The sequence below is a fragment of the Carcharhinus amblyrhynchos genome, chromosome 26, assembly GCF_965287045.1.
Source record: "Carcharhinus amblyrhynchos chromosome 26, sCarAmb.v2.hapA, whole genome shotgun sequence".
NCBI lineage: Eukaryota > Metazoa > Chordata > Chondrichthyes > Carcharhiniformes > Carcharhinidae > Carcharhinus > Carcharhinus amblyrhynchos.
Window position 1 is genome coordinate 13,739,771 of NC_137349.1, and position 288,358 is coordinate 14,028,128.

At 46.8% G+C, this 288,358-nt stretch overlaps 6 protein-coding genes across 9 annotated transcripts in view; 1 reads left to right on the forward strand and 5 right to left on the reverse strand.

Annotated features, from left to right (window-relative positions):
- Nucleotides 1-12,292: 12,292 nt before the first annotated feature.
- On the reverse strand, nt 12,293-138,621 carry cpamd8 (C3 and PZP like alpha-2-macroglobulin domain containing 8). Of its 2 annotated transcripts, none has more exons than XM_080213173.1 (43): nt 136,865-138,621; nt 125,330-125,481; nt 125,204-125,226; nt 121,374-121,539; nt 120,786-120,838; nt 116,719-116,736; nt 115,723-115,777; nt 115,033-115,146; nt 110,943-111,027; nt 110,460-110,568; nt 109,164-109,391; nt 105,658-105,828; nt 104,592-104,720; nt 102,413-102,593; nt 101,358-101,530; nt 100,246-100,395; nt 97,977-98,144; nt 96,700-96,842; nt 94,743-94,805; nt 91,051-91,282; nt 90,012-90,165; nt 85,460-85,602; nt 84,635-84,686; nt 81,075-81,373; nt 80,603-80,828; nt 76,987-77,163; nt 75,209-75,290; nt 68,985-69,141; nt 66,747-66,821; nt 62,724-62,889; nt 55,898-55,984; nt 54,861-54,997; nt 54,548-54,703; nt 46,583-46,645; nt 45,616-45,848; nt 44,372-44,459; nt 38,212-38,286; nt 34,873-34,978; nt 32,067-32,177; nt 20,273-20,485; nt 19,366-19,440; nt 14,540-14,715; nt 12,293-12,860 (listed from the first exon to the last, which is right to left on the reverse strand). In XM_080213173.1, the coding sequence occupies exons 1-42, from the start codon at nt 136,936-136,938 to the stop codon at nt 14,543-14,545; spliced, it is 5,535 nt and encodes a 1,844-aa protein (XP_080069299.1). In that variant the 5' UTR covers nt 136,939-138,621; the 3' UTR covers nt 12,293-12,860; nt 14,540-14,542. The 2 variants fall into 2 exon arrangements, with proteins under 2 accessions (XP_080069299.1, XP_080069298.1); XM_080213172.1 differs by lacking the exon at nt 136,865-138,621 and adding an exon at nt 125,816-126,322.
- Nucleotides 138,622-138,736: 115 nt separating this feature from the next.
- On the reverse strand, nt 138,737-145,010 carry sac3d1 (SAC3 domain containing 1). Its single transcript, XM_080213174.1, has 3 exons — nt 144,943-145,010; nt 143,147-143,769; nt 138,737-140,045 (listed from the first exon to the last, which is right to left on the reverse strand). Exons 2-3 carry the CDS (start codon nt 143,745-143,747, stop codon nt 139,588-139,590), a joined length of 1,059 nt encoding a protein of 352 aa, XP_080069300.1. The 5' UTR covers nt 143,748-143,769; nt 144,943-145,010; the 3' UTR covers nt 138,737-139,587.
- Nucleotides 145,011-164,014: 19,004 nt separating this feature from the next.
- Nucleotides 164,015-168,220, reverse strand: LOC145358705 (uncharacterized). Its single transcript, XM_080212935.1, has 2 exons — nt 168,122-168,220; nt 164,015-166,594 (listed from the first exon to the last, which is right to left on the reverse strand). The coding sequence occupies exon 2, from the start codon at nt 166,552-166,554 to the stop codon at nt 164,101-164,103; it is 2,454 nt and encodes an 817-aa protein (XP_080069061.1). The 5' UTR covers nt 166,555-166,594; nt 168,122-168,220; the 3' UTR covers nt 164,015-164,100.
- Nucleotides 168,221-196,044: 27,824 nt separating this feature from the next.
- LOC145358570 (transcription factor JunD-like) lies at nt 196,045-197,117 on the reverse strand. The gene has a single exon (XM_080212731.1). It carries the CDS (start codon nt 197,027-197,029, stop codon nt 196,145-196,147), a length of 885 nt encoding a protein of 294 aa, XP_080068857.1. The 5' UTR covers nt 197,030-197,117; the 3' UTR covers nt 196,045-196,144.
- A 32,435-nt stretch (nt 197,118-229,552) lies between these two features.
- On the reverse strand, nt 229,553-249,369 carry lsm4 (LSM4 homolog, U6 small nuclear RNA and mRNA degradation associated). 3 transcript variants are annotated; one of them, XM_080213181.1, is made up of 5 exons: nt 249,350-249,369; nt 247,068-247,109; nt 246,395-246,493; nt 232,361-232,553; nt 229,553-231,623 (listed from the first exon to the last, which is right to left on the reverse strand). In XM_080213181.1, exons 2-5 carry the CDS (start codon nt 247,068-247,070, stop codon nt 231,532-231,534), a joined length of 387 nt encoding a protein of 128 aa, XP_080069307.1. In that variant the 5' UTR covers nt 247,071-247,109; nt 249,350-249,369; the 3' UTR covers nt 229,553-231,531. The 3 variants fall into 3 exon arrangements, with proteins under 3 accessions (XP_080069307.1, XP_080069305.1, XP_080069306.1); XM_080213179.1 differs by lacking the exon at nt 249,350-249,369 and adding an exon at nt 248,596-248,639; XM_080213180.1 differs by lacking the exon at nt 249,350-249,369 and adding an exon at nt 247,279-247,986.
- A 19,825-nt stretch (nt 249,370-269,194) lies between these two features.
- LOC145358846 (SHC-transforming protein 2-like) overlaps nt 269,195-288,358 on the forward strand; it is a 37,867-nt gene continuing 18,703 nt past the window's right edge. The window contains exons 1-6 of the mRNA XM_080213178.1: nt 269,195-269,707; nt 279,827-279,897; nt 281,766-281,826; nt 282,384-282,503; nt 283,696-283,749; nt 287,413-287,464. Coding sequence (XP_080069304.1) covers nt 269,279-269,707; nt 279,827-279,897; nt 281,766-281,826; nt 282,384-282,503; nt 283,696-283,749; nt 287,413-287,464 — 787 coding nt within the window. The 5' untranslated portion in view covers nt 269,195-269,278. The remainder of the gene's footprint in view (nt 269,708-279,826; nt 279,898-281,765; nt 281,827-282,383; nt 282,504-283,695; nt 283,750-287,412; nt 287,465-288,358) is intronic.

A 288,358-nucleotide genomic window follows, 5' to 3' on the forward strand; every position in this document is an offset into this window, starting at 1 on the left:
AATTAGGCCACTTGGCCCATCGAGTCTGCTTCGCCATTCAATCATGCCTGATTTTGTTTCTTATCCCCATTCTCCTGCCTTTTCCCCATAACCTCTGATCCCCTTATTAATCAAGAACCTATCTACCTCTGTCTTAAAGATATTCAATGACCCAGCCTCCACAACCTTCTGCGGCAAAAGTTCCATAGGTTCACCACTCTCTGGCTGAAGAAATTCCTCTTCATCTCTGTTTTAGAGGATCGTCCCTTTAGCCTGAGGTTGTGCCTCTGCTTCTAGTTTTTCATACTAGTGGAAATATCTTCTTCACATCCACTCTATCCAGGCCTTGCAGTATCTTGTAAGTTTCAATAAGATCCCCCCTCATCACGATTCTATTTGCTCTGCCTGAGGTTACATTTCTGCCACTTTCTATATTCTCTGTTCTATTACATGGTCTTGGAAACTTTATAAACCCCTCCTGGGCACCAGGTCCCTTTAACTAGTTGAAAGTCCTCCTCATTAACCTGCACTTCTACCCTCTCTAACTCTGATTTTCTAATTCTCCATACAACTGAAACCCCCCACCCCCACTCTTTGACTTAAAGCCCTACCTACAGCCCTAGTTGTACGATTCACCAGTGAGAGGAGGAAAAAAAAGTGGTTGTAATTGGGGATAGTATAATTAGGGGTATTGACACTGTTCTCTGTGGCCAGGATCAAGAATCCTGAAGGTTGTGTGGCTCAGGTTCAGGATATCTCATCTGGGCTACAGAGGAACTTGGAGTGGGAGGATAAAGACCCAGTTTTGATTTGATTTGATTTGATTATTGTCACATATGTTTAATATACAGTGAAAAGTATTGTTTCTTGCGTGCTAGACAGACAAAACATACCGCTCATAAAGAAGGAAACAAGAGAGTGCAGAATGTAGTGTTACAGTCATAGCTAGGGTGTGAGAAAGATCAACTTCACGCGAGGTAAGTCCATTCAAACATCTGATGGCAGCAGGGAAGAAGCTTTTCTTGAGTCGGTTGGTATGTGACCTCAGACTTTTGTATCTTTCTCCTGACGGAAGAAGGTGGAAGAGAGAATGTCTGGGGTGCATGGGGTCCTTAATTGGCTGCTTTGCCAATGCAGTGGGAAGTGTAGACAGAGTCAATGGATGGGAGGCTGGTTTGCGTGATGGATTGGGTTACATTCATGACTTTTTGTAGTTCCTTGCGGTCTTGGGCAGAAGCTGTAATATGGTGCAATGTAAAAGTTGGTGAGAGTTGCAGCTGACATGCCAAATTTCCATAGTCTTCTGAGAAAATACAGGCATTGGTGGGCTTTCTTAATGTAATGTTGGCATGGGGGGACCAAGACAGGTTGTTGGTGATCTGGACACCTAAAAACCTGAAGCTCTCGACTCTTCCTACTTTGTCCCCATTGATGTAGACAGGAGGCATGTTCTCCTCTATGCTTCCTGAAGTCGATGACAATCTCCTTCATTTTGTTGACGTTGAGGGAGAGATTATTGTTGCCGCACCAGTTTACCAGATTCTCTATCTCATTCCTATACTCTGTCTCGTCATTGAGATCTGATCCACTACAGTAGTGTCATCAGCAAATCTGAAAAATTGAGTTGGAGGGGAATTTGGCTGCACAGACATTAGTGTATAAGGAGTACAGTAGGGGGCTGAGAACACAGCCTTGTGGGGAACCGGTGTTGAGGATTATCGTGGAGGAGGTGTTGTTGCCTATCCTTACTGATTGTGGTCTGTGTGTTAAGAAGTTTAGGATCCAGTCGCAGAGGGGGTGCTGAGACCCAGGCCATGGAGTTTGGCGATGTGTTTGTGGGAGTAATGGTGTTGAAGGCTAAGCTGTAGTCAGTAAATAGGAGTCTGACATAGGTGTCCTTGTTATCTAGGTGTTCCAGGGTTGAGTGCAGGGCCAGGGAGATGGCATCTGCTGTGGACCTGTTGCAGCAGCAGGCAAACTGTAGTGAATCCAAATAGTCCGGGGGGGGCTGGAATTGATTCGTGCCGTGACTAGCCTTTCGAAGCACTTCATAATGATGGATGTCAGAGTCACCGGGCAATAGTCATTAAGGCACGCTGCTTGGTTTTTCTTAGGTACTGGGATGATGGTCGTCTTCTTGAAGCAGATAGGGACCTCAGATAGTTGTAAAGAGAGGTCCGTGTAGTTGTCTTGGTCCACATAAGTACAATGACATAGGTAGCACAGGAACCTAAGTTCTGGTAATGGAGTATGAACAGCTGGGAGCAAAATTAAAAAACGGCACCAAAAATGTAATCATCTTTGGATTACTGCTGAGCCATGAGCTAATTGGCACGGGGTCAATCAGATTAAGAAGGTAAATGCGTGGGAGGAATGGATTTGAATTCATGGGACATTGGCATCAGTACTGAGGAAGAGGGGACCTATTCCGATGGGATGTTCTTCACCTGAATTGTGCTGGGACCAGAGTCCTGGTGAATTGTATAACTAGGGCTGTAGATAGGGCTTTAAACTCAATAGCAGGTGGAAGGGGTTCCAGCTGTATGGAGAATTAGACAATCAAAGTTAAAGGAGACAGTAAATCAAAGATCAAAGAAAATTACAGCACAGAAACAGGGCCTTCAGCCCTCCAAGCCTGCACCGACCACGCAGCCCGACTGAACGAAAACCCCCAACCTTTCCGGGGACCATATCTCTCTACTCCCATTTTATTCATGTATTTGTCAAAGCTCCTTAAAAGTCACTACCGTATCCGCTTCCACTACCTTCCCTGGCAACGAATTCCAGACACCTACTACTCTGTGTAAAAAATCTGCCTCATACATCTCCTTTAAACCTTGCCCCTTGCACCTCAAACCTGTGCACCCTAGTAACTGACTCTTCCACCCTGGGAAAAAAACTTCTGACTATCCACTCTGTCCATGCCTCTTGTAGACTTCTATCAGGTTGCCCCTCAACCTCTGTCGTTCTAGTGAGAACAAATCAAATTTCTCTAACCTCTCAACAGTTCCCTTCCTGTTGGCGGACACTTCAGTGGTCATGGCATTCAGCCTCTGACCTTCGGGTAAGCATTCTCCAAGGCGGCCTTCACGAGACACGACAGTGCAGAGTCACTGAACAGAGACTGATAGCCAAGTTCCGCACACATGAGGACGGTCTCAACAGGGATCTTGGCTTCATGTCGCACTATCTGTAACCCCCGTGACTTGCCTGGGTTTGCAAAACCTCACTTACTGTACTGTCTGGAGACAATACACATCTCTTTAACCTGTGATCAGTGCTCCTTCCACTCACATTATCAGCCACTTCAGGACTTGAACAGCAGGTTAGGTGTAAAGATTTGCATTCTAATCGGTAATCTCTAAACTGTCTGTGCTTTATATGCTCTGTCTGAGGCCAGAACTCTCCATTCACCTGACGAAGGGGCTAACCCGAAAGCTTGTGAGTTTACTATCAAATAAATCGGTTAGACTAAAACCTGGTGTTGTCAGACTTTTTACTGTGCTTATCCCAGTCCAATGCCGGCATATCCACATCATGGCAGGGAGGGTCCCAGAGGACTGGAAAGTAGCTAATGTAACACCGCTGTTTGAGGAGGGGGACAGGCAGCAGATGGGAAATTATAGGCCAGTTAGCCTGACTTCAGTCATTGGCAAAATTTTAGCATCCATTATTAAAGATGAGATCACAGAATACTTGGGAAATGCATGATTAAATAGGAATGACTCAGCATAGCTTCATCAAGGGGAGGTCATATCTGACAAATCTGTTAGAGTTCTTTATGGAGGTAACAAGGAAGTTAAAGGAGAACCAGTGGACGTGATTTATTTAGATTTCCAGAAGGCCTTTGACAAGGTGCCGCATAGGAGACTGTTAAAAAAGTTAAGAGCCCGTGGCGTTAAGTGGTAAGATCCTGGCATGGATAGAGGATTGGCTGACTGGCAGAAGGCAGACAGTAAGGATAAAGGGGTCTTTTTCAGGATGGCAGCTGGTGACTAGTGGTGTGCCTCAGCGGTCAGTGTTAGGTCCACAACTTTTCACGATATACATTAATGATTTGGAGGAAGGAACTGAAGGCACTGTTGCTAAGTTTGTAGATGATACAAAGATATGTAGAGAGACAGGTAGTATTGAGGAAGCGGGGGGCTGCAGAAGGACTTGGACAGGTTAGAGTAGTGGGCAAAGAAGTGGCAGATAGACTACAATGTGGAAAAGTGTGAGGTTATGCACTTTAATAGGAAGAAGAGGTATAGGTTATTTTCTAAATGGGGAGAGAATTCAGAAGCACAAAAGGAACTTGAGAGAACTTGTTTAGGATTCTCTTGAGGTTAATGTGCAGGTTCAGTTGGCAGTTAGGAAGGCAAATGCAATGTTAGCATTTATGTCGTGAGGGCGAGAATACAAGAGCAGAGATGTACTTCTGAGGCTGTATAAGGCTCTGGTCAGACCTCATTTGGAGTATTGTGAGCAATTTTGGGCCCCGTATCTAAGGAAGGATGTGCTGGCCTTGGAAAGGGAGGGTCCAGAGAAGGTTCATAAGAATGATCCCTGGAATGAAGAGCTCGTCATATGAGGAACAGTTGAGGACTCTGAGTCAGTATTCGTTCGATTTAGAAGGATGGGGTGGGGGGGAGGATATTATTGAAACTTACAGGATTCTGCGAGGCCTGGATAGAGTGGACATGGAGAGGATGTTTCCACTAGTAGGAAAAACTAGAACCAGAGGGCACAACCTCAGGCTAAAGGAACAATCCTTTAAAACAGAGATGAGGAGGAATTTCTTCGGCCAGGGGGTGGTGAATCTGCAGAACTCTTTGCCGCAGAAGGCTGTGGAGGCCAGGTCATTGAGTGTCTTTAAGACAGAGATAGATAGGTTCGTGATTAATAAGGGGAGCAGAGGTTATAGGGAAAAGGCAGGAGAATGGGGATGAGAAAAATATCAGCCATGATTGAATGACAGAGCAGACTCGATGGGCTGAGGGCCCAATTCTGCTCCCATGTCTTCCAGTGAGAGTCAGCACCTTCAGGAGAGGAGGGGGACCCTGTACCCCAATGAGAGTCAGCACATTCAGGAGGGGGTCTCTGTATCCCAGAGAGAGTTAGCACCTTCAAGGGAGGAGGGGGCCCTTGTACCCCAGTGAGAGTCAGCATCTTCAGGAAAAGAAAATGGAAGGCAGAGTTTGATGTTCATTGTTGTGAAAACTCATTGGTTTTTTTCTGTACCTCACCAGTGCAGTCCTCTGGGTGTTAGTGACCTGGGGATTGTGAAGGCAGATCCTGCAGGTCAGTACATTTCAGCAATAAGGAATACGAACAGGAGGAGGCCATTCAGCTCTTTAAGATTGCTCTACCATTTTATAATACAATAGCTGATCTGACATTCAGTAAGTCCACTTTCCTGCTTTTTCTTGGTAACCTTCAATTCCCCGACTGATTAGAAACCTGTCAATCTCAGCTTTGACAATGTTCATGTTCTCCACATCTTCCTGAAGTAAAGAACTCCAAAGATTCACTACCCTTTGGGAAAAGAAATTCTTCTTCAAATGCATCTAAAAAATAATCCCATTATGCTGTGACTCTGCCTTCTGGTCCCACTCTCCCGTGAGTGGAAAGACCCTTCCAATATTTACCCTGTCTAACCCCCTATTTGTCTCAAACATATCACCTCTCATTCTTCTGAACTCCAAGGAGGACAGACCCAACTGTTTAATCTTTCCTCATCCCTCAATACCCAGGATTACCTTGGTAAACCTCTTCTGTGCCTTCTCCAATGATATATCTTTCTTTAAATAAGGGGACCAAAACTGCACGGAATTCAAAATGTGACCTCCTTGAAGTAAAAGCCAATATTCCATTGCTTTCTATGTTCTACACTTTCCCCATTACGTTCTGGCCATGTCTGTTCACTTTCTGGGTTTCCTGAACAATGGCCCCCAGGTCCCTTTGTGCTGCAGCTTTCTGCGGTCCCTCTCTCTCCATTGAAATAATCATCCGCCTTCTCATTCGTCCTTCCAAAATGAACAATCTCACATTTTCCCCTGTTGAACTTTATTTGCTAGTTTTCTGCCCACTCCCGCACCCTGTCAATGTCTCCCTATAAACTATTCCTATCCTTCTTACAACCTGCCTTCATTCCCACCGTTGGGAACTTGCAGCCTTGACCACGTTGCACTCTATTTCTTCCTCCAAATCATTCATATATTGTGAGGAGCTGTGATCCCAGCACTAATCCCTGCGGCACTCCACTGGTTACTGCCCTCCAACCTGAGAACGGCTCCTTTACCGCTAATGGCTGTTTCCTCTTAACCAATCTTCTATCCATGCCAGAATATTACCTCCAACATCATGAGCTCCTGTATTGAAAGCGAGCCTTTTGTGTGGCACCTTATCAAATGCCTTCTGAAAATCCAAATATACATTGGCCGGTTCTCCTTTAATCTACTCTGGCTGATAACTTCTCAAAGAATTGGAGTAAATTCGTCAGAGATATTTCCCCTTCATGATGACTTTCCAAATGCAATGCTATTCTCTCCTTAATAACCCATGCTGATATTTCTCCAACAGCTGAAACTAGACTAACTGGCCTGTCATTTCCTGCATTTTGATTGCTTCCCTGTTTGAACAAGGGTTCCTCATTTTTTAACTCACTTTTCCAATCATTTGGCACCACTCCAGAATCCAAGGATTTTTGGAAAATGATTACCTTGCATTCACAATCTGTCGCTCGTCCTTTAAGATCCTGGGGTGAAAACCATCAGCTCCAGGGAACTTTTCAGACTTTCACCCAACTAATTTGCCTAAAACTAATTTTCTGTTGATAGTGACTGTATTTAATTCATCCCTTGTATTTTTTTTACAGTTTCTGGGATGTTTGTAGTATCCTTTGTAGTAAAGATCGATGCAAACTATTTATTTAACTTACCTGCCATTTCCTTCTTCGCCACAATTACTTTCCCAGTTACATGCTCTAAGGGATTAATGTCCCTCCTCAAAACCTTGCTTCCGATATATGTGGTTGACATGTACCTGGAATTTTAAAAGGTATTTGACAAAGTACCTCATGATATTGGCAAAATTAAAAGTGGTGGTAAAGAGGCAGCAGTTGCCAGGATACAAACTGGGAAAGAGACAAAGCAGAGGATTGTGCTGAGGGTTCGTTTTTCAGACTGCAGGGAATACACAGCGATATTCCCCTTGGGTCAGTGTTGGGGTCACAGCTCTTTCTGATATTTATTCACTTAGTTATACCGAGCATGATTTCAAAGTTGATATAAAACTTGGAAATTTCGTACACAACGAGCGTTTAGCATCAAATGTCAGGAAGATGCGGAGTCACCGGTGAAATAGACATGGCAGATGAAATTTAATGCAGAGAAGTACAAAGTGATATATTTTGGTAAGAACAATTTTTTTTTGTAACAGTTAAACATTCCAAAGTGCCTCACAGGAGTGATTATCAAACAACATTTAACATCCAATCACATCAGAATTACTAGAGAACAAAATCAAAAGCTTTTTATTATTTTTCACCAGCGCTGCCTGGCCAGCATTTACTGCCCACCCTCCCATTGCCCTTCAGAAGGTGGTGCTGAGCTGCCTTCTTGAACCACCACACTCCCAGTGGTGTAGGTACACCCACAGTGCTGTTAGGGAGAGAGTTCCAACATTTTGACCCAGTGACAGTGAAGGAACTGTGATAGATTTCCAAATCAGGATGGAGAGTGGCTCAGAGAGGGACTTGCAGGTGGTGATGAGGCAGCAGTGCTAACCACGGTGGCACAGTGGTTAGCACTACTGCCTCACAGGGACCTGGGTTCAATCCTTGGGTCACTGTCTGTGTGGAGTTTGCACATTCTCCCCGTGTCTGTGTGGGTTTCTTCTGGATGCTCCGGTTTCCTCCCACAGTTTGAAGATGTGCGTGCAGGTTAGGTTGATTGCCCCTTAGTGTCAGGGAGATTAGCAGGGTGAATGCAAGGGGTTACAGGGCTAGGGCCTGGGTGGAATTGTTGTCAGTGCAGGCTTGATGGACTGAATGACCTATTTCTGCACTGTAGGGATTTCATGATCTCGTGTGCCTGCTGCCCTTGTCCTTCTGGGTAGTAGGAATCACAGGTTTGGAAGATGCTGTTGAAGGAGCCTCGTTCAGTTCCTGCAGTGCATCTTGTAGATGGTTCACACAGCTGCCACTGCACGTCAGCGGTGGATGGAGTGAATGTTTGTGGAAGGGGTAGCAATGAAGTAGGACTGCTTTGTCTTGGATGGTGTCGAGTTTCTTGAATGGTGTTGGAGCTGCACCCATCCAGGCCAGTGGAGAGTATTCCATCACACTCCTGACTTCTGTCTTGTGGACAGGCTTTGGGGAATGAGGAGGGGTAACAATTAAAATCAGGGATGGAATTAGAAGAATGTGGGGATCTCATAGGATTGGAAGAGATTGTAAAGGGAGAGAGCAGCATAATGATGGAGCGATTGAGAAGAAGGATGAGAATTAAAAAGAAATCGAGGTATTGCTTGACTGGGAGCCAGTGAAGAACAGGAGTGACTGAGGAATGGGATTCGGTATGAATTCAGATATTGGCAGCAAAGCTTTGCATGACATCAAGCTTGTAGAAAGTAGAATGTAGGAAGTTGGCTAGGAGAGTGTTGGGTCTAAATGTAAAAGGGGTTCAGCAGCCGAGAAGCTGAGATTGGGCTGAAGTTGGACAATGGAGATGAAATTAGGTAAATTAGAGTGATGGGGAGGGCAGAAACTTATCTCAGGGTCAAATCCGACTCCACACTCTTACCAAGAGGAGGGACAGAGTTGTTGTGACTTCAGCTTCTGCAATATATCACCAAATCATCACAGCACAGGAAGAGGCCATTTGGCCCATTGTGTCTGTACCGGTCCTCAAACAAGCATCATGACTCAGTACCATTCCTCTGCACATTGTTTCTATTTAAATCATCAAATCATTTCCTCTCGACTGCTTCGATTGAACCTGCCTCCACCACATTTCCTGGCAGCTGGACGCAAAGAGCTCACATCACATTTGCTTCTTTTGTGAATCCTTTTAAATCTGTGCTCTCTTGTCCTTGATCCTTTTGCGAGCAGGAATAGTTTCTCCCTATCTACTCTGTCCAGCTCCCTCATGATTTTGAGCATCTCTACCAAATCTCGTCTTAGCCTTCTCTCCAAGAAGATCAGTCCCAATCTCTCCACATAATTGAAGTTTTTCCTCCCCGGAACCATTCTTGTGAACCTCTTCTGTACTCTCTCCAATGTATTTGCATCGTTCCTACTGTGGCATCCAGAACTGTGCACAATGTCCCACGGTGTAACTAGTGTCTTGTATAAGTTTAGCATAACCTCCTTGCTCTTGTACTCTATTCCTGTTAATAAAGCCCATGATGCTATATCAACTATTGGCTCTCTCCATAGGGCGGCACAGTGGTTAGCACTGCTGCCTCACAACACCAGGGATCCAGGTTCGATTCCCAGCTTGGGTCACTATCTGTGCGGAGTCTGCACATTCTCCCCATGTCTGCATGAGTTTCCTCTGGGTGCTCTGGTTTCCTCCCACAGTCTGAAAGACGTGCTGGTTAATTGCATTGGCTGTGCTTAATTCTCCCTCAGTGTACCCAAGCAGGCACCAGCGTATGGCGGCTAGGAGATTTTCACAATAACTTCATTGCAGTGTTAATGTAAGCCTACTTGTGACCCTAATAAACTTTAAACCTGTCCTGCCACCGTCAATGATTTATGCGCAGACACACCCGGGTCCCTCTCTTCCTGCACCCTTGGCAATAGTATCCTTTATTTTATATTGTCTCTCCCTGTTCTTCCTCCCCAAATGCATCTTCACCCTTCTCCACATTGGACAACTTCTGCCACCTCTCTGCCCACTCCACTAACTTGTCTCTGTCCTTTTGGAGTTTACAATACTCCCAGGTTTTGAAATTGTCCCCTGCACGCCCATATATATTGGGAAAAACAAGGTTCCCAATACTGTCCCCTGGGGAACTCTACTCCAAACCTTCCTCCAGCCTGAAAAAACATCCATTGACCATTAATTCCTCTCTGCTGCCTATGATTCACCCAGCTCTGTATCCACGTTGCTACTGTCCCTTTTATTCCATCAGCTACAACTTTTCTCAAGTCTGCTGGAGGAATTTACATCTCATCCAGTAGTCAAAGTTTTACAAAGAGGCCCTTTGGTCCATCGGGTCTGCACCAACCATCAAGCACCTATCTATTTCAAATCCCATTTTCCAGCACTTGGTCCATTGCCCGGAATGCTTTGGCATTTGAAGTGTTGGTCTTAATGCTTCTGAAATATTGTGAGGGTTCCTACCTCTACCACCCTCTCAGGCAGCAAGTTCCAGTGCTGGACACTGGAGAAGCAGAGTGACAATTCCCTAACACTGGAAGCATTGGGACAGCCGATGATGAGGCTGAGCTAGGCTGGAGGAGAGTCATTGTGCAAATGTTTTCAGATATCACCGAGGGACCACATGTCGATGAGAAATTGGAGGGATCCCAGGGGACAGCAGGTAATGAGGTAAATGTGAACTCAGCAATGGAATGTTAAAAGGGAGTGCAAGGTCAGGGAGACTTGGAGATATGGACACAAACCCTTTAATATAACAGAAAACAGAGGCAGTTATGTGAATCCTTTATAAATTGCAGGTTAGGCACCAGCTGAAGGATTGCGTTTAATTCTGATACCACACCTTGGGAATGACGTCCAGGCCTTGTGGAGACAAATGTGTGTGTGTGTGTGTTTCGGTGGGGGGGGGGGGGTAGAATTTACCTAAATGGCGTCAAGGATGAGGGAGTTCCATTAATGTGGAGAGGACGGAGAAGCCGGGATTGTTCCCCTTGGAGCAGAGAAGGTGAAGGAGAGATTTAACAGAGATGTTAAAATAAATTGTTCCCAGTGGCAGAATGAACGGTGGCCAGAGGACTGCGATTGAAGGTGAATGGTAACAAGTACTGGAAGAGACGGGAGGAAAGCTGTTTTTAACCGCAGAGAGTTACGGGCAGGAATCTGCAGGAAATAAATGCAATAGAAATATAAAACTCTACATTTATACTTCACAATTCTCACCTCCCAGACTGCTTCACAGCCAATGTAGGAAACGCGAAAGGCAATTTGTGCACAGCAAGATCCCATGGAACAGCAAGATAAGGTTGATTGGATAATCTGTGTGTAACCTTGATAGGGGCATAAATATTAAGCTGAAAATTACAATTCAAAAATGAGTCGGACAAATACTGGAAGGAAAAAAGAAATACAGAACAATAGGAGAGGGCAGGAAGTGGAATTAAATGGACACCTTTAGCAAAGAATTAACACAGAGAGGGGCTGAATGGCCTGTTCACTGCTGTAGTACCTGATATTGTCCACTTGATGGCAGCATTAGTACCACTGAGGGCAAAGTAGATACAGTCAATTGCCACCGTTCCCGGGAATCCGTTCCTGCAAATTCCCGCAAAGCATGAAATCCCAGAGAGCGTATGCATGCACAGAGATGACACATGTGCAGCGTGTGTTTCTACATGAGAAAGGTGAGAGTTTAATACTAAATCAGAGACCAGGAATGTGTGTACAATCACATTCACATGGGAACAAATGTGTGGTTGGGGAGGGGGGTGGATTGATGGTAATAACAGTGGGCAGCCTGCAGTTTAAACACCAGGGGCAAGGTGGCAGCAGAGAGGGAGGCAGTGGCAGCCAAAAGCATGTGACCTAATTGTACAGTAGAGCAGTTTTGATGGGCCGAATGGCCACCTGTCGCTGTGCGGGTTAGGTTGTTAGGCCATGCTAAAATTGCCCTTTAGTGTCCTGAGATGCATAGGTTAGAGGGATTAGCAGATAAATATGTAGGGATATGGGAGTAGGGCCTGTGTGGGATTGTGGGTGGTGCAGACTCGATGGGCTGAATGGCCTCTTTCTGCACTGTGTAGGGGTTCTATGATTCTATGACTCTTGCTGTCTGTGAGTGAGGGGTGTGTTGGAAGGGCAGCGATGAATTGGTGCAAACGTGGAATTAAAGTCAGAATCAATATGATTTTGGGAACATGGTCACCTTTATTACTGGAAGCTACGGTGCCCGCAACCCTCCAGACAAATCCCATATCCTTACCACTGCACACCCAGCAGCCTGTCCCAGAGGGAAGGGATTGGTGCTGGAACGCCAGAGCCAGCCACACAGTCCCATCATGAGGTCAACTGTGGCATCCAACAGAGAGATGCAACACGGCCTTCATCATGGGGGTTTGGGTGGGGAACAGTGAGGATGAATTTCCGGTGGGGGGGGGGGGGGGGGCGCGGAGGGGGTGGCATGAACCAACTATCCATTGATTTCCTCCAGTCTACACGTTCTTCCTGAATGGGTATTGAGAAGGAAGTTGGGGGTTGGGAGTGGGAGAGTGGTTAAGCAATAGATTTTGTGGGGGGTGGTGAGGAAGAAGTTGGGGAGCGGGGAAGGGCTTGGAGGCACCGTGGAGATTTCTGCAGCACCCTCAGGAAAGTGAAAATGTCCATCAGTGGAAGGGAGAAATTGTAAATAATTAAAAATTAAATAATAAATGTTGGGAGATTGACCTTTGACCCAGGAGAAAGAGGCGCATTAACTAAAACACAATATAAATATCAGAGTGAAGATCAAAACATTTATAATTACAAAATATAAATACCAGATTCCACTAACGTGCCCGTTTTGGTTTAAACAATACTAAAGGATAAATATGTCTAGTCTATTTAATAGTTGGGTGCGGATAATATTGGGCTGTCTTCAGCAGCAGTGCTTGGTCCGTGTAACATATAAACACACATGTACAGGGCAGCAATCCATGTTCTCCAATTCCCCCTCTTCCTGTGCCTGGGAGTCCATTTCTGTCAGAGAGCAAGCAGAACAGTTTCTCAGTGACTCAACATGCATACACACGACACACAAAAGACACCAGCCTGCGCACACGCGGTGCACGAGACACTGACCAATGCACACGCATTGTGCATGAGACACCGACCAACACACACGCAGTGCACACGAGACACTGACCAACACACACGCGGTGCACATGAGGCACTGGTCCGTGATGCTGGCCTACACACACATCCCACTCCATGCAACAACAACAACAACTTCTATTTATTTAGCATCTTTAATCCTAAATCACTTCACGGAAGTGATTATAAAACAATAACATGGCACCAAATCACCTGATATTGGGTCAGTGATCAGAGCTCAGCTTCTCAGCAGCTGCAGCAAGGTTGTGAACAGACTAGTTATATAGTTTATCCATCGGTGTCACTAATAGGTTTACATTCACACTGCAGTGAAGTGTGTCTACACCCACAGTGCTGTCAGGGAGGGAGTTCCAGGATTTGGACCCAGTGCCAGGGAAGGAACGGCGATATATTTCCAAATCAGGTTCAAGAGCGCACAAGCGAGGCAGAGAGAGGGCGCGTGGCAGGTTCAAGGTAGGGCCTGAGGCAGAGCGCCAGAGTGAGACAGCCAAAGCACCAGAGCAAGGGAGAAACAGAGTCAGAGAGAGAGAGACAAACAGACAGAGAGAGAGACAGAGACAGACGGAGTCAGAGAGAGAGAGAGAGACGGAGTCAGAGAGAGAGAGAGAGACGGAGTCAGAGAGAGAGAGAGAGACGGAGTCAGAGAGAGAGAGAGACGGAGTCAGAGAGAGAGAGAGACGGAGTCAGAGAGAGAGAGAGACGGAGTCAGAGAGAGAAAGAGACGGAGTCAGAGAGAGAGAGAGACGGAGTCAGAGAGAGAGAGAGACGGAGTCAGAGAGAGAAAGAGACGGAGTCAGAGAGAGAGGGACAGAGAGAGAGAGGGACAGAGAGAGAGAGGGACAGAGAGAGAGACAGGGACAGAGAGAGAGAGGGACAGAGAGAGAGAGGGACAGAGAGAGAGACAGGGACAGAGAGAGAGACAGAGACAGAGTCAGAAAGAGACAGTCGAGGGGGGAGAGAGAGATAGACAGAGTCAGGGAGAGAGAGAAAGATAGAGTCAGAGAGAAAGGGAGAGAGCACCAGAGGGCGCGTGTGAAAGAGAGAGAGAGGGAGAGCAAGAGTGCCAGTGCGTGCACCAGTGCCAGGGCGCAGAGGGTGAGCGCCAGAGCGGGCACGGGGAAGGCAGAGTGAGAGAGGGGTAGGGAGATAGAGCGAGAGAGGGAGATAGAGCGAGAGGGAGAGAAAGAGGGAGACAGAGCGAATAGGTAGAGACAGAGCGCGCAGGTGGGGTTATTAATAGACACACTCACACACTGCTCCCACTCTATATTCACACAAAACTCAACAACTGAGTCAGCTGTGAGTTTATTGAATTCTGGTCAACAATACTCGCTGTGGGAGGTGCGATACACTAATTCTCTCGTGTCCTTTCAGATAGGAAACTTGCTGCCCTTACCCGATCCGGCCTAAATGTGACTCCAGAGCCACAGCAATGTGGTTCACACTTAAACTGCCCTCAGGCAGGCAGTAAACGGCAGCCCCGTCAGTGACGCCCACATCTGATGAATGAATAAAATAAATTACTGTTGGTTTCCGATAGTTACCATTCACTTTTGATGGAAGCCCATGTCTGTGCTCTCTGTTCCCCGGCTCTGTCGCTCTGTCTGCTCTTCATTCATCTCAAACCCGTCTTCCACATCGGATACGAACTCCGGATCGTACTCATAATTCATTCCATAGGAGTAGTAGGAAATTTCCGATTGTGGCATAGTGACAGTGTCTGTGTGAGGGAGTCGGGTTAATGCCGGGGAGGGGGTTGGAGGTCAGGAGGGATTAGAGAGAAGCAAGATTGATGAACAGGAGAAGGAGAAGCAAAGGACAGAGAGAAGGTAGTGTGAGGAGGAGGAGGAGGAGGGGGAGGGAGTGAAAGAGGAAGAGATTGAGAAAGGGAAAAGGGAGAGAGGGAGGAAAGGGTGAGGTTTCAGGAGAGGGAGCGAATGTGAAAGGAAGAGAAAGAGATTGAGGCAGAGAAAGATAAAGAGTGTGGGATCAAAGGAGAATGACAGGGAGTGAGGGAGGTGTGGAACAGACAGGAAAGATCAAGATGATGGAGGGGGAGAAAGGGAGTGAGAGAGAGAATAGGGCAGAGAATAGCAGCAACAAGAGGGAGGAGATAGTCATAGATTAGGAAGATAGTGGCAGGTGAATGTGTTGGAGAGATTGGGATTTAAGAAAACAGATTATTAATAATGATTTGATTAACTTCAATCTTTCTACACTTCTACAAAGATTGCAGGCGATGGGTTGTGTTCCGAGGAGAAGCAATATGCTCTCTGACCCCCAGGTGGTGCCCATGCTTCACACTGGAACAGTCTGAGTGAGAAGGTTGCTGTGAGGATAAACTGGGAAATCCTGTAAACAGGCATATGTCTGAGCCTCACCGACTTGAGTAAACAAGAAGCGTGTTTATATTTGAGGCTGATCTGAATGAACTGTATTTAGCCTGCTCCCACTCTCACTAATGGAATATTCAACTAGCAACTCAACACAACTTTATTTTTGATGGTTCCAAATTGTTTGTGCAGGATTTAGCCTGGCTCGAGTGTTAAGGTTCTGTCCCATGTTCTGGACAACACCCCCAACCCCCCGCCCCCCGAGGAAATAATTTCTCTTTCTGGATCATATCGAGTCCCTTTTCCTATTTTAAACACTTTGATCAGATCATCCCCTGACCTTCCAGACACAATGGAAAGTCTTTACAATTTATTGCAGTGACCTTGAGATAAAACCAAAGTCCCATTCACTGTTAGACTAACTGTTTGCATCTGTCACACTTTCTGTTCCCTTCCTGAAAGGCAGCCTGAACCCCAGCACTGCGAACTCCACCGGGGGCAAAACCTGAACCCCAGCACTGCGAACTCCACCGGGGGCAAAACCTGAACCCCAGCACTGCAAACTCCACCAGGGGCAAAACCTGAACCCCAGCACTGCAAACTCCACCGGGGGCAAAACCTGAACCCCAGCACTGCAAACTCCACCGGGGGCAAAACCTGAACCCCAGCACTGCAAACTCCACCGGGGGCAAAACCTGAACCCCAGCACTGCAAACTCCACCGGGGGCAAAACCTGAACCCCAGCACTGCAAACTCCACCGGGGGCAAAACCTGAACCCCAGCACTGCAAACTCCACCGGGGGTAGGGCAAATCTCAGCTAAATGTGTTTTAAACCCTGTGTTGTGTCCTCAATCTGATCAACATTGATTCATCCAACCAACTGAACAAACCAGTTCCCCAAGGAGCCCGTGGCCCCGGACACGCGTGTTGTAATCTGGAGCTATGGGCAGTGACGGTAAAGATTCCAATTTTCTTGTCGTCACAATGCCGACCAGGATTCCCCTGTCCTTACCCGCAGTCACAGGGTGTGTTGGAAGGGTTTTGCAGGTTGATACTCAATCTGTTTGGCCATGTTATGAATGCTCCCTCCCTTGGCCATCGAGTCCTAGGGTGGGACTCAAACCCGGAGCCTCTGGCTCAGAGGCAGGGATGCTAACCACACTGTGCCACAAAACCTCGGCCTGTGATTTTTATGCTTTTCTCCTTCACAATTACCAGTCTGTTACCATAAACAAGACTTGTGCTCCAGAACTTGCTGCTCCCCCAGCCAAGCTGTTCCAGTACAGTTAGAACACTGGCATCTGCCCAGCAATGTGGAAAATTCCCCAGGTTTGTCCTGTCCGCAAGAAACAAGGCAAATCCAACCCAGCCAATTACCGTCCAATCGATCTACTCTCAATCATCAGTAAAATGATGGAAGGGGTTATCGACAGTGCTATCAAGCAGCACCTGCTCAGCAATAACCTGCTCAGTGACGCCCAGTTTGGGTTCCACCAGAGTCAAACAGTTCCTGACCTCATTACAGCCTTGGTTCAAACAAGGACAAAAGAACTGAATTCCAGAGGTGAGAGTGACAGCCCTCGACATCAAGGCATCAAGGAGCCCTGGCAAAACTGGAATCAACAGGAATCAGGGGGAAAACTCTCCACTGGTTGGAGCCAGACCTGGCACAAAGGAAGCTGGTTGTGGTGGCTGGAGGTCGATCATCTCAGCTCCAGGACATCACTGCAGGAGTTCCTCAGGGTTAGTGTCCTAGACCCAACCATCTTCAGCTGCTTCATCAATGATCTCCTGTCCATCATAAGATCAGAAGTGGGGATGTTCGCCAATGATTGCACAATGTTCAGCACATTCGCGACTCCTCAGATACTGAAGCAGTCCATGTTCAAATGCAGCAAGACCTGGACAATATCCAGGCCTGGGCTGACAAGTGGCAAGTAAAACTGATGCCACACAAGTGCCAGGCAATGAACAAGAGAGGATCTAACCACAATCCTTGGCATTCAATAGCATAACCATCACTGAATCCCCACTATCAACATCCTGGGGGGTTATCATTGACCAGAAACAGAACTGGACCAGCCATATAAACACTGAGCAGGTCGGGGGCTGGGGATCCCGTGGGGAATAACTCGCTCTTGACTCCCCAAAACCAGCCTACCATCCACAATGCACAACCTGCCTGAATGAGTGCAGCTCTAACACATGAAGCTCAATACCATCCAGGACAAAGCAGCCTGCTTGATTGGCACCCCTTCCACAAACAGTAACACCCCCCACCAGGTCACACAGTAATAGCCGTGTGTACCATCAGCAAGACACTCTGCAGCACCAAGGCTGTTGCAAACTTGTGCCTTGGCACCACATTGAATAGGTTGCCTACATAGTGGATTGTGGATAGCACATCTGGATAAATACCCCAGAGATTTAGACTAAGCTTTATAAAGGCATTTTCTGAGAACATGTTTTGATGGGGGCTCTCATTTTGGGAAGCTGTTATTATTCGGCAGAGTTTTGACTGAGATTTTGGAAGAATAATTTAGAATCTGTCTCCAGATGCACTGCAATCATCCAAAAAATTTACAAGAAAAACAGAAACTGCTTCAAATTAATAATTGTTTCCCTTTCACCTGCTCATCAAAAAAATTCTGAAAAGCTTTAAAAACGTTTAAATTGGTAGGATTCAGTTCAGAGTGTCTGGGTCTGGGCAGGTGGAGACACATTAGCCCAAAGATGGAAGCTGGAGCCCAGAATCATTATCATTTAAATAGCACATGTGGAGAGAGAGCTCCCGCGACAGTTAGACTCAGCCGATACCAGCAAACTCTTTGATGCAAAGTGTGAGAACGGGACTGTTTGTGTTAACAGTAGGTGCAGAGAGAGACTCCCACTATCTATTCAAAGATTCATACAGTGCAGGCAGAGGTCATACGTCCCATTGTGCCTGTGCTAGCTTTTCGATTATTCCCAACGCCTTTGCTCTTTCCCCATTGCCCTGTAAATATCTCCAATTCCCTTCTGAAATGCACTCGGTCTTTGTCCCAGGGTTGGGAAATTGAAAACTAGAGGGCAGAGGTTTAAGTTAAGTGGGGAAAGAAGGAATAGGAGCCTGAAGAGCAACATTTTTTTTTACACAGAGGGCGGTACGTGTGTGGAATGAGCTGCCGAAGGAAGTGGTTGAGGCAGGGACATTGACAACACTGAAAAGGCATTTGGACAGATACATGGATAGGAAAGGTTTAGAGGGATATGGGCCAAATACAGACAAATGGGGTTAGCTTAGATAGGTCGGCATGGACCAGTTTGGGTCCAAGGGCCTGTCTCCGTGCCACTGATTCTATGAAAGTTCCTGTTGAATTTGTTTCCACCGCCCTTTTAAGCAGCACCTTTCACATCACAGCAACTCCAGGAACCCCTCTGGATCTTTTGCCAACCGCTTAAAATCTGTGTCTTGATGCTTAACAACACTCCAGGTAACCAGATAATGGAAACTTGCTCTAAGGAGAATGATTACAGTTCCATGCTGGGTGTCCGGGGATTTGGGGGGGGGAGTGTGGCAGTGGTGGGTAGCAGTAGAGCTCAGTTCTTGCTCTGAGTCAAAGCTGATCCATCTGCCACCTTCCGTACCTCTCCTCTTTCACCACCCTGTCCCAGGTTACCCCCTCATGTTTTAATTGACAATCTAATTCCATAACCCTCCCACTGACACTGCCGAGGTTAGACTGACCCACCGATCTCTCACCTCCCTCCCCCTGCTCCATTTTCTCTTTTTCTGGCTGAGTGCACCCTCACCAGGGTACAGACTACGCTGATAGTATGGGTAGCTGGAGGATGTTTGTCTGTGAAGGCAGCAGAGGTAACAGGAACGCTGACTGAATGTTCATTCACCCCATGATCACTCAGTCAGCAGAGGGTGAACAGGGACTGAATGGCAAGAGGCTAATGTCCAGTCAGTAGCTGCGTTACATGAAGCACTCACCAAGTGACATGTCTGACTGGGAGGTTTGACCCAGGGTACAGATTGAGTCTGACCTACCTGCTTGATGCTGTTCCATCAACTGCAGCTTCATGGACGAACCCACAGACTCTCTGTCTTCAGGGGCACTCTCCACTGTGGGAAGAGGCAGAGGTCAGAATGGATTCCACGCCACCAACTTTCAGCATCTAATAAAGACCACTGACTCCTCATCCCCGCTCAACCCCCCTCAACCCTCCACATCCCCGTCCAACCCTCCTCATCTCCACTCAGCCCTTCCCATCCCCGCTCAACCCTGCGCAACCCCTCAACCCTCCTCATCTCCACTCAACCCTACTCATCTCCGCCTGATCCTCCTCATCCCCACTCAACCTCAAACCCTCAGACAGCCAGCTGGGCAGCAGTCAGTCCTAGGTGTTCAGAATTAAAATTTAGTCCAATACACATTTCAAGAATGCCCTTTAGGGAAGGAAATCTGCCATCCTTACCCAGTCTGACCTACATGTGACTCCAGAGCCACAGCAATATGGTTGACCCTTAACTGCCCTCTGAAGTTGCCAAGTGAGTTGCTCAGATCAAGGCCAGTCGGGGACAGGCCACACCTGATGACCCAGCGAGGCCCAGATCCCAAGAATGAAAAAAATTACAGGCTGGTAGAGAGATGAGCAGAAAGAGACATAATAAGAGAAACACTGAGACAGAGGGACAAAGGAAAAGCCAGCCAGAGAGAGAGAGAGCAACAGAAAATCAGAGAGGGTGATAGAGAGGAGACGAGCAGGTTGAGAGAGAGATAAACCAAAACCAAATCTAGCTGCTCAGTTGGCCTGAATTTTCTGAGCCTCAGGGTTAAACTCCAATTGAATGACCTTTAACCCCACAATTTGAGCAGAGGACCCAAAAGCAAGGTGATGTTTTCTCAGTAATTGCTGTCTGAGCTGCATGGTAGTGTGAATGGAGGGTCTCTTACTGGAGGGGCACTGTGACACAGGGACCTGTTCAATTCTGGTGTTGTTCCGACATGCCATCACCTCCATCTGACACTGGTTCCGATACAGAATTCCATCAGAACCACACACAGGGGTTCCATCGAAGCCGCAGTCACGATAACACGTGCAGAGCTCATAATGTTCCTCATCCAGACAGTCATAAACATTCTTACAGGTACCAGACTGGACAAAACCTGCAATAAATATAAGGAAAATTAAAGAAGCAATTTCACCCAAATCATTCTGATCCTGCTGCCCTTTAACACTTCTGATGGACCAAGTTAATCCTGTAGTCAGCAGAGGATGATGGACTGACCTCCAACAGGTCAACGTGCATTTACGTAGTGCCCTGGATGCAGTAAAATGGCCCAAGGGAGCAATTATCAAACAGAATTTGACACTCAGCTACCTCGGGAAACATTAGGCAGGGGGGGAAACGACCAGAAGCTTGATCGGAGGTCAGTTTTAAGGAGCATCTTAAAGGACAAAAGGGAAGTTTAAGGATGGAATTTGGAAGCTGAAAGAATGTTCCTCGTTGGTGGAGAGTTGAAAGATGGCAGAATGAGATGAATGCAGATATCTCAGAGGGTTGTGTCTCTGGAGGAGTCAATAGAGAGAAAGGGCCAAGACATGTGAAAACAATGGTGAGAGTTTTAATATCAAAGTGTTGCTGCACTGGGAATCAGGGAAGGTCAGTGCGCACAGGGTTAACAAAACTTGCATGAGTTTGGACACAGCAGCAGAGCTTTGGATGAACTCAGGTTTAAGGAAAGGCAGCAGGGATTCTGATCAGGGATGTGTTGGAATAGTCAAGCCTGAGATCATCAAAGTTTATTTATTTAAAGTTTATTCGTTAGTCACAAGTTAGACTGACATTAACACTGCAATGAAGTTACTGTGAAATTCCCCTAGTCGCCACACTCTGGCGCCTATTCAAGTACACTGAGGGAGAATTTAGCACAGCCAATGCACCTAACCCGCATGTCTTTCAGACTGTGGGAGGAAACCGGACTGCCCGGAGGAAACCCGTGCAGACACGGGGAGAACATGCAAACTCCACATAGACAGCAACCCAAAGTGGGAATCGAACCCAGGTCCCTGGCACTGTGAGGCAGCAGTGCTAACCACTGTGCCACCATGCCACCCCTTTCATCAAGTTATGAAGGAAGGTTGTAGTCAAGACTGATTCAGTCTCACAGTTACCAGGGAGAGGGATGAAGCGGGTAACAAGGGACTGGCAATTGCTTCATCTTCTTAATGTTTAGTTGATGAAAGTCCCCCCCCATCCCTTTACAAATGCTCAAGCCAGAGAAATCTTGACATATTATTCGCAGAAAGATCAAACTATCTGCAGGGCACCCTCTATAACATTCCCACAGTCTGACCCACTATTGCCTCTCCATCTGTTCAAAATACAGCGAGGTGCAAGGAGCTGCTCCTCCAATCACAGGCCATTTCTCTCCTGTTTTTGCTGCTGATAGGCTGAGTAGTGAGGAACAGTATGAAGGGGAATGGCCACGGTGTATTTTCTCTTGCTTTCCCACATGGTGGCTGGGCCCCTTAAAGAAGCCATGACGTGGAGATGCCGGCATTGGACTGGGGTAAACACAATAAGAAGTCTCACAACACCAGGTTAAAGTCCAACAGGATAATTTGGTAGCAAAAACCACTAGCTTTCGGAGCGCCGTTCCTTCGACAGGTAAGTGGGAGCTCTGTTCACCAACAGGGCATGTAAAGACACAATCTCAATTTACAAAATAATGGTTGGAACGGGAGTCTTTACAGGTAATCAAAGGCTAGGCCAGCCTTTATTGCCCATTCCTAACTGCCCTCGGGAAGGTGGTAGTGAGCTGTGTTCTCGAATCGCTGCAGTCCATGAGGTGTAGGAACACCCGCAGTGCTGTTAGGGAGGGAATTCCAGGATTTTGACCCAGTGACAGTGAAGGAACAGCGATGCATAAAGGATATAATTCCAGAAGGTGGAGGGGAAATCAGAGGGGAACTTGCAGGTGATGGTGACCCATCAATACACTGCCCTGGTCTTTTAGGTGGTAGAGACTGGGGGTTTGGAAGGTGCGATATGTCGGGAGAGGAAATTCCTCTCGTGTCTGTTTAAAGATGTGAGCAACTGGTGATGGAAAAGTCGAGGTTGCATGTGAGTATTTGTTTATAATTTTATTATGAGCGGCGCGGTTGCCATGGCGACAGTAACTGCTGTATTATGCCCGTGGGGCAGTTCTGAAACACAACTGGTTACATCACTGGGGCAGCTGTGTTCAGCACTGCCCAGTGGTGCTGAACTCTGTGAGAGATTAAGGTGCGTGACGGCTCATTTACTGAGGAATGCACTTACAATTTCCAGCCCTCTCCCTGTTCTGTGCTGAGCAAATTCCGTTCGCCCATCACCCCTGTACTTGCTGGCCCACACTGGCTCAGGTCCAGCAATGCTTGCAGTTTAAACTCTCATCCCCAGCTCCGCACCCTCTCCCCATCTTCACCCACCTCGCTCTGACATCATGACATTCTTTCCAATTCTGAGCAGCCCCAATTTTAATTGTTCCACAACTGCAGTCGTGCCTTCAGCTGCCTGGGCCCTCCCTCTCTCAACCTCTCTGCTCCCCTTTCCTCTTAAGATAAGACCATAAGACATAGGAGCAGAATTAGGCCACTCGGCCCATCGAATCTGCTCCGCCACTCAATCATGGCTGATATTTTTCTCATCCCCATTCTCCTACCTTTTCCCCATAACCCCAATACTGTTATTAATCAAGAACCTAAATATCTATGTCTTAAAGACATTCAATGACCTGGCCTCCACAGCCTTCTGCAGCAAAGAGTTCCACTCTCTGGCTGAATAAATTCCTCCTCATCTCTGTTTTAAAGGATTGTCCCTTTAGCTTGAGGTTGTGCCCTCTGGTTATAGTTTTTCCTATTCGTGGAAATATCCTCTCCACATCCACTCTATCCAGGCCTCACAGCATCATGTAAGTTTCAATAAGATCCCCCCCCCCATTTTTGTAAACTCCAATGAATACAGACCCAGAGTCCTCAACCATTCCTCATACGACAAGCTCTTTATTCCAGGGATCATTCTTGTGAACCTCCTGCGGACCCTTTCCAAGGCCAGCACATCCTTCCTCAGATATGGGGCCCAAAACTGCTCACAATACTCCAAACGGGGTCTGACCAAAGCCTTATACAGCCTCAGAAGTACATCCCTGTTCTTATATTCTAGCTGTCTCGACATGAATGCTAACATTACATTTGCCTTTCTAACTGCCGACTGAACCTGCGCATTAACCTTAAGAGAATCTTGAACAATGACTCCCAAGTCCCTTTGTGCTTCTGATTTCCTCAGCATTTCCCCATTTAGAAAATAGTCTATGCCTCCATTCCACCTTCCAAAGTGCATAACCTCACACTTTTCCACATTGTATTCCACCTGCCACTTCTTTGCCCACTCTCCTAAGCTGTCCAAGTCCTTCTGCAGCCCACCTGCTTCCTCAATACTACCTGTCCCTCTACATATCTTTGCATCATCTGCAAACTTAGCAACAGTGCCTTCAGTTCCTTCCTCCAAATCGTTAATGTATATTGTGAAAAGTTGTGGACCCATCACCAACCCCTGAGGCGTACCACTAGTCACCAGTTGCCATCCTTAAAAGACCCCTTTATCCCCACTCTCTGCTCCTTAGGTGCTCCTTAAAACTGACCTCTCTGGCCACATATACCTCTGGCCACCTATCCTATTATCTCATTCTGTGACTCAGTGTCAGGTTCTGTGTGAAAGCTCCTGCAAAGCATCTTGGCATTAAAGGTGCTATATAAATTCAAGTTGTTGTGATGAGAAATGTGGATCTGATCGGTGAGGCTGAGTCCTCTGGGACATTGGTCAAATGCCCACTCTTGCTAGATGCAGGCTGGGTAAAATACTGCCTCCCGACTTTCTACATCCAACAGAGAGGGCAGATGACACCTTGGTTTAACATCTCATCTGAAAGATGGTATCTCTGACAATGCAGTGCTCCTTCAGCACTGCACTGAAAACATCACCCCAGATTACACACCAAATCTCTGGAGCTAAGCTCTCACCCACGGACTTTCTGCTCAGAAGCAGTGTGTTGTTCACTGAAGCCTGGGTGATGATTGGAATTAAGGGTGCAGCCTTTGCGAACTGACAAAAGTGCTGGCGGGAGGAAGGGAGAGAGAGAGAGAGAGAGACACAGACAGACAGACAGACAGAGAGAGAGATGGAGACACAGAGAAATTGACCCATTGAGCCAAGGCCATGTTGCACAATACACGCATAGGTTGGTGCCAGTAAAGCGCAAAGGAAGCATAAAGGAGTTCATGCCCCTGTCTACATCGACGGGGACAAAGTAGAAAGGGTTGACAGGTTCAAGTTTTTAGGTATCCAGATCACCAACAACCTGTCCTGGACCCCCAAGCAGACATGATGATTAAGAAAGCCCACCAACGCCTCTACTTTCTCAGAAGGCTGAGGAAATCTGGCATGTCAGCTATGACTCTCACCAACTTTTACAGATGCACCATAGAAAGCATTCTTTCTGGTTGTATCACAGCTTGGTATGGCTCCTGCTCTGCCCAAGGCCGTGAGAATTACAAAAGGACATGAATGTAGCCCAACTCATTACGCAAACCAGCCTCCCATCCATTGACTCTGTCTACACTTCCACCTGCCTTGGCAAAGCAGCAGCATAATTAAGGACCTCACTCTCCCTGGACATTCTCTCTTCCACTTTCCTCTGTTGGGAAAAAGATACAGAAGTCTGAGGTCATGCACAAATCGACTCAAGAACAGCTTCTTCCCAGCTGACTTTTGAATGGACTTACCTTGCATTAAGTTGATCTTTCTCTACACCCTAGCTATGAATGTAACACTACATTTTGCACTCTCTCCTTTCCTTCTCTATGAACAGTATGCTTTGTCTGTATAGCGTGCAAGAAACAATACTTTTCACTGTATGTTAATACATGTGACAAATCAAATCAAATCACAATCAGATCAGTACATACTGAACTGGGAGGGGATGTGTGAATGGTGGGGAGTGGGGGGGCACGGGGTGAGTTGCTAACGAACCTTGCTTTCCCTTGTGAACTTTATGAGTTGATTTATAAATGAATGCTCCTTTCATTCCCTAACAATGTCACGTTCTGACTGGAGGGAATAATGCAACTGCCGGCAGGGTCCAGACGGTCCGGTAATAATTTGTACTTATTATAAACGACTGTGTTTCATTAGCTCCCAGTTGACAGCTATGAGGTAAGTTTAAAAGAAACCAGAATGTCACAAAACATCACCAGGCGAAGCTATAAACTACCTGCAATCAGGAGGCCCAAACCTGACATCCCTGCCTTGTAAACTAATACCTCAGCCAGAGTCTGTGCTCAGGTTGTGACACGCTCAGCTTAGGCCTAGTTTGGCAGCCTGCCTTCCCAAGGAGACTCACTGTAAATTATCAATGGATTCGAGGAACAAGTCCCCCCAGGAGCAGACTGACTCGTTCACAATGATATTTAAGCAATGATTAGAGGGGCTGGGGAGAGGGGAGGGGGGATGATAGGGTGGATATGGAGAGGGAAAGAAGGAATGCAGCTGGGGAGACAGTACAACTTCCCTCATGCTGAGCTTGAACTGGATTTCATTGCGAATTCTCTGCAGGTACTCAAGGGTCCATTAACAGCCAACTGTAGCTAGCAGCAGCCTGGGAAGATTGTGTGGGGACCATAAGGCATAGGAGCAGAATTAGACCACTCAACCCATCGAGTCTGCTCCACCATTCAACCATGGCTGTTATTTTTCTTATCCCCATTCTCCTGCCTTTTTCTCCACAACCCCTGATCCCCTGATTAATCAAGAACCTATCTATCTCTGCGACAGTGGATGTGAGCTGTCATTGGGATCATATTGCAGTGATTAGCAATCATTTCAGTTTCTTACCTAAAGATAAAAGTAAAGATTTATTTTCAGCTTCAGAATGACATTAACTACAGCCATCCAATACGCCCCATGTAAGGTTCACACATATTTCCTCAATAAAAGAGCTTTAACATTAAACTTTTAAATTTACACAGGAGTCATGGGCAGATGTCAATTTCTTCCAACAAGTCCTCTGTTCATACTTACAACATCAATTGTCAATGTGAACACCTCACATTGTCATTACATTCTTTGGCCAGTGAAGGTACTGTTTAAATTGGCACTTTCCATTGGAAGTTTCCATATCTGCATTTCCGTCCAAAATTCCATAAGGATTTGAGGTCCAGTTTTACTGGGTATGGTTGTCTGATAGCTGGAGTTGGGAATGTGGTGTTGCTGGAGTTGGGAATGTAGTGTTGCTGGAGTGAGAATCAGCACCATCCCCAACATAGGATCCAGACGGTTTTAATTCTAGGGCCTCTTGTGTTTGTTCTCAGCCAATTACCTACCTGAAACCTGCAAAACGCGGGAGCTTAAGGGTGCGTAATTCAAGCATAGGTTTGAGATTAATGACTTGAACAAGGGAAGCGGATATACTGTTGCCGAGTTTGTGGATGACACAACATAGGTGGAAAGGCAAGTGGTGAGGGTGACACAAAGAATCTACCAGGGAATACAGAGAGGTTCAGTGAATGAGAAAAAAATTGGGAGATTTAAATGTTGGAAAACGTGTGAAATGATGCACTTTGGTCGGAAGAATAAAGGAGTTGAATATTATCTAGATGGAGAAAGAGTGCAGAAAGCTGCAGCATGGAGGGATGTGGGGTTGTCGTGCATAAATCACAAAAAGCTAACATGCAACTTCAGCCGGTAATTGGGAAGGCAAATGGAATGTTGGCACAGAGAGAACAAATAGGAAGAAACATTTTCACTTGCTGGAGGGATCAATGACCAGGGGGTATAGATTTAAGATAGGAGGCAGGAGGTTTAGAGGGGATAGGAGGCAAAACCTTTTCACCCAGAGGGTGGCAGGAGCCTGGAACTCACTGCTTAAAAGGCAGAGACCCTCGTTACATTTAAGAAGCATTTAGATGCGCACTTGCGATGCCAAGGCAAACAAAACTGTGGGGCAAGAGCTGGAAAACGGAATTAAAATAGTTGGGTGGTTTGTCTTTGACCAGCGCAGATTCAATGAGCCGAAGGGCCCTTTTCTGTGCTGTAGACTTCTATGACTATTTTTGATTTGATTTATTATTGTCACATGTATTAACATACAATGAAAAGTATTGTTTCTTGTGCGCTATACAGACAAAACATACTGTTTATACAGAAGCAGAGGGTGCAGAATGTAGCATTACAGTCATAGCTAGGGTGTAGAGAAAGATCAACTTAATGCAAGGTAAGTCCATTCAAAAGTCTGACAGCAGCAGGGAAGAAGCTGCTCTTGAAACTGTTCTTATTTCAAAGGGAATGGAGTATAAAAATAGGAAAGTCTTGCTAAAACTATACAAGGCACCAGTTAGATTACACCTGGAACACTGTGAACAGTTTTGCTCCCGTTATCTATGGAAAGATATACTGGCATTGGAAGCAGCCCAGGGAAGGTTCACTGGATTGGTCCTGCTTAGGGAGGGATTTTCTTATGAGGAGAGGTTGAGAAGGTTAGACCTGAACTTATTGGAGTTAGGAAGAATAAGAGGCGACCTTATTGAGACATAACGGATTCTCAGGGGGATTGACAGGGTTGATGCTGAGAGATTGTTTCCCCTTGTGGGAGAGTCTAGGATCAGAGGGCATCATCTCAGAGTAAGGGGGTCATCTACTGAAGACAAAGATGAGGAGGAATTTCTTCTCTCAGAATTTCCATGCATCTCCAAGGCTGAGATAGACAGATGTTTAATCAGTAAGGGAATCGAGCATTATGGGAGTAAGGCGGGAATGCAGAGTTGATTATCACATCAGATCAGTCATGACCCACTGAATAGCAGAGCAGACTCGATGGGCCGAACGGCCTCCTCCTGCCCCTACATCTTACGGTCTTGAAATTCATTCCATGCCTATTACCGAGGTATGATTGCGTAAGGCTGGTACTGTGAGGTTTTATAAACAGGATGTCCCAAAATGCTCAAGTGTCAATGAATACTTTTTGATGTGCAGTTGCTCTCGTAATGTAGGAAATCTGACAGTCAATGTCAGACACAGCAAGCTCCCATAAACATCAATGTAATTAATGACCAGGTCATTTGTTTTTTAGCAATGTTGGTGTTGGGATAAATGCTGGCGTAGGACACTGTGCAGAACTCTACTCCTCCTCCAATAGTGGCTGTAGGATCTTTTATATCCACCTGAGGGGTGGATGTGCCTCCCTGCTTTAATGTCTCACCTGAAGGAAAGCACCTCCACCAGTACCAGTGATAGATTCTCATTTTGCACCATTGTAACTAATGGGTACAGTCAACAGCCAATGGTTCTGGCACAGGACCAGCAGTCACTGAGTTCAAATCCCATCAGTATATGTTGTGAAATTGAATGGGATAAATCTGGTAATTTGTGGTCTGGCATTGCTTGATAGGGCGGACGCAACACGGTTTCATTAAAGGGAAGTCGTGTCTGACAAATTTACTGGAGTTCTATGAGGATGTGTCTAGGGCAGTGGATAGAGGAGAGCCGGTGGATGTGGTCTTTCTGGATTTTCAGAAGGCGTTTGACAAGGTACCTCACAAGAGGTTATTGCAGAAGGTCAGGGGACATGGAGTTGGGGGTAGGGTGTTAGCGTGGATAGAGGATTGGTTGTCAAATAGGAGGCAGAGAGTGGGGGTCAATGGGTGCTATTCGGATTGGCGGTTGGTGACTAGTGGGGTGCCCCAGGGGTCGGTGCTGGGGCCTCAGCTATTTACCATTTATATAGATGATCTGGAGGAGGGAACCGAGTGCAGGGTGTCGAAATTTGCTGATGACACCAAGATTGGGGGAAAGGCAAATTGTGCGGAGGGTGTGGAGAGTCTGCAGAAGGATCTAGATAGGCTGGGCGAATGGGCCAGGAAATGGCAAGTGGAATTTAATGTTGGCAAGTGTGAGGTGGTCCACTTTGGTAGGAAGAATGGTAGGAAGGACTATTACTTACGTGGCGAAAAACTGCAGCAGGCGACGGTGCAGAGGGACCTCGGGGTCCTTGTGCATGAGTCGCAAAAACCCAGCTTGCAGGTGCAGCAGGTGATCAGGAAGGCGAATGGGATGCTGGCCTTCATAGCGAGGGGGATTGAATATAAAAGTAGGGAGGTCTTGCTGCAGCTGTATAGGGCATTGGTGAGGCCGCAGCTGGAGTACTGTGTGCAGTTTTGGGCACCGCACCTGCGCAAGGATATTTTGGCCCTGGAGGGAGTGCAGAGGAGGTTTACTAGGCTGATACCGGAGTTGAGGGGGTTGAGCTATGAGGAGAGGCTGAATAAACTAGGCTTGTACTCGTTAGAGTTTAGAAGAATGAGGGGAGATCTCATTGAGACGTATAAGATGATGAATGGGATGGATAGGATAGAGGTGGAAAGACTCTTCCCGCTCAAAAAAGACAGTAGGACTAGGGGGCACAGCCTCAAGATAAAGGGGAGGCGGTTTAGAACGGAGTTGAGGAGGAACTTCTTCACTCAAAGGGTGGTGAATCTCTGGAATTCTCTGCCCGTTGAAGTGGTGGAGGCTGCCTCGCTAAATATTTTTAAGAAGCGGGTTGATGGGTTTTTGATAAGAGAGGGGATTAAGGGTTATGGGGAGAGGGCGGGAAAGTGGAACTGAGCCACAACAGATCAGCCATGATCTTATTGAATGGTGGGGTAGGCTCGAAGGGCTAGATGGCCTACTCCTGCTCCTATTTCTTATGTTATCAGAAATAGGACAATAGAAGCTTCCAGATTGTCATAAAAACCCAATCGGTTCACTCGAATCTTGCTGAGAAGTAAGACTGTCTCCTTCAGCTTTAACCCAGACACAAACATCTTTGAAGTTTAACAACCTCGAGGATGACCCCCCCCCGTTATAAACAAAACACAACAATGTTCCGCTGGTGAGGAATATTTGATAGGCCCAATCAGCAATGGCCCAGGAACCGGATAGGGAAGGTATCATCAGCTGAGCCTTTTCAAGCTCCTTCATCAATGACTTTCCCAGGGTTTGCAGCTCCTGGTTGGGCTGCTTTGCAGATCTCTACAGAGTATTCAGCTCCATTCACAACTTCTCAATGAGACAGTCAACACCCAACCTGGACCTGACAACCGGTGGCTAATGTTTCTGCTACACAATGCCAGGTGATAATCAGGAGAAAGTCCAGCCACTTCCCCTTGACCTGCCTCTGCACCATCAGAACTGAACATCCTCACTGCCAACATCAACAACTTGCAGGTTATCACAGGCCAAGACCCATACCTGACCAAGCACACCCACACTGACCGCATGAGCAGGAAAGCACATGATGATCCAAAATCCCTCAGAATCTGCAAAGCTTCAAGGCTGGAACATGATGGGATACCCAGCAATTCACCCAGACAGGCACATTTGCAACAGCTCATCCAAAGTTTATCATCACCCAGTGAGAACAATTCACTTCATTGGGACCCTTTCATGGGATGCAGTATCTCTCTTTCTCACTCAGCCACTCTCTCTCTCTCACCCACCCGCCATGCCAAGGATGCAGAGAGTGGGGATAAAGGAGTCCTTCTCAGGATGGCAACCGGTAACAAGTGGAGTTCCGCAGGGGTCAGCGTTGGGAGCACAACTTTTCACTTTATACATCAATGATCTGATGAAGGAACTGAGGATTACAGAAAAGGCAAGTACAGCTGGAGGAACAGGTAGTATTGAGGAAGCAGGGGGGCTGCAATAAGGACTTGGACAGGTTAGGAGACTGGGCGAAGGAGTGTTAGATGGAACACAACATGGGAAAGTGTGAGGTTATGCACTTTGGTCGGAAGAAAAGAGGCATAGACTATTTTCTAAATGGGGACAGAATTCAGAAATCGTAAGCTCAAAGGGAGTTGAGAATCCAAGTTCAAGATTCTCTTAAGGTTAACTTGCATGTTGAATTGGTAGTTGGGAAGGCAAATGCAATATTAGAATTTATTTTAAGAGGAATAGAATACAAGGGGCAAGGATATATGCTGAGGCTGTATAAGGCTCTGGTTAGACCCCATTTGGACTACTGTGAGCAAAGCCCCATATCTAAGGAATGATGTGCTGGCCTTGGTGATGGTCCAGAGGAGGTTTCCGAGAATGATCCCAGGAATGAAAAGCTTGATGTACGAGGAGTGTTTGAGGATTCTGGATCTGTACTTGATGGAGCTTAGAAGGATGAAAGGGGATTCATTGAAACTTACAGAATACTGAAAGGCTAAGATGTTTCCATTAGTCAGAGAAACTAGGATCTGAGGGCACAGCCTCAGAATAAACAACAGTTTCGACCTGAGATGAGGAGGAATTTCTTCAGCCACAGAATGGTGAATCTGTGGAATTCCTTGACACAGAATGCTGTGGAGGCCAGGTCACTGAGTGTATTTAAGACAGAAAAAGATCTTGATTGATAAGGGGATCGAAAGTTATGGGGAAAAGACAGGAGAATGGGGTTGCAAAACATATCAGCCACGATTGACTGGTGGAGCAGACTTGATGGGCCGAATGGCCAAATCCTATTCCCACAACTCATGGTCTTTACAATCTGTGGATACAATATAAGAACTCATTCTTTCATGAAACAACCTTCCTCCCATGGGCTCCGAGAACAGATCATTTACTCTGAGCCAGGGCCTTTGAGGTCAGCATTCTCCAATTCACAGTCAGCTTCCAATACGTACCTATCCACTGATTGGCTGAACTCTCAACCTCATTACAGGTGGTCCCATCACACAGTTCGCGAGCCAGAGGGCTGGTTTCACTCACATTGTAAAATCGAGTTGCTTCAAATGCTGCAAGAACAAGAATATCATCCATGGACAATCATACAAACAGATACATCGCAGCCGCCAGTCCGAGGAGGCTGGTTTGAGGAGGCCTGTGCCGAGACACCGAGAGGCCGATCCCCGACACTGTACCCACTGCATTAACAGCTCAATATTCCCACTAGATTGATGTCCAAATTACTCTTGGTGACACCCCCACCCGTAAAATGTCAGCTGAGTTCAAACTGGGAATCCGACCTTTGGCCCATTTACCCTATCCCAGGGTTCACTTTGTGCACAGCCAAAACCCAGGATCCCATTTGTTGACCAGAACCTGTTCAGTCCTTTCTTGTTATTAATCCACTCTGAGTCCATTCCTCTTGTCATTCTTTTATTGAAAAGGAACATTCTCTTTTCTTCATTCACTTTCTGTCTTTAAGTTGTTAAATTGTGGGTCTGGCAGATCGACTTTGTCCAAATCCTACATCACTGGGTTCCAGAGCAATGACTTAAAGCAATGTCACTGAGCCCCACCCAGCCGTGCAGATGTGAGCAGATAAAAATACCAGACCACTTGCTAAGATGGCAGGACCCCAACACAAGCACAGCGCACAGACTGATCTTGGGATCGTGCTGTGTAAGATTCAGCCCAGCTCCCAGCTTACCAATTGTGTGTGAAATGTGTTAGAGACTGCCACAGAACTAAAATATTGCCACTTCTACATTCTGGAGCCAAATAAATCATTTACTTCAGATAATAAGATCTTTTTGGTATAATTCCTAAATCTTCAACATATCTGGGGGATGACTGATGTTCAGTTACACATTGTGCACCCACTGCTGAAATTCCACCCTCGTCATTCCAGGTGAGTTTATGAAGCAGCTTAACGTCCTGGGGAAGATGTGAAACCTAATGACTAGCAGCTCCCAGTGAGTGCTATCAATCATTAAGCAATGGTTCAGGGTGGGGGGTGCAGACTGTGCATCTTCTTTGGTTTATCACTGCTCTCTTGCTTTTCCCGTGATGCGTTCCTCCCCCAGTTTCAAATCAAGGTCAATTTTTCTAATGGTCGAAGGTGGGTCCCCACCTCCACCAATCGTGACCGCCTCCCTTTAAGTGCCTGCATTGCTGTAATTCATTTACAGGATGTGGCTGAGGCTGGCTAGGCCAGCATTTACAACCCGGCCCTAATTGTCCCTGGAGAAGATGGTGGTGAGCCACCTTCTTGCGCTGCTTCAGTCCAGGTGGTGTAGGTACATCCATAGTGCTGTTAGGGAGGGAGTTCCAGGATTTTGACCCAGTGACAATGAATGGGTTTCACTGGCCACACGCAGCCCAAGGTAACAACCCAGCTGTTTGTGCTAAACCAGGCAAAGACAGCAGGGCAGACTATTCCACCAGGGAGGGTGCATATCGGATCTTCCTCTACCTACTGCCCCAACTGCAGCTGGCTGGTCTGTGGGCCTCAGTACCTTGCCTGGAGTTACTTGAGTCACTGGGGGAGCCACAGCAGATTTTTATTTGATGAGTTTTGGGTAGTGATGAGGGAAGCAAGGTGAAGGTGGTGGGATTGGCACTTGATAACCTGTGCCATGTGCACAGGTTAATCCTGCAACCCAGCAAGTCATAGAGTCAGAGGTTTACAGCATGGAAACAGGCCCTTCAGCCCAAATTGCCCACGCCACCTTTTTTTTTTAAAATCTCTATGCCAGTCCCAACTGCCCATGTTTGGCCCATATCCTTCTATACCCATCTTACCCATGTAGCTGTCTAAATGCTTTTTAAAAGACAAAGATTGTACCCGTCTCTACTACTACCTCTGGCACTTGTTCCAGATACTCACCACTCTCCGAGTGAAAAAACTGTCCCTCTGGACAATTCTGTACGTCTCCCCTCTCACCTTAAGCCTGTGCCCTCTAGTTTTAGACATTCCTACCTTTGGGAAAAGATATTGAATACCTACCTTGTCTATGCCCCTCATTATTTTATAGACCCCTATAAGATCACCCCTCAGCCTTCTATGCTCCAGGGAAAAAAGTCCCAGTCTATCCAGCCTCTCCTTACAAATCAATCCATCAAGTCCCGGTAGCATCCTAGTAAATCTTTTCTGCACTCTTTCTAGTTTAATAATATCCTTTCTATAACAGGGTGACCAGAACTGCACACAGTATTCCAAATGTGACCTTACCAGAGTCTTGTCTCGTTAAAGTTGTACATCCCAACTCCTGTATTCAATGTTCTGACCAGTTTGGAATTGTTTTTTTAATTGCTGCAAACACTTCAGTTTGAGCCAATGAGACCCTATACCCTGGGTCCCAAATCCATTCCAACTGGTACACACCAAGATCCATGGGTAAGGGCTGCCAACTGTCTGGGAGTACGTAGTCCTGCTCGTTTGGTCATAGGGTCTCCTCCCTCCCTCCAACTATCCCATCTTGCCCTCACAGCCATTGGTTGTTCTACATGAACATTCTCATTACATCCGTCTTCCTACAGCGAATCAGAAAACAAATGGGATTCTTCTTATCCAGTTGGATGCTACTTGCCTGCCAATCAAACAACTTTTCCTTTTTAGCTCCAATATTTTTAGAATTGAACAAGTATTTGCTCAGCAACGATTTAAATATCCCTCATGATCTTTCAATGTCCTGGAGATTAATCTTCAGTTCATGGACAGCCCAAAGTTCAAAAGCACCCTGTGCCCAGGCTGCAAGCACCCACCTGGTTCATAGTAGTCGTAGACCTTGACTGGCACGGGAGCTGTTTTCCCAATGATATATTCCCGATATGCGTAGAACTTGACACAGGTCATACACTGGCTGGGAATCTGAGCACAGAGGGAGAGATTTGATGCAATATTTAAAAAGAGAGGTTACAATTCTAACCTCACATCTCCAAGTACTGTGCAGCCAGTAAATCCTGTTCAAGTGAAACACTGTCCTAAGGGAAACATGGCAGTGCTCAGCAAGATCCCACATCCAATAATATAATGATGACTGGATAATCGGTTTGTGATATTTATTGAGGTAAACATTGGCTGGGACACCAGGAATAATTCCCCGCTGTTTTTCAGAATAGTGACCGTGGGATTTTTTACAGTTACCCAAAAGGGCAGACTGGGCCTTGTTTAACATCCAAAAGATGATCCCTCTGACAGTGCGGCACTCCCTCAGCACTGACCCTCTGACAGCACGACACTCCCTGAGCACTGACCCTCTGACAGCTTGGCACTCCCTCAGTACTGACCCTCTGACAGTGTGACACTCCCTCAGCACTGACCCTCTGACAGCGCGGCACTTTCTTAGCACTGACCCTCTTTCAGCGTGGCACTCCCTCAGCACTGACCCTCTGACAGTGCGGCACTCCCTCAGCACTGACCCTCTGACAGTGCGGCACTCCCTCAGCACTGACCCTCTGACAGTGTGGTGTTGGGATGATCAGTCTGGATTATGGGCTGAAAACTCTGGACTTGGAATCAAAACCAGAGCCTTCTGCCTCATAGGAGAGAGTCATACTGACTTGTTTAAACAATCGATTTTCCCCTCCCTTGCATCCCTTCCCTTCTCCAAAATGTGTCTCACCTAAACATTTCCCCAGGAAGGAGGGTGAGTGAGTGTCAGACAGACTCAGTTATTGAATCAAGGGAGATCAGTACGAGAACAGATGCAAAGGGCTGCGGGCAGACTGTCACAGGAACACCTTTAGGCAGTGGGTGTTGTATCCAGAATGTATGCCTGGATGGGAATAGAGACCAACTGAACTTTCGGAACAGCTTACCTAAGTTGTTGAAAGATCAGGGATGAAGGGATTGGGAACAGGGCAAGCACACTGGATTAAAATGCTGCCTGTATAGTACAGTACAGATTTACCAGGATGTTGCCTGGCATGGAGGCCATTAGGTATGAAGAGAGGTTTCAGAAACTTGGTTTGTTCTCACTGGAACGACAGAGGGTGAGGGATACCTAATAGAAGTGTACAAGATTATGAGAGGCACGGACAGAGTGGATAGTCAGAAGCTTTTTCCCAGGGTGGAAGACTCAATTACTGGGGGGCACAGATGTAAGGTGCGAGGGGCAAGGTTTAAAGGAGATGTATGGGGCAAGTTTTTTTATGATGTGGGTATGCCGGCGTTGGACTGGCATAAACACAGTAAAAAGTCTGACAACACCAGGTTTTAGTCCAACCTATTTATTTGATAATATTCTCACTAGCTTTCGAGGGGACAGCCTCTTCGTCAGGTGAATGGAGAGTTCTGGCCTCAGACAGAGCATATAAAGCACAGACAGTTTAGAGATTACTGATTAAAATGCGAATCCTTACACCTAACCTGCTGTTCAAGACCTGAAGTGGCTGACAATGTGAGTGGTAGGAGCACTGATCACAGTTTAAAGAGATGTGTATTGTCTCCAGACAGTACAGTAAGTGAGGTTTTGCAAACCCAGGCAAGTCACGGGGGTTACAGATAGTGCGACATGAACCCAAGATCCCTGTTGAGACCGTCCTCATGTGTGCGGAACTTGGCTATCAGTCTCTGCTCAGCGACTCTGCGCTGTTGTGTGTTGTGAAGGCCGCCTTGGAGAATGCTTACCCGAAGGTCAGAGGCTGAATGCCCGTGACCACTGAAGTGTTCGCCAACAGGAAGGGAACAGTCTTGCCTGGTGACTGTCGAGCGATGTTCATTCATCCGTTGTCGTAGCGTCTGCATGGTCTCCCCAATGTACCATGCTTCGGGACATCCTTTCTTGCAACGTATCAGGTAGACAATGTTGGCTGAGTTGCAAGAGTATTTACCATGTACCTGGTGGATGGTATTCTCACGTGTGATGATGGTGTCCATGTCGATGATCCGGCATGTCTTGCAGAGGTTGCTGTGACAGGGTTGTGTGGTATTGTGGTCACTGTTCTCCTGAAGGCTGGGTAGTTTGCTGCGAACAATGGTCTGTTTGAGGTTGTGTGGTTGTCTGAAAGCAAGAAGTGGGGGTGTGGGGATGGCCCTGGCGAGATGTTCGTCTTCATCAATGATATGTTGAAGCATGGTACATTGGGGAGACCATGCAGACGCTACGACAACGGATGAATGAACATCGCTCGACAGTCACCAGGCAAGACTGTTCCCTTCCTGTTGGCGAACACTTCAGTGGTCACGGGCATTCAGCCTCTGACCTTCGGGTAAGCATTCTCCAAGGGGGCCTTCACAACACACGACAGCGCAGAGTCGCTGAGCAGAGACTGATAGCCAAGTTCCGCACACATGAGGACGGTCTCAACAGGGATCTTGGGTTCATGTCGCACTATCTGTAACCCCCGTGACTTGCCTGGGTTTGCAAAACCTCACTTACTGTACTGTCTGGAGACAATACACATCTCTTTAAACTGTGATCAGTGCTCCTACCACTCACATTGTCAGCCACTTCAGGTCTTGAACAGCAGGTTAGGTGTAAGGATTCGCATTTTAATCAGTAATCTCTAAACTGTCTGTGCTTTATATGCTCTGTCTGAGGCCAGAACTCTCCATTCACCTGACGAAGAGGCTGTCCCCTCGAAAGCTAGTGAGAATATTATCAAATAAATAGGTTGGACTAAAACCTGGTGTTGTCAGACTTTTTACTGCAAGTTTTTTTACACAGAGGGTGGTGGTTGCCTGGAATTCACTGCTGGGGGAAGCAGATACGGTAGTGACTTTTAAGAAGCGTCTGGATAAATACATGAATAGGATGGGAATAGAGAGATGTGGTCACTGGAAGAGCCTTTCAGTTTCAGCTGGGCAGCATGGTCAGTGCAAGCTTGGAGGGCTGAAGAGCCTGTTCCTCTGCTGTAATATTCTTTGTTTGGAATGTAAAGTCCAATCACTGGCTCGATGGGCCAAATGGCCTACTTTTTGCATTGACTTTCATGATCTTGGCGGGATCAGCTGGATCAGCGCGGGATCAGCTGGATCAGCGCGGGATCAGCTGGATCAGCGCGGGATCAGCTGGATCAGCGGAGGCTGAGGAAGGAACTTTGGCCTTTCCTGATGATATGGCTCATTTAATTTATCTTTTTCTAAAACTTCTCTCTTACCTCATCAAAATAAAACAGAACCTTTCTTCCATCCACTTCATAGCGTTTCAGTTCAATCTGTTTACCCAGGAGCAGCTGTGGCAGAAGAGAAAGTTATCCTGAATGTCTTCTTTTTCAACATGTGCAATAAAGCAGATTTCATTTTCTCAAACTTTAAAACCTTTTCGTCAACTCGCTGTCAAAACTATTCATCATTGAATACAGGAGTTGGCAAATTATGTTATATAAAACCTTGGTTAGGCCGCATTTGGAATACTGCATGCAGTTCTGGTCACCACACTACCAGCAGGATGTGGCAGCTTTGGAGAGAGTGCAAAGAAGGTTCACCAGGATGTTGCCTGGTCTTGAGGGTGTTGGCTACGAGGAGAGGTTGAATAAACTAGGAGGCTGGAGTTAGACCTGATAATTAAGTGCTAATTACAGGAACCACAGATTCAAGGTGAGAGCGGGAAAGTTTAAGGGAATCGTACCGGGGAGGTGTTTTCACGCAGGCAGCGGTGGGTGCCTGGAATGTGCTGCCAGAGGAGGTGGTGGAAACAGGCACATTAGCAACATTTAAGAGGCATCTAGATTGGTCCATGAATAGGGCGGGAATAGAGGGTTATGGACTGTGTAGGAGCAGATTTTTTCAAAGTTTAGCTACGGCATCATGATTGGTACAATCTTGGAGGGCCGAAGGGCCTGTTTCTGTGCTGTACTTCTCTTTCTTTTAAAACAACTAATTGTGTATGAGGAGTTAACGCTAAGTGTGGCCTTCAGGTGACTCAATGTCAGAGGTCAGAGATCCACTTCAAGCTTTTTTTATTCCTTGTCCTGGTAGCACTGCAGCACCTTCCCATATAAGCAATGTATTTACTATGTGATGTTTACATTGGAAGCTTCCATTATTCACAAGGACAGAAGGATTTAGAATGGAGAATTGATAGGAAGCACGCAGAAAGGTACGGTTTATAATATTTCATTTCTAGGTAAATTTAGGTCTCGCTCTGTGGTGAAGGAGTTAACTCTACTCACTCTTGCTGCAACACCCTACTCGCTGTGTGCTTGCTGTTTGAGTGCACACATTCCCAATTATAAAGTCACTGTGTTAAAAAAATCCCCATCTCCCCCTCTATCCTTTTACAGATCACCTTAAATCTGTGTTCCTCTGCTTACTGACCCTCCTGCCATGGGAAAGGGTTTCTCCTCATTCACTCCATGAAACCCCTTCTGAATTAAATCTCCTCTTAACCTTCTTTACTCTCAGGAGAACAAGCCTAGCTTCTCCAGTCTCTCCACATGTCCAAAGCCCCTCACCTCTAACACCATCCTGGTAAATCTCCTCTGCACCCTCTCCAAGGTTTTAACATCCCCCCTGGACACCCAGAACTGAACACAATTCTCAGGCTGAATCCCAACTAGTGTCATAGAGTCATGGAGGTTTACAGCACGGAAACAGGCCCTTCGGCCCAACTTGTCCATGCTGCCTTTTTTAAAACTCTTAAGCTAGTTCCAATTGCCCACATTTGGCCCCTATCTCTCTATACCCATCTTACCCATATAACTTTCTAAACGCTTTTCAAAAGTCAAAATTGTACCCGTCTCTACTACCACCTCTGGCAGCTTGTTCCAGACACTCACCACCCTCTGTGTGAAAACAATTGCCCCTCTGGACCCAGTGGTTTAGAAATGTTTGGCCTCTAATTGGCAGAGATAACTAAGAGAGCACGGGTACGGAACTAAACCCCCCTCTGCCTAATTTCTCATTGCCTTCGCCAGCTGAAGCCACAGGGGCTCAGAAATTGAATCTAATCGCAAAGCAAAAAAGACTTTGATCTAACAGATAACTGGGCTGTGATCCAGGTACAGTTCCTGTGACTTGGAGGCCCTCACTTAAACCAGAATACCAGGCAGCCAGAAATGTTTTAATGTATATAAAACCATAAAAATAGACTAACGCCCCCTCATCTGAATGATTTTTTTCTTAATATTGAGGGGGGGGTTTAAATAGGACACCGTGTGTCACTAATAACTGCCAGAATTATGAGATGGCAACAACACCTCTCTCAAACATATCAAGCCGAGCGATGGCAAAGAGTCGTCACCAACGCACTGAGAAACAGCAACAAGGGAGTCACAGGCTGGAGCTGGGAGTTACAAAGGAGAGGTCTGTCTGTGTGAGTCACACTCCAGATCCTGCCTCTCACACTCTGCCACATTACTGCCTCATCATAAGAAATATTACCCAATCTCCAGGGAAACTTCATAAAACACAAACTAGAGCAAAAGTTCCATCCAATAAAGCCAGTGATAAATGAACACAACTTCAACTTACATCTGAGGCAAGTAAAGAGCCCGTTTTAATTTGCTGTTCGGGTTTTACAGGCCCCCAAGTCTGTAGTTAATATTTCATAGATCGAAGGGCAGGAACTGGCCGCAGACAGACACTTTACGATGTTCTCTTGCACTCTGGCGCCACGGAGAATTCTGCTCCCCAGTCAGAGTGAATTTTACAGGCTGATTTGATGAACAGCCTCAACCCTCTCTCCATCCACAGCTGTGAACAGTATCCACAGCCAGATAACCCGAGGTGGCATTGCTGCGAGTGGCTTCATTGCCTCAGTGCCCACCCTCCTGCTCACTCTGCCCACCTTCCCCCTCACTCTGCCTGCCCTCCCCCTCCACTATCTCCACTCTGCTCGCCCTCGCCCCCCACTATCTCCACTCTGCTTGCCCTCCCCCTCCAATATCTCCACTCTGCTCGCCCTCCCCCCCCACTATCTCTACTCTGCTTGCCCTCCCCCTCCAATATCTCCACTCTGCTCGCCCTCCCCCCCCCACTATCTCCACTCTGTTCGCCCTCCCCGTCCACTATCTACACTCTGCCCACCCTCCCCCTCCACTATCTACACTCTGCTCACCCTCCCCCTCCACTATCTACACTCTGCCTGCCCAAATTTGCAGATGATACATTCAGCTCCCTCTCCCAAATCATTTATAATGTGAACAGTTTGGGTCCTAGCACAGATGCCTGTGGAACCCCACTAGTCACTGACTACCAATCGGAAAAATACCCATTTATGCTAACTCTTTGCTTCCTATCTGACAACCAGCTTTCGATCCATCTCAATCCATGCATTTTAACTTTACATAGTTGTCTGCTTGGTGAGGCCTTGTCAAAAGCTTTGACCATATCCACCGGTTCTCTTTGGTCAACTCTACCAGACTTGGAGGGGAACTTGAAAGTTGTATTGTTCCCATATATCTACTCCTCTTGTCCGCCTAAATGGTAGAAGTCATGACTTTGGAAGGTGCTGCACAAGGAGCCTTCATGAGTTCCTGCAGTTCGTTTGCAGATGGTGTGCCTGTGAGTTGGTGGTGAAGGGAGTGAATGTTTGTGAAAAGGGTAGAAATCAAGCAGGTTCTTTTGTCTTGGGTGGTGTTGAGCTTCTTGAGTGTTGTTGGAGCTGCACTCATCCAGACAGGTTGTGCCTTATAGAACAAGTCTTGGGGAATCAGGGTGAGTTATTCACTGACTGAGCGGTTGTCCCTTTAAGGGTTACATGACCTGGGAAAGCAATCAGGGATCAGGTGGGTGGGGGGGTTTTACCCCAGTAAGTTGGAGTTTCTGTTCTAAAACTTTCTTGGGAGCTGGCTGCAGCCATGAAGCTGCAAATCTCTGTATAACCATTACCTGTAAATAAACAGGTTGCTGTTTTCTCCTAAACTGGTAAACAAGAATTATTACAGATTGTTGGTGACATTTAACCTTATCAGATGACACATTCTATTGATCCTAAAGTTTCGCTAAACTCTCCATTTTTTTGAAGTTCTCTTTATTTTGAATCTTGAAAAGTTCATTTTTCAGTTTTCTCTCAAGTGCTGGGCAACTTCAGCCCTGGATTCATTCCGCATCCCAACCTGTGTCGTGAATAACAGTCAGTGAATCACAAAGGGCACTAACTGCTTTCCCGACCAACACAACTGTCCGAGGGACAGCAAGTATAATCGCAGAGGCGCCGTCAAGAGGATGGTACGGAGGGAGTGCCGCACTGTCGGGGGGCCGGTACTGAGGGAGCGCCGCGCTGTCGGGGGGCCGGTACTGAGGGAGCGCCGTGCTGTCGGGGGGCCGGTACTGAGGCAGCGCCGCGCTGTCGGGGGGCCGGTACGGAGGGAGTGCCGCACTGTCGGGGGGCCGGTACTGAGGGAGCGCCGCGCTGTCGGGGGGCCGGTACTGAGGGAGCGCCGCGCTGTCGGGGGGCCGGTACTGAGGCAGCGCCGCGCTGTCGGGGGGCCGGTACTGAGGGAGCGCCGTGCTGTCGGGGGGGCCGGTACTGAGGCAGCGCCGCGCTGTCGGGGGGCCGGTACTGAGGGAGCGCCGCGCGGTCGGGGGGGCCGGTACTGAGGGAGCGCCGCGCTGCCGGGGGGCCGGTACTGAGGGAGCGCCGTGCTGTCGGGGGGCCGGTACTGAGGGAGCACCACGCCGTCAGGGGGCCAGTACTGAGGGAGCGCCGTCGGGAGGCCGGTACTGAGGGAGCTCTGCACCATCGGGGGGCTGGTACTGAAGGAGCACCGTCGGGGGGTTGGTACTGAGGGAGCGCCACGCCATCTGGGGGCCGGTACTGAGGGAGCTCTGCACCGTTGAGGGGTTGGCACTGAGGGAGCACCGTTGGGGGGTTGGTACTGAGGGAGCGCCGCGCCGTCTGGGGGCCGGTACTGAGGGAGCTCTGCACCGTTGAGGGGTTGGCACTGAGGGAGCGCCGTTGGGGGGCTGGTACTGAGGGAGCTCTGCACCGTCGGGGGGCTGGTACTGAGGGAGCTCTGCACCGTGGGGGGGCCGGTACTGAGGGAGCTGGTACTGAGGGAGCTCTGCACCATCGGGGGGCTGGTACTGAGGGAGCTCTGCACCGTCGGGGGGCTGGTACTGAGGGAGCTCTGCACCGTCGGGGGGCTGGTACTGAGGGAGCTGGTACTGAGGGAGCTCTGCACCATCGGGGGGCTGGTACTGAGGGAGCTCTGCACCGTCGGGGGGCTGGTACTGAGGGAGCTCTGCACCGTGGGGGGGCTGGTACTGAGGGAGCTGGTACTGAGGGAGCTCTGCACCGTCGGGGGGCCGGTACTGAGGGAGCTCTGCACCGTCGGGGGGCTGGTACTGAGGGAGCTCTGCACCGTGGGGGGGCTGGTACTGAGGGAGCACCGAGCCGCTGAATTCCAGATGTTGCAGAGATCATGCTCTGAATAAACAACTGTAAACAGCCCGCCCCACTCCAGCCTCACTCGGGGTTCCCGCTGTCGGCACATCTGGCACACAGCACCCACCAGTCTTCCTCTCTCTCAGAAGCAAGGAATCCTGTCAGTACAGAAGTACATTTGGCCCATCGAGTCTGTACCAACAACAATCCCACCCAGACCCTATCCCGTAACCCCACATATTTACCCTGCAAATCTCTCCAACCTGGGACACTAAGGGGTAATTTTGCGTCGCCAATCCACCTAATCCACACATCCTTGGGCTGTAGGAGGAAACCGAAGTACCCGGGGGAAACCCACGCAAACACGGGAGAACATGCAGACTCCACAACTGACAGTGACCCAAGCCGGGAATCAAACCCGGGTCTCTGGCGCTGTGAGGCAGCAGTGCTAACCACTGTGCCAATGTGTTGCCATAATGCTCTTATCACTTCTGTCCCCATCGCATGGCTAATCACCAACTTCCAATCTTCACTATAATTGGCCAGTACCAGCACTGTTGGCAGGAATTCAGATAGAAATGCTTTCAACGAGAAACAACAGACATGGGGCAGGTAGTGGAGGCAGGGCGTAACGGGGAGGTGGTTTACAAACACTCAGCTTAAGATTGTTAACTCAATGAACAGAACTTTTAAATGTTTTATTCTGGAGCTGCTATCGAGTCAATTCGAGTTTCCAGCAATGTCAGCCCAGGCTTTTCCCTGAGAATGTCAACTCAGTGCTGGCAGTTGGGTGGAATGGTGACGGAATCCAGCGTCTCCCAGAGTCACTATGAAACATAAACTCGCCCCGAGCGATCCCGCGGAACCGGGGCGCTCGCCCCGAGCGATCCCGCGGAACCGGGGCGCTCGCCCCGAGCGATCCCGCGGAACCGGGGCGCTCGCCCCGAGCGATCCCGCGGAACTCAGTCCAGGGAACAAAACCTTCCCACCTGTTCAAGACTTTCCACATCTGCTCGAAATCCAGACAAGAGAGGAACCTCCAGGACTGCCATGTTAGAAGAACCAGAATGGAGCCACCTGTGGAAGAAACAGCACAGGGTTAGCTAAAGAGTAAAGCTCCCTTTACACTGTCCCCTTCAAACGCTCCCAGGACAGGTACAGCATGGGGTTAGATATAGAGTAAAGTTCCCTCTACACTGTCCCCATCAAACATTCCCTGGACAGGTACAGCACGGGGTTAGATACAGAGTAAAGTTCCCTCTACACTGTCCCCATCAAACACTCCCAGGGCAGGCTCAGCACAGGGTGAGATACATAAGACCATAAAACATCGGAGCAGAATTAGGCCACTTGGCCCATCGAGACTGCTCCACCATTCAATCATGGCTGATATTTTTCTCATCCCCGTTCTCCTGCCTTTTCCCCATAACCTCTGATCCCCTTATTAATCAAGAATCTATCTCTGTCTTAAAGACACTCAATGGCCTGGCCTCCAAAGTCTTCTGTGGCAAAGAGTTCCATAGATTCACCACTCTCTGGCTGAAGAAATTCCTCCTCATCTCCATTTTAAAGGATTGTTCCCTTAGCCTGAGGTTGTGCCCCCTGGTTCTAATTTTTCCTACTATTGGAACCTTCGCTCCACGTCCACTCTATCCAGGCCTCGCAGTATCCTGTAAGTTTCAATTAGATTCCCCCCACCCTCATCCTTCTAAACTCCAACGAGTACAGACCCAGGGTCCTCAACCGTTTCTCATACGACAGAGTAAAGCTCCCTCTACATTGTCCCCATCAAACACTCCCAGGACAGGTATAGCACGGGATTAGATAGTTAGTTAATGGTAGGGCATTGGGGAGAGTTACAGAACAAAGAGATCTAGGGGTACATGTTCATAGTTCCTTGAAAGTGGAGTCACAGGTACAGCACAGGGTTAGATACAGAGTAAAGCTCCCTCTACACTGTCCCCATCAAACACTCCCAGGACAGGTACAGCACGGGGTAGTTCCTTCCTTTAGCGGGTTGTGACAGTTTGAAAAACATAGCTTGGTGGTGTTCCTCATGTGGGAGCTGGGCCTTTTAACTCGTGATAAACACCTGGGTAAAAGATCAGGTGTACAGATGGACTGACTCTCGGTGTCTGACAGGGTGGAGGTGACAGATTCAATAAACAAGCAGACACAATGTGACAGGCAGGGGGCCTGCAGCAGGTAGGCCATGTCCTGGTGACCTCTATACCTGGCACATGCCTCCATTGTGACCTTGTACTCCTGATGATCCTGGTCTGAGGCTGGATCATCGTCATCTGTGTCCAATGCTCGCTTTCTCCGTGACAGCTGAGACCGGTTATCATTCCGAGACACAGGCCTGGCGCGGTGCCGGTGCTGTTCACGTCTTGGTTCCTTTAAGTTCACCGAGAGCTGAAATGCCGGTTTGGCCACCGGGTCTGGCACATTGTACATCACATCAATCTGCGATCAACAAAACTGGATTAGATGCAGCACCCCTCCCCGTACAAATGTCCCTCCCCCAATCTCCGGTGCAGATCCCCTCACTGCTGCTCCAGTCTAGCCTTTCCACCCACTGCTCCACTTTTAATAAAGGCTCTTCCATTTTAAGCAACAATTTTTTTTTCCTCAGGTGAGAGGTTTTGGAGGTTGCATTTCTGCCACTAATTCCACCACTATTTTTCCACAACATGCCAACTCTCACTGGGGTACAGGTCCCACCAACACTGACTCTTTCAAACAGCTGTCACAAGAGAACGAGCAGGACTTTGGATTGGTTTTCCCTTTCCCTCCAATTACATTCCCAGCTGCTGCCAGCTTTGCGATCACCATGGTTTGGGAATTTGAGGTAGGAATCCGTCTGCTTTATTCACATGTCTGCCAATGTGTCAATGGGGGAGGAGTTGGCTGGCGGGTGCTGTATAAAAGGTCAGTGGCAGTGAATAGTAACTTCCAAAAGGAAATTAGTTAAATATGTGAAGGGAAGAAAAGTTATTGAATGATGGGAAAAATGTCGAGAATTAATCGGCAGAACTAATTGGATGGATCAATGAGTTGTTCAGGGCATGAAGGACAGAATGGCCTCACTCAGCAGAGTACAATTGATTTTTACCCAGTACTTTGAAAGAGACCTAGGTCAGAATGTTCAAACCTAGCCTATTCACCAGTACAAGCAGTTAGTGAAGTTCGTTTGTTACCTGCATCAAACAGCAACCTTCCCCCTTTGCGCTGACAAACAGGCCAGTTGGGACACTCGGGATCTAGAGAAACAGGAAGCAGACACAGAAAATCAGAAAGTATTCAGCAACTGAGAGCTCGATAAAGACAAAGATTTCACTCCAGCGTTTGTTTATAATCAATTATTATATCTTTCCTTTAGCTGAAATGGTTTCCAAGATTTCGTTTTTATCCCAAGTTCCTGATTTTTTAAAGTTCTCTCTCACCATCACTTTCTTTCAGCTGTGAGATGATCCATCTCTAATCCAGAGGTTGGGCCTCCACAGCAACATTTTCCCAACGCTCTGATTTGATTTGATTTGATTTGATTTATTATTGTCATATGTATTAACATAGTGAAAAGTATTGTTACTTGCACACTATACAGACAAAACATGCCATTCATAGAGAAGGAAAGAAGAGTGCAAAATGTAGCGTTACAGTCACAACTAGAGTGTAGAGAAAAATTAACTTAATGCGAGGTAGGTCCATTCAAAAGTCTGATGGCAGCAGAGAAAAGCTATTCTTGAGTCAGTTGGTACGTAACCTCAGACTTTTGTATCTTTTCCCCTAAACTCAGTTCCCCAGCAGCTTTGCACTCTTCTAACTTGAGAGCTTAAAACCCTGGCCTTCACTCTCTGGAAGATATAGATTGAGTGAATTGCCTCTCTGTCTTTCCCTAGATTCCTGTTGCTTGGCAACTGCGCAACTTTTTTCTACTTATAAAAAAATTCACTGAACTATTAACTACTTTGTAACCCATCTCTTCACTCACTTCAAGAGTTCTAAAACATCATTGAGAATGCATGTACACAAACAGGGCCCCAGACTTTCCAGCATCCAGCTCACAAAATAATTTCAACCATGATTCTTAATATATAAATATGAAATAAACTTAGTTATACATTGTTCCTAACACTTCCCACTGAAAAAAATTGAAAAGACATCATTAAGAGGCATTTTGATTTTCTATTACTATCCCCTCCAATTTAACATATATGGATTTTATTCTAACTGTAACAAATTTATATTAAATACACAGACGTTTCCATAAAAATCATATTCTACACAAATCCATTTTGATCATGATATTTTTGTTCTTGATCATGATATTGTCTCGTCTCACTACAGGAATCATGTTTAAATTGCATGGATACAGCACTGAACTTCAATAAAATCTCAGATTCTTGGTATGAAACTTTACTACAAAGGTTGGGGGATTACGGTCCTTAAGTTTCTGCAGGGTTCTGAATACGTAGACTTCAAAATGTAGAGTCAACATCAAACTCAAAGTCTCCTTTTCCACAGTTGAGTATTTCTGTTAGTGTTACAAAACGGAGGTAGCTCTCTTCTCTGAGAACCAACACCAAAATACGTAAAGAGGAGTACCTCGCTCTATAATCTGTAAAAAATTGTGAGAAGTGTGACCTGCTCTTCAGCAACTCCTAGTGATTAAACACAAAATAAATGACAGACTCTAAAATCAACATATAACTATTTATTTATCTAACTATGAACAAATTAACTAAACTATTGACAAATTGAATTCCAATATTAACTATTCCCGAAAAGAACAAGATTCTAATGGAATGCTGCTGAAATAAATATATTCCCCACTCATTAACAAAAATAGAATTCAGTCACTCTCTAAATTACAACCAGGTTTTGTATCTTCCGGAATATTCTGGGCTTTCTCTATTGATTCTTCTGTCTGGAACTTCTTTCTTCTTTAGTACCTTTGCTATCTAGGAGGTGCTTTCTCTAAGACACAGATGAAGCTATGAGAGTCAGCAATTCTCTCTCGCTAGAGAGATAGAGAGAGTTGAGAGCTGTTATCTCTGGCAGGTAGTTGTTGCTCTCTCCTCTTCGTTCCATTCCTCCTTCTTTTATACCCATGCTGCAATGTTGATATTTCCCCCGATAGGATTGGTCCTAGATTGTCAAAGCCATCGACTTTAAATTTAATAGGTTCTTGGTATCTATGAGCTTGATTCAAATTGATTGGCTGAATTCAAAAGCTTGTTATCTTGGTAAAAACTGCTGCTTGGCATTTTGATAGAAATGTTTCAGTTTGGACTCTGTGTACTTGCATTTTTTTAACTCACTAAGTATAGAAAACACACCCACCTTTTAAAAGGACTGTGCAAATGCTTTCCCCCATAGCATTTTACAATTTTTCCATTCTTACAAACACCAAATTCTAACTTCATGCCTCCCAATCTACAAGTACTCTCCCGAACTTTGCAAAAGCTGGTAAGAAATTAACTTCTGAAAAGAACTGATTCCCCATCTCGTCCTCCTGTGTTAAACCTGCACCAACAATTACTTTACGGGCACCAACAGCCAGTTTAAAGGGTTTGGCATAATTCACAGCTGCTAAATCTGCTGTGGCAGTCAGTACAGCTTTCAGGCTGTCAACGGCACTTTGACACTCTTCTCTCTAATCAAATTTCTTGCCTTCCTTTTTCATCAAGGGAGTTAATATAGTGCTGAAATTCAGAATGAATAGAATCCACATATGTCTACATACTGGTTCTGTCTTGGGCAACAGAATATCCAAAACAGCCCTTATTTTGCTCCCCTGGGAGCTATTTGGCCTCATCCCACAGTCTGACCCAGATCATTTATTTTCACTTTGGCAAATTCACTTTTTACCAAGTTTATGACCAAATTGTCTCTGCGCAATTGGAGAGACAATTCATTGAAGGGTTGTAAATGTTCCTCCCACATCTGGCTGAACACAACCAAGTTGTCAATATATATATAATACAATTACCTCAATCTTCAATCAGTTTATTAGTTAACCTTTGGAAAGTTGCTGGTGAATTCTCCTTTCCGAAAGGCATGGTTTTACATTGAAGAAGTCCATCCGGCCTTCAGAAAGCTGATATTTCTTTGGCCAATATCCCTTTAATTGGATTTTCTTGTCCAATTTTCTCAATACAGTCTTCTAAATGACTCGTGAATCTGCCTTTGTTAACAAATTGATTTTACAGTAGTCTATGCATGATCATTGTGAGCCACCTGGTTTTGGTACCTTTACAGTTGGTGAGCACCAGCTACTGTGACACCATTCAATAAAACTCATTTTCCATCATGAACTTAATTATCCCTTCACTTGAGCTAACTTCCCTGGATCACAACATCTGTAAGGATGTTGTTTTATGAGTCTCGCATAATGAGTTTCTGATCACGTTGCTAAGTGTGACGATACTGTGCCTTTAAGAATTGTATTTTTAATCATGTTTCTCTGCGGGATGTTTCAAGCAGAATCTGGCATTTTGTCAGGGCTGTTTTGTCTACAACCAATCTCCTCTCATGCTACTAAAGCAGTATAATTGACATCTTGTTTGTTTTAAGTTGAACTAATGCAGTGTTCTTTTTTGAAGTGTTTGCCTGGGATTGCAGAATAGAGCTTGATTAGGATAATTGACAAGTCAGATCACATGACTGCAGCCATCTAGGATTTCACAGAAAATTTCAGCATAGTTGTTTTTAGACGCTGTTTGCAGTTGAGAAAAAGCAGTGCTTCTTGTTTCCCCTCTCTGCAGTTGGGAGATTCTGCTGTCTAAGTGTTGTTGTTTTGAAAGCTGCAGAGAGATATCCTTTTCTGTCACTGAAGTCTGAAGACTGCAAGCTGCTCGAGATTAGATTTACTTCTTTGTTTTGCTGTCTTGAGGATATATTCTTCTCTGAAAACTGCTGCTTGGATTTCAGTCTATAAGTGTTGGAACCTAGAAATCTAGTATCATGTGAACATACTCATTTTAGTGCTAACTAATTCTGAAGAATAGTGTATGTTTATGGGATATTGCTTTTAACTTGGAACAACAGAGATAGCTAGCTGTGAAGAATAATACTGTGACATGTTTAAGCCTTGTAATTGGAAAAGTTATGCTCGCTTTTTTTGTTATATTCTAACTGTGTTCTTAAATAAAGTTTGTTTGATAAAAGCTTCCTGGAGTGAAACACCTTATGCTCACCAATCCCAAAACCAAATGTAAAATTTAGGGTCTAAGCAAACCTCACAAAACACCTTGGGAGTTTCTGGCCTGGGGTGGGGGGGGGGGGGGGGGGTTGTCAATGGAAACAGACTCCTCTCCTGACGATTTCCCTGTCAGCCAGAGACCTGGGTTCGATTCCTGGCTTGGGGTCACTGTCTGTGTGGAGTCTACACATTCTCCCGTGTGTGCATAGGTTTCCTCCGGATGCTCCGGTTTCCTCCCACAGTCCAAAAATGCATTGGCCATACTAAATTCTGCCTCAGCGTACCCAAACAGGTGCCGAGTGTGGCAACTAGGGGATTTTCACAGTAACTTCATTGTAGTGTGGATGTAAGCCTGCTTGTCACACTAGTAAATAAACTTTATAAAATTGATTGAAGATATTAATGGGACATACTTGCTGATTTTTCCTCCTATCTGCAATACTCGCAATATAATTTACATCATTGAGTTTCTTTTTGATTTGATATGGTCCAATAAGCTTCACTTTCAATGGTTCACCAAAGACAGTAAATAATACTGCACCATTTGAGGGGAAATCTTTTCATGCAGACTGTGGTGAATGTCTGGAATGAGTTGCCAGAGGCAGTAGTTGAGGCGGATACAATTTTGTCTTTTGAAAAGCACTTAGACAGTTACATGGGTAAGATGGATATAGAGGGGTATAGGCTACATGGGTAAGATGGATATAGAGGGGTATAGGCCAAATGCAGACAATTGGGACTAGCTTAGATCATAGGGGTTTACAGCAGGGAAACAGGCCCTTCGGCCCAACTTGTCCATGCCACCCTTTTTTTTTTAGAAACCTCTAAGCTAATCCAATTGTCTGCATTTGGCCCATGTCCCTCTACACCCATTGTATCCACGTAACTATTTAATGCTTTTTAAAAGATAAAATTGTACCTGCCTCTACTACTACCTCTGGCAGCTTGCTCCAGAAACTCACCACCCTTTGTGTGAAAAAAATAGCCCTGTGGGCACTTTTGTATCTCTCCCCTCTTACCTTAAACCTATGCCCTCTAGTTTTAGACTCCCCTAGCTTTGGGAGAAGACATTGACTATCTACCTTGTCTATGCCCCTCATTATTTTATAGACCTCTATAAGATCACCCCTCAGCCTCCTACGCTCCAGTCTATTCAGCCTCTCCTTATAACTCAATCCATCAAGTCCAGGTAGCATCCTAGTAAATCTTTTCTGTACTCTTTCTAGTTTAATAATATTCTTTCTATAATAGGGTGACCAGAATTGCACACAATATTCCAAGTGTGGCCTTACCAACGTCTTGTACAACTTTAACAAGACGTCCCAACTCCTGTATTCAATCTTCTGACTGATGAAACCAAATATGCTGAATGCCTTCTTCACCACTCTGTCCACCTGTGAGTCCACTTTCAAGGAGCTATGAACATGTACCCCTAGATCTCTTTGTTCTGCAACTCTCCCCAACGCCCTACCATTAACTGAGTAAGTCCTGCCTTGTTCAATCTACCAAAATGCATTGCCTTGCATTTGTCTAAATTAAACTCCATCTGCCATTCGTCAGCCCACTGGCCCAATTGATCAAGATCCCGCTGCAATTGGAGATAACTTTCTTCATTGTCCACCATGCCACCAATCTTGGTGTCATCTGCAAACTTACTAACGATGCCCCTTATATTCTCATCCAATTAGGGGTGTTAAAAAAGGGGCAGCATGGACACGTTGGGCCGATGGGCCTGTGTCAATACTGTAAACCTCTATGACTCTACGTCTCCAGTGACAACATTGCGAATTTTGGCATTTTTATCCATTCTGACTTACATTGTTGAGCTATTTTCAAACTTTCTGTGGCCAATTCATGCTTTGATTAATCTCCTCTGGACATTTCACAAATAGACCAAAATTTTAGGGCAAAATTTTCCCATCTTGCCCACCGCGGGAATCGTAATGGGAGGGGTCGGACCATGCAAAGGCCCACTGATGTCAGGTGGGAATTTCCAGTCTTGGGGTGAGCAGGACAGAAAATCCCGCCCATAAATCCTGAGCTTTATTTAATAAACTTTCCTTTAATTAATTTAAGTGGTCCTCTCACCTCATGCCCATACATCAGTTCAAAAGGACTGAAGATCCATTAGGATCATCCCTAATGGCGAAGAGTAAAATTGGAATTCCTTTATCCCAATCACTGGGACATCCCGGACAATAGACTTTAATCCTGGCCTTAAAGTTTGATGCCATCTTTTTGATGCCCCTTGTAATTGCAGATGGTAAGCTGAAGACTGGAATTGTTTTATTCCCAAACTGTTCATTATTTCTTTGAATATTTGTGACATGAAATTTGACCCTTGATCTGATTGCATTTCATCAGATAATCCATTCCTTGTAAATAATTAACTTTTCCACACTAATTTTTGCCGTAATTTTCCCCCAAGGTGCTGCCTCAGGAAATCTTATCGAAACATCCATAACTGTTAAAAATACAGATTCCCATTTCTTGTTTTTAGTACAGTAAGAAGTATCACAACACCAGACTAAAGTCCAACACGTTTATTTGGAATCATGAGCTTTCGGAGCGCTGTTCCTTCATCAGGTGAGTGCCTGTTGAACTTCAACCTGGTGTTGTGGGACTTCTTACTGTACCCACCCCAATCCAACGCCAGCATCTCCATCTCCAGGTCATGCGTAATCTATTCAGACCCTGTCAAACAGTTCTCTAAAGACAGTTATCGGAATTAAATGTGCAGGTTTAATTGATGATTGGGGCTTCCCTACTACCTGACGTCTTTTTGCAAATCTGGCCAATAAAAGCTTCACCGTATTTTAACTTGTGTTGTCTGAATATCTAGGTGACCCGCCATTGGAATTTCATGACCTACTCAAACTTTTGTTACGATATCCAGATGGAACTACCACCTGAAGAATTATTTCTCATTGGCTGGTATTTGAGGTGGTCTCCAATTCCTCATTAGGTGGTTTTGGTTCTGATTCAGTCTCGCTGTTTGAAACGATTCTCTCTGAACTGAAGGTTAGCTCATTGGACAGATGGGCTGAACACATCAGCCTCATTCTCTTCACCTTCCTCCATGTTACCTAAGTTTTCAAAAACAGTTTCAGATAACTGAATTTTCACGTCATGTCTCTTCTGTAGAGGTCCTTCCCTTTCCTGTCTAATTTCATTGACCTGATGCTTGGTCACGACACAGCCAGGAAACAATCAGGGGGTTTCTGCTCTCGTATCTCCTCCTCTTTCACCTCCACTGATTATTCCAACACTTTCAGCGAAGTTAATATTTTTCAACTATCCCAAGATAAAATCAATTCCTTTGATTGGAATTTGATTCATTACTCACTCTTTAACCCAACTCTGTGTAACGGGGCCGGTTTGTAACCTCTTAGAACATTAACCTCCAGTTAATATTTTTCCCTTTGTTAGCCCCTCTGGAATACAGATTGTCGCAGCATTAGCAAAGCTCCATGGACCTCGGGCTGGATTTTCCAGTCTTGGATCGAGGGTGGCCGGAAAGTTCTGCCACCACTCAGCTCCCTTCCCCACCCCCTCCACCCCCACAATTCCAGCTGAGTGGCTTATTGCCCCATCAATGGTGCCTGGAACCTGCACAGCTGCACGTGATAGACATTGATTTTCAAACGGTATTTGTATTCTCTAACTATTCTCCACTCACTGATTTCACTGGAAATGTCGCCTTGTGGCAGTTTGGATTGGGAATTGTGTTTGCGGCAGTTTGTACAGACTGCTTAAACAGACTCGATAAATAGACTGCATTTGTTTTGCTGTTTGCCCAGTCCTGTCTTGCCTTTAACTTACTGTACACAGAATCATGGCTTTACACACACTTACAGCCCTCACACACACCGATTTAACCAGTCTACACACACTCACACACTTTACTCTTTCACATGTAGATGCCCGATATCACAACAGGAGACGGACTGCTTCTCACCACCGCTGTCTGCAGAATCTTCTTGTTGTCTCGGTTCAGCTCAAAAGATTCCTGGAAGTCCAGGTTAGTTGATGCGAGTGAGATGGTGAGATTGACGCCTCCAACATAAGAGAGGATGGCATATTCTGACAGTGCCTGCAGAGCCACACACGTATCCTGCAGGGAATAAACACAAACACTTCCACTGTTCACTTTCCTCCGGATTTCACCAGCAAGATCGGGCTGCAGCTCAGTATTAATTAGTTGGTGGAAATGTCTGGTGTATAAAAATCAAGTTCTTCGTTTCCCCTTTATCAGTGAACTGAGTGTTTACCTGTGTGGATGAGAATCCTCCTAACGCGTTGCGTTGTTGAGAGAGCCATTTAACCACAGGAAGGGCAGATGCCACGTCTCCGAGGCAGGTATAGGTTAGGAGAGCGTAGGCAGTCATCTCCACCTCCGCTGACACAACTGTACAGGAGAGACAAGGAACATACTCACAACACAATCATTTTCACTTTTACTGATTTCACACTCTCGTTCATTAAGTGACTGCACAGATACAAAGCAATGGCTAAGCTACAGTGTGGGCACGCGGCGACACAGTGCAGGGGAAGCTGCAGCAAGTGCAATCTTAGTCTTTTAGCCAATTAGTTAGAGCCACATGTCATTTACTGCAGACACATCAAACAAGATTTTCCCAATTCAAACACCACCCCCATCAATTAGCACCAGTAGTGTGACACCCACCCCTCCAACTCTTCCCATCCTTGTGTAAGTGCAGGGCCTCCCATTTATAGGAACATAGAATAGAATCAACGAAATCCTTTCAGTGCAGAAGGAAGCCATTCGGCCCATCAAGCCTGTCCCAATCCAGCCCCTTTCCCTGTAACCCATCTAATCCTCTGACACTATGGGGATATTTAGCATGGCCAATCAACCTAACCCACATATCTTTGGTTTGTGGGAGGAAACCGGAGCACCCGGAGAAAACCCAAGCAGACACATGGGAGAATGTGCAAACTCCACACAGATAGTGTGGAAATTGTGTTTACTGCAGTTTATTGTTATTGTTTATTCGAGCTTAGTGTCATCTCAAATTCCCCTTTTACCCCAAGCTGAGGTCAGTAACATATGTCAATAACTTGAGGGGGATGAAATCCAGGTCCTTGGTGCTGTGAGGTAACACTGCTCATCACAGTGCCACCCATTCAGTATGGTGCACCCACTCCCCCATTCGCGATACTGCACCCACTCTCACTGGCTAATTGTGACTAGAGATGATGAGAATTTGACGGGACATTGTTCTGCATGCACTGATTTACAGAATAAGGCAGCCAGTTGCTGCTTTGTCACCAAGTGATTCTTTACCTGATTGCGAGAGACCATCGCTGAAGCCCATAAAGGTATCCTCTTCAGTGACTGTTGTACCCGTCAGACTCCAGTGTGTGAAACCATCTGTAATTCAGAAGGAAAGTTAACTCAGGTGTTTTTTAAATAATTAGCAGGAGAACTCCAGAAATACGGAGACATTTGTTCACCCAGAGGTTTGTCAAGCCACCGGAAAGGCTGGCGGAACCAGATTCCACTGGAACTTTTCAAGAAGCAATTAACCAGAATTTAATACTCCCCGCCTCCCAGAGGATCTGAGGCGGGGGGGGGGAATTCTAAAAGCACGAGTAAACCACACTCACTCACAAGCTATGGGATAAAATAACAGATTATGCCCCACACATTGCCCGGTTACAGTAGTCCACACGTTTGTGCTTTGTGGGGGTCGGGGGAATACAAAATTGTAAGCAATTATTTACATTATTATCCCATCAAATCACCAATAACATATGACACTGCTTTGTATACACAAGCTATTCCAACTGTAACACAGATGAACACAGCAGGCAGTTTACAAAGCAGGATCCCATGGAAAAAACGTGATTCAGTTAATCCCGTTCTGCTGGAAGGGGCACAGGTCAGAACATTAGGATAACTCCTTGCCCTTCAAATATTCCCAGCAATCGCTGTAAGCAGCACAAGCCCAGCTTCTCCAGTCTTGCCAAGTGCCTTATACCCGGTACCACTCTAGTGCCACTCTACTCCCTCTCATGTCTTGATAACCTTCCGACAGTGTGGTGTCCAGAGAAGAAGCCAATCTTCCGGATGGAACCTAGTCAATGTTTTATAAAGTGATTTGTAAAGGTTTAGCATAACCTCCAGACTGCGATACTTCATTCCTCTGTGAATGAAGTCAAGAATTTTGTACATTTTGCTTCAAATAACAGTATTTTTGTTCTGCCACCTTCAGAGCTTTGTGGATTGACACTCTCAGGTCTCTCTGTTGCTGCACTCCTTTCAAAATCTTCATTTTGCCTCGAGAAACTTATCGGAATTAAGCTTCACCTGTCCTGTTACTGCCATTTCATCAGTCGGTCAGTCTCCTGAAGCGTGTTCCTACTCTCCTCACTGTTGGACTGGAGGGTCTTAATGACATTACTGTTACTAGAGAGGCGGTGCTCGACAGACTGGAGGGGCTGATTGTGGACAAGTCCCCAGGACCGGATGGATTGCATCCGAGGGTGCTGAAAGAAATGGCGGAGGTGATAGTGGATGCCTTGGTGGTTATTTTCCAGATGTCGCTGGATTCCGGGGAAGTGCCGGAAGATTGGAAAACGGCTAATGTTACGCCGTTGTTTAAGAAAGGTGCCAGGCAAAAGGCGGGGAATTACAGGCCAGTTAGTTTAACGTCTGTGGTAGGTAAAATGTTAGAATCCGTCATTAAGGAGGAAATTGCGAGGCATCTTGAAGGGAATTGCTTGATAGAGCAGACGCAGCATGGTTTCATTAAAGGGAAGTCGTGTCTGACAAATTTACTGGAGTTCTATGAGGATGTGTCTAGGGCGGTGGATAGAGGAGAGCCGGTGGATGTGGTCTTTCTGGATTTTCAGAAGGCGTTTGACAAAGTACCTCACAAGAGGTTATTGCAGAAGGTCGAGGGACATGGAGTTGGGGGTAGGGTGTTAGCGTGGATAGAGGATTGGTTGTCAAATAGGAGGCAGAGAGTGGGGGTCAACGGGTGCTATTCAGATTGGCGGATGGTGACTAGTGGAGTGCCCAGGGGTCGGTGCTGGGGCCTCAGCTTTTTACCATTTATATAGATGATCTGGAGGAGGGAACCGAGTGTAGGGTGTCGAAATTTGCTGATGACACCAAGATTGGGGGAACGGCAAATTGTGCGGAGGGTGTGGAGAGTCTGCAGAAGGATCTAGATAGGCTGGGCGAATGGGCCAGGAAATGGCAAATGGAATTTAATGTTGGCAAGTGTGAGGTGGTCCACTTTGGTAGGAATAATGGTAGGAAGGACTATTACTTACGTGGCGAAAAACTGCAGCAGGCGACGGTGCAGAGGGACCTCGGGGTCCTTGTGCATGAGTCGCAAAAACCCAGCCTGCAGGTGCAGCAGGTGGTCAGGAAGGCTAATGGGATGCTGGCCTTCATAGCGAGGGGGATTGAATATAAAAGTAGGGAGGTCTTGCTGCAGCTGTATAGGGCATTGGTGAGGCCGCAGCTGGAGTACTGTGTGCAGTTTTGGGCACCGCACCTGCACAAAGATATTTTGGCCTTGGAGGGAGTGCAGAGGAGGTTTACTAGGCTGATACCGGAGTTGAGGGGGTTGAGCTATGAGGAGAGGCTGAATAAACTAGGCTTGTACTCGTTAGAGTTTAGAAGAATGAGGGGAGATCTCATTGAGACGTATAAGATGATGAATGGGATGGATAGGATAGAGGTGGAGAGACTCTTCCCGCTCAAAAAAGACAGTAGGACTAGGGGGCACAGCCTCAAGATAAAGGGGGGGCGGTTTAGAACGGAGTTGAGGAGGAACTTCTTCACTCAAAGGGTGGTGAATCTCTGGAATTCTCTGCCCGTTGAGGTGGTGGAGGCTGCCTCGCTAAATATTTTAAGACGCGGGTTGATGGGTTTTTGATAAGAGAGGGGATTAAGGGTTATGGGGAGAGGGCGGGAAAGTGGAACTGAGCCACGACAGATCAGCCATGATCTTATTGAATGGCGGTGCAGGCTCGAAGGGCTAGATGGCCTACTCCTGCTCCTATTTCTTATGTTCTTAACATCATCTCAAATTCTCCATTTCGCCCAAGCTCAGGTCAGTAACTTTTATCAATAAGTTGGGAGAAACAATATGGAAAATTCCTCACAGCGACTTCGGGTGATGAGAACGAGTCTGGATGTTTACTCCAGCTCCAAATTCACTCCGTCTGCAGGAGGTGATTTCTGCCTCGGACGGAGACAATCTGTCTGGAGGGATTCAGTGACTCAATGTCTGCCTTGGCCACCTGCTCCACAGGTTCACTGCGCTCTGGAGAAAGAACCATCTTAACTTGTGCCTCCTGGTCCCCAAACCTACTTCAGCGGAACCAACTATCAACTAGAACAGAATTTATTCCCTTCCATTTAACAAAGCTCAATTAGATCACCCCCTCTTTGAAGTTTAAATTAATTTCGATTATCTTGCTAGTGGAGGTGTTTAAACGGGGAATCAGTCTAACGGTCCTGCACTGAACCGTCTACAAACCCACAATAACATCCAGCACGTGAGAACGACCAGAATGGGACCAAGTGATCCAACCAAGGCCTGACAAAGATCTTGTGCAAAGACTAAAATAACTTCCCTCGCTTTGTTTCAGCCGTCCTCAGAAAGCACTCCAACAATCTGTTCACTCCAGTTATCAATTCACAGAATCGCACAAGAATCTTCAGCGATTTATGCAATGAAACGTTCAGATCGCTCCTTCTGCATCTTCTTCACTGTCCGAAAGGTAAGTGAATGTTGAACCTTCGCTCTGCCCACATACCCAGCACTTTTCCAAATTAAACATCATTTGCCAATCATTTCCCACAATACATCAAATTCCACCTAAAACATCAACACTGACACCCTGGTGCTCAGATACATGCCACCCCACCACCCCGGTGCTCCAATGCATACATCCTGAACCCCCTAGCGCCCAGATGCATACTTCCGCCCCAGCAACCCGAACCCAGACGCACACGGCACCCCGCTGTACCCCCAAATACACATTCAGGCGCATGCAGCACTGGGGCCCAGGCGCGCACACCCAGCTCCCTCCCCGGTGCTCAGACACACACGCCCAGCTAACCGCACTCCCCCAATGCACACTGACATATCTCAGTGCTATCTGCAAATTTACAGATCATATTTCTAACCCCTATATTCAGATCAGCCAGAAACACAGCCGAGGACAGGCCTCTGACATGGACACTTTCAGGAAAGCACTGGCAACTGATCCCAATCCAGCTGCTACTTTCTGTCTATACCCTCAATTCAGCTCCATACATCAGCATTTGAACTGGAAACCTCAATCTTATGGAGAAGCCTAAACGCGCTGCCTTGTCAAAACTCACAACTGCCTCAGTGGGGGATCTCTGCGGACTTTGTTCACCCATCATCCGGATGTGTTCTATGAAAAAGATTATCGACTCTACGAGTTAGCTATGGAGCCAAGAAGAGAGACTGGTTTGGCTGGGGTTGTATTCCTTACAGCGGAGAAAGCTGAGGGGGATATGATTAAGGTGTACAAAATTATGAAGAACATGGATAGGAAGGAACTTTTCCCCTTAGTAGAGGGATCAATAACCACGGGGCAGAGAGTTAAGGGAAAGGCAGGAGGTTTAGAGGGGGTTTGAGGAAAAGCATTTTCACCCAGAGGATGGTGAGAATCTGGAACTCTGTCCGAAAGGGTGGAAGAGGCGGGAACTCTCACAAGTTTTAAGAAGCGTTTAGATGAGACACCATAGCACACAAGGCTACGGACCAAGTGCTGAAAAATGGGATGAGAATGGTTGGCACTGGAGAGCCTCTTTCTGTGCTGTAAACCTCTTTGACTTGGAGAACAGGAGTAGACCACTCAGGCCCTTGCGCCAGCTACATCATTCCATAAGACCATAGCCAATCAGATTGTGGTTACAATCGCACCTATCCCCGATATCCTTTCCCCTCTTGTTTCAAGAATTTATTTGCCTCTCCCTTTAAAATATTCAAAGACACTGCTTCCATTGACTTTGGAGGGAGTTCCAAAAACCCACAACTTTCAAGAAACATTCTGCTCACCTCTGCTCGAATGGGCAGCCTTTCATTTTTAAACAGTTCTGATTTCTCCCATAAGAGGAAACATCCTTTCCACATCCACTCCATCCAGACCCTTCTTCATAAAATTTGTAAGACATATCCTCCCTTTGTTAAAGCCACGTTGGATAGTCATGTAAGGTTAAAGTTTATTTACTAGTGTCACAAGTAGGCTTACATTAACACTGCAATGAAGTTATTATGAAAATCCCCTAGCTGCCACACTCCGGCACTGAGGGAGAATTTAGCGTGGCCAATGCACCTAACCAGTGCACCTTTTGGAATGTGGGAGGAAACTGGAGCACCCGGAGGAAACCCACACAAACACAGGGAGAATGTGCAGACTCCGCACAGACAGTGATGCAAGCCAGGAATTGAGCCTGTACCCCTGGGGCTGTGAGGCAGCAATGCTAATCACTGTGCCATCGTGCTGCCCCTTGTCAATATTTAAGCAATCATCTACTGCAGTTATCCCCAGTGATCCCCTTAAAGCATCTTTCCTATTTTGTTAGGGGCAATCATAGCACAGTGAAATGTCAATGTCACTTAACTAGTAATCCAGAAGCCCAGGCTAAAGCTCGGGGGACAAGGGTTCAAATCCCACACGGCAACTGATGGAATCTAAATTCAATGAATAAATCTGGAATTGAAAGCTAGTCTCAGTAACATGACCAGGAAACTATTATTGATTATTGTAAAAACCCATCTGGTTCATTAACGCCTTCAAGGGAAGGAAATCTGCCTCCCCGTACCCGGTCTGGTCCTATACGGACTGCAGATCCACAGCTGACTCTTTGACCATAAGACATAGCAGAATTAGGCCACTCGGCCCATCATGCCTTCTCTGCCATTCAATCATGGCTGATTTCTCATCCCCGTTCTTCTGCCTTATTGCCATAACCCCTGATCCCCTTATTAATCAAGAAACTATCTATCTTTGTCTTAAAGACACTCAATGACATGGCTTCCATAGCCTTCTGTGGCAAAGAGTTCCACAAATCACCACTCTCTGGCTGAAGAAATTCCTCCTCATCTCTGTTTTAAAAGATCACCCTTTTAGCTGAGATTGTGCCCTCTGGTTCTAGTTTTTCCTCCAAGTGGAAATATCCTCGCCATGTCCACTCTATCCAGGCCTCACAGTATTCTGTAAGTTTCAATAAGATCACCCTCTCATCCTTCTAAACTCCAATGAATACAGACCCAGAGTCCTCAACCGTTCCTCATACGACAAACTCTTCATTCCAGGGATCATTCTTGTGAACCTCCTCTGGATCCTTTCCAAGGCCAGCACATCCTTCCTTAGATATGGCGCCCAAAACTGCTCACAATACTCCAATTGGGGTATGACCAGAGCCTTATACCGCCTCAGAAGTACATCCCTGCTCTTGTATTCCAGCCCTCTCAACATGAATGCTAACACTGCATTTGCCTTTCTAACTGCCGAATGAACCTGCACGTTAACGTGAAGAGAATCTTGAGCAATGACTCCCAAGTCCCTTTGTGTTTCTGATTTCCTAATCATTTCCCCATTTAGGAAATAGCCTATGCCTCTATTCCTCCTTCCAAAGTGCATAACCTCACATTTTCCACATTGTATTCCATCTGCCACTTCTTTGCCCACTCTCCTAACCTGTCCAAGTCCTTTTGCAGCTCCTCTGCTTCCTCAATACTACCCATCCCTCTACATATCTTTATATTGTCTGCAAACTTAGCAACAGTGCCTTCAGTTCCTTCCTCCAAATAGTTAATGTATATCTTGAAAAGTTGTGGTCCCAGCACCGACCCTGAGGCATATCACTAGTCACCGGCTGCCATCCTTACTTTATTGCCCTCTGAAATGCCATTCAGATCAAGGGCAATGGGGATGGGCAACAAACGCTGGCTTTGCCAGCAACATCCACATCCCAGGAGAAAAATAAGTAATAGTTACTGGCCCTCGAGGTATCTGGGTTCATGTATCTTCCTTTTTTGAATTTGAGAACGACATTAACCCCTTCCAGCCTGGTCAGCTTGAGCAGAAGCCAAGGGCAGTTAACACACCTTGCATGATGGCCATGTTGTTGAGTTTTCTCAGTGCGATTGGGGCATGCTTACTCCGGAGCAGGGTCAGTGCATAGGCAGAGAGGGCTGTCGTGTATGGATCATCCGCGGAGAATGTGTTTGTCTCCAGAAAATGTTTGGCTTTTCCAACCGCAGCTTTTTCTTCCTAATCAATAAATTCAGACAGAAAAGTGTCAGTGACAAATATCAAACACATCATTTACTGGAAAAGACACCCTACTGGATAACTTCATCCTCTCCCCAGCCTGCTGCCAAAACCTGTCACCCACTAAATACCCGCATCACCCCCAGCAAATGACACAGCTCACACCATCCGCAATGCATGGATTGACACCATGCGGGCTGCACTGGTCAGAGCCAGAGTGGCAACATCCCCCCACTCTGGATACGTAGTTCACAGTTTAGCTTTGTAGCGCACACACATACTCTCTCTCTGGATTCACGGCACGCTCACTCTCTCTTTTTCCAGATTCAAGGCAGGCTCTCTCTCTCTTTCCGGATTCACGATGCTCTCTCTCTCTCTTTCCGGATTTCCAGCACGCGCTCTTTCTCTGGATTCACAGCTAACTCTCTCTCTCTCTGGATTCACGGAGCACTCTCTCTCTCTTTGTGGATTCACTGCGCTCTCTCTCCCCAGATTCACGGTGCACTCTCTCTCTCTATCTGATTCCATGGCGCTCTCTCTCTATCCGATTCCTTGATGCTCTCTCTCTCCATCCGATTCCGTGATGCTCTCTCTCTCTCTCTATCCGATTCCGTGACGCTCTCTCTCTCTCTGTCTATCCGATTCCGTGGCGCTCTCTCTCTCTCTCTCTATTCGATTCCGTGGCGCGCTCTCTCTCTCTCTATCCTATTCCATGGCGCTCCCTCCCTCTCTCTATCCGATTCCGTGGTGCTCTCTCTCTCTATCCGATTCCGTGGCGCTCTCTCTTTCTCTCTGTCCGATTCCGTGGCGCTCTCTCTCTCTCTATCCTATTCCATGGCGCTCTCATCCGTGCACTCCCACATTCTCTCTCTCCGGATTCACAGCAGGCTTGAAGCCATATCCTCTGTCTGAAAGGTGTGGGTGAGGCAGCAACATAAACAATGCCACATTCAGTCATTCAGACACGTTAAGAAATCCCAGGACATGTTCAGCTTTATTTAAATGTGAACAGCACACAGTTTAACTGTTAGAGGTGAAACCCCCTCCCTGATCACCACCCACCACGCCCCCCTGCCCCAATCCCTGCTGCATCCTGATTGGAGAGAAGGGTCAGTGCGCCTTCCTGTTTCCTGACCCCTGCCATAGCCGGAGGGCAGAGTGCGAGAGCAGGAAGTGCCTGCACTGAAAGGAATTTCAGGAATTTGAACATTCTTCCAATCTCCCTGTTAACAACCCCAGGGAATCCCCTTTGGCAGCTTGTTCCTGCTCCATCCCCACTGCCAACTCCCAGCCAGTCGCTAACCCACTCCAGTTCCAAACAGCTACCCAAAAGGGGATTAGCTCTTTAACCCACCTCATTTCAATTGGTATGTCCATAAGGTCCCATTAACTGCTTTGTTTCTCTAATTGCAGACACAACTGGACAGCAGCAGAGTTGGATTGCTTATAGACAGATGTAAACATCTGCAGACGGTGCGTGGGGTAACTATGAGACACTATAGAGGGAGCTTTACTCTGTATCGAATGCTGTGCTGTACCTGTCCTGAAGGTTTTAGATGGGGACAGTGTAGAGGGAACTTTACCTTGTATCTAACCCCATGCTGTACCTGTCCTATGAGTGTTTGATGAGGGAAAGTGTAGAGGGAGTTTTAATCTGTATCTAACCCTGTGCTGTCCCTGTCCTGGGAGTGTTTGTTGGGGACAGTGTAGAGGGAGCTTTACTCTGTATCTAACCCCATGCTGCCCCTGTCCTGGGAGTGTTTGATGGGGACAGTGTAGAGGGAGGTTTACACTGTATGTAACCCCGTGCTGTACCAGCCCTGGGAGTGTTTGATGGGGACAGTGCAGAGAGAGATTTATTTGTTCACCTACACCCATTTACCCATGACCCACATGTTCCATTTAGGAGAGATGGTGGCCCAGTGTTAATGTAACTGGAGTAGTAATCCAGAGGCCCAGTGCTCTGGGGACATGGCAACTGATGGAATTTACATTCATTGCATAAAATCTGGAATGCAAAGCAGTGGTGGTGACTATCAAACTCTCACAGATTATCTTAAAAACTATCTGGTTCACTCATGTCCTTGAATGAAGGAAATCTGCCATCCTTACCCGGTCTGGTCTACATGCGACTCCAGACCCACAGAGATGTGGTTAACTCTGCTCTCTGAAATGGCATACCAATTACTCAGTTTTATCAAATTACATTTAAATCCAAAAGGAACATAACTGGCATTAACCTGGGTCCAGGATCAACAACAGCACACCCAACCCTGCAGAGTCCCCTCAGTAAAATCCAAATCTTGTGCCGAAAGATTGTGCTTTCAATTACTAGGAAAAAAGACGCGGCACAGTAGTTAGCACTGCTGCCTCACAGCGCCAGGGACCTGGGTTTGATTCCCAGCTTGGGTCACTGTCTGTGTGGAATTTGCACATCCTGTCCATCTCTGTCTTGTCCTGGTCCTCCTATACCAACACTATAGTTAAGAAAGCCTGCCAACACCTCTACTTTCTCAGAATACTAAGGAAGTGTCAGCTACGACTCTCACCAACTTTTACAGATGCACCGTAGAAAGCATTCTTTCTGGTTGTATCACAGCTTGGTATGGCTCCTGCTCTGCCCAAGACCACAAGGAACTACAAAAGGTCATGAATGTAACCCAATCCATCACACAAACCAGCCTCCTACCCATTGACTCAGTCTGCAATTCCCGCTGCCTCGGCAAAGCAGCCAGCATAATTAAGGATCCCATGCGCCCCAGACATTCTCTCTTCCACCTTCTTCCGTTGGGAAAAAGATATAAAAGTCTGAGGTCACGTACGAACCAATTCAAGAACAACTTCTCCCCTGCTATTGTCAGACTTTTGAATGGACCTACTTTGCATTAAGTTGAACTTTCTCTACATCCTAGCTATGACTGTAACACTACATTCTACACTCTCTCGTTTCCTTCTTTATGAACGGTATGTTTTGTCTGTATAGCGCACAAGAAACAATACTTTTCACTGCATGTTAATATGTGACAATGATAAATCAAATCAAATCAAAATCTCTGCACGGGTTTCTTCCAGTTTTCACCCACAATCCAAAAATGTGAGAGTTACGTGCCTTGGCCGTGCTAAATTGCCCCTTAGTGTCAGGAGGACTAGCTAAGCTAAATGCATGTGATTATGGGGAATAAAGCCTGGGTAGGATTGTGGTTGGTGCAGACTCATTGGGCTGAATGGCCTCCTTCTGCACTGTAGGGGTTTTATGATTCTATAAAATTGGGAAAGCTGTCTCACTAACAGCTGTCAACAGCCTGACGTAGTCATACTCGCAGAATCATCTGTCAGATATTGCCCTAGAGACCACTATCACCATTCCCAGTCAGGTGCTATTCCAACGGCAGGACAGACCCAGCAGAGGCATAGTTGATTTGAATTTTTTGAAGGGGGGGGTAACCAGGTGTGTAGACGAGGGTAGTGCAGTCAATGTAGTTTATATGGATTTCAGCAAAGCCTTTGACAAAGTCCCATATGGAGACTTGTAAAGAAGGTATGGAATTTGTGGACTTGTAAGAAGGATGGGGATATTTGTGGAGGAGATTCCACAAATATCTCCATCCTCAACGATGGAGGAGCCAATGCACATCAGTGCAAAAGCTAAGGCTGAAGCATTCGCAGCAATCTTCAGCCAGAAGTGCTGAGTGGATGATCCAACTCGGCTTCCTCCAGAGGGCCCCAGATGACAGTCTTTAGCCAATTCGATTCACTCCATGACCAGTGGACTTGGTCATGTCACCACAAAACCTTCATACCTCAGCAATTTTGCAAGTGTGAGCCAGAATTGTGCAGTTGAGTGAATCATATTTTACCTCTGAGGTGATTCCTGTCTCTAGGAGAGCAGTAACAACGTAGGCCGTCAGCGAGATCCTGCCATGGATTCCACCCTGAAACAACCAGAGCGAGAAAGTCACAGCTCACTCTTGTGATGAACATCAGAGAAATTATCAGACACTCAGTACAATGACACGAACAGGCAATCACGCACAGCAAGATCCCATAGAACCTAGAATCTGTACAGCCCCAAAGAAGTTCGCACAACCTCTACAAAAGAGTATTTTAGCTGAGCCCTATCCATGTAACCCTGCACTTTTACCACGGCCAATCCACATAACTTATACATCTTTCAGACTGTGGGAGGAAACCCATGCAGACACGGGGAGAATGTCCAAACTCCACGCAGAGAGTAATGCGAGGCCGGAATTGAACCCAGGGTCAAGAGTACTGATAGGCAGAGGGATCTGGGTGTACAGGTACACAGGTCACTGAAAGTGGCAACGCAGGTGGAGATGGTAGTCAAGAAGGCATACAACATGCTTGTCTTCACTGGCTGGAACATTGAGTTTAAAAATTGGCAAGTCATGTTGCATCTTTATAAAACCTTAGTTAGGCCACACTTGGAATATAGTGTTCAATTCTGGTCACCATACTACCAGAAGGATGTGGAGGCTTTGGAGAGGGTACAGAAAAGACTTACCAGGATATTGCCTGGCATGGAGGGCATTAGCTATGAGGAGAGGTTGGAGGAACTTGGTTTGTTCTCACTGGAACAACGGAGGTTGAGGGGAGAGTGATAGAAGTCTACAAGGTTATGGGGGGCATGGATAGAGTGGATAGTCAGAAGCTTTTTCCCAAGGTGGATGAGTCAATTACCAGGGGTCAGAGGTTTAAGGTGCAAGGGGCAAGGTTTAAAGGAAATGTAACAGGGAAATTTTTTTTTTACATAGAGGGTGGTGGGTGCCTGGAACTTGCTGCCGGGGGAGGTAGTGGAAGCAGATACGATAGTGAGTTTTAAGGGGCGTCTGGACAAATACATGAATAGGATGGGAATAGAGAGATATGATCCCCAGAAGGGTAGGGGATTTTAGTTCAGATGGACAGCATGGTTGGTGCAGGCTTGGAGGGCCAAAGGGCCTATTCCTGCGCTGTAATCTTCTTTGATCTTTGTCCCCGCGCTGTGAGGCAGCAGTGCTAATCACTGTGCCACAAACAATAATCTGATCAATGAGCTGCCGAACAGCTGTAGTGGTGTTGGATAAGGGAGATATGTTGACCAGGACTTGCATGCTCACAGATTCATACAGGTTTACAGCATGGAAACAGGCCCTTCGGCTCAACTTGTCCATGCCGCCCTTAGTTTTTAAAATCCCCAAGCTATTCCCAATTGCCTGCATTTGGCCCATATCCCTCTATATCCACATAACTGTCTAAATGCTTTTTAAAAGACAAAATTGTACCCGCTTCTATTACTACCTCTGGCAGCTTGTTCCAGACACTCACCGCCTTCTGTGTGAAACAATTGCCCCTCTGGACACTTTTATATCTCTCCCCTCTCACCTTAAACCTACGCCCTCTAGTTTTAGACTCCCCTATCTTTGGGAAAACTATTGACTATCTAGCTGATCTATACCCCTCATTATTTTACAGACCTCTATAAGATCACCCCTAAGTCTCCTTCGCTCCAGAGAAAAAAGACCCAGTCTATCCAGCCTCTCATTATAACTCAAACCATCAAGTCCCGGTAGCATCCTAGTAAATCTTTTCTGCACTCTCTCCTTTGACATTACCGTAGGATCTTGAAAACCCACGTGAACACAGATAGAACTTTGCTGGAACGCGCTGCTAACCAATAGGAGTAACCACGTGCTGGGTTTCGGTGGCACTGATTTCACCACACGCAGTAATTACAGTAGAAACACTTATTCGTCATACGGATAAATCGCACATGTATAAGTACTTCAACAAATACCTTCTACCTGTTTCAAAGGACCCAAAGCGTGCTGACTCCATTTTTTACCTGATCATTTTCCCAACAAATGTACAAAAAGTTCAGAAGGCACATTGAGATCACATGCCCAAAAGCCCAATCCTCTCACTCACACCATCGCCCCTCACCTCTTCCACAGCCCTCGCCCCCTCCCCTCAATCCCCCCCCACTGCCCTCACCACCTCCCCTCGCCTCCCCCACAGTCCTCGCCCCTTCCTCTTGACCCCCCTACCCCCTCCCCCACAGCCTCCACCTGAGGTTACCTGGGGAACAAGCTGATTACCTGGATGTCTTTGTTTAGAATGCGCCCAACTGCAGGAAAGGAGCCGTCCTCCTTCTGATGCTGAATAATCCAGTCCTTCGCAGTCTTGAGCTCCTTCGGGTCGATGTAAATGAAGCCACGAGACTGTGCAAAGGATTTTAGTACAAATGCTGTCAGCCTAACAGAAAAAACCAGACACAAGGAGTGATCTTAGTAAGAGTCCCTCTCTCAACACAGAAACACGGCTAAACCAAAACCTCATCAATAATTAGAACAGAATCTTGCATATTTGCAGTACCATCGACATTGTGAAAATTCCACGGGAGTCATGACCAAACACACTTTGACACTGAGCTACATTAAAGTGTATTCAGAACAGCTGACCACTAAAAGCTTGGTCAAAGTGGCAAGGATTAGGGAGCCTCTTACATAAGGAGAGGTTTACGGAGGGAATTCCAGAGCTCGGGCCCCAGGTTGCTAAAGGCACGGCTGCCATGAGTGGAGCAAGTAAAATTGGGAATGCTCAAGAGGCAAGAATGAGGAGTGCAGATGGAGCTGAGAAGGTTGGAGAGTTGGAGGAGGAGATTAGAGAGACAGGGAGGGGGAGATACCATGGAGGGATTTGAAATTGGAAAGTGATCATTTTAAGATTGATTAATCTTACTGCATCAACCTCACTCACTCGTCCCCCTCCATTGTGTCACGCTCTGTCAGTTCAGCAGGGACTGAGCTGAAAGTTTCCTGGTCTGTACCACAGCAGTTACAGTTCATGGAGTTCCTATCAGGAGTCAGCAGTAATCAAAGGCCTGATTCACCCCCGGCTTAAGGACAACATCAGGATCAGTACATTTATCATGGAGTCACACAGTGGGTACGGAGTACATTCTGCACTATAAGACCATATGACCTAGGAGCAGGATTAGGCCACTCAGCCCATCGAGTCTGCTCCACCATTCAATCATGGCTGATATTTTTCTCACCCCCATTCTTCTGTCTTATCCTCACAACCCCCAATCCCCTTATTAATCAAGAGCCTATCTATCTCCGTCTTAAAGACGCTCAATGACCTGGCCTCCACACCCTTCTGTAGCAAAGAGTTCCACAGATTCACCACTCTCCGGCTGAAGAAATTCCTCCTCATCTCTGCATTCTCTCCTTTCCTTCTCTATGGACAGTATGCTTTGTCTGTATAGCGCGCAAGAAACAATAATTCTCACTGTATGCTAATACATGTGACAATAATAGATCAGAAGAGTGGTGGGGAGGGTCAGATGGATGAGGGGATCAGGCTCTCTGTGAACTAAATACACTGCCAGGGCCTGCTTCAAACTGTCAGCTTGACTAGAACCAGATTGGAATTGACAGTCCACAGCTGACAAGAATCTGCGCTTGCATGCACGTGTGTCAGCATCGGTGTGTGTGCACAAGCCTTGGTGCATATGCTTCAATGCATGTGTGCATGACACTGTGCATAGATCGGTGTGTGAGTCGGTGAGTGTATGTTGTGTGTGCCGGGGGGTGGGGACCCTGACAGTTAGTGAGGGTGCATGCGCAAGTCAGCGCACGTGTTTGTGTGCGTCTGTACACATGGATGTGCATCAGTTGGGTATGCATCAGCACAAGCAAGAGTCAGTGCAAGTGTGAGAGAGTGCGTGTCAGCCTAAGTTTGTTGAATGAATTGAAATACAGAGTGCCCAAAAAGACCTACTGACAAAAACAGAACCTTCATAATAGAATTGGCGTCTCTGGTTAAATGTTAAATTTGGGTTTGTGTTTTATAACCTCTGGAGGCCCCAAGACCCATTAAGAAATTGTTGCTAATGACTCCTGGACCATTCCAGCTCACAGCAGAGTCAGCAAGAGAGAGACCAGCTTCTCAACTACTGAATCATGCTTTCATAAAACCCCCATCCTCACCACCCCCCCCGCCCCCTACACACAGTGGGAGGGAGCAGCGGTTTAATAAACAACCCACGGTGAATTTTTCAAGTGTTAAGTAACGGCCTGTCACAATCTTTCACAGTGAGAGGCTGAATAACACCAGACAACACACAAGGGGGAGTAAGCCTTTTCCAAATGATTTACTGTGGTATTTCACGTTAACATGGCCCCAAGGGCACAGAGGGTCACTGCCTCTGGGATGCAGAGCAGAAAGGCTGCTCTGCTATCACTGTTTACATCTGTTTTTGTGTGTTGATGTTTATGATGTAACAATGCAGATGATTCCATTTCAATGGCTATTCCAGATCACTAAATGTTGAAGCAGGCTCCAGGGAGGAAGATATTACTTTCTTTCATTCTTTCCTCCAAATAAACACAGTTAGCTGTAAATTCCGGTTATGTCACTATTTCTTTGGCCCACATTACACAGCAACATAGGAATAAGGAAGCCATTCAGCCCTTCAAGCCTGTTCTGTCATTCTTTTAGATCATGGTTGCTCTACAGTTCAACTTTATTGAGATGGTTCCATAACCTTCAACACCCTTTCATTGAATAAAGTTAAAGCCTCCCGCAATGCATCTTCCGAGCTCACTGAACGGACTACTTCATTGGCTCAAAGACCTGCAACTCCCTCTCTAACAGCACTGTGGATGTGCCTACGCCACAAAGACTGTAGCAGGTTCAAGATGACAGCTCACCATCACCTTCTCAAGGGGCAATCAGAGATGGGCAGTAAATGCTGGTCTAGCCAGCGTTCACGTCCCAAAAATCTGTGAATAAGAAACCTGTTCAAACTTAGCATTGAGTGCAGACTGCCAGCGCGTTCCCATTCCGATCATGTTTGTTCCAGCAAGGAGAGTGTGGCCCATTAGGAGAGATAGACGGCTTGCTGGGGCCAGCCTGGCTGCTGTGGCCTTTTTCAATTGAAAGTTTCTCAGTTTGTTTGCAGAGGGCTCCCTTTCTCACTAATCCGCACTGGCAGCTTCCACCTTGGGCAATCGAGCTGCCTGAGTGCTACCGCTGAAGGTTCTTTATAGGCCCTTTCACTGAGCAGCAAGTGTGCTCCTAGCCACTAATTCGCCATCGCTACAATGATTGCATTGGACATCTGACACTGACACAAGGTGGGGTCTGGGTCCAGCAATCCTCTGAGGACACGGTCCTGCTCTCAAAGCACAAATCCAGCCGCTTGTATCCACTGACTGTATCAAACTCAGTGCATGAGTACCCGCCGTTCACAAGGGTCCACTCCTCAATTACCTGCTGAGGCAGTGGGTATTGAACTGTTAAATTATAATTTAACCCAAACTGTCTGCACCCAATCATACCCTTGCAATGAGCGGATCCAAAGCAGGAACCCTGACCGATTATTCCATCCCTAAGGCAAGGCTGGTAAAGAGATTCCAGCGTCCCTAACTAACGCAGTGGAAGAGATGGTCATGACCTGTGTGACAGTCCCAAACAGGGCAAAGCCTTCCTGATTCCAGGCTCTCTCAGTCCCACACTGTCACGTTGTAAAATAACCATCACATTTAAAAACAGAAGTTAAACAAATTTCAAGTCACAAGGCTGGTGACAACATTAGACCAGAATCAAGCTGCTATTAGGTTTCACCTGAAATCTGCAGAGATGTTTTATCACACACAGAATGTGGTGTTGCTCCTATTTGAGTTCTCAGGTTCTGATTGGGTATCTGAATGAAAATACTGACTCGATTGTCGGCCAAAGATTAACAAATTGTTTGCTTTTTCCTTGCAGTTGTTTTAGACTGGTCCAAAACGAACTCTTGACAGTTCCAGCTCCGTTAATCAGGGCTGAATGGAATTGTGTGCTTTATCTTGGTGTCGCTGGGCATTTGTCTCGAGAGGTGATATGGGCTGAGTCACTGACAGTGACAGGTATGTTTAGTGATGGTATCTCACAATTTGCTCCAATCGCTTTGCTGTTTTATTCCTGCACTCAGCCAGAGGCAGAGATTGGGCACCAGCCAATTACATCATGCAACCCGGAGACACTTCAGCATTGTACCAGAAACGACCTGATAACACCAGCCAAACCACTAACCTCCAGATAAAAGCAAATTACTGCAGATGCTGGAATCGGAAACAAAAGCAGAAAATGCTGGAAAATCTCAGCAGGTCTGACAGCCTCTGTGAGAGACAGAATAGAGCCAACGTTTCGAGTCTGCATGCTGTCAGACCTGCTGAGATCTTCCAGCATTTTCTGTTGTTGTATTGCCCTTGACAATGTAACACAGGCCCAGTTTCACAGCCAGTTGAATCCATTCTCTAATTTGAAAGGTTCCAGGAGTTAACAGATCAAACTACTATAGGCAGGATTAAGAAAGATTTACCCGTACTAAAGTTATATCATGTCAATTAAACCAAGATCTATAAATGCCTTGCTCACCTCTTGTTCTCAGCCTTGATCACAATCCTTCCCATCTCTCTCCTTCTGCACAGTTCTCCTCTGAACTCTCTATTGTTCCTCCAATGTTGGAAATGTCCTGAACATTCTTCTCCTCGTTTATCCCCATCCTTATTCTCTGCGCCACCCTGTCCCACAGACTCTACCACTTCCACCAAACTCTTTCCCCTTCCCATCCCCTACATGCCTGTCCCACACACTGCCTCCACCCCCTCTATAGGCTCCACATTAGCCTCAGCCCATTCCACCTCACCCCATTAGCAACTTGTATTTATATAGCACCTTCAGCAAAGTGAGATGGCCCAAAACACTTCACAGGTATCTAATCAAAGTAAATCTGACAAAGCCACATTAGGAGATATGAAGAGATAATCAGGTATCTGATCAAAGACGGAGGTGTTATGAAACATGAGATGTTTAGGAAAGGATTCTGGGCAGGGGACTTGATAATCTTTCAATTCCTTTCATCTTCATGTGTTTATCCAGCTTTCCCTTTAAATGTATTCACAGGATTCACTTCAGTCACTCACTATGCTACTGAGATCCACATTCACAACACTTTCTGAGTAAAGTGGTTTCTTCTACATTCCCCAGTGGATTTCATAGAATATCTACAGTGCAGGAGGCCATTCAGCCCTTCGAGTCTGCACCGACAACAATCTTATCCAGGCCCTATCCCCTTAATGCCACGTATTTACCCTGTTAATCTCCCTGATACAAATTTAGCATGGCCAATCAACCTAGCCTACACATCTTTGGACTGTGGGAGGAAACTGGAGCACCCGGAGGAAACCCATGCAGACACTGGGAGAATGTGCAAACTCCACACAGACAATGACCCAAGGCTGAAATTGATCTGGGTCCCTGGTGCTGTGAGGCAGCAGCACTAACCACTGTGCCATCCCAAAAGCACATTGTACCCAGGCTCACCCTATGACCTGAGTCCAGATGACTGTCAGATATTGATGGTTTTGGATTTCTCCACAAGCAGACACATCTTCGCTCTGTCAACTCTTTCTTCATCTTAAACACCTCATTCAGGTCAACCTATCATTTCCTGATAGTTAGGACCTCTCCATTCTGCTGCAATCTTTGTAAACCTTTGTTGCATTCTCTACAATGCTTCATTATCTGTTTTATGGAGACCTGACAATGTGTATGATAGTCCATGTGTGGTTCTGAACAAGTTCAACATGACTTCTCTGTTTTTAAATTCTAGCCCTCTCAAACTGAATTCCCATGCTTGGTTTATTCTTTCTGTGATCTGTGTATTTGTAATCCCAGATCCCTCTGCTCCCGATTCGGGTGTCTGCAGATTCCTTACTTCTCCCAAGATGCACCATTTTTCTCCCTATTAAAATTAATTTACCAATTACATACCCATTCTGTAAGATATTAATCTTGTATTTTGTTGCTGCCCTCCTACCTATACAATGGTTTTGACATTGTAGTCCCGATTTTTATTTTCCCTTATCCCTATCATCAGTGGTCCCCCTGTGATACAACACTGCAACTTCCACTCAACCCTTCGGTCTCCTCCTGGGATTCATTCTTTCCAGGGAATTCAAGCTGTGGATCTTCTCATTCTGCTAAATTCCCCACCCTCCATCTTTGGATTTAATGTTAACAGAAGGAGGAGGAGGCAAGAGGCAAGTGTGCAGGATGAGGCATTGGGAACTTTGGAAATTTCGAAGACAAAATCTCAGCAACTGTCACAAAGAGAGACACAAAAAGTTTGACCTGATGACCTGAGGCCCTGGATTCAAAGCAGTGCCCTGCCAGCTTTTCTGATCCTCTCATCCCCAATGAGAATGAGGAATTCTTTCCCACTGTTACCTCACTCCTTGTGTTATACAGACTGAATAAATTCACGTACCACATGCTCCCGGAGGAATCCCTCTCACCGAACGCACTGTACGATCCATCCTCCCGCTTGTACGTCAGTTGCCGTTGGTACCCTGCATTGGAGAAAATTCAGAAAATAATCTGTCCGTGGTTTGATTTCCACTTTTCTCCAATTTCCACTTGTAACAAAAAAAAACAATCAAACAGCTGCAGAGAGAATATTGACTGAAATAGTTCCAAAGGTGAGTGATTTCATTTCACAGAGAGACTGGAGAAGCTGGGATTGCTCTCCTTGGAGCAGAGAAGGTTACAGGAGATTTAATAGAGGTGTCAAATATTATAAAGGAGGTTTGACAGAGTAAATAAGCAGAAACTGTATCAAGCGGCAGGAAGATTGATAACCAGAGGGGTACAGATTGAAGAAAAGTGGCACAAGAATGACAGGGGGGTAGGGAGCCTAAGAACAAAGTGTTTGATGCAACAAGTTGTTGTGATCTGGAAGGCACTTCCTGAAAGGGCAGTGGAAGCAGATTCAATAAGAATTTTCAAAAGGAAATTGAAAAAATGTTTAAGGAAAAATTTGCAGGGTTCTGGAAACAGCAGTGGGGGGTTGGGGGGGGTGTCACATTGGAGAGCTCTTTCAAAGAGCTGACAAAGGCACGATGGGCTGAATGGCCTCTTTCTGAGCAGCCAAACTAAATGAGCGGTCAGAGTAAAGTTAACAAAAAGAGTGCCCACTTTCACTGAACCACATTTTTACAGCAAAATTTCAGATTGTGGAGTCAGGTTCAATCCAGGAAAGGGATGAGGTTGAGGAAGTGACATGGTGGCGCAGTGGTCAGCACTGCTGCCTTACAGGGCCAGGGACCTAGGTTCAATTCCGGCCTCAGGTCCCTGTCTGTGTGCAGTTTGCATGTTCTCCCCATGTCTGCGGGGGTTTCCTCTGGTTGCTCCAATTTCCTCCCACAGTCCAAAGCTGTGCAGGCTAGGTGGATTGGCCATGCTAAATTGACCCTAGTGTCAGGATTAGCAGGGTAAATATGTGGGGTTACAGGAATAGGGCCTGGGTGGGACAGTGATTGGGCCAAATGGCCTCTTTTTGCACTCTAGGGATGCTTTGGCACAATGGGTGAAGGAAATGAACCAACACCGTCCTTCCTTCCAGCAACAAGAGCTGATCTTGAAATTAAGTCCAACTCACAGCACAGTATTGGAGAATTTGAATTCAGTTTTTAAAAACTTAGAACTAAAAAGCTGGTCTCAGTAAAAGTGACCATGAAGCTTTTGGATCATCTTAAAACCCATCTGGTTCACTCATGTCCTTTTACAGAAGGAAATCTGCCATCATTACTTGGTCTACATTGGTACGTAACTCCACACTAATGCGGCTGACTCTCACTTGCCCTGTTGCAAAGTGATCAAGCAAAATACAGATGGGATATTAAATATCAGTAACAAAAGAATGAATAATTAAATATTCCCACACACAAGCAGTGTGTGCTTGTGAAAGGAAGATCTTAGGCTTGATCCTAATCTCTTGTCTCAGTGAAGTAGGGAGTGGAATGGAATTGGTGTGCAAACATCCATACAGTACAGCAAGGTACTGGGGTAAGGGAGGGTTCTTTCCTCCCTTGTAGAAGGGGAACTGATTGGCTGACTCCTCCAGGAGTTGGGGTGGCTTCACGCAGCAAACTCCACCACCCCTGGGTGGTCAGGTTCCAGAATGTACGTGTGTGTGTGTGTGTGTGTGTGTGTGTGTGTGTGTGTGTGTGTGTGTGTGTGTGTGTGTGTCTCCCCTCAGAACCTCACCTTGCAGTAAGTAATCTGTGGCTTCGCTCTCCACCTCAGTGAACAGCTGCTTTGTCTTCTGCAAGTATTTCAGCACAAAGACATTCGGTGCAAAATGGATCATGTTCTGCTCCCCACATCCAAAGGGGAGGCGCAGGAGGTTGTCCAGATTATTCAGTGTTGGGCCCATCACATCTCCTGAGAATGAAGCGAGAAGCATCAGAATCAGTGTGAAAGGCAGAGACACAGTCTCACGCTCACACACATGTACATGCACACAGATACAGACACACATTCACCAACAACCTGTCCTGGTTCCCCCCCTCCCCACCCAATGACAACACTATAGTTAAGAAAGCCCACCAGTGCCTCTACTTTCTCAGAAGACTAAGGAAATTCGGTGTGTCAGCTACGGCTCTCACCAATTCTCACTCTTTGAAAGTGGTGTCACAGGTGGACAGAATGGTGAAGAAAGCATTCGGCATGCTTGGTTTCATCGGTCAGAATACAGAAGTTGGGATGTCTTGTTAAAGTCGTATAAGACATTGGTAAGGCCACATTTGGAATACTGTGTGTAATTCTGGTCACCCTATTATAGAAAGGATATTATTAAACGAGAAAGAGTGCAGAAAAGATTTACTAGGATGCTACGGGGACTTGATGGATTGAGTTATAAAGGAGAGGCTGGATAGACTGGGACTTTTTTCTCTGGAGCGTCGCAGGCTAAGCTTATAGCTTATAGGGTGACCTTGTAGAGGTCTATAAAATAATGACGGGCATAGATCAGGTAGATAGTCAATATCTTTTCCCAAAGGTAGGGGAGTCTAAAACTAGAGGGCATAGGTTTGAGGTGAGAGGGGAGAGATACAAAAGTGTCCAGAGGGGCAATTTTTTCACACAGAAGGTGGTGAGCATCTGGAACAAGCTGCCAGAGGTAGTAGTAGAGGCGGGTACAATTTTATCTTTTAAAAAGCATTTAGATAGTTACATGGGTACGATGGGTATAGAGAGATATAGGCCAAATGCGGGCAATTGGGATTAGTTTAGGGGTTTAAAAAAAAAAGGGCGGCATGGACAAGTTGGGCCGAAGGGCCTGTTTTCATGCTGTAAACTTCTAACTTTTACTGATGCACCATATTAAGTATTCTTTCTGACTGTATCACAGCTTGCTATGGCTCCTGCTCTGCCCAAGACCGCAAGGATCTACAAAAGGTCGTGAATGTAGCATAATCCATCATGCAATCCAGTCTTTCATCCACCAACTCTGTCTACACTTCCTGCTGCCTCGGCAAAGCAGCCAGCATAATTAAGGATCCCACGCTCCCCGAATATTCTCCTTTCCACCTTCTTCCTTTGGTAAAAAAAAGTCTGAGGTCACGTACAACCAACTCAAGAACAGCTTCTTCCCTGCTGCCATCATCAGACTTTTGAATGGACCTACCTCGCATTAAGTTGATCTTTCTCTACACCCTAGCTATGGCAACACTACATTCTGCACTCCCTTGTTTCCTTCTCTATGAATGGTATGCTTTGTCTGTATAGCACGCAAGAAACAATACTTTTCACTGTATGTAATACATGTGACAATAATCAAATCAAATAATAAATCAAATCAAAACATTCCCAACGGTTGTCACAGGGTAATGACTGGAAGCAGGGCTTCAGCATTGATTTCTCCCCCTCCCGATGAGTTAATTTGCAGTTTCTTCACTGCTTCATGGACTCAGGATGTAGGTGAGGGTGTGCCTCAGAGGACCATACTCACCCATCAGACATGCTGATCCTGTGAACTCCCATCAACCTTTCAAACCACAGCATCACTGTGTCTTTTTTCACTCTCACGTTGGAAGCATTAATGTGAGGTCATCACCAATAGCCAGGGGGTTTAAAGAGGTTTGGATATGGGCCACACTCCCACTTCCTACAGTCCAACAAGTTCCAGAATCCACTTCTGATCTCTCGCTGCAGACAATAGTTAGATTAGCCTGTCTGCGCAAGGTACAGGATGTTAGCCAGGACTTCTTGCTCTTCACTACTGCCCAGTTATCCCTCTGCTGCACAGTGTATGTTTGGACACAGACCGCGACAGGTGTGGTCTCAGCTTTGACGCATCCAGTTACAGATTATCTGCCAACCATCCCTGTACAGTTTCAAAAAGAAACTATCATACAAGCAACCAGAAAACAGCTGGGACCCTCCAATTGAATACTGGCAAGAGTCAGCACTTTCAGGAGAGGAGAGAAGCCTTGTACCCCAGTGAGAGTCAGCACCTTCAGGAGAAGAGGGGGACCCTGTACCCCAGTGAGAGTCAGCACCTTCAGGGGAGGACGGGGACCCTGTACCCCAGTGAGAGTCAGCACCTTCAGGAGAAGAGGGGGACACTGTACCCCAGTGAGAGTCAGCACCTTCAGGAGAGGAGGGGGACCCTGTACACAGTGAGAGTCAGCACCTTCAAGAGAAGAGGGGGACACTGTACCCCAGTGAGAGTCAGCACCTTCAGGAGAGGAGGGAGACCCTGTACCCCAGTGAGAGTCAGCACCTTCAGGAGAGGAGGGGGACCCTGTTCTCCAGTGAGAGTCAGCACCTTCAGAGAGGAGGGGACTCTGCAGCCCAGTGAGAGTCAACACCTCCAGGAGAGAAGATACCTCAATATATTTAGGAGAGATATGTATGATGCAGAATAATTAACAAGAAAAGAGTGTGTCTAAAAAGTGTGAGTGATACTAATTGTTTGGGACATATCGATATGACTTTTTACTGAACAGAATTTCAGAATTTTTACTGAACAGAAATTCTGAATGAATTTGCAGTAGATGTCTCCCCGAGATGGATGGCTTCTTGAAGGAAATATAGGGATGGACTGGGAATATGACTTGAGTGGATTGCGTTAGAGCTAGTGTGGACTTGATGAGCCAAATGGCCTCTTCCTAATTGTAAATGACTCCAAGGAGTGTGAATAGCAACTCAATAAGATAAAGGGCAACAGGTGTTGGACTGGACTTTCACTGGCTGCTATTTACGTGAGTCACTTCAGTACAAAGTCTTTGTCCGGACTGTGTGCTGAGGAACACACTAAAACCTAAGGCAGCCATCACAGAGACGCAATGGGGAAAGGTTGCTGCCCAAGGGCCATCTGTCATAGCACACCGAGGGGCTGGAAACTGCGTAAAGCTCCTCAGGCAATATCTTTGTCATGGAAAGATATATTGTAAATATCAAACGTTATTGCAATTATATTGCAGCACCTCAGCATGCTGAGTGGAAAGAGATGGAAAGCATGAAGGTCCAATTAGAATGGTTCTGAATGCAATTTTAGAAATTACGTATGAATAGAAGTATATTTGTAGAAATAAAACTTAATCAATTGCCCCTCCTGGTTTTCTCCATCCCCCAATTCCACAGGTCCCCCCCACCACCCCGTGTTGGGACCTGCTTTAATGAGTATCAGGAATCTCAAATATCTCGAAGTGCTAGTTTATGATAACACATCACTTCCATTCCTCTCCCCCACAAACTTTCCAAGATTGTTTATTCATCTGCCTTCAGTAAATGGCAGCTGCGATTCTGACCCGAGTCCAGTGTTGAGAGACAGGTTAGTGCAGCCAGTGTTAGGATTCCTAGATCCCTGTGCCTGTACCTATCATGGAGGCAGTGGCTCGCTCAGATCCAGGGACTACATTGTGAGGCACTCCCAGAGTGAAAGCTTCGTTGTGGTTTTCATCCGATTCCTCCTTTCTCCAGATCTTGAACTCTCCCATCGAGCCCCAGCCGGTTGAGAAGCCGATGTAATTGACCTCCGGGAATCTGGCTATCGCCCACTCCACAATCAAAGACTCATTGGATGGCATTGCACCATGCCCAACCTGGGAACAAGACATCAGAAACAGTGAAATCTTTGGAAAGTCTGTGCCAAACATATTAGAACACCAGGAGGGCCAATCAGCACTGCTAGAGACAAAAAAATCCAACCCATCGACAAACTTCAACATGAGCACAACATAGAAAATGCTCCAATATTATAAACAGGTTGGGTTTCAGCACCGAGGGAGCTTACAGTCAGGTCAACCAGGTGAAGTCCTCTGTGCATCACCTTGGGAACAATCGCTCACCTGAATGATGCCAGTCTTCCAGCGAATCCAGAAGTTTCGGAACTCATCCCAGGAGAGGATGTGAGGTGTGTTTGCACTGACCACTGGCTCTCCCATCTTGCTCACTGCAATCCATGTCTTAGTGTTCTGCCGTCCTCCAATCACGATCTCAATCATTTCAGCAGTGTCGCGAGGTCCCGTCGATAAGGCAAAGTGGGCATCGTTGTGTGCCTTCACTGCCACATCAAAGTGCACCATTCGGGCTGGTTTCTGAATGTATTGGTACTCATACTTGTTAGGAGTGGAAATGTGAATCTTTTCTGAGAAGGCAAACAGAATAATTGTAGCCAATCCTGGGCATCACACTTTAGGCAGAATATCAAGGCCTTGGCGAGGGTTCACAGATGACTACTTGAATGATACCAAGGATGTAAGACTTCAGCTAATGTGGAGAAGCTGAGGAAGCTGGGATTGCTCTCCTTACAGTAGGAAGATTACGGGAGATTCAACAAAGATATTTAAGACCATGGAGGATTAGGTTAGAGCTAATAAAGAGCAACTTATGCCATTGAGAAGAAAGGCGGTAATCAGAGGGGGACAGATTTAAGATGATTGTCAAAATCCAGAGTAGAGATGAGCATTTATTTTACATAACGAAGTACAAGGATCTGCAAAAGCGCTGCCTGAAAGAGCAAGAGAAACAGATTCAATAATAAACTTTCAGAAGAGAATTGGAGAGCATTTGAAAAGGAGAAATTTGCAAAATTATGGGGAAAGGACATGAAGGAACTAATTGGACAGTAGCAGCTTCCAGAGTGGCCATCCCTAGGACCAAACTGGATGGTCCATTCGCCATTGGCTGAGTCTCACAGACCAGGAAGTCTCTTTGGTCCCCTGGTACATGTGGAAAATTCCCTGGAACAAAGAGGAAATCAACTCAAACTCTTGCTCCCGCTCACTGCCCCACCTCCACCCTGCAGGAAAATATGGGCAAAAGCGCATTGGCGAACAATGTGTTTGAGCTCTTCTTCACCAGGGAGGGGAAAGTTACCCAGGTTTCAGAATTGGTCTGTTGTCAGGGACAGGTGGACAACTGCAAGAGAAGCAGATAAGAGGATCGAGTAGAGCTTTAGGTCTCGCAGTTGTACAAAAGGTTCAATACTCTTGCAGTTTGTGTGCATGAGAGCAGGGACTGCAGGGAGGATCAGCAAACTGAGCGCTGCAACATGGCGCAGGAAATCATTCTCAGGTGCAGAGATTAAAAAAGAATATATTTACAGTGGGGACAGTATAGTTAAGGAATAGACACAGTTCCCTAAAACCAAGAGTGTGAGTCCAAAGACAGTGTTGCCTACCCAGTGGAAGGGTTAAGGGCTGGGAAGGGACTTGTAGTGAAAGGGGAAGTATCCAGTTGTCATGGTCTAAATGGGTCCAGTTTTGGTCACATTACTTAAGGAGGGATATGGTTGCATGGAAGCAGTTCAGAAGGTTCACCAAGCTGATTCCTGGGATAAGGACTGTCTTCTGAGGGACAGTGGAGCAGGCTGCGCTGATACTCACTGGAGTTTAGAAGAATGAGAAGTGATCTTATTGAAACAAAGATTCTGAGGCTGGGGACTGGGCAGATGCTTTCCCTTTGCGGGGAATCTAGAACTGGGGAAAGAGTTAAAAATTAGGAATCTCCCATTTAAGACGGAGATGAATAGGAATTTCTTGGCTTAGAGAGCTGCTGGAATTCCCTCTCTCAGTGAATATATTCAAAGCTGACTTAGACAGATTTCTGATTGACAAGGGAGTGGACGGCTATGGGGGAAGAGGCAGGAAGAGTGGAATTAAAGCCACAATCAGATCAGTCGTGACCTTACCGAATGGTGGGGTGGAGTGGGATCTGCTCCTGTTCCTACTTATGATCTTCTGTGACACTCCCCCAAAGTCAAATTCTGACTGGCTTTGTGGGGCAACCCCTATAAAATACTGACACAATTGCAGGGACCCTGAACTCGGGCAAAGCTTGTGCTATCATGAGAGCATTGTGACTCTCCAGCCCTTTGATTTATAAGTCTAGGGCCAATAAAAATAAAGCACCAATAAATCCTATAGATAATTCAGGAGAAAGTTCAAGAGTGAGAGGGAGAATATGGAATTCATTCCCATGGGGAGTGTATATATATATTCTATATATAGGAGAAGTTGGATAAACACAGGAGGGAGAAAGAAATAGGAGATGGTGAAGGTGACAGGGAGAGCTGAAGAGGAGTGCAAGGAGGCTCATGAGGAGTATAAACACTGACATAGTCAAGTTGGGCTGAATGGCCTGCTTTATGCCATAACCACTTTAACAGAGAAAAGCACCCCATGGAATTTAAGGAACTACAGAGCAAGCATTTAAAGTTTGATTGAAAGAGGTTTCAGCAGGAAGAGGTTAGACAGGAAATTTCAGATTGACAAATAGGATAACCTCACCCCTGGGATATTCCATCTCCCCAGTCTGAAAACACAATCTAGGATCAGATATGAAAAATGCAAACTTGGATCTACAAGATTTTTAAAAAATTCTTCACATGAGATATAGGCATTGTGGAACATGAGCATCGCTGGGCAAGGCCAGCATTTGTTCCCATCCATAACTGCCCTTGAACTGAGTGTCTTGTTTGGCCATTTCAGAGTCAGTCACATTGCTATGGATCTGGAGTCACAGGTAGGCCAGACTAGGTAAGGATGACAAATTCCTTTCCCTAAAGGACATTAGCGAATCAGGTGGGTTTTTCTTTTATAACAATCAATGATAGTTTCATGGTCACCGTTACTGAGACTATCTTTCAATTCCAGATTTATTCATTGAATTTAAATTCCAACAACTGTCAATGGTGGGATTTGAGCCCTTGTCCCCAGAACTTCAACCTGGGTCTCTGGATGACCAGTCGAATGATATTACCACAACTGAATTGTCTCCTCCTTGACTCCAGTCAAGTCAAGCTCAAGCCCTCGCCAAACACATGTGCTTTCCAGCAGACAGTGACCAGGAGCAGGAATCATAGCTGTTTTTTGCTTGCCTGGCCCAGAGGCACTGACACTAATTTGCACTGCCCCTCCCAGATACCTTGGCAAACACAATACAGGTCAGGGAGGAGACCCAAGAACTTCTGGCCATCATTTTTCCTTCAATCAAAACAGGACAACTGGTCACTTACCTTCTATGCTCTTAATGGGATCATGCTGCGCATACATTTGCTGCTGTTCTTTTCCCACATCACAACAGCAACCATGTATTTCAAATGTATCTGATTGGCTGAGTAGTGTTTTAGAATGTCCCATGTCTATAAAAGGTGCTATAGAAATGCAAAACATGCTTTCTGGTCTCAATGGCCATCGCCAGTTAGCAACTCAAATGAGTTGGGAATAATAGTAATTAATGCAAATAGGGAGAATATTCAAAATAATCTGAAAGAGCAATAGTAAACAATATGTCTGGAACAGTGACGGTGTGGCTCAGATTCCTAGGTGTGGTCACTGGTTACAAGCAGCACCTCTCAACGCTTACCCCTTCACCTGGGCATTAATTTCATCAAGGTTTCACTTACCATTGGGACAGAAGAAGATGCTGTAGGTGTACTCCCTCGGCAATCCTTCAGGCTGTGGAATACAGACAGAGAAAGAGAGAGACAGGGAAGAGAGAGAGAGACAGACAGACAGGGAAGAGAGAGAGAGAGAGAGAGAGACAGGGAAGAGAGAGAGAGAGAGAGAGAGAGAGACAGGGAAGAGAGAGAGAGAGAGAGAGAGAGAGACAGGGAAGAGAGAGAGAGAGAGAGAGAGAGAGACAGGGAAGAGAGAGAGAGAGAGAGACAGGGAAGAGAGAGAGAGAGAGAGAGAGAGAGACAGGGAAGAGAGAGAGAGAGAGAGAGAGACAGGGAAGAGAGAGAGAGAGACAGACAGGGAAGAGAGAGAGAGAGAGACAGGGAAGAGAGAGAGAGAGAGAGAGAGAGAGAGAGACGGGGAGAGAGAGAGACAGGGAAGAGAGAGAGAGAGACAGGGAAGAGAGAGAGAGACAGGAGAATGAGAGAGTCGGAGACAGGGGAGTTGAGAGAATGTGAGATTGGGTATGTGAACAACCATTATACAACATCACATCATTAATTCCCATGGAGTCAACAATTAACTCTTCATTTCTTTGCGGTTTTAAACAAACTTCCTCAGCAACAGGAAATTCCTTTGGACTTTAGAATTTGCTGATTTACAACAATTAGATCCTGTTTTATAAATTAACCAAACATTTGTCACACAGTTGCCTCTTAGCAGCTATATACATTGCTATATATTGGGTCTAACAATGCTGCTTGTGGGTAAACAGTGTGATCTAACAGTGTGTCACAGACCATCATCAGCACAGAATGTGTCGTCTCCCTCACCTCCACCAGCACAAGTCTCTTCACGTAGTCCATACTGGCTGGGGTCCTCCTGTCCATGTAGCTGTCATCCAGGTACTTGTTGTTCTTCAGTGCCTGTAGCCCTCCCTCACAGCAGCTGCTTTCACTGTAAGCAAACGCTTTGGCTGTGAAAATGAAGTAATAGCCCTGTAAACATGTTTGAACACCATCACACAATCAGCAGCAGACAACACCATTACAACATAGATACAAGCCATTTTTTGCCATTCTTCACACGAGATACCTCACGCCCCATCAAAGTCTCTTCCTCTTTTCTCCCTCATGCGTTTATCCAGCTTCTCCTTAAAAATACCCCTGCTAGTCACCTCGACTGCTCCCTGTGGGAGCGAGTCCCACATTCTCCCCTACTCCCTGTGGGAGCGAGTTCCACATTCTCCCCTACTCCCTGTGGGAGCGAGTTCCACATTCTCCCCTACTCCCTGTGGGAGCGAGTTCCACATTCTCCCCGACTCCCTGTGGGAGCGAGTCCCACATTCGTTGCCCTCAATGTGGGAGCGATTTACATGATTTGGAACTGGAGACCAAGTGTAGTGTGTCAAAATTTGCAGATGACAGTAAGATGGGTGGCACAGCAAAGTGTGCAGAGCACACAAAGTCTACAAAGGGATATAACTAGTTTAAGTGAGTGGGCAAGGGTCTGGCAGATGGAATACAATGTTGGTAAATGTGAGGTCATCCATTTTGGTAGGAATAACAGCAAAATGGACTATTATTTAAATGGTAAAAAAATTGCAGCATGTTGCTATGTAGAGGGATCTGGATGTCCTTGTGCTGGAATCTCAAGGAGTTGGTTTGCAGATGCAGCAGGTAATTATAAAGGCAAATGGAATATTGTTCTTTATTGCTAGAGGGATGGAGTTTAAAAACAGCAAGGTTATGTTGCAGCTGTATAAGGTGCTGGTGAGGCCATACCTGGAATACTATGTATAGTTTTGGTCTCCTTACTTGAGAAAGGATATACTGGCACAGGAGGGAGTGAATAGGAGATTCACTAGGTTGATTCTGGAGTTGAGAGGGTTGGCTTATGAGGAGAGACTGGGTAGATGGAGCTAAAGTCATTAGAATTCTGAAGAATGAAGGGAGATCTTATAGAAACATATAAGAATATGAAGGGAATAGATAAGATAGAAACAGGGATGTTGCTTCCACTGGTGGATGAAACTAGAACTAGAGGGCATAGCCTCAAAATAAGTGGAAGCAGATTTAGGACTGAGTTGAGGGGGAACTTCTTTACACAAAAGGTTGTGAATCTATGGAATTCCTGCCCAGTGAAGCAGTTGCGGCTATCTCATTGAATGTTTTTAAGGCAAGGATAGATACATTTTTGAACAGTAAAGGAATTAAGGGTTATGGTGAGCGGGCGGGTAAGTGGAGCTGAATCCACAAAAAGATCAGCCATGATCTTACTGACTGGCAGAGCAGGCTCAAGGGGCCAGATGGCCTACTCCTGTTCCTAGTTCTTATGTTATGAATGCACTGGGATAGTAAAGCATTTGTACCGGACTTTCCAATCCGACCCCACTACAAACGCCAAGGATCCCGCACGCTCCACCCAATTACTCCCTCAATCTGTCCCATCACACCCAGTGGCCTATTCACAAATACCCACAGGTCCCTCTGTTCCTGTGGCCCTTTGTACACCCACCAAAATGATCCACCATGCACCCTGCCCACTCCACCCCCACCCACAACCAAACACTACTATCCCCAAGTCCCACACCAGCTGCAAATTCCAAAATCTCTCCATCAACCCTATCACATCTCTTTGTCATTTTTAATTCCTTAACCTTCTATGTTCAGAGAGTATAAACTTTGTCAATGTAATCCGTCCCTGTAATTAATTCCAGTAATATTCTATGCTGCACACCCTGTTGTGCAGGCCTTGGAGTTTAGCACAGCTCCTCCAGACAGGATATGACCAACTGGAACCAAAAATTTAACCTTCGGTATTCCACTCTCTCTGACCCATTAGCCTTTTTGATATCTGTTTAAACCTGTCCACTAGCCTTTAACAATCTGTGTAGACCCCTTTCTGCTCCCCAGTCTGTCACCATGAAGCACATTTCTAAATTATCTCCCTTAGATCCATAGTGGATGACCTCACACTTCCCTGCAGTTTGCCCACAAAGTCAGTCTGTCTCTGTCGCTCTGCAACCTCCAGAACCCATCTCCACAACTTACTCTGCACTCAAACTTAGTGTCATCTTCCAACATGAATATAGATCCCTATTCCTTCATCCAAATTAATGATAAATATGCTGAAAAGCGGAGACCTCAGTATTGGTCCCTGGCGAACATCATCCGACAAACCAAGAATGATCCTTTTATTCCCACTTGTCGTCTCCTATCTCCCAGCCAATATCAGACCCATGCCATGAGGTTGTCTATATATCTGTGCACATTCACTTTGTCTCATGGTCTCTCGTGTGGAACCTCATTAAATATCATCTGGAAATCCATGCAGATAAGATCCTTAGACACTTAACAAGGAGCCAGAAGACATTGGTAGAGTGTTGAATGAATATCTCACATCTGTCTTCACCCAAGAGAATGAGGACGATGGTATGGAATTCAGGGAGAGAGACTGTTAAGTTCTAGATCAAATTGACATAGGGAAGGACAAGGTATTGGAAGTGTTGGCAGCCATAAAAGTGGTTAAATCTCCAGGTCCAGATGAACTGTCTCCCAGGTTGCCGTGAGAGGCAAGGGAGGAGATTGCAGAGGCTCTGACCCAAATTTTCAATTCCACTCTGGCCACTGCGGAGATGCCAGATGACAGGAGAACAGCTAATGTGGTTCTGCTACTTAAGGAGGGTTATAGAAATAAATTAGGGAAACAAAGACCAGTGAGTCTCATATCACTGGCAGGAAACTATTAGAGAAACTTGTGATGGAGAGCATCTATCTCCAGTTGGAGAGGCAAAGCTTGATCAGGGATAGTCAGCATGGCTTCGTCAGAGGGAGGTCATGAGTCACAAATTTGATTGAATTTTTTGAGGAGGTGACCAGGTGTGTAACTAAGGGTAGTGCAGTCGATGTAGTTTATATGGATTTCAGCAAAACCTCTGACAAGATCCCACAAGGGAGACTTGTAAAGAAGGTAAATTCACATGGATACAATTTGATAAAGTGGATTCAGAATTGGCTCAGTTGTGGGAGACAGAGGGTGATGACAGAAGGCTGCTTTAGTGACTGGAAGACGGTGTCCAGTGGTGTACCTCAGGGATCTGTGTTGGGTTATTATTTGCCATTCATATAAATGATATTGATGACGATGTGAGGGGTAGGATTAGTAAGTTTACGGATAACACAAAGATTAGCCGGGTGGTTAACAATGAGGCAGAGTGTCTTGGGCTACAAGAAGATACAGAAATGGGCAGATATGTGGCAGGTGGAATTTAACCCTGAAAAGTGAGAGTTGATGGAGTAATTTGACAAGGAAGCATTCAATGAAGGGCATAACACTAGGAAGTTCTGTGGAACAAAGGGACCTTGGCGTGTTTGTCCACAGATCTCTGAAGGCAGAAGGGCATGTTAGTAGGATGATGAAAAAGGCAAAAGGGACACTTGCTTTTACCAACTGAGGGACAGATTACAAAAGCAGGGAAGTCATGTTGGAGTTGTATAGAACTTTGCTGAAGTCACAAGTAGAGTATTCTGTGCAGTTCTGGTCACCACATTATGAGAAGGATGTGATTGCACTGGACGAGGTGCAGAGGAGATTCACCAGGATGCTACCTGGAATGGAACATTTAAGTTTGTTTTCTTTGGAGCAGAGAAGACCGAGGGGCAAACTGATCGAGGTGTACAAGATTATGAGGGACATGGACAGAGTGGACAGGGAGAAACTGTTTCCCTTAGTTGAAGGGTCAGTCATGACAGGACACAGGTTCAAGTTAAGGGGCAGGAGATTTGGGGGGGGATGTGAGGAAAAACTTTTTTACCCAGAGGGTGGTGAGGGTCTGGAATGCGCTGCCTGAGAGAGTGGTGGAGGGGGACGCCTCACATCCTTTAAAAAATACCTGGATGAGCATTTGGCACATCATAACATTCAGGGCTACGGGCCAAGTGCTGGCAGATGGGATTAGATGGGAGTTCAGAAGTTTCTAATATGTTGCTGCAGACCCGATGAGCTGAATGGCTTCTTCTGTGCTGTGTGATCCTATGATTCTCGTAAGAAGTCTCACAACTCCAGGTTAAAGTCCAACAGGCTTATCTGGAATCATGAGCTTTTGGAGCGCTGTTCCTTCATCGGTGAGTATCTATGATTCTAAGGGTTCTTTGGCAGCAGCTTCTGAACCCAAGGCCACTAAAACGTTGAAGGAGAAGGGCTGCAGATCCCTGGGAACACCACCACCCAGAGGTCCCCCTTCAAGTCACTCACCATCCTGATTCGGAAATATATTGCCATTCTTTCACTGTTACTGGATCAAAATCCTGGAAATCCCTCCCTCGATCCCTTTCCTGACCCGGCTGTGTTGTCATTTGCAACAATTTGCAGTTACCCCCTCACCTGTGATGTTGGCAGGGCCAAGTTCAGTGAAGGACAGGACAATGGATGTGGGTTTTGCTTCCTCAGAGCTGACGCACATCTTCCGAGTCAGGTGTCGCTTCCCCTGATGTCCAATGAACTTGATTCCTTTTGGAACTGTGATTTTAACATGAACCTGGAACAAGATGGGGGCAAGAGCAGCAATCAGTGTAACCACAGATATGAGAGTCCGCAGAAAACGAACAGCTCACTGCAATTGCCATTCATACAGTAACAGACAGAGACCATTCTGTCCCTCGAGCCTGTTCTATCATTATAATGGATCATGGCTGATTGACTCCTTGACTTTATCTACCCACCTTCTCCCTCAACACCCTTATTGAGTTAAAATAATCTTTCTCAGTCTTGACAACTCAAGTGAGCCCAGCATCAATAGCTTTTGGGGGAAAGAGTTCTGGATTTCCGCTCCCCTGTGTGTAAGGGAGTGCTTCCTGACATCACCCTGAACGGCCTGGCTCCAATGTCCAGGTTCAGCCCCCTTGTTCTGGACTACCCACACCACAGGAAATTGTTTCTCTCTATTGATCCTATTAAACACTTAGAACACATCAATCTGAACACACCTTAAATCTTCTAAACTCCAGGGAAAACAACGCTGCTCTGAGCAACCTAATCTCATCATTTAACCCTCTCACCCTGGTATCTTTCTGGTGAATCCATGTTGCAACCTCTCCAAAGCCAATGTTTCCTTCATGAGGTGTGGAGCCCAGAAAGAATCAGCCCCAAGCACATCTTCCTCTGCCTTGTACCCCAGTGCCTGCCTGCAATGCAGTGCAGGGATAAAGCTTTCTACCAATCTGTCACACCCCACACATACAATGCTCGATCTCATAGACATGATCAACCGCACCCCCTGCAACCCCCCACCCCTCATCTCACAGACACGGGTCTTCCCCCACCCTGATGATCTCAGACATAGTCTCCACTGGGGCCCAAGGATTTCTCAAGAGTCACTCTGACCCCATCTCTACCCTGTGTACTCCGGTGTTTCCCCACATACCTCAGCACAGCTGGGGAGGTAGTTGTAGACAATCAGTGGGATTTTAGTTTGTTCTCCACGGATTACGTGGTACGGCAGAGTGAAATCCACAAAGAAAGGTTTGAATGTGCGGAGCTCAGTGGATTTAGCAAGTCCGAGGCCACTCTCCTGTGATAGGCTGACTGCCTCAGTCACCCAGCTGGTGATGGAGTCTGGGACCTCGACATGTAAGCGGGCTTCTCCTGTCAAGTCACTGTGAACACAACATGAAGATAAGGGATAAGTCATCAAGCTCACTCTCTCTCAGCTACTCAGTAACAGAATCTAACCTCCTCCAACTTTACAGTTCTCAATGATCAGTAACCTGAATTTCTATAGCACCCGTCATAACTTTAGCACATAGCTAATGGAGTACTTTAGAAGTGTAGTCGCTGTTTTAATGCAGAAGAGAAAGAGAGAGAGCATGTTAGTTAACATGAAAACAGGCTGACCTGTGTCATATACTGGAAGAGCTGTGTGAACTGAACAAACAAAGAGGCAAATCACACTTTTATTTCAAGGGGCGAGAATATGAGTAAAATAGCATTGCTGCAAATGTTCAGAGCTCTAGTGAGATCACACCTGAAAGAGCTTGTAAGATAGTGCAATGAAGGTTTATTGGACTGATTCCTGGGAGAGAGGATTGTCCTATGGAGGAGAGATTGGGTAGAATGGACTAATATTCTCTTGCAGTTTAACAGAATGAGAGATGATCCAATTAAAACATTTTAAAATTCAGAGATGGCTTGACAGGGTTGATGTTGTAGGATTTCCTCTCCTGGCGAGACTCAGGAAGCCCCTCGGGGCAGGGGGTTGGTAGGGGGCAACTATATCAGAATGTGACAAGGAGAAATGTCTTCATTGATAAGACTGTGAATCGCAGAGAACCGTTACTGAAGGTTGGGTTTGAATAAGATTTTTCAATTCAGGTTTGTGGGCACAAATTTGCCTCTTTGTTTCTGTTTTACAAAAGGGATGACTAGCAGCACTACCCTGGTTTATTTTATTGTGTGCAGCATTCAGCATGTGATACCTTTAAGCATTTTGGGTGGCCAAACACACTGGTATCTTGAGGGATTGTCCTACATCTGAACACAGGACTAAGGAGTAGGAGTAGGCCATTCAGCCCTTCAAGCCCATCTGCCATTTGGTAGGATCAGAGTTGATCTACTTGTGGTCTCAACTCCATTTTCAACTATGGGCAGCGTGGTTAGCACTGCTGCCTCACAGCTCCAGGGATCCAGGTTTGATTCTGGCCTTGGGTCATTGTGTGTGTGTGTGGGGGGGGGGGGGGGGGGGGGGTTGCACGTTCTCCCCATGTCTGCGTGGGTTTTCTCCGGGTGCTCCGGTTTCCTCCCACAGTCCAAAGATGTGCAAGTTAGCTGGATTGGTAATAGCAAATGCGCAGGATGTGCTTTTGGGGAGTTGATGCAGACTCAATGGGCTGAATGGCCTCCTTCTGTACTGTACGGACTCTGTCTTTAAAAAGCCACTCTTATTTTTAAAATGCATGTCTCCTAATTGTTATCTCTGCCACAAGGGGAAACATCCTCCTGGTGTCCACACTGTCAAGGCCCCTCAGAATCTTACATGTTTCGTTCTTCATTCTCGCCTCTCATTCATTTAAACTCTAATGGGTATCACACCAACCTGTCCAACCTTGAAGGTAGGCCCTTCCTCCCAGCACTGTGCAGAGTGAACCTTCTTTGAACTGCTTTTGGTGCAATGACATCCTTTTCAAATAAGATGACCAAGACCATACACAGTATTCCAGATGTGGTCTTGCCAAGACCCTATTCAGGTAACTTCGGGAACACTGGGTTGCTGTGTGGCTGCCACATGCAGTTCACAGGGAAGGCTGGACACAGTCTGTCATGGTACCTGGCTACAGGATGAAGCTTGGACTGCTGCCTACGGTGCCCCTGTACCCCTGCACACACGGATACTAGCAATATTGCTGCACTGCAATAAACTGCTGCTTCTGAAGATCTGAAAGTTTCAGAAGTAGATAAACTTTTCTCTTTTGGCTCAAAAGCTGATAGAATTTTAAGTTCCTGCATGGGACCACGTGGAATATTTTGGCTCCAGGCACAGAATGCTGTGATTGAAAGCACTGGGAGATTTTCCAGCAAAGCATTCAGAGCTTTTCAACAATTTACACAGTCTTTGGAAAAGATCACAGGAAATAAGAGCCTCATTACATCCTTCAAGCCGGCCTGGCTGTCTGCGGCAGGTACTGTGATATCATCACCTCACCTTAACAGCAACACTTAGCACTAAATTTCCAATTAAAAAAGACTCACATTTCAGTAGCGCTTCTCACAACCACCCCAAAGCGCTGCAGTCAATGAAGCACTTCTGAAGTGTGGTTACTTTTAAAGGCAAGGTGATACAGTGTTTAGCAATGCTGCCTCATGGCGCCAGAGACTCAGGTTCAATTCCCAGCTTGGGTCACTGTGTGGAGTTTGCACATTCTCCCCGTGTGTGTGAGGGTTTCCTCCGGGTGCTCCGGTTTCCTCCCACAGTCCGCAAGAAGTGCGAATTAGGTGCATTGGCCATGCTAAATTCTCCCTCAGTGTACCTGAACAGGCGCCGGAGTGTGGCGACTAGGGGATTTTCACAGTAACTTCAGTGCAGTGTGAATGTAAACCTACTTGTGTCAGTAATAAATAAATAAATGAAGGCAGGAACACTGGTTACACTTTCCAGGCTCACACAGTTACACTGTGTATTTACTACACAATTCCTGCTCTGATTTAAGTTTGGAAAATCATGATGTAATATTTAGACAAGCAGGGTAGGAAGATTTTGATCAACATCCTGGGGGTTACTATTGACCAGAAACTGAACTGGACCAGCCATATAAATACTGCGTCTACCAGCACACATCAGAGACTCAAAACCCTGTGGTGACTCCCCAAAGCTTGTCCACCATCCACAAGGCACAAGTCAGGAGTGTGATGGAATACACTCCACTTGCCTGGATGGCTGCAGCTCCAACAACACTCAAGAAGCTCGACACCATCCAAGACAAAGCAGCCCTCTTGATTGGCACCTCAGCCACAAAATTAATTTCATTCCCTTTACCACCGACCAACAGAGGCAGCCACAAGATTCACTGCAGGAAAGGTTCCTTAGATAACACCTTCCAAACTCAAGACCACCGCCATCTAGAAGTTACCTGGGGACTCCACACCTGGAAGTTCCCCCGCCATGCTGATTTGGAATTATATCACCGTTCCTTCACCTTTGCTGGGTCAAAATCCTGGAATCCCCTCCCTAACAGCACTGGGGGTGTACCTACACCACAGGGACTGCAGCGGTTCGGGAAGACAGTTCACCTGCACCTTCTCAAGGTGCACAGGCAATAAATGTTGGTCGAGCCAGCGACATGCACATCCTGTGAACATATAATAAATTTTCCCCATCCCCAATCCCCTCCCACACTCCATCCAATCTCTGCTGCTTAACTGATGCCAGCTAGCTGACTGTCTCTGGTCTTTACACAGCGCCGATCCCAGAATAGCCTCCAGTGTGAACAAGATCCAAACCTGTTCTAATTAAGAGTCAAATACCTCGGTGAAGAGCAGATTTTCCCACCCATTACACTTAGCCCAGGGGAATGCTTTTCTCCCAGACTCGGTGAGAAACTATTCCAACTCCACTGTTCATACCTGATGTTGAGGCAATGCCAAATCCAGGTTTCCGGAAAATAAGTTCTTTTCCTCTTTTCAGCCCTAAACAGAAAGAAACAAATGACTTTAGAGAGGAGCAGAATGTCAGTGAGACAGCAGCTAGGCAAAACCTGAAGGAATTTATCACAGCCACCTTTAATGTCAATAATTGCGGGCATGAGCCCCAACACTCCCTCCCCATGGGCACAAGCCTCACTCACATACCCCTGCCAGCACAAACCCCATGTCCCTCCCCACATCTGCCAGCACAAGCCCCGCCTCCCCCACCCAGCGGGACGAGCCCCGCCTGCCGGCACAAGCCCTACCCTCCGCCATCCACCGGCACGCACCTCCTCCCCGACATCACCACCGGCATGAACCCCGCCTCCCCCCACACGAGCCCTGCCTCCCCCCACATGAGCCCTGCCTCCCCCCACATGAGCCCTGCCTCCCCCATGGGCACTAGGTCCATTCCACCACACCCCCCACCTCCCACCATGGGCACAAGCCTCACTGCCCCTCACCCCAGGCACGAGTCCTACCCCATCACGGGCACAAGCACCCCACCCCCCCCCCCGCCATGGGCACAAGCACCCCAGCCCCACTCTGATCTCTCTCCATTTTATTGATGGAACAATAGACCCTCAACTCTCGTAGCTCATTGCTCTAAACTCTCAAAGCCAGAAAAAAGGGACTCAAGCCTCACTCCTGGGACCTCAGCATAAAATACCAGCTGACACTCCAGGATTGAGTTGCAACTCTAGACGCTGAGCTCAGAGGGAGCTATGCTCCGGTGGAACAGGGACTGCATTGGGAAAGTCCAGGCACGGCTCAGTTGGCCCATGGTACGTGCTCCTGGTTTTATTGTCTGGGCTCACTGTTCTTTAAATGTAAAAACACGTGATTTTCATGTGTTTAAATTTATTGTGCGCTTTTAACAATACAGTCCTCTCGGTTACCATCCAGCTGTTTTGTTTTATTTTGCCACCACTCCACAATATTCAAATTAAGCACAAATCTTCAATCCAAACTCACACCAAGTCTGGGATGTCACAAAGGGAACTGGGGAAAAATTTAGAAATCCCACACTGTCAGAGGGTCAGCGCCGAGGGAGTGCCGCACTGTCAGAGGGTCAGCGCCGAGGGAGTGCCGCACTGTCAGAGGGTCAGCGCCGAGGGAGTGCCGCACTGTCAGAGGGTCAGCGCCGAGGGAGTGCCGCACTGTCAGAGGGTCAGCGCCGAGGGAGTGCCGCACTGTCAGAGGGTCAGCGCCGAGGGAGTGCCGCACTGTCAGAGGGTCAGCGCCGAGGGAGTGCCGCACTGTCAGAGGGTCAGCGCCGAGGGAGTGCCGCACTGTCAGAGGGTCAGCGCTGAGGGAGTGCCGCACTGTCAGAGGGTCAGCGCTGAGGGAGTGCCGCACTGTCAGAGGGTCAGCGCTGAGGGAGTGCCGCACTGTCAGAGGGTCAGCGCTGAGGGAGTGCCGCACTGTCAGAGGGTCAGCGCTGAGGGAGTGCCGCACTGTCAGAGGGTCAGCGCTGAGGGAGTGCCGCACTGTCAGAGGGTTAGTGCTGAGTCAGAATGGCTGTGTTTCAATGAGATGTTAAAATGGGGAGGAAAATACTGTGTTTATCATATGACTGAAGAACTGAAGACACTGGGAATCAGACTCATTCCAATGTGTCCGCGCTGCCTCTTCTTAGAGTTATTCAATTCGCTCCATTTCCCAAGGCCTGCAACTTTTCCCTTTCAATGACACGCCTTCCCACATCCCAACTGCATTCATTAGGTACATTGTCTAGATGGTGACCTTGCCACGTGTCAGTTTGAGCAGCACCTGCCCACCGCCTTACTGACCTGTGACTGAGTCCTGGCAGCTTTATAACAGAGTGTTATCTCAGTGAAATACATCAGCATCCATTCAAATAAAGACTTATGGCAAAGCACAAAGTTTCTCTTACCTGGGCACAGTCCTCGGGTGCAAGGCTGCCATAAGAGTCCCAGTGTGGGGCTGGAAAGCAGGCACTGCCTCGTCTGTGTACATCCCCCCATTCTGCCTGTGATTCAGGCTCACAATGTCTGTCATGACCACTAGGCCCGTTTCCTAGGTAACCGAGAAAGCAGAGGCAGATCAGAGAACCAGACTTGGGGAGAATAACCGCCAACACCCAGAACAGCTCTAAATCAGCACCAGGTGTGCCAGGGAACACGAGGTAGGGGTGGGGGGTCAGAGCACAAGGGGGGGATTCACCTGACCATCCAACAGAACTCACTCGACACATCTAGAGCTTTGGGGTAAAATGACCTGGGCCGTGTGGGACCTCAGATCATTCTCAAACTATTTAGTGCTGGAAAAAGTGCATGTTTGAGTTAAAGGCAGTTTCAAAAGATTTAGTATTCCCTTCACCGATTTGCTACCTTGTTCCACACAAGAAGAATCAATGTGTATCCCAGAGTCAGAGTGTGTGGGACCTGTACCCCAGTGGGAGTCACTGCGTGCAGAACACGTACCTCAGTGAGAGTCAGTGTGTGTGTGGAACCCGTACCCCAATGAGAGTCAGTGTGTGTGTGGAGCCCGTACCCCAATGAGAGTCAGTGTGTGTGGAACCCGTACCCCAGTGAGAGTCAGTGTGTGTGGAACCCGTACCCCAGTGAGAGTCAGTGTGCGTGGAACCCGTACCCCAGTGAGAGTCAGTGTGTGTGGGGCCTGTACCCCAGTGAGAGTCAGTGTGTGCGTGTGGGGCCTGTACCCTTGTGAGAGTCAGTGCGTGTGGGACCCGGGCCCCAGTGAAAGCCAGCGTGTGTGGGACCTGTATCCCAGTGAGAGTCAGTTGTGTAGGACCGTGCCCCAGTGAGAGTCAGTGCATGTGGGACCCGTACCCCACTGAGAGTCAGTGCGTGTGGGACCTGTACCCCAGTGAGAGTCAGTGTGTGTGGAACCCGTACCCCAATGAGAGTCAGTGTGTCTGTGACCCGTGCCCCAGTGAAAGCCAGTGTGTGTGGGACCCATACCCCAGTGAGAGTCAGTTGTGTAGGACCGTACCCCAGCGAGAGTGTGTGTGTGTGTGGGACCCGTACCCCAGCGAGAGTGTGTGTGTGTGTGGGACCCGTACCCCAGCGAGAGTGTGTGTGTGTGGGACCCGTATCCCAGTTTGAGTCAGTGTGTGTGGAATCCGCACCCCAGTGAGAGGCAGTGTGTGTGGAGTGTGGAAATATGTTCGATGGAGGAGGTGCTTACGCTGAAGGCGAAGTGAGCGTCCTTGGTGATGTCCCAGTGCCAGGGGAACACAGATGATCTTCTTTTCCGCCGGCGCCGTGACGATAGCCCTGGCCACCAGAAGTGACCATCATCTTTCGGAATTCCAAAAGCGTCTGAAACATCGTAACTGGCCAACTCTTGGAACACCTGGAGACAATCGAGGATATAAGAACATAAGAAATAGGAGCAGGAATAGGCTATCTAGCCCCTCGAGCCTGCTTCGCCATTCAGTCAGATCATGGCTGTTCTGATAGTGGATTCAGTTCCACTTACCCGCTCGCTCCCCATAACCCTTAATTCCCTTATTGGTTAAAAATCTATCTATGACTTAAACACATTTAATGAGGTAGCCTCTACTGCTTCATTGGGCAGGGAATTCCAAAGATTTACCACCCTCTGGGAGAAGAAGTTTCCCCTCAACTCTGTTCTAACTTGACTCCCCCATATTTTAAGGCTATACCCCCTAGTTCTTGTTTCCACTGCAAGTGGAAATAACCTCGCTGCTTCTACCCTGTCTAGCCCCTTCATTATCTTATATGTCTCTACAAGATCTCCCCTCAACCTTCTAAACTCCAATGAGTATAGGTCCAGTCTACTCAACCTCTCCTCATAACCCCCTCATCTCCGGAATTAACCTGGTGAACCTTCTCTGCACCCCGTCTGAAGTTAATACATCCTTTCTTAAATAAGGGGACCAAAATTGTACACAGTGCTCTAGGTGCAGCCTCACCAGTACCTTGTACAGTTGCAGCACAACCTCCCTGCTTCTACATTCCATCCCTCTTGCGATAAAGGCCAACATTCTATTTGCCTTCTTGATCACCTGCAGACTGAGAATTTGTGATTCATGCACAAGGACCCCTGGCAGCACATTCCAGACCATCACCACCCTCACTTGAACCAGGAAGGCCCGAGTCTGCTGGTCTAAGCTAGTGTCCATATTTGAATAAGGGGATTAAAATCAGTCAGCGTTCCTGCTCCCAAACACTAATCAATGGGTCCACCTGGAAAATGCAGATCAGGACAGCACTGGAACTACTGTGATGCCCCCCATGTTCAAATATGGTGTCACTGTTTCATACAACGGGTATTGGTGAGGTGATTGTGATAAATGGGTTCTAGCGAGGGTCTACACCTTGGGACAGGGGAAAAGCATCATTAATTGTAATGTCATCTTTTCCCCACTACTGGAGACTTTCCAGATGGTCTGGACAGCTGAGGATCACATGTGGCAAACATAAAGCTCCAGTCAGAGCCTGTCTGGAGTCGGTGAGTTCAGTTCTGGCTCTGTATCTTAGGAAGGAGAGACTGGCCTTGAAATAACTACAGCACAGAATTTACCAGAATGATACCAGGGCTGAAAGGGTTAAAATCATGAGGAACAGTTACATAGAATAGGCTCGTAATACCTTGAATTTGGAAGATTAAGGAACAAACTGATTGAGGGGGTTTGAAGTGAAGATTCAATTTCCCCTCACGGGAGAAGCATTTCCTCTCAAAGTGGAATCTGGCTCTCACTCCTTGCAGCTGAGACTGGAGGGCAACTGAAAATGTGGAAACTGAGATTGATAGATTTAGGTTGGGTCAGGACAGTAAAAGTTATGGAACCAAGCTGGATAGATGGAACTCAGAATTAAGTTTACTATGATCTAATCGAATGGTGGAATGGTGCAGAAAAGATTTACTAGGATGCTACCAGGATTTGATGGTTTGAGTTATAAAGAGAGGCTGGATAGACTGGGACTTCTTTCCCTGGACCATAGGAGGCTGAGGGGTGATCTTATAGAGGTCCCTAAAATAATGGGGGGCATAGATCAGATACATGGTCAACATCTTTTCCCAAAGGCAGGGGAGTCTAAAACTAGAGGGCATAGGTTTAAAGTGAGAGGGGAGAGATACAAAAGGGTCCAGAGGGGCAACTTTTTTCACACAGAGGGCGGTGAGTGTCTGGAATGAGCTGCCAGAGGTAGTACTAAAGGCAGGAACAATTTTGAATTTTAAAAGGCATTTAGATAGTTACCTGGGTAAGAGGGAAATAGAGGGATGTGGTCCAAATGTGGGCAATTGGAAATAGCTGAGTGGTTAAAACTAGGGCGGTATGGACAAGTTGGGCCAAAGGGCTGTTGCCATGTTGTAAACCTCTATGACTCTATAACAGGATGGAGGGGCTGAATGGCCTTCTCCTGTTTCTATACTTCAGAGAGTGCAGTTTCTACACGCTGGTAAAACTAGTGCGGAGTTTGATTACCTTTTCAGTGGTGAGCTGGAAGCCTGGTTTCAACAGATACACACTCTTATCCACCGTCGCCACGCATACACAGGACCTGGCCTCTCCCTTCACCGCAACACTGATCTGCTCGCCGGGCATAGTCTTGTTGGCAGAAAGTGAAATCGATACCTGAACGTTCGGTCAAAGAAAGCAGACTGTGAATCTTTTTCATTGCTGTATTCACCCTGCACCAGCTGGTTTTCTTTCTTTCCCAGTTTAATTGCTCATATCTAAACTCACTCATACCTAAAGTTGCACCAAGTCCTGTTCATTCATCACTGGCTGCTCGCTGCTCCACACTGGCTCCCACTGCGGCAAAGTCTTGAGCAAGGAATCCCTGCAGTACAGAATGAGGCCATTCGGCCCATCTAGTCTGAACCAACCACAATCCCACCCAGGCCCTATTTCTGCAACCCTTCATATTTACCCTGCTAACCCCTGCTGACACTAGGGTCAATTCAACATGGCCAATCAATCTAAACTACACTTCTCTGGACTGTGGGAGGAAACTGGAGCACCCAGCGGAAACCCATGCAGAGACAGAGAGAATGTGCAAACTCCACATAAACAGTGACCCAAGGCCGGAATCAGACACAGGTCCCTGGCGCTGTGAGGCTGGTGTGCTAGCCATTTTAAAATTCTCATCCTCGTTTCCGACTGTCTTCGTGGTCTCACTCCCTCGCCGTCACGGACATCTCCAGCCCCACAAGTGATCTCAGCTCTCCTCTCACTTTGGCCTTGAGTATCCCAGGTTTTAATCACTTCCAGCACCACAGGGGATTTTCACAGTAATTTCATTGCAGTGTTAATGTAAGCCTACTTGTGACACTAATTAAAAAATAGAATAAAACTTTAAAAATTGGTGGAGGTGACTTCAGCTGCCTGGGCCCTAAAGTTCTGGATCCAATCCCCCCCGCACCCCCTCCCCCTCTCTCTGCCCTTCCAAGAAGCTGCTTAAAACTGGCCTCTTCGATCAAGCTTTGGCCACTTGTCCTCATATCTCTTTATGCGTTTTTAACTACTCTGGTGAAGCGTCTCAAGCCATTTTACTAATAATGGTGCTTAATAAGGACAAGTTGTCGGGCACCCACCTTATTCTCGTAGGATGGTTGGACTGGGATTTGGATACTGTCAGTGATTCCCTCGCCGTTCTCCCGGACGTAGTAGACAAGCAGCCGGGCGAGTGGAATCATGTTGTATGTGACTGTGAAATGTAGGGAGGTACTGCAAACATCCACTTCACTGGTTGAAGACTTGGACTGATCTGAGGAGAAAGCAGCAATTCCATTCAACTCCCAGCTTTCCTAATGTTTCACAAAAATCACAGAATTATATAGTGTGGGATGAGGCCATTCAGCCCATTGCATCTATGCTGGCTCTTTGAAAGAGCTATTCGATTAGTCTCACCCCTGGTTCCCACAGTCCTATATTCTTCCAGCACTTACCCAATTGAATCTCCACTTTCCAAATCACAATTCATTGCAAGAAAAAAAAATTGCCTCAATTCCCTTCTTGGTTCTTTCACCGATTACCATAAATCTGCGTCCCTCTGGTCATAGTTTCTTCACTTCTTCAGAACACTGCTACAAACCTCTCAAACTTCTTTGTCCAACAACCCTCTGCTATATTAGAAAGTGACAGTAAGAAATCTCACAACACTGGGGGTTAAAGTCCAGTTTATTTGTTTATTTAGAATCACGAGCTTTCGGAGTCTCGCTCCTTCCTCAGTTGAGTGCCTGTTGGACTTTAACCTGGTGTTGTGAGAATTCTTACTGTGTCAACCCCAGTCCAACGCTGGCATCTCCACACATTAGGAAGTGATTATGGTCATTATCCTACATGATTATCTTTCTGAGCTGTATCAATAGGAATGAACCTCCTTTGCTAAGGAAGCTAAAGGCAGATTAAGCTCACCAGGCTGCCCGTGGAGGCTATTTGTTTTTAATCAGATTGGTAACACGAGGCTACATTCCACAGAGCAGTGCAGTAAATTATAGCATCCTGCCCTCACCCAGAGATCAATAAACCCAGACAGGCACAAACCATTCAGATCTCTATCCCCCCATCTCTATCATTGTCACGCTGTTCGCTGGCAGCTTTCCGTCAGTTTCCCCCTCTCCCACAGTCCTTCCTCCATTTCACTCACGGTTCTGTGAAGTTTGTTTCTCCTTGTCGAAGGTGACTGTGGCTCTCTTGCTCCGTTGCTGAGTGACACTCGCTGGCTGCCTCCCTGATTTCACAATGTTTCCCCGCGAAGCTAGCTCATAGTGCAATGTGAAGTCACAGGTGCAGGTAGATTTCAGGGGAATCTGAGCTTCCTCCCCAACCTGGAACCACCAAAGCATGGCATGAGTTTGATTTTAAGATGAGGAGGCCTAGGCTTCTGAGTTGGTCATTGCCAGGATCCCAGCCAGGGTGGCATTGTCACAAGGGGCAGAAAGAGCCTCTAGCCCCAGTCTGGCCTGGGCTGGTTGGTCAGTTGCCCAGCAAAAAGGGTCACTAACAGCTTCACCATACTGAGCTCACTACTCAACTGAACCAGAGATCCCACTCCAGGTTACAGTCTGGTTAGAGGCAAGTTTATGACCTTCAGGTGAATTAAGATCAGAACGATTGGATTGAGAAGCTGATAAACATTTACAAACTAATTTAAGTTAATTAGTCACTGGTAGGCTTACATTAACACTGCAATGAAATTACTGTAAAAATCCACTAGTCGCCACACTCCGGCGTCTGTTTGGGTACACTGAGGGAGAATTTAGCATGGTCAAAGCATCTAACCAGCACGTCTTTCAGACTGCGGGAGGAAACCGGAACACCCGGAGGAAACCCACGCAGACATGGGGAGAACTTGCAAACTCCACACAGACTGACAATCACCAGAGGCTGGAATTGAATCTGGGTCCCTGGCACTATGAGGCAGCAGTGCTAGCCACTGTGCCGCCCCGTGGTATAATTTCAAAGTTTGTAAATGATACAAAACTCAAACATCGTAAGCAATAGACATTGGATTGTTGAAATGGGCAGACTTACAACAGATAAAATTTTACAGTTCCGACTGGACAAGGTGAGAAAGCTTTCGATTCAGAATATTGGATCCTTGTCTTTATTAAGAGAGTAAAAAATTATAAAAGCAAGGAGGTTATGCTCAATCTTTACAGATCATTGGTTCGGTCTCAGCTGAAGCATTGTGTTCAATTCTGGGATGGCATAGTAGGATGGATGTGGCGTCCATTTACTAGATGTGGAGATTTACTAGAATATTCCCAGGGATGAGAGACTTCAGTTAACATGGAGAGACTGGAGAAGCTGGGATTGTTCTCTTTGGAGCAGAGATAGTTAAGGGAAGAGACAGTTAAATCTCTAGAATTCTCTGCCTTTGAAGTGGTGGAGGCTACCTCACTGAATATATTTAAGTCACGGGTAGATAGGTTTCTGATAGACAGGGGAATTAAGGATTATGGGGAGAAAGCGGGAAAGTGGAACTGATCCACTTCAGATCAGCCGTGATCTTATTGAATGGCGGGGCAGACTGGAAAGGCTAGATGGCCTACTCCTGCTCCTATTTCTTATGTTTTTATATTCTTAAGATTTATAGAGGAGTTGAAAGTCATGTTAAGTTTTGATTGAGTAAATAAGGATGAACTATTTCAAGTGGTGGGAAGTTGGTCACCAGAGGGACACACATTTAATACAAATGCGAAAAGAACGGGAGTTTTTTTTTAAAACATAGTGAGATGTTGTGATCTGGGAGGGCAGCTGAAGCAGCTTCAGTAAGAACATTCAAAGAGAACTGGATAAATACTGGAAATGGAGAAACTTTCAGGAGTCTGGGGAAAGGAATTTCTTCCGCCAGAGAGTGGTGAATCTATGGAACTCTTTGCAGCGGAAAGCTGTGGAGGCCAGGGCATTGAGTGTTTTTAAGATAGAGATAGATAGGTTCTTGATTGATTAGGGGATCAGGGGTTATGGGGAAAAGGCAGGAGAATGGGGATGAGAAAAATATCAGCTTTGATTGAATGGTGGAGCAGACTTGATGGGCCGAGTGGCCTAATTCTGCTCCTTTGTCTGATGGTCTTATGGAAAGAACAGGGAACTGGTGGATGAATTGATCTTTCAAAGTGCTAGCACAGGCTGAAAGGCTGAATGGTCTCTTTCTGTGATGCAGAATTCTAGTATTAGAACTAAGCCGGTATTCCACAGGTTTAACCCTGCGGTTATCAGTGCCTGTTGCTGATTAGCTGCAGTGACTGTTCAATATGTTCAGATACTCTGTGCTCTGCTCAGATTCCAGTTATTGAGAATTTCCCAGAATAACTCCTCACCTTGAAGGCTCTATCAGGCCCCTGAAGCTGAATATGGCACTTGCTCGGTGAATACCAGCTGCTGATGGAGAGGTAACTGGGGAGATACTGGTCACCAGCTGGGGTCCCATTGATAGCAGTCACCTTAGTCTGAGGAACAGGGAGATCAGGAAGCAGTCTGAATAAGCTCAAAGAATCATTGCCATTTTTAAACATTGCCCACACCCACCCTCTCTGACACCAGGACTGGTGGAATGGGGTGACATTGGCCAGGAGGTTAAAGTTTCCACTCACCACACTCCCATCATCACTTTTAATATTTGTTCTGGGTATAGGATCATCACTGGCCAGGCCAGCATTTATTGCCCAGCCCCAAGTTGTCCTTGAGAAGGTGGTGGTGGTGTTCCCATGGGTCTGCTGGGAACACAAGGAGCAGCAATCAGCCATTTGGCCCATCCAGCCTGCTCCACTATTCAATGAGATCATGGTTGATCTAATTGTGGTTTCAGCTCCACTTTCCTGTCTGCCTCCACCACCACCCCACCCCCCCTCACCCATCCCACCCTCCAAACCCCCTACCCTCATGTCCCTTAGAATTACTCGTGTCCACTTTATTCACAATCGTCCAGTCCCAAAACAGGCAGGGAGGGACAAATGAGCTCATTCCTTCGTGACAGCCTGAAATCGGGTCATGCAGTGGGGAAAAGGCCCTCTGTTTTGAACACTGATTTCTGGTGATAGTGAACACACAGTCAGTCTCTTGGAGATTCATCGCTGTCTGCAAGTTCACATCTCACCAATCCCCTCTATGCTTCAGTGTGCATGGGTGTGTGTGCAAGTGCAAACACGTGTCTGTGTGTGCAAACATGTCTGTGTTATGTGTGCATGTGCAAACATATGTCTGTGTGTATCTGCGTGTGCAAACGTGTGTGAATGTGTGCATGTGCAAATACAAGTTTGTGTGTGCACATGTGCATGTCAGTGCATGTTGAGTTACTGTATGTTTTGTGTGAGTTGCACAATTTGCATGCGGCTTCACACTCTGACCTCATGCAGCCTCTCGGACACACACAGCAGCTCCCCTCACCTCCAGCCAGACATACTGGGCAGCAGTCGGAATGGACGGGATCTCAAACTCCACCCTGCTGTTTTCGGACACCAGCTCACTCGTGTACACGTTGTCCTTCGGAGTGAGCTCAGCTTTGATACGCACAGTGATACCATTCGCAGGACTTCCGTCTGGATACATCACCTCCACCTGGGAAAACAGCACAGCAAAGTAACCTGTTAGTCAAGGAGCACCGGAGTTGTCGGAGAGATTCCCACTCTCCATAACCCTCAGGTCTACCATATCTTTGATGGAGTGAAACATTCTGAGGAATTTCACCCGAGTTATCAAACTAAAAGTGACACTGAAGCTAAAAGGAGACATTCGGACAGGGGACCAAATGTGAATCTGAGTTCAGCAGATTGCGTTTGAATAAAAATACAACTAATTGCTCCATCAAAACAACCATAAAGTAAACAAAAGATGCAACTTTTGTCAATGATTTTAACTCCTCCCTGTCCCACCAACAGCTGTCAGAGAATGGGAGTCTTAGGAAATTATTGCAGAGATATGAAAATGTGTTACAGGGTTAATGGGTAAAGAATAGAGCAGTGGGATTAGCTTGGGGATTGACACAGGGCTATGGGGAGAGAGTGGGGCAGTGGGATTAGTTTGGGGGTTGATATAGGGCTATGGGGATGGAGCAGGGCAGTGGGAATAGTTTGGAATTGATTCAAGGCTATGGGAAGAGAGTGGGGCAGTGGGATTAGTTTGGGGATTGGTATAGCAAAAAGTCCCATAGCCATGAATGAAAACAGAATAAGTTTTCTTAAGTTTATTTATCAGTGTCATAAATAAGCTTATATTAACATCGCAATGAAGTTAGCGGGAAAATCCCCTAGTCGCCACAATATGGCATCCGTTCGGGAGAATTTAGCACGGCCAATACACCTAACCAGCACCTCTTTCGGACTGTGGGAGAAAACCGTAACACCCAGAGGAAATCACGCAGACACGGGAAGAATGTGCAGACTCCGCACAGACAAGGACACAAGCCTGGAATCGAACCCAGGTTCTTGGGGCAGCAGTGCTAACCACTGCGCCACCATGGTATAAATGTCAATGGATTTTCATCATCACTGATTGATTCCGACAATATTATCAAAGAATAGGAGGGAGGGAATTCCGCTTTGTTCCTGCTCATTATCGGATGTTATCTTCCTCACATGGGGTGGTCAGTGAAGGAAAGCAGTGGATGTAGCTGTCATGCCCCAGTCAGTCCAATAGTTGGTTGGGAGAGGAACAAAGGAAGGCTATTTGGGTGAAATTGTACCCCACAAGGTGACCAGGAAACAAGGGGTTAAAGCTGATGATGTCACTGAATCTCTGGTTAGATTTAATTGTGACTCCGGGGTTAAGAGGCTGCCTGAAATCTGTGACCAATCAACGTCATTTTTACACAGAGTTCGTTAATGGGTTAAATCTTTTCATTTCACTCCGGAGCTTTGTTCCCAATTTTACTTCATTCTGAATGAAACAAATCAGACAAGTCGTGTGCACAATAATGAGCAACGGCTCCAGGATCCTAACTCTGCCTCTGTGCTGAACACAGAATCATTACAAGTGCCAGTAATAAGCAGCTGTCAGTGGCATTACATTCAGTCAGGATCTGGCATCCTGCAAGGCTTCTGGTGTAATCAGTGTCCTGGCACTGGGAAAGCCTCCCTGTGAGCCAAAAAGTGCTGCTCAGTTTATCCAGACTTCAGGCTCCAGCACGACATCCCATCAATGAACAGAACCCCGTGTTGTAGCAGGGACAGAGGTAGGGGGGCATGCGGGGGATTATTTGTAATATTCTGGGCTGGAAAGTCAGTGCGGATCCAGCAAACACTGGGGAGATGACCAAGCAGAACTCGATGCAGGCAACAGAGTTTTGAAATATTGACAGAGGGGAGAATGTGGGAGGCCAGTTCACATTGAATAGCGAAGTTTAAATGTGAGAGTCATGGGCAAGATTTCCAAAAGGGCAGATTCTGGCAACATTATAGAGGTGGAGATATGTAGACTTCACCAGAAGCTCATCTCGAATACAGCATGTTGCTAAGACTGGTTCAGTCTCAGTCAGATGCCGGTGAGAGGGACACCATTAGTGGCTGGAGAACAGAATTTGTGATGGTTTGAGAAGACAAAGGGGTGGGATCTAATGCCCTCGCAGGAGGCACAGGGTGGGGTAGGGGCACTTCATCGAGTGGGAGGGTGTCAGGATAGTGCAGGCACTGTCTGTGTTGAAAGAGCTACAAGCGGTGTCCCCATTCCATCACTGACTGAGGCCATGAGTGAGAAAATAATGCCTGACTCAGGGCCTCAGTCCATCACCACTGGTAGTTAACCCAGCAGCAGACAGGAGGATCGACCACAAGCCAGGCTGTCTGTGAGTCCCAATGGGAGGGATCCCTCAATCTGGGGGGGGGGGGGGGGGGGGGGGGGGGAGGAGCCAGCCCCCATCTCCAGTGCTCAATCACGCATGCAGCCCTCCCTCTCCCCCACCATCACTTAGCTACTGCCTGCCTCTTACGGGGACCTTTGGCTCTGGGTAGCTGTATTATCAGCGAGGCTGCCAGTCAGTGGAGTTCTAACAGCCAGAAACTCTCAACAGATGGGAGTTCCATCCTTGGGAATCTCCTTCCCGGAGAATGCCCGGCACTGGCCTCCCCCGTGCCCGAGTCACACAAGGTGCAACAGGACTTCCCAAAAGGAGGTGACGAGGGACTTGCGTGGGCTGGGAGCAGGTGTGCCATAGTGGGATTATCACTCAACTAAGAATCCAAGGAACCTGGAGACCTCAAATCCCACCATGGCAAAGAAAAATCCCAAATTAAAATTCTAATGATAGCCACAAAACCAATGTTGAATGTTGTAAAAACCCACCTGGTTCACTAATGTCCTTTAAGGAAGGAAATCTGCCATCCTCACCTGGTTTGGTCTACATGTGACTCCAGAGTCATAGCAATGTGGTTGACCCTCAGCTGTCCACTGAAATAGTTGAGTGAGACATGCAGTTCATGAAAGAATAAAGAAGGCGGGACCCCCATCACCTCAACAAGATTCCACCCAATGGTTTCAGTCTTCCCCTAAATAATTGGAAGAAGTTTTTGCTGAATGTCAGACAAGCTGAGTTAGGAGTTGTTGAAAGAGGCGGTGATGAGGTACAGCTGGACACAGTCAGTGGATATGTGAAAGTTAACAATGTTGTTGAGGGGCAGAATGTAGATGAGAAATAAATGGGGCCAGGTCCATAGACAGATCCTTGGGGTTACCAGAGGTAATGGTGTGGGAGCAGGAAGAAAAGGGGCTGCTATGATTAGACGGATGGGAATGGAACAAGACAGCTGGGTGAGACTGGAGCGGCTTTGAAGAATGGTGTGATTAACAGTGTCAAAGTCTGCAAAAAGGTTGAACAGGACAAGAAGAGAAAGTCAGCCATATCGGATGTCCTTTGTTGGTGTTCGATGGAAATTGTGCACTGGGTCTGCGTGCCCTCTGACCTTGGCTTTGTAGGGAAGACCAGGTTTGAACTGCTTGCGAGTGTCCTTGGAATACTTGATGTCGATGAGCTGCTTGTGAACCGGAGTCGAGTCGTCAAAGGTGATCTGTTTACTGCCGTCAACACTCGTCACCGAGGCCCAGATGTTCACTGAACCTCGGAAATGATCTGGAACGTCAACTGGCATCATGGCCTTGGCACAAATGGGAAAAGAGGCCGACCCGTCAATCTGCGGAAAGCAAGAGTTCCAAAGTGAGACATTCTGGTAGGAAGAAGAATGAGGAGAAGCAACATAAACTAAACAGTACAATGTGAAGAGACAGTGAAGGAACAGAGAGACAAGAGGTAGATGTATTCAAATCTTAGGGGAAGCTCATTAAATAACACACAGAGATGCTTGGCTTTATTAATAGAGGCAGTGCATACAACTACACAGAAACCATAGGTTAGGCATCAGCTAGAATATGGTGTTAATTCTGGATACCACACTTTAGCAACTTTGCAGACTTTGCAGAGAGTGCAGAGAAGATTTATCAAAATGATGCCAGGGATTTCAGTTATTGTGGAAAATCTGGTAAAGAGCCAATTTACAGGCAATCAGGGTGGATCAATATAATGCAGGGTTCTGATAGGATCAATTAGGAGAAACTTTCTGCTGGCAGAATGTTTGATAACCAGGGAAGCAGATTTAAAATAATTGACAAAAAAAAAGTATTAGTCAAGACAGTTCTTTAAAAAACACTGAATTATGATCTGAAATGCATTGTCTGAACGGGCACTGGATGTAGATTCAATGACAGCTTTCAAAAGGGAGTGGAACTTTACATGAAAAAGTGCAGGGTTATCGGAAAGTGAAGCAATGTGGGCTCTCCCCTCAGGTTAGGACAGTGCAGAGGGATCTTTACTCTGTATCTAACCCAGTGCTGTACCTATCCTGGAAGAGTCTGATGGGGACAGCATTGAGGGATCTTTACTCTGTATCTAAACCCATGCTGTACCTGTCCTGGGGGTGTGTGATGGGGACAGTGTAGAGGAAGCTTTACTCTGAATCTAACCCCATGCTGTACCTGTCCTGGGAGTGTTTGATGGGGACAGTGTAGAGAGAGCTTTATTCTGTATCTAACCCCTAACCTGCGAGAGTATGATGGGGACGGTATGTAAAAGCTATTTATTCTGTGTCTAATGTGTTGTTGCTGCTCTGGGAGACTTGGGTAAATGCTGAAATGCAAAGCAATTCATTGAGAGACATTATCTTATCAGTAACTCCTGTCATAGTTGGAAAGCAGTAGTTCTTTACCTCCATGGTCTTCACCACTGGGTGTCCCACCTCATGTCGATAGTAACCCACTCCATTCACCGTCATGTTCACTGTCAATCGCCCCAACACCGGCTTCCCAAACATGTACCTGATAGAGACAGAGATCATGGAGTGATCCTGGTCACCCCGCCACCCCATCCCCAACACCCCACCCATCCCCAACACCCCCCCATTCCCCGCTATCCCCAACCCCAAACACCCCCCCCATCTCCAACCTCCATGCCACCCCATCCCCCACCTCCAATCCATAGGAACCTGTACGCTGATTGGAAAATCTCAGTCAGCCTCCAACAATTGGCTAACTGTCTGCCTGCTATTTGTTGGCAGGTAACCCTGCTGCCCATCCATCCTGTCTCAAGGGGGTGGGATGGAGCTGGGCAAATAGCTCACCAACTTACATCTTTAGCACCCGCCTGCCTTGGGCTCAAAGTCCAGCCCCATGTTTCAAGCTGATGATCTTACCTGGCATGGACGGTTCCTTCCTCACATTTGTTCAGGTCCTGGATATACCTGGGCGGATCAATGACCAATTCAAACTTCGGTAAAACTAGGTCAGAGATAAAGATGTTTGTTACAATCAGGTCAATACTCAGTTTCCATGGATATCCCCCGCCCACTCTAAGGGAATTTGTCCATTACTGACACTGGGAAATTATTGGAAAGGATTTTTCAAGACAGGATTTATTCCCACTTGGCACTAAGTAGACGTATTAGTGAGAGACAACATGATTTTGTGAAGGGGAGGTTGTGCCTCACGAGCTTGATTGAGTTTTTTGAGGAAGTGACAAAGATTATTTATGAGGGTAGGGCAGTGGATGTTGTCTACATGGACTTCAGTATAGCCTTTGACAAGGTCCCTCATGGCAGACTGATGCAGAAGGTGAAGTCGCATGGGATCAGAGGTGAGCTGGCAAGGTGGATACAAAACTGGTTTGGTCAGAGAAGACAGAGGGTAGCAGTGGAAGGGTGCGTTTCTGAACAGAGGGCTGTGACAAGTGGTGTTCCTCAGGGATCAGTGCTGGGACCTTTGCTGTTTGTAATATATATAAGTGATTTGGAGGAAAATGTAACTGGTCTGATTAGTAAGTTTGTAGACAACACAAAGGTTGGTGGACTTGCAGATAGTGATGAGGACCATCAGAGGATACGGCAGGACATAGATTAGTTGGAGTCTTGGGCAGAGAGATAGGAGACGGAGTTTAATCTGGACAAATGTGAGGTAATGCATTTTGGAAGGCCTAATACAGATAGGAAATATACAGTAAATGGCAGAACCCTTAAGAGTATTGATAGGCAAAGGGATCCAGGTGTACAGGTACACAGGTCACTGAAAGTGACAACGCAGGTAGAGAAGGTAGTCAAAAAGGCACAGGGCATGCCTGCCTTCATCAGCCGGGGCACTGAGTTTAAAAATTGGCAAGTCATGTTGCAGCTTCATAGCACCTTAATCAGACTACACTTGGAATATAATATTCAATTCTGGTCACCACACTACCAGGAGGATGTGGAGGCTTTGGAGAGGGTACAGAAAAGATTTACCAGGATGTTGCCTGGCATGGAAGGCATTAGCTACGAGGAGAGGTTGGGGAAACTTCGTTTGTTCTAACTTGAATGACGGAGGTTGAGGGGAGACGTGATAAAAGTCTACAAGATTATGAGAGGCATGGACAGAGTGGATAGTTTGAAGCTTTTTCCCAGGGTGGAAGAGTCAATTACTAGGGGGCATAGGTTTAAGGTATGAGGGGCAAGGTTTAAACGAGGTGTACAAGGCAGATTTTTTACACAGGTAGAAATGGATGCCTGGAACTCGTTGCCGGGGGAAGCAGTGGACATGGATACAATAGTGACTTTTAAAGGGCGTCTTGACAAGTACATGAATAGGATGGGAAAGAGGGATATGGCCCCGGAAGGTTTTAGTTCAGTCAGGCAGCATTGTCAGTGCAGGCCTGAGGGCTGAAGAGCCTGTTCCTGTGCTGTAATTTTCTTTGTTCTTTGATACTAGATTTTAATTCACCAGAAATCAGTCATACACAGAGAAGAAAGGCCCACTGCCCTTCACTCCCATTCCAGCTTTCTCCAAAACCTGGCAAACTCTTCCCTGTTAAGTATTTCTCCAATCCCTTTTGGAAGTTATTGTTGATTCCATGAGCTTTTGGGCACTGTCTTTCAGATCACAATTCGCTGTGCAAAATATTGTTTCCTCATGTCACCTTTGATTCTTTTGACAATCACCCTGAATGTGTTTATTCAATATCCAGGATTGGATGAGAAGGTACTTCCCCAAATTAAATATAGGGAAGATCGAAGCCACCATCGCCAATGCCCATCAGAAATTCCATTCCCCAGCTAGACTCCCCCCAACTCCCTGTCAACTAACTGAGCTGGAATGAGTTAGTTTACAAGCTGGTTGCTATGTAAACCCTAAGTTCAGCTTCCATCTCATAGTTGCACCATCACATCTCCCAGTTCTACCTGTTTCAGCTCATCTGCTGCTGAAACTCTCATTCACACCTTTGTTACATCGAGACTTGATTATTCCAACACAACACTGGCTGCTCAATGAGAAACCTCAGGGCATCCAAAATCGTCCTGCTTGTGTTCTAACTCGCACCAAATCCTGTTCAAGTCCCACTCAGGCACACGTTCACTCTCCAGTTTAAAACTCTGAGTCTTATTTCCAAATTCCCTTATCTTTGTAATCTCCTCCATCCCTTCAATCGTCAGAGATCTCTGCGCTCTTCCTCCGATCCACCTTCAGTAGTCAAGCCTTTAGTTCTGTGGGCCCAAAGTTCCGGAATTCCCTCCCCTAATTTCCCTAGTTCCCTTTCCTCCTTTAAGATGCTCTTAATACCCACGTCTACGACCAAATCATTGGTCACCTGTCCTAATATCGCAAAGAAAATTACAGCACAGGAACAGGCCCTTCAGCCCTCCAAGCCTGCACCATGCTCCCTGACTGAACTAAAATCCCGTACCCTTCCGGGCACCATATCCCTCTATTCCCATCCTATTCATGTTTTTGTCCAGATGTCGCTTAAAAGTCACTATCATATCCGCTTCCACTACCTCCCCTGGCAGCGAGTTGGAGGCACCCACCACCCTCTGTGTAAAAAACTTGCCTTGTACATCTCCTTTAAACCTTGGCCCTCGCACCTTAAACCTGTGCCTCCGAGTAATTGCCTCTTCCACCCTGGAGAAAATGCTTCTCTCTCCTTAAGTAACGGAGTGTCAGTGCTGTGAAGGATCATGGGATGTCAATTTGGGGGAGATTACAAAGATATCGGGGATGGAGGGAACCAGGTCACAGAGGGGTTTGAGAACAAGGATGAGGATTTTTAAATGAAGGCTTTTCTGGACTGGGAGTAAAGAAGGTGAGGGGTGAACAGAGCTTGGTTTGAGTTAGGATTCAGGCAAAAGAATTTCGGATGAGCTCAAAGCAGACGATATTGGAAAAATTGCAGGAAGTAGTGGCCAAACGGGACAAAGTTTGGGTTTGTGCAGAGAAGTCGTTCCCCAGGTGCACCCCGATGATACTCCCACACGCATGAGATTCTGGCAGCACTGGCCTATGGTTTAGTTCAAACTTCCCAGCTGGTGCCAGAGAATGGGTTAAAACTCCTTCCCCCTATCACCAACCGCACCTAGAGGGGCAATTCTAGAGCTTACAGTCCAGGCAGTGAGAGACACAGCTGCAAAAGGCGAGAGCGAGGGGTCAGAATTAGATGAATGTTGAGATCTCAAAGGCTTGTGGTGATTGTAGAGTTAGGGATGAGGTAAGGTCATGGAGGGACTTGCAAACAAGGATGAGAATTTTAAAAATTGAGCATCGTGCAAGAGAAGCAGCAAACTCTGTAACGGAGACAAACTCAGCCTGAATTGTAAACCAAAAGTCAACCAGGTGGCAGAGGAAGGAATTGGAGAGCTGAAAAGATTGATCAGAGATAAAGAAACAAGATTTTGTACAGTCGATCATTGGCTTTGCCACACAAGATTATATTGAGTGAGGAATTGGAATCAGGTCAACTACTACCCTCCAGTACATCACCCACCCTCTACCCATCAGACTCAGTTCAGCCTATCAGCAAGTACGTATCTCTCCCTGCTTTACAGCATTGAACTAACAGCATTTGGTTACCAGGCAACCCACTTTCAATGAATTAAAAACAGGCTCTGCCTCTTGGGCAATATCGCTGCCAAAATAACTAGGAGCTGATAGAGAAATGTTAAAGTTCTGTTTATCTTGGAGCTCTCAGCCTCAGTCAGCAGCAGCCACTGAGTCAGGAACTCCCTGCTCCATGTAACACTTCCTCACTGAACCATCAGCCGCAGCAACTTATCACACAACTCAATCCTATAGGAATCTCACACAACACACACTGATTAAACACACCCAGGGTCACCACCCAGAGGGTACAATCCCCTTCACCACACAGGCACTGGGCGACACATACTAAAGCCCATGGGGAAGTTGGGATAATTGCTTTGTTAGTTCAATGAACACTATAAGCAGGAGGGAGAGACGGCAGCAAAACAGAACATGTGCCACACTCACCATATCTCTGAACTTCAAAGGTTTTATTGTAGCTGTAACCCTGTAACTGTACGAAGATTATCCACTCTCCGAGCACTGGCTGCTCCGATAGGGGGAAAGTCATATTTACAATGCCTGAAACGGAGCAAAGATTTTGGATTATTTTTGGGGTGAGGGGGTTTGTTTGTATAACTCCCTGTTCCAGTAAGTCACAAAGCTGGGCATCCATCAGTTGTCCCACAGATGGCCATTCGTGCGCACACACACGCATGCACAAAATGTTGGCTTTGCTGATGTTCCCGCATCTTGTGACTGCATTAAAAACAAAAGATCGGATTCAAATCTAAGAAAAGAAGTGTCAAGTATAGACTGTTCCTCCAGCACCTGGTGCCCTGTTAGGGAGGGTGACATCGCTGGTGCTCCCGTGCCTGGTTGCTATCCGGTGACGGTGAGGGTTTAGGCAGAATAGAATAGCGATGCTACCCATGGTTGAACACCCCAGCACTTGGTTAGATACCAGAGAGTCTGTGTAACCCATCACATAGACAAATTCACTGCTCCCAAGAGGGGAGGGAGCCTGAAGGCAGTAACAGGAGGGGTTTAGTTTTTCAAGATGTGTTATGATGGGGAAAGCTGGTAACGATCCAGTTTTTAATTTGTTACTGGTTTTAATTTTATGGGAATGTCAGAGACGAGAAGCTCGAGACTCACCACAACACACTGGCTTCAGGTCATTCCATTGGATCATCCGAGACCCTCGGGGATCCTGAGAGGGAGAGGGAGAGAAAAAGACACACATACACTGGGAATGTCATTGAAACCGAGAGCAAGAGAAATGGAATCACAAACCGATTATCAAAAAACAATTCCTTATATTGCATCAAACATTTCACTGATCACATCCACTTCTGTGTCTGTGTGATTCCCCCACACAGTGATGGGGCAGGGGTCTGTGTCTGTGTGAATCCCCCACACGGGAATGTGACAGGGGTCTGTGACTGTGATTCCCCCACATGATGATAGGACAGGGGTCTGTGTCAGTGTGATTCCCCCGACCTGGTGAAGGGACAGGGGTCAGTGACTATGATTGCCTCACACAGGGATAGGATGTGGGTCTGTATGTAATTTCACTGTCACAGTCTGGATATCATTGCTTTACAGTAAGTATTGAATGACATGCAATAGAGTGGAATGTGGGTGGAAGATTGGAATCTGAGAGAGTGCAGCAAATTTGTTATCCGGTCTTTAACTGGAATCACTTGTTATCTATCCAGCACTGTGGCAAAAAGAGAGGGGGAGAACGCAGCGAGAGAGAGAGGGAGGGGGGGGGGGGGGGGGCGAGAGAGAGAGGGGGGGGGGGGGGCGAGAGAGAGAGGGGGGGGGGCGAGAGCGAGAGGGGGGGGCGAGAGCGAGAGAGGGGGGGCGAGAGCGAGAGGGGGGGGGGCGAGAGCGAGAGGGGGGGGCGAGAGCGAGAGAATGAAAGAGAGTCACACACACAGACAGATTAATTGACAGCAATGCTAAGGGTGACAGAGAGAAAATGCAAGAATGACAATGGGAAACAGATTCCCACTAAATGCACAACCCCAATGAGGGGATCATAACTATCGCGGAGTGACCCAGGCTTGATCCCTCTGCAGAGGCCTTGCGGAGTGAGTGTTGGCATGATGTTGTTGGTCTGATTCTCAGTGCAAGCTGGGTACTCACCACAATATACGCTTCGAGCTGCAAGAGAGAGAGAGAGAACAAAACCTGAATCAGGGGAATCGCTGAATGAGTTTCCTGAAAAATACCCAGGTTTACTCAGAAGACCAGCCCTGTCTCAGAAAGCTGAAAGAATCGATCCCCAAACCCACTGGGCCCACATAACCGGGGCTCAGCCCAACTCGCATTCACTCCCAAATACTCAACACACCAATCCAAACACATCTCATTTATCTTCCTGGAGGACAACAGCACAGTGAACATCTCTTTCCAAAGTCTCACCCACAGAATGTAAACACCTCCAACCATCGAGTGAAATATAAACATTAAGGGGACGAGTTAGTGCTGAGCTTTACTTTGCCCTATCTCCGGTCTCAGTAACAGTGACCGTGAAGTTATCAAAAGTCCAACTGGATGCCAGGTGCGATGTAGGGACCCACTCCGGGTCCATCTGTAACCCTAGGTGATTGATTTGTAAGCACCTCTCTGAAGTGACATGGTTGAATCTGCCACAAAGATTAACAACAGACCACAGCAGTAGCTCACCATCACTTCCTGAAGCACAATTAGGGATGAGCAAAACATTCCGGCCTTTCCAGCGATGCTCACATCCCAATAATGAAAAAAAAGCTATATTTGTTCAACATTATGACACCAAACTGTCATCAAAGTGATTGCCAAATGTCCACAAATCTAACAAGAACTGAAGGTTTCTATATTTATAAAAGTCCTGAACAAGACAGGAATTCTTAAATCATCTCCCAAACATGTATTGTGTGAGAAACCAGATGACAGTTGGAATGTGGCTTGGAGTGAGGCCCACCCTGGCTTCAGAGCTCAGTGTGGGCCTGGGGCAGTCTGTAAGAAGCCAGTACTTTAACCAGAAACACCTTCTTCCCAATCCTCTCAAGTTCAGAACTTCAATTAGTCTCCTGGATATTCAGCAACATCACCATGAGCAACACTCCAGACAATTCCAAAGGGCCCCTTCCACAACCCAAGTTAGGGAACGTGCTCCCATCAGCTTAAACTGACAGCACAGGTCAGTTCCCACCCATTCCGTGGATCAGGAGGCATAGTGGATGAGGGGGATAGAGCAAGAATTCCCAAAATCCAGCTGAACTCTGTTCCCCCCGTGTGAGGGAGTGGGAAAATCAGTCCAGGCTCAGTAGCAGAAAGGACCCGAGGGGCTGAATGGCCCATTGCTGCTCCTACTCCCAATTGCTATCTCTGATCGAGACTGGAAAGAGGACTGAAACAACATGAGGGAGGGGAGTTTGCGTGTGAGTGTACCTGGATCAGACTCACCTGAGAGTTTCCAAATGATAAAATAAACCAACAGTCACTAACTCATTTCAGAAAGACAACCAAACAAGAGCGCGAGTGAGGAGTCAGAGGTTTACAGCATGGAAACAGGCCTTCGGCCCAACTTGTCCATGCCACCCATTTTTTTAAAACCCCTAAACTAATCCCAATTGCCTGCATTTGGCCCATATCCCTCTATACCCATGTAACTGTCTAAATGCTTTTAAAAAGACAAAATTGTACCCACCACTTCTACCATCTCTGACAGTTTGTTCCAGACACTCACCATCCTCTGTGTGAAACAACTGCCCCTCTGGACACTTTTGTATCTCTCCCCTTTCACCTTAAATGTATGCCCTCTAGTTTTAGACTCCCCTACCTTTGGGAAAAGATATTGATTATCTAGCTGATCTATGCCCCTCATTATTTTATAGACCTCTATAAGATCACCCCATAGCCTCCTATGCTCCAGAGAAAAAAGTCCCAGTCTATCCAGCCTCTCCTTATAACTCAATCCATCAAGTCCCGGTAGCATCCTAACAAGTCTTTTCTATGCTCTTTTAGTTTAATAATATCCTTTCTATAAATAGGGTGACCAGAATTGCACACAGTATTCCAAGTATGGCCTTACCAATGTCTTGTACAACCTCAACAAGACATTCCAACTCCTGTATTCAATGATCTGACCAATGAAACCAAGCATGCCGAATGCCTTCTTCACCACTCAGTTCACCTGTGACTCTACTTTCAAGGAGTTATGAACTTGTACCTCTAGATCTCTTGTTCTGCAACTCTTCCCAACGCCCTAACATTAACTGAGTAAGTCCTGCCTTGGTTCAATCTACCAAAATGCATCACCTTATATTTATCTAAATTAAACTCCGTCTGCCATTCATCAACCCACTGGCCCAATTGATCAAGATCCCGTTGCAATTGGAGATAACTTTCTTCACTGTCGACTATGCCACCAATCTTAGTGTCATCTGCAAACTTACTAACCATGCTTCCTATATTCTCATACAAATCATTAACATAGATGACAAATAACAGTGGACCCAGCACTGATCCCTGAGGCACACCGCTGGTCACAGGCCTCCAGTTTGAAAAATAACTCACTACAATAACATAAGAACATAAGAAATAGGAGCAGGAGTAGGCCATCTAGCCCTTCGAGCCTGCCCCGCCATTCAATAAGATCACGGCTGATCTGTTGTGGCTCAGTTCCACTTTCCCGCCCTCTCCCCATAACCCTTAATCCCCTCTCTTATCAAAAACCCATCAACCCGCGTCTTAAAAATATTTAGCGAGGCAGCCTCCACTTCAACGGGCAGAGAATTCCAGAGATTCACCACCCTTTGAGTGAAGAAGTTCCTCCTCAACTCTGTTCTAAACCGCCCCCCCTTTATCTTGAGGCTGTGCCCCCTAGTCCTACTGTCTTTTTTGAGCAGGAAGAGTCTCTCCACCTCTATCCTATCCATCCCATTCATCATCTTATACATCTCAATGAGATCTCCCCTCATTCTTCTAAACTCTAACGAGTACAAGCCTAGTTTATTCAGCCTCTCCTCATAGCTCAACCCCCTCAACTCCGGTATCAGCCTTGTAAACCTCCTCTGCACTCCCTCCAAGGCCAAAATATCTTTGCGCAGGTGCAGCGCCCAAAACTGCACACAGTACTCCAGCTGCGGCCTCACCAATGCCCTATACAGCTGCAGCAAGACCTCCCTACTTTTATATTCAATCCCCCTTGCTATGAAGGCCAGCATCCCATTCGCCTTCCTGACCACCTGCTGCACCTGCAGGCTGGGTTTTTGCGACTCATGCACAAGGACCCCGAGATCCCTCTGCACCGTCGCCTGCTGCAGTTTTTCGCCACGTAAGTAATAGTCCTTCCTACCATTATTCCTACCAAAGTGGACCACCTCACACTTGCCAACATTAAATTCCATTTGCCATTTCCTGGCCCATTCGCCCAGCCTATCTAGATCCTTCTGCAGACTCTCCACACCCTCCGCACAATTTGCCATTCCCCCAATCTTGGTGTCATCAGCAATCACCCTCTGGCTTTTGTCAAGAAGCCAATTTTGTATCCATTTAGGTATCTCACCCTGGATCCAGTGAGATTTAATCTTACGCAACAACTACCATGTGGTACCTTGTCATAGGCCTTGTTAAAGTCCATGTAGACAACTCCAGCACAATTTGAAACAGTCAGGAAAATTTGGTGCAAGAAAGAGAACACAGAAAGGGGATCCAAGTGACATACAGTCCTGGGGCACAGGTACTGTCCCAGAACAGCAACTTACAGAGTTTGTCCCATCACTTGGGGGGAGGAAACCTCTCTGATCCAGGGGTTACTAAACAGTGAATGACAGCAGGAATCCTGGCATCCCCCTCATTGCTAGCACAGGGTTCTGACAATCCACTAGTTGCTGCCTTGTCTGCAACTGATGTGGAGATGCTGACGTTGGGCTGGGGTAAGCACAGTAAGAAGTCTCAGAACACCGGGTTAAAGTCCAACAAGTTTATTTGGTAGTAAAAGCTACTACCTTTCGGTGCGCCGCCCCTTCTTTTGGTATCTTGTCTGCACACTGAAAGTTAGTGGCTTTTGCTACCAAACGAACCTGTTGGACTTTAACCTCGTGTTGTGAGACTTCTTATTGTCTGCAACTGGTCAGAGATACTGCTTCCATAAGTCAACCTCGCTGACTTTAATCAATTCTAACGCTGAAAAAACATCAGAGCCGGAGAGAGAGAAAGCTTACCTTCTGATTAGTGGGTCGAAGGTCAGGAGTGACTGTGAACACATTTATCAGCACTGCGATTGGGAGAGAGGGAAAAAGGCATCACTGAATGAAATTGCAGTCATCCTTACAGATTTTGTCTCAATTTTTACTGAGATTGTTTTTTAAATACCCAGTGAATCTATTGAAAATTCACCCCACGTTAAATTTTTCTCATTCTATGCAGTGCCCAAAATGGAACACAGTAAACCAGCCTCCCAGCCCCACAACCCTCACTGCACTCCCCCAATTCTGGCTCCTTGATTATCATTTTAACCATTTCACCACTGGTGACCGTGCCTTTAGCTGCCTGGGTCCCAAGCTCTAGAACTCCCTCCCTAAACCTCTCGACCTTATTCTCCTCCTTAGAGCCTATATATTTAACCAAGAAAGTCACCTGTCCCAATATCTCCTTATGTGGCTCAAGATCAAATTGCTCCCTCCGAAGCAGCGGCGCTCCCCCCGCCCAGCCCCTCCGACGCAGCGGCGCTCCCCCCGCCCAGCCTCTCCGACGCAGCGGCGCTCCCTCCCAATAGTCTTGACTGTGGAGTTGGGTGAAGTAAGCTGTACCTTTTTGTTTGGGTTTGTAGACTGGTTTGTCTGTCTGGATGAACACAGAAGATTCTTTGGAATCGATGGTAACAGTCGTGGAATTGTGAAAGATGTAGCCATCATCGGCGAGATAGCGATTCCCCCAAACCTTTAACTGAGCCTGTCCACTGACCCCAGGGGGTACCTTCGGAGGCAAAAGGAAGAGGTTAGAAGAGGAAAGGCTATTGTGGACTGTATTCTCACCCCAGATCAAACCCTAACTCTCAGATCCTCCACCCACTCACCAATCCCAACATCCTGACTGAACAATCCTCTCCCCCCAGAGACTCACGCTGACAGCAGATGAGAATATCACATTCCTAGTGATCCAATACATGATTAACTCACACTCACTGGGCTGCTGTCTGTCATCATCTGAGACACAGCAAAGTGTTTGTCTATCAGTGCTCTTGTATCCCAGCGAGTGCCAGGGACTTAAGGAGATAGTGGGGCAGGGATAATAATTCAAAGGCAAAATAATTCTGCCCTAAATTATACCTGGAATCCTTATTTTAATATTCTGTTTTATATTACTCAGACGAAATCATGAAATTTGCAGCAGGTTGGGACTTGCTGATTGCAGCGAGAGTTTGTCTGTTTCAGGCTGAGGGGCTGAGAGAGCAAATCTGAGGTGGTACAGAGCCATCACCAGGAGGAGGGTGTAATTACAGCGTGACATGTTGACATATACTGTTAACATCATACATGTGTCAGTAGGAATTTACAATGAAGAACATTCACAGGAAGTTTATGCAGACACAAGATTTTTAACATATAACCTAGAGATTAAAAATCAATTGCTTATTTCACCTCAATGAAGATCTATGCAGCAAATTGTAATGCTGAGGAACTGTATCCATCCACTACAGAGACACCAATTATTCACTGGCTCGCTGGGAACCTCTAATGGCAGAAACCAGTATTGCAGTATCAGACCATGAGGCAGATCCCTCCCAATTGGCCAAGACTAACTGTCTGCTCCTGGATCAGAATTATAGCTCAGAGCTTTTCCTCAAATCATTTATTTTCTTAAATACAAAGTAATCCTGGACAAAAAGTACAAAGTAAAACTTTTCATAATGTTCTCATGTCTGGAATTTTGTTTGTAGATGTCTAGGGTAGCTCCTCTAACCAAGAACAGGTCAACAAAAGGCAAAGTAAACACAGGATGACAGGAGAGAAGAGTTGCCTTTCTTTAATGAAAGGTATAGTCACTGTTGTAATGCAGGAAATGTTGCAGCCAATTTGCACACAGCAAGATCCCACAAATAGCAATGTGAGAATGACTGATAATGTTTTTGTCGTGATGCTGATCGAGGGATAAATATTAGTCAAGACATCAGGATTAGACCATAGGAGCAGAATTAGATCATTCAGCCCATCGAGTCTGCTCCACCATTCATTTTTCTCATCCCCGTTCTCCTGCCTTTTCCCCATAACCCCTTTACTAATCAAGAACCTATCTATCTCTGTCTTAAAGACACTCAGTGACCTGGCATCCACAGCCTTCTGTGGCAACGAGTTCCACAGATTCACCACTCTCTAGCTGAAGAAATTCCCCCTCATCTGTTTTAGTGGATTGTCCCTTTAGCCTGAGGTTGGGCCCTCTGGTTCTAGTTTTTCCTACTAGTGGAAACATCCTCTCCACATCCACTCTATCCAGGCCTCGCAGTACATTTCAATAAGATCCTCCTCTCGGCCTTCTAAGATCCAACGAGTACAGACCTAGAGTCTTCAACCGTTCCTCATACGACAAGCTCTTCATTCTTGTGAACCTCCTCTGGACCCTTTCCAAGGCCAGCACATCCTTCCTTTGAAAACTGCTCACAATACTCCAAATGGGGTCTGACCAGAACCTTATACAGCCTCAGAAGTACATCCCTGCTCTTGTATTCTGGTCCTCTCGACATGACGCGATTAATTTTCCTGTCCTGAGCGTGGGATTGTTTACATCCACCCAGTCACAATTTAACATCTCAGTCATGGCTGCATGGTGAGCTGCATGCCTGCCTCAGAATCCGAGAAAGCCCATGGCACACATCAGGGCGTCAGGGAAGGGAGCACCCGGGGATCACAGTGGAAAATGTGGAAGTTTGGAACATAGAACCTGGAAGAGAAAGTGTTAATTTAGAGTCATTACTCAAGGGGTTGGGGCTGAATGAGGATCAGGAACAGGGTCCTGTACAGCTGTCCAGACACCCAGGGTAAAATGAGGCACCTATAGCAAGACTTACTCACAAATACTTCCAACTGGCCAGATCAGTAACATTAAGCGTTGGTCACAAAGCGCCAGAGTACCAGCGCTAGTGCCAGTGTGCCGGTCTGAGTGTGCTGGTGCCAGTGAAAACAAGAGTACATCAGAGCAGCCATCCTCAGCAAACCCAAGACCCTAGTCAGACTTAGATCCAGTTCAATGATTTTCCTCAAATAAATCATATGTCAGCCCCTCCTGCCAGCAGAACTGGCTCAATGCAGAACTGAGGGAGTGCCGCACTGTAAAGCATTGCACCATCAGTGCTGGAGAGCGCCGCACCGTTGGTAAGTCGGTGCTAGGGGAGCACTGCACCATCGGAGGGTCGGTGCCAGGGGAGCGCCGCACCGTCAGAGGGTCGATGCTAGGGGAGCGTTGCACTGTCAGAGGGTTGATGCCGGGGAAGTTCTGCAGATGGTATCGAACATCCAAGTCCGGGCCTGCACTTTCCATTAGTGATCACTGGTTTTGTAATAAGGCTTCACTGAGGAACAGCAGGAATGATCTAACAGCACACAATGTGCAAGTGAAGTCTTTTACCCACTTCATTCAACATGATTTCAATCAGACAGAGTTGCCTCACTGTCCTCAATCACTACAGTACAAGCAAGGCCTAAAATCTGTGTAAGTGTGTGCTCTCTCTCAGCTGCTCTGTCTCATTACTCTCTGAAGGGGCAACGTCTGCTTTCCCGTCTCCAAGTAAATCTCTGCAAACCACAGGAAAGATATCAGGTGATGGCCAAACATTCTCTAATGAATTCAGAGAGTCAGCAGAAACATTACAATTTGTCCCTTTCTCCAAAAGATGCTGAAATTTCATTCATAAAATCAGTCGCAGGTTTTTCCCAGCAAGCTCAATGTGAATACAATGAGCTCCTCATGTCAAATTCACACTGAGACGGAAGGTCAGTAAAGGCCAGCAGCCCAGCACTGCCTGTAGGAGGGAGACAGGAAAGAGAGGGCGCAGGGCAAGGTGTGGGTGGGGGGGGGGGGGGGGGGCAAGAAGGACGGGCGCGGGGCAGGAGGGGCGCAGGGTGGGCACAGGGCAAAAGGGGCAGGCATGGGGCAACAGGGGAGGGCAGCACAGCAAGAGGGGGAGCGGCAGGGGAGAGAGGGGGCGCGGTGGAGAGAGGGGGCGCAGAGAAGATGGAGGGTCGGGGAAGATGTGGGGGTCGAGGAAGATGGGGGTTGGGGGGGTCAGGGAAGTTGGGGCAGAGAGAGAAAGTCAGTGCATACGTTCAGATTCTCGGTTGATTTCACAAGGAGGATCTGGAACAAGCCTGAGAAGGTTGGGGTGTATCGGAGGTGGGGAGAGGGAGCTGGGTGCAGACAGAGGGTGAGACAGATGGAGATGAAGCCACCGGAGGGTGGAGGAGGGGGCAGAGAAGGAGATTTCAAATAAGAGGGCCAGAAAGAGATTAGAGAAAGACAGTGAGAAGCAGAGACATGTTGTGAGTGAGAGAGGAGGGAGTGACAGTGATGGGGAACAGTAAAAAGGAGCAAACTCACACGGTTTCACCAGAAATAAACTTCCCCAAGGTCTCGGCTGAATTCTTACCTTTAATGTGACTCTCCCTTTTTCTGAAACAAAACACAAAATGAGGAGGGTTTTTGATTATTCCACAATCAGTTTCACAAAAATAATAATTTGTTATTGAAGAAGTTGGTCAGAAGGGACACTTACCCAAGACGGAGCCCTGACCATGAGCGACAATTGTCCCTTTAGCCACCAGCTGGACATGCACTGTTGTCTCCTTCACTGGGTTGAATATTGTGACACTGATCACCCCTTCTATCCCTGCTCTGAAAACTGAGGGAGCAGTCACCAGGTAACCCCTAGAACACAGTGGGAAAAGTCTGCGTAAATCTCACCCACACTGTGCATGCTGCAAACCCCAGCACCACTAAACCCCAGCACTGCAAACCCCAGCACCGTAAACCCCATCACTGCAAACCCCAGTACTGTAAACCCCATCACCTCAAACCCCATCACTGCAAACCCCAGCACTGTAAACCCCATCACCTCAAACCCCAGCACTGTAAACCCCAGCACCTCAAACCCCATCACCTCAAACCCCAGCACTGTAAACCCCATCACCGCAAACCCCATCACTGTAAATCCCCTCATCCACCCCCAAATACACACACATACATACTCAGCTAAACTTACTGTGTCTGTTGGCAACGACAGAAGCAACAGTAGCCCACAAAATTGTATAAAATCCACCAGTAGCGGCTGATGTGCCTCATTTCCACACAGTCAACAGGGGGAGGGGGGAGGGAAACTGATTTTCAAATCCTGCAAAGTTTGCTCACAGGCTAAGCGGAGAGTGAGCCATGGAGTTCCCGGAACACCCCCAGAGAGAGAGAGGCACACACACGCACAGGGCACCTCCACCTCGCCCTGACCACTCGCTTCTCCTTTCTTAAGTGCAGCCAAGATTGTGAGTTAATTCTCCCCCCTCCTCTCCTGGATATTTTAACTTCTTGCTCCTTGTAACAAAGTTGGGGAAGTTTTTCATTGAGAAGTTGCAGCCTCGCTCCGGCCTTGCTCACAATGTGCTTCCCACACGCGCGCTGCCAAAGTGCATTCCTTGAAAAAGTTTTTTTTTCCCCCGTTGTTTGCGGATTGAATTCTGCTTTGATGTCAAAGCTTTTGTTTCTGCGCTCAGCCCTGCTTGAGTCTGGTTGGTTCCGCCCAGGCAGCCTCGGCATTGGACTGCAATGGCACCGCTCAGACACTTCAAACAACTCACTTCTCCAATAACCTCTTCGCCTGGGAAAATCCAGCCCGCCTCCGCCCCTCAGCCGCTAACTTTGCGCTCGTTAAATCGCAGCAAATTTCCTGGCCGGTCTCGCCGCGCTGGGAGAAAGACAGAGACGGCACGACCCTCAGCAAAATCTGGAGCGGAACAGATCAGGGGCAGCAGAATGAGCGAGTTTCCCCTCCACGCTCCTCTTTCTGTGGGCACCAGACCCCCAGGAACACGTACTTAAATAATGGAAAGTGTTGGACATTTACAGCATGTCTGGGAGTCTCTGTGGCGAGAGGAAGGTGACCTGACCAAGGAGCAGCTCTCCGAAAGCTAGTGGCGTTTGCTACCAAATAAACCTGTTGGACCTTAACCCTGGCGTTGTGAGACTTCTTACTGTGTTTACCCCAGACCAACGCAGGCATCTCCACATCACAAGAGGAAGGTCACAGACCCGAAATGATGGCTGGAATTTTCCACCGTTCACGCCCACAGCTGCCGCAAGCGAGGACAGAGAATTTGGCCCTCAGCCAAATCTTCATTCTCTGCAGCAGGACTGGAGAATCCCTCACACACGAATGGTCAGAAAATTCCAGCCGTTAACTCTGTTTCTTCAGTTTCTGGCAGATTGCTATTTCCAGAGATCTACAGCACAGAAAGTGACTCTTCGGTCCATCGTGTCCATGCCAGCCATCTATATCCTCCTATAATCCTCCTTGCTACTTACCACACCACCTATTTTCATGTCATCTACAAACTTACTGATCATACCTCCCACTTTCACATCCAGATCATTAATGTATGCTACAAACAGCAAGGGACCCAGCACTGATCCCTGCGGAATACGACTGGACACAGGTCACAATAACAACCTTTCACCATCACCCTCTGCCACTAAACCAATTTTGGATCCATTTTGCCAAATGATCCTGGATCCCATGGGCTCTTACCATTTTGATCAGTTTCCCAAGTGTCACCTACAAACTTGCTTATCATCCCCCGCACATTTTCATCGATATCATTTATGTATATTACAAACAATAACCATGTGGTACGGCACTGAATACCAGCCTCCAGTCACTCAAACAGTCTTCTACTGCCACCCTTTGTATCCAATTACTAAGCTGGTTTTGGATCCATCTCACCAAATTCCATGTGCTTCAACTTTCTCAGTCTCCCATGTGGGACTTTGTCAAAGGCTTTGCTAAAATCCATACAAATTGCATCAACTGAACTTCCCTCATTCACACATTCAATCACATTTTTGAAAAATTCTATCAACTTTGTCAGCCATGACCTCCCTCTGACAAAGTCATGCTGACTAACCCCAATCAACCCATGCCTTTCCAGGTGGAGAATGTCTGGACTTGTTAGTCTCACCTTTTCCCTTATAGGAACATGTTGGCATTGTACTTTGTTTCCTTTCTGAATGACTCCCACTGGGATTTTCCTACAAGTAGCTGCTCCCTGTCTGCTTTGACCAGATGCCGTCTTATTCTATTAAAATTGGCCTTTCCTCAGTTCAACAACCATATTTCCAGTCCATTTTTGTCCTTTTCAGTAACAACCTTAAATCTTCCTGAGATACGGTCACTATCACTGAAATGCCACCCCCTCCACCCACCACCACCACCACCACGAACACTTCTACAGCCTGCTCAGTTTAATTCCCTAAAATTAGATCTGGTACCACCCCCTCTTTAGCACTTTCTATTTGTTGGCTCAAAATGTTTTCCTGGATGTATTTTAAGAATTTTCTTCCTCTAAGTCTTTCACACTTTGACAATCCCAATTAATGTTGGGGAAGTTAAAATCCCCTATTATTTTTACTCTTCTCTGAGATTCGCCTAGATATCTACCCTTCCATCTCTCCCTGACTGTTTGGGGGCTGATAGTACATTCCCAGCAAAATATTTACCCCAAGTGACTGGGTGTCTGATAGCTCCTAAATACTGTGTCCCAGAGGCCGCACTATTCAAGGCACCTTCCAACTCCTCTCGATCCCTGGATCAATCTCTCTCAACTCATATCAACTTTCACTCCTCCCTGACCTCCTGACTCAAATCCACAACTTCCAGCAATGTGCCCATTCCCACTCTACCTGTTCCTGGATACACTGCTTCCTCCCGAACTTAGCGTCATTTAGTTCAGTTTGTGTCTATTGATTAGTGTGACAAGTAGGCTTACATTAACACTGCAATGAAGTTACTATGAAATTCCCCTAGTCATAGAGATTTACAGCATGGAAACAGGCCTTTCTGCCCAACTTGTCCGTGCCACCCTTTTTTTAAAACCCCTAAGCTAATCCCAATTGCCCACATTTGGTCCATATCCCTCTATACCCATCGTACCCTTGTAACTGTCTAAATGCTTTTTAAAAGACAAAATTGTACCTGCCTCTACTACTACCTCTGGCAGTTTGTTCCAGGCACTCACCACCCTTTGTGTGAAACAACTGCCCCTCTGGACCCTTTTATATTTCTCCCCTCTCACCTTAAATCTATACCCTCTAGTTTTAGACTCCCCTACCCTTGGGGAAAGTTATTGACTGTCTAGCTGATCTACGCCCCTCATAGATCTATTTTATAGACCTCTATAAGATCACCCCTCAGCCTTCTACGCTCCAAAGAAAAAAGCCCCAGTCTATCCACCCTCTCCTTTTAACTCAACCCCTCAAGTCCCGGTAGTATCCTAGTAAATCTCTTCTGCACTCTTTCCAGTTTAATAATATCCTTTCTATAATAGGGTGACCAGAACTATACACAGTCACCACACTCTGGCGCCTGTTCGGGTACACCAAGGGAGAATTTAGCATGGCCAATGCACCTAACCAGCACGTCTTTTGCACTGTGGAAGGAAACCAGAGCACCCAGAGGAAACCCACACAGACACTGGGAGAATGTGCATAACATCTCTGAATGTCCAGAGAAAATAGAAGTAGGTAGGCCATTCAGCCCTTCGAACCTACTCTGACATTCATTATGAGCATGGCTGATCATCAAGTTCAAAATCCTGATCCAGCTCCTCCCCCAATTTCCTTGATCCCTTTAGCCCAGTATCTAATTTCTTCTTGAAATCACATGTTTTGGCCTCAGCTACTTCCTCTGTTCGTGGATTCACCACTCTCTGGGTGAAGAAATTTCTCCTCATCTCAGTCCTAAAAGGTTTACCCCTCATTGCCAAACTATGACCCCTAATTCTGGATTCACCCACCATTGGGAACATTCTTTCTGAATCTACTCTGTCTAACCCTCTTAGAATTTTATTAGTTTCTATGTGATCCCCTCTCACTCGTCTAAACTCTGGTGAATATAATCCTAACCTACTTAGTCTCTCCTCATATGACACACCTGCCATCCCAGGAATTAGCCTGCACTCCCTTTATAGCAAGGAACATCCTTCCTCAGATAAGGACACCAAACTGCACACAATCCTCAAGTGTGGCCTCACCAATGCCCTTTACAACTGCAGCAAAACATCCCTATCTCTATATGCAAATCTCTTGCTATGAAGGCCAACATACCATTTGCCTTCTTTACTGCTTATTTCAGCGACTCATGCTTACTTTCAGTGACTGATGCACAAGGACTCCGAGGTCTCATTGAGTATTCACCTCTCTCAATTTGCACCCTTTCAAATAATAATCTGTCTTCCTATTATTGCTACCAAAGTGGATAACCTCACATTTATCCACATTATACATTATACTGCATCTGCCATGCAAATGCCCACACACTCAGCCTGTCCAAATCAAAGTGAAGCATCTCTGCATCCTCCTCACAGCTCACCCTCCCACCCAATTTTGTATCATCTGCAAATTTGGAGGTATTGCATTTAGTTCCTTGTTCCAAAACATTAATATATAATGTGAACAGTTTGGGGCCCCAGCACAGATCCCTGTGGAATCCCACTCATCACTGACTGCCATTCAGGAATAATTGTCATTTATGCCAACTCTTTGCTTCCTGTGTACTAACCAGCTTTCTATCCATTTCAAAACATTACGCACAATAGTAGTCTGCTATATCAGACCTTGTTGAAAGTCTTCTGAAAGTTTAATAGATCATATCCACTAATTCTCCTGGGTCAACTCTACTTGTGATGTCCTCAAATAATTCTAATAAATTTGTCAACTATGATCTCCCCTTTGTAAATCCATATTGACTTTATCTGATTATACCACTGCTTTCCAAATGCTGAGTTATGAAATCCTTGATAATAGACACTAGCAACTTCCCCAGCACCGAAGTTAGGCTCACTAGTCTATAGTACCCTGTTTTCTCTCTACCTGCCTTTTTGAATAGCAGGCTTACATTAACTACCCTCCAATCTGTAGGAACCAGTCCAGAGTCCAAAGAATTTTTGAAAATGACCACAAATGGACCTACTATTTCTAGGGCCGCTTCCTTAAGTACTCTGGAATGAAGATTATCAGGCCCTGGAGATTTATCCGCCTTCAATTCCATCAATTTCCCCAAATCCATTTCTCTATAATGCTGATTCCCTTCATTTAAGGCACCCCTCATTGCTCCATTCCCCACTCTCACCAACTTGCCACTTTGACCAGTGCTCTAGCTCTCTGACAACAATCACTTCCCCACCCCTCTCCCCATTGCCTACCACAATTTTCATTCACTTGCACTCAAGCCTCTTGCTGTCTGTGACCTGCTTGGGGATGGTCATGGCTTTGACTGACACTGAGGCCTCTCTTTCAAGCTGTACTTTCTACCATCTCCTCCAGGTTTGCTGTGAAGCCCTCATCATTAAACCTCACCTTGGTTCATCCATGGTGCAGCAAAGATTTTCACCCCCATCAAACTTGCTGTATTATGCCACTATCAACAACATCACTTTCCAATGTTTCCCCTCCAGCACCCCAGCTGAGTGAGAATTCCTGCTCTTGGTTCAATTTGTTACAAAGTCAAGAAACTATCCAGCAAAAGACTCATTTCCATTTGCTGCATTGTTCCCTCCAAATCCCCCAGTGAGCTACTCCAGTCAGCTCCTCTCTGCTTACCTCCTCTACCTGTGAGCTTTCTCCTAAATTGTGAATTCCAGAAACCGCTTTGGTCTTCATCTCCTGCTCAAGCTCAGAAGCTGCAAGCAGTTACATCAGTTTTACAGAAATAGTTCAATTGATCTTACTGTGATATGCCTCCTTCTAGCGCTCTCTGCCTCACCCTATCAGCTAATTCTTTTATTCCTTTCACCATCATGTATCTAAATGCACCCTGTGACAGTGAGCTCCACATTTGCACTATTCTTTGGGTAAAGAAGTTTCTCCTGAATTTCTGATTGGATTTATTAGTAGCTTGTATTTATGGCCTCTTCTTCTTCTTCAGATGTCATGTTGTATGCCGTCTCTCTGGCTTTCATGGTCTTTAATGACAGCTATCATCTTGGCGTGGTCCTCAAATCTTGCACCATTCTGCTCCTTAAACTGTCCATGCATTTCCTCCTTTGTTTCCCTCTTGATCCTCAACTTTATCATTCACATCTTGTTTCTTTCACCTCTGTACGTCCCTAAAGAATTATCATTTTCCCTTGATAGTCATTTGTAAAACTTCTCCATGTGTACCCGCTTCCCTCAAAACTTTCTCACTGGTTGTATGTTGTCCAAAGAATCCTCATCATAAATCTCAGAAAGTTCATCTTTCTTGCCTTTAATTAACCTTCCATTGTCTTGCCGACATCACATCTACACTGTAACACTGACCAGATGTTGCATTTTGGTCATCTCATTCTGCTTTCTGTTGAAGTGTTCTTATTTCTAAAGAAGTCTGACATTCTGTCAATTTTTTTTGCAAGTATTACACACTTCCTGATGTCTAGGTTTATAAATCCAAGTTATTATTTTGTCACAATTCAGTCCTATATTTATAGCCACTAGTTTTGGAGTTTCCACAGTGGAAACATTTTCTCAGTTGGAGACACTTGCCTGTAACAACTTACATCTATAATTGCACACTAAATTCCACCAGCTGCTCTGATGGGATTTGAACCTGTGTCCCCAGGACATTAGTCTGGGTTTCTAGTCACAAACCACCCTGATGTTACTTGTGAGGATGTTCGAATTTGAGAAACCATTTCATGGTGGTGTATAGTTTTATTTGGAATATTGTGAGGAGTTGTTTAAAACCCCAGTAAGGAACAAGTCGAGTTGTCATGTAAACAATGACTGAAGAATATTTATTATCAAAAATATACAACAAAAAGGACAATACTTTACAACACTTCAGTACATGAATAACTGACACACAATTTATGGAGAAATTACCCCTTGTTCTATAATCCCTGAACTCACTTGCCTTTCCCAAATAACATCCAAATTAAATAACTATATGAGTCAAATCCAGCTTATAGTTACCACACAATACATGGCTGATGATCAAGTCTGGGAAATGCCTTTTTTTGGTACAGCGAAGATATTTAAACTGTCTCTATAAAGGTTTCCTGCAATGTCTTGGTTCAAAGACTTAGGTGCGACACTATAACAACTCTGAGAAGTAAAATATGCTACTGGATTCCTTCGCTGTGAAATGGATCCTAGCCCCTGGCTGTGAGTTGCGGACTGTCTTCTGGATGTGAGGATGTGGACTGTCCCTGTCTGCTTCTGAGGGGGGTAACAGTTATACTGTTTCCTCTTCTGTTATTTCAAACTCAAGAGTCAGCTATCTACTATCTTGAACTCTTTCTTTTGTGGAGATTAGCATTTCTACAGTCCTGAATCACCCAGTCACTTAGGTAAACTATTTCATTTAAGGAGTCATCTAAGTAATCTGTTTCTACTAATAGAGCAATTCCTATCTGATCATCTTTAGATGCTCTCATGTCTTTGGTTCATTATCACATTGTGTGAATGGCTTTTTGGCATCTTATAGAAACACTGCTCAATGTGACTACCCAAAGTTCACCTGCATTACTCTCTTGAAGAGAAAGTTGAGAACTATGTTTGATTTGTTATCTCCAGAAACTTCAGAAAATTAACAGCAATCTCAAGTTGCTAGACAAGAAGCGAGAGCAAAACAACACTCACTTCAGCAAGGAGATTGAGTGTTAGAGTGTAATTCTGCCACAAGTGAGAAATGAGGACCAGCCATAGTTTGAGCAAAAACAGGTCCAGTTTATTACACGGTTCAATCCAAAGATGAACTAGTTTGGCAATGCCGTGCTGACCAATTGTTAACATCCAATTGTTAACATTGATATCACCCCGTTGGAAACTGGGGAGCTGGCTGAGTTCCATGTTCAGCCATTGGGGGCAAATGATTCAAAATATCTGAGTAAATATCAGAGCCGGAATCCACCAGGTTTCACCTCCAGAGTGTGTGGAGCCAGCTGGTCTGATCACAGCAGCAGCTGGAACCTGCTCCGGTCCCAGAGAGAATCAGCCAGGGGCCCTGTTCCTGAACCCTGCTGGAAAATGCTTGTGAACAGTAAGGCTTGGGTGTGACAGGCAGTCAAGCTGAAATAGCTAGTCTCATTTGCTAACTAGGACCAAAGTGAAAAGTGGGATCGTGATCTGGGGAAACTGGTGCCCATGCCAGAGGAAGAAGTCAGTGGATGTGAGGAGGTGGGTGTGGGGGTGTGTGTGTGTGCACACGTGTGAGTTTGTGCATGTGTGTGCACGCGATGTGTATAAGAGGCCCCTTTAATATTACAATGCAGCCATTATGGCTTACATGCAAGAACAGAAAGTTAATTAAATGAGGCCAAAGCATTGTGTGATTTCAAGAAGGAATTAGGTATAGCTCTTGGCGCTAAAGAGATCAAGATATTGAATTTAATGACCAGCCATGATCAAAATGAATAATGGAGCAGGCAGGAAGGGCCGAATGGCTTCCTTCCACTTCTGGTTCCTACGTTTCAAAATAAAAGACTAGCTTTTATACAAGCAGCTTCTACAACACATCCCAAAATGTTTTACAGCCACTCAAGTTCTTTTTGAAGTGCAGTCACTGTTGTGCAGTCGGAGAAGGGTTGCTCAGTTCTGTCAAAACACAGGCCTGGAAAAAACGTTAACGGGTCAGACTGGGTCACCGCTCGCACCCCCCCCCCCCACCAACTGCCAGGGTCACCGCTCGCACCCCACCCCTCAACCGCCAGGGTCACCGCTCGCACCCCACCCCCCCAACTGCCAGGGTCACCGCTCACACCGCCACCCCCCCAACTGCCAGGGTCACCGCTCACACCGCCACCCCCCCAACTGCCAGGGTCACCGCTCGCAGCCCCCTTCCCCAACCGCCAGGGTCACTGCTCACACCTCCCCCCCACCCCCACCACCAGGGTCACCGCTCGCACCCCCCCCGCCCCCCCCCAACTGCCAGGGTCACCGCTCACACCCCACCCCCCCAACTGCCAGGGTCACCGCTCACACCCCACCCCACCCCCCTAACTGCCAGGGTCACCGCTCACACCCCACCCCACCCCCCTAACTGCCAGGGTCACCGCTCACACCGCACCCCCCCCCCCCCCACAACTGCCAGGGTCACCGCTCGCAGCCCCCTTCCCCAACCGCCAGGGTCACTGCTCACACCTCCCCCCCACCCCAACTGCCAGGGTCACCACTCGCACTCGCCAACCACCAGTGTCATCGCTCGCACCCCCCAAACTGCCCGAGTCGCTGCTCGCACTCTCCCCAACCGCCAGTATCATCGCTCGCACCCCACCAACCCCACCACCAGGGTCACCGCTCGCAGCCCCCTTCCCCAACCGCCAGGGTCACTGCTCACACCTCCCCCCCACCACCACTGCCAGGGTCACCGCTCGCAGCCCCCTCCCCCAACCGCGAGGGTGGCCGCTCGCACCCCCCGCAATCACCAGGGTCACCGCTCACACCCCCCCAGCCGCCAGGGTCACTGGGGTAAACCCTCTGAAAGTGACGAACAATCTGCTGTGGAGTTTCAATAGAAACACAAGTGGCAGTGATTGGCTGCCCGAGTGTATTTTATACACACATCTCTTCAATAAATGGCAGGAGGGAAGATGTAAATAATCCCTTCACCGGCCCAACAAAGCCTCCACAATAAATACTGCGGGCAGGAAGTGAAGGGAAAAGTTATTTTATGATTGGATTTTTAAATTTCAAATTATTATTACTGTTCACTGATAATAACATTCTCTGCAAGCAGTCGCTTAAAAAAAGCTGTTTTAAAAAATCTGTTTCTAATTTCTGTTATAAATTATAGTGACTATGAAACATGCCCTTACACAGTGTGTGTTAGCTTTCTGACTTAGGGAATAAATTAATGTAATCCCATTATTTTACCTCACTCTTCTACATGCCCCCTGTGACTAATAAATGTTCACCTTTTAAAACTCAAACTCTGGTGTATGTGATACAACACAGGAGGCCATTCAGCCCACTGTGTTTGCATTCTGGAGGAAGAGTTATCCAATTAGCCCCAATTCCCATGCTCCTTTCCTTTCCCTTAACTCTTTCCAGACAAACTGTCTGATTCCCAATCTTTGGAACTCTGACTGGGGAATGCAGGAGTTTTTAACCACCACTGATGCTGTTGGCCGAGTGGATAACCTTTCCCTCTGGTTGCTGTATTGTCTTCCCCCACAGCGGTTTGGGTATGGGCAGGGAGCTGATGTGGCTTTATTATTCACAGTACAGAAATCAGTTTGTGTTGAGGCTGACTTTGCCGACTTTAATCAGGAGTAAAGTGGACAGGTTTGATGGTGTATTTATGGTTGCCTGGCGCTGGCTGCTTTTGTTAAATTGGATTAGTGTTACGATCTGTCACAGACAGAAACACAACATAGCACTGAGAAAAACCAAAACAAGCTCCTGCATATCCACAGGGCGGATACACTCCCTATATAACAAACACCCATATATAACATTGCATTTGTATAGCACCTTCAGTGTAGTAAACTGTCCAAGGTGTTTCACATTATCACCCAAATTTTGACACTGAGCCACATAAGACGATATTAGGGCATTTGACAAAAAGCTTGATCAAACAGCGAGAGATTAAAGATCAGTTTAGAGCGAGGGAGAAGCAGAGAGGTTTAGAGAGGGGATTTGAGAGCTTAGGATCCAGACAGCTGAAGGCAATTTCGACAATGGTGGACACACAAGCAATCAGAATTGACAAAGTGCAGAGATCCCGACAGGTATTTGGACTGGAGAAGGCTACAGATATTGGGGAGATGCAAGGACTGAACCAAGGATGAAATTTCCAAAACTGAAACAGAGCTGTACCAGGAGTCAGTACAGGTCAATGAACACGCATGGTTGACAGGTCCTGGTGTGAGCTTAAAAATGAGGACACAGTGGTGTGGTAATGTCACTGGACTAGTAATTCAAAGGCCTGGGCTAATGCTCTGGGGACACAGGTTCAAACCCCACCATGACAACTGGTGGAATTTAAATTAAATTAATATAACCTGGAACTAAAAGCTAATCTCAGTAATGGTGACCATCTGCTTCATGGATGCCATTTTGTCATCCTTACCTGGTCTGGCCTACGTGTGACTCCAGAGCCACAGCAATGTGGTTTACTCTTAACTCCCTCTGAAATGGCCTCATCGCTCAGTTGACGAGATGGCTCAGGATGGGTGACACATGTTGCTGGCCTTGCCAGCGACGCCCACATCCTGTGAAAGGACAAAGAAGAAGCAATTGAGCACCATTGGACGAGCTGAGGTTTAGAGGGACAGCCAGGAGATCATTCGCACAGGGGACCAGAGCTAAGCCTCCTTAGTGAAGACAGACTTCCACTGAACCACACTACATAGCAGCTAGAGATGTTCGCTATTGAGCAAAGTACTGTGAGTTACAAGACATTAATCAGACTTTATCTACAATTTACAATGTACACAGTAGTTTTCCCTCGTAGTATGTGGTCTTTTTCAGATGATATTTTATGTGATGTCTGGTTTCAGCCAGAACTGGTCCTGGTTCGTTCTTAGGGAGACAGTACCACCAGCTGGTGGCTACATGAACTGCTGCAACCTCAGTGGTGGAGACAGGATTGTTAGTTTTGTGAGGGTGTTCTCAATATGAACTTGCCAAAACAAATAAAACCACTTCAAGGAGCCTAGGTATCAAACAGGAATTTCAAACTAATAATCAAATAGAACTATCACAACCATTAATCTCACAATTCAAATAAAGCAAATGAAAGGTGAAAAAACACTTTCTTGTTGGGCAAAAGCACAAGAGGAGCCAGTCGGTCCGTCAAGACTGTTCTACTATTCACTCAGATCATAGCTCATCTGTACCTTAACTCCATTTAGGTTCCAATACCTGCTCTGAACAAAATGAATTGATTTTATGGGGAGGGAGTTCCAGAATTCCACTTATGGGGTGTCACAGTGGTAAGCACTGCTGCTTCACAGCACTAGAGACACGGGTTTGATTCCCAGCTTGCATCGCCGTCTGTGTGAAGCTTGCATGTTCTCCCCGTGTCTGCGTGGGTTTTCTCCCATGCTCTGAAAGATGTGCTGATTAGGTGCATTGACCTGAACAGGCACTGGACTGTGGCGACGAGGGGAATTTTACAGTAACTTCATTGCAGTGTTAATATAAGCCTTATTTGTGACTAATAAACTTTTTTTTACCCTTTGTATGAAAATGTCCTCTAGATATAGCCTGAGTCTTTAATACCTTCACCAAGATTCATTGCACTATCATGATGAATGTTTCAAAGTGCCTCATTGGAAGGGCGTATGTTTAAGGTGAGAAGAGAGGGAGATACAAAAGGGTCGAGAGGTGCAACTTTCACACAGAGGGTGGTAAGTGTCTGGAACGAGCTGCCAGAGGTAGTAGTAGAGGCGAGTACAGTTTTATCTTTTAAAAAGCATTTAGATAGTTACATGGGTAAGATGGGTATAGAAGGATATGGGCCAAATGCGGACAATTGGGACGAGCTTAAGAGATTTAAAAAAAAAGGACGGCGTGAACAAGTTGGGCTGAAGGACCTGTTTCCATGCTGTAAACCTCGATGATTTTAACCCACGATCTGATATTTGTTCTTTTGAAGAATTAGAGCAATCCAATTTTTAGAAGAATCACAGAAATCTCAGATGATGTTCGGAGCCCCCGCTTTGCTCACCCTCGTTACTCTGTACCATTGCTGTTTATCTGCCTGTGCCCACAGCAACCCCCAGGACACAAGCCAGTCTGTACACAGAGACACCTCTCTCTGTTCAGCTGCAACTCACTGAAATTCCAAAGCAAACAGAAAAATATTGGAACGATTCAACAGGTGTGACAGCAACTGGGGATTTAAAATAAAGCAAGTTAACAGGTTGTCAGGATTATTCGGTGCAAAGATCATTCATTTACCAGAAACTTCAACTATTCCTGCCAGGAGTATACTGCATTTCCTCATTTTTGTTTCAGATTTCCAACACCTGGAGTACACTGTGATTCTTTTTGTTTTTTTAAATTTTTTATGCAGGTCTCCATTTTCCACTCTATCGCTATTTCTCCACTATCATCTGCATCTTAAAGGGGAATACACTCACTCTGGATCAACAGGTCTGCTCCAGACACTCAAGCCTCTAATCCAGGCTGGGTCAGAGGGATCGTACACTCAGGGCAACAGTTCAGCTTCACTTCCAAAAAGTATCAGAGCCAGACCCAACCCATCAGGGAATCATGTGAATCCAAACAGCAGAACAGAAACATTCTAAAGGCCTTTAGTGTGAATTTTACCATCTTAGTCCTGGAAAGGAATCTCAACATCAAACACTCCCAGGACAGCCCCCTCTACACTGTCTCCATCAAACACTCCCAGGACAGGTAATAGCATGGGGTTAGACACAGAGTAAAGCCCCCTCTACACTGTCCCCATCAAACACCCCCAGGACAGGTATAGCATGGGGTTAGACACAGAGTAAAGCCCCCTCTACACTGTCCCCTTCAAACACTCCCAGGACAGGTACAGCACAGGAATAGATACTATCCTAACCTGAGGATAGAATCCACATTGTTTTTCCTTTTACTATACCTTGTCTTGTCACCTCCCACTGTCAGACAGCCAATTCAATACAGTGTCGGGCTGTTTTGAGCACTCCTCATTACCCACCCATAGTAAGCCCCTCACAGGAGCTCACAGGACACTAGTAACCATTGAGACTGCGCAGAATGGAGCCAGATTAGCCCCTTGTGCTAAAGATGCACTGCTGGAGAGGGTACAGGAGGGGAGGCTGCTGCTCTGTCTGCTGGAGGTCAGTGGCCGTGAATGATGCTCGACTTTGTCCTGTCTCCTTGTTTTTTGCTGATAAGTCCCAGTTCCGGCTGCCTCGGTCTGGGGCCGGGATCCCTGTAGGAGCTTTTCTGGAAATGCACTGAGTTTTCAGTCACCTCCAGGCCATGGTGTTGACACAGCTCAGCAGTCAAGGCCAGACTGTCCATCCCCAGCAGATTTGTTAGGATCTGGAGAGGGTAGCGGCAATTACGGCTGCTGTAACCATGGTTAAATACTTGGAGTAGATGGTGCCGGAATAGGTCAATGTGCCGATAAAGCGCGCAGCTCTGCACGAAGGGCAGGCGACGCATTATGCGCAGGCATCGCACGTAGTTTCCCTCGATAAAAGCCCGGTTAATACCAAACGCCAACTTCATATCGGGCGAGTCTTTGATGTGATCGGACAGAGCCAAGGCATGATGAAGAGCTTTCACTGATCCTGAAAAGGACAAGAAACCAGAATCACTAAACATCAATGCTGAACCAATGCAATTTGAGTTTATATCCCTGAAGGAAAAAAGCTCCTGTGACCAAATAAAACAGCCATGGCCAATTGAAAAGGTGAGAGATAGCACAACTTCAAAGGAAAGAATGCACCAAAGTGCAAAGAATAGTGTGGATCGAGGGGGCAAGAAGAGGTAACAGAATAGAAAAATGAGGCAGACTTACAAAGCGCTATCAAGATTAACACAAATGTTAGAAAAAAGTAGTCAAGAAATTGTGGGTCCTTTATAAACTAAAGTGAATAACATTGCGGGTGAAAATAAGGGAATGGCAGACTCACTGCTGCAGGATTTTGGGTTAGTCTTTCAGTAAAGAGGATAACACACCTGTTATTCCAGAGGAACTAAATCACAAATCCAGAACTGGAATGCATTAAAGTTAATGCAAACAAGAAAACAGCGTCACAAAGCATTACGACTCTGAAGACGGACAAATCTCTGGGCCCGGAAAGTTTTCAGCTGAAGAATTTAGAGGAAATAGAAAAGGAAATTACAGATGCCTTAGCCGTAATCTTTCCAAGTGCTCTTGGTTCCGGATTTTTCCCTTTAGATTCAAAAAGTTCAAACGTATCTCCATTATTTAAGAAATGTGAGAGAAATCAGGAAATTATAAAATTGTGAAGCGCGGAGGAGATTTACTAGATTGGTACCAGAGACGGGGGATTTTAGTTAACGTGGAGAGACTGGAGAAGCTGGGATTGTCCTTAGTGCAGAGAAAGCGAAGTTTACTCATTTATTTATCAGTGTCAAAAGTTAACAAGGGGGACATTTAATCGAGCTGTTCAAAATCATGAGGGTTTCAAAGGAATAAAGAGAGAGGAACTGTTTCCTGTGGCAGCAGGGTTGGTATACAGAGGAACACAGACTCAAGGTGAGGGGGAGGGAGAGACGACAATTATTTTTAAAGTGGTGAGTTGTTGTGATCTGGAAGGCACTGCCTGGAAGGGCGGTGGAAGAAAATTGAATAATAACTTTCAAAAGGGATATTGGATGACTACTTAAAAGTTAAAAAAAATTGCAGGGCAGTGGGGTAAACAGTGGAACGGGAAGAGAGGGAGAAATAGTGGGATAGCTTTTCAAAGAGCCAGCACAGGCAAGATGGGACAAATGGCCTCATTGTAACATTCCACAATTAAGGACAGTGACTGAACACCAAGGGAAATTTGAGTTCATTAGAGAAAGTACAGGATTGGTAAAGGGCAGGTTGTGCTTTATGAACGTAATTAAAATTTCTGGGGAATAATTCAGATGGACAGGGATGTGTTTATGGATGCACTTCATACGCACTTCAAAAAGGCACTGGACATGATTCCACATAAGAGAATGTTAGCTAAATTAAACTTCCTGAAGTTGATGATAAATTATTCATCTGGTTAAGTGATGGTTAGACGATAGGAGACAGTGTGGGGATCATGGTTAGGCCAGCATTTATTGCCCATTCTTAATTGTCCCCTGAGAAGGGGGTGGTAAGCTGCCTGCAGTCCCTGAGGTATAGGTACACCCACCCTGCTGTTAGGGAGGGAGTTCCAGGAATTTCACCCAGTGACAATAAAGAAAGTGATACATTTCCAAGTCAGGATGGTAAATAGTGTGGAGGTGAACTTCCAGGTGGTGGTGTTCCCATGTGTCTACTGCTTTTGTCCTTTTTTTTAAAAGTCATCACTGAAAGTACAGGATAGACAGTCAGATCGGACAATTGTAGTTTCCTCATGAGTGTTTTCCTCTCTTGATCTCCTACAGCTGTGGAGACTCATCTCATACATTCTCCATCCACATCCCTGTGATTAAATCCAAACCTGCTGCAGATTCTGCATCATTTACTTATACTACTCCCAGTTTTATTTCCTTCCCTTTATTCTAGCTTGATTCAATTCTCCAGCCCCTTGTGTGTGTGTGCACGCAGAGTGACAATGACAGGGCTGCATGTTGGCACAGTGGTTAGCACTGCTGCCTCAGAGCGCCAGGGACCTGGGTTTGATTTCCAGTTTGGGTCACCATCTGTATGCAGTCTGCACGTTCTCCGTGTCTGCATGGGTTTCCTCCAGGTGCTCCAGTTTCCTCCTACAGTCTGAAAGACATGCTGGTTAGATGTCATTGGCCATGCTAAATTCTCCCTCAGTGCACCCAAACAGGCGCTGGAGTGTGGCAACTCGAGGATTTCCACGGTAACTTCATTGCAATGTTAATATAAGCCTACTTGTAACACTAATAAATAAACGTTAACATAAACTTAACCTGTAATCAATGAATCAGTGATTTCCTCTCCTGGTCTCTGGGACCCCGAAGCCCCATCCACTCTGTCCCCAAAATGGCAACATTCTCCCCTCCACTGAAAACAACTGGCGGACATTAAACTGGGTCTGCTGTCTGGGAAAAAAAAGCGCCCTGGAGCTGCAAGTGTTTTATTCGGGATTTCCGACATTTACTGAGTGTTACTGAACTCTCAGGGTCGGGCCCCCAGTTGCCATCCCACCGGCTCCTCTTCCTTTGTGAATGAACGGTAAACAACTCGCTCCGCATCGCCAACCCTCAGCCGGCACATGCTCGGAGCACCCCAAGTAACTGCACACACGTGAAGATATGACATGGAGAGGATCAGGCAATACAGCAGTCATGGGTTTGGAAGGTGCTGTCTCAGCAGCCTTGATGAATTCCTACACTGCATTTTGAAGATGGCGCACGCAGTTTGATGGTGGGAGAGGGAATGAATGTTTGATGAAGCAGCTGAAGATGATTGGGCCTAGGACACTACCCTGAGGAACTTCTGCAGTGATGTCCGGGAGCCGAGATGATTGACCTCCAACTGCTGTCCCCAACAAACACTCCCAGGACAAGTAAAGATAAATATTTGAAGCAGGGATTTGAGAAGAGCAGGACATTAGAACTGGTTTTGGAATGCGCTAACAGACTCCTTCTGTGTAAATATCAGCTATTAATGAAGGGGCTTCTGAGGCAATAATTGATGCAATCACCTCACCCTGGCCTGTCTAGATATTTGCTCTGTCACACCGGGAAGCTAGTGGCTTGATTTACATACCCAGATTATAGAGAATGGCAAGAGCCTGAAACTCTGCTTCATTTTCTGAATCCACAGTTGAATACTTAGCAAGTAACCAGCTGAAACATTCCTGCACGTGGACATCATTCATCTTCGGATCGAAAACTTGAATTGGTTCCTCACATAGCCAGTATGAGGCACAGAGGAGGAAGCGCACATTCTTCTCCAGAATAGTAACTGCAATGTGTCCATCGACCTGTTGGATGGTCATGTCTTGCCGCACACTGCGCAGACGGTCAAACACATAATCATAGATTTCTGCCCAGGGCTCCTGGTGCCTTGGAACAATCTCATCAATCAGGTAGTGGACAGTCTTCAGCAGAACACCAGCCGGGCGAAGCTCACAAAGTTGAGCAGCCCCCTTTCCAGCAGCTGGTCGTGAATATTCCTTCACTGTTCTCCGTGGGTCAGCTTTGGGCAACTGGTCATTCGCCGTTTCCACCAGAATTTCAAACTTGTGAAGTCGCTTCTGCCTCTGACGTTCCTCCCTCTCTCGGTCTGGACACATCCCAGGACAGGTTCCTGTGCAGACCACATCCAGCTCAGCGCACTTCACAGACATCATCTCCCTGTTTGACATTCCTGACCTGAATTATGCTGGCCTGAAGGTGGAAGGTAAAAGAAACACACAGGAATATGAGCAGTGATTCCATTCTATCCATGAACATCACAGAATAATAAAAGAACAGGATTCTGTGCTCTGCCCCATATGTGCTCCTTCTCCACAGGGCAAGGAGGATGGTGGTGGACGCAGGCATTATATGGGGAGGGACAGAGAGATGGGATCAGAGGGCAGTGCTGGGGATGGAGGGGGTAAAGAATGGCAAGGGAAGGGATAGATAGGGGAACAGGTGTGCAGATGGGGAAGGAAGGAGAACAGAGAAAGAATGGAGGGCCCAGGAGTATCGGGCTGGGGATGAAGAGGCTGAGGAACTGAGGAAGGGGGAAGAGAGCGGAGGGGAGAGAGAGCGGGGGGGAGAGAGAGCGGGGGGGAGAGAGAGCGGGGGGGGGGGGACAGGGGGGAGCAGGGGGCTGGGGGGAGAACAGGGGGAAGAGAGCGGGGGCTGCTGGGGGAGGGAGAGAGAGTGGGGAGGGGCTGGGGGGGAACAGAGAGCGGGGGGGGGGAACAGAGAGCGGGGGGGGGGAACAGAGAGCGGGGGGGGGGGAACAGAGAGCGGGGGGGGGGGAACAGAGAGCGAGAGAGAGCGGGGTGGGGGCTGGGGGCGAGAGAGAGCGGGGGGGGGAGAGAGAGCGGGGGGGCGAGAGAGAGCGGGGGGGGGTGGGGGCGAGAGAGAGCGGGGGGGGGTGGGGGCGAGAGAGAGCGGGGGGGGCTGGGGGCGAGAGAGAGCGGGGGGGGGTGGGGGCGAGAGAGAGCGGGGGGGGGGGGTGGGGGCGAGAGAGAGCGGGGGGGGGGGGGTGGGGGCGAGAGAGAGCGGGGGGGGGGGGGTGGGGGCGAGAGAGAGCGGGGGGGGGGTGGGGGCGAGAGAGAGCGGGGGGGTGGGGGCGAGAGAGAGCGGGGGGGGGTGGGGGCGAGAGAAAGCGGGGGGGGGAGAGAGAGCGGGGGGGGGGCTGGGGGGAGAGAGAGCGGGGGGGGTGGGGGCGAGAGAGAGCGGGGGGGGTAACAGCGAGGGGTAGAATGGGGACAGAACGGGGTGGGTGGGTGTGTTGGCCTCTCGGTTCTGGGTATTTATCGGGGAAACCAGGCCTCGATCCCCGGCCTCTCCCTCGAGCGGCCCCATTCCCCGCTCCGGGTTCCCGCCCTTTCTCTCACTGACCTCCCGGTGTTGTTCTAGCGCCTTCCCCTCACCACACCAGCTGCATTGCTCTAGCACCTTCCCCTCACCACACCAGCTGCATTGCTGTAGCGCCTTCCCCTCACCACACCAGCTGCATTGCTCTAGCACCTTCCCCTCACCACACCAGCTGCATTGCTGTAGCGCCTTCCCCTCACCACACCAGCTGCATTGCTGTAGCGCCTTCCCTGCACCGCTCCAGCTGCATTGCTCTAACACCTTCCCCGTACCGCACCAGCTGCATTGCTCTAGCGCCTTCCCCACAGCTCACCGGCTGCATTGCTCTAGCGCCTTCCCCTTACTGCACCAGCTGCTTTGCTCTACCACCTTCCCCTTACCACACCTGCTGCATTGCTGTAGCGCCTTCCCCTCACTGCACCAGCTGCATTGCTCTAGCACCTTCCCCACAGCGCACCAGCTGCATTGCTCTAACGCCTTCCCCTTACCGCTCCAGCTGCATTGCTCTAACGCCTTCCCCTTACCGCACCAGCTGCATTGCTCTAGCGCCTTCCCCTTACCGCACCTACTGCATTGTTGTAGCGCCTTCCCCTCACTGCACCAGCTGCATTGCTGTAGCACCTTCCACACAGTGCACTAGCTGCATTGCTCTAGCGCCTTCCCCACAGCGCACCAGCTGCATTGCTCTAGTGCCTTCTCCTCACCGACCCAGCTGCATTGCTCTAGCGCCTTCCCATCACCACACCAACTGCATTGCTTTAGCGCCTTCCCCCACCACACCAGTTGCATTGCTCTAGCACCTTCCCCTCAGAGCTGCATTGCTCTAGCACCTTCCCCACAGCGCACCAGGTGCATTGCTCTAGCGACTTCCCCTCACCGCACCAGCTACATTGTTCTAGCACTTTCCCTGTACAGTCAGTGTGAGCTTTACGCTGCAGCAAACAGCGAGAGGCCAACAACAAGGTTCATCCATCCACAGACCGTGGGTGTCACTGGGCCGACAATGATTATCTATCCCTAATTGCCCCTTAAGAAGGTGGCGGTGAGTCACCTTCCTGAACCCACCGCAGTACCTGTGGTGTAGGTACACCCACTGTGCTGTTAGGGAGGGAGTTCCAGGATTTTAACCCAGTGACAGTGAAGGAATGGCGATATATTTCCAAGTCAGGATGGTAAGTTACTCAGAGGGGAACCTGCGGATGGTGGCATTCCCAAATATCTGCTACCCTTGTCCTTCTAGACGGGCAAGGGTTGTCGCGCCTTCCTGGGTTTGGAAGATGCAGTCTAAGGAACCTTGGTGAGTTCCTGAAGTGCACCTTGTAGATGGTACACACACACAGCTGGCACTGTTTGATGGAGGATTGGATGTTTGCAGAAGGGCTGGCAATCTAGCAGGCTGCTTTGATCTGGATGGTGTCGTGCTTCTTGAGTGTTGTTGGAGCTGCACCCATCCAGGCAAGTGGAGAGAATTCCATCACACTCCTGGCATGTGCCTTGAAGGTGGTTGACAGGATTTGGGGAGTCAAGAAATCAGTTATTTACCACAGGACTTCTAACCTCTGACCTGCTCCGGCAGCCACAGTACTCAGGACGTTAGTCCCGTTCAGTTTCTGGTCTAATGCTAACCCCAGGATGTTAATGGTGGGGCATTCAGTAAAGCTATTGAATGTGAAGGGGAGTTGGATCAGATTCCCTCTTGTTCGTGATGATAGAACACAGAAAAACTACAGCACAAACAGGCCCTGCAGCCCACAAGTTGTGCTGATCATATCTGTATCGACTAGGCTTACCTATAATCCGCAATCCTATCAAGTCCCATATAATCATCCAGAAGTCTCTTAAAAGACCCTATTGAATTTGCCTCCACCACCACTGACGGCAGCCGCTTCCACTCACCCACCACCTTCTGAGTGAAAAACTTAACTCTGACATCTCTTCTGTACCTGCTCCCCAGCACCTTAAATCAGTGTCCTCTTGTGGCAGCCTTTTCAGCCCTGGGAAAAAGCCTCTCAGAATCCACTCAATCCATACCTCTCAACATCTTATACACCTCTATCAGGTCACCTCTCATCCTGTGTCTCTCCAAGGAGAAAAGACCTAGCTCTCTTAGCCTATCCTCATAAGGCATGCCACCCAATCCAGGCAACATCCTTGTAAATCTCCTCTGCACCCGTTCAATCGCTTCTACATCCTTCCTGTAACGAGGGGACCAGAAATGAGCACAGTACTCCAAGTAGGGTCTGACCAGGTCTTATAAAGCTGCAGCATTATCTCCCGACTCCTAAACTCAGTTCCTCGATTGATGAAGGCCAGTACACCAAAGGCCTTCTTAACCACATCCTGTACCGATTGGAGAGTCCTATGGACCTGGATCCCAGGATCCTCTGATCTTCCACACTGCTAAGAGTCTTACCCTTAATATTATATTCCTTCATCCCATTTGACCTGCCAAAATGTACCACTACACATTTATCCGGGTTGAAGTCCATCTGCCACTTCTCCGCCCAACCTTGCATCCTATCTACGTCACGCTGCAACTTCTGACATCACTCCAAACTATCCACACCTCCTCCAACTTTTGTGTCATCGGCAATAATCATTGCCTGGTATTTGTGAGGCAAAATCTAACTTGATAACCTGATAATGAGCATCATTTTGCTTTATGATGTTGGCTGAGGGATAAATACTGGCGATGATATCAAGGTAATGCCCTGCCCCTCTTCGAAAGTAACCGACCATGTGATCTTTGAGATTCACCCACGAAGGAAAATGTTTAACGTCTGATCTGAAAGAACACGGGTGCAGTTCTCCAATCCCGCTGTGCTGATGTTTTAGCGCAGGGGGCCGGGAGATTCAAGCACCAGCCAACTCACGCTGCGTGACCAGTCCTGAGCGCGTCTCCCAGCGACGTATTTCCAGCGCCGTCAGCTCTGTGCCAAGAATCAGAGCAGAAATGCATTAGATATGAGGGGGCAATTATAATCTAATTTAAATGCCATGAGCGGGTCTGGGACTGAAATCTTCTTCCAGCCTCTCACCCCGCCAGGAGTGGTTCTCTCCAACGGGGTTTCAGTAGCTCCCCACTTGTGAGTAGCTGGTGACCCGCCCCCGCTGGAATGAAGGGGGGAGCAATCGGGGCTCCCTGGGTAGTGCCAGCCTGGGCCCCTGGCATTGCCCAAAGGGCAAAATGCCAATGTCCCAGAGGGCACCTTGGCACTGCCCATCAGGCACCGGGGAGTGTCAAAGGGGGTGGGGGGAACAGGACTGAATGCGAGCAGAGCCTGATGGGTCACGATCGGTGGGGGTGGGGGGTCCCGCTGCTATTCTGCAGTTGGGATCAGTGGGGGACAGAGGCCAGTGATCGAGCTGGCCAGCAGCCGGGAGGCCAGCACTGCGGGACCACTGCGCATGTGCCGATCTCCGCTATGACAAAATGGCCCACCCAGCACTATGCTACTGCCATCTTGGGCAGGGTTAGGCTCTGTCCCAGGTTTTTAGTGCGATTCACCCTAGTGCGCTCTGCTGTGCACAGTATGTGGGAGATTCATTTTCAAACTCCCGCTGAGAAAACCAGTGTGATTTAGTCCAGTTTTCACGTGAATTTGACAATTAGAACCTTTTCGGGAGCATTGCCCCTGACACCTCTGACAATGCAGCACTCTTGCGGTATTGCACCGGAAGGTCAGCCTAGTATTTTGTGCTGAAACTCCCGAGGAGGCCTTGAACCTTGTGACTCAGAAGTGAGAAGAAAGTCCTACCAATTGACCAATGGCTGAAGGCCTAAAAAAATCTCAAGGTCTTTCACGGGAGCAATTATTGAACAAAATTTTACAACTTGCATGGATTTTTGGAGAGGTGACCAATACATTGGTCAGAGAGGTAGATTTTCAGAAGCACCTTAAGGTAGAGGGTGGAACTGAGATGCTTCAGGAGAGAATCGCAGAGTTTCAGCACCAATTGCTGTAGGCACAGCTGCCCACAGAGGAACCAGAGAAATCAGGGATGTTGAAGAGGCCAGAATTGGAGTGTCAAGACCTAGAGAGTTGCAACAGGAGGGACTACAGAGATAGGGAAGGGTTGGGTTAATCTATAAGGTCTTTGATAGGTTTTTGTGACCTTTTCCTTTCTCCATAGAAGCAGCCAGTTCTAAATGTTTTATGCATTTCCTGTTTTTCACCCCAGTGTCCATCAGATTCTATTTTTGCATCTTTGTTTTTAAACCAAAACCTTAGCATTACCTAACTGTCCTGATTCCCCCACCCTCTCTCCTCATGTATCCATCCTTGGTAGTGTTCAGTGCTGTGAATGCTACTCCTTTACCAGGGTACCCAATGAAAAGCAAGCTTACAACACCTTTATTTGTTTGTTTATTCCAAATGCTGTTTTAAGGTTAAACTTGCATTGTTAACTTTAGAAAGGAATAAAGCACCCGAGAGAGGTAACCCTTTACTCTAAATCCCTCCCCAGTTGCAAGTCTGTGACTGGTAAACACTTTCATACTGTAGCAGAGGGTTCGGGCAATTGGCATCGATAGGGCTGCCTTCATGGGCCAAGCTGTCATTTCCATGACTCCCTGGACTGCCCATTACCATGCTGGCAGGCGACTCCGGCCAGTCCTCTGCGGAATCTGCATCACTCTCACTGTAGTCACTCTGTGAAATTTCTTCTAGAAAGACATCTGGATATTCAGGGTTCTGCCAGTCCTCGTTCCGTAAGTCGTTTAGTTCATCCATTTCATTCTCACTAATACCCTCTGTTAGAAACTTTCTGATCTGGTAACCTCGATAGGCTGCTTGGATTATAACCGCAGCCTCTGCCTGTTTACGAATCTGTGCTCTGGTCTGGTAGCCTTTCCAGGCTGCTTGGATCATCAGGGCTGCATTCACTTCCTCCTGGTACCGTTTTCGGGTCTGCAGTGATCTCTTTTGGCATTCCTGGTATTGGTGTTTGAAATGAACAGGTTTGGAGCGTATCTTGTTTGAGACTATCTCAGTATTGTAAGTTGTTCCAAGCAGATTCTTCCGTGATGCGGACACTATTGGCCTGGGAATATCAACAGATAAAGTCCCATCGGTTAATGTCATTCCCAGTGAAGAGACTCTCTGGCGAAGTGATGTAGATGATTGTGAAGCCATTGGTTTGGCATCTCCTGAAACAATCTCCTTGCGTTCTCGATGCATGTCTCCATCTGGTAGATCATGGAGGTGGGGCTTGCTGTATACACCTCTCTGCCATTCTCTTGTTCTATCCAGAGAGTTAGTGGAACTTAATTCTCCCTGACTTCCGGGAACAGAAGTCTTATGCATGTATGTGCTTCCATTATGGTCCAACTCATTGGTCTGTTGACTGTCTTTATTTGAGCTGCCTGAATTCAATGAACATGCCACTGTTGGTGACTCATAGGCTGAGTTTTGCTGCACTGTTGTTGCAACCTCAAGTTGCTTGGCTTTGTTAATGAAGTTGGAAAGAGTAGATGGTTGTTCGTCCAGTGAACTGGTATATTTGATTAGTTTTCTGTTCACCTCAGGGCTAGTTGAAGTGGAGGCCACCATATATTCTGACTTATTGTTAATTCTAAGCACTGGTTGATCAGATACCTGAGGAAAAGGAGTGATGCTGTTTTTCAGTAGATTCGCACTTTCATCTTCTGTTTCTTTATTTGTACCATAGCTATACCTGGGCCTCCTTGAATTAATTGGCTGCTGAACCGTATAAATGTCCTTTGTGTCGACAGGTCCATCAGAATACCTGTCTCCCTGTTTTGCCTCAAACTGGGGTTCGTAAACGACCCCATTTCCCCAACCTTCCAAACACTTTATTGCTCCCACTGAGTAACCACCTTGATTATATTCATCTGTTTCATTTGTCACGATGCTCAGGGATTCTGAATTTTTCCAAGTCTCAAGACCATTGATGGCTGTAGAATTTTTTTCTCTCAAGACGTTTTGTGTTTTTCTTCCAGGATAATCAGGTGACAAGAAAATATCTGCAACTCCGCCAGGGGCTTGCTGGGCAGCAGAATCGGATTTAGTGTGTGACTTGGACATACCGTGTTCAACATCTGGGTTCTGCATGATCACACCTGGTTGAATATTCAGTTCTTTCACATCTGGTTCAATTGCCATGTGGTCCCTGACCAAGGTCTTGTGTTTTATGTGTTTTCTCTTGATCTCAGGGGTTTTGATGTTGGATATCACTGTGTACTCCATCTTTTGTGAAACTCGCAGGTTGGGTTCTGCTGGTGTCCTGTAGGGGTATTTATCGGGATTATATATGATCTCTTCCCCTTTGTCCATGTCAGCTCTGTAACTGTATTTCGGACGCTGGGATGAAGGGCTGATGTAGGGTTCTCCCCAGCTTTCATCTTCCACCGAGAGAGGCATGTGGTTTTCAGAGACACCGTGTCTTGATTCTGGATGTGACCATTCCAGAATCTTCTCTCCTCCTCCCTTGCTATCTCTTTCCACCCTTGGCTGGATATGACCACTGAAATATTTGTCATCTCGTGACCTTCCCCTTGAGCCCATGTCCACTGGGACATCTCTAGGGGACTCAGACCTGGCCGTCACAGGTTTGCCCATTTTGTCATCCTGGACATTCAAAACCTCCTCATCAGTTGTCCGGAACCCCTGGGTGTTCATGCCATTCGCAGTTTCCTCTTTTGAGCTCCTTCTGGACTTCCTTTTGCTGTGTTCAGTTGGAGGTCGACTGTCTGTTAATGCTTGGTTTTTGGTTTCGAAAGGATGAGGCACTAATTCAGACATATAAAGATGGACATTGGGGCTCTGTCTACTTTCTCCCCGTTTTCTGTTTGAGTCTTTAGATTCAGGTCTTGGTGGTTTGTCTGCACTGCGATGCTTAACCTGATTTACCTTTGGGTCAGGGCTGTTGATATTTGAATGCATGATGTGGGCAATTCTACAGCTGGGCTCTGTGACGGACTCTGGTGAGGGACTGCAGTGCTTCTCACGATAATATCTGTGGCCCTCCTCTTCCCCTTTATCCACATTAGCCCTGTAACTGTACTTTGGGCGCCGTGATGAGGGGTCCCTCCAGCTTTCCCTCTCCACTGACATGGATCTATGGTTTTCTGAAATTCCGTGTCTTGATTCTGGGTATGTACCAGGGAGAGAAACCTTCTCCCAACTTTCTAGAATTTTCTCCCCGCCTCCCCTGCTGTCTCTTTCGCCTCTGTGATGGGGCTGACAACTGGCATGTTTGTCATCTCGTGACCTCGTCTTTGACCCAATGTCAGCTGTTGCTCCTCTTGTATTGTGCACAGAGGCAGATTTAAACGTTTTCCCTGGTTTGTCTTCCTTAATGATCAGGTTTTCCTCATGACAGCTCAGTGGTGTCTGAGCAATGACGACACCATTTCCATGATCCATCATATGACCTGAGAAGACAACAGAAAGCATTTTGTTAGTCAATGTTATTGAAGTTTTCCCAGGATTTATAGAACGGCAAGTGTCAAACTCCTTCCACAGATTGATGTCCAAAGATTACAAGGCCTGAATGTAAAAGATAAAAATTGTTTCATTTCCTGCTGCTTCATGGCAAATTATTACAATATGCCGCAAAATTTCTAACTGAAAACTAAAGTTATGATGTTATCAGTGATTAGAAAGATCTATCTAGAACTGAGCAGGTTAATGAATAATCTGACAGAGAGGATAATATTTTGACTGGTGAGGCTATTTCCAGCAGGTGGAGTACAAAAGTGAGGGGAGAGGAAGGATAGTAAATAAAGGAGGTGGGGATGAGGAGATTTAGTTACTCTGGATGTGGTATTAAAGAGTATGGGAGCAAAGGTGAGTGTGGGATTAGACTGGGATATTAAAGGGATTAGACATGGGGGAGAGGTGCTCATGGAGAAACATACCAACGTGGGCAGGATGGATCAACCTGCTAGCTTCTACATGAAATATTCCATTATAGGAACACAGAGTCAGAGAGCCTGTTTCCTATGTACCTCTAGAGCCCTTAGTCTGTTGTCTGCCCATCTGATTATCAGTTGAAGTCATTGACGTGTCTATCTATCCAGTTCGCTTTCTTCTTTTAAATCCTGCCCAATGTCAGTCATGGCACCTTCACCTCTGAATAAAACTCAGGCACGAGGCACTTCAGATGCAGTCCTGAGGAAGTGCTGCACTGTCAGAGGTGCCATCTTTTGGAAAAGGCATTAAATCAAAGTCCCATCTGGAGTCTCAGGTAGGCATGCATGCATAATCCCAGGGCATATTCTGAAGAAGAGTTGAGGAGTTCTCCCTAGTTACCTCGAATCAATATTTATCCCTCAATCAGCTTGTGATCATTATTATCACATTGCTGTTTTGGGATCTTGCTGTGCACAAATAATCTGCCATGTTGCCTACATTACAAGAGTGACTACACTTCCAAAAAAGTTTAATCAGTTGTGAGAAGTAATCCCAATATCATGAAAGGTGCTATATAAATGCAAGCATTTCTCTGTACATCAGCGTGAACAATTTGCCAGACTGAATTTTATTAACTCTCTACATTCACTTTCAAAACCACAGTCAGATCATCTCTATATGACTTTCGTTCCAAACTTTCTTAAATTGTCCTCAGGTTCTCAGGCCTGCTCTGTGCTGTGTCCTGTTCATTGTCAATGAGACAGTTCCTCTTGTAATCTGGCCAGGAATATAGTGATACTCCGGCTGGGATTTGCACATCACTGTTCCCTCAGTTTTGCTGTATTTTCATTTGTTTTGTAACCAAGTTTCCTCCTATTTATAATTCTGTGAAATGCCAACAGCCCAAGGAGAACCACACAAAAAATCCCCACTTTCCGCAAGCTGTAGCTGTACTACTTGTAACTTTATTCAAGTGCTGCTAACAAATCAATGGATAACTTCACATAAGTGCCAGGAAGTAAATATTTCCAAATGAGAATTCCCTTAACATTGAACAGTAATATCAGCACAGAATATCCCCCAGCATTAACATCATGGGGATTACTACTGACCAGAAGCTGAACTGTACAAGCCATATAAATAGTCTGGTTACAAGAAGCTGGGAATTCTGTGGAGGGTAACTTCTGTCCTGACTCTTGTCCACCAGCTACAAGGCACAAATGTGGAATATGATGGAATACTCTCCACTTGCCTGGATAAATGTAGTTTGACAACACTCAAGAAGTTCAACAGCATTCAGGATAAAGCATCCCAATCACCATGTTAAACATTCACTCCCTCCACCATCAGCACTCAATGGCAGTAGTGTGTAACACATACAAGATTTTTTATTTGTATGTATGAGAAAACAATTATAGTTTGATGTAATGGTTAACAGTCCTTTCATCTACAAGATGCACTGCAGCAATTTGCCAAGGATCCTTCGACAGCACGTTCCAAACCCGTGATCTCTACCATCTCAAAGAACAAGGGCACATAAACTTCACAATTTGCAAGTTCTCCTCCAAAGTCACACACCATCCTGACTTGGTAATATAATAATTAGTTTCTAACCTGTAACTCTTCGGTATCTGTTATATAATTCCCAAATCTCTCGGTTAGATTCCAGTTTATAACTCAGTCCAGGTATCTTATTCTATGTATAAAACCCAAACGCCTTGGTTAGATTCCAACCTATAACTCATAAGACCACAAGACATAGGAGCAGAATTAGGCTGCTCGGCCCATCGAGTGCTCCACCATTCAATCGTGGCTGATATTTTTGTCATCCCCATTCTTCTGTCTTTTCCCCATAACCCCTGATCCCCTTATTAATCAAGAACCTATCTATCTCTGTCTTAAAGACACTCAATGATCTGGCCTCCACAGCCTTCTGCGGCAAAGAATTCCACAGATTCACCTCCTCCTCATCTCTGTTTTAAAGGATCATCCCTTTAGTCTGAAGTTGTGCACTCTGGCTCACTCCGGGCTACCTGTTATTCTATATAAAAACCACCCTGAACCCTCGATTAGATTTTAGTCTGTAACTCACTCCTGGGTATCTGTTATTCTTTACATAAACCACTCCAAACCCCCAAAATTAGATTCCAATCTATAACTTATTCCGGTGTCTGTTATTCGATATATAAACCACCCTGCGCCCCTTGATTAGATTCCAGTCTGTAACTCACGCCCAGGTGTTTGTTATTCTATATATAAATCACCCAAACCCATTCGATTAGATTCCTGTCTGTACCTCACTCCTGTTGTTCTATATATAAACCACCCTGAACTCCTCGATTAGATTCCAGACTGTAACTCACTCCCAGGTATCTGTTATTCTATACATAAACCACCTCGGAACTCTCAATTAGATTCTAATCTGTAACTCACTCCAGGTATCTGTTATTCTATATGTAAACCACCCCAAATCCCTCAATTAGATTCTAGGCTGTAACTCACTCCCGGATATCTGTTATTCTATATATACACCACCCCAAGCCCCTTGATTAGATTCTAGGGTGTAACTCACTCCCGCGTATCTGTTATTCTATGTATAAACCATCTCGAATCCCTCGATTAGATTACGGTCTGTAACTCTCTCCTGGGTATCAGTTATTCTATATATAAACCAGCCCGAACACCTTAATTAGATTGCAGTCTGTAAATCACTCCCGAGTATCTGTTATTCTATATATAAACACCCTGAACCCCTCGATTAGATTCCATTCACTCCCGGGTATCTGGTATTCTATATGTAAACACTCTGTACCTCTCAATTACATTCCAGTCTATAACTCACTCCTGGGTATCAGGTATTCTATATATAAACACCTTGTACCCCTCGATTAGATTCTAGTCTGTAGTTCACTCCCGGGTATCTGGTATTCTATATATAAACCACCCCGAAGCCCTTGGTTAGATTTTTAGATTCTAGACTGTATAGCAGCATAGTAACAGTTATAAGGGAGAATAAGCCATATTTCTAGGCATTATTTTTAGTACCTTCATAGCCTTTCCTTCTTGCTTCATTGTCCTTCTTGTCTATTCGGGCCTCACCTCCTGTTGGTCGTCTCTGAATATTTTCTTCTTTCTCCCTGCTGTCTCTCCTTTCTGTCTTCTTGCTCTCTTTATGTTTACTTCTGCGTTTTTCCCTGTCTTTGTCTCTCTCTCTCTCTTTAACATGATCCTTCATTCTTTCTTTCTCACGTTCCTTATTTTCATTCCTTTTCTCATCTATTTTCTCGTGACCTATTTCTACAGGTTGATCTTTTTCCATCTTCCTTTATGAAGCTTTCGTGTCCACAGTGAAAAGAAGTACAGAAAGTTATTACTTGTGTAAACGTTTGGTATTAATATGACCGTTTTACAGGCAGTTGGTTCACAGACTGAGGGTTTGGTCTCCACTGAACTCTGCAAGAAAACCAGGGTAGTAATAAAGGAGTCCAGGGATGGACATCCTATGCAGGACCCCTGGTTGTGCTGGTGAAGATTATGTAGGTTTGAATTTATGTAGCGCCCTGAGCATAATAAATTATCCCAAGATGCTTCATGAGCAAAGAATGAAACCTAACTACATGAGGTTATCAGAAATATCAGAAATATTACAGAAATATCAGTTTTAAGGGGGAGTTGAAGGCAGGGAAGTTTAGGAAGGGAATTCCAAAGCTTTTGATTTGATTTGTTATTGTTACGTGTATTACCACACAGTGAAAAGTATTGTTTCTTGTGCGCTATACAGACAAAACATACCATTCATAGAGAAGGAAACAAGAGAGTGCAGAATGTAGTGTTACAGTTATAGCTAGGGTTTGGAGAAAGATCAACTTAGTACGAGGTAAGTCCATTCAAAAGTCTGACAGCTGCAGGGGAGAAACTGTTTTCAAGTCAGTTGATACGTAATCTCAGACTTTTGTATCTTTTTCTCGATGGAAGCAGATGGAAGAGAGAATGTCCGGGGTGCTTGGGGTCCTTAATTATACTGGCTGCTTTTCTGAGGCAGCAGGAAGTGTAGACAGAGTCAATGGATAGGAGGTTGGTTCGCATGATGGATTGGGCTACATTCACGACCTTAGATCCCTGGCAGCTGTAGGTACAGCACCAGTGGGCGGAATGTTAAAATCAGAAACGATCAAGAAACCTGAAGTAGAGCAGCCCAGAGATTTCAGAAGGTTTATGGGTTGGAGGAGTTTACAGAGATAAGGAAGGAGGGAGAGGCTGGGTGGGAGAGGAGGGCGGCAAGGGGCAAGACTTTGGAGGGATTTGAACTTTGTTTAAAACAGAAGACATCTTGAAGTGGTTCACAGAGGTGTGAGGCAAACACAGACTCTAAATCAAAAACAGAGCGAATAAGAAAGGGTAACTGAAAGATCACAAGTGAAGATGTGTAGGTTAGGTGGATTGGCCATGCTAAATTGCCTCTTAGTGTCAGGGTGACTAGCTAGGGTAAATGCATGGAGTTTTAGGGATAGGGACTGAGTGGGATTGTGGTCGGTGCAGACTCGATGGGCCGAATGGCCTCCTTCTGCCCTGTAGGATTCTATGATGCTATGAGGATCGCAGGAGAGAAACATGAGACAGGAGTTGAAAAGAAAGTAAAGGGCAATGATAGCAAGACTCTCAGATTCAAAATGGCAACCAAAAGTGCCCTAAATGTTACAGAGCCTGAACGTGGAAACTTCTGAAGTCAGAGACCCGTGGAGAGATGGAATTCGGCCCAGGAAAAAGCTGACTGGTGCCCAGGATTGCAGCAGGCAACAGAGAAATGTGGAAAAGCCAAGAATTCTCTCGCTGGGAAGCATTGCTGCTGGAATATAGAGGCCAAGACACTGGAAGGAAAATCTGGAGGTACAATAATCTTAAATGGGAGGAATCATAGAAAAGTTACAACACAAGAATACAGCTATTCGGCCCATCATGTCTGAGGACACCCAGGTGCCCTTTCTAACCCCATCTTCCTTAGTCCTTTCAGCAAAGAACAAAGCCAGGGTCTGGAAAAAAGATCAATTTCTCAGGCAGCGTTTTATGGCGCTGCAGTGGGTGTTAATTATTGGAGAGGCGTGGGGATGAACTATAATTTGGTGTTTTGAGACCAAGTGCTGGTCTGGTTGATGTGTTCAATTACACCGCAGATACACAAAGAGAGCATAAACCCTGCATCCTGCTAATTCCCACATACCTGGAGTTTCTGCCTTTAAGATCTCAGTGTTCTCAGTTAGAGTTTCTGCACCAATAGTGCTAAGAGCAGCTCTTTCTAAACCTGCTGCTTCAAGTGAGAATTACAGTCTCAATCAGGGGCCTGAGCCTGGAGCTGCATAGGGTTCAGGTTTGAATGGCTGCCTCTTGTTTCAAGGCATTTCCGCCTTTTGTTCTCTTTGAAGAAAACAGGCCCAGCTCTGGAACGGGGAGTCTTGTGGGATCACTAGCTGCTTAGGAAAGTTTTGTCAGAACAAGACGTTTAAACCTTGTCCATCCAGCTCCCTCTCGACATACTGAGCCTGCCTGCTGAGTCTGTTATCCCCAAATGTCAGGGTGACATCACAAGGTGACAAGTTGTTACAACCTCTGAGGTCACAAAGACCGGGAAGTGTGTCATTTTGGCATGATGCCATAGCTCTCAAAGGTCAGCATAGCTACAGGTCCATTACCTCAACGGGGTCATTATTGCAGTGTTGGCACACACAGTGGCATGATGTTGATGCTAGGGGTACCCTACAATACCTTATCCACTATCTAATCATGATTGAAATAGCCTCATGGAAACTTTATGTATTAGTCACAAGTAAGGCTTACATCAACACTGCAATGAACTTACTGTGAAATTCCGCTAGCCACCACAGTCTGGTGCCTGTTCGGGTCAGTGCACCTAACCAGCATGTCTTTCAGACTGTGGGAGGAAACCGGAGCACCCGGAGGAAACCCACACAGACATGGGGAGAATATGCAAACTCCACACAGACAGTACCCAAACCAGGAATCGAACCCAGGTCCCTGGCACTATGAAGTAGCAGTGCGAAATACTGTGCTATTGTGCCCTATTAATGTAAGCCTTACTTGCAATGAATAAGTTAACTGCTCTCACTCCCACAAGAATACCCCAAAAATCTGAGAATGGCCTAGAGTAGGACTCCAAGCTCTCCTTCCCCACTCTGCCTGGCACAGTGCCACCCAGCCTAATTGTAGCTTCATTAGCCATCGTGCAACTGGTACCAGTGAACCTACCAGGCAGATTCTGTGTTTTCCTGGCCTGTCCAATCATCAAAATCGAAGCCCTTAATGTCCTGTAATTTATTCATATACTGGGGGACCTGTTTTTAAAGAACATAAGAACTAGAAGCAGGAGTAGACCATTTGGCCCCTCGAGCCTGCTCCGCCAATCAATAAGATCATGGCTGATCTTTTTGTGGATTCAGTTCCATTTACACCACCCCCCCATCCCTCCAGCAATAAAGGACAAGATTCCATTTGCCTTCTTAATTACCTGCTGCACCTGCAAACCAACTTCTTGTGATTCTTGCACAAGGACACCCAGGTCCCTCTGCACAGCAGTGTGCAGCAATTTTTTTTACCATTTAAGTAGTAGTCCATTTTGCTGTTATTCCTACCAAAATGGATAACCTCACATTTACCAACATTGTATTCCATCTGCCAGACCCTCGCCCACTCACTTAGACTATCTATATCCCTTTGCAGACTTTCAGCATCCTCTGCACACTTTGCTCTGCTGCTCATCTTAGTTTCATCTGCAAATTTTGACACACTACACTTGGTCCCCAATTCCAAATCATCAATGTAAATCGTAAACAATTGCGGTCCCAACACTGGTCCCTGAGTCACACCATTAGTCTCTGATCACCAACCAGAAAAACACCCATTTACCCCCACTCTTTGCTTTCTGTTCATTAACCAATCCTTTATCCATGCTAATACATTACCCGTAATACTGTGCACTTTTACGTAGCAGTCTTTGATGTGGCACTTTGTCAAATGCCTTCTGGAAATCCAGATACACCATATCCACAGGTTCCCCATTGTCCACTGCGCACGTAATGTTCTCAAAGAATTCCACCAAATTAGTCAAACATGACCTGCCCTTCATGAACCCATGCTGCGTCTTACCAATGGGACAATTTATATCCAGATGTCTCGCTATTTCTTCCTTTACCATTTTATTAAACATTTTTTAGATTTTAAAACATTTCTCATTCCCTTTAACCCTACTTTTATTGTTAATGTTGAAGAGGTTTGTTTTAATTTATTTTTAATTGTAGTATGAAGGTACGTGTTGCCCTGTGTATTGGCTCCAATTTTATCACATTTCCATTTGTGTTTCTGTTCATTGGTCTCTGACTGTATTTCCGGGAATATGAAACAGGAGGAAGCCCCTTGAATCTGTGATACCTGTCTACCAGTTCATACCTCAGCCACACATCAAATCCATTTACTCATCTTTGTTCAATATCCATTAATTCCCCTTACCCATCAAACACCAACCAATCTCAGTCCTGATATTTTTAATTGACTCCTAACCTCAACAGCTTTTTGGGAGCGAGTTCCAGATTTCCACCCCGCTTTCTGTGAGAAAATGAATCCTCACATCACCCTTGAATGGTCTGACTCTAATATTAAGGTTCTGCCTCCTCATCTGGACTCTCCCCACCGGAGGAAATAGGCTCGATAACAAGAAACTATCAGTTCCATTAATCATCTCAAACACCTCAATTAGATCATTTCTTGAGATTGTAAAAGGTGTTACATAAATACAACTCATTCATTTAAATTGCTCCTCAATATTCTAAACTCAGGGAAATATAAACATAGGCTGGGATTTTCTGGGCAGGTTTGTGATGGAGTAGAAGTTTCTGTGACAAGCCCAAATCATGTTACATGCCAGCAGGAAATCATGCCACGATTGTCCCCTCCCTCCCATTAGGGACGTAATAGGATTCCTGCCATGCCACATTGGGAATCTCACTTCCATTCATTCGTGTCACATCATCAGGCCTTCCTGCAGAAATCTTCCCCCCACATTCAAAAGTCTGTGGGCAGCATGAATGCGATCGCTTTTAAAAGGCATGAACCCGGTAAGGTGACCTCCATGGAGAGTTCGGAGGTGAGTGTACAGCTCGCTACTTGGCACTGCTTCTTCAGACGGGAGAGAGGGCACCAGCAAAGGCTTTGTGGACACCATCAGAGACAAGGGGGTACCGTCAGAGATGAGGGGGTTACTGTCAAAGGCCTCAGGGATATTGGAAGAGGCACTGGTGCCAGGAGGGACCAATGCACTGGGGCTGAAGGGGGTTAGGCTCCGAGGCTGAAGGGACCAAAGCACTGGGGCTGAATGGGAAATGGAGCTGGTACCAACTACAGCAACGCTCGTGCCATACTCGTGTTTTGGTAGGGAAAACCATAGGGATGCTTAAAGTGAGGTTGCAGCACCTGGACTGGTGTGGCTGAGCCCTGCAATATAGTCCACAGAGCATGTCAACATTGTAGTTGTCTGCTGCATCCTTCATAACCTGGCTCTTCAATGGGGGAAGAGCCTGAGGAGGAAATGGAGGAACAGCACACTTTCTTGGCTGAAGAGGATGGTGATGTGGACAATGGAGGGGAGGTCCTGGATGGTAGCTGTGGGGCAGTGGCAATGGCCAAATGGGGATTGATGAACTTGGGATGTGCTTATTGCCACCGATTCATTGATGGTGATGAGGTAAATCACTGGATACACCCCATCATCCCAATGTTCCTTCCATTGCTCATATCAGAGCAATGTGGTGCAGAGAGTTTCATCTTTCCTGAACTAAGGTCCTCCTTAGAGATGGGTGCTCTTGAGGTTCAGTGTCACTGGAGCCCAAGACTCATGGAAAATGGGGACAAGAAGCAGGGTAATGTGCAGAGAGCAGACATTGACAATGACTGGGATGAGGGATGGTAGCCCTGTGCATTTGGCAGATGTCTTCATTCCCTGTGAGAAACAGGCTTCACTGATGTGTTCAGTCACTGTGAGGGCTGCCACCAATGTGCTGGTAATGCAGTCAGCACGTGCAGGAAGCTCTGGACTCAGCACTCAATCTTTTTGTGGTACAAGAAGCCAGTTTTCTGGCCAGCACTACAGGGAGACATCTCATCAGAACACAGAGCCAGAGAGATAAGTAAAAGTTTATTTACAGAGATGGACATTAACCTCAAATACCTAACAGCCACACCCACATTGTGATACTTTCTTAACCTTTTAAATCCTGCCATTATGTCTTAATGTATCCCCAACATCCACAATGGAGGCAGAGGCAGCCTACTGTCTGCTATCCCCTGTCGTCTTGGTGGACAACCTCTGGAGAGCCAAGAGCTGGAGGGCCCCGGCCTGCTTTCAAGATCCTGTTGTGTGGCAGTGCCACCTTCTTCGGCCTTTGAACTGGAGCTGTGAACTGGGAGGCGAGTTAGAACAAAGAACAGTGCAGCACAGGAACAGGCCCTTCAGCCCACCAAGTCTGTGCTGCCACAGATGCCTCTCTAATCTAATTTTTTTTGCTTCTACATGGTCCATATCCCTCTGTTCCCTGCCTATTCATGTGTTTATCCAGATGCCTCTTGAATGTTGTTATAGAATCTGCTTCCACCAGCTCCTCTGGCAATGCATTCCAAGCATTCACCACCCTCTGTGTGAAAAACCTACCCCTTACATCTCTTTTAAACGTTCCCCCTCTCACTCTCAACCTCTGCACCCGAACAATTAACCCTTTGATCCTGACTATCCGCTCTATCTGAGCTTGCCATAATGTTGTAAACCTCTATCATGTCCCCCTTCATCCTCCAACGCTGAAATCAACCAATGAAATCAATCAAAGTTTGTTCAACCTTTCTTCATTGTCCATATCCTCCAAACCAGGCAACATCCTGGGAAATCTCTTCTGCACCCTTTCCAGTGCGTCAACTAAAATTGTATACAATATTCCATATGCAGCCTAATCAAAGTCTCTGGACCTGATTTTACCATTTTCATTCTAAGTGCTGAATCCGGGCGTAATTCAGATCCGACTTGGAAATCTGTTTTCAGGCGCGCCCAAATGCACTCAGCCTGAAAAAAAAATTGCGGGTCTGAATCGCGCTGTTGAGGGGGGGGCCTCAGTGTGGCCAGAACGATTGGAACTCTGAATTACGCATGCGCAGTTAGAAATAAATTTGAAAAAGCACACCCGTGTCAGATCGCTCCCTGGCTGCAGAAAGCGGAGAAGGCAGCCTGGGAGCGAAAAGAGGGAGTGACGATGTTAATGAACTGGAATTAAAAATCTGATGTTAGTAAGGAAGACTTTGCAGTGTCGACAGGGCTGGGTTTGCCATTGTTGTTTCCAGTCCTTGGGTCGATGTTGGGTGGTCCATCTGGTTTCATTCCTTTTTGTTTTCTTTGCGGCGGTTGGCTTGCGAGGCCATTTCAGAGTCAACCACATTGCTGTGGCTCTGGACTCACATGGATGGCAGTTTCCTTTCTCCTAAAGGGCATTAGTGAAACAGTGAGAGTGGAAGGAATTTGGAACTCCCTCCCACAGGGAGTGGGGAGAATGTGGGATTCATTCCCACAGGGAGTGGGGAGAATGTGGGATTCATTCCCACAGGGAGTGGGGAGAATGCGGGATTCATTCCCACAGGGAGTGGGGTGAATGTGGAACTCACTCCTGTGGGGAGTGGTGAGAATGTGGAACTCACTGCTACAAGGAGTAGTGAGAAAGTGGGATTTGCTCCCACAGGGAGTGGAGAGAATGTGGGACTTGCTCTCACAAGGAGTGGGGAGAACGTGGGACTTGATCCCACAGGGAATGGTTGTGGTGAATAGCAGAGATATATTTAAGGGGAGGCTGGATAACACATGATAGCGAAAGGAATAAGGAGGTTTGATAAGAATGAGAATGAGGGGTGGTTGGAGGTTCATATGGAACATAAAAACCATGTTTATGTGCAGTAAATAGTGTTTAATTCTGTGTGACTGTAGCTGATACATGGGGTGGGGTGAGTCCACCCACAATACCCTGGGGATAGAATGGTCAATGGGCTGGAGCCAATGGGGACCTGGGAGGAGAGGGACTGGGCTAATTGTCAGAGTGGCTAGACAGTTAGTCTTCTCAATAATAAACTGCAGCTGGAGCCAGCGCATTTTTAAGGTTTTTATTTTATTAAAGGTGCAGTTGCCAATCTCCCTGTTTTTATCTCTGGCTGTTGATACACTTTCACTGTTGACTTTGCAATTGTACAGTGGCGGGGAGGAGTACTGAGTTCAGCTCATGTCTCCACCCGCTGCCTTCACATGTATGGTAACCTTTCGGGGGTTATAGCAAGGGTTACGCTTCACAAAAATTGCTGGTCCGTCTGGTTTGGCCTGAGCTCTCCAGGTAGGACTGTGTTGGCAGCAGAAATCCCCCGGCTTTCTGGCCTCTGTGTTGCTTGGTGACTCCTTGGCAGTGGGACAGCTCACAGCCCCTGTCTTTAGATATAAATAGTCTGGACTATCTGCACTCTGGGTCTCAGGGGTTTGACAGCTGCCACAGTCTCTCCTGTCATCCAAATCCACCTCCCTCTCAATGCTGCTTAGTAACTTCCTGATGCGGAATCCCCGGAATTGAGCCTGGATCCTCAGCGCTGCCTCCCTCTGCTTCCTGATGCAGCACCGGGTATGGTATCCTCTCCAGGCTGCCTGGATGGTGCTGGCTGCCTTGAACTTTCTCTGGTGCTGCTTCCTGGTTTGGACAGTTCTCTGCGGCCGGTGCTGGGTGTGTGTGCATCTCCTGCTCTCATTCTCAGCAGGTGGTGAGGAGCTGTGAGTTCCCTCTGCTTTGGGGACACTGGCAGGAGGGAGAAAGCAGGTGGCTGACTGCACCTTCCTGACTGCCTGCAGTCTTTGGGAAGGCTGAACGAGTGTTTCTGACTCTCTGCTGATGTGTCTGGAATCAGTTCCCGTCCAGGGAGACTCAGCTGGTGTGGAAGCTATGGTGAACTGGGTTGCCCCATCGCCAGGTTTCTCCAGTCCTGCCTCACAGAGACCATTGCCTCTGCTGGCACTCGTCACCTCCCGGCCTATGCTCAGACACTTGCTTTTCTGCTTTGCGCAAACCAGGGGGAAAATCCCTTCGCTTTCAAACTCTTTCCTGGTCCGGTAACTCCTGTAAGTGGCCTGGATTTTGGTGGCTGCGTCAGCTTGTTGCCTGAGGAACCTGCGGGTACAGTGCCCTTTCCAAACGGCCTGAATGGTACCAGCAGCAGCGGTCTCCTCCCTCACCTGTTTGAGGGTCTTCCGGCCTGAGGATTTGGAGGGACAAGAGGGAGTCCGCCTAGGCACTTCCAGCTCAGAAAGATCAAAGTCCAGCCTGGAGTCAGGAGCCTGGTGAAAGGGTTGGTTATTCAGAGAGGAATGCGAGCTCGGATCCTCTTTGAAGCGAATAAGTTTCCGGACTTTATCAGAGGAATAGGGAGTGCATTTCACCAGAAACTGAGAGTCAGACTTCTTCCTCTCCCCTTTCTCCTCTACCTTCTCCGGAGTCTTGTAACAGTATCTCGGCCTTGCTGCTGTTTCGCCCAGGGTGTTTTGCTGGGATACCCTATCCTTGTTCTTCACATTCTGGTGTTTTTCCCATCTCCCTGAATTTACTTGCTCCAAGCCCTTTTCCTTCACAGGGCTGACACACTTGGGTGATGTTTGGAAGGTGCTGTACTGGCTGCTCATCGAGGTGGTATCGCCAGCGCCTTCTATAAAATACCCTGGTACAAACGCATTGTCCTTGCGGGCCATCCGCGTGGTGGACATTGTCCCTGAAGGGCAATTTTCCTCTCTAGAGTCAGGGCACCAGATCAAGAGCCGCCTGGGTTTGGTGTTTTGCACTGTGTCCCCTTCCCCTGAGATACAGTCGTTGTTGCCTGTGTAGAGGAACGAAGCATCCTCTGCCATCCTGTCCCTGGACCCTCTCCCTGCTCCTAAACCAGACTGGAAGGAGCTTGAGGTCTGAGGAGGGCATCCTGAAATAGGAGTTTGTGTTTTCAAGTAACATGGACTGAAGGACATGTTATAAGCCACCATCTTGGCCTCCTCATCCTGAGGTACTGGGCTCGGTTTGGCGTTAGCACTGAGATTGCGTCGGGCTTGGTAGCCCCTGAAAAAGGATTGGATGAAGATGGCAGCCCCGGTTTTAATGGCCAGGTCTCTCCTCACCAGGTAACCTCTCCAGCACGCCTGAATAATGGTGGCAGCAAGGATTCTGCGCTGTAGACTGCACACCAACCCGGGGCCTTTCTGTATGGGGATTTGTACAGGTTGAAGCTGGAGTATTTGTCGGCTCTGGACGTGGATCTGGCCAGCCTGTGGTAGCTGCTTCTGCTCCTGCAATTGCACCCAACAGATCGGGGCCTGGACATGGATTTGCAGAGGTCTGCTAATGGGCTGTCGGAGAAGCTTCCTAACTTGGTAACCCCTCCAGAAAGCTTGCAGCAACATGGCTGCACCCTGCTCTATGTAGAGTTGTTTCCTGGTGCAGTACCCTCGCCACAAGGCCTGGATCTTTGAGGCTGCAAAGTTCATAACTTTCAGCAACTCCTCTGCCATAATCTCCTCCTGCATCTTACTGCACTCCTCAGACGATTCTGAGGAGAGACTTTGCTTCGAGCTTAATGTTGAGACCTCATCCTCACACATCCTCTGACCCAGATGTACAGGGAGCTGACTTGGCTTTGCCGATTGCATTTATGGGAAAAGATCTGATGGTCTGCACAGAAATTAAAATCTGTAAAAGAAAGATATATATTTATAAACATCAACAGCAACAACATCTTGCTTTTATATAAAACTTTTAAAGTAGAAAAAACCCCAAAGGGGAATTACAGAAATGACAAATGTAACACCTGGCAGCAGGAGGTATTGGGACAAGTGACCCGAAGCTTGGTCACTGTAGAGGGATGTCTTAAAGCAGGTTAGGGGTGGGCTGGGGGCTGGGTTGGGGGGGGTGGTCCCAGATCTTCGGCTCTCAGTAGCTGAAGGACTGGCTGCTGGAGGTGAAATGGAGGAAAATCAGGGAATTCCAAGGGACTCGAATTGGAGGAGCTCAGAGATCTCAGACAGCTGTGGGGAGGAGGAGGACAGAGAATAGAGACAGAGCGTAGCGGAGGGTGGGGGGGGGGGGGTGGTGTGGCATGGGGTTTAAGCCTGGGTGGGAATTTTATAATCAAGGGATTGTCAAACTGGAGACCAGTGTGGGTCAGAGAGCACAGAGCTGATGAGAGAATAGGACGGTGCTCGATAGGATTTGGGCGCCAGAGCTTTGGATGACTTCAAGGTTAATGGAGGGTAGAACACGGGAGGCTAGCCCATAAGATTTAAAAACACAAAATTCTGTTGTGAGCAATTCACCAATGGATGTCACTCCTCGCAGACTAATTCCACCCTCACTCCTGGAGCAAGCGTCAGAAGAAGCCGGAGTCTGAGTGAATAGATTCTGTTCATTCCAATCCCCTCAGCTCCAGAGATCACAAAGTTTACACACGCACATACTCTCACACTCTCTCATGCATTTATAGGCGGCACGGCAGCACAGTAGATAGCCCTGCTGTCTCACAGCACCAGGGACCCAGGTTCGATTCTAGCCTTGGGTCACTGTCTGTTCTCCCCGTGTCTGTGTGGGTTTCCTCCGAGTACTCTGGTTTCCTCCCACAGTCCAAAGATGTGCAGATTAGGTGAATTGGCCATGATAAAACTGACCCTCAGTGTACGTGAACAGACACTGGAGTGTGGCAACTAGGGGATTTTCACAGTAACTTCATTGCAGTGTGAATCTAAGCCTACTTGTGACTAATAAATAAACTTCAATCTTTTACACACACACACTCTCACACTTATACTCACTCATGCTTTCTCTCACACACACTTTGACACACACATTAACACACTCACTCACATTCTCTCAAACTCACTACCTCTCACACTCTCTCACACAATCCACTCACTGATACGTCTCTCACACGGTTACACACTCTCACTCACACATACTCTCTGACACTTACACACACATACTCACTCATTCTTTCAAACTCATTACCTCATACACACTCACACACACTCACTCTCACACACACTCTCTTACACACTCATTCTCTCACCCACTCACTCACAAACACACTCTTTCACACGCTCACTCTCACACACACTCATTCTCTCACCCACTCACTCACACACACACTCTTTCACACGCTCACTCTCATCCACTCATTTTCTCGCATTCTCACTCTCATACACACTCACTGGGGGACAGTGTTACCTTCTCGCCCTGCTGGCTGATGGGCAGGATGAGCCAGTTATATTGCGAGAGAGCCAAGAAATCAAGTTTGCTCCCGATTTCTCGACTCTCACAATCTTACCGGCGGGATATCCGGCAATGATCAGCCTCACACCCGAAAAGGAAGGGAGGCTGATTGTAATATTTAAATTCTATGGTAAATAGTATTTAAATATTACAAGTGAGCCCAGGATGGAATCATCCGGACTCACCTGTCTCTGTGGTTTCACTGGGGAGGTTCTGTCCAGCGAGGACTATGTATGGTTCCCATCAATGGTGATCAGATATGATGGCCTCGCCAGTGGAGTTGGAGACCAGTGAGGCCCCCCTGGGAGGTTGGGGCAGGGGGTGCCCCTTGGGCAGTGCCAGTGTGGCACCCTGGCGCTGCTAGCCTGGCACACACAGTTGGGGGGGGGGTAGTCCGCTGCCGCTCTGCAACTGCGATCGGTGTGGAGGTGATTTCGGTTGCAATTGGCCCCTTCCGAGTTTTAAGTCACCCAAAGAACGCAAAATTTTACCCGTTTTCATGTTCGTTTGGAACTTTAGAATTTTATTGGTAAGGTCGCCCACACTACCTCTCTCACATACACACACGCACGCAAGCACTCATACACAAACACTCAGACACACTCTCACATACATTCAGACAATTTCTCATACACTCACTACCTCTGTCACACTCACAGGCTGGAATTTTACCAGCACACCCGCCCCGATACCAGGGCTGGGCGAGGCTCAGAGAATGGCATTCACTGTTGGCCTCAGGCACGATCGTACGAACCTCGGGTGGACGTGCTGGTTAAATTCTGCCCACAATTTCATTCTCATACACACACTCACTACCTCTCATAAACTCTCACAATCTAACTCTCCCTCTCTCTCACACACACACACATATAAACACTCTCAAACACAGTTGCACACACACACTGCCTCTCACACTCTCATATACTCACACTCTCGTTTCCGCCCCCCCCCCCCCCCCCCCCCACCAAACCCGGTCTGCCCCCTCACCCACTACAATTCCTGCTGCGGACAGAATGGGAAAATTCCCCCTACATTCTCGCTCTCTCACACACACACACTCTCACATTTTCTAACACACACACACACATTCTCACACTCATACACTCTGTCACACACTCTCCAACACACTTTCTCACACTCTCTGCCTCTCTCTCACACACACACACACACACACTCTCAACACACTCATACACACACTCACACATTCTCTCACACAGGAGATATTGGGGGTGTGAGGAAATATGTTTTTCACACAGCGAGTGGTAATGACCTGAACTCACTGTCCACAATGATCGTGGAAACTGGGATAATGAATGATTTTAAAAGAAAGTTGAATGGATATGTGAGTGAGATAAACTTGCACAGCTCCAGGGAGAGAGTGAGGGAGTGGGACTGACTAGGTAGCTTCATGGAATCGATAAGTTCAATGATCGTAGGTTTAAGGTGCCAGGGGCAAGGTTTAAAGGAGATGTACGAGGTAAGGTTTTTACACAGAGGGTGGTGGGTGTCAGGAACTCGCTGCCGAGGGAGGTAGTGGTAGCGTATACAAAGAATAAAGAACAAAGAAAAGTACAGCACAGGAACAGGCCCTTCGGCCCTCCAAGCCTGCACCAAACATGCTGCCCGACTGAACTAAAACCCCCTACCTTCTGGGGACCAAATCCCTCTATTCCCATCTCATTCATGTACTTGTCCAGATGCCCCTTAAAAGTTACTACCGTATCCGCTTCCCCTACCTCCCCCAGCAACTAGTTCCAGGCACCCATCATTCTCTGTGTAAAAATCTGCCTCATATGTCTCTTTTAAACCTTGCTCCTCACACCTTAAACCTATGCCCCCTATTAATTAACTCTTTCACCCTGGGAAAAGACTTCTGACTATCCACTCTGTCACCCCCAACCTCTGTCACTCCAGTAAGAACAAACCAAGTTCCTCCAATCTCTTCTCATAGCTAATGCTCTCCATACCAGGCAACATCCTGGATAAATCTTTTCTGTGCCCTCTCCAAAGCCTCCACATCCTTCTGGTAGTGCGGCAACCAGAATTGAACACTGTATTCCAAGTGCGGCCTCACTAATGTTCTATAAAGCTGCAAAATGATGTGCCAATTTTTAAACTCAATACCCTGGCTGATGAAGGCAAGCATGCCATATGCTTTCTTGACTACCTTCTTCACTTGCATTGCCACTTTCAGTGATCTGTGTACCTGTACACCCAGATCCCTTTGCCTATCAGTACTTTTAAGGATTCTGTCAGTTAATATATATTTTCTATCTTATTGGACTTTCCAAATGCATTACCTCACATTTGTCCGGATTAAACTCCATCTCCATCTCTCTGCTCGCGTCTCCAACTGATCTCTATCCTGCTGTTTCATCTAATGGTCCTCATCGCTATCTGCAAATCCACCAATCTTTGTGTCATCCGCAAATTTACTAATCAATCCAGTTACATTTTCCTCTAAATCATTTATATATATTACAAACAGCAAAGATCCCAGTACTGATCCCTGAGAAACACCACTTGTCACAGCCCTCCATTCAGAAATGCACCCTTCCACTGCTACCCTCTCTTCTTTGACCGAGCCAGTTCTCTATCCACCTTGCCAGCTCACCGCTGATCCCATGCAATTTCACCTTCTGCACCAGTCTGCCATGAGGGACCTTGTCAAAGGCCTTTCTGAAGTCCATGTAGACAACACCCACTGCCCTACCCTCATCAATCATTTTCGTCACTTCCTCAAAAAACTTGATCAAGTTCGTGAGACACGACCTCCCCTTCACAAAACCATGTTGCCTCTCACTAATACGTCCACTCATTTCCAAGTGGGAATAAATCCTGTATTGAAGAAACCTCTCCAATAATTTCCCTACCATTGATGTAAGGCTCATGGGCCTGTTATTACTTGGATTATTCTTGCTACCCTTCTTAACCAAAAGGACAACATTGGCTATTCTCCAATCCTCTGGGACCTCCCCTGTATGATGTGGATGTGCCGGCGTTGGACTGGGGTAAACACAGTAAAAAGTCTGACAACACCAGGTTTAAGTCCAACCGATTTATTTGATAGTAAACTCACAAGCTTTCAGAAACGGTGTCCCTTAATCAGAGAAAGGCATTAAAGACACACACAGTTTACAGAATACTGATTAGAATTCAAGACTCTACATCTAACCTGCTATTCAAGTCTTAAAGGTGCAGATAATGTGAGTGGAGATAGCATTAGCATAGGTTAAAGAGATGTGTATTGTCTCCAGACAAGACAGTAAGTGAGATGTTGCAAGCCCAGGCAAGTTCATGGGGGCTACAGATAGTGCAACATGAACCCCAGATCCCAGTTGAGGCCGTCCTCATGTTCCACACACAGCAGGTTAGCAGGTTAGCTGTAAAGACTTGCATTCCAATTGGTATTCTGCAAACTGTGTGTCTTTATACGCCTTTCTCTGATCAGAACCTTCCAGTAAAAAGTCTGACGACACCAGGTTTAAGTCCAACCGATTTATTTGATAGTAAACTCACTAGCTTTCAGGTTTGTCCCTTCGTCAGGTGAATGGAGAGTTCTGGCCTCAGACAGAGCATATAAAGCACAGTTTACAGATTACCGATTAGAATGCAAATCTTTACACCTAACCTGCTGTTCAAGTCCTAAAGTGGCCAACAGTGTGAGTGGAAGGAGCACTGATCACAGGTTAAAGAGATGTGTATTATCTCCAGACAGTACAGTAAGTGATGTTTTGCAAACCCAGGCAAGTCACGGGGGTTACAGATAGTGCGACATGAACCCAAGATCCCTGTTGAGACCGTCCTCGTGTGTGCGGAACTTGGCTATCAGTCTCTGCTCAGCGACCCTGCGCTGTCGTGTGTCGTGAAGGCCGCCCTGGAGAATGCTTACCCGAAGGTCAGAGGCTGAATGCCCGTGACCACTGAAGTGTTCGCCAACAGGAAGGGAACAGTCTTGCCTGGTGATTGTCGAGTGATGTTCATTCATCCGTTGTCATAGCGTCTGCATGACAACCACGCAACCTCAAACAAACCAGTGTTCGCAGCAAACTACCCAGCCTTCAGGAGAACAGTGACCACAATACCACACAACCCTGCCACAGCAACCTCTGCAAGACATGCTGGATCATCGACATGGATGACATCATCACACGTGAGAATACCATCCACCAGGTACATGGTAAATACTCTTGCAACTCGGCCAACATTGTCTACCTGATACGTTGCAAGAAAGGATGCCTCGAAGCATGGTACATTGGGGAGACCATGTAGACGCTATGACAACGGATGAATGAACATCGCTCGACAATCACCAGGCAAGACTGTTCCCTTCCTGTTGGCGAACACTTCAGTGGTCACGGGCATTCAGCCTCTGACCTTCGGGTAAGCATTCTCCAGGGCGGCCTTCACGACACACGACAGCGCAGGATCGCTGAGCAGAGACTGATAGCCAAGTTCCGCACACATGAGGACGGTCTCAACAGGGATCTTGGGTTCATATCACACTATCTGTAACCCCCGTGACTTGCCTGGGTTTGCAAAACATCACTTACTGTACTGTCTGGAGATAATACACATCTCTTTAACCTGTGATCAGTGCTCTTTCCACTCACATTATTGGCCACTTTAGGACTTGAACAGCAGGTTAGGTGTAAAGATTCGCATTCTAATCGGTAATCTGTAAACTGTCTGTGCTTTATATGCTCTGTCTGAGGCCAGAACTCTCCATTCATCTGACGAAGGGACAAACCCGAAAGCTTGTGAGTTTACTATCAAATAAATCGGTTGGACTTAAACCTGGTATTGTCAGACTTTTTACTGGAAGGTTCTGATCAGAGAAAAGCATATAAAGACACACAGTTTGCAGAATACCGATTGGAATGCAAGTCTTTACAGCTAACCTGCTAACCTGCTGTGTGTGGAACATGAGGACGGCCTCAACTGGGATCTGGGGTTCATGTTGCACTATCTGTAACCCCCATGAACTTGCCTGGGCTTGCAACATCTCACTTACTGTCCTGTCTGGAGACAATACACATCTCTTTAACCTATGCTAATGCTATCTCCACTCACATTATCTGCACCTTTAAGACTTGAATAGCAGGTTAGCTGTAAAGTCTTGCATCCTAATCAGTATTCTGTAAACTGTGTGTGTCTTTAATGCCTTTCTCTGATCAGAACCTTCCACACGCCTGATGAAGGGACACTGTTTCTGGGACCTCCTCTGTAGCCAGTGAGGATACAAAGATTTCTCTCAAGGCCCCAGCAATTTCCTCCCTTGCCTTTCTCAGTATTCTGGGGTATATCCCATTAGGCCCTGGAGACTTGTCTACCTTAATGTTTCTCAAGAACACCAATACCTCCTTTTTGATCTCAACATGACTCAAACTATCTACATGTCCTTTTCCAGACTCATCACCCACCAACTCCTTTTTAGTGAATAGTGATGTGAAGTACTCATTTAATACTTCGCCCATTTCCTCTGGCTCCACATATAGATTCCGTCCCTTGTCCTTGAATGGGCCAATCCTCTCCCTGGCTACTCTCTTGCTCTTTATATATGTATAAAAAGCCTTGGGATTTTCCTTAACCCTGCTGGCCAATGCTGTTTCATGACTCCTTTTAGCCCTTCTTACTCCTTGCTTAAGTTTCTCTCTACTTTCCTTGATTTCCACACTTGCTTCATGTGTTCCCAGCCTCCTAGCTTTGACAAATGCGATAGTGACTTTTAAGGGGCATCTGGACAAATACATAAATAGGATGGGAATAGAGGGATATGGTCCCTGGAAGGGTAGGATGTTTTAGTTCATATGGGCAGCATGGTTGGTGCAGGCTTGCAGGTCCAAAGGGCCTGTTCCTGTGCTGTAATTTTCTTTGTTCATTGCAGGAAAGGACAAAACTACCAAGTTTCAGTAAATAATTGTAGTTTTAAGCAGCGTAATGAAAGCTGTTAGCTGCAATTCTGGTGCCATTGGGGAAGTCAATGGACCTGAATAGCCACGTGCTGGAAATGGCTCTAGTCGCTCAATCTCACAATCAGTGATTCGAATCTTGAGGAGCAGCTGGAGTGCCGGCACTTTACTGAAGGCTGAGAATTTGCAGAGTGCCTTTTTTAGGAGATGCTCATCCCACAGCTACAGAAACTTCAGGAGAATAGTTAGTGGGTGGCCATCCAACAAGGTACGAAAAGGCACACAGCGCTGGAAGCTTCCTGCACTGGGGACACACCTCAGCCCAGCTTTCAGAGCAGAATACCAGCAAGGATGATGACACTGTGGGGGAGGGATTGCAACACACATTCATGGCATTGCAGGGCAAACTTCCCTGAACAGTGTGTTTCCAGCCCACTGGAGAATGAAGCAGTGCAGGATCTCGTTCTGGGGAATGAAGTGGATCAGGTTTCAGTGGGGAGAGGATTTGGTGAACAGTGATCACAATTTCATCACGTTCAGAATGGTTATGGAAAAGGACAAGGGTACAATCAAGTGTAAAATTATTAATGGTTTCGTGTGTAAGAAAGAGATCTGGCCCAGGTGGATTGCAATCAGAAGTTGGCAGGTTTAACTTTACAGAAAGCAAAGAGGAGATGGTTTTTGGTACAGGTCAGACATATTCGTACAAATAGCTTCCAAAGCTAGACTTCCCTGCATGATGAGACACATTGTGATTAAACTGAAACGGGTGAGGGAATCTTATGGTGGATACAGGAGATGCTAGAAATATTTAATAGGACAGCAACATCTATGGAGAAAGAGAGACTTGGTTCATGGGGAGAATTTACATTTTTAACTTGCTGGGAGCGGGGTGAGGGGGCCTGACGACTTGTGGAAAGAGTGAGTTTCATGCGAGTGTGAGTGTGGCGATACTGACAGATCCTACTTCCTCAAGGCATCCCAGGTGACGGGCAAAGGCTGATGCTGGAGAGGAAGCCACAAGACCAAGTAGGGCCAATTTTGATGCTGGGAGAGAGGGTGGGAGTAAGTGGAAGGCAAGTGTCCAAATCAGAGGAAGGATTCCAATTTCTAACTCTGGAAAGGAGGGTCTGATTTGAGTGGTTAGAGATTGGAAGAATGAGGGATCAAAGGGGGGGGATGGGGTGAGGGGAGGAGAAATGGAGGCTTGAGTGATTGGAGACCAGCAGGTGGGGTTGAGGTGTTGGAGGCTTATTCAGCATATTGACTCATTATAATATTTAAATTTTAAGAAGTGGCTAAAGATTTAGCATGTGCTTTATATAATATTTAAATATTAAATAGTGGGTAATTATTCAACATACAGCCTCATTAAAATATCTAAATTTTAAAAAGTAAATATTTGGCATATTGGAAAACTGCCAATGTAGCACTCTTATTCAAAAAGGGAGGGAGATAAAATAGGTAACTACAGGCCAGTTAGCTTAATATTTGTCATTGGGAAGTCCATTAGACAAAGAGCATTTAGAAATACCTATTATAATCAAACAGAGTCACCGCGGCTTTGTGAAAGGAAAATCACTCCTGACAAATTCATTGGAATTCTTTGAGTTGGTAATGAGCAGGATTGATAAAGGGGAAGCAGTAGATGTAATATATTGGATTTCCAAAAGCCATTCAATAAGTTAGCGTATAAAAGGCTACTTAATAAGATATGAACCTATGGTGCTGGGAGTAGTGGAATAGCATGGATAGAGGATTGGCTAACTCATAGAAGACAGAGATGGGATACGAGGGGCATTTTCAGGTTTGTAACCTGTAACTAAAGGAGTTTTAGGGACCAGAGTGGCACAGTGGTTAACACTGCTGCCTCACAATGCCAGGGACCCAGGTTCAATTCCAGCTTTAAGTCACTGTCTGTGGAGTTTGTACGTTCTTCCCGGGTCTGCATGGGTTTCCTCCAGGTCCTCTTACAGTCCAAAGATGTTTGGGTTATGTTGATTGGTCATGCTAAATTGCCCCTTAGTGTTAGGGGGACCATCAGGGTAAATATGTGGGGTTACAGAGATAGGGCCTGGGTAGGATTGTTGTCAGTGCAGGCTTGATGGGCCAAATGGGACTGTAGGGATTCTATGATTCTATGATCATTGCTGGGGCCACAATTATCTACAATATACATTAACAACCTAGACGAGAGAAGTGAATATATTGTTGCCAAGTTTGTGGAGGACACAGAAATAGGTGGGAAAGTGAGGATGACACAAGGGGTAGGATTTACTGGCCTTGCTCATCCCAAGACTGGAAAATTCTACCCAAAGTCAACCTTTTCCTGGTAGGTGTCCTGCCCATTACGATTCCCATAATGGGCAGGACGGGCAAATTTTACCCAAAGAGTTTACAGAGGATAATAGACAGGTTAAATGAGTGGGCAAAAACTTGGCAGATGGAGTATAATGTAGGAAAATGTGAAGGTAAGCAGTCTGGTAGGAAGAATAAAGGAGCTGAATGTTATTTAAATGGGGAAAGACTGCAGAAAGCTGCATCACACAGGGAGTTGGGTCTTTGTGCACGAGTCACAAAAAGCCAGCATGGAAGTTCATCAGATAATTGGGAGGCAAATGGAATGTTGGCTTTTATTTCAAAGGGAATGGAGTGTAAAAAATAGCGAAGTCTTGCTAAAACTATACAAGGCCAGTTAGATCACACCTGGAATACTGTGAGTAGTTTTGGTTTCCTTATCTAAGGAAAGGTGTACTGGCATTGGAGGCAGCCCACAGACTGGGTTGATCCCGGGTATGTAGGATTTTCTTATTTGGAGAGGTTGAGTAGATTGGGCCTGTACTCATTGGAGTTTAGCAGAATGAGAGGTGACCTTATTGAGACATATCAGATTCTCAGGGGGATTAACAGGGTCGATGCTGAGAGATTGTTTCCCCTTATGGGAGAGTCTGGGACCAGAGGGCATCACCTCAGAATAAGACATGGTCCATTTAAAACAGAGATGAGGAGGAATTTCTTCTCTCAAAGGGGAGTGAACCTGTGGAATTCTTTCCTGCAGAGGGCTGTAGAGGCTGGGTAGTGAAGTATGTTCAAGGCTGAAAAAAACAGATTTTTAATCAGTAAGGGAATTGCAGATTATAGGGATAAGGCAGAAAAATGGAGTTGAGGATTAGCACATCAGATCAGTCACGATCTCATTGAATGGCTGAGCAGATTCAATGGGCTGAATAGCCTATTACTTCTAAGTCTAATAGTCTTATATCGCCTCATTATAATATTTAAATATTGAAAGCAGATAAATATTCAGCATATCACTGAGTTACAATATTTAAATATTAAATATTTATTTAATTCATAATTTATTTAAATATTTTGTAGGATTCTTTTCCTTGTTGAACTTGATGTCAAGCCTGATCAATATGATGGTTATTTTTAGAAGAATGTTCCCTCACTGTCAGATTATAAAACCACAGTATGATGTGGGAGAGAAGGAGGCCATTCAGGCCATTCAGGCCATTGTACCTGTGCCAGTTCTTTGAAAGATCTGTCCAATTATTCCCATTCCCCCAGCTCTTTCCCACATACTCCTGCAAATTACTCCTTTTCAAGTATTTATCCAATTCCCTTTCGAAAGTTTCTATTGAGCCTGCTTCCACTGCCCTTTGAGGCAGCGCCTTCCAGATCACAGCAACTCACAGTGTTAAAAAAAATTACCATCTCCCTCCCTTTTGTCAACAGCTTTCAATCTGCGTCCCTCTGCTTACCGACAAACTCGCTCCATAGCAAACAACTTCCCTTCACTTACTCTCTCAGAATCCCTCATGAATTTGACCACTTCTATTGAAACTGCCCTTTAACATTCTCTGCCCCAAGGGGAACAACTGTAACCTGGTGTTGTGGGACTTCTTGCTAAGGAGAACAACCTCAGCTTCTCCACTCTCTTCATGTCGTGGAGCCTCTTGCCCCCGCCCCCGGTTCCATTCCAATAAATCTTCTCTGCACCCTCTCCAAGGCCTCGCCATCCTCTCAGAAGTGTGGCGTCTGGAGTAGGTTGATTAATTCTGTCTCGAGTTGGTCTTTGTGAATTCTGGCCTGCCTTCCCCTCTGCCCCCACCCCTGGTGTGAGGTGTGAAGAGTCACTCACCCACGGGCTCCTGTCAAAGGCCAGTCTGTCACTAATTTCAAAAGCAACTGAAGGCCATTCTACACTCCCAGTCAGCTGCTGTCCTGATTGGCTGCTTGGATTGCAAATTGTGCTGACATCATAAAGAGCTCAGATGATGTCGTCAATCCTTAGTGATGTCAGAGGGAGTCAATGACCTCATCAAGCGCCAACTTTCCCCTGCCATTCCGACCGGGATATTTATCCAGCCCCTTCGTAGGGGAGTCCATCAAAAGCTTCTGGAAGACAAGGGTAAAATGCAAAGGGAATGTTCCCACTCTGGAGGGGCAGAGATTCAAAGGAAACGTCTGAACCTGAGAACTGAACAGGAATTCGAACCAGCCATCAACGTGACAAGCTCCGGAGGAAACAGCAGCTGGGACACTGCTGCACATGTCTGGAGAACGTGAGGCATGGAACGCGGATATTTCCTTCAGTTGCAGTTTCCTGTCCCAAGAAAGCAGGAAAGAAAAGAGTAAACCCATGAAGAGGATGTGGAGAGAGAGGAGGGATGAGGAGAAGAAAGAGAGGAAGAGATCGATAGGTAGGAACAGAAGAAGGAAAGAGGAGAGAAAGAAAACAACAAACAAATAATCCAGAAAGGTGAACAATCAGCAAAGATAACATTGGCCACTGGGAGGCAGTGTGAGCCAGCAATCAGCACAGCCATGTACACAAGACTTTACATGATGGACAGAAAAAGCAATAAAAGGAGGAAGGGATTGAATGGAGGAGAAATAAACTGAGAAAATGTGTCAAGATTTAGGACAGAGTAGAATTCCGCAAAGGAGGAGCCAAGAAAGCTGAATAAAGAACAGTACAGCACAGGAACAGACCCTTCGGCCCATCAAACCTGCCCCGATCACAATGCCTGCCTAAACTAAAACTGTATGCACTTACGGTGTCCATATCCTTCCATTCCCATCCTATCCATGTCTAGCTGCCTTTACGTGCTGCTATCGCATCTGTTCCTGCCACCTCCCTGGGCAGCGTGTTCCAGACATTCACCACCCTCTGTGTAAAAGAAATGCCTTGCACATTTCCTCTAAGCATTTCCCCTCGCATCTTAAACTTATGTCCCCGAGTAATTGACTGTTCCACCTGGGTAAAAGCTTCTGACTATCCACTCTGTCCATGCCTCTCATAATCTTGTAGACCTCTGTCAGGTCGCCCCTCAACCTCTGTGAGAACAAACCAAGTTTCTCCAATCTTTCCTCATAGCTAACGCCCTCCATACCAGGCAACATCCTGGTAAACCTCTTTTGTATCCTTTCCAAAGCCTCCATGTCCTTCTGGGAGCATGGCGACCAGAATTGAACACTATATTCCAAATGAGGCCTAACTAAGCTGCAGCATGACCTGCTAATTTTTATACTCAATGCCCCAGCCGATGAAGGCAAGCATGCCGTATGCCTCCTTGACTTACCTTATCCAACTGCACTGCCACTTTCAGTGATTGGTGGACATGTACGCCCAGATCGCTCTGCCTATCAATATTCTTAAGGATTCTACCATTTACTGTGTAACTCCCACATGCATTGAGCCTTCCAAAATGCATTTCCTCACATTTGTCCAGGTTAAACTCCATCTGCCATTTCTCCACCCAAGTCTCCAACCAGTCTTCATCTTGTTGTATCCTCTGACAATCCTCTTCACAATCTGCAACTCCACCAGTTATTGTGTCATCTGTGAACTTACTAATCAGACCAGCTACATTTTCCTCCAGATCATTTATACATACTACGAACCACAAAGGTCCCAGAACTGATCCCTATGGAACACCGCTAGTCACAGCCTTCTATCCAGTAACGCATAAGGCCAGCAACAGGAGGAGAATATCCCAGTGGGAGTCAGTGTGTGTGGAACCCGTTCGCCAGTGAGAGTCAGTGTGTGTGGGATCAGTACCCCAGTGAGAATCAGTGTGTGTGGGACCCGTTCGCCAGTGAGAGTCAGTGTGTGTGGAACCTGTACCCCAGTGAGAGTCAGTGTGTGTGGGACCCGTACCCCAGTGAGAGTCAGAGTGTGTGGAACCCGTACCGCAGTGAGAGTCAGTGTGTGTGGGACCTGTACCCCAGTGAGAGTCAAAGTGTGTGGAACCCGTACTGCAGTGAGAGTCAGTATGTGTGGGACCCGTACCCAAGTGAGAGTCAGTGTGTGTGTGGAACCCGTACCCCAGTGAGAGCCAGTGTGTGTGTGGAACCCGTACCCCAGTGAGAGTCAGTGTGTGTGGAACCCGTACCCCAGTGAGAGTCAGTGGTTGTGGAACTCGTACCCCAGTGAGAGTCAGTGTGTGTGGAACTCGTACCCCAGTGAGAGTCAGTGTGTGTGGGATCAGTACTGTGAGAAACGGTCAGATACTCACTTTATGATTCCCCCCCTTGAATCAAATACACGGATGAGTTCAGCTAACTGTCGGTTTATTCGATCTTGCAAGAAAGGGTGCCGTCCCGTGGGTACACACACCTTGCCCGAGGACGGGGGATGCCAAGGGGTGTGGAAATCCCAGCTTACCCCCACTGCCCGCACTATGTTCTGTAGGACAGTGGACGTAAACTGGCTCCCCTGGTCTGAATCGATGGCCCGGGGGAGTCCGTATCGTGGGATAATTTGTTCGAGAAGGACCTTGCTAACCTGTGTCGCCGAGGCTATGGCGGTTGGGTACGCCTCAACCCACCCTGTCAAGTGGTCCACTATTACCAAAAGATATTTCAGGCGCCCTATGGGGGGGAGTTCGGTATAATCCACTTGGATATACTCGAAGGGCCTATAGGCTGGGCTTCTCCCTCCTTGCTTCGTATTCTGTCTCAGTCCTTTTTTATTTATCTTCCGACAAATTACACAATCTTTCGTGACTTGCTTAGCCACAGTGTATAAACCGGGATGTACGTACTGACGCAGAAATGCATCGCACATCGCCTGTGTCCCCCAGTGTCCTCCCCGATGGAGATGACTAATTATGTCTCTGGTCATCGGTTGGTTTAATAGTTGTCGACCATCGGGTAATGTCCATTTCCCTCTTTCATCTTTCTGACCCCCAAGTGATTTTAGCTCGGCTTCTTCCTTTTCGCTAAATGCTGGTGTTTCTATTACTTCAGACACTTGGGGCACCCAGACCAAGCAGTCCACTATCTCCTCCTCCGTCCCTGCCAATTTTGCTTGTCCGTCCGCCAACTGGTTCCCCTTTGTCTCTATCCCATTGTCTCTCTGGTGTCCTTTTACATGGACCACAGCAATTTCCCGTGGCCCCAGCAGGTCTTTTAATATTTTAGTAACCAATTCCTCATGTATCAATTCTTTTCCCCTACTATTTATCATTCCCCTTTCCTTCCAAATTTTTCCAAAAGTGTGTACCACCCCGAACGCATACTTGGAGTCGGTGTAGATGGTCCCTATCGATCCCGCTAAGCCCTTGAGAGCCCGGTGTAGAGCATATAATTCACATGTCTGGGCAGACCAGGCATTAGGCAGTCGCCCCCTTTCTACCAAATTCCAGCCAGCTTCACTAATGATCGCGTATCCATTATGCCTTTTTCCGTTTACCACCCGGGAGGATCCATCTATATACCATCGCTTTCCAGTGTGAAGAGGGGAGTCCCTTAGATCCTCCCTTACCTTACTCTGGAGATCTATTATGTCCGAACAGCAATGTTCGAGTCCCTCGCCTTCTTCCCCCTTCCAGAGGAATTCAGCTGGGTTCTGACAGGAATTGACCTCTATCTTAAGATCGTCCCGATCTAGCAAAATGGCCTCATACTTCAAGATTCTTGAGTCCGTCAGCCATCTACCAGCCCTCTGATTTAAAATAGTCCTAACCTGGTGGGGGGTAATGACCGTCAAGGGTGCCCCAAATGTCAGCTTCCTACTTTCTTCCACCAATTTGGCCGTGGCAGCCACCGCCTGGACACATTCTGGCCAGCCTCGGGAAACTGGGTCCAGTATCTTTGATAAGAATGCCACTGGCTTCCTTTTTCCCCCCCAATCTTGGGTTAAAACTCCGAGGGCGGTTCCCTGTTTGGCATTTACAAAGAGTCTGAATGCCTTACTGAAATCTGGCAAGCTCAAGACTGGCGCGGTCATCAATTTCTGTTTCAGGGTCTCAATTAGTTCCTCCTCTTTCTCGTCCCACTGGATTTTGTTAGGAGCCCCCTCTACAAGTTTTAGGTACAGACCCTTGGTTAGGGGGGCATAGTCGTCTATCCATAATCGGCAATAACCTAAGAGTCCCAAAAACATTCGTAGCTCTCTCTTAGTTCCCGGGAGTCCCAGTTCAACTATTCCCCTCACCCTTTCCGGACTTATTCTCTTCTGTCCCTGGCTTATCAAGTGTCCCAGATACTTAACCTCTCTTTCTGCATATTGGAGCTTCTTCTGGCTCACCCTTAGTCCCTGTCCTGCCAAATAATTCAGAAGGGTATTTGTTCCCGCTACGACCTCCACTTCTGTGTGTCCGGACAACAGGAGGTCATCCACATACTGTATGAGTTTTAGGGCTGGGGAAAGGATCAGTCCCTCTAATACCTGCTCTAAAATCTGACCAAACAAATTTGGCGATTCAGTGAACCCCTGGGGAAGCACTGTCCAGCAGTATTGCTGCTTCCTGCCCGTGTCAGGGTCCTCCCACTCGAAGGCGAATAAGTCTCTACTGGCCTCGTCCAACGGGCAGGCCCAGAAGGCGTCCTTTAAATCCACTACACTGAACCATTCATGTTCTGGGAGTATCCGCCCCAGTATAGTGTATGGGTTCGGCACCACCGGGTGTCGTACCTGTACAATCTTATTGATTTCCCTCAAGTCTTGGACCATTCTGTAACTGCCGTCAGACTTTCGGACTGGCAAAATGGGAGAGTTATATCTCGACATACATGGTTCCACCAGCCCATCACTTATCAGGTCTTTCATCACTTCTTTCAGGCCCTGTCTCCCTTCCCGGGAGATAGGATACTGACGTATCTTGACAGAGGGGCTCTGGGGCTTAAGATCAATTTTTACAGGCTGAATCGAGAGTCGCCCTCTGTTTCCCTTGGCCGTCCATACTCTAGAGTCTATACCCGTGAGTCGGTCCTCGCTAAGGTATGACATAGTTACCACCAGGTCTTCGTCGTCCCCTACATTTATTCGGAGCCCGAAGCGGATTATCAGGTCCCGCCCCAACAGACCATAGGGGAGATGAGGGAGGTGGAGGAGCTCTGCTAAAAGCTCCTCTTCCTCCCATTGTAGTACCTGTGGTTCAAATAGTTTCGCCCTAAATACCCCTCCCTTTACTCCTGATATGTTCAACATTTTAGTTTGGTAATTGGCTCCTGTAGGATAGATTGGGATTGAGGATCTGCCTGCCCCTGTGTCGACTAAAAATGTAACATCCTCCTTTTGTGGACCCACCTTTAAATTTACCAGGGGTTCTTGGTAGGTCCTTTTTCCGATTCTCCCCTGACCCCTCTAATCAACCTCACATTCCATTTCATAAATCCCTTCTCGTTCCTTCTTAAATTCAGGACACTCTCTTTTGAAGTGTCCCGGTTTCCCACAGTGGTAACACCCGGCCACCCGGGGCCGGTCACCACCGTAAAATTCTCCTCGTCCTCTACCTCGGCCCCTCCTGGCCCCCCTTTCCTTCCAACCTCCCCTTGACCTTCCTCTACCTACTGTATATCCTTCATCCGTTATCCCGGTGGACTTACATACTTCCCTAACAGCTGCCACCATCATCTTTGCCTTCTGCTTTTCCTTTACAACCTCTCTCTGAACAAAGACCTTCTGCGCTTCCCGCAATAATTCCGCCATGTCCTTCCCACTCCAATCCTCAATCTTTTGTAGTTTTCTCTGGATATCTGGCCAGGATTTCGTTACAAAATTAATTTTTAGCATTCCCTTTCCAATTTCATCATCAGGATCGATTCCTGAATATTTGCGGACAGACTCCCTCAGTCTGTCTAAGAACGTGCTGGGTGATTCATCTTTTCCTTGCCTAATATCAAATGCTTTTGCCACATTCTGCTGCTTGGGGACACATGTCTGGATCCCCCGAATTATAAGATTCCGGAGATCCGACATGTTTGTCCGCCCTTCCTGGGTATTATGATTCCAATTTGGATCCTCAAGAGGGTATTTTTGATCTCCCCTGAGTTGTTCTTGCTGTTGGTGATCCCTATCCCAAATTTCCATGGCCCTATTTCGGATCATAACTCCTTCATCGTAGTTGAATAATATGCTCATTATGGCCCGGAGTTCCCCCCAAGTATACATGCTTGGACCCAGGAATTGGTCAAGTTGTGTCGCTACCGCGACAGGGTCCTCTAGGAGAGGGGGCAACTCCTTCCTAAGTTGTCGGATGTCTGCCGAGTTAAGAGGCACCACCACGAACCCTGTCTCTCTTTGTCCGAAGGGAACCTCCCTGAGAGGGTGCATTTCCACCTCGGGCGCTGAAGCCCCATTATTCTGCTGTTGTTCCAGGGACTGTTTTATTACCAACCTCTCGGACCTCCGCAGACCCTCAACTGGGGGTCCGCCTCCTGTGCCGTTCTCAAGATTTATGAGATCATCCCCTCGGGGCCCTTGGGCCCCATTATTATTTGGTTGATATGCAGGGGGTACATTTGGTACAGGAGGGGGTGGCGGCGGGAGGTTGTCAAGAGGGTCCCATTGCCCCGGTCTGCTCTGTGGGATCATTGGATACAGGGAGACTGGCTGTGGCGATCTACTCATCGCGCCCACCCAACAGGCAGCGTACTTACTTTCCTCGGGGTTAAAGGGTTGTTTACTATTAACATATAAATTTAATATCTGACAGACCCAATCCTCATCCGATCCATATTTTGGCCACAATACAGATGGTTTCCGGATTGGTTCCTTCGTCCACACAAAACAACAATATTTTATCATAACCTTCTTTTTTAAGTCCTTAGTCTTTCGGTCCCCATCCCAATTTTCTAACTGTATCCCCAGAGGACTGTCGGGGGGTATTCCCTTTTCATCATTATTATTTCCCGGTTTCCCATCCTTACTCTTGGACGGTTTACCTCCCATGGTTAGTCTTCAGTTGTCGTCTTGGACACAAGTTAATTTATTTGTGCCCTCAGATCAAACTGTCATAACCATAAAGTCGTCAAGGAAGAAAATGACTCTCACCCTTAATCAGCCGAATTCCCGGGAGAGAAATTTCTTACCTTGATCCGTGCACGGAGTTGTCCGACTTCTTCCAATGATGTGTATACCCCCTCACAGATTTCAGTCACAGTCCTAGCAGTCCTAGTGTATAGAAGTCATCCATGTGATTTCCAGGCAAGGTGTGTGTACCCACGGGACGGCACCCTTTCTTGCAAGATCGAATAAACCGACAGTTAGCTGAACTCATCCGTGTATTTGATTCAAGGGGGGGAATCATAAAGTGAGTATCTGACCGTTTCTCACAGTACCCCAGTGAGAGTCAGTGTGTGTGGGACCCGTACCCCAGTAGGAGTCAGTGTGTGTGGGACCCGTACCCCAGCGAGAGTCAGTGTGTGTGGAACCCGTACCCCAGTGAGAGTCAGTGTGTGTGTGGGACCCGTACCCCAGTGAGAGTCAGTGTGTGTGGAACTCATACCCCAGTAAGAGTCAGTGTGTGTGGAACCCGTACCCCAGTGAGAGTCAGTGTGTGTGGAACCCGTACCCCAGTGAGAGTTAGTGTGTGTGGGACCCGTACCCCAGTGAGAGTCAGTGTGTGTGGAACCCGTACCCCAGTGAGAGTTAGTGTGTGTGGGACCCGTACCCCAGTGAGAGTCATTGTGTGTGGGACCCGTACCCCAGTGAGAGTCAGTGTGTGTGGAACCCGTACCCCAGTGAGAGTTAGTGTGTGTGGGACCCGTACCCCAGTGAGAGTCATTGTGTGTGGGACCCATACCCCAGTGAGAGTCATTGTGTGTGGGACCCGTACCCCAGTGAGAGTCAGTGTGTGTGGAACCCGTACCCCAGTGAGAGTCAGTGTGTGTGGAACCCGTACCCCAGTGAGAGTCAGTGTGTGTGGAACCCGTACCCCAGTGAGAGTCAGTGTGTGTGGGACCCATACCCCAGTGAGAGTCATTGTGTGTGGGACCCGTACCCCAGTGAGAGTCATTGTGTGTGGGACCCGTACCCCAGTGAGAGTCATTGTGTGTGGGACCCGTACCCCAGTGAGAGTCATTGTGTGTGGGACCCGTACCCCAGTGAGAGTCATTGTGTGTGGGACCCGTACCCCAGTGAGAGTCAGTGTGTGTGGAACCCGTACCCCAGTGAGAGTCAGTGTGTGTGGAACCCGTACCCCAGTGAGAGTCAGTGTGTGTGGGACCGTAGACAAGCTTTTGTTGACGATGGTTGAAATTCTGAATGTTTACCAGAACAATAAAACCACAAGATTCCAGTTTTGATGGAACAAAACAAGTATTTGAAGTACATCAGCAAAGTAAACAATTTACAACATTTATCTTAAAGTCTAACATTCAGAATTATAGAGACATAGAGGTTTACAACGTGGAAACAGGCCCTTCGGCCCAACTTGTCCATGCCACCCTTTTTTTAAAAAACCCCTAAGCCAGTCCCAATTGCCTGCATTTGGCCCATTTCACTCTATACTCATTGTACCCATGTAACTATTTAAATGTTTTTTAAAAGACAAAATTTTACCCGCCTCTACTACTATCTGCGGCAGCTTGTTCCAGACACTCACCATCCTCTGTGTGAAAAAATTGCCCCTCTAGGCACTTTTATATCTCTCCCCTCTCACCGTAAACCTATGCCCTGCTTTAGACTCCTCTTTCTTTGGGAAAAGATATTGACTAACTACCTTGTCTATGCCCCTCATTATTTTATAGACCTCCATAAGGTCACCCCTCAGCCTCCTACGCTCCAGAGAAGAAGTCCCAGTCTATCCAGCCTCTCCTTATAACTCAATCCATCAAGTCCTGGTGGCACCCTAGTAAATCTTTTCTGCACTCTTTCTAATTTAATAATACCCTTTCTATAATAGGGTGACCAGAATTGCACACAGTATTCCAAGTGTGGCCTTACCAACGTCTTGTACAACTTCAACAAGACGTCCCAACTCCTGTATTCAATGTTCTGACCAATGAAACCAAGCATGCGGATTGCCTTCTTCGCCACTCTGTCCATCTGTGACTCTAATTTCAAGGAGCTATGAACCTGTACCCCGAGATCTCTCTCTTCTTAATATGAAGTATATTTGAATTAATTGGCAGGTTATGGCCCAACACACCACACTGCAACTGTGACCAAGGCAGAAGCCATGGATTTCTCTGAATCTGACCCAGGTGTCAGTGACCAGTGTTAGTCACTATTTCTCGTTAGAATGTCCCCTTATCACTCTTTTCAATTCTTCACTTTCAAAGCTCTAGCCTCTGATTTCTCTCAGAAGTATCTGCAATCGGACTGCCTCAAGTCCTGCTCACCCTCCCATGGTTCAAACGTCTCGAGGCTGTGCTGAATGGCATTCAGAAGCTGCTCCCCTGCTTCCAATTACCAGTAAAAAGTCTGACAACACCAGGTTTTAGTCCAACCGATTTATTTGATAGTAAACTCACTAGCTTTCGGACTACTGAATCTCTAAACTGTCTGTGCTTTATACGCTCTGTCTGAGGCCAGAACTCTCCATTCACCTGACGAAGGGGCTAATCCAAAAGCTTGTGAGTTTACTATCAAATAAATCGGTTGGACTAAAACCTAGTGTTGTCAGACTTTTTACTGTGTTTACCCCAGTCCAACGCTGGCATATCCACATCATCCAATTACCAGCTCAGTTCCAATTCTTTTGCAGGTTACTGGCTTAACTGAGCTGGCACTGCCCTGGGTTTCTTTGAATTCTAGTCTACCAGCTGCACCAATTGTTCCCAGGTCTTCTTCTGAGCCCTAACCCTCCCCAGGATGGAACCAGCCACTTTCTGCTGCCCTCTCAGCACCCCACAATGTCTCCTGGGCCCCAATCACAATAAATAGCTCAGAGGGCTTCTCAGAGCCCGGAACTGCCTCGTTTGGAGCCTCTTCTCCTATTATAAAACACTCAGAGAACCTTCTTAAACCCCCCCCACCCCGTTCCCGTCTCCATGACAACTAGTCTTTCACTAGCTTTTCAATCCCTTTAGCTCTATTCCCATAACAAAACATCTCTTGGCTGCATTTCTTAGCAAGCAGGGTAGCCCTAATTCCTCTGTCTCTCCTGTGGATAAGCCCACCTGCTGTTCAGGTTGTTACACCTGACATGTTGTTACTTAGTGTGTGACTGCAATGTGACAGTGATTTTGCCCACCCCCCAGATAGATATTCAGATAAAAATCAGTTCATAGCCATTTGTGTATAATATAGCAATCTAGTGGTCAAATTCCATTTGCTCACATTCCTGTAAAGGACCTTGGGATGTTTTTGATGTTAAGGCAGCTATATAAATGCAAGTTATGATTCTGGTTGTTTTCACTCAGTTAGTTATTGCATTTATCACGCAGGTGATTGAAAGGATTTTTGGAAACTATCAGAAAGGTGAGATTCCAGAAAAAGAATGTGAACCAGTGTCATCCACACATTCAGCTCCACAAATTGCCAAACACTGGCATAAAAACAGCTTCACTCAGGCACTGCGGCCAAGCTGTGACCTTGTGATTGTACTTCTGCCTCTAAGAAGCTTCAGGGTTGACCCCAGCTCCGGACATTCCCAGTGAGTGGCGACTAGAGCTGACACCCAGTGGGTGAGTGACCCGAGTGGGAGTGGGTGCTACCATGTGTTGTGGTAACCTAAGCCCCATTGGACACTAATCCCCATTGGCTGGGAGGGGGTTGATCTTGTCTGAGGAAGCAATGTTCGGTTAATGGCCTGTCAGTCTGTTAACCAGGCTGCAAATCTCAACAAACACTGCATGAAATCTGACATCTAAAGCAGGAACCCACATACAGTCAAACACAACTCAGCAATTTTACAGACAAGCTCAGCAATAGAATTCAGATTTGGGACATTCTGCAACTCAATTTTCAGGGACAGTCCATCCAAAAGATTCCAGCCCTCCTTGCACAGTCTGTCACTCCCAGAACCTACTCACAGATCCTCACTATCTAACTGGACTCAGCAATATTTTAATTTGAGTTATTTATTATGGCCACATGTATCAGTACACAGTGAAATGTATTGTTTTTTTGCATGCTATACATACAAAATATAATGTTCATAAAGAAGGAAATGAAAGCGTGCAGAATGTAGTGTTATAGTCACAGGTAGGGTGCAGAGAAAGATCAACTTAATGCAAGGTAAGTCCATTCAAAAGTTCCGATAGCAGCAGGGAAGAAACTCCTTGAGTCAGTTAGCACGTGTCCTTAGACACTTGTATCTTTTATCCCAATGGAGGAAGGTGGAAGAGAGAATGTCTGGGGTGCTTGGGATCCTTGATTTATGCTGGCTGCTTTTCCAAGGCAGCGGGAAGTGTAGACAGAGTCAATGGATAGGAGGCTGGTTTGTGTGATGGACTGGACTTCATTCATGACCCTTTGTGGCTCCTTGCAGTCATGGACAGTCATGGAGCCATACCAAGCTGTGATACAGCCAGAAAGAATGCTTTCTATGATGCATCTGCAAAAGTTGGTGAGAATCTTAGCAGACATGCCAAATTTCCTTAGCCTCCTGAGAAAGTAGAGGCATTGGTGGGCTTTCTTAACTATAGTGTTGGTGTGGAGGGACCAGGGCAGGTTGTTGGTGATCTGGACACCTAAAAACTTGAAGCTCTTGACCATTTCTACTTCATCCCCATTGAAGTAGACAGGGGCATGTTCTCCTTTACGCTTCCTGAAGTCGATGACAATCTCCTTCATTTTGATGACATTGAGGGAGAGATTATTGTTGCTGCACCAATTCCCCAGATTCTGTATCTCATTCCTGTACTCTGTCTTGTCATTGTTTGGGATCCAACCCACTATGCTGGTGTCGTCAGCAAACTTGAAAATCGAATTCCCCTTGAATTGGAGGGGAATCAGAGGGAAACAATAGTGAACTGCAGGAGACATTGGGATGATTCTGTTACTAGTCAATTCTTCCTGTCAGTCATTGCCCCTCAATGATAGGAGAGGCAGGGGTGGAATCAGGAATGACTGATGCATCAGAATCAAGGACAGAGGCTCACAATGACTGGTTACCATCGACACAAAATGACTCATTGTCACTAACCATCTTCACCATTTGTATCTCTTCACCCCATCCTGATTCCCTTAAAGATTTAACAGCGATTCAAAGAGCAAAGAAAATTACAGCACAGGAACGGGCCCTTCTGCCCTCCAAGCCTGCATCAACCATGCTGCCTGACTGAACTAAAATGTCCTATCCTTCTGGGGACCATATCCCCCTATTCCCATCCTATTCATGTACTTGTCAAGATGCCCCTTAAAAGTCACTACCATATCCGCTTCCACTACCTCGTCCGGCAATGAGTTCCAGGCACTACTCTCTGTGTAAAAAATCCGCCTTTAAACCTTGCCTCTCGCACCTTAAACCTATGCCCCCTAGTAATTGACTCTTCCACCCTGAGAAAAAGCTTCTGACTATCCACTCTATCCATACCTCTCATTATCATGTAGACTTCTATCAGGTCTTCTCTCAACTTCTGTCACTCCAATCAGAACAAACCAAGTTTCTCCAACCTCTCCTCATAGCTAATGCCTTCCTTACTGGGCAACATCCTGGTAAATCTTTCCTGTACTCTCTCCAAAATTTCCACATCTTTCTCGTAGTGTGGCGACCAGTATTGAACACTATATTCCAAGTACGGCCTTACTAACGTTCTATAAAACTGCAACACGATGACAATTTTTACACTCAATACCCCAGCTGATGAAGGCAAGCATGTCGTATGTCTTCTTGACTACTTCTCCACCTGCATTGCCACTTTCAGTGACCTGTGTATCTGTAAACCCAGATCCCTTTGCCTATCAATACTCTTAAGAGTTCTGCCATTTATTGTATATTTCCTATCTGTATTAGACCTTCCAAAATGCATTACCTGACATTTGTCCAGATTAAACTCCATCTGCCATCTCTCCACCCACGTTTCCAACTGATCTATATTGTGATCCTCTGATGGTCCCTATCGCTATCCACAAATCCACCAATCTTTGTGTTGTCCACAAACTTAGTAGTCAATCCAGTTACATTTTCCTCCAAATCATTTATATATATTACAAACAGCAAAGGTCCCAGCACTGATCTCTGAGGAACACCACTTGTCACAACCCTCCGTTCAGTAATGCACCCTTCCTCTGCTAACCTCTGCCTGCTTTGATTGAGCCAGTTTTGTATCCACCTTGCCACTTCACCTTCTGTACCAGTCTGTCATGAGGAACCTTGTCAAAGGCCTTACTGAAGTCCATGTAGACAACATCCACTGCCCTATCCTCGTCAATCGTCTTTGTCACTTCCTTGAAAAACTCAATCAAGTTTGTGAGAGATGACCTCCTCTTCATAACCATGTTGCCTCTCACTAATACGTCCACTTATTTCCAACTGGGGATAAATCCTGTCTTGAAGAATCCTCTCCAATAATTTCCCTACCACTAATGTAAGGCTCATCGGCCTGGAATTACCTGGATTATTCTTGCCACCTTTCTTAAATAAAGGAACAACATTGTCTATTCTCCAATCCTCTGGGATCTCCCCTGTACAATAAGAGATCTCACAACACCAGGTTAAAGTCCATCAGGTTTATTTGTTAGCAGAAGCCACAAGCTTTTGGAACAGTGCCCCTTCATCAATGGCCATTTAAATAACAATGATAATGCATACCTCCTCAAAGATTTCCCTTAACCTTCCAAAGTGTCACAGCCAATGTGATGAGTGAACCGGCCTGTTTTACTGATGTGGTATCACAAGATAAATATTAACCTTTTACATTCACCTGGGCCTCAGTGTAATGTTTCACAGACCGCCCTCAGGGCCTGTGATAATCAACACTCCCTCAATATCCCCAGTGATGAGCATTCCCTCTGTTCCACTCCCAGTAATCAACACTCCCTCCGTGCCCCCAGAAATCAAGCTTAAATAGCAACTTGGGAAGGCTAAAAGGGGGCCATGAAATGTCCTTGGCAGGCAGGGTAAAGAATCCCAAGGCTTTTTATGTGTATATGAGGATGAAGAGGGTAGCTGAGGAAAGGGTAGGTCCACTCAAGGGTAGTGGAGGGAATTTGTGTGTGGAGCCAGATGAGATGGGTGAGATCCTTAATGAGTACTTTGCATCAATATTCAAAGGAGAAGGATGTGGTGGATGGTGACTGTAGAAAGGATGTTGACATTGTAGGACAACGTTGAGATAAAAAAAAGTATTGGAGGTTTTGAAAAACATTAAGGTGGACAAGTCCCCAGGACCAGATAGAGTCTATCCCAGAATACCAAGAGAGAAGGGAGGGAAGAAATTGCTGAAGCCTTGGCCAAAATCTTTGTAACCTCTTTAGCTATGGGCGAGGTACCAGAGGATTAGAGAATAGCTAACATTGTTTCTGTTTAAGAAGGGCAGAAGAGACAATCCAGGAAATTACAGGCCTGTGAGCCTTACATCAACGGTAGGGAAATTATTGGAGAAAATTCTTAGGGACAGGATATACTCACATCTGGAAAAGAATTGGCTTATTAGTGAAAGGCAGCGTGGTTTTGTGAAGGGGAGGTTATACAAAAAAAAACAGGGCAGTGGATATTATCTACATGGACTTTAGTAAAATCTTTGATAAGGTTCCTTATGGCAAGCTGATACAGAAGGTGAAGTCATTTGGGATCCAAGGTGAGCTGGTAAGATGGATACAAAACTGGCTTGAGCACAGAAAGCAGAGAGTAGCAGTGGAAGGGTACTTTTCTGATTGGAGGTTTATGACAAGCACGTTCCAGAAGGATCAATGCTGGGCCTCTGCTTGTAATATATATATGTATGTGTATGTATTTGCCAATGATACAAAAATTGGAGGAATAGCAGATAGTGAGGAGGATTGTTAGAGGATACAGCAGGACATACATCAGCTGGAGACCTGGACCAAAAGGTGGCAGATGGAATTTAGCCCAGACAAATGTGAGGTGATGTAATTTGGAAGGTCTACTGCAGAAGTATACAGTAAATGGTAGAGCCCTTTAAATATTAGCATAGAGGAATCTAGGTATGCAGATCTACCCACAGGTAGACAAGATGGTCAATAAGGCATATGGCATGCTGCCCTCATTAGTCAGGGCATTGAGTATAGGAATTGGAAAATCATCTTGCAGCTGTATAAGACTTTGGTTAGACTGCATTTGGGGTATTGTGTACAATTCTGGTCACAACACCAGAAGGATGTTGACGTATTGCAGAAGAAATTTACCAGGATGTTACCTGGTTTGGAGGATAAAGACTACGAAGAAAGGTTGAACAAACTTGGATTGTTTTCATTGGCGTGTCGGAGGGTGGGGGCGTTGTTAGATGTTTACAAGATTATGACAGGCTTGGATAGAATGGATAGTCAGTCTTTTTCCCAGGGTCAAATGGTCAATTACTCAGTGTAGGTTGAGTGAGGGGGGAAATTTAAGAGATGTAAGGGGCAAGTTTTTCAGAGGGGGGTGAATGCCTGGAATGTGCTGCCAGAGGAGATGGTGGAACCAGATTCTATAACAATCAAGAGCCATCTGGGTAGATAATGAAAAGGCAGGGAATAGAGGGATATGGACCAGAGGCAAGAAAATATTAGAGTTATTATCAGCACAGACTTGTTGTACTGTTCTTTGCCCCCAGAAAAGAATGCCCCTCAATAATCAATACTCCCTAGTGCCTCCAATAGTTAATGCTATCTCTGCTCTTTCAAAGCCCACAGGCAGATGACCTGCCCAATATTGCACTGCTTCACTAATCTGGATTCAAACCCACAACATTCTGGGGGGTAAGAGGATATAACATACTGACACAGCAACATTGAAGGGAATGAGCTCCTTTGTCATTCTGTACAGTAACTACAGTATTCTGGTAAAATTCTTAGACAGCATGTGCAGATATTTGTGCAGTGTTATGTTTCATCAAATGATCATAGCAAATATACACAAAATATACAGGCCGTTCCACATGGACAGCCACTATCAGCAATCCCCTACCAGGGTATACCAAAGCACAGCTGTGACCCAGCCTCTGCTCCCACCAAACCTCAATTGAAGCTGTTGGCCTCACCAATAACAAATGCAAAATAAATTGTATTAGACATAAAATACTTTTATTCAAATCTCACATTGTGGCAATACATATTGGAATGTATAGCAACCAGAGTCCAGTCACAATGTTCCCATTACTGTATATAAATAGAGCTTCTTTCAAATAGTAAAAACACATTCCAACACTATTGTTGTAACAGATTGACACTTATTTACAGTTTTTAAAAAGTTTGCACCAGAATTGAAACACAAACACTGCACAAAATGAGCAGTCGACTGTTTGGAGTTTGTAGATGGTTTAAGGCCACGTCCCAGTCCATGCAGCTTTTCCACAAACAGCAGGAACACCTATCGTACGTCGACAAAGACTCAAACATGCAGCAAATGTTCGCCCAACACTGGCAGCCATTTGGTTTTTGGTCAATTGAAAGCAGTCAAATTACTGTCAAAAAAAGTAGTCATATCCAAGCTTCCCTGGGCCCCTCAGGGAGCAAGCAAAGTTTGTGAGCAATCTCACTGACTGAGAGGTGATCAGAGACAAAGGTCCACGAACATCCATCGAGTAATGTCCCAAAAGGGGTGACGTCCTGTACTGGAGTCCCAAGAAGGGTGGGGGTGGGGTGATGTGCTTGCATCAGGGAGATTTGGGGAAAGGTGATGTGGGGCATTAGAGCCCCAGGGAGATTGGGGTGAGAGTGATGTCCACCAGAGCCCAAGGGTTGGTGAATTGCTGCACCCGAGTTCCAGGAGATTGGGGGAAGGTGATATGGTGCACTGGAGCTCCATGGAATGGGGTGGTGCTGATGAGCTGCAGTGGCACACCAGGGGATGGGGCCCCAGGGGTGATTCGGTGCTGCACTGGGGCCCCAGGGGTGATTTGGGGGGGGGGGGTGGTGCAGTGCTGCACTGGGGCCCCAGGGGTGATTGGGGGGGGTGGTGCAGTGCTGCACTGGGGCCCCAGGGGTGATTGGGGGGGGTGGTGCAGTGCTGCACTGGGGCCCCAGGGGTGATTGGGGGGGGTGGTGCAGTGCTGCACTGGGGCCCCAGGGGTGATTGGGGGGGTGGTGCAGTGCTGCACTGGGGCCCCAGGGGTGATTGGGGGGGGTGGTGCAGTGCTGCACTGGGGCCCCAGGGGTGATTGGGGGGGGTGGTGCAGTGCTGCACTGGGGCCCCAGGGGTGATTGGGGGGGGTGGTGCAGTGCTGCACTGGGGCCCCAGGGGTGATTGGGGGGGGTGGTGCAGTGCTGCACTGGGGCCCCAGGGGTGATTGGGGGGGGTGGTGCAGTGCTGCACTGGGGCCCCAGGGGTGATTGGGGGGGGAGGGGGTGCAGTGCTGCACTGGGGCCCCAGGGGTGATTGGGGGGGGAGGGGGTGCAGTGCTGCACTGGGGCCCCAGGGGTGATTGGGGGGGGAGGGGGTGCAGTGCTGCACTGGGGCCCCAGGGGTGATTGGGGGGGTGGTGCAGTGCTGCACTGGGGCCCCAGGGGTGATTGGGGGGGGGGGTGGTGCAGTGCTGCACTGGGGCCCCAGGGGTGATTGGGGGGGGGGTGGTGCAGTGCTGCACTGGGGCCCCAGGGGTGATTGGGGGGGGGGGGTGCAGTGCTGCACTGGGGCCCCAGGGGTGATTGGGGGGGGGGTGCAGTGCTGCACTGGGGCCCCAGGGGTGACTGGGGGGGGGGGTGCAGTGCTGCACTGGGGCCCCAGGGGTGATTGGGGGGGGGGGGTGGTGCAGTGCTGCACTGGGGCCCATGTAGCAGAGTCTAATAGGCCTGTACCTGGGGGGAGAGTAGCAGTTGACAGCCACTGTTGACATGGCTCAGCACCTTCTGCTTGAGCTGGGCGACCTGCTCCCTCAGCAGGCTGGCAGTGGACGCCAGCTCCGAGTTCTGACACTTGAGGGTCTTGACCTTGTCCTCCAGCCGGGAGATGCGCTCCAGCTTCCGCTTGCGGCACTTGGAGGCGGCGATGCGGTTCCGGAGCCGTTTCCTCTCGGCCTTGATCCGCTCCTGAGTGTCCATATCGATAGGGGAGAGCGGCGGGCTGTCCCCCAGGCCCGACACGTCGGGCACGGTCTGCGGCTCGTCCTTGGGGGCCTGGAGCCGGGCCTGGGGGCAGAGCGGCTGCCCGAGCGGCGGGTAGGAGGCCGGCCCGGCCTCGGGGCTGTAGCTGAGCGGAGGCCCGGGCCCCGGCGCCTCGGCCCCCGGGCCGCTGTAGGTGCTGAGGTTGGTGTAGATGGGCGGCTCGGAGTGGTGCAGGGCGGCGGGCCCGGGGCTGGCAGCGGGGCCTGGGCCTGGAGCTGGCCCCGGGCCCCCGCTCGGGCTCGGGCCGCTCAGCTGGTTCTGTTTGTGGAGATCCTCCAGCGCTTTGACAAATCCCTCCGCGAACGAGTTCTGCTCGTCCGTCACGGGCCGCGAGTAGAGGCTGGGCGCCGGGCCGGGGCTGGTGGTCACCAGGCCGCTCGACTGGATGATGAGGCGCTCCAGGTCGGGCGAAGCCAGCTTGAGGAAGCTAAGGTCCGGGGAGTTGAGCGCCGCCTCGGCCTCCCGCTGGGACTTGAGGCCACTGCCGGACACGGGCAGGCTCAGGGTCTTCTTCATGCTGCGGGCCGAACTCAGGCTGTCGTCATGGTAGAAAGGCGTTTCCATCCCGGGCCGGAGCTCACATGGAGCCCCGGACTGGTCGTGGCCTTTGCTCCAGCGTCAGCTTCTCAGCCTCCGGCGGCTACTGTCGCGCTCTCTGCAGATCGCCGCCCAGTCGCCCCTTTATATACCCTCGGCCACGCGTGCGCTAGGCCCATGATGTCACCACGGAGCTCCCCCATTGGCTGCCGGTGACGTCTTCCACACCGTCTGTTTTGCATGCAGCTCTCCGATTGGCCATCCGTTGTCACGGAGACGGATTGTGTACGGCAATAGCGCGATGCATTGTGGGGTGACGTAATAGTTTCGGGGCGGAGCGATCCGAAGCACGTGAGCTGAGGATTTAAGGAGGAGCCGCCGAGGTAGATTGCCCCTGAATAGGTGGTATGGCGTTAGTGTCTCTGCCCCTGACCTAGGAGAGCCGGGTTCGAGTTCCTCATCTGGAGAGTGTATATGCTGAATGCATATCCGAGAGTCCATTCAGTCTGTGCTGGTTTTCTCTCTGGGTAGTGATTTACAGTAAGAAGCCTCACAATAAATCCAACAGGTTTATTTGGTAGCAAACGTCACTAGCTTTTGGAGCACTGCTCCTTCGTCAGGTGAGTGACTTACCTGATGATAGGAGCAGCGCTCCAAAAGCTAGTGGTGTTAGCTACCAGGTAGACCTGTTGGACTTTAATCTGGTGTTGAGACTTCTTAACTGTGTTTACCCCAGTCCAATGTTGGCATCTCCACATCGTAGCAGTGATTTAGCCATTGATAGGGGTTTACAAAGAGGGCTTTCAGCCCATTCTATCTGCACTAGTCGTCCAGCACCTATATTCTCATTCCATTTTCCAGTGCTTGGCCTGTAGCCTGTTCTATTCCTATTTGAAAGCTCTGGTTAAATCTGCCTCTCTCAGGCAGCACGTTCCAGATCCTAACCACTGGCTGCCAAAAAAGGTATTTTTGCCTTTGGTTATTTAGCCAATCAGCTTAATATCAGTGCTCCTCAGCCCTTCAGCCAATGACATTTTCTCCCTATGAACTGGCCAGATCTCTCATGATTTTGAATAACACGCTCAAATCTCCTCCCAACCTCTTCTCCGAGGCCAAGAACTCCAGCTTCAGTGACCAGGATAGTGCATCACCAATTGAGGAAAAATAATTCATCGTCAGATGAATGAACCTTTTATTGAGTTGATCTTTCTCTACATCCTGGCTTTGACTGTAACACTACATTCTGCACCCTTTCCTTCTCCCCTATTTACTCTATGAATGACATGTTTTGTTTATAGACTGTGCAAGAAACAATACTTTTCACTGTATCCCACCCAATACATGTGACAATAATAAATCAAATCAATTATACTCAGATGTGTACTTTACAAGAAACATGCATTTTGATCACCTTTTACACATCCTCAGGACTTCCCAACACTCCTTACAGACAACAAATTACTTTTGAAAGACCAATGCAGCAGATGCTTAGTGCACAGTAAGATCCCAGACATAACAAGGGTAATAAATTACCAGATAAATGATAATGTTAACAAGGGGTGAGTGTTGGCTGAGGGGATATGACAGAACTCCCCTGACTGTCACTTAAGCAGGGACCCTGTGATTTTTAACGTTCATCTAAACTGGCAAACATCTCCCTGATATGTCAGCTCACTGGGCAGGCAATGCACTGCACAGGAGTGTCAGATCTGCTCCATCAATGATGTGCAGATTAAACTCCTAATTTTCTGACTCATTTAAAAGTAAATATCGAACATAAACACTTTTCCACTCTGCTAAAAACATTTGAGGGAGTCAAAGTTTATGACAGAGATTTATGTTGAACAGGCTGTGTTTATTGTGTGGTGACACAGGATATGGTCTCCAAACCACAAGGACTTGACACTCAGCCTGAGTTGATGACACTTGATCACCCCGTAAGTGAGTGTTGTCATGGCTTCATTTCCTTCACAACCAGAGAGGTGACAAATAAGAACAGCTGGAAATACACAGCTGTCTGTTCATCGATCTTCAGTAGCTGATTGGATTGGGAGGGGGCCTTTGTTACAAGGCCAGAGAGCTCCCTTCGTGCCACCCTCATACTCACCAGGCAATCCCTCTGAGCCACACTGATAAACTGTTTAGAAACAGCTGAGTAGAGTTACTTCCTCCTCCTTCCCCTGAATGTGGCTGAGGGTGGGGGTGTGGACAGGGGTGAGGGGTGAAGATGTGAATGTGGATGAGAGTGGGGGTGAGGGTGAGAGTAGGGGTGAGAGTGGGGGTGGGGGTGAGAGTGAGGGTGGGGGGGTGGAGTTGTGAAGGAGGTTTCAGGGAATCCAGTGTCCGGTCTCAGGGAGATGGTTCTGGGGTCAGTGCAGAGGGTTGAGTGGCAGGAAACTCTGAGACAGCATTGAGATGAGGAAATGGAACAAACGGATGGAAGTCTGAGGGACTTTAGAGGTGATAGTGAGGGGGTGAGGAGAGTGAGCTGCTTCCAACTCTAGGGAGTTGAGGTTTGAGCCCAGGAGCTCTGAGCTGAGGCAGTGAATGGTCTGTGGATAGATTGAGTGGAACCAGATCCAAGGACGGTGGTATATGGACTGACAGATCCCAAACTGAAGCAAGTCTGGGCCAAGGACCTCCCTTCAACACTAAAGGCTGGAAAATGCTTGCCACTTTTCATGGGCAGTCACTGAAGGAAATGGACAGTAAGATCCCACAAGCAGCAATCAGACAAGATGGATATTGAGCAGTGCCGGATTTAGACTTGGTCAGGCCCTAAGCGAGATAAAACTTGGAGGCCCCTTGTTAAAAAGTTACACCAAAAGGTCTCACAAAGGTGCATACCAAAACAGGAAGTTGGATCGCTATAAAAAAATTGAAAACATAATTATGCCTTTTAATTGTTTAATAGCGAGGTATTTAAAGTGAAAAATACAAATTATTTTCAAATGAATGCATTTACTGATTACATATTTATAATTTGGCTGGCTTGTTCTCTCTCGTAGATTATAATATAGTAATTTTTTTATAGTGCATTGTACATTTTCACTTGGAGCTGGTGTATTTAGTCATCGCCTTTGTCCCCTCCGACACGGGGTACTTGGCCGGTTCCCCAGGCAGCAGCAGGCGCATGGCGGTCTGGATCTCCTGGGAGCTGATGGTGCTGCACTTGTTGTAATGGCAGCAAGAAGTCTGACAACACCAGGTTTTAAGTCCAACCAGTTTATTTGATAGTAAACTCACAAGCTTTCGGGGTTTGCCCCTTCTTCAGGTGAATGGGGAGTTCTGGCCTCAGACAGAGCAGTAATCTGTAAACTGTGTGTGCTGTTATATGCTTTGTCTGAGGCCAGAACTTTCCATTCACCTGACGAAGGGGCAAACTCCGAAAGCTTGTGACTTTACTACCAAGTAAATTGGTTGGACTTAAACCGAGTGTTGTCAGACTTCTTACTGTGTTTACCCCAGTCCAACGCCGGCATCTCCACATCTTGTTGTAATGGGCCAGACGGGAAGCTTTGCCGGCAATGCGCTTGAAGATGTCGTTGATGAACAGCCTTTGTCACTTTGTAGATGCAGATGCTGTAACTCTCCTTCCTGAACCGTCTCTTCTTCTTGCCGCTTTCCGTTACCGGCTTCTTCTGGGCTTTTTTGGCGCCCTTCTTGGAAGCTTGGAGTTTCTTTTCTTCAGGCATTTTGCACGCACCCTGGAAACAATGTCCTTTCTAAAATAATTTTAAGATACATTAATATATATACAAAATGCTGACAAAATAAGTAATCAGGATCACTTTTGTTAATATAAGTAATAATGAAATCGTTTGCAAAATCTGAAAACCTTCCGAAATTTTGTGAGGCCCCTGAGGATTGTGAGGCCCTAAGCTGTAGCTTGTTTAGTTTACACCTAAATCCAGCACTGAGACATGGGAAAAAGCGCGAAAAGATTTACATCAAAGTGTGAGGTTAGACCTATTGGGATAAGATTGAATAAGTAGAAAAGAGTTGTGACCTGATTGGTGTCTTTAAAAGTTTGTGAAAGATTTTGACAGGTTAGATGTGGACAGAACATTTCTCCTTGTGGGTGAGAGCAGGACTCGGGATTATAGAAAGTACAGAATCTCATTTCACTAACAAACTTAAAAAACTTTCACTTAGTAACTCTCTCTCTGAGGAGTCAGCATTCTCAGTTCCTCCGAGTTATTCAATCTCTAACTCACCTCCCACTAACTGCCCCCTCCCTCCAACACGGTGGAACATTGAGTCAAGACAAACACTGCCTTAGCTGTTTGCTAGCCTAGTGTCTGCTCCCACTAGTCAGTATATTCAGCACCTTTAATAGGTCGCAGAACCTCCTTAAAGAGAGATGGAGGAATCACATCACTAATCACGTCAGTGTTATTTATGGATGGAGGAGAGAGAGATCCGTGCCAGAGACTGGAGCCACGGCCTCGGAATGATTCAGTGAGAATTCCAACAATACTCAAATCAAAACCCAAATTCCAATAATACTCAAATCAAACCCCAAATTCCAGCAGTACTCAAATCAAACTCCAAATTCCAAAACTCTCAAATCAAACCCAAATTCCAACAACACTCAAATCAAACCCCAAATTCCAAAATTCTCAAATCAAACCCCAAATTCCAACAACACTCAAACCCCAAATTCCACAATTCTCAAACCCCAAATTCCAACAACACTCAAATCAAACCCCAAATTCCACAACTCTCAAATCAAACCCCAAATTCCAACAAACTCAAATCAAATCCCAAATTCCAACAACAGCACTCAAAACAAACCCCAAATTCCAACAAACTCAAATCAAACCCCAAATTCCAAAACTCTCAAATCAAACCCCAAATTCCACAACTCTCAAATCAAACCCCAAATTCTAAAACTCAAATCAAACCCCAAATTCCAACAACACTCAAATCAAATCCTGAATTCAAGGTTTTAAGTATTGAAAAGATGGGCTTTATGAATGATCGTTGTGCAGTTAAATATGAAGTCATTATCTTGTAGGTTAGGATTGCAGCAATTATTAGTTGTGAGAGAGAGGACAAACTCCTTTTAAACCCTATTCTGCAGAAGAGAGCAGAGTGATGTGAATTGTATGATTATTGCTATACAATCTCATTGCACTGGCTGTAAATCTTCATCAAATAGGAAATGTTTGCAGCCTGAGACAGCGCAAAGCAGAAAGGGTCAAAGTGTGGGCTGGACAGACTGTTCCACACAGTAACCACACAAACATCCGAGCTTTCATCATCACAACTCACAGAGGTTCAACAAGTTAACTCTCACCCTGCCTCTCCCCGCATTGAATGGGCCCCATGATCATTCCCTCTCACTCCATTCACCTTATCTCTGCCCATCCCCTCAGAGCCAAACAAGCCTGTCCCAACTGGGCAATCCTACTGATAACAAACAGGGAGAGTGAGTAGGGGAAAGGTCACACTGTTACAATGTAACAGGACAGACAGTTCTGTCCTGGGAATGTTTGATGGTACAGTGTAGAGGGAGGTTTACTCTGTATCTAACCCCGTGCTATACCTGTCCTGGGAGTGTTTGATGGGGATGGTGTAGAGGGAGCTTTACTCTGTATCTAACCCTGTGCTGTACCTGTCCTTGGAGCGTTCGATGGGTACAGTGTGGAGGGAGCTTTACTCTGTATCTAACCCCGTGCTGTATCTGTCCTGGGAAGCTTGATGGGCATGATGTGGGTATGCCGGCGTTGGACTGGCGTAAACACAGTAAAAAGTCTGACAACACCAGGTTTTAGTCCAACCTATTTATTATAATATATTATAACCTATTATAATAGGTTGGACTAAAACCTGGTGTTGTCAAGCTTGATGGGGACAGTGTAGAGGGAGCTTTACTCTGTATCTAACCCCGTGCTGTATCTGTCCTGGGAAGTTTGATGGGGACAGTGTGGAGGGAGCTTTACTCTGTATCTGACCCTGTGTTGCAACTGTCCTGGGAGTGTTTGATGGGGACAGTGTAGAGGGAGCTTTACTCTGTATCCAACTCGTACTGTACCTGTCCTGGGAGCGTTTAGATTGATTCTGGAGTTGAAAGGATTGGCTTATGAGGAGAGACTGAGTACACTGGGGCTATACTCATTCGAATTCAGAAGAATGAGGGGAGATCTTATAGAAACATGTAAGATTGTGAAGGGAATAGACAAGATAGAAGCAGGAAAGTTGTTTCCACTGGCAGGTGAAACTAGAACTAGGGGGCATAGCCTCAAAATAAGGCGAAGCAGATTTAGGACTGAGTTGAGGAGGAACTTCTTCACACAAAGGATTGTGAATCTATGGAATTCCCTGCCCAGTGAAGCAGTTGAGGCTACCTCACTGAATGCTTTTAAAGCAAGGATAGGTACATTTTTGACCAGTAAAGGAATTAAGGGTTATGGTGAGCGGGCAGGTAAGTGGAGCTGAATCCACAAAAAGATCAGCCATGACCTTACTGAATGGCGGAGCAGGCTCGAGGGGCCAGATGGCCTACTCCTGCTCCTAGTTCTTATGTTCTTATGTTTGATGAGGACAGTGTAGAGGGAGCTTTACTCTGTACCTAACACCATGCTGTACCTGTCCTGAGAAAGCTGGTCATTGTGTGGGTTGGACTCTGTGAACTCTGTTCAGATGTAGCTCCCAGCTAGTCGCAGACTGTGCTGGGTGTTCCCAGAACAGTGGGAAGGTGTGGCAACTCGTGACAAGGAAAGAATTTTGAGTGCTGAGATGCCCAAATACCTTCACATAAACAATACCTCTTATGTTTATCAGTTTCCAGTGTGTCTATAAACACAAGAATAAAACACTGATAACAGCCCTGCTTTTAGATTACATTTCACCCTTTGAACCTGTGATAAATGATGTAAGCAGCAACAGTGCAGCAAATACATCTAAAGTTAAAGTTTATTTATTCATTAGTCACAAATAGGGCTTATATTAACATTCCAATGAAGTTATTGTGAAATTCCCTGGAATCTATTCATTGACTCAGCGATCCACAGTACTGGTTATTTCTGAAATGAGGCATTTGCAATGTGCTGTTTGAGAGTTTTGGTTTGTTGGACTGTGTTGTGCGCATTGATATTAGTGTGCTATACTGTTACCCACCAGGCTGAACTGCACAGACCTGTACTGAGCTATGATGGGGTTTCAGCCATGTGACCAAGTCTGGATCTCCTGCTTTTTTCCTGAATCCAAGATCTGAATTGTGGTTCTGTTGGGGAAAGTACATTTCCGTCATCTTTTCCAGCTTCTTTCCCATTTTCCTAAGTTTGTTACCTTCGGTAGCTCCCCACAAAGGGGTAGACACACACATACACATACACACCCACACAGACTTCCAAATACATACGCACTCACACACACACCCTCTCACACACCCCTCCCCCACACACACAAGCACATAGTCACAAATACCCTGCACATACACGTGCGCATACACGCACACACACAAACACATACCCCGCACACACACACCCTCACACAAACACCCCACATACACAAGCACATATGCACAAACACCCCACACACACCAACACACACAGTCACATGGTGACACACACACACACACCTCCACATAAACACACATCGCCACCCGCACACCCTCACACACATCCCCCCAACACAAGCACATAGTCACAAACGCCCCACACACACACCCTCACACACAACTCCCCAAGCACATAGTCACAAACGCCCCACACACACACCCTCACACACAACTCCCCAAGCATATAGTCACAAACACCCCACACACACACACCCTCACACACATCCCCCCAACACAAGCACATAGTCACAAACACCCCACACACACACCCTCACACACACACACCCTCACACACAACTCCCCAAGCATATAGTCACAAACGCCCCACACACACACCCTCACACACAACTCCCCAAGCATATACTCACAAACACCCCACACACACACACCCTCACACACATCCCCCCAACACAAGCACATAGTCACAAACACCCCACACACACACACCCTCACACACACACACCTTCACACACAACTCCCCAAGCACATAGTCACAAACACCCCACACACACACACCCTCACACACACACACCTTCACACACAACTCCCCAAGCACATAGTCACAAACACCCCACACACACACACACCCTCACACACACACACCTTCACACACAACTCCCCAAGCACATAGTCACAAACACCCCACACACACACACACCCTCACACACAACTCCCCAAGCACATAGTCACAAACACCCCACACATACATACACACACACATGCAATACACACAGTCACACGCAGACACACATTCACACACACTTCCACACAAACACACACCCCCACTTGCACGCAAACACTTACAGCCACACACACCCTGGAGCACCCCACCCTGGAGTTCAGCTTTTTCCTCCGTGTTTGAACCAAGGCTGTAATAAGGTCAGGAGCTGAGTGACCCTGGCAAAACCCAAACTGGGCGTCACTGAGCAGGTTATTGCTGAGCAGGTGCTGTTTGATAGCACTGTCGATAACCCCTTCCATCATTTTACTGATGATTGAGAGTAAACTATGGGGCAGTGATTGGTCGGGTTAAATTGTCCAGTTTCTTGTGTACAGGACATACTTGGGGAATTTTCCACATTGTCTGGTAGATACCAGTATTGTAACTGTACTGGAACAACTTGGCTGGGGGCGGGCGGGGGAGGGGGGGAGGTGCGGCGGAGGTGGGGGGGGCAGCAGCAAGTTCTGGAGCACAAGTCTTCCGTACTATTGCCAGATTGTTATCAGGGTCCATTGCCTTTGCAATATCCAGTGCCTCCAACTGTTTCTTGGTATCACGTGGAGTGAATCGACTTGGCTGGAGACTGGCGACTGAGACACTGGCGACATAGGGAGATGTGGTAACCCCTGTGAGTTCCATAGGGAACCTCTAATTGGTCTGTTTGAATATGAGTTCCCGCAGTAACATGCCATGGCCTGTCCAGGTGGAACTTGTATTCATTTTTGATTTTTGACTTGTGTGTAAAGGGCAAAATTACAAAATTAACAGATGACATAAAACTTTAGAAATATAGTGAACTGTGAGGGGGATTGGAAGTGTGAGGGGGATTGGACACGCATACACACACAGTCACACAGAAGTACCTGAACATACAAAATACTAATCTGGGGTTATACAGCACTTTGTCAAAGGCAGTCACTCTCACCTCACCCTGGAGTTCTGCTCTTTTGTCCATGTTTGAACCAAGGCTGTAATGAGGTCAGGAGCTGACAGGACTCTGGCGGAACCCAAACTGAGCATCACTGAGCAGATGCTGCTTGATACCACTCCCAAACCCCCTCACAGTTCCAATCCCCTCACAGTTCCAATCCCCCTCACAGTTCCAATCCCCTCACAGTTCCAATCCCCTCACAGTTCCAATCCCCCTCACAGTTCCAATCCCCTCACAGTTCCAATCCCCTCACAGTTCCAATCCCCCTCACAGTTCCAATCCCCTCACAGTTCCAACCCCCTCACAGTTCCAATCCCCTCACAGTTCCAATCCCCTCACAGTTCCAATCCCCCTCACAGTTCCAATCCCCTCACAGTTCCAATCTCCTCACAGTTCCAATCCCCGTCACAGTTCCAATCCCCTCACAGTTCCAACCCCCTCACACTTCCAATCCCACTCACAGTTCCAATCCCCCTCACAGTTCGAATCCCCCTCACAGTTCCAACCCCCTCACAGTTCCAACCCCCTCACAGTTCCACTCCCCCTCACAGTTCCAATCCCCCTCACAGTTCCAATCCCCCTCACAGTTCCAATCCCCCTCACAGTTCCAATCCCCCTCACAGTTCCACTCCCCCTCACAGTTCCAATCCCCTCACAGTTCCACTCCCCCTCACAGTTCCACTCCCCCTCACAGTTCCAATCCCCCTCACAGTTCCACTCCCCCTCACAGTTCCAATCCCCTCACAGTTCCACTCCCCCTCACAGTTCCACTCCCCCTCACAGTTCCAACTCCCCTCACAGTTCCAATCCCCTCACAGTTCCAATCCCCCTCACAGTTCCAATCCCCTCACAGTTCCAATCCCCCTCACAGTTCCAACCCCCTCACAGTTCCAACCCCCTCACAGTTCCAATCCCCTCACAGTTCCACTCCCCCTCACAGTTCCAATCCCCTCACAGTTCCAATCTCCTCACAGTTCCAATCCCCGTCACAGTTCCAATCCCCTCACAGTTCCAACCCCCTCACACTTCCAATCCCACTCACAGTTCCAATCCCCCTCACAGTTCGAATCCCCCTCACAGTTCCAACCCCCTCACAGTTCCAACCCCCTCACAGTTCCAATCCCCTCACAGTTCCACTCCCCCTCACAGTTCCAATCCCCCTCACAGTTCCAATCCCCCTCACAGTTCCAATCCCCCTCACAGTTCCAATCCCCCTCACAGTTCCACTCCCCCTCACAGTTCCAATCCCCTCACAGTTCCACTCCCCCTCACAGTTCCACTCCCCCTCACAGTTCCAATCCCCCTCACAGTTCCACTCCCCCTCACAGTTCCAATCCCCTCACAGTTCCACTCCCCCTCACAGTTCCACTCCCCCTCACAGTTCCAACTCCCCTCACAGTTCCAATCCCCTCACAGTTCCAATCCCCCTCACAGTTCCAATCCCCTCACAGTTCCAATCCCCCTCACAGTTCCAACCCCCTCACAGTTCCAACCCCCTCACAGTTCCAATCCCCTCACAGTTCCACTCCCCCTCACAGTTCCAATCCCCCTCACAGTTCCAATCCCCCTCACAGTTCCAATCCCCTCACAGTTCCAATCCCCCTCACAGTTCCAACCCCCTCACAGTTCCAATCCCCTCACAGTTCCAATCCCCTCACAGTTCCAATCCCCCTCACAGTTCCAACTCCCTCACAGTTCCAATCCCCCTCACAGTTCCAATCCCCCTCACAGTTCCAATCCCCCTCACAGTTCCAATCCCCTCACAGTTCCAATCCCCCTCACAGTTCCAACCCCCTCACAGTTCCAATCCCCCTCACAGTTCCAACTCCCTCACAGTTCCAATCCCCCTCACAGTTCCAATCCCCCTCACAGTTCCAATCCCCTCACAGTTCCACTCCCCCTCACAGTTCCACTCCCCCTCACAGTTCCAATCCCCCTCACAGTTCCAATCCCCCTCACAGTTCCAATCCCCTCACAGTTCCAAACCCCCTCACAGTTCCAACCCCCTCACAGTTCCAACCCCCTCACAGTTCCAATCCCCTCACAGTTCCACTCCCCCTCACAGTTCCAATCCCCCTCACAGTTCCACTCCCCCTCACAGTTCCAATCCCACTCACAGTTCCAATCCCCCTCACAGTTCCAATCCCCCTCACAGTTCCAACCCCCTCACAGTTCCAATCCCCTCACAGTTCCAAACCCCCTCACAGTTCCAACCCCCTCACAGTTCCAACCCCCTCACAGTTCCAAACCCCCTCACAGTTCCAATCCCCCTCACAGTTCCAATCCCCCTCACAGTTCCAATCCCACTCACAGTTCCAATCCCCCTCACAGCTCCAATCCCACTCACAGTTCCAATCCCCTCACAGTTCCAATCCCCTCACAGTTCCAAACCCCCTCACAGTTCCAATCCCCTCACAGTTCCAATCCCCTCACAGTTCCAAACCCCCTCACAGTTCCAATCCCCCTCACAGTTCCAATCCCCCTCACAGTTCCACTCCCCCTCACAGTTCCAACCCCCCTCACAGTTCCAATCCCCTCACAGTTCCAACCCCCTCACAGTTCCAATCCCCCTCACAGTTCCAATCCCCTCACAGTTCCACTCCCCCTCACAGTTCCACTCCCACTCACAGTTCCAATCCCCCTCACAGTTCCAACCCCCTCACAGTTCCAATCCCCTCACAGTTCCAAACCCCCTCACAGTTCCAACCCCCTCACAGTTCCAATCCCCCTCACAGTTCCAATCCCCCTCACAGTTCCAATCCCCCTCACAGTTCCAATCCCCTCACAGTTCCAATCCCCTCACAGTTCCAACCCCCTCACAGTTCCAAACCCCCTCACAGTTCCAACCCCCTCACAGTTCCAATCCCCCTCACAGTTCCACTCCCCCTCACAGTTCCAACCCCCTCACAGTTCCAAACCCCCTCACAGTTCCAACCCCCTCACAGTTCCAATCCCCCTCACAGTTCCAAACCCCCTCACAGTTCCAATCCCCCTCACAGTTCCACTCCCCCTCACAGTTCCAATCCCTGTGAGGCGCTTGGAACAGTTCACAGCTTTGCTGTTACATTTGATGCTGAGATGAGTCTGACCCTTTTGCCGTCACTAAGATCAACTGCCTGAATCATCACATCTGCTGCTGAAATCCACAACCTCTCACTGACCTAAACTGGTTCTCGGTTTAGCAACAGTCTGATGTTAATATTCTCATTCCAGTTTTCAAATGGAACCATAGAAAGATTACAGCACAGGATGAGGCCTTTCGGCCCCTTGTGCCTGTGCTGGGCTAGAAAACAGAGCAAAATGAAACTTGCCGCTGATTTTAATCCCACTTCTCCAGCACCTGATGGGTAGCCTTGCAGGTTTCGGTATTTCCGACACCGATCCAGGAAATGTGTTAAGCGTTTAACCACCAGCTTTACGCCGTGAATTCCAGACGCCCACCGCCCCGTGGGTGCAAGGGTTTTTCCTCAAGTCAAAATGTAAGCTGTTGTTGTTGATGGTGATAGGCTGCCACAAGAGGACACGCAGCCTGGGGAAGTGGATGGACAAGTGAGAGATGGAACTTAATGCGGAGACGTGAGACATGTGAAAGTGAAAAGAAGTGAAAAAATGTAGAGAGTCACGATGGGATTCAGCAGCAGCACGGGAGCAGAAAGAGCTGTGGCTCTATCTGCAAAAATGGTTGATATTGGCAGGGAAGACTGAGAAGGTGTTTAATAGGATCTATAAGGCATAAAGGATCCTGGCTTTATGAACAGAGGCAGAGCAAGGAGTTTCTTTTATAAAACACTGCTGCTGGTTTGAGCTGGAATGGTATAACAAATTCTGGACACCACATGATGTGCAGACACGGGAAAGATTCGCGAGAATGCTTCAGCCAGGGGGAAAGTGTTCCCATCGGCACAAACCAGAGGGGGTGAGGCAACTTGAGGATAAGGTTTTTTGCACAAAGTGACTCAAATCTGGAATGTGCCATCTGAGAGTGTGCAGATTCAAACCAGGCAATCCAGATACAAAAGCCTGAGCTCACATACCCACCGACACAAGAACAGCTTCTTCCCTGCTGCCGTCAGGCTTTTGAATAGACCTACCTCGTACTAAGCTGATCTTTCTCTACGCCCTAGTTATGACTATAAGACTACATTCTGCACTCTCTCCTTCTCTATGTACGGTGTGCTTTGTCTGGACAGCGCGCAAGAAACAACATGTTTCACTGTATGTTAATACATGTGACAATAATAAATCAAACCAAAATCAAAATTATCTGAAAAGGAAGAAGTCTTAACAATTTAATCTCTCATGGGATGTGGGCAACGTTGGTCAGGCTGGCATTTCTGGACCCATCTCTAATTCCTCCTCGAGAAGAACTATGGGGTTGGCAGGGGGAGTTGGGGGGGAAGAATTGCTCCTTCAGTGGGCCAACAACAGACATGATGGCACGGGGGCGGCACGGTAGCACAGCGGTTAGCACTGCTGCTTCACAGTGCCAGGGTCCTGAGTTCGATCCCCAGCTCAGGTCACTGTCTGTGTAGAGTTTGCACATTCTCCTCGTGTCTGCGTGGGTTTCCTCCGGGTGCTCCGGTTTCCTCCCACAGTCCAAAGATGTGCGGGTTAGGTTGATTGGCCATGTTAAGCAATTGCCCTTTAATATCCAGGGATGTGTAGGTTAGAGGGATTAGTGGGTATAATATGTAGGGATATGGGAGTAGGGCCTGGGTGGGATTGTGTTCGGTGCAGACTCGATGGGCCGAAGGGCTTCTTTGTGCACTGTAGGGTTCTATTCTATGGTCTATGACTGGCCGAATGGCCTCAGTGATGCGTGTTCCATCCATGGCCAGTCTGCCCATCAGAAATACTGGGAGCTATGAAGCTTCCAGTTCACTCAGCAATAGAAATTCTTGTCCACACAATGAAAGCTGCAGCGACTGTGTGATCCGCCCCAGGTTGTTGGGTTCACTTGTTACACAAAGTGCTTGGAGAGCTACACCTCCCTCATTGGCTAATCCCTGGTCTCGCACAAAGAGATCCTGTTTCCTGCCAGCTCGCTAAAGGTCATAAATTTCTTTTTGATTTTCTGTGTGAGCGCACAGGGGTTGTGGAAGAATCAGTTCTGCCCCTCCCAGCCTGGACATGGGCCCAGGGGAGGTGCCTCCACGGGGGCTGAAAGGCGTCAGCCGGTGAGAGTCTAACATTGTAGAATAGAATCTCACCCACAGGCTGAAACAGAATGATCAGGAGGGCAAAAAAATCCGATTTCATATTTATCGGTCAGTTTGTTAGGTTAACACTGAGTTCCAGTGAAGGAGATATATCGCAAACTGCTCTGAGTATGGCAATGAGTTGTTGCACAATTCTAAATGTGTCCTTTAATCAGCTCAGGCCTATATATAGTCTGCAAAGACTGTGAGCCAAGGAATTCCACGCCCTATATTTAGCTCAGAAATTGTAAAACCAGGCTGTTTGTAAAGATTTTAAATGTCATTTGACAGGGACAGGAAAAAAACACAAAAATCAGAATTAACTCAGACCGTCACACGCACCCTCATATGCACCCTCACACACACCCTCACACTGATCCTCACACACACCCTCACAGACCCTCACATAGCCCCTCAGACACACCCTCACACTGATCCTCACACACACCTTCACAGACCCTCACACTGACCCTCACACACACCCTCACTGACCCTCACACACACCTTCACATAGACCCTCCACATAACCTCAAACACATTCTCACACTAACTCCCACATACACCCTCACATAGACCCTCACACACACCCTCAAACACACCCTCACACTGACCCCCACATTCACCCTCACACACACCCTCACATTGATCTTCACAAACACCCTCACAGATCCTCACACTGACCCTCACACTGACCCTCACACACCCTCACACACTCCATCACACTGACCCTCACGCTAACCCTCACACACATGCTCATACTGACCCTCACAGACCCTCCCACAAACCCTCACAGACCTTCACACTGACCCCGACATTCACACTAGCTGTTCCCAAAGGTCTTCCTCACTCAGTCTCTATCCATCACCTTGCTCTGTAATCCCCACTCAATCTCTAATGCTCGCTGTGTCTCTGTGACCTGCACTGTGTCTCTGTAACCCTCACAGTGTCTCTGTAACCCTCACAGTGTCTCTGTAATCCTCACAGTGTCTCTGTAACCCTTGCCGTGTCTCTAAAACCCCCACTGTAATTCTGTAACCCTCACTGTGTCTCTGTAATCCTCGCAGTGTCTCTGTAACCCTTGCTGTGTCTCTGTAACCCCCACTGTGTCTCTGTAACCCTTGCAGTGTCTCTGTAACTTCCACTGTATCTCTGTAAACCCACAGTAACTCTGCATCCTTCAACCAGTTGTGTATTAATTCCGAAAGTTTTCTGCTAAGCTCTATATTGCTGAATTTAATCACCAGCCTTTCATGTAGAAGCTCATCAAAAGTCTTCAGGATATTGGGGTTCACCGGATTAGGGGTTGTCCCACAGAAGCTGGTAATTAGAGCAGGAAGCCTGTGTTTAACTGGAGAAAATAATCTAAATAATAAGAAAATAACTGAAAGTGAGCAAAGAGACGATAAAGGGTGACTCATGTGTGGTTTGTATATTTTGCAGAATGCCTGGCACTATCCTGTGTGTACCGGACACTCACTGCTTGTGTAAGAAATGTCAGCAGATCCCAGACAGCTCTGCAGCCTCCAGTATTTCCGGATTTACTCAGTGATTTTCTGTTTCACTAATTGGTGTAAATTATGAATTCCTCGACGTGTGAGCCTGTGGTTGTGTGGATCGACCCCGTTGCAGCTCCGAATCCTGCCCCAGTATCATAGGGATAGATGGGCAGAATGGTCTCTTTTAAGAAACAAGAGGAGAAAAGATGGAGAGAATTCCTGAACTGGAGGCTGGAATGGGAGGAATGCTGAGATCTCGGTGAGTTGAGATTAAGCCTGTCCCTCACATGAATGGGTTCCATATTTTCATTAACGTTCGCACCAACCCCTATCTGCCCACCTCCCTCCCCCAAATCTCCAATCTCCCCCCATCCCCTCCCACTCCCACCCCCAATCCCCAACTCCTCACCAATCCCCTCCCACTCCCACCCCCCTCCCAATCCCCATCACCCTTCCCTATCCCCTATCTCCCCCCTCCCCTCCCAATCCCTTCTCCCCCATTCATCCTCCCAAGCCCTTATCTCTCCCTCCCCTCCAAATCTTCCCCCTCCCCTTCCCTTCCAATCCCGTCCTTGCCCAATTCCCCCACCTCTTCCAATCCCCCCTCCCCCTCCCCCAATCCTACCCCCACTCCCACCTTCCAACCCCTCCCTCCCCTCCCAGTCCTCCCTCCCCTCCCAATCCCCTATCTCTCCCTCCCTTCCCAATCCCCTCCTCCCCCAATCCCCCTTCTCTCCCAATCCTTCCTCCCCCTCCCCCACTCCTACCTTCCAACCCCTCCCTCCCCACCCAATCCTCCCTGCCCCCTTCCCTCCCAATCCCCTATCTCCCCCCTCCCACTTCCCCCCCCTTTCTAACTCTGATGTCTGAAGCTGTTCTCTGTCCTCTGGTTACTGGTTCACTGACTTGTCGATATCACTTTCACAATGGATGCATGAACCTTTTCCATTTCTCACTCGGATCCTTATTTCCTCTGGCAGGCTGCTGAGGGACCAAGAAGATGGGGGCTCTGGATCCTGAGAGGCCTGTGGGATGGTGGAAGGGGCTCGGAGCCTGTGGGTGTTGCTTAGCTTGGGACTAATATTGAGGTCAGCCCCTCCGACTATCACAGAGTGGGTGAAATTCTGAGCTTAAAGCACACGCACTATCTCATCGTCTCGTGCTGTTGTAAATATTTTTCCCTTTTAATTGCGCAGCTATTTTGTCCCTTAATCTGTAAGTCTAGAACGCATCCCACCCACTCACATATCATTAGTGACTCGACTGTGTGTGGGATACCAATGGCTCTGACACATCTGGAAACCAGCCTGATAGGCAGAGGCGTGTGAATGGAACCTTGCTTTAGTCATTAACACCATATGAGATCAGCCAGGCAATAAATGGAGAACAGAGTAACAGTGTCCCAGCTCAGAGTAACAGTGTCCCAGCTCAGAATAAGTGTCCCAGCTCAGAGTAACAGTGTTCCAGCTCAGAGTAACAGTGTCCCAGCTCAGAGTAACAATGTCCCGGCTCAGAGTAACAGTGTCCCAGCTCAGAGTAACAGTGTCCCAGCTCAGCGTAACAGTGTCCCAGCTCAGAGTAACAATGTCCCAGCTCAGAGTAACAGTGCCCCAGCTCAGAGTAACAGTGTCCCAGCTCAGAGTAACAGTGTCCCAGCTCAGAATAAGTGTCCCAGCTCAGAGTAACAGTGTCCCAGCTCAGAGTAACAGTGTCCTAGCTCAGAGTAACATGTCCCAGCTCAGAGTAACAGTGTACTAGCTCAGACTAACAGTGTCCCAGCTCAGAGTAACAATGTGCTAGCTCAGACTAACAATGTGCTAGGTCAGTGTAACAATGCACTTGCTCAAAGAACAGTGTCCCAGCTCAGAGTAACAATGTGCTAGTTCAGAGTAACAATGCGCTAGTTCATAGAACAGTGTCCTAGCTCAGTGACAGTATACTAGCTCAGAGTAACAGTGTGCTATCTCAGAGTAAGTGTCCCAGCTCAGAGTAACAATGTCCCAACTCAGACTAACAATGTGCTAGCTCAGAGTAACAATGTGCTAGCTCAGAGTAACAGTGTCCCAGCTCAGAGTAACAGTGTCCCAGCTCAGGCAACAATGTCCTCGCTCAGAGTAACGGTGTGCTAGCTCAGAGTAAGTGTCCCAGCTCAGAGTAACAATGCCCCAGCTCAGAGTTACAATGCACTAGCTCAGAGAGCAGTGTCCTAGCTCACGGGAACAGTGTACTAAGTCAGAGTAACAATGTGCTAGCTCAAAGTAACAGTGTCCTAGCTCAGAGTAAGTGCCCCAGCTCTGAATAACAGTGTCTCAGCTCAGAGTAACAGTTTCCTAGCTTAGAATAACAGTGTTCTAGCTCGGAGTAACAGTGTCCCAGCTCAGAGTAACAGTGTCCCAGCTCAGAGTAACAATGCACTAGCTCAGAGTAATAGTGTCCTAGCTCAGAGTAACAGTGTGCTAGCCCAGAGTAACAGTGTTCTGGCTCAGAGTAACATTGTCCTTGCTCAGAATAACAGTGTCCTAGCTCAGAGTAACAGTGTGCTAGCCCAGAGTAACAATGTGTTAGCTCAGAGTAACAGTGTCCCAGTGCAGAGTAACAGTGTCCCAATGCAGATTAATAGTGTTCTAGCTCAGAGTAATAGTATTCTAGCTCAGAGTAACAGTGTCCCAGCCCAGGTTTACAGTGCCCTATCTTGGAATAACACTGTCCAGCTCAGAGTAACAGTGTTCTATCTCAGAATAACAGTATCACAGCTTGAAGTAACAGTGTCCCAGCTCAGAGTAACAGTGTCCCAGTGCAGAGTAATAGAGTTCTAGCTCAGGGTAACAGTGTCCCAGCCCAGAGTAACACTGTCCTATCTCAGAATAATGGTGTCCCAACTTGGAGTAACAATGCTCTAGCTCAGAGTAACAGTGTCTCAACTCAGAGTAACAGTGTCCCAGCTCAGAGTACCAGTGTTCTATTTCAGAGTAACAGTGTCCCAGCTCAGAATAACAGTATCCTAGCTCAGAGTAACAATGTCCTAGCTCAGAGTAACAGTGTGCTAGCCCAGAGAAACAATGTCCTAGCTCAGAGAAACAGTGTCCTAGCTCAGGGTAACAATGTCCTAGCTCAGATAACAGTGTAATAGCTCAGAGTAACAATGTCTAGCTCAGAGTAACAGTGTAACTAGCACCAAAGCAAAGTTCTGCAAATGTTGGAAACCACAAATATGAACAGGAAATGTTGGAAATACTCAGCAGGTCAGGCAGCATTCGTGGACAGAGGCAGAGTTAATGTTTCAGCTCAGTGACCTTTCATTGGAACAATCTCTACTTCATTCTAAATACTTGTGCAGGACATGATGCTCTGGACTAGACACTCTGATGCTTTGTGTAAGGACTGTCTTTCTCTGTGGTGTGACTCAGCAATCTCGCAGTCTAATGCACTGGAAAGTCTGATCCCTGGAGCATTATTTTCTTCCTATTTCACTCAACGTGGGCCCTCCTGCACTTGATCCTTATAACACCAATCTCCATCCCTGTTTCTGCTGCTGAAACCTCTATTCCCCCGGGCCACTGACTGGCCATGTTTGTTCATGAAATCCTGGTCAATCTTGATCTTCAACTCTGAATAAACTTTGGTTTTTCCCATCCTCTGCTGCTCCGATCCCAATCTCTTCATCCATCAGTCAGTCCCCTGTTCTCTCGTTGGCTTCTGATACCCTGGTATCCAATTTTAAATTCTCCTTTGATTCAAATCCCTCCAGGTACTCACTCCTCCCTATCAGTGTAAGGAGAGCTCTGCGTTCCTCCAATTCTACACTCTTCTGCATTCCCCATTTTATTTGCTTTGCCTTAGCACCTCGACTTTTGGGCTGCTTGGGTTCAATTAGAGCCATAGAAAAGTTACAGCACAGTGGGAAAATGTGAGTTCCTGCACCTTAGTAGGAAGAATAGAGGCACAGACTATTTCCTAAATGGGGAGAGAATTCAGAAAGTGGAAGCGCAAAGGGACTTGTGGGTCCGAGTTCAGGATTCTCTTAAGGTTAACGTGCTGGTTCGCTTGGCAGTTAGGAAGGCAAATGCAATGTTAGCATTCATTTCGAGAGGGCTAGAATACAAAAGCAGGGATGTACTGCTGAGACTGTACAAGGCTCTGGTCAGACCCCATTTAGAATATTGTGAGCAGTTTTGGGCCCCGTATCTAAGGAAGGATGTGCTGGCCTTGGAGACGGTCTGGAGGAGGTTCATGAGAATGATCCCTGGAATGAAGAGCTTGTTGTATGAGGACTCTGGGTTTGTACTCAATGGAGTTTTGAAGGATGAGGAGGGATCTCATTGAAACTTAATGAATACTGAAAGGCCTGGATAGAGTGGATGTGAGGAAGACGTTTCCAATAGTCGGAGAAACTAGGATCCAAGGGCACAGTCTCACAGTAAAGGGACGACCCTTTAGAACCGAGATGAGAATGAATGTGAAAATCCCCGAGTCGCCATACTCCGGTAGAAAGGTTGAGGGAGCTGGGGCTTTTTTCTTTGGAGGGGAGGAGGATGAGAGGCGACTTAGTAGAAGTTTATAAGATGATGAGAAGAATTGATAGAGTGGACGTGAAGAGACTATTTCCTCGGGTGGATGTAGCTGTTACTAGGGGGCATAACTATAAAGTTCATGGTGGGAGATATGGGAGGGATGTCCGAGGTAGATTCTTTACTCAGAGAGTGAAATAGGAAGAAAATAATGCTCCAGGGATCAGACTTTCCAATGTATTAGACTGCAAGATTACTGAGTCATACCACAGAGAAAGACAGTCCTTACACAAAGCATCAGAGCGTCCAGAGCATCATGTTCTGCACAAGTATTTAGAATGAAATTCAGTTCTGGTACACTAAGGGAGAATTTAGCATGGCCAATGCATCTAACCAGCACATCTTTGGACTGTGCAAGGGAACTGGAACATCCAACAGAAACCCATGCAGACATGGGGAAAACATGCAGACTCCACACAGACAGTGATCCAAGCTGGGAATTGAACCTGGGTCCCTGCCATTGTGTACAGTTTGTTACTAATTGATTGAAATTTTTCCAGGACCCACTGTGTGGGTTTTTCTCCCTCAGTGCCCTGTGTATTGTTTAAATGATGTGAAGATTCCGGCTTTGGACTGGGGTAAACACAGTAAGAAGTCTCACAGCACCAGGTTAACGTCCAACGGGTTTATTTGGTAGCAAAAACCACTAGCTTTCAGAGCGCTGCTCCTTCGTCAGGTAAGTGGGAATTCTGTTTACAAACAGGGCGTATAAAGACACAAACTCAATTTACAAAATAATGGTTGGAATGCGAGTCTTTACAGGTAATAAAGTCTTAAAGGTACAGACAATGTGAGTGGAGAGAGAGTTAAGCACAGGTTAAAGAGATGTGTATTATCTCCAGCCAGGATAGTTAGTGAGATTTTGCACGCCCAGGCAAGTCGTGGGGGTTACAGATCCCGGTTGAGGTCATCCTCATGTGTGCGGAACTTGGCTATCAATCTCTGCTGAGTGACTCTGTGCTGTTGTGTGTCGTGAACGCCGCCTTGGAGAACGCTTATCCGAAGATCAGAAGCCAAATGCCTGTGACCACTGAAGTGTTCCCCAACAGGAAGAGAACACTCTTGTCTGGTGATAGTCAAGCGGTGTTCATTCATCCATCGTCATAGCGTCTGCTCAATGTACCATGCCTCAGGACACTCTTTCCTGCAGCATATCAGGTAGACAATGTTGGCCGAGTTGCAAGTGTATGTTGTGTGTATCTGGTGGATGGTGTTCTCACGTGAGATGATGGCATCTTTGTCAATGAGCTGGCACATCTTGCAGAGGTTGCTGAGGCAGGGTTGTGTGGTATCATGGTCAATTGAATTTGTGTCTTTATATGCCCTGTTTGTGAACAGAACTCCCACTTACCTGAGAAGGAGCAGCGCTCCGAAAACTAGTGGCTTTTGCTACCAAATAAACCTGTTGAACTTTACTCTGGTGCTGTGAGACTTCTTACTGTATTGTTTGAATCACAGTTGATATCGGGACAGTTAAAGTCTCCCACTATTATTGCCCTCTTGTTCTCACAGACAGAAATTTGACTTCATGTTTGTTCTTCTATCTCCCTTTCACTATTTGGACGGTGTGGAATAAACTCCCAGTGCTGTGACTGTCCTTTTGTTATTTCTAAGCTCAACCCATGAAGTCTCATCTGTTGAGCCATTCAGTATAAGAACATAAGAACATAAGAAATAGGAGCAGGAGTAGGCCATCTAGCCCTTCGAGCCTGCCCCGCCATTCAATAAGATCATGGCTGATCTGTTGTGGCTCAGTTCCACTTTCCCGCCCTCTCCCCATAACCCTTAATCCCCTCTCTTATCAAGAACCCATCAACCCGCTTCTTAAAAATATTTAGCGAGGCAGCCTCCACCACTTCAACGGGCAGAGAATTCCAGAGATTCACCACCCTTTGAGTGAAGAAGTTCCTCCTCAACTCCGTTCTAAACCGCCTCCCCTTTATCTTGAGGCTGTGCCCCCTAGTCCTACTGTCTTTTTTGAGCGGGAAGAGTCTCTCCACCTCTATCCTATCCATCCCATTCATCATCTTATACGTCTCAATGAGATCTCCCCTCATTCTTCTAAACTCTAACGAGTACAAGCCTAGTTTATTCAGCCTCTCCTCATAGCTCAATCCCCTCAACTCCGGTATCAGCCTTGTAAACCTCCTCTGCACTCCCTCCAGGGCCAAAATATCCTTGCGCAGGTGTGGCGCCCAAAACTGCACACAGTACTCCAGCTGCGGCCTCACCAATGCCCTATACAGCTGCAGCAAGACCTCCCTACTTTTATATTCAATCCCCCTCGCTATGAAGGCCAGCATCCCATTCGCCTTCCTGACCACCTGCTGCACCTGCAAGCTGGGTTTTTGCGACTCATGCACAAGGACCCCGAGGTCCCTCTGCACCGTTGCCTGCTGCAGTTTTTCGCCACGTAAGTAATAGTCCTTCCTACCATTCTTCCTACCAAAGTGGACCACCTCACACTTGCCAACATTAAATTCCATTTGCCAGTTCCTGGCCCATTCGCCCAGCCTATCTAGATCCTTCTGCAGACTCTCCACACCCTCCGCACAATTTGCCTTTCCCCCAATCTTGGTGTCATCAGCAAATTTCGACACCCTGCACTCGGTTCCCTCCTCCAGATCATCTATATAAATGGTAAATAGCTGAGGCCCCAGCACCGACCCCTGGGGCACCCCACTAGTCACCAACCGCCAATCCGAATAGCACCCATTGACCCCCACTCTCTGCCTCCCTTCCCTCATGTCATCCCTTCCCTCAACTGGAGTTGATTCTTTAACCATAGTGCTACACTCTCTCCTTTTATCTCCCACTCTATTGTGTCTGAAGACTCTATACCCAGGGATACTGAGCTGCCAGTTTTGCTCCTCCTTTAGCCAGGTTTCCATTATAGCAATGACATCCTGCTGCCATGTGTCTACCTGTGCCCTTAACTCATCTACCTTGTCTGTAATACTCCTTGCATTGAAATATGAATGGTTTAACCCTGTCAATGTCTCTTGCTGGAAACGTTTTAAACTTTGCTTCTCCTGTAATTCCAATCTATCACAACATCTTCAACATCATGAGCCTCCATTTTCCTGATCTGAATCTGACCAATTTGATCCTACTCCTGGGGTCCCATCCTCCTGCCACGCCAGTTTAACTACTCCCCAGTAGAACTAGTGAAAGCCCCTGCAAGGACATGGGTACCAGGTCTGCCTGGCTGAAGCCTGTCTTGTTTGCACAGGGCCCACCTTTTCCAGAACTGGCACGATGGCACAGTGGTTAACACTGTTGCCTCACACAGTGCCAGGAACCCAGGTTCAATTCCGGCCTCAGGTCACTGTCTGTGTGGAGTTTCCTCTGTGAGCTTTGGTTTCCTCCTACAGTCCAAAGATTTGCAGGTTAGATGGATTTGCCAGGGTAAATGTGTGGGGCTATGGGCATGAGGTGGGGGGAAAGGCCTGGGTGAGATACTCTGTCAGAGTTTCAGTGCAGACTCGATGGGCCGAATGGCCTCCTTCTGCACTGTGGGGATTCTGTGGTCCTATGAACTGAACCCAGTCCCTCCTGGCTACACAATCTCTCCAGCTACCTGTTCATTTGGTCAGTTCTCTTATTCCTGCTCTTGCTAGCGTATGGAACTGAGAGTAATCCTGAGACCACCAGATCTGAACTATCCCTGATTTTCTCCCTGAATCACCCCGCCTCTCTTTCTTTTCTTAAAACACTGATTAAAACTTGCTTCTGGCCAACCTATTGGTCTGTGGCGCTAATATCCTCTCTTTCCTCAGTGTTACTCATTGTCACATTTGACCTCAGGGAAGTGCCTGCAGAGAGATTTCCACTTGGATTCTGTACAGACAGCAGCCGCTCTGTTTATTGATAGGATTTTTGGTGCCAAGAACATCAAATTCTCGGCTTTGTTATGGACACCAGAGAGAGAGAGACAATCAAGGGGTGAAAGGAGCCCTTGAAAAAACAGACTCTTATTTTCAATATTGTCTGTTGTGTAACAATCATATCTTGACTTTTGGATATGACATTCATTTAAATTGGGGGTGGAAGATTTAACAACTGTGCAGTTTAGAAAGCTGATTCAGTGATGGGAAGGACCTGTTTCTCACGGTCCAGGCCTTGGCCCAGTGGCACAGTTTCACACAGAGTTGACATTATCTTCGGGGATTCCCGAACGGCTGTTTAACATTCTGATACATTTCCATCATCAAACTGGAGGTGGAAAGATATAACATCAGAGGTGAGGGCAACACATTCTGTTACTATTTAACCCATTCAATACTGAACTTGCTTGGAAATGAAAACTCTCACTGGGGTACGGGTTCCACACACATTGACTCTCACTGGGGTACGGGTTCCACACACACTGACTCTCACTGGGATACGGGTCCCACACACACTGACTCTCACTGGGGTACGGGTTCCACACACACTGACTCTCACTGGGGTACAGGTTCCACACACACTGACTCTCACTGGGATACGGGTCCCACACACACTGACTCTCACTGGGGTTTGGGTCCCACACACCCTGACTCTTACTGGGGTACGGCTCCCACACACACTGACTCTCACTGGGGTACAGCTCCCACACACATACTGACTCTCACTGGGATACAGGTTCCATACACACACTGAATCTCACTGAGGTATGGGTCCCACACACACTGACTCTCACTGGCGTATTGGTTCCACACACACTGACTCTCACTGAGGTACGGGTTCCACACACTCTCACTGGGATACGGGTTCCACACACACTGACTCTCACTGGGGTACAGGTCCCACACACACGGACTCTCACTGGGGTACGGATTCCACACACACTGACTCTCACTGGGTACGGGTCCCACACACACGGACTCTCACTGGGGTACAGATTCCACACACACTGAGTCTCACAGAGGTACAGGTTCCACACATGTTGACTTTCATCAGTATATGAGTTCCCTGGTATACAAACTTTCGGTCTCTGCTTTATTGATGTACCAATGTGCTACTGTAACTGCGTGATCAATGGGTCTGGACTGTGATTTAGTTTCATCTTTAAATCTTGCTGTGGTCATGAAAGGGTTAATACTGAAACTAGTTTCTCATTTGGTGATATGTGTGGTTACCCTGAGGGAGTCAGCTATTTCCGTGATGGGTGTACAATTTACACACTGCCTGTGCTTAGGAACACGTGCAGTTTGTTTTCTGTAACTTAATCTCAGTTATTAATCACAAAACTGCTTAATCAGTAACTGATTATCAACAATAATCATTTAAGCAACGAGTAGGTTTGATCAGCAAGAAATATTTTTGTTCTCTCAACAATGAGCCCATTCTCACTCCTGTATGGGTCACACACACACTGACTCTCACTGGGATACGGGTTCCACACACACTGACTCTCACTGGGATACGGGTTCCACACACACTGACTCTCACTGGGATACGGGTCCCAAACACACTGACTCTCACTGGGATACGGGTCCCAAACACACTGACTCTCACTGGGATACGGGTCCCAAACACACTGACTCTCACTGGGATACGGGTCCCACACACACTGACTCTCACTGGGATACGGGTCCCAAACACACTGACTCTCACTGGGATACGGGTCCCAAACACACTGACTCTCACTGGGATACGGGTCCCAAACACACTGACTCTCACTGGGATACGGGTCCCAAACACACTGACTCTCACTGGGGTACAGGTCCCAAACACACTGACTCTCACTGGGGTACGGATTCCACACACATTGACTCTCACTGGGATATGGGTCCCACACTTACTGACTCTCACTGGGGTACGGATTCCACACACACTGACTCTCACTGGGGTACGGATTCCACACACACTGACTCTCACTGGGGTACGGCTCCCCACACACACGGACTCTCACTGGGGTACAGGTCCCACACACATTGACACTCACTGGGGTACAACCATCTTCCTTTGTGCCTTGTCTAACTCCAACCAGTGGAGAGTTTTCCCCCGGCTTCCCATTGAGTCATTTTGCTGGGGCTCCTTGATGCCACACTTGGTCAAATGTTTCCTTGATGTCAAGGACTGTCACTCTCACCTCTGGAATTCAGCTGTTTTGTCCATGTTTGAACCAAGGCTGTAATGAGATCAGGAGCTGAGTGACCCTGGCAGAACCCAAACTGAGCATCAGTGAGCAGGTTATTGCTGAGTAGGTGCCGCTTGATGGTGCTGTGATGAACCCTTCCATCACTTTACTGTTAAGGTGGTAATTGGCCAGGTTGGATTTGTCCTGTTTCTTGTGTGCAGGACATACTTGGGGAATTTTCCACATTGCCGGGTAGATGCCAGCGTTGTAGCTGTACTGTAACAGCTTGGCTGGGAGCACGGAAGGTTCAATAATACAATTGGGATGTTGTCAGGGCCCCATAACCTTTGTGACATCAGTCACTTCCTGTCATGTATAGTGAATCAAATTGGCTGAGGACTGACACCTATGATTGTGGGGAATTCAGGAGGAAAGATGGATCAGCCTCTTGGATGTTCTGGCTGAAGATTGGTGCAAATGCTTCAGCCTCGTCTTTTGATGTTCAGGGCTCCTCCATCATTGAGGATGGGGATATTTGTGGAGCCTCCTCCTCCAATGGATTATTTAACCACCATTCACAACTGGATGTGGCAGGACTGCAGAGCTTGGACCTGAGCAGTTGGTTGTGATATCATTTAAAGTCCGATGCATCCTGCATCTATCCTTTAGCATGTTTGTTGTCCCGTATTGCATCCTCATCCCCAACCTCACACCATGACCCCATCCTCGCCCTCTGATCCCTGTCTGTTTTCCAACCAGCCCCACAATCTGTGAAGAGGCAAAAAAGCAGACATGGAAAACTGCATTGCATTCAATTTATGGGATTGACATTTTACAGCAACAGGGCAGAAATTTGCTGAATTCAGGTGGGTAGCGTGTTGTGATCTGATCTCTGCATCATTCTCCAGAAACATCCTAGGAATGGGTGAGTCTTGGACGTCACAAATTCATCAGACCCAGGTTTCACCGGATATCACTGACGTAGGACTAAAAATAAGTGGGCCCGGGGGAATGTTACCTTGGAGTTTCTTTTTACATCAGCACCAGCTTAAGACAGAAAGGCCACAATCTGTCACTATGGCAACAGTGACATCATCTGACGACAGCATCCTACACACTGGGGGTGGGGGAGGGCTCAGAATCCCACTTTCCTGCAGTGAGAGCTCAGAATCCGCACATACAGCAAGTGGAACAATTTCAGCAGGTACCCCAGCCCAGCTCAAGCAGAGACTGAAAGCTCAGCTTCTCTCCATCCTCTAGCTCTCTGTCTTTCGCACAATATTTAACAAATTGTTGTTGCAGAAATTAGCGTCTTTTAGACTTCCAATTTACACAAGATGATTTTTTTCATGTCCCCACCCACTCCCTGTTGCATGTGATATTTTTATTCATTCGTGGGGCAGAGGTTTCACTGGCTGGGCCAGCACCTATTGCCCATGAAACTGAGTATCTCGCTCAGCCATTTCAGGAGAGCAGTTGAGAGTTAACCACAATGTCGTGGCTCTGGAGTCACATGTAGGCCAGGCCAGGTCAGGTCAGGTAAGGATGGCAGATTTCCTTCCCTAAAGGACATTAGTGAACCTGATAGGTTTTTACAATTGCCAATGTTTCCATGGTCATCAGTAGATTCTTAATTCCAGATTTTTAAAATTGAATTTAAATTCCACCATCTGCCATGGCGGGATTCAAACTTGGAACCCCAGAACATTAGCTGAGTTTCTGCATTAATAGTCGAGTGATAATACCACTACGCCATTTCCTGCCCTGTTCAGTAGGTCATGGCTTATGTTGGGTTGCTTTTGCATTTTTATACCCAAGAAATGGGTGCAGTTTGTAGCAATGGTTACTGATTTATCAGACTGCAGGATCACACTGTACACCGATTGGCTGCTATGCTTTGTACAATAGTGATCATACTCCAAAACAAGGTGATTGGCTGTGAAGTCCTTCGGGTGGTGACAGACATTCATTAAACAGATCCAGGCAGCAGGCAACCAAGGGGGTCGCCTGCCTGATTGCCTGTCCCTTAATCGCAGCTATATATGCAGTCCAGTGTCCCTGGAGAGGGAGTACACAGAGTCCACTGGCTTTCTGTGCTCGTTGAGCTCCACGGGGACTCAAATGTATAAGTGACCCCTTTAATGGCAATGTGGTTCAATGTTTTAAGTATGCTTTGTCTTTTGTTTTGGGCAGATTCCTTCTTGCTTTGTCCCCGAGATTGTTCAGTTTATTTGATTGGCATCAAAGGAAAGTGACAGACACTGATTGTCTTACAGTCGCAGCGATCACATCCAAATGGAGTCAGTAACATTGAGACCAGAGAGAGGAGTCACAGCCCAGAGAAACCTGCGTTGACATTACCATCTCCACAAAGCAAGCTGTTTGCAGCTGCCCCCTTTTACACTGGCCAGCCTAGACGTCAGGTTATTTAGCTCAAATGAGACTAACCCTGTCCTCAAACTAGAGTCTGAACATTAGAACAGAAGTTACTGGACAGTAGGAGCTAGGAACAGGAGGCCGGGCTAACACCTCCTTCACTGTACAGCTGAGGCAACTAGAACAATAGTGGAGGGTGGAACTCGGAAAGAGGGTGTGTGAGGCTGTGCTGAGACAGTGAGGGGTTGAAATAAACTGGAAACAAACAAAATGTGAGCCATAAGGATTTTTGCAAATTAACTGTTGCAGGGAACCAAGTTATCGGAGTTAACTGAAATCTTATTGCAAAATAAATCTTTAAATTCACACTTCCTGTTTTGAAAAAATAACTGGAACACAGATGTAAAAAAATGGGAACTTGACACAATTCAGTCAAAACCAAATTTCGGAGTAATAGCAAACCACTTCTGCTAGATTGTGAATCAGGCAGTTGGACCTTTTCACAAACACAGACACTCCCTCATTCAAAGAAGCACATACTTGTAATCAAACAAATAAATATGAAACTTTGCACTGCATGTACAGACATTCTCTTTCACATGTTCAGATAAGCCGGGCACAGACAGAAAACAGGTTCACCAGCCCCTGAAAGCTCAGAGGCAACCTGGCTACAGTGCTGAAGTATTAACTTGTACCTTCACTCAGCCATGAGGGCTGTTCAATGTTTACAACACTAATAGTTTTTAACCGGAGGCTTTTGGCCGTCCTATGTGCGTTCAGGCATGTGGCAACACACTTGGTGGGAAGGTGCCTTTTAATTTCTGACCACAGGCTAACAGCGTTTCTGTGAAAGGACAGCCCTCCCAAACCGGTTTCTCCTGTACATGAGGAGAAATAAAGTACCTGCGAGATGCAGACTGAGGTGTGGCTTTCCATTAACCACAGGCTGTTTGCAATCCTTTCATTTCACTCAAATATATTTCAGGGATTTGAACAGTGGGAACAGAAATCATGCTTGAGAAAGAACCATTTTGACACAGCGTAACTACTTGAATAACTCATTCAAGATCTGACAGAGGCACAATGGATCTGTCACTGTATAAACACTGGGGTACAGTACTGGTGGGACAGGTCTGTTGCTGTACAACACTGGGGTACAGTACTGGTGGGGACGGGGCTGTCACTGTATAACACTGGGGTACAGTACTGGCAGGGACGGGGCTGTCACTGTATAACACTGGGGTACAGTACTGGTGCGACAGGTCTGTCGCTGTATAACACTGGGGTGCAGTACTGGTGGGGACGGGGCTGTCGCTGTGTAACACGGGTACAGTACTGGTGGGGACAGGTCTGTCACTTTTCAAACTGCGGTACAGTGCTGGTGGGAAAGGGTCTGTCAGTTTCACTGGAATACAGTACTGGTGGGGACGGGTCTGTCACTGTATAACACTGGGTTACAGTACTGGTAATGGATGGGTCTGTCACTACACACTGGGACACAAATAATACAGCACAAGAATAGGCCATTCATCCCTCCAAATCTGTGCCGATTACATTGTCCCATCTAGATCAACTGCTTATATCCCTCTATTCCCTGTTTGTTCATTTGCCGATCAAGATAAGTCTTATATGTTGCTAATATATCTGCCTCAACCAGTGACGGTGCATTCCAGGCTCCCACCACCCTCTGTGTAAAAAAACTTCCTCCCACACATCTCCACTGAATCTTCCCCCCTTATAATTGTCATTTCTGTATTAGAAAAAAGCTTCCAACTGTTCACCCTATCCATACCCTTCATAATTTTATAAACTTTTATCAGGTTGCCCCTCAGCCTCCATCTTTCCAGGGAGAACAATCCCTCATTCAATCTCTCCTCATGGCTCATACCGTTCATACCAGGCAATATCCTGGTATACCTTTTCTGCGCTCTCTCAAAAGCCTCCACGTCTTTTCGGTAGTGTGGTGACCAGAATTGGACACAGTGTTCCAAATGTGAGCTAACCAACGTTTTACATAACTGTGACATAATTTGCCAATTTTTATATTCGATGCTGCAATCGATGAAGGCAAGCATGCTGTATGCTTTCTTCGCTACCCGTGCTGCCACTTTTAAGGATCTGTGGACCTGTGCTCCCAGATCTCTGTGTGTCTATGCTCCTGATGGTTCTGCCATTTATTTTATAGCTCCCACTTGAATTGTATTTACCAAAATGCATCACCTTGCATTTGTTCAATTTAAATTCCGTCTGCCGTTTCTCCACCCAATTTTTCAGTCTATCTATATCCTGCTGTATTCTCTGACAATCTTCGTCACTAATGTTTGTATTATCCGCAAATTTGCTCATCAGACTAGCTACGTTTTCTTCCAAGTCATTTATATATTTTGAACAGCTAGGGTCCAAGCACTGATTCCTGCAAACACCACTAGTTAGACCTCCATCTTTTATGGCCAAGCTAGTTCTGAATCCATATAGCTAGTTCACCACAGATCCCGAGATTTAATCTTTTGCACCAGCCTGCCATGAGGGATTTTGTCAAATGCTTTATTAAGTCCATGTAGACAACATCCACAGCCCTTCCCTCAATCATTTTTGTCACCTCCTCAAAAAACTCAATTAGTGAGATGTGACATCCCTCGTACAAAATCATGCTGTCTGTTGCTAGCAAGACCATTTTCAAATGTATATAGATCCCATCTCTAAGAATCTTCTCCAAAAATTTCATTGTCACTGACGTCAAGCTCACTGGCCTATAATTACTCGGATTATCCTTGCTATTCTTCTTAAAAAATGAGACAACATTGGCTATCCTCCAATCCCCTGGGACTTCAGCAGTGGCCAATGAGGAAACAAAGACTTCTGTTAGAGGCCCAGCAATTTTGTCTCCCTCAGTAATCTGGGATAGATGCCATCTGGCCCTGGGGATTTGTCTACCTTAATGCTTTTTAATTCATGTAACACTTCCTCCCTCGTAATGATGACTTGCTCTAAAGGGTTTATATGCCACTCTGAGACACCTATGTGTCCTGCTCCTTTGTGAATACCGATGCAAAATTCTCATTAAGGATCTCACCCTGCTTCCTTTGCTTCCACACATAATTTCCCTTCTTTGTCCTTAAGTGGACCAACTCTTTCTCTAGCTACCCTCTTGTTCCTAATATATGTATAATATAGAACTGGGCGGCTGATGGGTGCAGGACAGCAGGTTCCGGGCTCAAGGAAGCCTGCCTCTGTTGTTAGTATCTAACATGTAGCAGCTGTCCACCCCACCATTACAGAATGTGTACATTTCCTACTGTGGGTCTGTACCTTTTAGTTGAGGCACTGCTCTTTGAGTTGTTCTGAGGGCGAGATGGGATAAATTCCAGAACTGGGAAAATGCTCATCAGGCAGCTCAGGCTATCCTGCAGTAGGTCAGAGCTCCCTGCCTGAGAATTAGAATCTATCAGAGAGACTGCATTAGGATCCAAATTGCCCCAGAAAGCTAACTCCCCCACATTCCCTTACACCACTGCAAACAGTGACACAATGGAACACACACATGCTCATTAATGGCTGCCCCACCCTATCCTGTTGGGTTTGTTGATGTGAGGCTGTGCTGAGTGAACCGATCCCAGGAACACACCCTGCACCAGTTTCTCCTTTATTAGATGGAGTAGATAGAACAAAAATCAAAACAGGATTTGTATACATGCTGAAAGTTTGTAGAACAGACACATGCGCCCGCACATGCAGAGTGTTTATGGGATTTGGTATGAAATAACATGAGAAAAGCAAGTTAAAAAATACTTAACTGATAAAGATTCCTAGAAAACTGCTCGTATCCAGAGGATGGAATCACTAATGTGAAACAGGGAACAGTTGGTGACAGAGCATCACAGCAGCTTGTATATTGCAGCCACTGCACTCTGTCAGATACAATACCTGCTCTGTTCAGTATCTGTCCTGTACCTGCACAATATGCTGCAGGCTCAGTACAGTACGTGCGCATGCTAATCTGCAGAACTGGTTCCTCCCAGTTTTACGCTTTATTCCAAGACTTGCCATCATTTTTTGAAATTACATAAAGAATCAAATTTAAAATAAGCCAGTAAACAACAAATCTCTCAGATGGCAATGGCTCCATGAGTGCATACCTCTCTATCACAAAACAATATCAAAACTACAATAGAAAGCTGGAGTGGTTCAGTGAGTAATTCTTGCTGTCTCTGAACCATGCACAAAAAAGGTCCAGATTTAAGCTTCACCATAGGACTTGTTGGCTGAGAGAGAACCCAAACACTATGGCAGGTGGGCCAGTGAGGATCCGTGCTATCCACCCACCCATCCCTGCCAGTGCCAACAAGGAGGACAACCACTCGTAAAACTGTCAAATCCAAAACAGACTGATGCTGATATAAAGGTTATCAATTAGCATTGTGGCTTTCCCACTTTCCCCAGATTACATGGCACAAAGCAGAAACAATATTTAAACATTAACATTGCAAGTTTTCTCTGCTGAACTCTGTAGAATGTGGGCTAGGAGCAGACCATTGTAAAGGAAGAGTCAGCTGTTATAGAGCTAGTGTTGGCCATGATGACTTAACATCGCTTGAGGCAGGACGTTTACCAAGTGTGTTTATAGGGTGAGGGAGACAATGGGGTGATGGCAGAGAATTCATACTGGGAACATGGATTGTAACAATCACCGACGTGCCCGGAACTCTCAGGTGAGAGACACAAAAATTATCATGTGATTGCACTGCCCAAGACACAGGCTGCAGACAAACTGTCAGCACAAGTGTCCAATCAGCAGGCCGCCTTCCCCCTCTGTCCCCGTCCTTCCATACCAAAACCAAAATTCTTTCTGAGCTACCATCAGCAGATCAGGAAAGCTTCCCCCACCACCATCTATAGACCCCCCACAACCTCACCACCCCCAACACTAGGAATGTGAGAGCAGGGAAATGAAGACATTTGAACATCCAGAATGTGGCAGTTCAGCCTCCATGAGGGAGCACCGACCAAGTAGGGAAAAGACAGTGGGAATTGCTGGAGCTGGTGTGCGTGTGTGTGCAGACTCCAGCCTGAAGCAGTGCACGAGAGCTCGGTGCAGACATGTGCCAGAGTACTGGAGAATGAATACAACACACCCAGATGAATCAGAGTCTGGCAGCTGCAACCATTGAAATTCTCCTGAATAAACAGAACATAGACACTGACAGGGGTGCAGCCTGATCCATGGGTGAGGCTGCAATAACAAAGCAGTGATTGGGTTTATTGTAGCCCACCCAAGCAGTACACTAAAGCATGGCCTCACCCACTGCACTCTGCACACGGACACCACTGACCAGACACAAAGGGGAGAATCCCCTCACCACAAAACCAATCTTTTAAATTGTTGACACAAGTCCTCCTCTCGCAGCTGCTAGCAGTTACTCTCAACTTGTAACAAAATTTATTCACTTACCAACAATTACTAAAAGACAATTTTTTTTAAATTCTTTTCCGACAACATTTATTTATAATTTACAAAACCTCTAACTAAACCCAAGATGAATGTGACTCATTTACACAAAAGAAAGACTGTCGGAATCTCACACACACAGACACACGGACATGATTGCTGTCACAGTTTCTTTACTCCCGATAACTTTCCCAGCTTTTTCTCGTGTCCTCGATTTGCTCCGGCTACTCCACGGCCACGCCCACCAAACACACCTGCCAATAGGAAACAAGAACCGGGTTACACTAACCCTTCAAACCAGTCAGCTCAAAACCCAAAGTCATGGTGTTTGTAGCACAGAGAGCAGACTGCCTCCCAGGGAATTAGGGAAGATCCCACGAACCACAGTTTCAAAGAACAGCAGGGGAGTTCTCGTTGCCAATATTAATTTCTCTTCAGCATCACTGAAACAGCTGATCTGATCAATTATCACTGATACTTGTGGGATTTTTCTGTGTGCAATACAGTTGCTGCATTCCCACAGAATCCCTACAGTGCAGAAGGAGACCATCTGACCCACTTTATCTGTACCAAATCCCCAGACACTGGATAGGAATTTGGGAGGAAGGCCGACCATCCCTCTCTTGCCCAGGACTCGGGGACGAGCCAGGAGCGACACTGGTCAATATTCACTCCCAAATTCAATATTCACAAGTAGGCATCTTTAGTTGATGCAAGAACAGGAAGGGACACAGTTAGCTCCAGTCAATCGACTCCACTTGACACAGGCTGACATTTAGCTGAGTTACACGTGACCCTTGTGGAGGAGAGAGGGACAAAATAGTCACGGTGCAACACTCCTCTCAACAGCTGTCTGCAAACTGGGCGGGAGGAAAGAAATTGAGTCAGAGACCACCCTCAGTCCGACAGCACTCCCTGCTGCCGCCCTCAGTCCAACAGCACTCCCTGCTGCCACACCCAGATGACCAGTCAATCGGGAATGGAACCTTACCTCTGCCAGCTCCACCTCCTGCTCCTCGACCTTTCTGCTGTTGTTGCTGCTTCTGTTGCTGGATGCCGCGACCTCTGCCCTTTGATACCACCTCCTCTTTCACCATGTCGATGATTTCATCAGGGATACGGAGATATTTAATGGTGCTGCCCCGAATGTAACATTCTGGCATCTTCCAGAACTTATCCCCGTCCTGTGAAACAGTAGGGCAGAAGACACACAGTCAACTCAGGTAACAATATTCCAACCAAAGGGAGTTAACAGTTGCAGTCAGAGAGACAACCTACAAGAGCAGCACAGCATTTCACTGGCCCTCACACAACATAATCAACCGCACCAAGGACCTACATCAAAGTAGCCAAGACACAGCAGCATGTGTTGCTGATAAGGCATGATCATACTTCACAGAGATAATTAACAAAACTACAATTCACAACTTGTCCAGAACTCCTAATATATCCTCATAAATTATTTCCAAACAGCACACACATCAGTACTGTACCCCAGTGTTGTACACTGACCGACCTATCCCCACCAATACTGGACCCCAGTATTACACAATGACAGACCCATCCCCACCAGTGCTGGATCCCAGTGTTACATGGTTTGATCACTGTGGTTCTGCATGATATTACTGCTGTGTTGCCAGGAGGTGAATGCAGTCAGCAGCTAAAGGTCTCTCTCCACTGACTAAGCATAGCCTCTGCTGCCACCCTGTGGCTACAACCTGATTTGTTGGAGACCTTTTTGATTCTTTAAAGGAACACAGACATTGCAAGCTAGACCTATATATTTTTCCTCCAACTAATTGCCTTTGGGAAAGTGCCGGTGAACCACCTTCCTGAACCCCTGCAGTCCATGTGGTGTACACACACCCACAGTGCTGCTCAGGAGTCCAGGGTTTTGACCCAGCAAGTGACAGAACACCAACAGGTTTCCACGTCAGCAAGTTAATCTTGGTCTGACCAGGCGCCAAGCCTCTCAGAGCAGGGAGAAGGTGTTGGTTTCAGGTGAGATGGGATTTGCTTTATTGATAGTCCTCGCACGCATCACTCAAACGACCTTGCTGCACAATCCATACAAATCACACGGCCTACCACCTGGATTAGTTGTTGGGAGGGCTGCAGGTCCAGATGTTTCCCAATCAGCTGGAGAATCCTCCAGGATCAGCTACACGGTTTCACTGGTAGTGTCACTAGTAGGATGCGTGTTTTGGGGTTGATAAGCCTTAGATCTGGCAAGCTGCCACCTACTCATCTACCCCTGTGCCAGCATTGTGGAAAGGAGGGTCAGAGAGATGGGACTGTACTCATCCGATTGGAGGAAGCAGAGGGTGGTGGGTGCAAAACGTACCCTGGGTGGGGACTTCAACGTCCATCACCAAAAGTGGCTCGGTAGTTCCACCACAGACCGAGCTGGCTGGGTCCTAAAGGACATCGCTGCTAGACTGGGACTGCGGCAGGTGGTGAGGGAACCAACAAGAGGGAAAATGTACTTGACCTCATCCTCACCAACCTGTCACAGATAAAGTCCTATCTTCGCACTAATGACAGTGGTGGCACTCACTGCCACTGTGCTAAATGGGACAGACTTTGAACAGATCAAACAAATCAAGACTGGCCATCCATGAGCAGAATTGTACTCAACCACAATCTCTAACTTCATGGCCTGACATAAGACTGTAATGATGTGGGTATGCCGGCGTTGGACTGGCGTAAACACAGTAAAAAGTCTGACAACACCAGGTTTTAGTCCAACCTATTTATTTGATAATATACTCACAAGCTTTCGGGGTTAGTCCCTTCGTCAGGTGAATGGAGAGTTCTGGCCTCAGACAGAGCATATAAAGCACAGACAGTTTAGAGATTACTGATTAGAATGCGAATCCTTGCACCTAACCTGCTGTTCAAGACCTGAAGTGGCTGATAATGTGAGTGGAAGGAGCACTGATCACAGTTTAAAGAGATGTGTATTGTCTCCAGACAGTACAGTACGTGAGGTTTTGCAAACCCAGGCAAGTCACGGGGGTTACAGATAGTGCGACATGAACCCAAGATCCCTGTTGAGACCGTCCTCATGTGTGCGGAACTTGGCTATCAGTCTCTGTTCAGCGACTCTGCGCTGTCGTGTGTCATGAAGGCCGCCTTGGAGAATGCTTACCCGAAGGTCAGAGGCTGAATGCCCGTGCCTACTGAAGTGTTCGCCAACAGGAAGGGAACAGTCTTGCCTGGTGACTGTCGAGCGATGTTCATTCATCCGTTGTCGTAGGCAAGACTGTTCCCTTCCTGTTGGCGAACACTTCAGTAGTCACGGGCATTCAGCCTCTGACCTTCGGGTAAGCATTCTCCAAGGCGGCCTTCATGACACACGACAGCGCAGAGTCGCTGAACAGAGACTGATAGCCAAGTTCCGCACACATGAGGACGGTCTCAACAGGGATCTTGGGTTCATGTCGCACTATCTGTAACCCCCGTGACTTGCCTGGGTTTGCAAAACCTCACTTACTGTACTGTCTGGAGACAATACACATCTCTTTAAACTGTGATCAGTGCTCCTTCCACTCACATTATCAGCCACTTCAGGTCTTGAACAGCAGGTTAGGTGCAAGGATTCGCATTCTAATCAGTAATCTCTAAACTGTCTGTGCTTTATATGCTCTGTCTGAGGCCAGAACTCTCCATTCATCTGATGAAGGGACTAACCCCGAAAGCTTGTGAGTATATTATCAAATAAATAGGTTGGACTAAAACCTGGTGTTGTCAGACTTTTTACTGTGGATAAGACTGTAAGACAGAGGAGCAGAATTAGGCCACTCAGCCTACTGAGTCTGCTCTGCCATTCAATCATGGCTGATATTTTCCTCATCCCTGTTCTACTGCCTTTTCCCCATGACCCCTGATTAATCAAGAACCTATCTATCTTTGACTTAAAGACACTCAACGACCTGGCCTCCATAGCCTTCTGCGGCAAAGAGTTCCACAGATTCCATTTTCTGGAAATTCCTCATCTCTGTTTTAAAGGATTGTCCCTTTAGACTGAGGTTGTGCCCTCGGGTTCTAGTTTTTTCTACTAGTGGAAACATCCTCTCCATGTCCAGTATCCTGTAAGTTTCAATAAGATCCCTCCTCAACCTTCTAAACTCCAATGAGTACAAACCTAGAGTCCTTAACCGTTTCTCATATGACAAGCTCTTCATTCCAGGGATTATTCTTGTGAACATACCTCCACTTTACCATTACCAACAAACCAGGTCAACCCTGGCTCAGTGGGGAGTGCAGGAGAGCATGCCAAGAGCAACACTAGGCATACCTAAAAATGAGGTGTCAACCTGGTGAAGCTACACCACATGAATGGGCGACACAGTGGCACAATGGTTAACACTGCTGCTTCACAACACCAGGGACCCAGGTTTGATTCCCAGTTTGGGTCACTGTCTGTTTAGAATTTGCATGTTCTCCCCGTGTCTGTGTGGGTTTCCTCCCAAAGTCTTAGAGACATGTTGGTCAGGTATATTTACCCGAACTGGCACCAGATTGCAATGACTAGGGGAATTTCACAGTAACTTCATTGCAGTGTTAACGTAGGCCTTACTTGTGACTAATAAATAAACTTTAACTTTTATAATACAGGACAACTTACTTGCCAAACAGCAAAAGCAGCACGCAATTGAGAGCCAAGCAATTTTACATCCAATGGATCAGGTCTCAGGGGCAATTCTCCCAGCCTGCTGCACTGCTCAAGTAGCAAAGTAGGCCAGAAGACCCACCCCCACTGACAGATTAGCACACGTGCAGTGGCCCACTCAACACTTTGCTGCCACCCTCTCCCCCATCACCGTGAATCCCCGTTGCAGAAGTTTCAATAATCAGGGATTTAAGACACTGATAATACTAGTGCTGAGTACAATGACTCTGGATCAGACTTAGAGGTATTGTCTGCATAAAAGACACCTATAATCACAGTAAGAGATTTAAACAAGTATTTCTGATTTAAAGATGTATTTTGGAATTTAAAATGTATTTAAGAACATAAGAAATAGGAGCAGGAGTAGGCCATCTAGCCCTTCGAGCCTGCCCCGCCATTCAATAAGATCATGGCTGATCTGTCGTGGCTCAGTTCCACATTCCCGCCCTCTCCCCATAACCCTTAATCCCCTCGCTTATCAAAAACCCATCAACCCATGTCTTAAAAATATTTAGCAAGGCAGCCTCCACCACTTCAACGGGCAGAGAATTCCAGAGATTCACCACCCTTTGAGTGAAGAAGTTCCTCCTCAACTCCGTTCTAAACCGCCCCCCCTTTATCTTGAGGCTGTGCCCCCTAGTCCTACTGTCCTTTCTGAGCGGGAAGAGTCTCTCCACCTCTATCCTATCCATCCCATTCATCATCTTATATGTCTCAATGAGATCTCCCCTCATTCTTCTAAACTCTAACGAGTACAAGCCTAGTTTATTCAGCCTCTCCTCATAGCTCAACCCCCTCAACTCCGGTATCAGCCTAGTAAACCTCCTCTGCACTCCCTCCAAGGCCAAAATATCCTTGTGTAAGTACGGCGACCAAAACTGCACGCAATACTCCAGCTGCGGCCTCACCAATGTCCTATACAGCCGCAGCAAGACCTCCCTACTTTTATATTCAATCCCCCTCGCTATGAAGGCCAGCATCCCATTCGCCTTCCCGACCACCTGCTGCACCTGCAGGCTGGGTTTTTGCGACACATGCACAAGGACCCCGAGGTCCCTCTGCACTGCTGCCTGCTGCAGTTTTTCGCCATGTAAGTAATAGTCCTTCCTACCATTATTCCTACCAAAGTGGACCACCTCGCACTTGCCAACATTAAATTCCATTTGCCAGTTCCTGGCCCATTCACCCAGCCTATCTAGATCCTTCTGCAGACTCTCCACACCCTCTGCACAATTTGCCGTTCCACCAATCTTGGTGTCATCGGCAAATTTCGACACCATACACTCGGTTCCCTCCTCCAGATCACCTATATAAATGGTAAATAGCTGAGGCCCCAGCACCGACCCCTGGGGCACTCCACTAGTCACCAACCGCCAATCCGAATAGCACCCATTGACCCCCACTCTCTGCCTCCTATTTGACAACCAATCCTTTATCTACGCTAACACCCTACCCCCAACTCCATGCCCTCTTACCTTCTGCAATAACCTCTTGTGAGGTACCTTGTCAAACGCCTTCTGAAAATCAAGAAAGACCACATCCACCGGCTCTCCTCTATCCACCGCCCTAGACACATCCTCATAGAACTCCAATAAATTTGTCAGACACGACTTCCCCTTAACGAAACCGTGCTGCGTCTGCTCTATCAAGCAATTCCCCTCAAGATGCCTCGCTATTTCCTCCTTGATGACGGATTCTAACATTTTACCTACAACAGACGTTGAACTAGCCGGCCTATAATTCCCTGCCTTTTGCCTGCCACCCTTCTTAAACAACGGCGTAACATTAGCCGTTTTCCAATCTTCCGGCACTTCCCCGGAATCCAGCGACGTTTGGAAAATAACCACCAAGGCATCCACTATAATTTCCAATGTATTTTTTAAAATAGTCTGTGCACTTTAGCCAAAAGCAAGCTGTCAAACAGCATGGTAGGATGAAGATTTAGTGAAACGAACTTTGGAACAATGAAACTACAGAGTATGTGTATTCTTTTCAGCATAAGTTACAGGCAATGTGTTCCCAAAGCCATCGTATGACTAGAGCTGTTCAATTTGTACTGATAAAACAGTGCTTCAAGATGGGAAAAGTGAACATGAAAACATACAATTGTCCTGTCTGATGTATTGCACATTCAGAGGGGTTTTAGAATGTTTAGGGACTTCTCGTCCAAGATGTGTTAGACTGCCCAATGCTCTCCCTTTCAATGATCATTGGTCAAGTAAAGATATGTCTTTAACCAGGATATTGATTCCCTTATTAGCTGAAGTTTTGGCATTACTTAAGTCTCTGAAAAAAACCCCCAACAATCCCCCTAAGGTCTCTGTGGAGCAGAGTGCTAGAGATTGATAAAATTAAGCATGCCCAAACAAAGGCAGGAAAATCTCCCATTTTCCCACCTGTTGGGCATTTAAGTTTTGTTTGGGGAAAATGCTGGCCCTAATCTCTGCAGTCCTGCCACACCCAGTCGTGAATGGTGGTGGAGGACAATTAAATGACTCAGTGGAGGAGGAAAAGGCTCTACAAATATCCCCATCCTCAACGGCAGAAGAGCCCAGCACATTGCTGCAAAAGACAAGACTGAAGCATTCGCAGCAATCTTCAGCCAGAAGAGCTGAGGGGATGATCCATCTCGGCCTCCTCCAGAGGGCCTTAGCATCACAGATGTCAGTCTTCAGCCAATTCGATTTGCTCCATGTGATACCAATCAGATGGGACACCGGGCCCGCTTTTGTTATGATTTTCCCGGGGAGGCCAGGCTGGACCAAATGTAAAGTTCCTAATGAATACTAATACATTTATCTCTAATGACCAATCACCATTAACAGGATCATGATATCCCTTTTGTATACTTTATTTCATTTCCATCTTCCCAGCTAAATTGGGAAACACCAGGTAAATACTTGTCTGGGGGTGCCTCCCCATTAGTAGCTCTGCAGGGGATACTCCCATGGTAATGTATGGTTTATTCTGAAAGTGAGGGGGGAATCTAGCAAACTTCAAATCGTAACCGTTTGCCTGGCTGTTTCTTCATTGCGGGACCACTCTTTCTGCTAAGCCATTTGAGGCTGAGTTGTACAGTGCCATTTTATTCCACTATTTTTATTCCGCTATTTTTCATCAACTGAATCTCTGTCCCTGTAAAGGCAGTGCCGTTAACAGAGGCCAAAGTTTCTGGTAGGCTATGCACAGCAAAGGCTTGTGGTTTTTTTGATTGTTGCGGATGAAGTTGTTCTTTTCATTTCATGAATAATCGAGCTGCTCGGAATGGGCATCAACAATAATTAGGAACATGGCCTCCATAAAAGGACCTAGGGAATCCATACGGAACAGTGCACAAGGTTGGCCAGTCACTCCCACAGATTGCTGTGATTGGCACTGATGACAATGCTTTACTAGATTCTCAATATTTTTATCAATGCCTGGCCAACTTCTGGCGAACAACTTCATTTCAGTCTGAGTCGGGTGAACGTTGTGTAATTCCTGCAGCAATGTTCCTATTGCTGGGTGAAGAACCACTGCTCTAGACCCCAATGGTAACACCTCAGTTCGAGGCAGTGGAAGGTGACTCTGAGCGTGTGTGTTCGACATTTTGGTATCTGGTCTATGTTGGAACACGCAGTTGTGTGCTGCCAAGAGGAATAAGCTTGTCTTTGTGAAATAACCTTAACAGTGGTTTGTGATCAGTGACGATTACCAAGTGATGCCGGTAAACATATTGGTGGAATTTTTAACTCTGTAGATGGCTGGCCCTGCTCTCAATTGGGGAGTATTTTCTCTCAGCATCAATCAGGGTTCTTGACACAAAAGCGATAGACTGTCTCGGCCACCTTCCATTCTGAAGCAAAACTGCCCTTGTTCCAACTGGTGAAGTATCACACACTGGGATTATTTCTCTTTTTGGGTCAAAATAGACTAATAAACCTGAAGATTGAACAGCAAGTTTGACGTTCCTGGCTTCGTGATTCACTCCAATGCCAACATTGATATTTCTTTAAAAATATATGTAATGTTGCCAGATTTAGTATAAACCAGCTATAATAATTAATCATACTGGAACAAACTTACCAAGGCCAGTCTGCCATCACTAATCATCCTTTAAGAACATAAGAACATAAGAAATAGGAGCAGGAGTAGGCCATCCAGCCCTTCGAGCCTGCCCCGCCATTCAATAAGATCATGGCTGATCTGTCGCTGCTCAGTTCCACTTTCCCGCCCTCTCCCCATAACCCTTAATTCCCTCTCCTATCAAAAACCCATCAACCCGCGTCTTAAAAATATTTAGCGAGGCAGCCTCCACTACTTCAACGGGCAGAGAATTCCAGAGATTCACCACCCTTTGAGTGAAGAAGTTCCTCCTCAACTCCGTTCTAAACCGCCCCCCTTTTATCTTGAGGCTGTGCCCCCTAGTCCTATTGTCTTTTTTGAGCGGGAAGAGTCTCTCCACCTCTATCCTATCCATCCCATTCATCATCTTATACGTCTCAATGAGATCTCCCCTCATTCTTCTAAACTCTAACGAGTACAAGCCCAGTTTATTCAGCCTCTCCTCATAGCTCAACCCCCTCAACTCTGGTGTCAGCCTAGTAAACCTCCTCTGCACTCCCTCCAAGGCCAAAATATCTTTGCGCAGGTGCGGCGCCCAAAACTGCACACAGTACTCCAGCTGCGGCCTCACCAATGCCCTATACAGCTGCAGCAAGACCTCCCTACTTTTATATTCAATCCCCCTCGCTATGAAGGCCAGCATCCCATTCGCCTTCCTGACCACCTGCTGCACCTGCAAGCTGGGTTTTTGCGACTCATGCACAAGGACCCCGAGGTCCCTCTGCACCGTCGCCTGCTGCAGTTTTTCGCCTCGTAAGTAATAGTCCTTCCTACCATTTTTCCTACCAAAGTGGACCACCTCACACTTGCCAACATTAAATTCCATTTGCCATTTCCTGGCCCATTCGCCCAGCCTATCTAGATCCTTCTGAAGACTCTCCACACCCTCCGCACAATTTGCCGTTCCCCCAATCTTGGTGTCATCAGCAAATTTCGACACTCTACCCTCGGTTCCCTCCTCCAGATCATCTATATAAATGGTAAAAAGCTGAGGCCCCAGCACCGACCCCTGGGGCACTCCACTAGTCACCATCCGCCAATCCGAATAGCACCCGTTGACCCCCACTCTCTGCCTCCTATTTGACAACCAATCCTCTATCCACGCTAACACCCTACCCCCAACTCCATGTCCCTCGACCTTCTGCAATAACCTCTTGTGAGGCACTTTGTCAAACGCTTTCTGAAAATCTAGAAAGACCACATCCACCGGCTCTCCTCTATCCACCGCCCTAGACACATCCTCATAGAACTCCAGTAAATTTGTCAGACACGACTTCCCTTTAATGAAACCGTGCTGCGTCTGCTCTATCAAGCAATTCCCTTCAAGATGCCTCGCAATTTCCTCTTTAATGACAGATTCTAACATTTTACCTACCACAGATGTTAAACTAACCGGCCTATAATTCCCCGCCTTTTGCCTGGCACCCTTCTTAAACAACGGCGTAACATTAGCCGTTTTCCAATCATCCGGCACTTCCCCGGAATCCAGCGACGTTTGGAAAATAACCACCAAGGCATCCACTATCACCTCCGCCATTTCTTTCAGAACCCTCGGATGCATTCCATCCGGTCCTGGGGACTTGTCCACAATCAGCCCCTCCAGTCTGTCGAGCACCGCCTTTCTAGTAACAGTAATGTCATTAAGACCCTCCAGTCCTACCACCTTTCTATCGCTAACACCCGGCAAATTATTCACGTCCTCCTCCGTGAAGACAGAAACAAAAAAGTTATTCAATACCTTAGCCATATCCCCATCCCCTACCACTAGGTCCCCTTTCTCATCCTCTAAAGGACCAACATTCACCCTAGCCAGCCTCTTCCTTTTTATATATTTATAAAAACTCTTGCTATCCTTTTTTATATTAAGCGCTAGCCCAGCTTCATAGTTTCTCCTACCCTTCCTTATCAACTTCTTTGTCAATCTTTGTTGACATTTAAACCTCTCCCAATCCTCTTCTCGCCCACTACTCTTAGCTACTCTAAATTCCTCCGCTTTTAGTTTAACACTTTCCTTCACCTCCTTTGTTATCCACGGCTTATTACCTCTCCTCCTACTATCCTTTTTGACCATCGGAATAAATTTCCGTTGAGCACCAAGAAAGATCTCCTTAAAGATCCTCCACTGCTCCTTAACAGACCCTCCCTCCAACGCGCTCCCCCAGTCCACATTCGCCAATTCTTCTCTCATCCTACCGTATTTCCCTCTATTCAAACAAAGGACGCGTGTCCGGGAACCCACTTTCTCCTCCTCCATCTGCACCAGAAACTCCACCATACAATGATCACTCTCCCCAAGAGGATCCTTCACCACAAGGTCCCTAATTCTACCCGCTTCATTACATAGCACCAGATCCAAGATAGCTCGCTCCCTCGTTGGCTCCAACACACACTGTTCGAGGAAACTATCCCGGCAGCATTCCAAGAACTCTTCCTCGAGCCCCCCACGTCCAACATGGGTCGACCAATCAATATGCAGATTGAAATCCCCCATAACTACGGCCGTCCCATTCCTGCACGCCGCACTTATTTGCGCGTTAACAGCCCGCCCCATCTCCAGATCATTATTCGGGGGCCTATAGACGACACCCACCAGCGTCTTCCTCCCTTTGCTGTTCCTAATCTCCACCCACAACGATTCCACCCTCTGCTCCTTGGCTCCAATATCATCCCTTGCTACTACCGTGATGCTATCCTTAATCAGCAGAGCTACGCCCCCCCCTTTTCCCTCCTGTCTATCCTTCCTAAACACTTGATAGCCCTGTACATTCATCTCCCAGTCCCTGTCACCCTGCAGCCACGTCTCTGTAATGGCCACCAGATCGTATCCATTTGTGTCGATCTGCGCCATCAGCTCATCCACTTTATTCCGAATGCTTCGTGCATTCAGATAAAGTGCTTTCATCCCAGCCTTCACCTGGACCCTATTTGCCGCAACGCCACCAACTATACTCACGCCCCCTACTCCCTCTATTATTGGGACATCCTCGGCCTCTTCCCTTACATGTACACTCTCCTTAACTTTAGACCTCGTAAGGTCACCTACCCTCACACCCTCCCCCTCCATAATTAGTTTAAAGCCCTGTCTACAGTCCTCTTTACTCGATTCGCCAGCACTCTGGTCCCAGCACGGTTCAGACCAACCCCATCCCTCCCGAACAGGTCCCACCTACCCCAATACTGGTGCCAATGCCCCATAAATTCAAACCCATTCCTCCCACACCAATCCCTGAGCCACCCATTCACTTCCTTAATCCTGTCAACCCTACGCCCATCTGCACACGGTTCAGGCAGTAGCCCAGAGATAACCACCTTGTCGGTTCTACTTTTTAATTCCATTCCAAGCTTTTCATACTCCCTCCCCAGATCCTCAGTCTGCATTTTGCTTACGTCGCCGGCACCCACATGTACCACAACGACCGGATTCTCACCCTCCCACTCCAGGTTCCTCTGCAGCCCAGCTGCGACATCCTGTACCCGAGCACCAGGCAGACAACACACCCTTCTGTGCACTTTGTCATTGTGACAAAGGACAGTGTCAATACCCTTCACCCCACTATCCCCAATAACTACTACGTTCCTTTTCCTTTTCTCTTTGCCTATGTCCTGCTGCAGCACTGTACCGTGTGCAGCTTGCTCACCAACCTCACCTGCCTCGTTATCGTCCAACTTGGAAGCAAGAACCTCAAACCTGTTATGCAGATTAAGAGGCTGAGGCCTCCGCTCCTCACCCCCCTTCCTCTTCCCAGCAGCCCCTTCTTGTCCCTGACCCTTAGAGTTAGCCAGTCTAGGGGGGGTGGATGTCACTTGCACCCCATTGACAATGGCACCCTCTCTCCCCTTGATGAGCCTCAGTGTCTGTAGCTCAGAGGTCAGCTCATTTACCCTGAGCTGGAGCTCCTCCAGCAACCTGCACTTACTGCAGACATGGTCACTGGGATGAACCCTGGGGTCCACCAGTTCCCACATCATACAGAAACCACACATCACATGCCCCTCCATTATTTACTGTAGTAGTTTTGAAAAAATTTTTTTTGTTTTTTTTTGTTTTTTTTTGTTTTTCAAATGAACTCACCTGGCCTTTTTTCTTTCCAGCCCTTTTTGATATTAAGCCCTAGTAGCTCACTCTGCTGCCCTCTCACTCCGCTGCCCGCTCAGACGCTGCCCGCTGTCTACACCAGGTCTCCTTTTAAACCTGGCGCTGATTTAAATCTGATGAACCACAACTGCCTGCTAACCACTCCCTCAGAATTCTTAAAGCAGTAAATACAATAAATAAATGCTTTAAACAGTTCTACAAAGAACAAAGTGCTTTAAACTTATTTTAAACTGGTTTTTAACAGGTAAAATCTTAGCTGTCTCTCTGCTCCTTCACTCATCTGCTCCAGCAAACAATGGAAGTACCGTGTGCAGCTTGCTCACCAACCTCACCTGCCTCGTTATCGTCCAACTTGGAAGCAAGAACCTCAAACCTGTTATGCAGATTAAGAGGCTGAGGCCTCCGCTCCTCACCCCCCTTCCTCTTCCCAGCAGCCCCTTCTTGTCCCTGACCCTTAGAGTTAGCCAGTCTAGGGGGGGTGGATGTCACTTGCACCCCATTGACAATAATTGACATTGACAATAATTTACTTAGTGTGTTCTAAATGCCGTTCAGTGACTACAGAGTGCATGTAATGCCTCGAGACTTAAGTGGCAGCCTCAGTGGAGCCACCTGGTTTAAACCCTCTTCCCAACTCCTTGATCCTTCCTCATCAGGCAAACCTCCACTCATCTCTGGGGAGCTCAAATTCTATAAGGTCCATCAAAAGATCTACTGACAATCTCTCATGGTCATCAGAACATCCCTTCCCTCCCCCCCACACCATCACCATGGTTCGCTTCCAAAGGGAGTGCCGTAAAATGACTGACCCTGGTTCTTCCCGAGTCTTGGTTCAGTGGGAGTGCCGATCTTTTCTGCTTCAATCTCAGAATCTGTGTCCTCATTCCCCGGAGAGGCAGACAAGGGGTTAACTTCCATTTGAGACTCGACACTGGCAGTGATTGTTCCTGTGGCCGGTAATAAGGTCTGCACTGGCACAGGCTCTCTCTTCTGAGATGGTCCACGTTTCCTGACAATTTTGCCCTGCACTTCGGCCTTATAAAGCCGTTATAATCCCGAAAACATGACTAAGGCTGTCCCCAAAGTTGTCACGTGGATTAGGTCACCAGTTTTGAACATTCTTTAAGTCCTTACGGAATCTTCTGACACCCTTGTTGGGAGTACACCCAGGTTTGGGAACAGTGAGCTTCATCTTAACACAGAAACATAGAACAGTACAGCACAGTACTGGCCCTTCGGCCCTCGATGTTGTGCCAAGCTATGCCCAAACCCAAGATCAAGCTATCCCCCTTCCTATCATTCTGGTGTGCTCCACGTGCCTGTCTAATAACCGCTTGAAAGTTCCTAAAGTGTCCGACTCCACTATCACAGCAGGCAGTACATTCCACACCCCAACCACTCTGAGTAAAGGATCTACCTCGGACATTTCTACTACCAAGAAAGACAAGGACAGCAGACAGATTTAGATTTTGGGTAAAAGATACAAGGGAATATATGAGGAAAATTTGAGATAGGCAACAAGTAGTAATGACCTGTACTGTTGTGCCTGTGGGTAGGGTAGAAGTTTGTACAATTAATGATTTCAAAACAAAATGGGTCTTTGAGGGGTATTAGAACCGACAGGTGTACAGAGAGCCAGCACAGACTCAATGAACTGAATGGCCTTTTGTTGTGTTGCATTGTGATGGTCACGATATTAGAGACTGTTATTGTGAGGCGTTGCTGACACAGACTCACTGCCTCGTTTACGCTCACTTCAGTGCAAAAATAACTAATCGCGTTTCAATGACAAGGTACGGCACTTTACAAATAACATTATTTATTCAACGCAGCTGAACTATTCTCACAGTCTGTTTTCTCTATCCTTTGCAACCTAGGAACAGGAGGATGCCATTCAGCCCCTTGAGCTTGTTCAACCATTCTATTAAATCCTGGCTGATCTACCAAATTTCATTTGCACGCGTTGATTCTCTCAACAACAACAATAGTTATGAAATTTTCAATCAGTTCCAGATTTCCACTCTGTCTCAGCATCTCCATTAAAGCAAGTGTCTATACTCAACTTCCTTCCACCTTGTGTGGTTTTACAGTCGAACTCTTTACTGAAGTTTTTTTTGCAATCACTGTTACCCAAAAGATAATCCACATACCCTGGACGTACAAATCACCTCTCGCAGGTTAATATTCATCCAGTTGTCACAGCTGACCAGGTGACCGTTGTATGTTTCTCCATTCTTCAACTCCACAAGCTGCCAAAAACAAAAAGAAGAGTTCCTCAAAGCTCTTGTACTGTTGATTCTATCATGAAAACCCCAATGAGGTACAGGAACCATCCCAGCTTTAAACCGCGAGGGGACAAATTTTAACTCAGCTAAATTCTATCGCTGAACTGGACTCAGCCCCAGAACCTGTTGCTGCTGACGATGAGGTTTGTCTTCTGATAGGGCCACGGAGATGGTCTGCTGCTTCAAACCTACTTTGAATAGAACCGCCTTGTTCAGAATAGTTCTGGATTAATACAGCGGTTCTGGGGAGCAGCATTCGAGTTCAGGTCACTGTGGGTATTCAGTAAATGGCTGCCATGATTCCTACAGTCATTACACTTCAAAAGGTACCACAAAGGCTGTGAAACACTCTGCGGGAGAAAAAAATCTGCCTGTTGCTAAGGGACTGAAATGTATGGAAGGTTTAAATAGCTGATCAGCTACAGCGGGCCGCACCCGGCCCCACAGCAGGCCGCACCTGGCACAGCAGGCCCCACAGCGGGCCCTGTCCAGACCGATCAACACCCATTAATGCTGACATTCCTTCAATCTAACTCACCATTGGATGATTCTGCGCCGTCTTCAGTAACGAGAGGGGAAGCTGAATTAAGAAGAAAGAAACAATTAAATTGGGAAGAAAGTTTCACTTGTCAAAACAATCAAAGCCGTAGAAAGATACAGAGTTCAGGAACTGAGGCTGCCATGCCAACTAAAATTGAAATTCGGGCAAACCAGTTACTGCTAGTTTCTCAACAATTACAGTACATTACCTTCCATTACGCACAGGGGCTTTGCTTCAGCTGTCGAGAAGTGGGGATGTACGATCTCTCTCTGGCCGACACAATATATTCAATACATCAAACTGTACAGATTTCTCCTGATAGCACAAACCCACCCAGTCTAATCTCCCACTCGTTACTCTTCCAACTTTGCCCATTTATGGTCTTTGCTTCAATGGTCTGTGATTGACAATTCCATGTTTTCTTGGCACAAACAGATATTTTTCTTTGATCAATTTCAATGTCTGCAATTTCACTACAGCAGTGACCATGGAGGACTATTACTCATTATTCCTGGACCCTAGCCCTGGGTGATATTGCGCACATGTCCACCTTCCTCCTCAGCTCCAGCAATAGCTCCTAAAGATGAGATTCTACCCCTTACCATTGCTTTATTATTTTCCAGCTTAGTAGAAACACCAGTATTTCTCTCAGTTTAAAAACAAATTTGAAATGTCTCTGAACTGTGCACGTTGTGCAACCCGTGTCATTTCATGAACATATAATCCTTCAGTGCAGAAGGAGCCTGTTTGGCCCATCAAGTCTGAATCAATCACAATCCCACCCAGGCCATATTCCCATAGTCCCATGCATTTACCCTAGCTAATTTCCCTGACACCAAGAGTCAGTCTATCATGGCCCATCAACCTAACCCAGACATCTTTGGACTGTGAGAGTGCAACACAATTATTTAGCAGCAATAATGTCAAAATACAAGGATTGAAGTTAATCTTTCTCCCACAAACTTCATTTCCTAACTCCCTGATCCACTCTGCAGCATTGGGGAGGATTTGCGAGATCAATCTTTTGAATTTACTCCCAATGGCATTAATCTGGAAAGAGATTAGTCCCAGGGATCAGTCTCACCTGAGGATCCCCCCCAAAAAAATCCACATACCCTGAATAAATACACAATAGTTTACATCCCAAATCAGAATAGAACCATTTGCAAACTACAAACATATAGATCACTAATAATATTAACGCACACCCTGGAGAGGGTATCGGGATGAGGGTAGGGAGTATGAAGAGGGGTGGAGAGTGAGGGGTGGGCGGTTTGAATTTTGGGTGAAGGAGAAGAGGAAGAACGAGGGGAGAAGGAGAGTGAGGGGGAAGAAGGGGGTGGGGAAGGAGTTAGAAGGGGCTGGAAGAGGGGGCGGAGGAAGGGGGTGAGGGACATGGGGGAGATTGAGATTGAAGGTGAGGGGGGATTGAGATTGGTGAGGGGGTGGTGAGGGGGGATTGAGATTGGTGAGGGGGTAGGCGGTGCCCCCCTCCCCCGGGCTCGCGCTGCCGCCATTTTCTCACCATTTTCCCGCCGGACCCGCAGCCCCGCCCCTACGCTAATTGACAGCCGGATTGACCAATCAGCAGCAACGCTCCCATCTGGAGCCAATCATCGCGCAGCACCGTAAAGCGTGCGTGTGACCAGCGGGAAGTGTCGCGCTGTCGTGAAGTGCGGCCTAATCGGAGTTGAGAAGCCTGGGGCTTGATTGAGACGGCTGCGCCGGCCCGGGGGGCGGGAGCTTCTGCCTCAGGAGATTCGACTGGAATTTTATTCCGTCCCTCCGCAAACCTTCCCCCCCCCCCAACCCCCAGCCCATACACCTCTTCCCTATCTCTGCCACCTCCTCCAACTCCTACATTCCTCTCTATCTTGGCAATGGCTATCATAGCTCCAGGGTCTTTTCCACAGATGTGGGTGCTGTGGGACTCAAGCTCCCTCTCCTGAATCTCACCCAACAACAACAACCTATATTTACACAGTACGGCCTGGACTCTAAATATACAATTTCAGCACAAAAAGAGACCGTTCAGCCCGTCATATCTATACCAGCTCCTTGAAAGAACTGTCCAGGTAGTTTCAATTTATTTTCTTTCTCCCTTAACGCTGTAAATTTCTTCTTTTCGAATATTAATTCAGTTCTCTTTTGAAAATGATTATTGAATCTGCCTCCACAGTCTTCTCAAGCAACATCTTCCAGATCATAATTCATTGTGTAAAACAAATTCTCTTCATCTCTATCTTACTGATTAAATCGTTTTCTCTTTGGTTACTCACCCTCTAAAGCCATTTGGTCAGATCATCAAAAGTTTGGTCGAAGAGTTGGGTTTTAAGTTGTGTCTTAATGGAAGAAAGCAAGATGCAGAGGTTTATGTAGGAAATTACAGGAGCTGTAGGCTCAGACAGATGAAGGTAAAGCTGCTAATGGTGGGGTGATTAACATCAAGGATGCTCAAAAGGCTAGAATTCGAGGATCACTGATAGGTTGGAGGGTTGTTCGTAAGTACATGTTGACTTTGTCTAATCCCGTTGATATTTTCCTGCGATAGTGTTCTGTTATCACACCCTTTATAACAGACTTTAGCGTTTTCCATACTACTGATGTTAGACTAACTGGTCTGTAATTCCCTGTTTCCTCCCTTTTTTGAGTAGTGGAGTTACATTCACCACCCCCAATTTACATTATCCATTCTCCAATCTGCCAGGATTGCTCCAGAATCTACAGAATTTTGGGACATGACAACCAACGCATCCTTTCTTTCCATGGCCACCACCTTTTGTGCTCTGGGATGTAGATCTCAGATCCTTAGGATTTATTGGGGATTTATCAAGGGAAGTGGTTAGATTCTCTCTTGTTGAATGTGGTCACTGCCTGGTGTTTGTGTGGAACATATGTTACTTGCCACTAATCAGCCCAAGACTGAATGTTGTCCAGGTCTTGCTACCAGAGCAGTCACGGGCATTTGGCCTCTGATCTTCGGGTAAGCGTTCTAAGGTGGCCTTCACAACACACGACAACGCAGAGTCACTGAGTAGAAACTGATAGCCAAGTTCTGTATGCATGAGGATGTCCTCAACCGGGATCATGGGTTCATGTCACACTATCTGTAACCCCCACGACTTGCCTGGATTTGCAAAATCTCAATAACTGTCTTGGCTGAAGACAGTACACATCTCTTTAGCCTGTGCTTAACCGTCTCTCCACTCACATTGTCCGCACTTTTAAGACTTGATTACCTGTAAAGACTTGCATTCCAACCATTATTTTGTAAATTGAGTTTGTGTTTTTATATGCCCTGTTTGTGAACAGAAGTCCTGCTCACCCAATGAAGGGGCAGCGCCCTGAAAGCTAGTGGCTTGTGCTACCAAATAAACCTGATGGACTTTAACCTGGTGTTGTGAGACATCTTACTGTGTTTACCCCAGTCCAACGCTGGCATCTCCACATCATAACTGTACAGAGTCACTGTTTATTCAGGCTAAGGATCATCCTCTGCGAAACTCTATTCTTTTGTAATCCTCACTGTGAAAATTTAATTCAATTTAACGAACGAAGGACAGAAATAGTTTCCCAGACCGGCGATTGAAGCGTTTGGTGATTTAGTAAAACGTTCAGGGAAACCAGGCTTGGTTTATGCTTAATGTCCCCGACTAATGGAGTAATTGGACACGTGCCCACCATTGCTCAAAGCTCAGTTCCTTACGAGCTAGCAGAGAGGGATGACTCGAAACGGAGGTATTGGTGCCCTCCCTCCCCCCGCCTCAGCCCCTACCCTGCCAAAGCAGGGAACTTGCACCATGCCTGGGATTGGGAGAGTTGCCAAATCAGGCTGGTGGTATTTTCAAATGTTTCAGGACTTCATACAATTTCCCGATCCCTGCGCAGCTGCCATTGATCACAGACGCATCTGCCCTAATGGTGCCCTGCACCTCCCCCCATCCCATCCACCATTGGTCAATTGGAAATGGAACAAACCTCCTTCCAGACTGGATAATTCCGGATATCATCCTGTTTATAATTAATAGAAGCGTTGACAGTTTCTTTTCAGTGTTTTTTGAGGATAGAATCAGAATTGGGATTGACTGGATTTTTCTATCGTGAGCCAGCATTGGGCTTGATGGGCCAAATGATCTCCTTTTGTGCTGTCATGACTCCATATCTCTCTGACCTTTTCTTCATAGGTGGTCCTAGTGTTTAAGCTGCATTTGTGGAGTGTTGGCAACCTAACGTGGACAGGTGGACTTTGCTGATCTGTGTCAGTCTCCCTTAGACTGGTAGGATTGGAGAAATTGAACAGAGAGGCCAACACACAAACACAACAGTGAGGGAGCAGAGTCAAATTCTTGTGAGTGTCCCTTCTAACAGAGGGGAGGTGACCTCACCCTCTCTGAAAAACCATCAGTTTGCTGATTGGTGGTTATGGCTGATTTTGGAAACTTCACTTTGGGAAAAATGTCAAGGGGAAAGTGGCAACGCAGATGGAGAAGGTAGTCATGAAGGCATACGGCATGCTTGCCTTTATTGGCTGGGGCATTGAGTTTAAAAATTGGCAAATCATGTTGCAGCTTCATAGAACCTTAGTTCGATCGCACTTGGAATATAGTGTTCAATTCTGGTCACCACATTACCAGAAAGATGTGGAGGCTTTGGAGAAAAGATTTACCAGGATGTTGCCTGGTATGCAGGGCATTAGCTATGAGGAGAGTTTGGAGAAACTTGGTTTGTTCTCACTGGAACGACGGAGGTTGAGGGGCGACCTAATTGAAATCTGCAAGGTTATGAGGGGCACAGACAGAGTGGATAGTCAGAAGCTTTTTCCCAGAGTGAAAGAGTCAATTACTTGGGGACATAGGTTTAAGGTACGAGGGGCAAGGTTTAAAGGAGATGTACAAGGCAGATTTTTTATACAGCAGGTGGTGGGTGCCAGGAACTCGCTGCCAGGGTAAGTAGTGGAAGCAAATACGATACAGACTTTTAAGGGGTGTCTGGACAAATACATGAATAGGATGGGAATAGAGGGATATGGTTCCCAGAAGGCGAGGGGGTTTTAGTTCAGTCGGGCAGCATGGTCAGTGCAGGCTTGAAGAGCCAAAGGGCCTGTTCCTGTGCAGTAATTTTCTTTGTTCTTTGTGTTGGAGAGGGTGTGGAGGATTACAGAACACTGCCAGGGCTGGAGTACTTCTGTTATAGTCGAAGCTGGGATGGCTGATTTTGGAGCAGAGAGATTGAGAGGAGATCTAATCAAGTGTGCAAAATTATCAGGAGTTTTAACAGAATAAACAATTAGAAAGTGCTTCCGGCAGCAGGAGGGTGGGTGACCAAAGGAACACAGGTTGAAGGAAAGTGGTGAAAGAACCGAGTGGGAGTGGCAGAGGAGAGAGATTTTACACAATGAGTTATTATGGTCTGGACTGCACTAGCTGATGGAGCACTGGAAGCAGACTCAATGACAACTTTCAAAAAGGAACTGGATAAGTATGTGACAGGGATAAATTTCAGGGCTATGAGGAAAGAATGAGAGAGTGGAATTAATCCACCAAAGAAAGAACACAGGCACAATGGGCTGAATGGCTGCCTTCTATACTGTATTATTCTATGGTTTGATAGTTGGCAATTGAACAGAAATTCCTGGTTTTTGCAGTGTGCTAGCAGCCCTGTTTACTGTAATTACCATCCCACTGTCCCTGCAGCTATTTCCATATTCAACGTGACACAGAAACACTGAGAGTCAGGTTTAAGCAGCAATTTAGCAGGTATCGGAGTCTCAAACTATAAGCAAGCTCGATGTTTTAGCTGTGCCTGCTGGTCATCTCAAAGCTGACAACATTCCAAGGCATTCCAAGAGCTAAGGAAATTTTACTTTTGCTACCAAATAAACCTGTTGGACTTTAACCTGGTGTTGTGAGACTTCTTACTAAGGAAATTTGGCATGTCCACTACGACTCTCACCAACTTTTACAGATGCACCATAGAAAGCATTATTTCTGGTTGTATCACAGCTTGGTGTGGGTCCTGCTCTGCCCAAGGCTGCAAGAAGCTACAAACAGTCGTGAATGAAGCCCAGTGCAACATGTAAACCAGCCTCCCGTCCCTTGACTCCGTCTACACTTCCCGCTGCCCTGGAAAAGCAGCCAGCATAATCAAGGACCCCATACAGTCCAAACATTCTCTCATCCACTTTCTTCCATCGGGAAAAAGATACAAAAGTCGAAGAACACATCCCAACCAACTCAAAAATAACTTCTTCCCTGGTGCCATCAGACTTTTGAATGGATCTACCTTACTTTAAGTTCATCTTTCACTACACCCTAGCTATGACTGTAACACTATATTCTACACTCTCTCTTTTCCTTCTCTAGGAAGAGTATGCTTTGTCTCTATGGCACGCAAGAAACAATACTTTTCACTGTATCCTAATGTGACAATAATACATCAAATCAGATCAAAGACTGACGTTTGTTTTCAGTGCTGTGTGTTGCCACAGTGTAAAACTTATTTGCTATCAATATACTCAGGAAAACTCACTGAATGGATTTTGGCCTCAGCAAACATCACTCCTGCAGTAAACAGAAGTCAGTGTGAGTGAGGTTCACTCAGCCACTGGCTGACTGTCTGTGACTCTGAAATTAACTTAGTGAAATGTCTGACTTCCACCTCAGTAAGATCCCCCTCTCCAACCTTGCCTCTGCATGCCTTGTTGTCAGAGGGTCAGTACTGAGAGAGTGCTGCACTGTCAGAGGGTCTGTGCTGAGGGAGTGCTGCACTGTTAGAGGGTAAGTACTGTGGAAGTGCTCTCGCATGGCTACCGGGAACAGTTGATCTAAGGACAGCAAGAATAATCCAGGTAATTATAGGCCGGTGAGCTTTATATCAGTGGTAGGGAAATTATTGGAGACAAGATTTATTACCATTCGGAAATAAGTGGAAGTATTAGTGAGAGGCAACATGGTTTTGTGACGGCTGAAACTTCACTATCTCCAGACTTCACAGTGACACATTGCCCTGGTCAGTCTCCTGTTTATAACCCTGCATAAACCACAGCTCATCCAAAACTCTGCTCCCTGTGTCCTACTCACAGCAAGACCTGTTCACTCATTACTTCTGTGCTGGCTGAGTTATATTGGCTCCCAGTTATGCACCCTTTGATTTTAAGCTTCTCATTCTTCTGTCCGAATCCCCCCATTGGTCTTGTTTATCTGTTCCCCATTTCAGTAGTCTCTCTTAGCGCTCCCCCCCAACCAAACCTCTGTGCGCCCCTAATTCTGCTCTCTTGTGCAACCATGCTTTCAATCTCGCGAACACTGGTAGCCATGTCTTCAGTTGTCAAAGTCCTGGGAGTACTGACAGCACGCCTTGTTCTCAGAGGGTCAGGACTGAGGGAGTGCTGCACTGTCAGAGGGTCAGTGCCTATGGAGTGTTGCACTGTCAGAGGGTCAGTGCCTAGGGAGTGCTGCACTGTCAGAGGGTCTGTGCTGAGGGAGTGCTGCACTGTTAGAGGGTAAGTACTGGGCAAGTGCTCTCGCATGGCTATCAGGAACAGTTGATCTAAGGACAGCAAGAATAATCCAGGTAATTATAGGCTGGTGAGCTTTATATCAGTGGTAGGGAAATTATTGGAGACAAGATTTATTACCATTCGGAAATAAGTGGAAGTATTAGTGAGAGGCAACATGGTTTTGTGACGGCTGAAACTTCACTATCTCCAGACTTCATGGTGACACATTGCCTTGGTCAGTCTCTTGTTTATAAGCCTGCATAAACCGCAGCTCATCCAAAAGTCTGCTGTCTGTATACTACTCGCATCAGGACCTGTTCACTCATCACCTCTGTGCTGGCTGAGTTATATTGGCTCCCGGTTATGCACCCTTTGATTTTAAGCTTCTCATTCTTCTGTCCGAATCCCCCCATTGGTCTTGTTTATCTGTTCCCCACTTCAGTAATCTCTCTTAACACCCCCCCGCAACGAAACCTCAGTGCGCCCCTAATTCTGCTCTCTTGTGCAACCATGCTTTCAATCTCGCGAACACTGGTAGCCATGTCTTCAGTTGTCAAAGTCCTGGGAGTACTGACAGCACGCCTTGTCCTCAGAGGGTCAGGACTGAGAGAGTGCTGCACTGACAGAGGCTCAGTACTGAGAGAATGCTGTACTGCCAGAGGGTCAGTGCCTAGGGAGTGCTGCACTGTCAGTGGGTCTGTGCTGAGGGAGTGCTGCACTGTTAGAGGGTAAGTACTGGGCAAGTGCTCTCGCATGGCTATCAGGAACAGTTGATCTAAGGACAGCAAGAATAATCCAGGTAATTATAGGCTGGTGAGCTTTATATCAGTGGTAGGGAAATTATTGGAGACAAGATTTATTACCATTCGGAAATAAGTGGAAGTATTAGTGAGAGGCAACATGGTTTTGTGACGGCTGAAACTTCACTATCTCCAGACTTCATGGTGACACATTGCCTTGGTCAGTCTCTTGTTTATAAGCCTGCATAAACCGCAGCTCATCCAAAAGTCTGCTGTCTGTATACTACTCGCATCAGGACCTGTTCACTCATCACCTCTGTGCTGGCTGAGTTATATTGGCTCCCGGTTATGCACCCTTTGATTTTAAGCTTCTCATTCTTCTGTCCGAATCCCCCCATTGGTCTTGTTTATCTGTTCCCCACTTCAGTAATCTCTCTTAACACCCCCCCGCAACGAAACCTCAGTGCGCCCCTAATTCTTCTCTCTTGTGCAACCATGCTTTCAATCTCGCGAACACTGGTAGCCATGTCTTCAGTTGTCAAAGTCCTGGGAGTACTGACAGCACGCCTTGTCCTCAGAGGGTCAGGACTGAGAGAGTGCTGCACTGACAGAGGCTCAGTACTGAGAGAATGCTGTACTGCCAGAGGGTCAGTGCCTAGGGAGTGCTGCACTGTCAGTGGGTCTGTGCTGAGGGAGTGCTGCACTGTTAGAGGGTAAGTACTGGGCAAGTGCTCTCGCATGGCTATCAGGAACAGTTGATCTAAGGACAGCAAGAATAATCCAGGTAATTATAGGCTGGTGAGCTTTATATCAGTGGTAGGGAAATTATTGGAGACAAGATTTATTACCATTCGGAAATAAGTGGAAGTATTAGTGAGAGGCAACATGGTTTTGTGACGGCTGAAACTTCACTATCTCCAGACTTCATGGTGACACATTGCCTTGGTCAGTCTCTTGTTTATAAGCCTGCATAAACCGCAGCTCATCCAAAAGTCTGCTGTCTGTATACTACTCGCATCAGGACCTGTTCACTCATCACCTCTGTGCTGGCTGAGTTATATTGGCTCCCGGTTATGCACCCTTTGATTTTAAGCTTCTCATTCTTCTGTCCGAATCCCCCCATTGGTCTTGTTTATCTGTTCCCCACTTCAGTAATCTCTCTTAACACCCCCCTGCAACCAAACCTCTGTGCGCCCCTAATTCTGCTCTCTTGTGCAACCATGCTTTCAATCTCGCGAACACTGGTAGCCATGTCTTCAGTTGTCAAAGTCCTGGGAGTACTGACAGCACGCCTTGTTCTCAGAGGGTCAGGACTGAGAGAGTGCTGCACTGACAGAGGCTCAGTACTGAGAGAATGCTGTACTGCCAGAGGGTCAGTGCCTAGGGAGTGTTGCACTGTCAGAGGGTCAGTGCTGAGGGAGTGCTGCACTATCAGAGGGTCAGTACTGAGGGAGTGCCGCACTGTCAGAGGGTCCGTACTGTGGCAGTGCTGCACTGTCAAAGGGTCAGTACTGTGGGAGTGCTGCATGGTCAGAGGGTCAGTGCTGATGGAGTGCTGCACTGTCAGAGGGTTAGTGTGGGAGTGCTCCCATATGGCTACCAGGAACAGTTGATCCAAGGACAGCAGGAATAATCCAGGTAATTACAATGGTAGGGAAATTATTGGAGAGGATTCTTCAAGACAGGATTTATTCCCACTTGGAAATAAGTGGATGTATTAGTGAGAGACAACATGATTTTGTGAAGGGGTTGTCATGTCTCATGAGCTTGATCGAGTTTTTTGAGGAAGTGATGAAGATGATTGATGAGAGTAGGGCAGTGGATGTTGTCTACATTGAGTAAGGCCTTTGACAAGGTCCCTCATGGCAGACTGGTGCAGAAGGTGAAGTCGCATGGGATCAGAGATGAGCTGGCAAGGTGGGTACAGAACTGCTTGGCCAAAGAGGACAGAGGGTAGCAATGGAAGGGTGCGTTTCTGAATGGAGGGCTGTGACAAGTGGTGTTCCTCAGGGATCAGTGCTGGGACCTTTGCTGTATGTAATATATATAAATGATTTGGAGGAAAACGTAACTGGATTGATTAGTAAGTTTGCAAACGACACAAATGTTAGTGGATTTGCGGATAGCGACGAGGACCATCAGAGGATATAGCAGGATATAGATCAGTTGGAGACTTGGGCGGAGAGATGGCAGATAGAGTTTAATCCAGACAAATGTGAGGTAATGCATTTTGGAAGGTTTAATACAGATAGGAAATATACAGTAAATGGCAGAACCATTAAGAGTATTGATAGGCAAAGGGATCTGGGTGTACAGGTACATAGGTCACTGAAATTGGCAATGCAGGTGGAGAAGGTAGTCAAAAAGGCATACGGCATGCTTGCCTTCATCAGCCAGCGTACTGAGTTTAAAAACTGGCAAGTCATGTTGCAGCTTCATAGAACCTTAGTTAGGCCGCACTTGGAATATAGTGTTCAATTCTGGTCGCTACACTACCAGAAGGATGTGGAAGCTTTGGAGAGGGCACAGAAAAGATTTACCAGAATGTTGCCTGGTATGGAGGGCATTAGCTATGAGAAGAGGATGGAGAAACTTGGTTTGTTCTCACTGGAGCGATGGAGATTGAGGGGAGACTTCAATCTGCAGGCCTCAAAATCACTGTTTGTCTCGGAGCTGAGACCGCCCAGCAGGCCGAGAATCCAGAAGCGTCCTCCCGGACCGGCAGCCCTGGCTCTCTATCAACTGTCACTGGGACTTTGGGGTCCAAAGTGGACACTGCAGACAGGGCCGTAGCTACCCCTTTGCCTCCCGGGAAATGGTGTGAACTGGACCTCCGGTGCCTGTTTGCTACACCCCACCCATGTCAGATGCCAAGTTAGAGGAATCAGATCCAGCGTTGAAACATTGCAAGAAACTCATGAGGGGATGCAAACCAACAAGGTTACTCGGACTTGGGGGCGGGAGAGTATTATGACGTCAACAGAGCCATGGGTTTAGAGTATGAGCTCCCTGATTGTTACCAATCAGGGAATCTCACCCATGTATAAATATGGCAGTGTCAGGTTCACTGACACTCCGGATTCTGACTTTGTATCTGGAACACTCGAGGAGTGGAGACAAGTAAATAAAGGGAATCTGGTGAAGGGACACAGGCCTCTGAGGAGTTAGTCCGGAGGGGCTGATAGTGATGGAGGGGGAGGGGTTGGGCTGAGGACAGATTAGACAATCTGAAAGGCACTCGGATGTGGAGCAGGTATCAGTCAAATTGCTGATGAGTTGTCAACATGCTGACTGAAGGAATCATTAACTCAATCAAATAGCCACAGAAAGCAAGTGTTCGCGAATCATCCTGTGACACGGCAGCAGAGATTGTTTTCACGTGTTGGTTAATGGGATTATTATGGGTTGATTGCTGTAATGCTGCTTCGATTGACTGACAGATATTTTTTGCTGATTCTATATTTGAACGATAAATGAAGGTGGGTTTGTCTGAAACTGAAGTGTTTTAGAGGGAGGTTTACAACAGGACACAGTGTGTGTACAGCAAATGAAATAGTTGCTGCTATTGTAAAGTACGAAGTACATCAGGCATGTTGTGCAGGGCAAGATCCCAAACCAGCAATACAGTCAACCTGAAGGAACAGATGTGGCCTTGATTTAATGTCTTATTTGACAGCGTAGACTGCTTTAGCGCTGCCAGCCTGGGTTACTATTCACATCACTGGGACTTTGTTTGAACCTACGATATTCTAGATGAGAATAGCTAGGTGCCTGATGGGCTGGCATAGACACAATGGGCTGAAGGGCCTCTTTCAGTGTGGTAGAACTTTATAACTCTAGTTCCAAGGAAAGCGTACAAGGCTGCCACTCTCAAAGTACAAAGTTCGAAAGACGTGCTGGTTGGGGTGCATTGGCTGTGCTAAATTCTCCCTCAGTGTACCCGAACAGGCACCGGAGTGTGGAGATTAGGGGATTTTCACAGTAACTTCATTGCGTTGTTAATGTAAGCCTGCTTGTGACACTGATAAATAAACATTAAACGAAATGAATTGAGTAGCTGGGAAACTTGCTGACAGATACGCAGGCAGATGTACCAACAGTTATAGAAATTGCAGCTCGATGTACTGTTATTATCAACTACTGCAGCGGCATTCAGGGCCAGGAGTGGGAGGGGCAACTTCATACACGAACATTTCTCAATTGGCACAAAATATTGCATTTAAGTTATTTGTACCGTCTCAATCAATCGGCTGAAGCAGTGACCGTGGGTCAGAGAGTGAAGGTTCTTGCTGAATGTTTTTCAGTGAAGCTTGGCAGGAGCTGTGCATTGTGGACTGGGCAGTTTGAAAGAACAGCAAGGAGACACAGGATGCAGCCTTGCAGAGAACTGCAGCAAGGAGACAGAGGGTGCAGCTGTGCAGAGAACTGCAGCAAGGAGACAGAGGGTGCAGCTGTGCAGAGAGCTGCAGCATGGAGACAGAGGGTGCAGCTGTGCAGAGAGCCGCAGCAAGGAGACAGAGGGTGCAGCTGTGCAGAGAGCTGCAGCATGGAGACAGAGGGTGCAGCTGTGCAGAGAGCTGCAGCAAGGAGACACAGGATGCAGCCATGCGGAGAACTGCAGCAAGGAGACAGAGGGTGCAGCCATTCAGAGAACTGCAGCAAGGAGGCACTGAGGGTGCAACTGTGCAGAGAGCTGCAGCAAGGAGGCATTGAAAGTGCAACCGTGCAGAGAGCTGCAGCAAGGAGGCACTGAAGGTGCAGCCATGCAGAGAGCTGCAGCAAGGCAACACGGTGCAGCCGTGCAGAGAGCTGCAGCAAAGAGACACTGAAGGTGCAGCTGTGCAGAGTGCTGCAGTAAGGAGACACTGAAGGTGCAGCCGTGTAGAGAGCTGCAGCAAGTAGACACTGAAGGTGCAGCCGTGCAGAGAGCTGCAGAACGGTGAGCAACAAGAATGAGAAAATATTTCTAAACTGCTTCTGGGGCTGAGTGCAAGGAAGCAGAGAACTCGCACCCTCATAGAATCATAGAATCCCAACAATGTAGAAGGAGACCATTTGGCCCATTGAGCCCGCAACTACTCTCCGACAGAGGCCCTATCCCTGTAACTTCATGTACTTATGCTGCTAATGCCCTGACACTAGGGGCAATTTAGCTTGGCCAATCAACCTAACCCGCACATCCTTTGGACTGAGGGAGGAAACTGGTGTGCCTGGACGAAGCCCATGCAGACGGGGAGAAAGTGCAGACTCTGCATAGACAGTGACCTGAGGCCTGAATTGAACCCGGGTCCCTGGCGCTGTGAGACAGCCGTATTAACCACTGTGCCATCCCATCAACTGTATCAAGGAGCAAGTTTAAGGTGAAATATGCTGATCGGGTAGATCACTGTATCCTGTGGTGGGGGAGTCCAAAACAAGGGGAAATAACCCTTACTAGCTGAGCCAGGCTGTTTACAGGTGTTGTCTGGAAACACATAAGGGATACTGGAAACCTGGAACTCTCTCAGAATCACAGAATCCATTACGGAGCAGAGGAAGGCCATTTGGTCCATCGTATGTGCACTGGCTCTTGAAAGAAGCATTATGACTTAGTGCTGTTCCCCTGTCTTTCGTACATATACCCCTGCACATAGTTTCTCTTGAAATAATCAACTAACACCCTCTTGAATGCCTCAATTGAACCTACCTCCACCACACTGCCAGGCAACGCATCTCACACCCCAACCACTCACATCATTTGCTGTTGAGCCTGGAGGTACACGCAGACTGAGATTGATAGATTATCTTAGGTAAGAATCATAGAGTGATTACAACACAGGAGAAGGCCATTCAACCCATCAACCTGAGTCTTTTCACCATCTTCCCCCTGGCGCCCCGTGCATTCTTCTTTTTCAAATAATTATCCAATACCCTCTGGAATGCCTTGACTGAATCTGCCTCCATCATGCTCTGGTGGCGCATTCCAAATCCTAACCACTTGTTCTGTGAAAAAGTTTCTCCTCTTGTCACCATTGGTTCTTTTGTGAATTATCTTAATTCTCTGCCCTCTGGTTCTCCATCCTTCCATCGATGGGAACAGTTTTTCCTGATCCACAATATCCAGACCCCTCACGATTTGAATCTTAATCAAATCTCCTCTAAAACTTCCTACTATGAGAACTTAAGAAATCAGAGCAGGAGTAGACCATTCAGCCCATTGAAGCTACTGCACCATTTAACACCATCATGGCTGATCTTGGGCTCCATGTCCATTTTCTTGCCAATTCCCCATCTCCCATAATTCCCCAACAGACCAAAAATCTTAAATCTATTCAACAATGGAGCATCCATAACCCTCTGGGGAGAGAATTCCAAAGATTCACTCTCTCTGAGTGAAGAAATTTCTTCTCGTCTCAGTCTTAAATGATCTGCCCCTTATCCTGACACTGTGTTTTAGATCCCTCAACTAATGAAAACACTCTCTCGGCCTCTACCCTGTTGAACCCCTTCAGAATCCTGGATGTGTCAATGAGATTCTTCCAGAGAATTTTGAAACAATTTGCTCATTCTCTCACCATAGGACAACCCTTTCAATACCAGGGATCAATCCAGTGAACCCTTGCTGTACTGCCTCCAATTCAAGTCTATCCTTCCTTAAATGGGGAGACCAAAACTGCACACAATATTCCAGATGTGGTCTCACCAAAACCCGGTACATTTCTAACAAGATTTCCTTATTCTTTACTCTTTACCCTCACAATAAAGGCCAATATGCCATTTACCTTCCTAATTGTTTGCTGTACCTGCATGCTAACTTTCTGCATTCCTTGTATGAGCACAAGTCTCTTTGAACACTTAAAAATTTTTCACCTTGTAAAAATATTCTGCTTTTCTATTCTTACAAACAAAGGGAATAACTTCATATTCTGCATATTATACTCCATGTTCCACCTTGTTGCCCACTGACCTAACCTTTGCAGCCTCTCTGTGTCCTCCCCACAGCTTACGTTCTCAGCTAGCTTAGCATCCTCAGCAAACCTATGATACATTACTTCCAAATGTACCATACATTACTCTCTATATTAAGTTATTAATATAGGTTGTAAATAGCTGAGGCCCCAGCACTGAACCTGTGGTACTCCACGATTCACTACCTGCCAACCTGAAAAACCCTATTTATGCCCACTCGCTGCTTTCTATTCATTAGTAAGAAATCTCACAGCACCAGGTTAAAGTCCAACAAGTTTATTTGGTAGCAAAATCCACTAGCTTTCGGAGCGCTCGCTGCTCCTTTGTCAGGTGAATGGAAGTTCTGATCACAAACAGGGCATATAAAGACACAAACTCAATTTACATGAATAATGATTGGAATGCGAGTCTTTACAGCTAATCAAGACTTAAAGGTACAGACAGTGTGAGGGGAGAGAGCTTTAAGCACAGGTTAAAGAGATGTCTACTGTCTCCAGACAGGACAGTTAGTAAGATTTTGCAAGTCCAGGCAAGTTGTGGGGGTTACAGATAGTGTGACATGAACCCAAGATCCCAGTTGAGGCTGTCCTCATCTGTGCACAACTTGGCTATCAGTCTCTGCTCAGCGACTCTGCGATCTCTATTCATTAACCAATCCTCTATCTATGCTAAAATGCTGCCTCTAACTCCATGAGCCCTTGTCTTACCTATTAATATTTCATAAGAAGTAATTTCTCCTCATCTCTGTTTTAAATCTGCCATCTCTTATCCTAAAACTGTGACCTCTTGTTCTAGATTGTCCCACAAGTGGAAACCTCCTGTCCACGTCTACTTTATCAATCCCACCTATCATTTTGTACGCCCCAATTAGATCTCTGCTCATTCGTCTAAACTCCAGCGAGAATCAGCCTAAATTGCCTGATCTCTCTTCGTAAGACAAATCTCTCACCTCTGGAGTCAATCTAGTGAACCTCCTCTGAACCACCTCCAATGCAACTATAACCTTCCTCAAGTAAAGGGACCACAATATTCTAAGTGCGGTCTCACTAATGCTTTGTACACCAGCAGAAGCACTTCATTACTTTTATATTCTATTTCTTTAGCAATAAATGTCAAGATTCTATTTGCCTTTCTTATTACCCGCTGTACCTGCATACAAGCTTTCTGCTATTCATGCACAAGGACGCCCAGATCCCTCTGCATTGAAGCAGTCTGAAGTTTCTCTCCATTTAGATAATTATTTGCCTTTGTATTTTTCCTACAAAATGAATAATCTCACCCTCATTCATGTTAAACTCCATCTGTCAGATTTTGCCTCATTCACTTGACCTGTCTATTTCCAGTTGTAAATTTCTTACTTCATTATCACAAATGTACTATCCCACCTATTTCAGTGTCATCTGCAAATTTGGCTGTGGTACCTACATCTATTGGTCCCCCGTTATCTACCCTACCAGCTACATTGTCAAAAAATTCTAATAAATTTATCAAACAGGATTTCTCTTTATTAGAACCATGCTGTTGGTTCTAATCATACTATGTTTTTCTCGGTGCATTGTTAAGACTTTTTAAATAATAGATTCCAGCATCTTCCTAACAACTCTCTGACCTTATGACTCTAACTGATCTCAGGCTAACTGGTCTGTCGTTCCTTGTTTTCTCTCTCCCTCCTTTCTTGAAAAGTGGTGTAACATTTACCAAATTCCAATTTAGTGAGATTGTTCCTGAGTTGAAGAAACTTTAGAAAATTAGCACTTCCACTACCTCCGCAGCTTTCTCTTTCAGAACTCTAGGGTGCAGGCCATCAGTCTCGGGGATTTGTTAGATTTTGAGTTTCTGCAATATTTTATTGCTGCTTATATTTATTTCCCCAGTTTCCTCACTCTTTTCAGTCCCTAGGTTACAACCTATTTCTGATCATAGAATCCTACAGTGCAGAAGGAGGCCATTCGGCCCATTGAGTCTGCACCGATCACAATCCCACCCAGGCCCTATCCCTATAACCCCATGCATTTACCAAATCTCTGGAGCACCCGGAGGAAATCCACGCAGACACGATGAGAACGTGCAAACTCCGCACACATTGTCACCCAAGCCGGGAATAGAACCCAGGTCCCTGGCGCTATGAGGCAACAGTGCTAACCATTGTGCCACCGTATCGCCCCATTGTGAAACTCTTATCTTCTACTATAGAAACAAACACAAAGGACAGAATTCTCTGGCTGCGCTGGTCTAAAAGCTGGAAATTCCCGCCTGACTGTCATTCACATTCTCACAACCCGCCTGCTAAAATTCCAGTGGCGGGCAGGATGGGAGAATTCCGGCCAAAGTTTTCAATGCCTCTGCTATTTCCTTGCTCCCCTTCTCTCTGCTTCTACATGACTTTGGCCACTGTCTTCCTCTTTATAATCTTATAAAAGCTCTCACAAATTGTTTTTATATTCCTGTCTAGCTTATTCTCATTCTCTTTTTTCCCTTTTATCAACTCTGTAGTGACCCTTTGCTGATTTGTAGCACACTCCCTATCCTCAGACTTTTTATGCTTTTTGCAACATTGTAAGATTTTTCTTTTAATCTAATAAAATTCTAACTCCTTGAGTGAGCCATGGATGGATCCTTCTTGCTGAGTTTTGGTTTTCAATGGGATGTATTTTTGCTTAATATTTTGAATTGTTTCTTTCATTTACTCCTTCCTTTTAGTCTTTTTGCTCAATTATCCTGAGCCAGCTCTCTCCTTATAACTATGTAATTGGCTTTGTTGGAGTATAAGATTTTTGTTTGCAATTGGAGCATGTCATTTTCAAACACAATGTGGAATTGAATAGTGTTATGATCACTATTTCCCATCTTTTACAATGACATTACTAATTAGCTCTGCATCATTACATAATACTAGATCTAAGATATCTTTATCTCTTAGTTGGTTCTACAGCATACTGCTCCATGAAACAGTCACAAAAACATTCTAAAACTCATCTTTTAGACAATTCTTGCCAATTAAGTTTAAGTTTTATTTATGAGTGTCACAAGAATGCTTACACTAACACTGCAATGAAGTTAAATTTGAATGTCCCAGTCTATATGAAGATTAAAGTCTCCTACAATTATACCATTTCCTTTACTACAAACTCCAATAATTTCTTGTTTAGTACCCTGGCCAACAGTATAACTACTGTTAGGATTTCTACAAACTACTCCCAGCAGGGCTCCTGACTCTTGGTATTTCTAATTTCCAACCAAACTGATTCTATTTCGTGATCTTCTGAGGCCAGATCCTTTCTCGTGAATGTCTTTACAACATTCTTTACTACCAGGGCTACTCCCTCTCCTTTACCATTCTGTCTGTCTTTCTGAAATATTGTACGCCCAAATAATTATTTCCCATTCCAGGTCACTTTATAACCATGTTTCTGTAATGGTGATTACATCTAAATAATTTACCTCTATTTGTGACACTATTTCATCTATCTTATTGCAGATGCTTTGTGCATTCAGATAAAGAATCTTTCATTTTTTTACTACTATTGCTGGCAGTGACTTTTTGTTAAACTCTCTGTCCCTTCCTGTCTTCACCCACATCATTCTCCTATTCCGAGACTCACCCTTTCTCTTTGGATTTCTAAGTCTCCCTTCACCTGAACACTCCCGCCACTCTGTTAGTTTAGTAATCTTGTCTCTAAGGAAAACAGTCCCAGTTTCTCCAATCTATCGACATCACTGAAATTCCTCATCCCTGGAACCATTCCGCATTCTCTCACTAATGCCTAGAACTGAACCCTGTACTCCAGTACAGGCTGATCCAGTGTTTTATACAGGTTTAATATAATTGTCTTGCTTTTGTACTCTCTGCCTGTCCTGATAAAGTTCAGAATGCTGACTGCTTTGTTAACCACACGCTATCCTGCCACCTCCAATGGCTGATGCACACACACACCCAGATCCCTCTGCTCCTGCATCCCTTTAGAATTCTACTCTTTATTTTACATTGTCTCCTTGCATTCTTCCTATCAAAATGAATTACTTAGACCATAAGATGTAGGAGCTGAAGTAGGCAATTTGGCCATCAAGTCTGCTCTGATCTTATATAACCCTCATCTCCACTTTCTCACTTTATCACTTTATTAAAAATCTGTCTTTCTCATACTTAAACAGACTTCACTACCCAGCCTCTACAGCCCTCTGCGGGAAAGAATTCCACAGATTCACTCCTTTCTGAGAGAAGAAATTCCTCCTCATCTCTGTCTGAAATGGGTAACACCCTCGCTCTGAGGTCATAGAATCCTGGAATCCCTACTGTGCAGAAGGAGGCCATTTGGCCCATCGAGTCTGTACCGACAACGATCCCAGCCAGGCCCTATCCCCATAATCCCCCATATTTACCCCGCTAATTCCGCTACGCATCCCAGGACACTAAGGGGCAATTTAGCATGGCCAATCCACCTAATCTACACATCCTTGGGCTGTGGGAGGAAACTGGAGGAAACTCCCGCAGACAGGGGGAGAACGTGCAGACTCCACACAGACAGTGACCCAAGCCAGGAATCGAACCCAGGTGCCTGGAATTATGAGGCAGCAGTGCTAACCACTGTACCACCGTGCCGTCATCTTATGCCCTCTGGTCCTAGACTCTCCCACAAAGGAAACAACCTCTCAGCATCTAACCTGTCAAGCCCAATGAGAATCCAACATGTCTCAGTGAGGTCGCTATTATTCTAAACTCCAATGAATACAGGCTCAATTTACTCAACCTCCCGTCATAAGAAAATCCTTCCATACCCAGGGTTGACCTAGTAAACTTTACGCTTCAATGGATTAAATTTCAGCTGTTATTTGTCAGTCCATTCCACAAAACTGCCCATCACTTTACGCAGAGATTAACTTTCTGGAACCAGTACAGATAGATGGAGTTAAACTGTGGGTCTGCCACAATCTAATTGTTGGAACGGGGTAGAGGAGGTGAATAGCCTCCTGTTTCTTTGTTGCATTGTGGGGGATGGGGGGGTCAGTGATTTGCTGGTCGGATGAATCAGCAACTCAGGTAGTGTGTACGGAGACGTTGAGTTCCACAGCAATTGTCTCTATCTGGATTTGTCCCTCTCTCTATCCGTCTATCTGTCTTTCTCTCTATCTCTCTCTCTCTGTCTCTCACGGTCTATCTCTATTCCTGTCTCTATCTATGACGTGGAGATACTGGTGTTGGACTGGGGTAAACACAGTAAGAAGTCTCACAACACCAGGTTAATGTCCAACAAGTTAACAAATTTATTTGATAGTCAAATTTGACTATCAAATAAACTTGTTGGACTTCAACCTGGTGATGTGAGGCTTCTTTCTCTCTCTATCCCAGTATCTGTCTCTCTCTCTCTCTATCCCAGTCTCTCTCTCTATCTATCCCAGTCTGTCTCTCTATCTGTCCCAGTCTCTCTATCTATCCCAGTCTCTCTCTCTCTATCCCAGTCTCTCTCTCTCTATCCCAGTCTTTCTCTCTCTCTATCCCAGTATTTCTCTCTCTCTATCCCAATCTTGCTCTCTCTACCCCAGTTTCTCTCTCTCTATCCCAGTCTCTTGCTCTCTCTCTAACCCAGTCTCTCGCTTTCTCTATCCCAGTCTCTTGCTCTCTTTCTCTATCTCAGTCTCTCGCTCTTTCTCTCTCTCTATCCCAGTCTCTCTCTCACTCTCTATCCCAGTCTCTCTTTCTTTCTCTCTCTCTATCCCAGTCTCTCTCTCTCTATCCCAGTCTCTCTCTCTATCACAGTCTCTCTCTCTATCCCAGTCTCTTGCTCTCTCTCCCTATGCCAGTCTCTCTCTCTTTCTCTCTCTCTCTATGCCAGTCTCTCTCTCTTTCTCTCTCTCTATGCCAGTCTCTCTCTCTTTCTCTCTCTCTCTATGCCAGTCTCTCTCTCTTTCTCTCTCTCTATGCCAGTCTCTCTCTCTTTCTCTCTCTCTATGCCAGTCCCTCTCTCTTTCTCTCTCTCTATGCCAGTCTCTCTCGCTTTCTCTCTCTCTATGCCAGTCCCTCTCTCTTTCTCTCTCTCCCTATGCCAGTCTCTCTCTCTTTCTCTCTCTCTCTATGCCAGTCTCTCTCTCTTTCTCTCTCTCTATGCCAGTCCCTCTCTCTTTCTCTCTCTCTATGCCAGTCTCTCTCTCTTTCTCTCTCTCTATCCCAGTCTCTGTCTCTTTCTCTCTCTCTATCCCAGTCTCTCTCTCTTTCTCTCTATCCCAGTCTCTCTCTCTCTCTATCCCAGTCTCTCTCTCTCTCTCCCAGTCTCTCTCTCTCTGTATCACAGTCTTTCTCTTTCTCTCTCTCTATCCCAGTCTCTCTCTTTCTCTATCCCAGTCTCTCTCTCTCTCCCTCTATCCCAGTCTCTCTCTCTATCCTAGTCTCTCTCTCTCTCTCCCAGTCTCTCTCTTTCAATCCCAGACTCTCTCTCTCTTTATCCCACTCTCTCTCTCAATCCCAATCTCTCTATCTCTCTCTCTCTCAATCCCAGTCTCTCTATCTCTCTCTCTCTCAATCCCAGTCTCTCTATCTCTCTCTCTCTCTCAATCCCAGTCTCTCTATCTCTCTCTCTCTCTCAATCCCAGTCTCTCTCTCTCTCTCAATCCCAGTCTCTCTCTCTCTCTCAATCCCAGTCTCTCTCTCTCTCAATCCCAGTCTCTCTATCTCTCTCAATCCCAGTCTCTCTATCTCTCTCAATCCCAGTCTCTCTATCTCTCTCTCTCTCTCAATCCCAGTCTCTCTATCTCTCTCTCTCTCAATCCCAGTCTCTCTATCTCTCAATCCCAGTCTCTCTATCTCTCTCTCTCTCTCTCAATCCCAGTCTCTCTATCTCTCTCTCTCTCTCAATCCCAGTCTCTCTATCTCTCAATCCCAGTCTCTCTATCGCTCTCTCTATCTATCTCAATCTCTCCCTCCCTCCCCCGGGGTTGCGATGCTGCGGTCAGTGGATGATTCACTCCCTCAATGACATCAGCGGCGGGGCTGGAGAACCTCCTGCTTCCAGGGGGGCAGTTCTCGGCGAATGAAACCCAAATATGACCGGTTCCGGAGCGAGTGGGTGAGCGCGGGCAGCGTGAGGATGAGCGGGCGGCTGGGTGCAGCTCCCGTGGCTGAAGAGCCGGAGGACGGCACCACTTTCTGCACCTTCATCCCCAGGATCCCGCACTGGAAATTCTCGCCCTCCTCCCCCGGTTTCCTGAGCGGCCGGAGCCCGGCCAAGGAGCTGGCTGCCCCGCGGGCCGGCCTGGCCACCGTGCTGGGCTCCTGCGACTCGCTCTGCCCCCCTCCCTGCTCCCCGGGCCGGCTGCCCGCCAGGAGGCTGCGGGTGGAGGGGCTCCGCCTGGCCGGGGAGGGCTGCGAGCGCAAAGGCAGCTTCATCCAGAAACCCTCGGAGGGCTGGCTGCACCCAGACTCCCAGATCCTGGGCTCAGGGGTCTCCTACATGGTGCGGGTGAGTACCGGGGCTTGGGGGGTTAAAACCCCAGGGTGCTGACACCCTGCACCCATCCAGCTGGTACACAGGGAGTGCCCATAGCACCCTCTGCTCAGACACTGCCCCTTCCTCACTCACTGCTAACTGCCCCAATCATTCTGCAGGGAAAGGCTTTCGAGAAAAGTTACAAGAGAAGTTGTATTGTTGGGAGGGCAGAGAGAAACAGAGAGACTGACAGAGAGAGAGAGGCAGATAGACAGAGAGCTGTGTCCTGAGACACAGAGAGAGAGAAACTGACAGAGAGAAAGAGAGAGAGACAGAGAGCTGTGTCCCTGAGACACGGAGAGAGAGGCAGACAGACAGAGATCTGTGTCCCTGAGAGACAGAGAGAGAGACAGACAGAGAGCTGTGTCCCTGAGACACAGAGAGACAGAGAGAAAGAGAGAGACTGACAGAGAGAGAGAGAGGCAGACAGACAGAGAGCTGTGTCCCTGAGAGACAGAGAAAGAGAGAGACAGACAGAGAGCTGTGTTTCTGAGACACAGAGAGAGAGGCAGACAGAGAGAAAGAGAAAGGCAGGCAGAGAGCTGTGTCCCTGAGGCACAGAGAGAGAGAAAGAGAAAAGCAGGCAGAGAGCTGTGTCCCTGAGACAGAGAGAGACAGAGAGAAAGAGAGAGACAGACAGAGCTGTGTCCCTGAGACACAGAGAGAGAGAAAGAGAAAGGCAGGCAGAGAGCTGTGTCCCTGAGACACAGAGAGAAAGAGAGTGACAGACAGAGAGCTGTGTCCCTGAGACACAGAGAGAGAGACAGAGAGAAAGAGAGAGAGAGTTGTGTCCCTGAGACACAGAGAGAGAGAGACAGAGAGAAAGAGAGAGAGACAGAGAGCTGTGTCCCTGAGACACAGAGAGAGAGAGACAGAGAGAAAGAGAGACAGACAGAGAGCTGTGTCCCTGAGACACAGAGAGAGAGAGACAGACAGTCAGCTGTGTTTCTGAGACGCAGAGAGAGAGGCAGACAGAGAGAAAGAGAGAGGCAGACAGAGAGCTGTGTCCCTGAGACACAGAGAGAGAGAGACAGAGAGAAAGAGAGAGACAGACAGAGAGCTGTGCCCCTGAGAGAGACAGAGAAAGAGAGAGACAAGACAGAGAGCTGTGTCCCTGAGACAGAGAGAGAGGGGTACACGCAGAGAGGGACAGACATTCAGAGAGAGAGAGCTGTGTCAATGAGACACAGAGAGAGACAGAAACATAGACAGACAGACAGAGAGCTATATTGCTGAGACACAGAGAGACAGACATTCAGAGAGAGAGAAACAGGGAGAGACAGACAGACAGCTGTGTCACTAAGACGGAGAGAGATTGACAGAGAACTGTGTCACTGAGACACACAGTGAGAGAGATAAAACAGGGAATGACAGCCCTGTTACTCTAACATCTGCTGTGGGAATGTTTCTGGAATCTTTAATTAAGGACTGAGTGACTGAAGGCTGAGAAATTGGAGTTGGTGAGAAAGATTCCACATGAATTTGTTTGGGTAGATTTTGCTGAATGGACCTGAGTGAGTTTTGTCAGGGGAATGTGGATGGATGTGGTTTATCTGGACTTCCAGAAGGCATTTTGGATGGCACGGTGGTTAGCACTGTTGCCTCACAGTGCCAGGAATTTGGGTTCAATTCCAGCCTCAGGAGTTTGCACATTCTCCCTGTGTCTGCATGGGTTTTCTCTGGGTGCTCTGTTTTCACCCCACTTGCCAAAGATGTGCAGATTAGGCGGATTGGCCATGCTAAATTGCCCCTTTAGTGTTGGGGGACTGGCAGGGAAAATCCATGAGGTTATGGGGATAGGGCCTGGGTGGGATTGTTAGTGCAGACTTGATAGGCTGAATGGCCTCCTTCTACACTGTAGGGATATGTTTATTGTAGAATAGTTACAGCACAGTAAGAGACCATTCAACCCCTCACATGACGGGGTTGACGCTGAAATGAGGTTTCCCCTCACTAGGGGGCACAGTTTCAGAATTTGCGGTCTCCCATTAAGATGGAGATGAGTAGGAATTGCTTTGCAGTGTTCTGTGGAATGCATTCCCCCAGAGAGCAATAGGGGAGCTGGGTCACAGAATCTGTTCAAGGCTGAGTTACACAGATTTGTGATTGACAAGAATTGATGGTTTTGGGGGAAGAGGCAGGAAAGTGGAGTTGAGGTTACAGTCAGATCAGCCATGATCTAATGGAATGGTAGGGCAGGCTTGATGGGCTGAATGGCCTTCTCCTGCTCCTACTTCATTTGTTCTAATGTCTGTTTCAGCTTCTGAAAGAACATCTCGGCTAGACAGCTCGTCAATCTTTTTCCCACAGCCTTTTTCTATTCCGATAATTATCCAATTCCCTTTGGGAAATTATATTGAATCTGTCTCCGCTACACTCTCGGGCAGTTCCAGATCCTGACCACTTGATGCATAAGAAGAGATTTCCTCATGTTGCCTTTGGTTCTTTAGCTAACCAGCTTAACTCGATGTTGTCTGGTTCCCAATCTTTCTGCCAATGGGAACAGTCTCTTCCTGTTGACTCTGTTCAGGCCGCTCTGTGATTTTGAACACTTTCTCCTCTCAATGTCTGTACGATGAATTCCACATTCTCTCATCTTTCCACGTAACTGGAGTCTCTCGTCTCTAGAACCGTTCTTATCTTTTTTCCAGCACTTTCTCAAATGCTATCGTATTCTTTCTAAAGCCCGATACCTGGAATTGGACACAATACTCCAGTTGAGGCTAACGCTGTGCCTTATACAAATTCACCATAATCCCCTTCTCTCTGCACTCTATCCTTCCGTTTACAAAGCCCAGGTTCCTGAACACCTTCTTTCTCAACTTGCCCTGCCACCTTCAATGATTTCTGCACATGTACCCCCAGTCCCTCTGCCCCTGCACATAATTTAGAATTTCGCCTTTCATTTCTATTGCTTCTCCTTGGTCTTCCTCCTAAACCGTATCATTTTGTTGCACTGAATTGAATCAGCCAATTGGCCAATGTATCTGCCCATCCCAACAGTTTGTCAATGGCCTCTTTGTACTCTTGTTATCCACAAATTTTGAAATGCTGCACTGAACACCTGAGCTGAAGTTAAAGTTTGTAAAGTTTCAAGTTTATTTATTAGTCACAAGTAAGGCTTACATAACACTGCAATGAAGTTACTGTGAAATTCCCCTAGTCGCCACACTCCGGCGCCTGTTCAGGTCAATGCACCCTAACCAGCATGCCTTTCAGACTATGGGAGGAAACTGGAGCACCTGGAGGAAACCCATGCAGACATGGGGAGAACATGCAAACTCCACACAAACAGTGACCCAAACCAGGAATTGAACCTGGGTCCCTTACGCAGCAGTGCTAACCACTGTGCCGCCCCTTATTAATGCAGTGCAGCGAATACTGATCCCTGAGAAATCACACGGAGAATCCCTGAGACATTACACTGAGAATTTCAAAATGCTCGTTGCAGATAGTTTAAGGTTATTTGAGTTGTCTGAGGGGCTTCCATACAGTTATGTTACATATTAAATTCACTGTGAGCCACACAGCCTGAGGGGGTCCTTTATGATTCCTGTCCCCTCAGTGTACATTGATTAAAAGGCCTTACACGGTGAGTAGCCTTTCTCCATTCTAACTTGGTGGCAGCTGCCTCAAGCTTGAGTGCATCCCTCAGCACAAAGCCCTGGACCTTGGAATGTGCCAGTCTGCAACACTTGTTCGAGGACATGCCTTTGCACTGGAAGATCAACATGTTTCAGGCAGCCCTAGGAGCATCTTTCATTCTCCAGCAGCAGTTGACGTTTGTCCTGGAGTGCGTCTCAAGGAACAGTGTCTCAGAGCTGCCCGAGATGAACATCAACAAATATCACCAATTTCCAGATGTCCTTTGCGAAGAAAGGTATATTTCACAAGGTGTGTGAGTGTCTCTTTCCCCCTTCCCACAGCCACTTGGAGGGCTGCATGCAGATACCTCGGGCATGCATAAAGGACCTGATGGGAAGTGCCCTTCTCACCACCAGCCAAGCTAGGTCTTAGTGCTTGTTTGAAAGTTCTGCTGATGAGGCGTTCTGCTAGATGACAGACAGTCTGCTCAGGGAATCAGCTGGTGGGATCCACCCTTTTCACTCAGGGATTTGTAGGCATTATGTACAGACCAGGGCAGCACAGTGGTTAGCACTGCTGCCTCACAGCGCCAGGGACCCAGATTCGATTCTGACCTTGGGTGACTGTGTGGATGTTCTCCCTGTATCTGGGTGGATTTCCTCCGGGTGCTCCGGTTTCCTCCCACAGTCCAAAAATGTTAGGGTTCGGTGGATTGGCCATGTTAAATTGTCCGTTAGTATCAGGGGATTAGCAGGCAAATCGTGAAGTTACGGAGATAGGACCTGGGTGGGATTGTTGTTGGTGCAGGCTTGATGGGCCAAATGGCCCCCTTCTACACTGTAGGAATTCTGTGAGTCCCTGCCTTGTGGTCTAAGGTGTTTTCCTGAACAGAGTTTTTTCACGAGGACAGGTGATATGACATGGTCTACTACTCGGAGTGTTTTGCAGCAATGCATCGCAACACCAGAGAAAGGTAGAAGCTCAAGATTTAGTGACACTTGGTGTTTGCGTACCGAGAATCTACGCACAGCTTGATGCAGCTGCACATAGAGGTGGACATCAGGATGTTGGTGCATTTTTTTCCTCCCTTATCCAGAGATTTGTGTCTCTTTGGACACGATCAATCTTGGATCTCCAGATGAATTGAAGATGGCTCGGGTGATGGCTCAGGATTGGGATATGGGCCAGGCCTGTGCCACATGCAGCAACCCCTGAGAGTACCTCAGACCTGATGAGCAGGATTTTATCCACAATGGAGGGGACATGCCCAGTTTCTGCTTTATCCTGTCAATGTGCTCCTTCTGGTTTTTGGCACATGCTCCATTTGCCCTGAATCATATCCCAGCACCTTCAGGTAATCTGACCTGACGGTGAAGGGGACAAAGGATCGGCTAGCCCAGTTCCCAAAGAACACGGCCTTGCTTTTGCCACTATTTACCATGGCCCCCAAGGTCAGTTTGAATTAGTCACAGAAGTTCAGAAAATGCTTCTGAACTAAAATTGGATCCGAGCTGAAGACAGCGACGTTGTCCATGTACAGGGAACCTTCAACCTAAGTGCCTCCACTGCTGGGATCATCACTCCTTTTATGCCTGGACTCTTCCTGACGGACTCAGCAAAAGGTTCTCTGCAACACACAAACAGGACTGAGGAGACTGGATTTGATCTGAAAACTTTTGATTCTCACCCATTGATTGTAATTGCACTACTGATGCTTGTGTACAGCACTTGAACCCAGTTACGGATGTTTGAGCCTCTCAGATGCTATGGAGTAAAGGAGACACGAGTTCAGCTTCTTCATAAAATACCTTTATTCTTTTCATCCACCTCCACACAATTCTCCAGCAACAAAATAATGCCACCTGTAGCCCCTTTGTACATCTGTGACTTCTATTGGACAATTGACATCAAATTAGGACTTAATTGGAAGATCTGTTAACCCATTCCTAACAGCAGATTCCCTCTCCAAACCCCACCTTGGACAACATATCCATCATGTCGATATTGAGGCCCTGGTGAAGAAGAAGAAGGAGGCACATGACATGCATAGGCTGCTGGAATCAAGTGGACCCCTTGAAGAGTATAATGGGTGCAGAAGTAGAGCGAAGAGGGAGATCAGGAGGGCAGAAAGAGGATACCAGATTGCTTTGGCAGATAAGGCAAAGGAGAATCCAAAGAGCTTCTACAAATACATAAAGGGCAAAAGAGTAACTAGGGAGAGAGTTACTCCCTAGTTACTCTTAAGAATCAACAAGGTCATCTATGTGCAGATCCACAAGAGATGGGTGAGATCCTAAATGAATACTTCCCATCAATATTTACTGTTGAGAAAGACATGGATGTTAGTGGACTTGAGGGAATGAATAGTGATGTTTTGAAGAGTATGCATATAACAGAGAAGGCGGTGCGGGAAGTCTTAAATCGCATCAAAGTAGATAAATCCCTGGGACATAATAAAGTGTATCCCAGGATGTTGTGGGAGGCGAGGGGGGAAATTGCGGGTCCCCTAGCTGCGGTATTTGAATCATTGACAGCCTCAGGTGAGGTGCCTGAAGATTGGAGGGTGGCAAATGTTTGCCTTTGTTTAAGAAAGGCTGCAGGGAAAAGCCTGGAAACTACAGGGTAGTGAGCCTTACATCTGTTGTAGATAAGTTGTTAGAAGGTATTCTGAGAGATAGGATCTACAGGCATTTAGAGATGCAAGAACTGATTAAGGACAGTCAGCATGGCTTTGTGAGTGGAAAACAATGTCTCACGAATTTGATTAAGTTTTTTGAAGGGATAACCACAAAGGTATATGAGGGCAGTGCAGTCAACGTTATTTACGTGGACCTTAGCAAGGTCTTTGACAAGTTATCACATGGTGTGTTGTTGCATAAGGTTCAATCTCTTGGGATCCCAGGTGAGGTGCCAATTGGACACAAAATTGGCTTGATGACAGAAGACAGAGTGTGGTTGTAGAGGAGTGTTTTTCAAACTAGAGGTCTGTGACCAGTGGTGTTCCTCAGGGATCAGTGCTGGGTCCACTGTTATTTGTTATTTATATTAATGATTTGGATGAGAATATAGGAGGCATTGTTAATAAGCCTGGAGAAGACACTAAGATTAGTGGCATAGTGGACAGTGAAGAAAGTTATCTAGGATTTCTCTGTTTTTGTACTTACTACCCCTTGTAAATGAAAAACCCAAAATCTCATATACATTGTTCTTTCTCTGTCAATATTCTTGCCACCTTCTGTAAGCTGTGCCCACGAACCTCCAGGTTTCTCTGTCCCTGTAGATGCTTTAGAATTGCGTCACTAAGTCCATATTGATCTCCTTCTGTCAAAATGCAACAAATCTCACTTTCCATTCCATCTGCCACTTCTCTGTCCATTCTGCTAGTCTATCTATGCAATCTTGCATAGATAAATTACAGATATAAAGTAAATAAATTACTCTTTAGTGTTCCAAGATGTGTAAATCGGGGGATCAGTGGGGTAAATGCGTGGGGTTATAGGGATAGGGACTGGGTAAGATGCTCTGTCAGAGAGTAGGTGCAGACTCAATTGGCCGAATGGCCTCTTTCTGCACTGTTGGGATTCTATGATGGTTATTGTAGTCAGTCTGTCTTATCCTATTTCCCTTTACTTACACAGATTGCCTTGAATTGCTGCTGGGTCAGTGAGTTCCCTTTGTACATTGGTTTGTACCCAAAGTGAAATACGATGAGCTGAATCTCTGGTGTATTGGGCAGTGAGAGATGATAGTAGTGGAGATGGTGGGCAGAATCCTAAATGATTCAGCACTTTATCCATTTCCAGCATTATTTGTGCCCTGTGTGACCTTGCCTCCTCATCTGGTGTGCTGGGAGCTGTGATGAGCTACTTAAGAGACCAAAATGTAATTTGAGCAGCTGTGATACTCAGTATCCAGCCCTCCCCCAGCCAGTAGAATCCCTCCCGGCTCTCGGGCTGTGCTGCTGCTATTCTCTGTATTCATGCTAACATATCACCTCCTGAACGCAGCCCAGTCCTTGTGTGAAATATGTCTTCCTAGGTTTCAATCCTGTTTGTATTGTGTGTGTGTGTGTGTGTGTGTGTGTGTGTGTGTGTGAGCATGTTTTGATTTGATTTGATTTATTATTCTCACATGTATTAGTGTACAGTGAAAAGTATGGTTCCTTGCACGCCATACAAAGCATACCGTTCATAGAGAAGGAAATGAGACAGTGCAGAATGTAGTGTTACAGTCATAGCCAGGATGTAGAGAAGATCAACTTAATACAAGGTAGGTCCATTCAAAAGCCTGATGGCAGCAGGGAAGAAGCTGCTCTTGAGTCAGATGGTACGTGTCGTCAGACTTTTGTAAAACTTTACTTATTAATGTCACAAGTAGGCTTACATTAGCATCGCAATGAAGTTACTGTGAAAATCCCCTAGTCTCCACACTCTGGCGCCTGTTCAGGTACACTGAGGGAGAATTTAGCATGGCTGATGCACCTAACCAGCACGTCTTTCGGACTGTGGGAGGAAACCGGAGCACCCGAAGGAGACCCACGCAGACACAGGGAGAACTTGCAGACTCTGCATAGACGGTGGCCCAAGCCTGGAATCGAACTTGAGTCCCTGGTGTTGTGAGACTTCTTACTGTGCTCACCCCAGTCCAACACCGGCATCTCCACATCATGAATACAGACACAGGAGGGAGTACAATTTGAGAAGTCTCAAAATCTTAAAACAAAAAGTCTGTGTGATCCTGGGCTTTATTAACAGTGTGTTCGAGTACAAAGCAAGGAATTTACACTGAACTCTTTTGAAGAATGTAAGAAATAGGAGCGGGTGACCATTCAGCCCTTCAAATCTGCTCTGCCATTCGATAAGACTATGGCTGATCCACCATCTTGCACTTTCCCCAGGACTCTGCGCTCCCTCAGTGTCCAAAAGCTTACCAATCTCAATCTTGAATGTTTTCAATCACTGAGCGTCTGCAACTCCCTGGGGGAGAATTTCAAAGATTCACGACTCCCTTAGTGAAGATATTTCCCCTCATCTCAATCCTAATGGCCAATCCCTTTTCCTGAGAATGTGACCCTTTGTTCCAGATTCTCCAGTCAGGTGAAACAACCTGTCAGCATCTATATTGTCAAACTGCTTCAGAAATTTATATGTTTCGAAGAGATCACCTCACGTCCTTCTAAACTTGAGGGAATATATTCCTACTCTACTCAAACTCTAGGACTTATTCCAGGTGTCAGTGCCAGAATCTGAAACAAAAACAGAAAATGCTGGAAAATCTCAGCAGGTCAGACAGTGTTTGTGGAGAGAGAGAGAACAGAGCCAATGTTTCGAGTCAGGATGAGATTTTCAAGCATTTTCAGTTTTAGTTTCAGGTTCCAGCATCCTCAATAATTTGGTTTCTATATCAGTCTGGTGAACCTTTGTTGCACTCCCTCCATGGTAAGTATATTCTTCCTTAAGTAAGGAGACCAAAAGCTGTCCACAACACTCCTGGTGTGATCGCACCAAGATTCAATTGCAGCAAGATTTATTTTGCTCTTGTTCCTTAATTCCTCTGTAATAATGGATTTCCTCTCCCTAATCACTTGCTGTACTGACATGTCAACTCCCTGTGGTGGATGTGTATCCAAGACCCTGTCAGCTGGGGTATTGTGTTCAATTCTGGGCACCACACTTTAGGAAGGATGTCAAGGCCTTGGGGTGGGGGGGAGGAAATTACCCCAGTGGTTCCAGGGAGGGGGAAACGTCGGTGACTTCTCCCCTTTCTTGGGTGTGGACGTCAATGACAAGATAGCATTTGTTGCCCCAAAGTGTCTCACTCGGCCGTTTCAGAGTCAACCACATTGCTGTGGGTCTGGAGTCACATGTAGGTCAGACCAGGTAAGGATGGCAGACCGGTCCTGAAACCCCTAGAGGCTTCAGGATCACTGTCACTGAGATTAACTTTCAATTCCAGATCCAACAAATTGAAAGCTCCCCCTCTCCTAACGGCAGAGAAGGTTCAGAGGAGATTTACTTGAGATGCTCAAAATTATAGAGGGAGTTGATAAAGTGAACAGATTGGTAATCACAGGCACAGATTTAAGGTGATTATTGAAAGAACCAAATGTGACCTGAGCGAGACACTCAGTTGTAGCAAACTTCTCCAATAAAGTCAGAAAGAAATAATTTGGATAGATGTCCCATCATTAACAGCGCTGAGGGAGTTCCTGCAAGCAATTCAGAAAGGCAGCTCACCATCACATTCTCGAATACATTTTGTGATGGGTAGTAAATCTGGACTTTGTCACTGAGGCCCACATCCTGTAAAAAAGTAAATATTTATGGAGGTACAGATTCAAACAGAACTTTCACAGGATCATTGGAAAGACAATGTACTGGGACTAATTAGATAGTTTCTTCAAAGAGCTAGCATAGCTACTAAAGGCTGAATGGTCATATTCTGAGTTGTGAGGCTGTGTCTAATTTTGATTGTGTTTCTGTTTGATCCTGGATCTTCTGCTAACAGTATATGGGCTGTATCGAAGTGATAAAATCAATGAGATCCCTTGACTTCAACACGAGAACACAAGTCACAAGGTAAGACAATGTCTACATTGCTGACCGAATGTTCACAGAATGGGTCAATGTATAGGATTAAAACTGATTCTGATCATTGACTATTACTAAAGAAGCTTAGAAGCAAATGGGTCACACTATAAATAAAATCAATATTCGAACTTTATCCTCAAAAATCTTTCTTAAAGATAGTATCTGCTTATTGTACTGCTTTCACTCGGGTAGTCGATCTCTGAGCATTCTCTGCAACTATTAACACATTCACAGGGCGTGCAGTCCCTCGCTCTATCTCCTTTTCATTTTCCTCATTTTCTCCCCCTCTCATTCTCAGTTTCTGTCTGTTTCTCTCTCTGTCTCTCCCTCTGTTTTTCTGTGTGTGTGTGTGTGTGTGTGTCTCTCACTCCCTGTTTTTCTGTGTGTGTGTGTGCACGCATGCATCTCTCTCTCTCTAAGTTTGTGTCTGCTTCTCTGTCTATCTGTCTGTCTTTTTCTCTTTGTATGTCTCTTTGCGTCCCTCTTTCCCTCTCCGTGTTTTTCTCGCTCTGTCGGTCTCTCTCCTAATCTGTCTCTGCTTCTTTTTGTGAGTGTCTCTGTCTGAGTGTCTCTCTCTGAATGTCTCTGTCCCTCTCCAAGTGTTTCTCTCTCTCTCTCTCTGAGTGTCTCTGCCTTTCTCTGAATCTCTCTCTCTGTCTCTCCGAGTGTCTCTGTCACTCTCTGAGTCTCTCTCTCTCTCTGTTTTTCTCTGAGTTTCTCTCTCCGAGTGTCCCTCTGTCTCTAAGTGTCTCTCTTTCCCTGTCTCTCTCTGAGTGTCGATCTGTCTGTCTCTCTCTGAGTGTCTCTGTCTGTCTCCCCACAGCAATAAGTAGTTGATTGTGTGTGCTGGTGTTTGTGTGATCATCACACAGGGACTTGAAGAGCAGACAAGATTTGTTGTGCTGACGGTTTTGTATTTAATGGTGATCAGTCCTTGGCCGTGCGGAGCAGAGTAAGTGGTGCAGTGCTGAGAGAGGGTGGAAACAGCAGGGCAGATCGATAGAGTGAAGTGAGAGCTGACTGCAGCACTAATCTAATATTAATGGTGTTCATTAAAGGACCAGTCTTGTTCTTATATAATCGAGACGATCAGGACTGAAGCCAAAACTGAAACCAACTCACAAACAGTGAATAAAATCGGCTGTAAAGTTCCTGGGTGGAAACGGCTCCTATTATTTGGGTGTTTAGGATGCCAATTGAGATAAAATGTCCTTAGTAAAGAACAAACAAAACCAGGTTTCCATTTCCCACTTGTGAGCAGAAATGAATCACAATTTAACGCAATTTGTCAGCGCACAGCTGCATTCTGTCTGAAGTCAATTTTTATTTTAAAATTTATTTGTTTAATATTTGCAAATACAAATAACAGACCAACAGCTCACAAACCGTCTCAGGATTCAAATTCTTGTTTCTAGTCCTCGCTGCTAATTTGCTTTTCCCAGAGGCAGCTGCTCCCAGCTAAAACATTTCCAAAAAACACTAACTCCCAACATCTCCAAACCCCATCCCCACCACCCCCCTCCTCTCCTGAAGGTGCTGACTCTCACTGGGGTACAGGGTCCTCCTGCTCCCCTGAAGGTGCTGACTTTATTTGGAACCATTCTCATGAATCTTGCTCTCTAGTGCCCTCACACCTTTCCTAATGGGTATTACCCAGAACCCTGTGACTTATTTCACAACAAGTGATTCTTGGGATCTTGGTCTGTCAAAACTGGCTGCTCACATTCAAGTTGTGAGTCCTCCTTGGAGGGGTGGGAGAGTCTGTGTGGCAGTCTGGGGTGGAGTGAGGGCTGGAGGGATGTTTGGGACAATGACGGAGTGCAGCTTCTGATATTCAATGATGTTTCCTTTTGCAGGGAAGCCATTAATCGGCTGCACGAGACAGTTCCTGGAGTGAGAGGTGTTTGGAAAAGGAAGGTATAAACCAATGAGTGAGCTGGGACCAATGATTGACCTCCCTCAGGGTGGGGCAGGGGGGCTTCATTTTGGAACATCGTCATGTTGACATGAGATTCCGACAGCTTTTGTAGACCGCCCGAGTTTGGGTCTCACGCTCCATGTGTTACCCACCCTGTGACCAGCACTGCCCTCGAGGCTCATTGCCACAAGCGAAGTGGGGGCTTCCCTTCAAGACCCTGCCCGCCCCAAAATGACTCTCAAACCTGGTCACTGATTCTCTCACTGCAGAATAGGAATTAGGGATAAGGAACGTTAATGAACATGAGGAACGTTCTGGGCAACAGGTCCCATCACCAAGGCAATGGGTCCCATCACCAGGGCAACAGCCCCATTGTTAAGGGAAGAGGTTCCATTGCCACCATCTGATGAGCCCTCTTACTAATCTCACGTGAAATGAGGCCTCAGGGTTGTTGCTGCCTGGGGTTCCGGATTGTGTGGTTTGATTAGTCAGCAGCCAGTAACCGGTTAAATTTGTTCCATAATTATTACCTGTCTTTGTGTTTTATCCCCTTTAGCCTTCGAACCAATACCTTCAGTCCATCCTGGGGAGAAGCAACCTGCGATTTGCTGGAATGAGCATCACCATCAACATCTCCATCGAAGGGTTAAACCTGGCACTGCCGACCACCAGACAGGTAACGGCAACGAGGCGAGTCAGGGGCGGAGAGGTAACAGTGAGGGTTGTGGGGGGGGGGGGGGGGGGGGGGGGCGTGTGCAAAGACGGGAGTGGAGGCTGATGGGGCAGTGAGGGGAAGGGGAGGGGTGTGGGGGCAGAGATGGTATCAGTCATAGAATCATAGAAGTTTACAGCAAGGAAACAGACCCTTCAGCCCAACTTGGCGAAGCTGCCCTTATTTTATTAACCATTAATCTAGTCCCAGTTGCCCACATTTGGTCCATATCCCTCTATCTTACCCATGTAACTATCTAAATGCTTTTTAAAAGACAAAATTGAACCCGTCTCTACTACTACCTCTGGCAGCTTGTTCCAGACACTCACCACCCTCTGTGTGAAAATATTGTCCCTTTGGATCCTTTTGTATCTCTCCCCACTCACCTTAAACCAATGCCTTCTAGTTTTGGACTCCCCTACCTTTGGAAAAAGATATTGACTATCTAGCTGATCTATGCCCCTCATTATTTTATACACCTCTATAAGGTCACCCCTCAGGCTCCTGCGCTCCAGGGGAAAAAGTCCCAGCCTATCCAGCCTCTCCTAACAACTCAAACATGGGGGACTGATACCAATTTGGGAAGAGGAAACATCACCAGCTCAAACCTGTTCAGTGCAGAGACTTCAGCAAGACAGGAATAAGTGAAAATGAAAAGCGACAAGAAGAGATATAGAGACGGTTAATGTGACTAACACTGTGTTTGGGATGATCAGAGTAATGGATACTGATTGAGGAATGGGTAAAACACAGAAATAAAAAGCACCTTACACCAACGGTGAGTGTGAATAAACACTGACACCGCGCTGGGTAAGTGTGAATCAACACCGACACCGCGCTGGGTAAGTGTGAATCAACACTGACACCGCGCTGGGTAAGTGTGAATCAACACTGACACCGCGCTGGGTAAGTGTGAACCCTCTCCTGCCCTCCCCCACATGTACAAACACCTTCATTCAGTCACAGACACTCAGACAGGGATGTTTGGATGGAGGTTTGAGCCTAGGTGAAGTGTGAGGTTCTGCTGTTGCAGACAGTGTGTGTGTTACGTTACCGTGTGTGGGACTGAGAACTCGGGATGTCAGTGTCGCTGTCTTCATGGGGCTGAGAGATTCTGACTGTGTTTAATGAAGTGTTTTTTTTGGTTAATGCACAGATCATCGCAAACCATCACATGCAATCGATCTCCTTTGCTTCTGGTGGGGATACGGTAAGGAGCTGTTTGAGCTGACCTTCTCTCTGTCTCTCCTCCTCACTGTTCATCACAACAGCAGCTTCAGATAGCAGTGCAAGCATTCCCTAAATCACCCCATTGTATTGGAATTGGGATCTTGCATGTGGAGGACTGTGCAATAACTGCTTGTTGGGTGTTTGTCAGATGGTGCGTGTGAGTGCTCCACAATATTTACCACTGGTGTGGAGAGAAGCGGATGTTTGGCTTTGTGACTCCCTCCCCCTGTCAGAATCAGTGGGTGACGAGAGGTTATTTATTGTGGCATCGCAGCTCAGTTTGATATGATGCCCACTTTCACTGCTGTAGTAGCTGCTCCTCTGAGGGGTATGAATGGGAAGGGTCCTCTGTCCCGATTGCCCCATGCAGAATGGGTGCTGAGATCTTGGGGCAAAGTGTGGGCTTTTGCAGCCAGACTGATCCTGGAACTGAGAATGAGAACATCACTGCAGCACTCTGTGAATAGTAATAAACCCTGTGTCATTTGTTTGCTTACTGGTGGTTACCAATCATTGCAGTTAGCTGGAATTTATTGGAAGCAGTAATCCTGAAAGGGAGGATTCTGGAATCAGTTCCACACTGACTTGATCAACTTGCACAGCAGCGGCTAGGAGAAGGAGATCGAACGGACTGTCTGCCCCAATCTCCTGCAGTCCAGGTTACAAAGTAACCTCTACTCTGTAAACATTATTCCAGGAATACTTAAAGCTGGCATGAAATTCCTCAGACTGCTATTTTAATGGCAATGTTAACACATCAACCCTTTAACCCATCAACCCGTTAACTCGTTAACCCGTCAACCCATTAACCCATCAACTCGTTAACCCATCAATCCAGCAACCTGTTAACCCAGTAACCCGTTAGCCCATCAACTCATTGACCCATCAACCCATTAACTTGTTTTTTGAGCAGGTTTGTTCCTCCATAAAGATAGCAGAGAAAGGAATTCCAGAATCTGGGAAGAACTGAATTCTCTCCACTCTCAGCATCTGTTTAATTCAGGACAGATTTACCAAATTCTCCCATCGTTCAAGCTCCTGAAATCTCCAAACTAATTAAATGTCATGGATTAAATGGACGGCCATAGTTATGGGGGATTTCAATCTGCATATTGATTGGTCGACCCATGTTGGACGCGGGGGGCTCGAGGAAGAGTTCTTGGAATGCTGCCGGGATAGTTTCCTGGAACAGTGTGTGTTGGAGCCGACGAGGGAGCGTGCTATCTTGGATCTGGTGCTATGTAATGAGGCGGGTAGAATTAGGGACCTTGTGGTGAAGGATCCTCTTGGGGAGAGTGATCATTGTATGGTGGAGTTTCTGGTGCAGATGGAGGAGGAGAAAGTGGGTTCCCGGACACGCATCTTCTGTTTGAATAGAGGGGAGTACGGTAGGATGAGAGAAGAATTGGCGAATGTGGACTGGGGGAGCGTGTTGGAGGGAGGGTCTGTTGAGGAGCAGTGGAGGATCTTTAAGGAGATCTTTCTTGGTGCTCAGCGGAAATTTATTACTATGGTCAAAAAGGATAGTAGGAAGAGAGGTAATAAGCTGTGGATAACGAAGGAGGTGAAGGAAAGTGTTAAATTAAAAGCGGAGGAATTTAGAGTAGCTAAGCGTAGTGGGCGAGAAGAGGATTGGGAGAGGTTTAAATGTCAACAAAGATTGACAAAGAAGTTGATAAAGAAGGGTAGGAGAAACTATGAAGCTGGGCTAGCGCTTAATATAAAAAAGGATAGCAAGAGTTTTTATAAATATATAAAAAGGAAGAGGCTGGCTAGGGTGAATGTTGGTCCTTTAGAGGATGAGAAAGGGGACCTAGTGGTAGGGGATGAGGATATGGCTAAGGTATTGAATAACTTTTTTGTTTCTGTCTTCACAGACGAGGACGTGAATAATTTGCCGGGTGTTAGCGATGGAAAGGTGGTAGGACTGGAGGGTCTTAATGACATTACTGTTACTAGAGAGGCGGTGCTCGACAGACTGGAGGGGCTGATTGTGGACAAGTCCCCAGGACCGGATGGAATGCATCCGAGGGTTCTGAAAGAAATGGCGGAGGTGATAGTGGATGCCTTGGTGGTTATTTTCCAGACGTCGCTGGATTCCGGGGAAGTGCCGATGATTGGAAAACGGCTAATGTTACGCCGTTGTTTAAGAAGGGTGCCAGGCAAAAGGCGGGGAATTATAGGCCGGTTAGTTTAACGTCTGTGGTAGGTAAAATGTTAGAATCTGTCATTAAGGAGGAAATTGCGAGGCATCTTGAAGGGAATTGCTTGATAGAGCAGACGCAGCACGGTTTCATTAAAGGGAAGTCGTGTCTGACAAATTTACTGGAGTTCTATGAGGATGTGTCTAGGGCGGTGGATAGAGGAGAGCCGGTGGAAGTGGTCTTTCTAGATTTTCAGAGGGCGTTTGACAAAGTACCTCACAAGAGGTTATTGCAGAAGGTAGAGGGACATGGAGTTGGGGGTAGGGTGTTAGCGTGGATAGAGGATTGGTTGTCAAATAGGAGACAGAGAGTGGGGGTCAACGGGTGCTATTCGGATTGGCGGATGGTGACTAGTGGAGTGCCCCAGGGGTCGGTGCTGGGGCCTCAGCTTTTTACCATTTATATAGATGATCTGGAGGAGGGAACCGAGTGTAGGGTGTCGAAATTTGCTGATGACACCAAGATTGGGGGAACGGCAAATTGTGCGGAGGGTGTGGAGAGTCTGCAGAAGGATCTAGATAGGCTGGGCGAATGGGCAAGGAAATGGCAAATGGAATTTAATGTTGGCAAGTGTGAGGTGGTCCACTTTGGTAGGAAGAATGGTAGGAAGGACTATTACTTACGGGGCGAAAAACTGCAGCAGGCGACGGTGCAGAGGGACCTCGGGGTCCTTGTGCATGAGTCACAAAAACCCAGCTTGCAGGTGCAGCAGGTGGTCAGGAAGGCGAATGGGATGCTGGCCTTCATAGCGAGGGGGATTGAATATAAAAGTAGGGAGGTCTTGCTGCAGCTGTATAGGGCATTGGTGAGGCCGCAGCTGGAGTACTGTGTGCAGTTTTGGGCGCCGCACCTGCGCAAAGATATTTTGGCCTTGGAGGGAGTGCAGAGGAGGTTTACTAGGCTGATACCGGAGTTGAGGGGGTTGAGCTATGAGGAGAGGCTGAATAAACTGGGCTTGTACTCGTTAGAGTTTAGAAGAATGAGGGGAGATCTCATTGAGACGTATAAGATGATGAATGGGATGGATAGGATAGAGGTGGAGAGACTCTTCCTGCTCAAAAAAGACAGTAGGACTAGGGGGCACAGCCTCAAGATAAAAGGGGGGCGGTTTAGAACGGAGTTGAGGAGGAACTTCTTCACTCAAAGGGTGGTGAATCTCTGGAATTCTCTGCCCGTTGAAGTGGTGGAGGCTGCCTCGCTAAATATTTTTAAGACGCGGGTTGATGGGTTTTTGATAAGAGAGGGGATTAAGGGTTATGTGGAGAAAGCGGGAAAGTGGAACTGAGCAGCGACAGATCAGCCATGATCTTATTGAATGGCGGGGCAGGCTCGAAGGGCTAGATGGCCTACTCCTGCTCCTATTTCTTATGTTCTTATGTCACTCCCTAATTTTAATCGTCATGAAAAAGTCGTTGCTAATTTTATCTCTGTTCGTACAGGACACCACCGATTACGTTGCCTACGTAGCAAAGGATCCCGTCAACCAGAGGGGTGAGTATTGACTGCAGTGACTGAGGCTGTCGCTTCACATGAGCGATTGTCAAACATAATGTGACACTGAGCTGTGTGAGACCTCAGGAACTCAGCTTGGTCAAAGGGATGGGCTTAAGACACAACATGAAAGGAGGGAATTCCAGAGCTTGGAGTCCAAGGGGTGAAGGCAGGGCCAGCATTGGTGGAGAGATTGAAATTGGGGATTAGCAAGGGAGCAGAGATCGCAAAAGGCTATGGAATTATAGGATCATACCACAGAGATAGGGAGGGGTTGAGGTTATGGAGATAATTGAAGATAAGGATGAAAATTTTAATATCAAAGTATTGCAGTTCCAGGAACCAGTGGAAGTTAGAGGTCAGAGGGTGATGATTAGTCAGAACTTGGTATGAATTAAGATTTGGGGCAGAAGGTTTGACACAAACGCTGATGTTATTGGGGGGGGGGGGGTGGGGTTACAGTGGAGCCTGTTCCTGATATTAAGTGTGATTGGAACATGCATTAAAAATAATTTCATTTCTAAAATCAGAAAACTCAGATAAATTGCACGATATTCAAAAATATGACAGACTGCACATTGAATCCAACATCAGAGGGGCTCTTCTGCAGAGGGGGTCTGTAGAGGGGATTGAAGGAGGGGATGGAGGGGGATTGGGACAGGGGCAGAGGGGAGTTGGGAGAGGGGCAGAGGGGAGTTGGGAGAGGGGCAGAGGGGATTGGGGGGTTAGGCAGGATGTGCAGAGGATGGGAAAGATGGTAAGAGTTTGCATAAGGAGAGGGATTTATGGGCCTGTGGAGGGAGCCGGATGGGTGTTTGGATGGATTGCGCAGGAGCCGGGGGAGCCAGCCTGGGGCACAGAATGATCCCACTGAAGGAGCTGATGCTGGGAGAT

Excerpts from the sequence above, each read along its gene's own strand:
- lsm4 (XM_080213179.1), bottom strand. Across the intron at positions 246,494-247,067 it reads CGGCGCAGAATCATCCAATG|CTTGTGGAGTTGAAGAATGG; the intron begins GTGAGTTAGATT and ends TGTTTTTGGCAG. Across the intron at positions 232,554-246,394 it reads AGGTGATTTGTACGTCCAGG|GACGGGGATAAGTTCTGGAA; the intron begins GTATGTGGATTA and ends ACTGTTTCACAG.
- cpamd8 (XM_080213172.1), bottom strand. The coding sequence starts at position 125,895 with ATGAGGCACATCAGCCGCTACTGGTGGATTTTATACAATTTTGTGGGC. Across the intron at positions 46,646-54,547 it reads AGATTCTGCAGACAGCGGTG|ATCCCGAGTGTCCCAACTGG; the intron begins GTGAGAAGCAGT and ends CTGTTTCTCTAG. Across the intron at positions 32,178-34,872 it reads CTACGACTACTATGAACCAG|CATTTGAAGCAACTCGATTT; the intron begins GTGGGTGCTTGC and ends TTGTTCTTGCAG.
- LOC145358570 (XM_080212731.1), bottom strand. The coding sequence starts at position 197,029 with ATGGAAACGCCTTTCTACCATGACGACAGCCTGAGTTCGGCCCGCAGC.
- LOC145358705 (XM_080212935.1), bottom strand. The coding sequence starts at position 166,554 with ATGCAATCGGCAAAGCCAAGTCAGCTCCCTGTACATCTGGGTCAGAGG.
- sac3d1 (XM_080213174.1), bottom strand. The coding sequence starts at position 143,747 with ATGTCAAACAGGGAGATGATGTCTGTGAAGTGCGCTGAGCTGGATGTG. Across the intron at positions 140,046-143,146 it reads TGCCATTCTCTATAATCTGG|GATCAGTGAAAGCTCTTCAT; the intron begins GTATGTAAATCA and ends TGTCCTTTTCAG.